This window comes from Neovison vison, chromosome 12, assembly GCF_020171115.1.
Source record: "Neovison vison isolate M4711 chromosome 12, ASM_NN_V1, whole genome shotgun sequence".
NCBI classification, from domain to species: Eukaryota; Metazoa; Chordata; class Mammalia; order Carnivora; family Mustelidae; genus Neogale; species Neogale vison.
In genome coordinates, this window is record NC_058102.1 from 63,596,405 (window position 1) to 63,884,762 (window position 288,358).

Sequence of the window (288,358 nt, forward strand, 5' to 3'; positions counted from 1 at the left end):
AAATTAAAACTCCATTGAAATACCAGCTTACACCAGTTAGAATGGCAAAAATCGACAAGGCAAGAAACAACAAATGTTGGAGAAGTTGTGGAGAAAGGGAAACCCTCTTATACTGTTGCTGGGAATGCAAGTTAGTGCAGCCACTTTGGAAAACAGTGTGGAGGTTCCTCAAAAAATTAAAAATAGATCTACCCTATGACCCAACAATTGCACTAGTCGGTGTTTACCCCAAAGATACAGATGTAGTGAAAAGGGCCATGTGTGCCCCCAATGTTCATAGCAGTGATGTCCACAATAGCCAAAATGTGGAAAGAACCAAGATGTTCTTCAACAGATGAATGGATAAAGAAGATGTGGTCCATATACACAATGGAATATTACTCAGCCATCAGAAAGGCTGAATACCCAATTTTTGCATCAACTTGGATGGGACTGGAGGAGATTAGGCTAAGAAACAAGTCAAGCAGAGAAAGTCAATTATCAAATAGTTTCAATTATCTGTGGAACATAAGGAATAGCATGGAGGACATTAGGAGGAGGGCAAAATAAAAGGGGAGAAATCAGAGTGGTAGATAAACCATGAGAGACTATAGACTCCAGGAAACACAGTTTTAGAAGGGAGGGGGAGGGGAGGGGATAGGTGTGTCTGTTGATGGGTATTAAGAAGGGCACAGATTGCATGGAGCACTGGGTGTTATATGCAAACAATGAATCATGGAATACTACATCAAAAACTGATGATGTACTGTATGGTGGCTAACATAACACAATAAAAAAAAAAAGAAAAAAAGAGAAAAGTCTTTCATTCTTTTATTGTAACCATAAATGACAAAATAATAATATCAGTAGATTTAGTTTTAAATGTGTATCTTGAATTTTATTAACCCAGTTTCATAACAGAAGCTACTTTTTAAAGGCATCATTCTCTAAGATGAATTATGGAAAATTATATTGTGTTCTAACTTTGGACACCATGGATAGGATAAACATTGATTTCAGAAAGTCTCCTGAGTTTGGGAAAAGTTCCCTCAACAATGCCTGATGCTAAAGAGTTTTTCTAATATCATCCTTTCATCCTTTGACTCAGACACTTGTTTTTCAGAGTTTAGTCACCAGGTTTGAATTGCTTAAAAAAAAATCCAACAATCTTTGCTACATGTTTTTTAATAACCTGACTTAGTTTTTCAGTATTCTGAACAAAATGGGCAAGTATAGGGCTTGAGTAATAAAGCTGGGAACAAATTGTGAGCAAGTGATGGCTTATTAATGAGTAATTGATTTTAAAACAATCATGTCTGAAAGCAATAGGAAAAGTTAAAGAAAATTCCTAGAATTAGAAGGTGTGGGCTTCTTTCATACAAAAGTGATACATTTGAATAAAGTAAATATTCATGTAAGCAAGATAAGAATTTTAGTCTCTAAATAACCTCAGTATCAATCAGAAGTTTGATGGAATTAAATAGATGTTTATAACAGGAAATTTTTAGAATCATTTGGAAAAGGCGATATGGGAAATATACTCTCATTTCACATGAGTTTAAAGAGAAATTGCTATTTTCACATAAAAAATAAAGCTGGCTCTAATATGCTGTTTTGAAAATTATTATAAGTGTCCCTCTGAGAAAAATCTCAAGTGTCATGGATGCCTCAGAAATACCATCACTGAACCTTTTTTTTTTTTATCTTGAGCAAAAACAACAACAACAAAAGACACCAAAACTTGAGGTTCATAAAGATAAGAAAAAGTTACCCTCTGTATCCCTATTGATTTTAAAAACATTTAAGTTGTAGTGAATTCTCCAACTCTGGGAAACATGATATAATAGGGCATCACAGTTTAGTTTTCAGTTCATCATCATTCAAGACTTTGGAATTTTGGTGCATATCTTTGCAGTCATTTTCCTTCCCTGCAACTTTTGCCTCTATAAGCACAGTTCCTGAAGAGACATTTTCACCAGGTAGACGACGTTTCTTCAAAGTAATTAGGATTAAAAAGGCTGGAATATAGCTTATTCCTCTTAGAGCTGATGGCAAACCAAGATAGATGTATCTATCAAAAAAATGTTAAAATATATTAAATCTTACATAGTGTGGTGAGTACAAGCTAGTATTGCATATCTTTAATTATTAATATTTCATTCCCATGAGGACAATAACAGCTAATTATTTTGCATGTCAATTTTATATAAGCAACTTTTTTTAACTCACTTATTCTAATGTTTGTTAAATTTTATTTTTTGGAATTTTTCATCCAGAAAATTCACACTTATTTTCTTCTTTTCTAATCTTTTAGGTTTGTAAAATCTTTTTACATTAAATTGAACTCTAATTTAAATGTAATACTGACAGTGATAGCAGTTTTATTCCAATATCTAATTAAGAATGCTCCCAAAGAAAACATCATCAATTGTGATTTCTACTCTGTGGGGTTTTTTTGATGACCTTAATCAAGTTAAGGAACTTCCTCTTCTATTCTGAATTTGCTCAAAGTTTTAATTATGAATATGTAAAGTATGACCAAATTGTTTTTCTGCATATAGTTAGCAGAATATCAAAGATCTCACCCCCATTACTGTGTTAATCTATTTGGTTAATAGATTTTTCTCATATTGAACCATCCTTGAATATCTAATATAAACTCTATTAGTGAGTGTTTTATACATTAGATTTGATTTGTTCATTTCTTATTTAGAATATTTGCATGCATAGTTATAAGTAAAATTAGCCTGAACTTTTTTCCTTTTACTGAATTTATCTAATGTGAATATCAAGATTGTACTACTTTTGTAAATGAATTGGAAAATTTTCTCTTTTTTTCCATTTCTTAGAATAACTTGTTTTGTGCAGAAATCATTGGTTCATTGAAAGTTTGTAAAACTTGCCTTAAAAGATTCTGGACTTGGTGCCTTTGGAGAATGGGAATTTTCAACTGATTCATGTTTTTAAATAGCTATGAAAATATTCATGTTTTCTATATATTTATAGTAAAATTTTGTAAGGTATACTCATCTAGAAAACTCTCATTTAATGTTTCAGAATTGCTGTATCTATCCTTTTATATTCTTCTTAGTGTTTATTTGTGTCTCCTCTCTGTTTGTCTTCCCAGATAACTGGTATTATTATATTTTAATCTTTTCAAAAAACAGTGTTTTACTTTTTATGACCTCTATGGTATAGAGTCTATTAATTTCACCATCTTTTAGTTTCATCTTTTTACTTCTAAAATATTCTTATGAAACACTTCAAGAATGCAGACAAAATAAATTAACTAATATTTTTGTACTTACCACCCGGGTTTTCAAAATGATTAAATTTTTCCATTTTTGTTTCAGGCCAATTCAAAAGAAAATATTAATATATTAAAATCCCATGTGTGGCCCTATGATATTATCTTCTAGCCCTCCCTTGATGTAAGACTATGTTGAATGTTATGGATTTTCTTCCTAGTTTATTTTTATAGTTTTACAAAGTATATACTAATAACATATATAATTTATATGTTTTTACATTTTAAATAATTGGCATATGCTATACTTTTTATTTTGAAAATTTCTCTTAGCCCCTGATTTTAAAATTATGCTCATATGCACAGTTCTACAGTTCTACTTTTTTTTTTTTGCACCACATTTCAATTTGTGAACATGCCACAATTTATTAATCCAGGTCTATATTGGACACTTATATTATTTAACTTTTTTCTAATATCAACAATACTGCAATAAAACTTTTATGTCTCCTTGTGTACATGAACAAGAGTTTCTCTAAAATATGTCTCAGGGTTGTAGAGTACACAATTTAGTAGATATTGTCCAAAAGTTTTCTTCATTAGTTTTTACTCATTACCAACATTCCTCATCATCAACAGTGTCTTCTATTATAAAGAAATTTAAAAATTTATAGTCACATTTGCTCATTTCTTGCTATGTGGCTTGTGTTTTTGACTCAAACCCAAAGAAATAAGGATCAGAGATATTAAGCTCTATTGTTGCTGGTACCTATCTGCTATTGGTCTAATTGTTATTTCTTTGTAAGCCATCTATTTATTTCATAACAGGTTCTTTCTATTTATCTTGAAAGTTTGTAATTTTACTCTAGTATGTCCATTTATATTTATTCTATTCTATTCTATTCTATTCATAATTCATCTTTGATATGAAAATTCATGTCTCAAATACCAGGAAATTCTAAGCCATTAATTCTTATATCTGACACTTCCTCCATTCTCTTCCTAGAATTTTTTTTGAGGTGTATACTTTGTTAGTTGATCTTTAATATTATTTAAGCATTCATTTTTTTTGAATCAGTTTAGGTTATTGATTTACATTCTGGGTAATTATTTTTTTCCAGTTCACCAATTCTCATTTTAATTTGGTTGGCTTGAAATTTATTACATACTTAAGATTCCTTTTATTATCTCAATGCTATACATTTATTCTTTAGTATTTCCAAGAGTTCTTTTGGTATTCTCCTTTCTCTTGATTTTTCTTATAATTTGTTATTCATTTTTAATGGACATTATGTCATTTATTTACTACTTTTAAACCTATTGTGCTGATTAAGCATACTTATTTTAAAGTCTTTATCAGATTATATAATTTAAAACAGATTAAATTATATTAAATTTAATCTGAAATGAAGCCATGTTTCATCTGGTAATTTATGTGCTTTTTTTTTTTACCATTAGATTTGTTCATGTGTTTTTAAATTTTAGCTGGCAAAACTAAACAATTTTGAGTATTTTGTTGTTGCTGCTGACCGTCTGGTGTTCTTTCACTATATTTATTTTTCCAAAATCTCTTTTACAAAGAGGTTTGTATTAGTTTCCTAGGGCTGCCATAACAAAGCACCACAAACTTGATGGCTTGAAACAAAGTTATTCTTTCACAATTCTGAAGACTTGAAATTAGAAGTCAAGGTGTTGGCAGGGCCAGGCTTCCTCTGCAGGCTCCAGGAAAGAGCCCCTTCTTGACTCTTCTTAGCTGCTGGTAATTGCCAGCAATCCTTAGTATTCCTTGGTTTGTAGATGCAACACTGAAATGTCTACTTCTGTCTCCATGGTATTCTTCCTGTATATCTGTGTCCTTGTGCCTCCTTTCCTCTTCTTATAAGGACCCTGATGATTGGAATTAGGACCCACTCTAACCCATATGACCTTATTTTAATTTCACTAATTCAAAGACTTATTTCCATATAAAATCATATACTGAGACTATGGGTAGATGTGAAATTTTGAGGGACACTACTCAGCTCAGTCCAAGGGTGTTGAATACCACCTCATGGATTACAACATTGAATCTGGATCTAATCTCTTGACTCTTTTGAAGAGCTTTATTGTTTCTGGAAGCCAATCATCCAGAAACCACTGTGCATTTCTAGGTTTAGAGGCTTTGCAATCAGCCTTTGTGCTCAGCTCTCTTTAAGCCTTTATGTTTCTGTTCAGTTTTTAGTTCAGGAAAACTGAATGTCCAGAATGATGTTTACATAATCTTTGAAACCAGATATATCCCTTTGGAATTCAAGAGATATATTGTATCTCTTGTTTTTATTTGAAACAGGAAATATATCAATACATAACTTAATGAATTATTTATCAGATTTTTTTACTTTATTCAAACTTGCATTGTCCTTTTTCTAAATTCTGAGTTTACTAATTTCCAGTCTTTTTTAAAAACATGTATACATTTAAATTTATAAATAAACTTTTGAGTACTGGTTTAGCTTTGTTCCAGAGGTTTTCCTATTCAATGATCTCACTGACATAGAGCTTTTATTCCTTCATTATTTTTTATAAATTATTTATTCTTTAACCTATAATTAATTTCATATGTGATATTTTAGCAACATTTTATCATAGATTTCTAATTGCATTGCATTATGGGCAGAAAATAGTTACATGGTTTCAACACTTTTTTTTTTTTTAACTTCGTGGCGTTAGACTTAGTTGTAATAAATGTTTATTATAGGCTGGAGAAAATATTCTCCAGAATATTTTCTCCAGCCTATAATAAATTTTCAATGGAAAATATTTTTAAAAATTGATATATATCTACTAGATGATTCTTGTACAGTTTGGTGGTTCACACTTTTCTCTATCCTAAATAATTTTTGTCTATATTTTCTATTCACTTGTTGGGAATGTTTGTTGAAATTTTCCATTCTGATTTATATTTCTTCCTGTAATTTTGTGAGCTTTTTGTTTTATATGTTTGAGATTAAGTTGATAGATATATATGGGTTGATTACTGGTATATATTATTGATAATATATATATTATTGATAAAGTGTTACTTTTATTATGAAGTAATATCCTTCTTTAACTCTATTAATCTTTTTCACTTTTTTTAAATTTTTCATTTTTTTAAAGTAGGCTCCACACACAGCATGAAACCCAATTCAGGGCTTGAATTCATGACCCTGAGATAAAGACCTGAGCCGAAATCAAGAGTTTGATCCTTAACCAACAGAACCACCCAGGTACCCCAATCCTTTTCATTTAAAATTCTATTTTGTCTCAGACTCATTAATATAACCACAGGAATTTGATTTAATACCTGCTTGGTATATCTTTTCTGACCTTTATCTTGAACATTCCTCACATATATTTTTTAGGTTGTGTCTTGTAAATAACATATAGCTAGAATTTTGAAAACACTGAAACTCACGTGAAAGTATCTTTTAAGAAGCAAGTTCATTTGCTTTACATTTATTGTTAAATCTGATATATTTAGGTTTATTTTTTTAATTTATTTTGTATGCTTTTATTTTTCTATTTCTTAGTTCCATTGAATTTTCCTTAATCCTTTCCTTCCTTTCTAAGTAGCTTAGAATAAATGTAAGTAGCTATCCTTATATCCTTCATTTTTGGTAAAATTTAATCAGTACTTCTGTTCTTAAGAACTACAAAAAAGTTCTAGATTTTACCTGGATTTTGAGCTAACAAGTTAGCCTGCCCCAGTTGCATGGATGCTGATTCAAGATACAAGATTCCAGGTCAGAGACACAGCACTTTTTTACTCACAGTACAACAATCAACAAAAGCTGCAAATTCAGGTTGGTTTTCCTTAACCTTCAAGTCCGAAAGGAATCACACAGTGAGAGACCACGTGGATTTTGTGCACACAGTAGGTTTGGATCATGGCTAAGGATCCCTAAGTTTAGGAAATCCCATTCTTTTAAGTGGGCTACAAGCAAATCTGCCAACCTTTACCCTAGAGAGAGTTAATATTTTTATCATCTTAGACAGCAAACTCTGTTCTATAGAAAATAAACCTCACTTATATCTTCCAAGGTCATTTATTACTCAAACATCCTTGAGAAGTTAGTACACAGCAGAAGCCTCTGCTAAGAAGATATGCAGAAATGTAAAAGAGACCCATGGAGAACTGTCTACCAATAATGCCCACCTCCTATTTCTAAGCAATATTAACATCTGGTGAATTTTCTTATGAATACACTTTATCGGCTACTCTAACCTCACAGAGTTTGGTACCAAATATAATTATTTTGTCTAAGATAGCATTTAATTAAGGCTGCTATCAATAGGAATCCTGGCAGCAGGCTTAGGCCAATCTACATTAGGGGCCTTTCGGGTTTCTCAACTGTGAAGCAAACACATTGTGTGCACAGTTTGTGCCTGGGCTCACCTCCACTCTACCCCTGCAGAGCTTCAGGGGAACAGAGAACTGATGAAAACGTGAGTCTCATGCTGTCTGCACCCTTCACAGTTCTTCACATAGATCCTTTTACTAATCAACATAAGACTTTAGAGAGTTTTAAAGAATGCTATTGTTTTTTAGTAAATGAAAATGTTTTCGAACTGCCCTGTCAAGAGAAATTAATACAAATTTAACAGTTCAGGTCTCCAAATGAAAAAGAAATATGAAAATAGAGCAAAATGGAAGTGTTTGTTAAAAAACACATTAATATTATTTTGAGTTTTGTTTAAAATCAGACTCATAATAACAAAAGAATATATATTCCAGAAACACAACCAAAAGTAGTCTAATATCTGACAAAGAAAATATTACACATGAATGGTACTATTTTATGTAGAGCCTGCGCCTAGAAAGCAATTCTTCAAAAAATTTATTATCTTTACCTGAAGTTGGTAGAATCATATATCCTGCATGCCCCTGACTCACCACATTTCAAAATTCCCCAATGTAAACATGTGGAATCCACTAAAGCTCCAAAATATATAGGTGCAGGAATTCCAGCTACAATTGAAGAGAGGAGAAGGAAAAATCCATCAACAAGGAAAGAATTAAGGCACATTATTTTGTTTGGAAACATTTTAATTTTCTCTATTTGTAGAACAAATAAAATTTAACAAAATATGAATAGAATGTTCTGTTGCATTTTTAGAAATTAGAAAGTACTTTTATTATAAAGTTTCTAAATTATAAAAGATAAGTAATATAATATATGAATGCAGCATAAAATTATTGATGTAGAAAAACATTGAATTAATGATTCTTTATATTTTTTTCCTGCAGTGTTTTGAATCAATCATGTGTACATATTACTTCAACAAGGCATTTTTGTTCATTTGCTTTTCAAATCTTCTAATAGATGAAAAATAGAATTAAGTTCAGATAGATCTTTTTCAAGTAAAAGGGAGAGCTTCTCCATGTCTTATTGTACCACATTCTCATATAAATTATAAAGTGCTGCAAGCAGAAGAGATATTTGTTAGACTATTACTCTGGGAGAATAATTTCATTTACTTAGTATTTAATAATGGTCTGATGCTGAAAAAAAGAATGATTTTTACCAAATACTCTTGTGCAAAATGTATGTAACCCCACACCAAGAGACTTCTCTTCAGGCTTGATGCACCTAAAAAACAAGTAAATACACAAATAAAATAGAAGTAGAGATTTAAACACCGTCATAGTTTTTTTTTTTTTTTTTTTTTAACTCTTTGTATGCTGGTAACATACTGGGCACTAGAAAATTGTTTTGCATGCTCAGGTCTTAGTTATTCAAGAATAATTATCCAGTATATAGCCTACAGAGGATCTCTACTTCTGGTCCTTGGCATTTTACCCATCATTTTTTGCTCATTCATTTCTATCAGAGAGTTATCAAAGAAGAAAATATTTCATATCAATTTCTACGCCAATATCCACTTATTGACATGGCAGTTCTTCTTTAAACCTTCAGACTAAAAACAAAACTATGCAACCCTCACTGTATTTAAGTCATTTGTATTGACAAAATACAGAAAAGCCAAGAATTTGTAAAAGTAAATGTAAGGCAGAACGAAAGCAGAAATAAAAATTTTCAAAGGCATATAACAAAGAAATCCAACGCAGACATATTTTATGTGATTTGGTACTGTTTCGAGTCACACAGATCTCTCCATTTTCTTCAAGAGTTCCACCACTTTCGCACTGTTGCCTGAAATTCCTATATGTAGAAATGGAGACTATAATTCCCCAGTGGCCCTTTTTGTGTCCCACTCACTCCAGGATCAACATGGCTAACTCCCCAAAGAATTCACTTAGAGAAGTCAACTGCATTCCCTTCCCTTCCCTGATTAACTTGAAGCTGAGTAAATAAAATCTACTTTCTTCACAAGGCATACAATACATTTTTACCAAAAATGTCATCTTATTGGCATTTTCTCAATGTAAGTATTTTACTAAATTTGAAAAATCTCATAGTTTGACCTAGACATTATCTTCCTGACATATAGGTTACTTAGACAACATCAATGATTTATTCAGAAGGTAGTTAACAAAGCCAGGAAACCTAGCATGATCCCCTTAGTCCCACGGTTTCCATTTAATACAGAAAATAGGGCATTTAAATTTTACTGAAAATGTTTTCCTTCCCCTCTATCTCTAATATAGCCCTTAATGATCTCACAAAGCATGAAATACTAATAACAAAGAAGTTATTTAAACTGTTGGAACAGTTTAAATTGTTCTATGAACACTATCATTGATTTGTGTTGATAATAACATAGTGTTATTATAATCACTTTCATTGATTGGTGTTGGTAATTTCTAAAATTCAAGAATCAGAAAATTAGCATGCAAATCATGCAAAAATGCTGAGAGAAATTGAAATCATTCTTTAAACTGGCAGATAGCATTGATGTTGTGCCCCTTTACCATCAAGGTAGGAGATCCAGGGAAATTCCACAAAAATGGAGAAAAACACAAGTATATTAATAAAAACCTTAGGGTTAAATTCTACAATATGGTTCTGGCAAGAGATGGGGGAAGAAAATAGAGACATGAAGAGAACCTGATTAGGTACTTGTTTTATTAGGGAGTAGATACTAATACTAAAAAGTTTTGAAGTTGGTAAGTAAAACATTAATGTAGTTAAGAATTTCAATAATCAGGTTTAACCATTTGAAAGATACAGCTTTCAAAGCAGTAGCAGAACATCCAAAATACACAGTAGTTCCCCCTTATCTGTGGTTTCACTTTCTGTGATTTGAGTCACCCACAGTCAACCGCAGTCTAGAAGCAGATGGTCCATGAACTGGAAGATCAAAAGCAGCTGAATGTTATAGTCCCTGTATCACAGCGCCTATGTCATTCACCTCCTTTCATCTCATCGTGTGGGCATTTTATCATCTCATATCATCACGGAGGAAAAAGGGTGAGTACAGAGGCACCTGGGTGGCTCAGTTGGTTAACCATCTGCCTTCAGCACAGGTCATGATCCCAGGATTCTGGGATCGAGCCCTGCATTGGGCTCCTTCCTCAGCTGGGAGCCTGCTTCTCCCTCTCCCTCTGCCTGCCACTTCCCCCACTTGTGCTCTCTCTCTCTTTGTCAAATAAATAAAATCTAAAAAAAAAAAAAAAAAAAGGGTGAATACAGCACAATGATATATTATAATAGTGAGATAGACCACATGCACTTAACTTCCATTGTTGCAATTATTCTATTTCATTATTAGTTATTATTGTTAATTTCTTGCTGTACCTAGTTTATAAGTTAGATTTTATCACGATTATGTATATATAGGAAAAACAATATGTTTAGGGTTTGGTACTATCCATGGTTTCAGGCATCCACTGGGGATCTTAAAATATATCCCTTGCAGATAAGGGGTTCCACTGTACAATGGAAAGCAAAAAAAGAAGCAAAAAGAAAGTAAAATCAATAGACTGTATTAAGTAAAATAGTAAAAAGAGCTTTGCCACAATAATTATAAAAAAAATAAATGGGTTAAGTGTACCAATTTTAGATGATAAAATCATACCTACAGATTATCTATGAAGCATAAAGGAAGACTGAAGACTGAAAATAAAGGGAAAGGAAAAGATGTAACAGGAAGAGTGAACCAAAAGAAAGCTAGAACTGCAATTTTAATAAGAAACAAAGTATAATTCCTTGAAAGAAATAGCTAAAAGATAAAGAGAATTAAGTGATGCTAATGATAGAAGTACAATGACCAAAAGCATATAATCCTATAATATAACCTCCAAATACTAAATTAAAAAAAAAACAAACAAACGGGTGATGGGTATTAAGGAGGGCACATGTTGTGATAAGCACTGGGTGTTATATGCAACTAATGAATTGTTGAAATATGTATCAAAAACTAATGATGTAATATATGTTGGCTAACTGAGCATAATTTTTAAAAACTGACAGAATTATAGTAATAAATATATCAGCAATATTTAGAGATTTAAACACCTATCTCTGAAAAACTGATGAATTACATTTACAAAATTTCAATGATAAAGTACTTCAAAAGATCTGAGAACTGTATACTCAAAATGCAGAAGTTACCTATTCTTTTCAGAAAAACGTTAAGTACTCAAAAATGCAGTAGGCCCCAAAGAAAGCCTTGACATCCCACCTTCCCAACCTGTAATCTTTCAGATTATGTTCTCTGAACATAAAAATGAAATAACAATAATAAACGTATATCTATAGAAAGTTCTAATCAATATGAAAATTATATAACATGTTAATAAATAAGCTTTGGTCTGGTGGGGCAACTCATAACAGAAATTGCAAAATAGTTCAAAATAAACTTCAAAGAAAATACTAATTGAGGCACAAATAAGTAATGGTTGGGAGGAAATGTATAGTTTCATCTATAGTAGTCAAAATGAACAAATGATCTAAGTATTAAACTCAAATAGTTAGATAAAGAACAACAGAACAGGTCTAAAAGAAAAAAAAATTAAAAAGAGCAGACAGAAATACATGAAATAAAGATTAACAAAATGAGAACTGATTCTTTAAAAGAAAAAAAATAAAACATATGCCTCTAGCAACAATGATCAAGAAAAAAATGTTGAAGGAACAAAAAGATACGTAAGAAAAAAGAGTAAACCTTTCAGATATACCAGAGAATATCGGAATGATGAACATTGTAAAAACTTATTCACTAACAAGCATACAACAGGTATAAGTAGAAATGGAAAATGTGAATATACACTAACATTGAAAAAGTGGAAATAATAATCAAATATCACTGTCCAAATTAGCCCAAAGTATAAATATTTTTACAGGTGGATGTATGTAACTTTCAACAGATAGATATTTAATATAAGTAGTTCCAGAAATTAAAAAAAAGAAAATTTATAAATTCATTTTGTGGGGTCTCAAATGATTCCAAAGCAGAACAAGAATAAAAAAATAGTAGGTCTATTTTACTTATCAAGATAGATATAGCAATTTTAAATAAAATATTGTCTAAACAAACCAAATCATATATAAAAATATATCATAACTATGGTTTTTCTCATCCATGCAATCAGTTTAACATAAAAAACTTTTATTTTACTACACTAAAAATAGTGAGTAGAAAAACTTTAGAATCATAGATGCAGAAAAATACAATTAATAAAGTTTTGTGCCCATTTCATTATTAAAGACTTAGAAACTAGATGAAAACTATATAATGAAAATCTACAGCAAGTATCATAATGGAAAAATTTATATGGTTTCCATTAAGATTAGAATACTCACTATCATCACTCTCACTACAATCACCACTATCATTTAACGTAATTTTGGAGGTCCAAGTTGATGATAAGAAAATTTAAAAAGCCTAAGATGTGTAAAGGTTTAGAAGTGAAGAGATACAACTCTCCACATTTGTACACCTTTCTATATAGAAAGCCTAACAAAATCAAAAAATTATTATAATAAGAAAAATTAAATTAAAAACTAAACTTGAAAAAATTAACAGCATCCCTCTAAATTAACAATAACCAACTAGAAAATATAAGAGAAAATAGGGCCAATTATAATCACAAATAAATACATACCAGTATGTATTCATACAAACATCCATATCCATGTGTAGATATATGTGGATATGTATATGGTTATAACTGTGAATGATATAATCTTGTATATATGTATATATTTGGATATATGTGTGTGTATGGTATTTATAGAAGAAAATTTAAATAAATGGAAAAATATTCACAAAAGATATTTCACAAAATTTGATGCCAGATTTTCTCCAGTTAGTCTATGGAGTCCACACAAACTTCATCAAAATGCCTATGTGAGTATAAAGATACATACATCAGTAGCTAAATCAATTTGTGAAGAAAAGAAAAAAGAAAGAGTAAATATGACAGTTGTGGGTGGGTGAGGAAGAGTTACCATATGAGATATTAACATACACAATATCAAAGTAATAAAATCAATATGGTACCAGTATGAGAGCAGACAAAACTGTGGAATAAGAATAAAAGTGAAAAATAGCCTCATGTAATATTAAAACATGAGATATGATAAAGGTGGTACCACAAATCAATAGAGAAGGGACCTCTTATTTATACTGATGTTGGGAAAACTACTTTATTATATGGAGAAAAAATAACACTGAACATCTGTCCCCCTTGTACCACACATAAAAATAGACTTGCAGTGGTTTAAAGAACCATATGTAAAAGGTGAAACTATAAATATTAGGATAAAATTTAGGTTAATATTTTTATAAATTAGGAATGAAAAAACACTTTTAAAATATGACTCCCCAACATAAAAATCCTAAGGCAAGAAATTTCAGTATGATAAATTTCAGTGTGATAAATTTCAGTATGATAAAATTTAGGATTTTTCACAAAAGATACTGTGGAGAAATTAAAGATGAGAGACTAAGAGATAATTGTATCCTGTAAGCAATAATATATTAATATTTATAATTTAAGCAGAATCATCAAAATTGCCAAGAAAAGTGTAGGAAATATAATAGAAAATGGACAAAGAAAATCAATAAGCATCTTAACCCACTGAGCCACCCAGGCGCCCTCAATAAGCATCTTAAAGCAGAAGCCTAGAACTAAAAATAAAAAAAAAATTGACAGGATGCTTAAACACACTGAATCAGGAAATCACATATTAAAACATCAGTGAACTACCATTCTAGACCTGTTGGAGTGGTCAAAGTCCAAACGTTAGATAATTCCAAGTGTTAGTGAGGCTGTAAGTGTAGGAACTCCCTCACAGTAAAGGTGTGAGAATAACTCATAAGTACTAGCAGTACTTGGTGAATTTATGTATGCCTGTGCCTTATGAACCAAAACAAGATTTACATCACAACTGCTCCTGTGTGAATATAAAAGCACATACCAACACAAAATTAGCATTTTACAAAGGACAATGGACACAAAGGTCCATTTTACAAAGGACCATTAAGATCATATAGCTATCATATTCATGTGGATGCCTATGGTAAGAGGAAGTGAAAAATGGAATGAAAAAAGCAAAATAAAATAAGAATGAAAACTTGTCCCAGCCTATGAGAATAATGTGCTATACACTGAGAATCGTAATTATCTTAACTCTGCCTCTAAGTTCCAATAAAATACGAAGAAAAGAGAAAGAAATGCAAATTTTGTTCACTAGGAATATCTGCGATTGTTTACTAGGCATGAAGAATGCTGGAATTCAATGAACACATGTGTATGACACCGAAGTTTGAATTGGAGCTCTGCAGTTTCCTAGTTTGAGAAAGCCCTTCATCATTTGTCTCTCAGGATAGACTTGTAAGAAGAGTTGAACATTTATTGTTACACCTATTTTTTTATTTAAAAAAATGAAGCTCAGATTAAGTGACCCTTTTAATGTCCTTTAGATAGTAATTGGTGACACCAAGGCTTCTGACAGCTTTACACTCTGATGTCCTATAGCTTGAGCCATATGAAATGACTGCTAGGCAACTACTCTATATCTATTGAAATGACCATTTCATACAGTTTATACTAAAATATAAATGTCTCTTCTTGTGTTAAACAATGAGAGGTTCACATAATTTAACTGCAAAAAATAAAGGAAAAGTTAGGAAGAGAAATTCTGAAAGGTGAATATTCATACTCCTGAACTATAAAATTTTGTGAAATTCAACGATGCCTAATGTAGAACTTTTATTAAGTGATACATGAAAGCACTGAATTCTTAGATAATATAGGCTCCAAGTGGCTTTCTGAGAAAAAATTACCTTAATAAAGGGCCAAAAGGGAATCCAAATAAAGAAAATGATTTTTGTACCTTAGGAGAACCATATATCCAGGTATGGCAGATAAAGAATAAATGAAACTGCCAACTGCTGACAAGATTAAAAAGTACTGAAGCATCATGGAACAGTCATGTCCTTTGTCACACAGACCAAGAACTGCAGATGCATTTCCTGATGTTTGAATGCAGCTACAATTTTGGAACACCTGTGGGAAAATAATATATTATTCTATTTAAAAGAGTAAAATTTTGAACACAAATCACAAATATTTTCTATATAGCCAGCCAGATCAAGATGGAGACTATTTATTCCCTTTATTCTCATCTCGATTATGGTCCCTCTCAGGATTATAGCATAAAACAAGACATGGAAAGGCAGTTTTAGAAAAATGCATTTCTGGGGCGCCTAGGTGGGTCAGTGGGTTAAGCTGCTGCCTTCAGCTCGGGTCATGATCTCAGGGTCCTGCGATCGAGTCCCACGTGGGGCTCTCTGCTCAGCAGGGAGCCTGCTTCCCTCTCTCTCTCTCTCTGCCTGCCTCTCTACCTGCTTGTGATCTCTGTCTGTCAAATAAGTAAATAAAATCTTAAAAAAAAAAAAAGAAAAATGCATTTCTTTCTAAATATGTGAAGTAAATTTGCAATAGCTCAGATATTCTAAAGTCATGTCTTTTAAAAACATATACTGTTTTGTTACAACAGGAAGTATAATAAAGTTTGCTTCAGAACACTCAGTGGAAATATTTAGATACTTACGAATAAAACTTTATTTCAAAAAATACAGTTCATTTCAGAAAAACAGAGTAAAGTCAATCCTTTAAAAATTCTTGTATGTTTCCAGGTTTTCATAAGAATTTTATGAAAATTTTTTGAAAGTTTTACTTTATCACCAATCAACATTTTAAATATCGTAACATTATTTAGGCAAAGAAAAAAAAGGCTAATTCCATCTTCTTAAATAGCTGTCAGAACGTAAAAAATATAGAAAAGGAGAAAAAAAATGGCAAAGCAATTAGCCGGATAATGGAAATAAAAAAACCACCAACTTCATCTCAATGATAAAAATATTTTAGTCCAGAATATTTTTAAAATGAATTATCTGAGTAGTGACATTACTGCTATAAAATTAGAGATCAGTGATCAGTGTCCACTATATTCAAAAAAATTAAAGAAAAAGATTAGTGGTCAGACATTATGGAGTTAAAATAAGATTTATGGAATAAAAAGTAAATTAAATGAACATTTAGAAAGACTTCAATTTTATTTCTATCAAATGAGGACCCAGTTCATGTTGAAGTTTTCAGTGCAATGCATAAAACCAAAGTTCTGTAAAAAGACCAATAGAATGTGTTACCATATTTATTCCTGCTCCAACAGATGTCTCACAACCAGCAAGACAAGCTGACATATATGACACACCGTTGTTTCCACACACAGGGTCCCATGTTTTAGTTGGACAGTTGCAATCCCTGTTACAATCAGCAAGGATGGCATTTCCCACATATAAATCTTGTTGCATTCTGAAATGATTTAAAATAATGCATGAATGTTGAAAGACTATTAGAGCATTTTCTTTTTCTTCTTTTCATCTTAATCCAAGATTTTATTTCCTCTCCTCCCCAAAGTAGAAACAGGACTCTTCCCACTATCCATGTGTGGACTCAGTACTAAGCTCTGGCATTAAAAAATATCTGCTTTGGTGACCACATAGCCACTTTTCAGTGATTTTCTTCAGATAAAGAAATAGGCAAAACAGGCATTAACTGATTGCCTATCAGATAGAAGGTGCTTTTTCTGGCATTATTTGAACACAAAAATGAAGATGACCAAATTTCTGTGGTTGATCCATATGGTAGTAACAAGAGATCTTATGCTTGAATGCAATTTTGAAGATCAGAATCTGTAAATTCAATTTGTAATGCAGATAGTACATTTAGCTTTAGAAAGCTAACTACTTGAGTAAACAAATACATTCTCCTAGTATAAAGTATGTGCAGTGGTCACCAAAATGGCAAGGTAGGTTGTTCTGGAACAGTCTCCCTCCCAAGAAGACCAATTAGCAGCTATCTATAGATAAGTGAAAATCCCAGAACCTGGAGGTGAAGCTAAAGTACCCCCCTGGACCATGAAGACCTACAGAGACCACATTGGAATGGTACAAGGAGCAGATGCACTCTAAACAAATTGCCCACCACCAGCTCAGCATAACGCCACACTGGGAAGGCCTCCCTGGGTCTACAATTTTGCCAGTGGGAAAAGAGAACCCAAGGTGGACATCAAGCTCCCTTGGCATTGTGAGATGTTTCCCAGAAGGCCCATTCAGGTCTCACCTCACGAGGATCACTGGGAGAATCTGCAGGCCTCACTTATGAGGAATTAGATAAAGAAGGAGAAAGGGGACAGGGATTATAGCAAGCAGCACTCAGATCTTGGCAGACTGTATTCTTACTTGCAGCATTGACCAAGTACAGATCCCAGCCTGTGGTACAGCTCATCTACAGAGCTGAATGGTGGCTCCTTTTGGCCAAGGAGCTCAGCTGGCACTTCTGCTTGATTTGGGTACCTAGTCAACAGGCCATGGTGGCTGTGGAGGCAGTTCAACTGCCCCGTTTGAGCAGAGAAGCAAACTCACAGACCTGCCTAACTACTGAGCACAGCCTCCAGTCTTCCCCATCCAGAAAGCCCGGCCAGAGAACCGAAGCCAGAGTCCATTCTTATAGTCCTGCTCAGTCTGGGAGCCAAGCTAATAGCCCTGCTCTACTGTTAAATGTAACCTCTGGCCCCACATAACCAAGGAGCCTGAACAGCAACCCTGGGTAACCTCAGAGCCCAGACTACAGCACCACCCAGCAGTATAGCCCAGCCTTCGGCACTACCTGAAGTAGTAGTGAACACAGTGTGAAGCCTTGTTCAGGCAGGGAACCTATTCAGTGACTCTACCCAATCATGGAGCAGAGCTTGCAGCCTCACCTGATGAGAGAACATGGATAATGACCCTACCCAACCAGAGGATGCAGTTTCTAGCACCACCTAACTCTGGGATACAGCTAGAGGCCTCTCTCCTGTAGAGGGCCTGGCCAGCAACCTTGTCCCAACAGTAGAGCACGGTTAGCACCTTGTGAAGCTCAGCCTCAACAAAACATTAGCAGAGAAATTAAGAAAACAATCCAATAATTGCATCAAAAGAATAAATACTTAGGGAATAAATTTAACCAAGGATGTGAGAATATGTACACTGAAAACTATTAGACATGGATGAAAGAAACTGAGGAAGACACAAATAAATAGAAAGATATTCTAAGCTCATGGGCTGGAAGAATCAATATTGCTAAAATGTCCACACTACTACAAACAATCCGCAGATTCAGTGCAATCCCTAAACAGATTCCAGTGTACAACTGACATTTTTCATAAAGAGAGGAAAATAATTCTAAAGTTTGTATGAACCCACAATTAAGTAGCCAAAACAATCTTGAGATAGAAGAACAAAGCTGGAAGTATCACACTTCTGGATTTCAAACTGTTTTACAAAGCTACAGTAATCAAAACGGTATGATATTAGCATAAAAAAGAGTCACAAAAACTATGGAACAGAATAGAGAACCCAAAAATAAACCATGCATATATGGTTAATTTACAACAAGAGAGCTAAGAATTTACTGTTGGGGAAAAGATACTCTCTTCATAAATGATGTTGGGAAACTGGACAGCCACATAAAAAGAGTGAAACTAGACCACTATCTTACCCAATACACAAAGAATAAACTTAAATGGATTAAAGAGTTAAATTTAAGACCTGGAGCCATAAAATTCCTAGAAGAAAATGTAGTGGGTGAACTCTTTAACATCAATCTTGGCAATGATTTTTTGGATTGACACAAAAAAGCACAAGTAACAAAAGCAAAAATAAGTGGAACCACATCAACTAAAAAGCTTCCGGACAGCAAGAGAGATCATAAACAAAATGAAAAGACACCCTATGAAATGGGGGTAAATATTTGCAAGTCATATAGGTGTTAAGCAATTAATATCCAAAATATATTTTAAAAACTAATGAAACTCAATACAAAAAACTAAAATCTAATAAAATCCAATACCAAAAAAGCAAACAAGCTGATTTAAAAATGGGCAGAGGATCATTTTTAAGCCTTTTGACTAAGACCAAGTATTAAAATGGGCAGAGGAACTAAACAGAGAATTTTCCATAGAAGACATACAGATGGCCAATAAGGAAATGAAAGGATACTCAATATCACCAGTCATTAGAGAAATAAAAATCAAAGCCACAATGAGATATCATCTCACATCTGTTAGGATGTATTATCAAAAGTCAACAGAAAACATTACTCTGCATAACCCTCCTATAAATTCAGCTAACCCTCAAATACATATCCAAAACTATTCAATGATAGAGACATAATTAGACAAATGAAATGTGTGAATTTACATATGAACTAATATATCATGTGTTAGGATTCAGTTATGCTGGATGTGAGCCCATTGTGGAAACATATAAAGGTGATTGAGACTTTATAGGTAATTCTTAATTTTACCTGCTTATGAAAGTATAAAGTATATGGATCATATACCTTAATACAACCTAAGACTGTTGGTAGTTTGTTTGACATCCACTTTAATATCTATTAGTATCATACACACACACGTGTAGTCATAAACTCACTAACCCTATGATATGTTCCCAACCTCTTTAATAAGCCTAGAGCCTGGAGGACTAGGCTTATAATTGACAGATGGAAAAAAGATAAAGACCATGGATTATTGTTGTGAATTCTAATTAGCTAATGATCTGGTCATGGGTAATCATTGAATAAAATACGTTATTAACTGTATTCGAAATGAATGAACATTATGAATGTTAGATGAACATTAGAAATGTATTCATTAGAAAACAACATACCCTTTATAAGTGGTGGTTATGCCAGCAACTGAAGAATTATCACAGATCATGAGAAAACACAAAAAATGGAGAAGATACTCAATTAAAGATAACCAACATCCTATGTGGGCAGCTTGTTTGACAGTAATCTTGAACTTCTTCATAATTAAACCACCAGCTATATATCCAATGCATATTGGAGGTAAGTTATAAATGCCTATAAATGTAAATAAAATGTTATTTACAAAGAGACTTAGCAAAAGAACAAATATGATAACACTTATCTAATAGGTCTTACGTAAGAAATCATTTAGATTCAACTCACAGTGAAGAAAGCTGATTGAATTTTATTCTCCATTTAGTTAATATATCATGTATATATATCACGCCTTAGGTTGTATTAAGATATATGATCCATATACTTTCTTAAGTGGGTAAAATTAAGAATTACCTATAAAGTCTCAATCACCTTCATATGTTTCCACAACGGGCTCACATCCAACATAACTGAATCCTAACACATTATATTAACTAAATATAATCTCACATCTGTTAGGATATATTAACTAAATGGAGATAAAATTACGTACAGAGAGATTTTTAAATGCCCCACAATGTCAAAGTATTTTGAAGACTGTTATCACTATTCTTCCTTTAATAAATTATAGTAGGTTGTAAATTTCTTGTATGCAGGGGTCATATTCTACATTTCCTTCTAATGGTTCAGGTAGGAGTGACAAGTCAAAGTTGGTCATTAGTTTATGATTAATATAATTTTGCGGTTGTTTATACCTACTCTAGATGTTGAGAATTTGACTTAGTTCAAGATACTTTGGAAGATTGCTGAGCCTGTGATTGTCAAGTACATTTACATTTCATGTCTCTCTCCCTAGAAAAAGGGGGAAACATCAAGAAAAAGGAAAAGACAGTGCTCAGTTGCATCCTTACAATGCCAGGGTAAGTGAATCCCATCAACATTTTCTTGGGAGACTGGTTATAAAGTCATTCCAGGATACCACACCAGATTGTCTAATTTAGTATGTTTGAGGTGGGCACCAGGTATCTGAACTTTTAACAAGCACTCTAGGTGATAAGGATGCAGGCAGTCTGGGAAATTCACTTTTCAAAACAGTAAAAAGCTCTCACGGGAAAGCCAAGGTGGAAGAGAGCCCCTGGAGGTAATGTGGTCTTGGGAGAAACAGAATGCTTGGGCTGTAAAGACGCCTCAAACCACCAGAGGGCCCAGGGAACTCAGGAATTCATAACCTAGAGTTAAAGAGTAAAACTCAGATTCCTAATGAATTAACATTGTTTTCTTTTTTACGTTAATCGTTTGCTTCTCTGAAAATTATCTCTAATCCGTACATTCCCCAGGATTTCCAAAAATATTTTGAATTTGCATTCTGACTGGAGAAAGACCAGAAAAGAAAGCCAGGATTTCCTGGCTTCTTTCCTTCCCTTCCTTGTTGATTTCCCTGGAGAATGGAAGGGGGAAATGGGCCAGAGACAGAAACATCTCCACATGTATCAGTTTAGGAGTTTGCTAGACCCATCATCGTCACACTGTTTACTCTTTCATGGTTAAAAAAAAGGGCGGGGGGAGGAGCTACTGATATAGAGAAGAATAAACATACCAATTAGAAAGATTGCATCTGAAGATGATTTTCCATACTGCTGTTCCAGATATTTAGGCATGAAGGTGAACATATTAACAAATGCATTGAACTGTACAATGCTAATTAGTATGAAAAGCATATAAATTGGGTTGCATAAAAGACTTTTCATGAATGGTAAAAAATCTGAAATGAAAGAATGACAATAGTGTTAAACTAGCTTGACTTTGCATTTTGAAAATGACTTTTTCTAAAACACCAACCTCCCCTCTCAAATTAAGTTTTTCGTTTATGGTGCACATACTTGTTTTTTTTTGCTTTGCTTTATTTTGTTACCTCCTGAAAGCTAAAGTTATATCACTTTGGTACTCTCTGCAAGTCAGTAATGCAGCTGACTGTGCAGGGAGCAGAACACAACTGTTTTACCATCACTAAGTCACTATTGTGTCTTAAGGAAAAACTATAACATAATCCAAATATTGTCTGTGTTCATACCAGTTTCTTTTTTTTCTTCTTTTTTTCCTTCTACTAATATCCTCTCTTTTCTAGAGATTGCCTAAAATGAAAGATGTTTGTTCTGTTTTTTTAAAGCTTAGAAAGAGATCAACCTGATAAAGTTCACACTCAAATATTGATATTATTGTTCCTGACCATTTAAAATATGTGGGAATTTATGGTATATAATTTTCTCAAGTGCCAGGTATTTTCCTACTTCCACAGAATGACAGTTTGGTCCTGCCAGTAGTTCATACTGGACACACAATGAAACCACCTAGGGATCTTTTAAAATACAAACTCCCAGGTTCTATTCTCTGAAATCTTGATTCACTTGGTACTTACTTAGGATTATGTAAATGATATAACCCAAACTTGCCGCTCTCAGTATGGACTGACACAGCTCAGGGCCAAACTTGTGACCCATTTCTCGGAAATGTTCCAAAGTCATCCTACCACCATTTTGGGGGTAAAGTCTCCCCTATAATTACTTTTCTCTTTTCCTATCTTCACATTCTTTGTCTTGATTTCCTTACTTACTGTGTATTTTTTGCCCAATAAATTGGCTGGAATCCAAAGGATCCATAAATAAATTCAGAGAGAGAAGAGTGCATAGCTTAATGCAAAGAAACCTATTGTAGCTGTAGAATTCCTATTTATAAATAAAATACATGGCAGGTGAGAAGTGCTCAGAGCACTTTGGAGATTTTTAAGTTGTCCATGTTTGTTGACATCTCTGTTCTAGTAGATAAGTCTCAGTAGTTCAAATCTCTTTTCTATATGTCGCATACTAAGTTCAGCTGTTCCCTAGTTGTGAAAACTGATCTTGTAGATCACAAACAATATTCTATGTTAAAATCTTCTATCAGTCCGTATCAACCTTTCAGAAGGAATTGTGAGTATAATCATGACCACTCTGAGAATTTTGAAAGGTTCTGAATTGGCTTCAAATGATCTGAGAAGTATTATGTTTAATAACAGTTTAAGTGAATGTGTAATTGTTAATAAAAAATTCTGTGCAAACTGGTATTATAATTTATGGGTGATGGTTGAAGTAGCATCATCAACAGTAATAACACTAATACTAGTAGCAGTAATAATAGTAATATGTGCCAGTGCTCCTTTTACTCTCACACAACTCTGTAATAATAAGTATTGTTATTAACCCATTTTACAGATAAGGAGACTGAATCTCTCTTCGCCTTCTAAATGAACAATCTTTGAGTGTTCCAAGGCCCAAGCCATACCCCATACTAATTAAATCGGACCTCCTGGGAATACTACAATATTTCTGGGCATCAGTATTTTTTAAAAATTTCCCAGGTAATTCCAGTATATGGACCAGTTTGAGAATCAGTGTTCTTGAACATTAAATACTTAGATTACTATAGCTTAGTTTCCCATAGAAACACTTTCTGTAAATTATTCTTTGAGATTTTATTGAAGATGTATCCAAAAGGGGAAAAAACTGTTCTATAAAATATGCACTTGTATTTGCTGAAAAACTATGTTGTTCCATAGTGCTTGCATTATACATCATATGATAAGTTTTTCTTTTTTTACAGTGTGTCACTCAGAGAACACTTTCTCTTTGAGAATTATTCTTCTTCTTTCTATCAAGTATAGAGAGTTCTGTGACCTCTCTTTTCTTTTTCTGCCTTAACTTGCAGGAAGCTCATAGTTAAGCTAACATTTTTTGTTGTTGTTTAGAACTATACATTTATTTGCAATAGTGTATATTTTTCCTCCTTTTGTTCTCCATTTGTATTCTTTTTAATTAGACCTATGTTCTCTATAAAAAAGGATTTTTTAAAGGCAAATGAGAGTTTATTTATTTAGTGCCTGAATTAACATAAGATTTTGTATATATGTTGATAACAGATAATTTGGCTTCCAAATTATATCACTTATTTCCAAGTAGTAGCACAGGAAGACTCAGACTTGTTAGACATTATTGACTACTGACTATTAATGACAAATTATCTTAATGCACCCTAGCATGATACAGTGTTAAAGTGAAATATAGACACATCTCTAAAAAAAAAAAAATAAAAAGTAAATTATATGGTATTTAGAATTTTATATTTGCCTTTAGTGATTCCATCCTTTTCCTTCTTGACTTTTTTGCTTTGTTTCTCTTCTTTCTCATTTTTAATGATGTCTGCATTATTCTTTAGTCCTTCCTTTGGAAGCGTTTTGGGCAGAAAGAAAAAAGGAACGGCAGTGAGCACATTCACTCCTGCACAAATCAAAAAGCCAAACCACCATGCACCAACCCAACGAGTATCAGTGGGAGTTATGGTCAGATCATCTGTAAAGAAATATACACATTTTTATTAGCTTGTCACAAATTCCTGCATGAACCATAGAAAATTATTAATATTACAGTTTTCAGGTTTTATCCAAGTATAGAATTTGTAAACAACTTAGACATTCATAAAATTTGTCTGATGATAGGTGGTATTACAATATTGCCTAGCAATAAATTATTTTCATTCTCTGTCCTCTCCTGTAGGGAATTTATAAACAGATACTTATTAATAACTATAAGCTCTAATTACATATAAATAATAATTTGATTAAAAGAAATTCAGACCTTTGTTGTCTTTATATCTCTTGAGAAAAGGAAACATAGTTGTGGCATAATAGAAAGAGCACTGGATTTTAAGCCAGAAGGTCAACATTTTAATTTGTTTTCCTGCCCCCTGGTTTGAAATATTTGAAAAATTATTTAAACTCCTTTACTCCAGTTGTCACACATGAACCCACTAAAGCAAGAATGACCTGTGATAACATAACTGAAGGTGATTTGTGTATTCTAGACACTATAAATAAATTTTATTGAATTACCTGTGTTCACAGATCCAGTGTCAACATAAACATTTGCACAGAATGATGCTAGCAAAAGTCCAATCAAAGGACCAATGATAGCTCCTGTTTCTACAAACCCTAAAAATAAATGAAAATATAAAGTTATAGTATAGTTATATACCCACATAAAGAGTCCTAATTCCATAAAGAGTTTGAAGACGCATTGTTTGTGCCTCAGATATGTTTGCCTTAAACTTCCAATTTGTAAGAAAATTAAGCTTGGTGTATGTATAAGTAAAAAGTTTGTTTCTGTTAATGTGGAGAAAAAGAACCTCAATATTTAAAGCCACATTCTCTAGTCCTCCAAATTCTTTTGTGTGATAAATCGCAGGTAAAATCTGCTGTAGCAGCATTGGCTGGGATCATGCTGTTGACAAAACCACAACACAGAGTGAGATTCTTTTGTTGCTTTCTGTAGGCACAGTTTTGGAGGAATTCCAGACCAACACCACATTACGGTAATTTTCTCATGACATGTTCCTCAGAAAATCTCCACTCCCACATTTCTGACTTGAAACCTCTTCTTCTGGCTATGTTCTCACTGATACTAATACTTCTCTTCTTTGATCATGATCTCCTTTCCTATCCTCCACATTCTTGCCTTCTATTCTCATCAGTCCCCTCTGCCCTCACGATTTCTTACTCATCTGGAATTTCACCATCGGTGAGCTCATGGCCTACCTGCGATTCAGAATCAAGGCTGAGCAATCCCCGCTGCGGAAAACACAGACATAACCTTCTTCAATGTGCTGCTCCTTCCTTCAAAATATGTCCTCTGCCTTCTCCATGGTTCCATAGGCTACCCCCCCCTCCACAGACTTGACTTCTTGACCTCAACCCCTTCTATCTTCTCTGAGCCCTTGCTCAACTAGACATGGTTTTTTTTGTGTGTGTGCTGGTTTGATCTTCCCTGTTCACTGATCACAATATCTCACATTTCTACCCTGCTTGCTTTCATTTCACTGCTCTGCATTTACAGCCTCATCACTTCCTGAATCGGCTCAAATCCTTCCATGTTCTTCTCAAAATACTTGCAGGTAGCACCAGTATCCTTTTTGCCACTTATTTGGTGTCCTTTTCTGGTCTCCATTCTCCTAACTCTTTATGTTATTTGACCCTGCAGACTAGCTCCTCTTTTGATATTTCCTCCTAATACTTTCACTAAACTATGCATTTATTGTTTACTTTTTCCCTTGTTACTACTCCTTTGATTTTTTTTCTTCCCATTCTTCTCAATAACTAAAAGTGTTCCTTGGTGTTTTAATGTAGAATTTCTGATTAACTCATTTCTCTCTCTTTTTTAAAAAAATTTTATTTATTTACTTGAGAGAGAGAGAGCATGAAAGGGGAGAGGGTCAGAGGGAGAAGCAGACTCCCTGCTAAGCAGGGAGCCCAATGTGGGATTCTATCCCAGGACTCCAGATCATGACCTGAGCTGAAGGCAGTCGCTTAACCAACTGAGCCGCCCAGGTGCCCCGCTCATTTCTCTTAATTGCATTTGTTTTCTCTATGTAAGTGACTCTCAACATTCATTTCTACTTTTCTGTTCTCTCCTAAACTTCAAAGTCATACATGGAACTATTTTCTCCCAGTGTGTAGCTTATTGATTTATAGTTATTTAATTATATGCATGTGCACATTTATTTATTTCATTTTTTAAGTCCGATTTTTTTCTCTAATTTAATTACACACAGGTATTTATCAGATTTGGTTGATTTATAATTATGTAGTTATTTATATACTAAAATTTATATGGACTATGTCTTATTCATCTTAGTACATATAGAGATTATTACTATTATTTCCATATATTATACACCCTAGTATTTATTGAATAAAGAAACACAGATTATAACAAGGGGTTTGTTGATTTATTGCAGGCAAGCATTTGTATTCTTTCAAGATAAATATTTGTACTTTTTCAAGATAAATAAATAAGGGATTTGAAAGGACAGAAAAGAAAAACATCAAAAAAGCTTATTGAAAAATCAATGAATGATCAAAAAGAGCCAAAGATTACTTGGGGTAAGGTCCCCTAAATATTTTGATCTATCTCAATTATGTATAACTCTGCTCCAACTTTCTTTCACCCTCTTTGACATTTCTGATTCTTAAAATAGATGTCTACATTATGAGCAAAATATGTCCAAACTAAAAGTTACACTTTTGTAAATAACAACAGATGGAACAACTAAAGAATACAGATAAGCTATTCATAATAAATTAAGAACATTTAGGAGATTAGTAGACTACATAAGAAGGTAGATCTTATTTTGGTTATTGTGGGAGGTGACATTGATTGATTTTAGAAAAGGAAATTTCACGAAACATAACCAAAAGTATGAACCAGATATTTGTGAAGAATCTGAAAAAGCCTGACTAGCATGGAGAGATTGTGAAGAAACCAAACAGATTGAGTAGTAATTGGAGAGATTAGATTTAGTAAAGAAAGAGCTAGTATGTTTTATTGACATGGTAAGGAAGACATGATTAAAACATTATTTGAGAAAAAATATACTGCAAGAGTGTTTATTAGAAATTGAAAGAATATGCTAGTGATAACATGACCAGTGAAGATGTTATAATCATCTATAGATGAAGTAATGAAGACCCAAACAAAAATAGATGTAATGAAAATAGTGAGAAAGATTTTGAATGTAAGAGACATTTTAAAGAAAACATTGGTAAGTCACTTAACAGACTTGGTATAAAATAGTGTCAAGGAAATGGATGAGTCAAAGAGAACTCCAGGGGTACTAGATGAGTGGTATTTTTAATATCAAAAAGCAGAGTTAGAAAAGAGGCTTATTTGGAGTTAGTTCAATTTGGTAAACTTTTATTGATGACCAGCTGTACCAAGGTACTCTTTTCGTCATTCTGGAAATCACTGAGTCCAAGTAACTGACATCCACCTGTAAGGAACTTCCTTTCCTGAGAAGAGGTTAAGGCAGATTTTCAAACTCACCAATATATAAAGGAGAGTTTTCAGATTTGGCAAAATCTTCTATGTAGGAAATACCCAAAGGCATTATGGGAGTTTCGCCAATTCCACGTATGATATTTCCTACTAGTACATACACCCACATTAATGATTTCACTTCTTTCACACAGTCTGTATTAAAAGAAAAAAAAGATATTGTATTAGTGTTTTGGTAGTAAAGTATCAGTAATACTTAATTCTAGACTTTTGGTCAACATTTCAATTCTTTTTTTTTTTTTTAAGATTTTATTTATTTACTTGACAGTCAGAGATCACAAGTAGGCAGAGAGGCAGGCAGAGAGAGAGGAGGAAGCAGGCTCCCCGCGGAGCAGAGAGCCCGATGTTGGACTCGATTCCAGGACCCTCAGATCATGAGCTGAGCCTAATGCAGAGGCTTTAACCCACTGAGCCACCCAGGTGCCCCAACATTTCAATTCTTATGTGACATGGCATCTTGTCAATGATTTATACTACTATGTCAGCTATGCATTATTGGACCATCCTATTTGCATTTTCTGACAGGGTACTTAGGTATGGCCAAATGTAAGTGGCATGTTGGAGCCAGTTCTTACTGTGTTGGAATAGATGAGTGGTATACACATCTCTTTTCAATTTAGTATTTAATAGCAACACATTGGTAGTTTGATGGCAGTATTTACACACACAAATTGACAAACACTGAAAGCCAGAAATTTTTTCCCTCCAGAGACAGTCTATCAGCACCTACTGAACCCAGCTGGCTGCTGTGAGAGCTACACCCCTTCTGTACTAACTTAGGAAAGAGAAAAAAACAAACACAAGTATCTCTTTCTAGAATTGATACTCTGAGATTTCAATAAGAATCTCTCTGAGGTTTGGGGCGCCTGGGTGGCTCAGTGGGTTAAGCCGCTGCCTTCGGCTCAGGTCATGATCTCGGGGTCCTGGGATCGAGTCCCGCAACAGGCTCTCTGCTCAGTGGGGAGCCTGCTTCCCTCTCTCTCTGCCTGCCTCTCCATCTACTTGTGATTTCTCTCTGTCAAATAAATACATAAAATCTTAAAAAAAAAAAAAGTTGCCTTCCCTTAAAAAAAAAAAAAAAAGAAGAAGAAGAAAAGAAAGAATTTCTCTGAAGTTTGAATTCTCTACAGCTCTAATTACTTTATAGAAACTAAAAATATTTAACCAGGCAGTAATTACATTTTATCTATAGAACCTACTGTATACTGTAACCATTAAATAATTTTAAACAGAGAAACCAAACCCAATCCTTGAAGCAGCGCTGCTCAGTAGAGTAACAAAGAGTAGGCCAAAGGGAATGAAAGGGAGGAAGATAGGCAGTTGTCTGAAAACAGCCAATTCTGTTCTAAGCCTATATGTCTATCAAGCCAGGAGGACACTCTTTAGGGTCATGTTTTCAGAAAAGTGAATGACAATTTATTTTTGTCTCCTATAATCTGCCCAGGTACCCATAGATATGAGGCTCCCGAGCTCAGTTGGGCCTGAAAATATCTTGTGAGGTTTATCTCTCAGTTATTCCCAGTCCAGAAAATCATAATGCCCATTTCTGGGTATTCATGTCCCCCCTACTATGGTGAGCACAGTGTCTAGAGATCATGGGCACATTCTAGGCCTACTCCAGGACAAAATTTAACATGTCAGGTGATCAAAGAATTAATGTACTTTTCTGGAAATTCTCTAGACTGGGAAGGTTTTGATTTATCTACTACAGTGCAGATTTAAAAAAAAAAAAAATAGGAAATAGGACCTAGGTCAGCCTTTGGAAAAAGTCAGTTCAAGAAAAGAATATAGGCCACCATTGATGTCACAGGGGCTTTTTGTTTGTTTGTTTGTTTCCCCAGGGAGTTGCTTTGGCTTAGAGTTTCTGAGACAGCTATTCTTATACTCCTTGAAACTGTTTAGTTTCCTCTGATTCCATGCCAGCAGTGAAATACCCAGCCGTGGGGATGAATGTAACTCCTACTGATATGAATCTAGCATAAAAATGTCCCCATCAGAGGAAGAGAAGTTCTGGTCTGAGGTAAGTCAGTGGGTTAGTTCCAGACTAAGCATTGCCAGATGATTATATAGGTCCCTTCACATATGAAGGAGCAGAAGCTGGATGTTGGTGTCTGGGACTGCAGGAAGCCAGAAGAAGCACGACTATTGTGTCAGAATATGAATTAGTATCTCTGGTAAAGAGGAAGAAGTAGAGCAGAAAGACAAGGTCCTAGTTCAGCAGAAAGAGAATAGAGTAAATCAGAGTCACAGTATACTTGCCTGCTTTCCCTGTTATAGAAGACCAGTGTTATAACACAAATCTTTTTGTTTCTGTTACTCATTTACAAATCATCAGCATAAATCCTCTTTCTAAGATGTTTTCTTCTGTGGAATTAACTCTAAGTGGTCCTTGGATGGATGTCTTTGACTTATTTTTAACTAACCATTTCAAAGAATAGATAAGACATTCTTATTATGTATATTCAAATATGAGAGGAATAACATTTAAATTATGGGTCATTTCTATTTCCCTCCATGATCTCCTCCAAAATCTCTGGAAAAAAAATTTTTCTTTTGTTCATTTACCTTACTCACTTAACCAAACGTAATAACATTCAAAGCCCCTCAGCAGAAAATGTTCAGTTACAAATTCACTGAACAGAAAGCAGTACAATGAAGTAGACAACCTGATGGATCTTCTGTTGGTCTGAAAATCTGGGTTCCATTTTCCATACACAAGAAACTGTTTGAGGACAAATTGCCTGAAACTGAAACTGTAGATTCATATTCATATCTGTATGAACACAGGGAAAACATGGCGATGTTAAGGAGCCAATGAAGACAATGTGAACATTGTGCAGATTAACTCCTGCTTCACTTAAGACACAACATCTAAATCCAGGAAAGATTTCTTTTCATTTTGCCACCTAATCATCATAAATTAATATAATTAAAAAGAATTTGCCACTCACTATCAAGGTACAATCCCATGACAGTTAGCTTTCAGTTATCTGTATGTGAATGAGCTACCTTTTAAATCATCTGACATTAATCTTCAGTGGTTTTTAGGTGATCATTTCCCGGAAATAATTACTGTGGGAGAAGGAACAGAAACCAAGAAAAAGAATAGACTCAACAAAATATAATTAAAGGCTTGTGGGGGAAAAAAACAACACAACAATCAGGTCTCCCATTTCTGAGAATCCAAACAATAATCCCTTCACGTGTTCATTAGTGTCCTCAGAGAAACAAAACATGTACCCATCATAATGAGAAACCTTAGGAGAATCTCAAACACTGTGGCAGCACAATGTAATGACTTTTTCTTTTCTCATTAGAACAAAAGTGTTAATAATCTGTGACCATTATCTTAGGCAAATTACCACAAGATCCACATGCCTTTTCCCAGAAAGAAAATTACATGCTGCAACAATGGAGGAAAATATGTCCAGGTCTCTTTGTTAGAAATTGCACTGGGTTGGTTTCTATATTTCTATTAGAGAAGAGAAAGCCAAAGAAAACTTGCCTTTCTGAGTTTCAAATAAGCTAAAGAGTGTTATGCTTGGATGTCACCAAAAGTCCTAATCATTGTGTTACAGAACATAATAAAAAGAGTTAAAAAAAACCCTTCCCCTTAGAATAACTGCCCAGAGATACCCATAGAATTTGGCTTTGAATTGTGGACAAAGGCTCTGTTTCCATGTCCATGATTCCATGAAACATGGGAGCTTCAGATGAAAAAAAAAAAAAAAACAACTTTGACAGAGTGTAGAAAGAAATTAAAATAATAGCTGAATATTACTTGTTTCTCCTTGAAACCTCTGATCCCTTCAGAAATAACTGAAAGTTAGAGTATCTTTTTCATTTAAATTACTTCTTAAAACCCAGTAACTCATTCCATGTCCATTCATTCCCCAAATATTTCCAAATTGGTAGTAGTGGATTTTAAAATAGGAAAGGAAAAAAACACAATACTATGTGGATAAAGAGAAGGGAGGATTTGACAAGAAGAGAGAGTTTAATAGGATTTTGAAAATTAAAAAAAGCAGATAAATGAATGATCACTGAAATTGTGGATATGAGAAACATAACCCTGAGTAAGTGGCTATAGGAGAGCAACTAAACACACGCCATACAAACCTGGAAAGCTTCAGGCAAGAAACAAGATACTTCTAATGTGAGCGTATGCATGGTCCCAAAAGAGAATTGCTTTAAAGTGTGTATAAGGAGCAGTTAAGCCTTTATAGACATCCTCTGCCATCGCAACTGATTATGGCCTTTGTCTCTAGAGACGAAATAGGTACTGAGCTAGGGAAGCCATACTAAAAACTGCAGATATTAGGTTAAAAAAATCTACATACTGAAAATCGAGATTCCCACCCCCATGTTCTGGTAGCCAAGCTCCAACCTCCCAGAAAACAAATTGGAGAATCACCACCTAAGAAAACTCACTGTTTAGGGGCAGTTCTAAGTCATCTAAAAAATAGCCAGTCCCTATACAATCACCCTACAAAGAAGTCCTCCATTAATTAAGCCTTATACACATACACAGAACTTCCAGTTAGCTGCTTGTTGTTATTCCTCTTTCTTAAATGTGACTAGATAACCGAGAACCACCAGATATATGGGGAAAGCCTGTAACAGTAAAGATAGAGACAGAAACAAATAAAAACTGTACACTCACAGAAAAGAGAGATAATGAAGTGAGATGAATAAAATTTAGACAAAGAAAATTTACAAAAGGACATTGCATTCTTGAAAGAAGAACAAAATGTTCCATAAAAAGATACATTCAAGGATCAAAAGAGTTGTTGAAAATTTAAACTGTGATAGCAAAAGTTAGAAATTCATTCAGAGCATTGAAAGATAAAAATGTCTCCTAGAAAGTTACAAAAAGATGAGGATATAGAAAATTGGAGAAAAAAGATGAGAAATATATAAACTTAATCCAGTATGTACAGATTCAAATAGTAGAAGTTCTAGAAAGAGAAAATGGGGAGGAGGTACATCATCAAAGAAATAATACATGTAAGTTGTCCAGATTGAAGGCACCTAGCACAATGGAAGAAAAGGATTTATACCAAGATAGTTATGATGAATCCAGACTCCAGAGCTTAAAAGAAAACCCCAGTAGCTCCCAGAGAAACAAAACACAGGGATTAGAATGGCATAAGAGTCTCAATAGTAACATTGGAAACTAGAAAACACTGGAATGATGTCTCCAAAATCCTTAGGAAGATATTTCCAATCTAGAATTTTATATCAGCCAGGCTATCAATCAAATATGAGAGTAGAATAGAATATTTTCAGATGTCCATGGTCTTAAAATTTCTACTTCCTTTACATATTTTTCCAGAAACCTATTAGATTATGTTTTCCACAAAAAGGAGTGAGAGTAAAAAGTAAAGCAGAAGATATGATAGCCAAGATATAAGTTAACTAAATGGTGAATAGAAGCAAACAAATTCCAAGGATAGCAGTGAGGGAAGATTTCAAGGAAGGAGCCATGCACCAAGCCTGGAAAGATTCCCATTCAGACTGCAGACAAAGAATTGATGATGACATAGAACTATCTCTAAAACAAAAATGAGACTCTGATATGTATGAGCATTTTGAGATTTTGCCCTATAAGTGGAGACTTTGCTGATGATTAGTGAGAAGTTAGAAAGAAAGAAAGAAAATGACTCAAGTAAAAAGAGAATAATTATTAAATCCAAGGAAAATAAAGATGATATAAAAAAGGAATAACAACATGGTTCAGCAATGAAAGATATTACATAGTCATACACGTGGAAATAGTGAATACAATTTTATAACAGAAAATCAATATATGTTACAGAACACAAAAGTATTAACAACTAAAAGGATGAACATTTACTTAGAACCATGGAGACAAATAGCAGAAGAAAGTACTAAAAGATTTACAAGTAGCTACTCATGGAAGCAGTAATATGAACAATGTTGAAGGGATAGGGGACAACTCTTTTTTCAAAATAAATTTAATTTTATAAGTTGATGCACATATTACTTTGGTAAAAATTAAAATAAAAATCATCCTTCAGACTGGTCTTTTAGTGACCTACATACAAGTAAACAGAGCCTCATTGAAATTAGAAGTGTCTAAAGACATTTTACCAGGTCCTAAGACTCTTTTCATCAGACTCCACTCCATAAAATCCCAAATCTCTGTTTCATAGATGGACAAAATGTGACTATCTAAGTGAAGCAAGGCAGCCTAGAGCCCAACTGACTTGTGGAACGAAATCTGCATCTTTCAGCTCCCATTGTTGTGCTCTGTGCTTTTAGGAAGTATTGTTCCTAGAAAGGAAATTTCAAGTTTCATTCCATATAGCCAAAAGTTGAACATAAAAAGTCACCAGAAACTGGTATACTTACCGGTCCATGAGGAAATGAGGTAGAGATTGTAAGAAACACCCTAGGCCCATAACCACACATCCGACACCAATCAGTATAGGTCTATGTAATTTGGTTCCAAAATAACTCACAAATATAATCAACAAAAGATTTCCTAGGAAAAAATTAAGATAAAAATGAATATCTTAATAAGCATGATCAATAGCTTAGCTTCATCCAGTCATTTACTATCTGGCATTTATTGTATAAAAACTATTTTGAGTACCAGGACTGGTGCTAGCAATGCATGAAGCAATAAATGAATAAGACACAACTCCTGCCTTGAAGAATGACTCTGTTTCACAATCTCAACAAATATGTAAACAGATCTTTGTGGAACATGAATATTTAAAGAGGGCAGGGCACCTGGGTGGCTCAGTGGGTTAAGACGCTGCCTTCGGCTCAGATCATGATCTCAGGGTCCTGGGATCGAGTCCCACATCGGGTTCTCTGCTCAGCAGGGAGTCTGCTTCCCTTCCTCTCTCTCTGCCTACTTGGGATCTCTCTCTGTCAAATAAATAAATAAAATCTTTAAAGAGGGAAGAAAAGAAGCCATTGGAAGGGACTGAGCAATGGTTCTAAGAGATGTTAAAGACTGTGTGTCTGATTATGTAGCTTAGAAAAATAGGATGCAAAGTAGGTGTTAGACTATATGTGACCTCTGGCCTTTCTCTCCCTGTCTGCTCCATGCTTGAAAAGAGAAGCCAAAGTCAAATTCAGATAGATATATGTTTTAACTCATGATTTAAATATAACTAAATATTGATCAATATAACCAACCCAGAGATCTCTAATTTTACTTCTAAGGGTAAGATTATTTCTACCCTTAGAAGTAAAAAAAAATAGTAGGTCCTCACTTCTCCAACTGGGTCTTAGAAGTAAGTCTTGCTTTGAGAAGCCAATTCAATAATAAATTTATCCATGTCTTAGGATGAAGTTTAAGGATAAAGAAACTAATTGTGGAGGCCACATTCTAATGGGCAAGCCCTTGATAAGAATGGCATAAAAGGTTGTAAGAACAAAACACATGAGGAAGTTCTCATATGATACATTTAAAATTTAATAATCAATATTTTCCCTGATCCTACTCTGCATAGGAAAACATCTATGATGAGCTTGAGAACTATAAAAATCTAAAAAACTCTCCCTTAATTTTTTAATAATTTTCCAAGTAGTAGTGCATATTTTGAAGACTTCTTTCCAAATCTGTTTCTCTCTAGTCTGCCTTGTAAGAAGAAGAGGTGTCAGCGCCTACATGGTTTGATGTGGACAGTGCCCCACCAAGTGCTACCACAGTGACTTCCCTAGGTTTCTAAAATCCCCATCATCAAAGCCATCCATGTTGAAGGTATTATCTCTAGAAATCCACCATTGGAAATCCATATCCATTTTGGAAACAAGAAGAGAGGAAGAGCCTCCTCTCCACGTAAGGGTGAGCTTTTCAAGCTGCCTCTCTCAGTTGGTAAAATAAAAGGGAGTCTGCTTCCTTTTAATCACATGAGAGGGAATAGAAATGGATAGATAAGATTTTATGAAGGGTATGGAGAACATGGTCTATAAAAATTACTGAGGAAAGGTAAGCAAACTAATGCCACTTTATTGGCATTTGTAAATTGTCTTTCCTCTTCCCTTCAGCCATTATTTCAGCTCTTCATCATTCTTCTCAAGCCACCTATTGCCACTCACTTTCCATAGTCAATACTTCCCACTTTGTCAAGAAATTTGGGGCAGTCTTGTTTCCCACCTTACGGCCTTACCACCTTCCTTCAGTTTCGGAGGTTGTGGTGCCCATCCAACCATCCAAAGTCCAACACCCTACCTGGGCACTCCCATCCTCTCCAGCAACTTACTCCAAGAATTAAAATCTCTCTCATACAATTTAAGTCTCTCTTTTTCTGCTGTGTTTTAATTACAGATATTCTTTACTTTCTCTCCAAACTGACAGTCACCTATAGTCACAGATTCCAGTTCTTCCCCTCCCCTTCTTTCCCAAACTCATTGCTCCCTTCCTGCCTTCTAGCTTCTCTATCTACTGTTCAGGTAAAAGTGCCCTGGCCAACATCATAATTATCATACCATAAAACCCAGGATATAGTTTTCTATCCTTGTCTAATTGGATATGTCTTATGCTTTTGAGACTGCTGACAATTTTTTCTTTTGGAAACGTCTACTCCCTTGGTATCTATCATAATATTCTCTCCTAATTTCCCTCTTAATTCTCTGATTATTCCTTCTCTTAACACTTTGGTGGGCTCCTTTCTTCCACTTGTTCCTTATATATTGGTGCACCTCAGGGATCCAGCTTTTGTCCCTGGTACTTATCTCTCTCTCTACCATCTCCCTAAATACCCTTATCTGTTCTTTACTTTTAACAACTATTGGCTTACTCAGTAATCAGTAGCTCCAGCCCAAACAGTTCCTCCAGTGCTTCTAGCTCATATAACTTTCATGCAGACAACCTTACTCAAAGAGCTCACTGCTAATACCATAAATAGTTTGCTTAAACAGAAATCATCATCATCCTCATAGCCACGAGCACAATCTCGTCCCCCTTCTCCTATTCTCTGTCCCAGTACCACTATCCACTCCACTGCCCAAGATGTAAATCTGGGGATTCCTGCTTTTCTCATCTGCCACATCTAATCTTCCACTAAGTTCTCAGGAACCTAACTCCTCAGTATTTTGTAGGTCACCCTCTTCTCTGTATTTCTATAGTACGATCCTGACTCAGACCCAGACAGCTCTCTCTTGTGCTTTTGTGTTGGCCTGTTAGGATCCTCTCTGGTTGACTGGCCACCTTTAAACGTAACTCTAACATAGCCACCTTTAAACGTAACTCATAACATAATGACCTTGATTAAAAGCAAATCTGACCTTTGTTTTTTTGTTTGTTTGTTTGTTTGTTTTTTTTACATTTTATTTATTTATTTGACACACAGAGAGAGAGATCACAAGTAGGCAGAGAGGCAGGCAGAGAGAGAGGGGGGAAGCAGGCTCCCTGCTGAGCAGAGAGCCCGATGCAGTACTCAATCCCAGGACCCTGAGATCGTGACCTGAGCCAAAGGTAGGGGCTCAACCCACTGAGCAACCCAGGTGCCCCTGACCTTTGTTTTAAATAGCTGCTTTTAACCTGTGGTGTATGAACAAACCTCCAAGGAGTCCATGAATAGAAATCAGGGGTTCCATGAACTTGAGTGAGGAAAAAAAGTTGTGTCTTTTATTTTCACTAAGTTTTAATTAAAATTAATATTAGCATTTTCTTTGATAGTGAGAGTAGGTATAAACTATGTAGCATTAACAGTACTTAAGATTTTGTCACAGATTGTCATCAATAGAAGTTATAGATATTTGCTTACGATATTGTAGTTGTTGCAGATACCTCAAAATATCAACCCTACTTATTACTTAAAAAATTAGTGTAGATATTATATTTAGTATATTAGTAAGCATAAATATTACTATATGACAGTCATTTTAATATTTTGATGACTTTACTCAAAGTTTTTTTTTACTTTTATAATTTTTATTTTATGCAAATTCCATAGCAAGCATAAAAGGCTAACCATAGTCCATTTCTCACCCCTGCCCATTTCTCCAGACTCCTATCTTAATAAATTCCACATAAGCTTTGTGAGTCAATAATATTGGACTGAATGTTATTCTCCATACAAATTACTATGCTACCTCGCCCTTAAGCTTCTTCTATTGAAATTCCCTTCACATACATCCTTGTTTCTTCACCTAGAAAACTTTTTACTTATCCTTCAACATCTTCCCCAAGTAAGGCTGTGTCCCTGATGTGTGTTCTTATAGGACTTTGCACCTACCTATACTACCAAACTTACTTCATTCAATTAAAATTATTATTGTACATCAATGCCATCCCTTGGATTGTGAGCTGGGTCCAGGCTGGACTGTATAAAGAGTTATATCTTTTCTCCATCCCCAGGATCCAGCACATGAGTGGTGCAGAGTTGTGTCTGGGTGGGTGGTGTGGTTAAACACTAGGAGACAAACAAGATCAAAAATCACCTGTCTCAGTTTTTCCCTCTCCTCAAACCCAATTTTTCTTCCAGATATTGATTAAGTATATTAAAGATAACTTGCACCTTGGAGGAAGTAGAAGCTACTCTAAAACTGTGAAAGAAAGGCGTTCATAGTTCTACGCAGCTTTGTTTATAGGAGAAGTCTTTCTCTTCCTCATTCTTCCTGTGTCTTCACATCTTCCCAGTCTTCCACAAAAAGCAGATAGTAAGAATAGATTCTATTCTTTCCTAGAGTCTGTTTCTGAAATAAATTCAGGGAGATAGAAAAACAGTTTCTTTTTCCTTCTGCACTTAGAAAGAAGAATTGTTAACTTCCCAGAACAGCAGAAGAAAAATATTCATGTTTTCCTCTAGAAAACAGATTCCTTTGTTTTCCATGATGTGTATCTTCTAAATAGGAAGATGGGACTTTTAAAATTTATCAAATGAAAGATTAGATACAAAAATTCTAAGTACCCTGCTACTCATACTAGATAACCAATAACTATTAGAGTAAAAATTCCAATGGTGAGATATGTGGCAATATTTGATTATTATTTGGGGGATAATACTTAAACTAATTGTTTCTAAGAGTATTCCAAAGTTAGCAAGGCTATTCATTCCTTTTGGAAAACATGTTACTCAGATTAGATGTCCTAAAATTGCAAGTAAGGAGAATAAAATTCAAAGTAGCTTTATAGATAAAATAAAATATAAAAAGAAGTAATGCAAAAATAATTCATTACCAATCTCAAAGCTCCCGTTAATAAATCCAACTAGAGATGTAGGGATGTTGAATTGTCTCTCTATTTGTGTGAGCATGGAATTCATATAAGATCCAGAGAGTGTTTTGGATACAAATGCACATGTTATTGCCAGAAGAAACATCTACAGAGAAAAAAATGTGAGAAAACACAGGAAAAGTTTATTTTTGATCATATATGTTTATATTTGCCACCTGTTGACAAAATATCTTCTACCATAAGACTGATTGTTTCCAAGATAAGTAACTCTTGAATATGCAAGAAACTTTTAATGTGATCCATTCTTCTGGTCTTCCATGCCATGTTATCTCTTTGAAAACTCAAAGTGGGACTGAATTTTGTAGGTAGTTGTAGCCTCATTATTTTATAGGCACATCTTGTATATACACAGAGACAGCCATTCTAAATAAGATATAACTAATAGTTTTAAATAGATCTTCAGCACAATAATGATACCTGTAGTACAAAGAAGACATATACGATAAGAAAAAAAGGAACATGGCGTTACACAAAGACATTATTTCTATAGCAAATTTGCTCAGGCTCTCTCCAGAATAATAGGTAAGTCATGCAACATTAGATTGCTGCTCACTCCTAGTTTATTTATTTAAAACCATGTTATATGTTATAATATGTTTACATATATTATATTAAAGTAACTATAAGCCATTATAAAAATGCTTCTAAACTGACCAGGTATTTGCTATAAGAAAAGAGTATGAATACAATAAATTTCCATGCATCGAATTACATTTCCTGTATAGTGATATAGTTTCAAAGGACAGTCAGGTTGATGGGATCCATACAAAAAAAAAAAAAAAAGGACAATTTAACAAATAGAACCATTGTGATCACCAAAAGCTAGTATGGTCTCACTCAAAACATGGAAAAGTAAAAATTTTGGTAGTTTTATTAAATTAGAAAGAAACAGACTTAGATTACAATAGACGATTTGGCAAAGAAGTCTTATATACTAGATAATACTATAGTTAGGTAGATTACGCACTGCTTCAACACCAACAAATTAGTGATGAATAGATTTAGGTCATCTTGAATGGTGGTTTCCAACCCTATGCCATAGACTTTTTCCTTGGTCCCACCTAAAGACGTTTCCTGATGACAATTCCATACTGGGAGTCTGTTCAGTCTATGCTCTAGCCAACATACTCAAATCGCTAAAATCCTCACTCACATTCCCATTCTTGAACCAACCCCTCAATTTATATTGCACTTGTACAGACCCTTCAAAATTATTAACAATCTTTTCTATTTCTCAGTCTTCAACCCAGTCAGGAACTTTTCATGACCAGCAAATGATCTCTGCAACAGTCATCCTCAAACTTACCTCCATCTCTTTCTCTCTAATTCCCCTCCTGCCTTTGAAGGATAGGTGTCCCTTTTCCATTACAATAAAATCCCTCCACTCATGTTTTTTGAATCCATTCTTCCCATTTGAGATTATGATTTATCAGTAAATACTCTCTCCTCTATTTCCAACCTCACACCCTTTACTGCCTCTCTCCCCACTATAAATATATCTAAGATATTTCTGTCTTTAAAAAAATATTTTTTTCCTTAACCCCTGATAGTTGCTACTCCAGCTAACACCAGGCTATTTGGAAGAATAATGTAGGTTTATTGCCTAGACTCTAACCTACCATTCACCCTTTAGCTCCCTACTGTCTGTCTTCTCCTGAAGCTACTCCATGAAAGGTCAAATACAACTTCTTAGTTTCCATGTTCAACAGATACTTCTCAGTCCTCAACTAACCTGTTGTCTCTGAATGATTTGACCCCACTAATCACTTTTTTCTTCCTGAAATTCCCTTCCTCCGTGTATACCTAAATGTCCACCTACATTCTAGACTCTTTTTTCAGTCTTCTCTTTGGCCAGCCCCTTCGGGATTTGTTTTATACCTTCTACTCTTTGTGCTATATGTGTTCTCCCTAAGAAACCTCACTTATTCCCATAGCTTTCCCTATCACCCATATGCTGAAATCTCTCAAATGTACACATTGCTGAGACAATTGCCAGCATTCCTTAGTTGCCTCTAGTCTTGTCCATACCTACACTCCCTCCACTTGCCACAACCATTAATGGAGCTTAGTATAAATATCTGTCAAATGAATTAATAAAATGTATAACTAGCATGTGATTTCACTTCTTAAAATGTTTTAGTGATTTCCCATAAACAAAAATCTCCACTTTTTTAGATGACAAAAAAATGTCTCATCTATAACTCAGGATCATCTCCTGCTGCTTATCCCTGGACATAATGTACTACTTACAGCTTCTTCTTCTTCTTCTTTTTTTCAGTTTTCCAAGATTCATTGTTTATGCACCACACCCAGTGCTCCATGCAATACGTGCCCTCCTTAATACCCACCACTGGGCTCACCCAACCCCTCACCCCGCCTCCCCTCCAAAACCCTTAGTGTGTTTCTCAGTGTTCACAGTCTCTCATGGTTTGTCTCCCCCTCTGATTTCCCCCAACTCACTTCTCTCCCTCTCCCAATGTCCTCCGTGTTATTCCTTATGCTCCACAAGTCAGTGAAACCATATGATAAATGACTCTCTCTGCTTGATTTATTTCACTCAGCATAGTCTCCTCAGTTCTGTTTACTTACAGTTTCTTAATTCACCATGCCATTTCATGTCTCAAGAACCTTTTACAGGATGGTATCCCACTTGTAAAGTTTTTCTTCCCCTTATGCACCTGATAAATGTAAACTCTATTTCTACTATCAATTCTATCATCATTTCTATTGTGGAGCCTTCCTTGTCCCTCTCCTCCCCAGGCAGCCTTGACTACTCACTCATTACCTACCTGCTGTGTACTGTTTCTATTGTAGCTCTTATCATAATGCACATTATGTATGTGCTTGAATGCCTATAACCTCCTCCCTCACTATACTGTGAATAATTCAAATATAGGATTCATATATTATTTACCTTTGTATCTTTGGTGTCTAGTAAATACTTAAAGACTAGTAGGCACTCAAATACAAGTTTGCTGAATGAATGACAGAATAAGTATTCAACAGTACTTCTCCTGAAGAAGTGGTCAGAGCTGAAAGTAGGTTGAATATAAGATGAAATATAATAGAATTAAATAAATACTCCTAAGCTGAGTTGGCTATACCAATTCATTTGGAGAAATCTGAATAGAAATTTATGTGAAAAAGACCTGGGAGATTTAAATAGCAAGCTCAGTATGAGTCAAACCCATTACTTGGCTGAGAAGATAATATGGCTATATCTCTAGTTGATTATAATTTTATAGTAAATGTCATTTGTAGAAACCAACTTCACAGTATAAATCTTTGCAGAGCACATGATTGAGAATAAAAAATTTCATATGATTTTATAACTCAGTCAGTAATGTCTACCAAATAACATGTGAATCATATTTGGGAGAATAATTCTTTTTTACACTTAAAGGAAGGAAACTAGATGAATCATGACCCCATTGTTTTTTCCTAAAACACCTAGATGGGTAGCTGAAACAGTTTGGTTCTAGTCTCAAAATGAAAGCAACTAGTGGCTATTCTGACTCATATATGCAAAATATGTATGTGAAATAACCTCTATTTTTATGTAGCTAATCTAACTAGCATTTAATACTACTGCCCAGAGTTCGAAGCAAACTTATTTTGAGTACAGTCTTCTGATGCTTTCTAAAGAATTTTGTTTAATATGCATATTTCTAAGTTTAGAGAAGCAAAAAGAAAAAAAAATCTGACTATTAGGCATTTGGAATCCAATTTCACATGATAAACATGTCCTCTCAATATTTTTCTATAACAAGAACATCAATATTTAATCTTGCCAAACTCCAAAGTAAGCAAATATTAAATTAAGAGCAATTATTTATAAATAACACCTGACTTGACTTTTTTAAAATTTAAATTCAGGGGCGCCTGGGTGGCTCAGTGGGTTAAGCCGCTGCCTTCGGCTCAGGTCATGATCTCAGGGTACTGGGATCAAGTCCCCCATGGGGCTCTCTGCTCAGCAGGGAGCCTGCTTCCCTTCCTTTCTCTCTGCCTGCCTCTCTGCTTACTTGTGATCTCTCTCTGTCAAATGAATAAATAAAATCTTTAAAAAAAATAAATAAAATAAAATAAAATAAAATTTAAATTCAATTAGCCAACATATAGTAGTACATCATTAGTTTCAGATATAGTAGTCAATAATTCATTAGTCATTACCGCATGTGCCCTGCCTATCATCTGGTTACCCCATCCCCCTACCCACCTCCCCTTCAGCAACCCTTAGTTTGTTTTCCAGAGTTAAGAGTCTCTCATGGCTTATCTCCCTCTCTGATTTCTTCCCATTCAGTTTTCCCTTCCTTCCCTTATGATCCTCTTCACTATTTCTTTTATTCCACATATGAGTGAAATCATGTGATAATTGCCTTTCTCTGATTGACTTACTTGACTTTTATACTATGACAAAATGCTATTAATTTTTCTTCCAAGTTTTTATTTAAGTTCCAGTTAGTTAACACATAATGTTATCAATAATAATACCTAATATATATTGAATGTTTACAATATTCTAGTCATTTTTCCAAGTTTGTAAAGGGGGAAAAAGTCCTATGAAATAGGAGTATTGTTTTTAGCTATTTCAACTAAGAAAGCTGAAGCACACAGAGGTTAAGGAACTTGTCCAAGGTCGCATGGCAATTATACAGTTGAACCTTGGTATGAACACAGGGAGCCTACACCTAGATCCTTATTTTTAACCATTCAATTTTAGAAAAAGGATAAGAGAATTTGGGGACAATTTAAGAGGAGTTTTTAAAATAATTAATACGACATTTTAGCCAAAAGTAGTTTTCTAGTTCTAGATCATAATTCTCTAATTTTATGCACATGTGTAGATTTTCCCTACACGTGTGTGAAGAGAAAACAAACTTTGATAGGGAGAATATTGGTGGCAGTTTTAGTCTGGAAGTCACTTGCTGGCACTAGCTGAAGAATCCAGACAAATTCCCAGATCCCTTGGTTTAAAAACAAATTCAAATTTTCTTTGAAGGCAAATGGCTTTGAAGCTATACAAAAAGAACTTGCTCTGAAATAGGCAAGAATACCAGAAACGGCTAACAAAATGGGCATTATTCTTACAGAGAATGATTGATATGTTGCCAAAGCTTGAAGTAAACATTTGTTTTACTAGGTCGTTTTGAAGTAATCATTGCATGCAGATCAACAAAGCATTTCTGCCCAGTGAACCATTTTCTAGGAGAGACCCCTATACTCCTATGGACTAGAAACTCCATAAGGGTGAGCATTAAAATGGCCTTTTGATACAACACATTAAATCCCGGTGTAATATATTATGTGCCTGAAAATGTTAAGATCTTATCTTCCATTTAAGTTCCTCAAAATCATTTCTGATTAAATTGCCTGAATTGATAGCCCTCTTTAACCCTTCGTTTAAAACCAACCTCAGCAAAGCAAGAAATTATCAATATATCAACTAATGTGACGTTAACATTAAATCACTTCATGTGAGCAACTTTACAAGCTCTAGGTTAAAAAAAAAAAAGAAAAGAAAAGGTACATATACATATATCCACACACACACACAAGTCCATACCTTCAACTTGGAAAGACATCTTATTCTATGGGTTTCAATTCTTTTCTCAATTTCTGCCATGTTGCTCTTCTGAGTATTCCAAGGCCTTTAGGTTTTAAATCTTGATATTTCTTAGTTCTATCCTTTTAAGAAGACAAAAATCTATTAACTGACAAAAATCATAAATCGTCATTCTTTTGAGGGAAACACGGAATCTGAGTAACAATCAGAATCCATTGTATTACAAAAATACCTGAGAAGCTTTGATTCAGATCTAGAAGAAAATAATGACGTTAGAGAAGATTTAGTTGCTAATTTTCTATTGAGAAAGTTACATCAAATAACTTTAGTTACTCTTTAGTGAGATTAAAGATATTAGAATAATTTGCTATGGTCCCCTTGCAAAATAATGACCACATGATTAAAACAAAGCTTTTCATTTCTTTAGCCAAACAAATAGAACCAAAGTGAGCTTTTTGGACTTACATGAAAATGCTGCTTTTAAGTACACAAAGACTTTGATTTGTGTTTGTGCTAAAAATCTGCTTCAGCAATCCTACCAAGGCTCAAAAATCTCTATTTGGCCAGGCTCCCTCTTCAAGTTCTTTGCGTTCCAAGACTTCCCTGGAGTCTCAGGAAGGGAAACGTTTTCTGGGGCACTGCTGATTCAAGGAAACCTGGGGAGATATGGAATTTTAATCATGGAAATAGCCTAAGTAAAAATAACAAATAATTCTATGATCTGGAAAAGAACCCTACAGTTCCAAGTTAGAATGTGAGGTTTAGAAGAAGACCAAACATGTAAGTGGAGATCTATATGCCTACACACATAATTAATACAGATATATGTGTATTTACACACATATATATTAGTCACACATTTTTATATGTAAAACAAGATGAATTAAAAATCTATTAAATTCTACTAACCCCTTGCAAAGATTTTTGTCTGCTTGTGTCTTGAAACTAGGACATTATTTTGTACCAAAACCAAAGTGTCTCACTCTGACAGTATTTATTCTTCTAAATCTACTTCAGGTTGTCAGAATGATATCTTAGTAGTATTCCCAGCATTAATATATTAAAATGCTCTGAAAACTATCCATTTAATAGCTGATCCTCTGTGACACTAATTTATAAAACCTAATTGCTTTCCCTCTATACATTTGTTGAATCCCACTTCCCTACATGCATTAAGGCAACAGCCACTGAAGAATTATGTATGAGCTTAGTTCTCTTTACTCATCCTCTCACAGACATAAACATTTCTTGAAAGTCAGCTACATACCAACCATACGGCTAAGCACAAGATTTTAGCAGTGAACAAGAAAGTAAGCTGTCTTATAGGCAATATAAACAATATAAAGGTGTAAGCCACTGGGAAAGCACTTGGACCCAGATCCCAAGGAACTTATATTTTTATTGAAAGAGGTAAAATTTTTAAATAAAACACATTAGAATGCAACTGAACAGTATATGACCAAATCCAAATTGTCTGGTACCTACATGGTGAAAACTTCAGAGATCATATGTGAAAATTATTAAAGACAGTTTTGGTAAACTGAATAGCTTACAAATAAACTCATGCTGGAATCTCCCCCATAAAATGCCAAACCACCTTAATTATAGAGCAAGCACATGGCACTAATTTTGGAAAAACCAACAGATAAGTTTAATTTTTCAAAAGAATGGGAACTGCTAGTCTTCAGTCTTCATTTATAATATATCTGTTTTTATCAGAAACCTCTCAAGTGTACTCATTTCTTCCTTCTCAGGATTTAGAATCCAGTCTTGCTCTTCTCTTTTTTCCCCTTCGTTTTCCTTGCCAATATCTGAGCCCATTTATAGTCACCCAATCAAACAATAAGAGAGGGAGAAAACCTATTCCTCTTCCAGGTCAAAGTTAGCTTCACTCTTTTTAGTGGCTAAAGTCATGACTATTCTAAATGCCCATTTTTCCTATGTGGTGGCTACAGGAGATAGAAGATGGAGATAGTAAAACAGAAAATCTCACAAACAGGAATTCTCTAGTTCCTTCTCTGCATGATGATACTATGTAACCATCTTGAGCAATTTTTATCACCATGACTCAAAGATTTGTTCAAAATGTGTTTATTGTCTTGAGAGAAATTTTATAAACAGTTGTCTTGACTGGGGTAAGAGGTAGTGTTTGAAGCTAAGCACTTGAAGAAGTTAAATATGATTGAATTAACACTAAGCGTACCCTAAAACATTTCAGCTTTTCAGACACATTTTAAAAATTTTAATGGAGAAAAACAAATGAATGAATCAATTAAGTCTATTTTCCTTATTTTAAAAAAATCATGAAACCCAATAGTTAATGTCACAATCACTGTTGAGTACTTTGGCTCCAAATCAGGGAACGCACGCGTTGTTTCTTCATACCCTCGTGGCCCTGCCAGTGCCAGCCATGTGAACAAACCCCTTTTGTTAGCACAGTGTTGTTTGTACGGTGACTTCTGCTCCTGGGACTGCAATGTCACCAACAAATCTCCATCAATCATCACTGTTAATGAAAACAACTTGCTCAAGTTTTATTAAGTGGAGAAACATTTTCCTTCTCTAACTCCTTCTCAGCATTCAAAAGAGGTCAAATAATTCTTTAGTATGCATTCTTGCACAAATTTAGTTGAGTTTCTTGCATGCCTACTCATCAGAACCCTATTGGAATTCTTTGTTTTTTGTTTGTTTTTTAGCTGTGGTGAAAGCACATTATGGAATTGTTAACTAAATGCATATTTGGGGTCATTGGACCTCTAGAGCTTTTCATCTTGCATGACTGTAACTCTATAACCATTGAAAAGCAATACCCGGTTTTTGGCACCCCTGGTTTGTCAGCCTTTAGTGGTATGTCTCAATCACAGAAGAATATAATGTTTTACAAAATAAATGGTCTTGTTTGTGATTTTTCCTATGTTAAGTATCTAGACATAGTTTTTTATTACTATAAATCACTTGGGGGAAATACATATGTTTAATTTTACATTATTCTATATTATTGAATAAATTAAAATGAAGGCTTTCCTTTATTATGGCAAAACTAGGGAAGAAGAAGACTTATCATCCTTCCCCTTGGATGGATGTTAAAAAAAAAGAGAGGGCTGCACCAAAAAAAAAAAAATCTTATGAAAGTTGCTCATTTCCAGAACCTTCAAATCTCTCCTAGCTCTGCAAGAAAAGAACAGCCTCTTGTGGTATCCATTTGAAATAATTTCAACCAATACCAAATCAACTAAGTGCCAGTAAGGCATGTGTAGAAGCAACAATAACTCTTTGTGTGATGACTTCCAAATATTTTCCTTCTATTAGTTAATTTTCATCTGAAATTAAAAAAAACAAGATAATGGATTCTGCAACTCAACCTTACAAATATGATGTGGGAAACAGAGGCAGAAGAAAATCATTAAATTTCCTTACCTACTGACAAGCCCTTGAAGCAGGCAGAGTGGCTCTCCTCTAGGGACTCAAATGCCCTCACCTTGAGGCTTTGCTAATTGCAAAAGGATAATCTTAGCCTGACTGACCCCCTAACCCCAACTAGGATCCTGTAAGTCTACTTTAACAATTCCTTTAGGAAACTTTATCTCTAAACCTCCAAGAATAGTTGGAGATTATTCCCAAGCATATGACCCACTGATATACATCTAAAGGGTCTCACAAGAAGATTTTTATTACTGGTAATAAATAACCTTTCTCCCAAACAATAGCTAGCTCCTCAAGGTCCTGGACACACAAAATTCCTTGGAGACTTAAGCCATCCCTAACCCCCTCCCAACTTACAAGTATATAATAGACCACTCCTCACATCCCTGGGGCAGCACCTCTTCTTGCCCATGGGTCCTGTCCCCATGCTTTAATAAACCACCTTTTTGCACCAAAGACATCTCAAGAATTCTTTCTTAGCTATCGGCTCTAGACCTCGCCCCACTGAACCTCAACTAAATCCCAGAACTTCATCATTTGGTGGCTAACATGGGGCTGTGAATCTTTACTTCTAGACTCTGAGCTTCAGTGCAAAATTGGTGAGTACTTTTCTCTTTTTTCCCTTTACTCTCATTTCAGGGTTTTTCAAGGAGTGTGGTCTTATTGGAACACTTGCATGTCGATTGCTCAGGTGTAATCCTCTAGCCCATGGCTACTCAATGGGGAGGAGAATGTCTACCTTTCAGCTGGAAGTAAGTACCCGGACTGGAATGGTAATAAGACCCAGAAACTTGATGCCCTCTCTCTGTTCCTATTCTTATATAGAGTTGTCTCTCTTGGGCATGGGACAGCCACCTAAGTCACCAGTATGGCTGCCAATCTTAAGACTCCCATGTAAGGTTTCCTCCTGATTGATCTAATGTGATCCCCTCCCTGGTCTTGCCACTTCTGGCCATGGGAACTCCACTGGGAGCTGGCCAAAACCAGTACCCGATTGAATTAACACAACCAGGGACCATTTCCTAGGGAAGTTGGCTGTAAGGACCACGTGTGTTGGAATGTCACATAGACCATGATGGATTTCAGTCTTTACTGTTTCTTGTCAGTTTCTTTTTTTTTTTTTTTTTTTTAAAGATTTTATTTATTTATTTGAGAGAGAGAGACAGTGAGAGAGAGCATGAGCGAGGAGAAGGTCAGAGAGCGAAGCAGACTCCCCATGGAGCTGGGAGCCCGATGTGGGACTCGATCCCGGGACTCCAGGATCACGCCCTGAGCCGAAGGCAGTCGTCCAACCAACTGCGCCACCCAGGCGTCCCTCTTGTCAGTTTCTTATACTAACTACTTAAAGCTATGAAATTGGGTAATTTCCCCTTGCCAAACTTTTCTAGTATTTCCATGGGTTAAAATGGCAAAATAGTATTCAGTTTTCAGGACACAATGGGATGACATAGCACAGTATTTTAGTCCATTTACCAGGCACCCATCTGTAGCCTAGGATGCGATGGGGAAGAGGAGGGACGCCGGCACCCCTCCAAGGCCTTTTATGGCAGGAATGCCTTCACGGGAAGGTAGAATGGTGGTCAATAGCGATTTTTGTTGAGGGAAGTCTCTGGTCACTTTTGACACCGGAAACCTCTGACATACCCTGTGTGGGACGCCACCCAGGAGTCAGGGGAAATTTTGTTAATGGGCCTTCTTTACTTTTTTCAGGAACATGGGATCCTCCTCTTCCGTGCCCAAGAATTTTCCCTTGGGATGCCTCTTAACCTACTGGAACCAATTCAGTTTTAAGAAAGAAAAAGATGATCCTCTTCTGTAATACTGAATGGCCTCAGTACTCCTTAGGAGATGGGGAAAAATGGCCCATAAATGGGACTTTAAATTTCAGGTCAATCTATCAGTTTACCTCTTTTGCAGGGAAAAGGGCAAATGGACTGAAGTTCCGTATGTCCAAGCCTTTATGGCCCTAAATCAGGATCTGAACCTGTGGGCCTCTTGTAGAATGTGTCTAACCCTCAGCCAGGTTAACAGGACCCTCCCCCGTCAAGATATATTGGATGATGACTGTCTAAACAGGCCGATTCCTTTCAACAAACCTGGGATGTTGAAGGAATTGCCAGCCTGTCCAAAAAAAGAGGACACTGGCTGTGTTGCTATCCCTCCTCCTTACAAACCCTAAGACCCTTCTGCCTCCAGCCACGCTGGACATACCAGGAGAGGGACTCCCTATTTACAAGGAGCTCCATCTAAGTATGGGATGCATCCTCTTAGGGAAGTTGCTAATGGAAAAACAAGCACAATAAGGGTCCATGTCCCATTCTCCATGGCAGACCTGGCTCAGATAAAACAACAATTAGGACGATATTCTGAAAATCCCTCTCAATTTATTGACGGCTTTCAAGAAGTATTTATTATGTTTGATTTGACCTGGAAGGAGATATAGATAGATAGATCTTATAGATATAGATATATAGAGATATAGATAGATAGATAGATAAATCTATCTATCTATCTATCATCTATCTATATATAATTTTAACTCATTGTTGCATCCCTGAGGAAAAGAGATGAATCTGGGAGGGGGCAGAGGAGTTCACTGATGAGCTAGCAATGAGAGTTAGGGATCGTTACCCAGTTGGGGTTACTGCTGTCCCTAACACTGAGCCACACTGGAACTATCAGGAGGATAGTCCAGGGAGAGAAAAACGGGACCATATGATCACTTGTTCGGTAAAAGGAATGAAAAAGGATTTTCTAAACCTGTAAACTTTGACAAACTTCAGGAAGTTACACAAGGGACTGAGGAAAATCCAGCCCTATTTCAGGGACGATTGGTAGAGGTCATCCATAAATACACAAATCTGGACCCAGCCTCACCTGAGGGAGTAACCATACTAAATATGTATTTTATAAGCCAATCAGCACCTGACATCCACTGAAAACTAACTAAAATGGCTTTAGGTCCTCAAACTCCCACCCAGTGCCTATTAGAGGTAGCCACCAAAGTCTTTAACAATAGAGATATGGCCTTAAGGCAAGAAAAGGACCGGAGGACTAAATTGCAGGGTAATATACAGGCTCAAAGAGTGGCTGCCGCTATTGTGGGTTCCCCATAGCACCAGACTAATCAGGGGCAAAAGAAGGGGCAGCAGCAGAAAAAAAAACCAAGTAAGTTCCCATGCTATACATGTGGCCAGATTGGACACTGGAGCAGAAAATGTCCAAACAAGTACTCTCCACCAGGGCCATGTCCTGTCTGTAAAGAAACAGGACATTGGAGGAGAGACTGTCCTCATCTCCAGAGAGAGAGGAAGGCAGGAACTCACTTCCCTGTCTGAGAGTTGAAGCTGGAAGAACTGGCATGACAGGGCCCTGAGGCTGGTCTGGCTCCCTTTGTCATCAAGAAGACTGAGCCCCAGGTTTCCCTGGATGCTGGAGGTAAGTTTACCAATTTTTCTTATTGATACTGGAAGCACTTACTCTGTCCTTGTTAAGCACTCCCAGTCCTGCTTTTCTTTCTAACCTTAAAATTGTTGGCATAGAAGGGGAAACTAAAACGTGCCATCAGACAATGCCTTTAACTTGTAAATATAAGAGTCAATTGGTAACTCATGTTTTTCTAGTCCTTCCGCCTTGTCCCACCGCATTACTCAGAAGAGACTTAATGTATAAACTGGGTAGCCAATTTGCTCTTGCTGTAAAGGGGGATGGCTTGTTCTCTTTAACGTCTGGAGAGCTAGAACTATACCCTACTATCCCTTCCAATGTCTGGAAGAAAGTAAACCCACAGGTCTGGGATTGTGACATTCCAGGATGGGCTCTTAAAGCCCAATCCGTCAAGGTGACCTTAAAAGACCCAACTAATATACCTCATAAGAAACAATATCCTCTAAAACCTGAGGCCAAAGCTCGGTTATAACTGCTTCTAAGACATGGTGTATTAAAGCCTTGTCAATCTCCTTATAACACCCCAATTTTACCAGTAAAAAAGCCAAATGGGGAATATCAGATGGTACAAGATTTAAGAGATATAAATGAGGCAGTAATGCCTATTCATCCCATAGTACCTAATCCATACACTATTTTCACCCACGTCCCTGGTGATGCCAACTGGTTTACAGTACTTGACTTAAAAGATGCCTTTTTTTTTTTTTTAAATCCCACTATGTGAGGAAACACAACCACTATTTGCTTTTGAATGGACTTCTCCTTCAAGCCCACAGGCTGCTCGGTTAACCTGGACAGTCTTACCACAAGGATTTGAAAACAGTCCTCATCTACTTGGAGCTGTACTTAGCAAAGATCTCCATGATGTATCCTTATCTAAGGGGACAATAATTCAGTATGTGGATGACGTTTTAATCTGTAGCCCCACAAAGGAGACATCTGATGAAAATTTTATAACTTTACTTAATTTTTTGGCAGATAGAGGGTATCATGTAACCTCTAAAAAGGCACAAATATCTCAACAAAAGGTACATTATTTAGGATATGAATTAACACCCCATCTATCTACTGATAGAAAAAGGGCCATACTAGATCTTGAGCCTCAAACTACAAAAAAACAGCTTCGCACTTTTCTAGTTTTTGCCGCCTGTGGATTCCTGGGTTTGGACTCTTAGCCAAACCATTATATAACTCAATTAAAGGCCCCCAAGAGGAACCTTTGCTCTGGACTAAAGCTCAGCAAACAGCCTTTCAAACATTAAAAGCAAAACTTCTGTCAGCTCCAGCTTTGGCATTGCCAAATTTGGAAAAGCCTTTCACTCTATATGTAGCAGAAAAGTAAAGCCAAGCCTTGGGAGTTCGCGCCCAAAAATTAGGGAATGAAACAAGGCCGGTGGGCTATTTTTCAAAGTCACTTGACAGTGTAGACAAGGTTGGCCAGCTTGTCTTTGAGCAGTGGCTGCCACAGCTCTTCTGGTGGAAGAAGCCTCAAAGCTCACAATGAGATAGTCCCTGACAGCGATGACCCCGCATCAGGTCCAGAGTGTCCTAGAAACCAAGGGCCACCAAAGAATGATGGGAGGCTGCCTTTCTAGATACCAGGCTATGCTTTTAGATACACCTGAAATAATACTTAAAACCTGTCAAAATTTAAACCCAGCTTCTCTGATCTGTACCTGACCATCATACCTCTATAGAACATAGCTGCTCAGAGGTTATTGATCTTACCTACTCTAGTGGGCTGGATTTAAAGGACTCTCCTATTGAAAATGCAGATGATAACTGGTTTACTGATGGCAGCAGCTTCATGGACAAGGGAGAAAAACGGGCTGGATATGCTATAGTCAGTTTGATTAAAATGATTGAGGCGAAACCCCTTCCAATAAATGCTTCTGCCCAAAAAGCTGAAATAATAGCACTTACTTGTGCTCTTAAATTGGCAAAAGATCTAAGAATTAACATTTATACTGAATCTAAATATGCCTTCCTGGTACTACATGCCCATGAAGCTATTTGGAAGGAAAGGGTATTGCTGTCAAGTCATAACTCCCCAATCAAATATGGGTCTGAGATCATAACCCTTCTTGAGGCTGTACACCTGCCCAAGGAGGTAGTGGTAATTCACATCAAAGGACATCAAAAAGATATGCCCTTAGAATCTAAAGGAAACAATTTAGCAGACCGTGCTGCCAAAGGGGCAGCAAAACAGATATTAAGCCTTATACCAGTCTTAACTCCAATGGGGTCCATAACTCCCATCTATTCAGACCAAGAAACTCATATTGCTCAGGAGAGAGGTTATACTAAAAATACACAAGACTGGCTTGTTAACAATGAGGGAAAAATTTTTATGCCTAAAAATAGTCAATGAAAGTTCATACAGGACTTGCACCAGGCTACTCATTTGGGCAAAGACACTTTAAAATATTTAATTAAAAATATATTTGATGGAGTAAATTTGACGACCACAATAAAACAGTTTTGCCAATCCTGTGTTATCTGTGCCCAAGTAAACCCGGAAGGTGGAGCTCGCCCTCCCCCTCTTTTGAAACCAGCCCAAAGGCGTGCATCCTATCCAGGAGAGGACTGGCAACTTGATTTCACACAAATGCCACCCTGCAAATTTTATAAGTATCTATTAGTATTTGTTGAAACCTTCACGGGATGGGTCGAGGCCTTTCCTTGTAAAACTGAAAGAGCCGTAGAAGTAATTAAGATTTTGTTATGAGAAATTATCCCTAGATTTGGCCTTCCTTGATCTCTTCAAAGTGACAATGGTCCTTCTTTTACTGCTCAAATAACTCAACAAATAGCCCAAGCCTTAAAAATTAAATATTTCTTGCATTCAGCCTGGCATCCACAATCCTCCGGAAAGGTAGAAAAAACTAATCATACTTTAAAATGTCATCTTACTAAGCTTAGTCTAGAAACCCAGGAAAATTGGGCTACTCTCCTACCAATAGGACTTCTCAGGATGAGAACTGCTCCAAAACAACCTCTAGGACTCAGCCTTTTTGAGTTATTATATGGAAAACCATTTCTTTCTGTAGATCTGTTATTAGATGAAGATAATAATGCTTTGTTAAATTATTCACTGGAAGCTGGTTTAATTCATAAGCTACTCAATGAATATACTAATCATATATTCCCCAAACCTGATTTAACTATAGCCGAAAACCCACCCCACATAAATCCCCGAGACATGGTTTATTTAAAGAATTGGAAGTCAGATACAACAGGAAACCTACATCTAAAATGGAAAGGTCCATATTGGGTCATACTGTGTACTCCTACAGTCCTACAAAATAGGATGGCCTTAGATGTCCTGACAGCAGCACAGGGTAGCATGTGTGCAATTATCAAAGCAGAATGTTGTGTGTACATCCCAGAGTATCACAAAAATGTCACAGGACTAATAAAAGATATGAATACCCAGATTGAGGCTCTACAGGATCCTTCTCTCTCTGTCAGTGATTTGTTAAGTTCCTGGTTTAAAGGAGGATTATGGCCAAAAATTAAAAATCTCCTTTTTGGACTTCTCATTCTTATAGCCCTATTAATCTTAATGTGTTGACTTGTACAATGTTTCTCTATTTGGTGCCAAGACTCCATTGCCACAATGATTTCATGATGACAGATGATCCTCACCATGCACAGAGATACTTCTTCACTGTCAGTGCTGGATTCAGCTGCCTCCATGTTTCATAACTCCCCCTGCACATTCCTCGCTGATCAATGTTGACCCAAGTAGGTAGGGACAACTCTATGTCCCTATTCAGCAGGAAGAAGTTACAGAAGATGAGACCTTCCACCCTCAACAACCTTAAAGATTCAAGGGTCAAAATTGTTCAGGGGAGAATGATGTGGGAAACAGAGGCAGAAGAAAATCATTAAATTTCCTTACCTACTGACAAGCCCTTGAAGCAGGCAGAGTGGCTCTCCTCTAGGGACTCAAATGCTCTCACCTTTTGCTAAGGGGAAAATGACAATCCTAGCCTGACTGACCCCCTACCCCCAACTAGGATCCTGTAAGTCTACTTTAACAATTCCTTTAGGAAACTTTATCTCTAAACCTCCAAGATAGTGTCAACAATCATTCCCAAGCATATGACCCACTGATATACATCTAAAGGGTCTTACAAGAAGATTTTTATTACTGGTAATAAATAACCTTTCTCCCAAACAATAGCTAGCTCCTCAAGGTCCTGGACATCTTGCTTCCAAAATTCTTTGGAGACTTATGCCATCCCTAACCCCCTCCCAACTTACAAGTATATAATAGATCACTCCTCACATCCCTGGGGCGGCACCTCTACCTGCCCATGGGTCCTGTCCCCATGCTTTAATAAACCACCTTCTTGCACCAAAGACATCTTAAGAATTCTTTCTTAGCCATCGGCTCCAGACCTTGCTCCACTGAACCTAACCTAGATCCCAGAACTTCATCAAACATAGACATTATTCTTACATTCTTACTTCTTACATTCAGAGGAGGGACCAGGAATGCATAACTCCAGGTGAAAGTAGAGCAGAAACTTAAATGAGTCATAGACTCATACATTGATTACACGATGCAAAAGAAAGAATGGAAGACATAAAAACACAAACACAAAAACCTCCAACAGCAATCCAGCAATAAGAACACCCACCTGTTACTTTGGATAACATACTGTCTACCTCGATAACAGACCGAGATGTGAAAAGTAAACCTGAAACCTGACTTCTAAATCTTTTGGGGAACTGATTATAAATATCATCAGTGTTATGTCCCATGCCAAGTCATCCTAGAGAATGCTTAGATAAAGCCATTGTTTTCCACACTTGCAATTTTTTAAAAAGATTGATTTATTTTGGAGAGAGAGCACAAAAACATGGACAGGGGCAAGGGTGTGGGCAGAAAGAGAGAATGTCAAGCAGACTCTGCTGAACTACTGAGTTCAGGGCCTCACCCCAGCTTGATCTCACAACCCTGAGATCATGATCTGAGCCAAAACAAAGAGTAGGAGGCTCAACCAACGGAATCATTTGGGTGCCCCTTCCACACTTGGAATTTAAACTCTTTCCTTTCTTCAGATTATTATCCCAATTCTTTTCTTCTTTTTTGCCTGTATAAACCTAATTTTTGCATACAAAAACATATTCTTTCATTTAATTCTGGCATGTAGATACTGAGTTGCTCCTTTTCCTCACAGAGATAAGATTTTATTTATTTGGTTATTTATTTAGATTTTATTTATTTATTTGACAGACAGAGATCCCAAGTAGGCAGAGAGGCAGGTAGAGAGAGAGAGGAGGAAGCAGGCTCCCTGAGCAGAGAGCCCTATATGGGGCTTGATCCCAGGACCCTGGGATCATGACCTGAGCAGAAGGCAGAGGCTTAACCCACTGAGCCACCCAGGTGCCCAAGATTTTATGTTTTTAAAGCTCCCCAAATAACAGAAAATCTGTTAAAATGTTTCCATTTTCCCCCAACCCATTGATTTATGTATTTATTCATTCACATTTATGGAGGGAGCTAGATAGACTAAAAATGTCAGAACTTGAACCCCAGTTAGTGAATTCTAGTTTAGTTGTGAGTTGTTTAAACTCTTTGAGCCAATTTTTCCTTGCCTAAGATGTGGGATAGCTATGTGTTTATGCCTACCTTGCAAGACTGTTAATGAAGATTGAGTTATAAAATTTACATAATGCCCCTTGTGGGGTTGTTGAAATGACATAGTTACTGCATAAATGGCAATGATTATTATTCATTCATTCCCCAAATATTTATGAAGACTCTACTGCATTCCAACCACAGTAGTTGGTGCTAGAGATACAAAGATGAATAACATATGTGCTTGCTCATAAGGTATTGGGAGAGATAGACAATTAAATGGTAATCATAGCTAGCTAATGCCATTATGCAGGCAATTTGAGCTAAGTGCTGAGAAGAGGCAATTAATGAAAACTTTTTATTTGGATATTCATTTGGAATACCGTTTGAATACTGCACAATATTTTAAATATTGGGGCTTTGAATCAAAGCACAGCCAGTTTGAAAGGTTGTTGTTAAACTAGCTGTGTGATATTGTACAAGTTACCCTAATCTATCCACGTGATGAAGAGAGTCTCTATGTTTCGTATCAGCCAAGGTCCAGACAGGAAAACAGAACTCATGACATGTAATTCAATAAAAGAATTTAATATGGAAAATCAGATATAAAAGTGTCAGAAGAGTTTAGAAGTCAAACTGGGGAGATGATGGGCAATCAAGAGATTTATACCGTAGGAAGTCACTCCCATACCTAAGGCTGAATCAAAAAGGGAAGAGGCCTGAGCTGTAGGAGCAGGAGTCCTCAAGGATACACAGCCCTGGCCAGAAGCACCACCTACAGAGGAAAGATATGCCCAGGCTTTTCTTCTCTTTACAATCCCATCGAAAGTTCATAAATAACAGAAGTCAAACCAATGAATTACTGAAGTAGTAAGTAGTAAAAGTTTACTGTACATACACCAAAAAAAGAAAGTTAGAAAAACTAGGAGCACTCAAATCAAAACATGGAATGAGGTTCAGAAGGATATTATTATAAAATATATAGTAAGAAAACAATGGCTATTTCATTTTTGGAGCAGTTGGTCAGAATATTAGAATTTTCTTAAATGATAGTGAATTGGTCAGTGGTTATTTCATGTTAACTTTGGGAAAGAGTTTAAGTTTGCCTTACAATTACCAGAAGCATAAGCAAGAAATGACCCAAATCCAGTTTTGCCAAAATAAGTTAAGTTAAGCTTTGTTTGTACAAGTAAACTGGTATTTTCTGCTCCAGGAATCTCCAAGGCTGATCTTATTTGTTTCAGTTTTAACAACTCCAGTCTTAAACCAATACCTAGCATTCACAACCTAACTTGAAATCAGTTGCAAGAGAGCCTGGGAAATTTCAATTTTAGAAGGGAGTGTCTTGAGATGCAGGGAGGATCAGAAGATAAGAGGCAGAAAAACAAATAACCAATTCAACCACAATCAGATGCAGTAGAATTAAGATAATATGTAATAAATGCATAGCAGGCTGTTAGCACACAATCAGCATTCAGTGAAGGGTAGCTATTTGTATTACTGGATAATATACCTTCAATCATTAATGCTTTAAATTCTTAGTAATAGACTCAGGAGATTTAACAGAGTCTCACAATTAGCCAGCTCTTGACATTACATATACAGACATTGCAATCTCTTTGTGATACCCAATAAGACATGGGGCTTTGCACCAAATGAACTGATTTTCTCTTAGCTCATACATTAGTCAATTACTTTTACATCATGTAAACACAGCTGTGGTCATCAAATCTTCACAAGGATATAGCAAGGCATATCCAGCTTTCTAATTCAAGTCATATGGAGAGAAAATGGCCAAAGAAATCTGAGCTACATAGTCTGAGTTACCACAAGTGCTTTGTTAAACTGCTTCAACAAGCAAGTTTTTTTTTGTTTTGTTTTGTTTTTTAGGATTTTATTTATTTATTTGACAGAGAGAGATCACAAGTAGAGAGGCAGGCAGAGAGAGAAAGGGAAGCAGGCTCCCTGCTGAGCTGAGAGCCCGATGCAGGCTTGATCCCCGGACCCTAGGATCATGACCTGAGCTGAAGGCAGAGGCTTTAACCCACGGAGCCACCCAGGCGCCCCTACAAGCAAGTTTTTATAGGACATTAAAGTCAGAAGTAAAATCTTTCCATGGTGGAAGAAGAAAAAGGGGAAAAAATAACATTATTATTCCTTATTCTTACTATTTCCTTTTATGCAGATTGAATTCCATTGGCATGGCATGCCTTTCCTCTCTCTGTAACCTCACTTATCCCATGTGAGACAGCTGATCAGATCCAATGACTTACCTGGGGAAGTTTATGTATCTGGTGGTCAACTGTAAGGAAGCCTGCTTGCCAACAGAAGTAAGCCACATTCCCTCATATCAGCTTGTTAAGTATTTTGGACTCTCTGTGCTATACTTCTCTGTCTTATTTTTCAGTGGACTCACAGTTAGGATGAGGGGAAAGCTGATATTAATTGATATTTATTTTTTGGACACTCTTAAAGGCCCTGATATGCAAGGAAAGCATGAAAAAAACAGATTTTCTTAAAGGGCTATAACCAGATTGGAAAAACATAAGATCTATTATAGTATATACAGTGTGATATCATTTTTTAAAAAACTATAATTAGAGATAATAATAAAACTATAAATATTATATACTACTTTCTATATGGTAGGCACTATTCTAAAAGATTTATGGATATCAATCAGTTTGATTCTCATAAAACTCTATGATGTCAATGTTATCCTAAACTTAAAGATGTGGAATTAAGGTACTGAGAGGTCAAGTAAATGTGTGCAAGGACACACAGCTTGTAAGTGTCAGGGCCAGCACTGAGACCCATGCACTCTGGCCTTAGAGACTTTTTTTTTTTAAGGATTTTATTTGTGTGTGTGTGTGTGTGTGTGTGTGTGTGTGTGTGAGAGAGAGAGAGAGAGAAAGTGTGTGTGTGTGTGTGTGAGAGAGAGAGAGAGAGAGAGTGTGTGTGTGTGTGAGAGAGAGAGAGAGAGAGAGAGAAAGAGAGAGAGTGGGAGAGAGAGAGAGAGAGCGCATGAGCAGGGGGAAGGAGTTGAAGGAAAAGCAGACTCTCTGCTGAGCAGAAAGCCCAGTATGGGACTAGATTCCAGGGCCCTGGAATCATGACCTGAACTAAAGGCAGATGTTTAACCAACTGAGCCATGCAGGCATCCTGACTTTAGAGGCTATTAACCAGTACCCTAATCTGCCTCACCACCATGGTGTGTGGAGTGTGTGTTGGGGGGGGGGGGGAGGGGTGGTTCACTGTTGTATTTTTTAGATAAAATACTGAAAAACCAAAATCAGAATCTTGACAGTGGTTATCTCTGAATGGGATTATCATTTATTTTGTTTTGTCTTTCCTTTGGAAATTTTCCACAAGAATGGTTATACCTTTTTTTTTTTTAAGATTTTATTTATTTATTTGACAGATCACAAGTAGCCAGAGAGGCAGGCAGAGAGAGAGGAGGAAGCAGGCTCCCTGCGGAGCAGAGAGCCCGATGTGGGTCTTGATCCCAGGACCCTGGGATCATGACCTGAGCTGAAGGCAGAGGTTTTAACCCACTGAGCCACCCAGGCACCCCTGGTTATACCCTTTTTATTAAAATACAAACAAACAAACAAAACAAAAAACCACAAGGAAAAGAATGTCTTTCATTGGATTTTCATTGGATTTTTTTTAAGGTAATATGAACACAGCACATTTCTAGTCCCTGTTAATGTTCTATTCTTAACTACTTCTGTTTTTCTTCTTGCTTCTCTATTTTGGTTTCACTAAGAACTTTTGTGTTTCTCCTTTTTTCTCCCTTCTCTTTGATTACTTGGGCTTCAATTTGGCCAAACAGCTGAAAGCATCAGTGATTTCCCAGACTGGAGCCACTGAAAGAGCTGGAAGGCACCTGGGGTCACTATGCAGAACTTCCTACTGGATGTGGTTACAGACCATGAAGGTATCCATTCCAGCCTTTACTCTGGGGATTAGTAAATAAAACAATTGTTTAAGTTATACAACTTGAGCCCTAAATAAATGTCAAGCAAGCAGTTTGGGGACTAGTGTTAATCATATGATAAGGCACATGACTGGCCTCTCCTTCAGGTCACCCTTCAGCTGAATTTGTCCACATAACAGCTTGGATCATTAGACAATTTTAAATTATCTTTATTTGTGGTCATATGCTGTTTTATTTATACCTCTAATGGGCCACTAAATAAAGACAGGAAGCTTGAAGAGCACTGCTGTTAACATAGGGGAGCATTAAAAAATAATAATGTGATAGATTTCCCTCAAGATTATTGTCATTGGATCAGTAAATTTCATTCACCTAATCAAAATTTTTACCTAGTACCTTATTTTATAGTACCATTGTTCTAAAACCAATTTTTGGAGATGATAATAATAGATGGAAAATTAAATCTAGATGGTCTTTATCATACTCAGAGAAATATCTGCAAATAAAACATAACAACCATTCCTTATTTCCTCAGTTTGAAAAAAATTCAAACATTCTAAATCTAAGCTTACTGATTTAAAAAAAACTTTTTAAAACATTCTAAGTATAAAAATTCTAACATCAAAATATCAGCTTTTTAAATTTTAACACCTTAACATGTATAATAGTTAAACACCAACCTACATTTTCATATATGATTCCTTGTAGCCGAATACAACAAATTTTTGAATTTGTTTCTTAGCAGGTCATACATTTTCTCACAACACTAATTTAAAATGAGAAAGTGCATACCTGTGTTAAATAAAATGATATGTATGAGAAGAAATTAGTTTTCTTACTATTACTACCAAATATCATAATTAAATTAGGTTAATAATTGCGTATAAACACTTAAAGTAGAATCATCTACTTTTAAATAAACTTTTTTATTTTATAAGAAAATTGAAAATTGAAAAGATTCTCCATGAAGGAGAATAAGAATCTCTCGTATAAGCCCAGAGAGACTGGCAAACACTGGTCCAGTCAAGTTCTCATTGGCAAATATGTATATACGATGTATATTTGCACGCAAAACACTTAGTAAAGCACTTTTTAAAAATATTTTATTTATTTATGAGGGGTTTGAAGTGGCGGGGGGGTGGGAGGTTGGGGTACCAGGTGGTGGGTATTATAGAGGGCACGGCTTGCATGGAGCACTGGGTGTGGTGAAAAAATAATGAATACTGTTTTTCTGAAAATAAATAAATTGGAAAAATAAATAAATAAATAAAATGTATTATTAAATAAGAAAAAAACCAAAAAATATTTTATTTATTTATTTGACAGAGATCACAGGTAGGCAGAGAGAGAGGAGGAAGCAGGCTCCCTGCCAAGCAGAAAGCCCGATGCGGGGCTCGATCCCAGGACCCTGAGACCATGACCTGAGCCAAAGGCAGAGGCTTCAACCCACTGAGCCATCCAGGCGCCCCTAGTAAAGCACTTTAACACACAAATCATTTTGACTAAAATCTAAAATATCATTGAAGTCCATGATTCTTATCCATAAAGTATCTTTATAGTTGGTCTGCTGACCTCTCTTTCAACCTATTCTGATGAGAAACACTCCCCACCAGAAATGAATTGTGTTGAAGTAGAGCTTTTATGAAGTTTCATTTGTTGGATCTGCTCCTTTAAGCAACAGTATTCTTTTAGCAATGTTTATTTTGGTATAACGTCAAACATAGAGAAAATTTGCAAGAATATACAGGATTTCCATATACGCTATTTTTTTGTTATCAAGTTTTTATTTAAATTCTAGTTAAAATATCATGTAATATTTGTTCAAAATTTCTATATCTCTTTACTCAGATTCACCAGTTACATTTTGCATCATTTTCTTCCTCATTTCTTCCCTTTTCCTCCCCTCCCCCTTCTCTCTCATTCTCTTTGTGTATACATATTTCCCTCTCTGCTTGGAAGCCACTTGAATACTTTGGAGATACTGTGGTCCTTTGTAACTAAATATTTCTGTGCGTATTTCCTAAAAACAAGGATATTCTTTTATATAATCAGAACACAATTATTGAAGCCTGAGAATTTAACATTGGTTAAATATTCTTATCTAATCCATGGATTATATTCAAATTGTGTTAATTGTCTTAATAATGTCATATAGCTTTTCTAAGTTTTTCCTTTGTTTGTTTCTTTGTTTTTAAAGATTTTCTTTATTCATTTGAGAGAGAGAGAACACAAGTGGTGTGGAGGAGGAGGGAGAGAGGAAAGAGAGAGGGGAGGGGGAAAGGAGAAGGAGAGGGACAAGCAGACTCCCTGCTGAGTGGGGAACCCCATACAGGGCTAGATCCCAGGACCCTGAGATCATAACCTCAGCTGAAGTCAGATGCTTAAATGACTGAGACACCCAGCACCCCTAGCTTTTCTATTTTAGATTCAGGATTCAATCCGGCACCATACACTGTATTTCATTATCATATCTTAGTTTATTTTGATAAGGAACAGTTACTCAGCCTTTTTTTTCTTTTTCTTTTTCTTTTTTTTTTCCTTTTCTTCTTAGTGTTTCTTGACCTTAAAAGTTTTTTGAGTGTAAGTTAGTTGTTTTGCAAAATATCTCTCAATATGAGTTTGTCTGATGTTTCTTCATTATAAGTTTAGCTACACATTTTGGATAGGAATACTACTGAAGTGATATGTCCTCCTCAGGGTTTGAGACACATGACGTCAGTTTGTTCAGTTGTGCAAATGTTAGTTTTGATCACATGGTGAAAGTATATCTGCCACTTTTCTTTCTGTATTATTTTTATTTTCCCTGTGTAATTCATAAATAACTTCTATGTTTCCAAAATATTCTTTAATAGTGGTAGAGAGAATTATAACAGACTCCCTGTGTCTGCTGAATGTCTTGGACTCAATATAGAAGTTAAACTTCTACCAAAAAGCAAATAGGAAAATGCAAAAAAAAAAAAAGTAGAAAATAAAAGAAATACCAAAAATAGAAAAACAACAACATAAAATAGTATAATAAAGACTTAGAAACTTAGTGAAAAAAATTAAAAATGGTCATTGTGGAGGTTAAAACAAAAAGCAGAGTGGAAGTGAGTAAAATTTACTAGACCAATTCCTAGACTGAGTCAGACTAGATGATATGATTTTATAGAAGATCATAAATATTTTTGTGTAATTTGTGCCAGAAATATTCAATAAGAAGAAAAAGAGGGAGACAAATAGAAGTATGTGTTCATCTAGAATTTGGAATTGGCGAGTTTAACTTGGCAGTGGGTTAAGGCAGTAAAGGAATCTAAGAGGCCAGTAAGTATAGAATTGAATTATGGACCATGAAGTCAATTTTTTAAAAATCATTTATTTATTTATTTATTTCAAACAGAGCTAGAGAAAGAACATGAGTGTTTGCGGGGCCAGGGGCAGAGGGAGATGCAGACTCCCTGCTGAGCAAGGGGCCCAACATCAGGTTCCATCCTAGGACCCTGGGGATCATGACTTGAGCCAAACGCAGAAGCTTAAATGACGGAGCCATCCAGGTACCCCCATGATGTCAAATTTGAATGCAGAAGGAAGGGAAGAATGAAGGAAGTGGCAGATAGAAACCACAGGGAGAGTCATGTTGTGAGTAATGTGAGAGAGATGAAAAGCTGATTAACTGAAAAGGTTAGAGAGTTAAATAAATGAAACATTGTCAAAGAAAAAATATCCAGAATGCACTTCCTGGTGCAAGATGTCAGATGAGTAGTAGTTTTTTGAGGTAACATTATCACAGGACAACCAGACAGGTGTGCTGTTGATCTAAGAGTGGAAAGAAAGCGAAAAGTTCCGAAGGAACTGAAACACCTGGAAGCTAAAGACCACCTTGCTTAAGAATGCTTGGATCAACCAGGAGATCAAAGAAGAACTGAAACAATTCATGGAAATCAATGAGAATGAAGACACTTCGGTCCAAAACCTATGGGATACAGCAAAGGCGGTCCTAAGGGGAAAATATATAGCCATCCAAGCCTTGCTCAAAAAAATTGAAAAATCCAGAACACACCAGCTGTCTCTACACCTTAAAGAACTGGAGGATCAACAACAAATCAAACCAACTCCACACATAAGAAGGGAAATCATCAAGATTAGAGCTGAGATCAATGAGGGAGAAACCAGAGATACAGTAGAACGTATCAATGAAACTAGAAGCTGGTTTTTTGAAAGAATCAATAAGATCGATAAGCCACTGGCTACACTAATCCGAAAGAAAAGAGAGAAATCCCAAATTCATAAAATTATGAATGAAAAGGGAGAGATCACAACTAACGCCAAGGAAGTAGAAACAATCATCAGAAGTTATTACGAACAGTTATATGCCAATAAGCTTAGCAACCTAGATGAAATGGATGCATTCCTGGAAAAATATAAACTACCAAAATTGAACCAGGAAGAAATCGACAACCTGAATAGACCGATATCTAATAACGAGATTGAATCAGTGATCAAAAACCTCCCAAAAAACAAGAGCCCAGGACCTGATGGATTCCCTGGGGAATTCTACCAAACCTTCAAAGAAGAAATAACACCTATTCTCCTGAAGCTGTTTCAAAAAATTGAAGCAGAAGGAAAACTTCCAGACTCTTTCTATGAAGCCAGCATTACCCTGATCCCCAAACCAGGCAAGGACCCTACCAAAAAGGAGAATTTCAGACCAATATCACTGATGAATATGGATGCTAAGATTCTCAACAAGAGCCTAGCCAACAGGATCCAACAGCACATTAAAAAGATTATCCACCATGATCAGGTGGGATTCATCCCTGGGCTACAAGGATGGTTCAACATTCGCAAATCAATCAATGTGATACAACAAATTAATATGAGAAGAGAGAAGAACCACAGGGTCCTCTCAATTGATGCAGAAAAAGCATTTGACAAAATCCAACATCCGTTCCTGATTAAAACGCTTCAAAGAATAGGGATAGAGGGAACATTCCTGAACCTTATCAAATCTATCTATGAAAGACCCACAGCAAATATCATCCTCAATGGGAAAAAGCTTGCAGCCTTCCCATTGAGATCAGGAACAAGACAAGGATGCCCACTTTCACCACTCTTGTTCAACATAGTATTAGAAGTCCTAGCAACAGCAATCAGACAACAGAGAGAAATAAAAGGTATCCAAATTGGTAATGAAGAAGTCAAACTCTCTCTCTTCGCAGATGACATGATTCTTTATATGGAAAACCCAAAAGACTCCACCCTCAAACTACTAGAACTCATACAGCAATTCAGCAACGTGGCAGGATACAAAGTCAATATGCAGAAATCAGTGGCTTTCTTATACACTAACAATGAAAATGCAGAAAGGGAAATTAGAGAATCGATTCCATTTACTATAGCACCAAGAACCATAAGATATCTTGGAATAAACCTAACTAAAGAGGTAAAGGATCTGTACTTGAGGAACTATAGAACACTCATGAAAGAAATTGAAGAAGACACAAAAAGATGGAAGACCATTCCATGCTCTTGGATCGGAAGAATAAACATTGTTAAAATGTCTATACTGCCTAGAGCAATCTATACTTTTAATGCCATTCCGATCAAAATACCACCAGCATTCTTCAAAGAGCTGGAGCAAATAATCCTAAAATTTGTATGGAATCAGAAGAGACCCCGAATCGCTAAGGAAATGTTGAAAAACAAAAATAAAGCTGGCAGCATCACCTTACCTGATTTCAAGCTTTATTACAAAGCTGTGATCACCAAGACAGCATGGTACTGGCATAAAAACAGACACATAGACCAGTGGAACAGAGTAGAGAGCCCTGATATGGACCCTCAACTCTATGGTCAATTAATCTTTGACAAAACAGGAAAAAATATACGGTGGTAAAAAGACAGTCTCTTCAATAAATGGTGCTGGGAAAACTGGACAGCTATATGTAGAAGAATGAAACTCGACCATTCTCTTACACCGTACACAAAGATCAACTCAAAATGGATAAAAGACCTCAACGTGAGACAGGAATCCATCAGAATCTTAGAGAAGAACATAGGCAGTAATCTCTTTGATATCAGCCACAGCAACTTCTTTCAAGATACGTCTCCAAAGGCAAAGGAAACAAAAGCGAAAATAAACTTCTGGGACTTCATCAAAATCAAAAGCTTCTGCACAGCAAAGGAAACAGTCAACAAAACAAAGAGGCAACCCACGGAATGGGAGAAGATATTTGCAAATGACAGTACAGACAAAAGGTTGATATCCAGGATCTATAATGAACTCCTCAAACTCAACCCACACGAAACAGACAAACACATCAAAAAATGGGCAGAAGATATGAACAGACACTTCTCCAATCAAGACATACAAATGGCTATCAGACACATGAAAAAATGCTCATCATCATTAGCCCTCAGGGAGATTCAAATTAAAACCACATTGAGATATCACCTTACACCAGTTAGAATGGCCAAAATTAACAAAACAGGAAACAACATGTGTTGGAGAGGATGTGGAGAAAGGGGAACCCTCTTACACTGTTGGTGGGAATGCAAGTTGGTGCAGCCTCTTTGGAGAACAGTGTGGAGATTCCTCAAGAAATTAAAAATAGAGCTTCCCTATGACCCTGCAATAGCACTCCTGGGTATTTACCCCAAAGACACAGATGTCGTGAAAAGAAGGGCCATCTGTACCCCAATGTTTATAGCAGCAATGGCCACAGTCGCCAAACTATGGAAAGAACCAAGATGCCCTTCAACGGATGAATGGATAAGGAAGATGTGGTCCATATACACTATGGAGTATTATGCCTCCATCAGAAAGGATGAATACCCAACTTTTGTAGCAACATGAACGGGACTGGAAGAGATTATGCTGAGTGAAATAAGTCAAGCAGAGAGAGTCAATTATCATATGGTTTCACTTATTTGTGGAGCATAAAAATTGCATGGAGGACAAGGGGCGTTAGAGAGGAGTAGGGAATTTGGGTAAATTGGAAGGGGAGGTGAACCATGAGAGACTATGGACTCTGAAAAACAGTCTGAGGGGTTTGAAGTGGCGGGGGGGTGGGAGGTTGGGGTACCAGGTGGTGGGTATTATAGAGGGCACGGCTTGCATGGAGCACTGGGTGTGGTGAAAAAATAATGAATACTGTTTTTCTGAAAATAAATAAATTGGAAAAAAAAAAGAAAGTGAAATGGAAGATTCCTCAGAAAAGCAATGCCCAGGTTTGAATAATTGATACACAAGGATGTGAAAAAATTCTCAAATGCATCAAAGAGGTTTTCAAATGCATTGTTTCTCAAAATTTTGATATGATTTATAATTAGTTTATGTTAAGATTGTGGGTTCTTCTGACATGGAAAAAAAATATTTCTCCTGGGGGCAACTGGGTGGCTCAGTCAGTTAAGCATCCAATTCTTGATTTCAGTTGAGGTCATGATCTTAGGTTTGTAAGATCAAGCTCTGTGTGTGGGCCTGCATTCAGTACAGAGTCTACTTGAGATCCTCTCTCTCTGCCCTTCCCCCACACCCTCCCACTTGGGTGCTCTCTCTCTCTCTCTCTCAAATAAATAAATGAATGAAATCTTAAAAAAAAAAAACTATCCTGACCTACATTTTAAAACAATATCTATTTTTCCCTTTCCTTCCTGGATACAACCCTCACATATAAAGTTTTATCAAGGTTTAATGTTTGGTAGGGGTTAAGCTAGCATGCTTCTGTAAAGTCTCTTAGAAAATTAGAAAAGTGACAGTCCATATTAAGTGAAATAGAAATTCCAGAACATCCATGGGAAATGGTAGGAGAAGGGGTCAAAAAGCTCAGAGAAGCAAACATGCTAAAGTAGATGTCACATAAAGCCCCAAACCCTACCAGTCATCTGTGTTCCTCAGGAGAGACTCCAAAGCATACTCCATTTGTCCAAGCCATACACATTTATTGGTGAGCATTTTTTTTTTTAAGAAATTCAGGGATGACTACCCTCTGTAGGCCAGGGATAACATTAAGTTGCTATTCAAGAATAGAGCTCTCCGGGACGCCTGGGTGGCTCAGTTGGTTGGACGACTGCCTTCGGCTCAGGGCGTGATCCTGGAGTCCCGGGATCGAGTCCCACATCAGGCTCCCAGCTCCATGGGGAGTCTGCTTCGCTCTCTGACCTTCTCCTCGCTCATGCTCTCTCACTGTCTCTCTCTCTCAAATAAATAAATAAAATCTTTAAAAAAAAAAAAAGAGAATAGAGCTCTCAGAGAGCAAAGAAGATGATAGAATCACCACACAATAGAGGTCAGATAGTAGCATTTAAATATCAGAAGCAAAGTGGGTATAATTAGTTTAAGTAGTATTAAGGTTGGGGTAGTAACCAATGGGATTTGAACTTCAGAAAGTTAAGGGGTTCATTAGTAGAACATGACAACCTGAGGTGCAAGATAGATGAGTAACCAACAAGAATATTACTCAACCTATACAATCACAAGAAATCAAGGGTGGATTATCAGGAGGCTGAGTGCAGTCATTCCTAATAAAATGTGCAGTATCTTGTTCTGTTTCCTGATATGAGCCATTTTTAGATTAGAACCTATTGACTGAAGGGGAGGGAGGCCAGGTCCCCAGGAGGAAAGGACCATTACATCTCAAGTCTAGATGGTTTCTTCCCGTCTGTCCTCAGAGAGCTATATAACCATTTACTAGGGTACTCTTATGCTGGGGAAAGGGATATACTCAGACATTTCAGCAGCTAGTATATAGGGTCTGAGTTGACACTGATACCTCCCATTAGTCTGGGGCCATATGTGGGCACACAATAAATGGAGTCCTAGTTCAGATCTAGCTTGCAGTGGGCTCACAGACACACTCAGGGTCGTGTTTTTGGGGTTTTTTTTTTGTTTGTTTATTTGGGTTGTGTGGGTTTTTTTTGTTTTGTTTTGTTTTTTTGGAGGGGAATCAGCTATAAGTAGACCGGATATTCTTGGTAAATGGCAGAAGCCCCACATTTGTTCCTTGGCTTATGGGGTAAGATATCTCATAGTGATCTATGGAGAAAAGCAGAAATTAATGCTACCCTAAAAGACCAAAAATGCAGGATTCCTTTTCTATCTCCCATTTAACACATCACTTTGTCCCCTGCAATAAATAGAAAATGCTAGAGGATGATAATAGGTTACCCAAACTCAAACTAGCAGGAATCCCATTTGTAGTTGCTATGCAAGATATGTCATCTGTTCTAGGGAAGGTTAACATATCTTCACTCTTTGTTATACATGTGTGCTATATAACCATTGATCCATGAACTATATTATTTTCTGTATCAGAAAAAAGAACCAGAAGTTGCTCATATTTGTGTGGGAGGAAAAATGGTATACATCTACAGAGAGAGCTATAATGGGAAAAGACAATGTGTGGAGGTTATGGCAAGCCCCGGTGTGAGAATCACAACAGAGACGCCCCTGAGTTTCCGAAGCAAGGCCATGTTCTCTGCAGCTACCAGGCCCTGGGAATGATGGTGTCAAATGACCATGTGACCAGAGCTGCCCACGATGAGCTGAGTTCTGTTGCACTCACCAAGTCAGAGAGTGAGGTGGGTGCAAAGCTATCAATTGTAAGAGAAAAGTGAGGTATTTGACATGAGGCACAAGCAAGTTCAGAGAGCCTGAGTGAGCTGCAGAGCAGATAGACCAGACTCCGTGTTATTCAGGAGTGTTATCATGCATCTCTCCAGCAGGTCGTATCTACGCTATTAGCAAAGATCCTTAATATCAGCTAACAGCAGAGCAAAAAATATGAGCTCGGTTCACAGACGGGTGAGCTCAATATGTGGGTGTTATCCAGGTATCCCTAAAGAAAGGTCATCAGATAAGGTATTGCCCCTGAGGACATGCCTTAATGGCCAAGAAATCTTCAGTGTGATAGGAAATGATTTTATTTTCCAATCACAGATTTCTAGGCTCTCTATAATCCCTTTCAGTTCTGCTGGAAAACAGGTCGCCTTCTGAACACACCTCTCTTTTGCAGTGTCTTTGGTTGCCATTAGCAACAACCAGCTCAGCAATCAATGTTTCTCTTGCAAAACCTCCTTATCTGTGTCACAAATTCCTTAGGTACTTTTTAATTTTCTAGGCTATTGCAGACAAACTCTTTGACCAAATGTTTTACCACCATGTAACATGAGCCACCACCATTCTCCTAGATCATATTAGAGACCTTTTCGCCACTTGAGTCTTAACCCCAGTGCTTCATACTTCATTTTTGTTACAGAAGAACCGTATTTCTAGTAACAACTTCTGGATTTATAAGGTCTTGTGCAATCGTGATTCAGAATAACCTCAAAAGCCTCGAAGGCATTAAAGCAACAAGATTTTTTTCACCTGTACCACTCTGTTGTTTGGCGATGAGGCACATATAGTGTGTACTTAGCTGAGCCAGGCTGGATGTGAGGCTTCTGTTGTGGTTCACTTCCATGGCACATGTTTTCCTTTAAAAACACAGGTGACCTGAAGCATATTCTTCTGGTGTCAGCTGACAAAGAGTGCAAGTGAAGTAAGTAGAACATGCAATTGTAATGTTCCTTAGTTTCGTGCTGAACTTACTCAGTATCGTTCTGGCTGCATCCTACTGACCAGAGTGTGACAAATGGCAAGCCAATGACGGGGGTGAGGAGGGGTGGCAGAATATATTCACCTAGAGCCAGAGGATGTGAAAAGATCCATGCCCCCAACTGTAAAAGCCATATTCATTGATATACTTACCCTCTGCTCCAGCTACTTCTATGGGCTACTTACTTTTTCCAATGCACCTACCACACTGTTTTTCCCTTTTACTAGAAAATGTTTCTGCTTCCTCTGCTAATTCCTCTTATTCTTCAAGGTCAGACCCCCAAAGCACCAGTGTTAAGTCTCCCCCAACCCATCTTCATCTGCCTTCATTCAATTTTTTTTCATTGCATCACTGTTTCTTCATCATAAATATAGAAGTATCTGTATCTCAATATAGATTATTATCTATTTAAAGGAAGATTATAATATTTTACTCATAAAAAAGATCTTCTTCTACAAAACAGCTTCCCAAACTGTGTGAACAGATTAAAGGGGTGGTGAGATATGACGAGTCTAGCAAAAGATGGCCAGTCTGGCTTTGGGCCAACCAGAGTCCTTAAGGCCAGGAGCAGAGTCCTCCAGGTGGAAGCAGCCACTATTGTTGGCCCTGATATGCAACACAGATAGTTATTTTCTATGTGTGCCATAGAAAAACCTCTTAGGCACCTAGAAAATTGTTGCTCTGTTAATCAATATTTCCTAAATACTCACTGACTACATTAACAAACTATATATTCTTTCTATAAAATAATTAAATATCACTTTAAAATTATATATTTGGAAGCAAATATTCCAGGTTTAACATACTACAAGTCAGTGTGAATTCCAGGATTTCTTGGAGTTCAGGGTGCAGAAATCAAATACGCTGTCATAGAATATCTTAATTATGATATTAATACATAGAAAAACATGATTGTGCAAAGTACATAAAGACTACATGCTTGAATAACATTTAAAAAGATACCATTAACTGAGTCTTTTCTTTCTTAAGTATACTGAAGTCCAACTGATAGAAGTAAGTCAGATAATAATAAATAGAAGTTTGTCTAAGAAAAATTATTCAGCACATTTTTTTCTGGTCAGGAGAAAATTATATGTGCTGGGGGCTAATGAAAACATGCCAAGGTGATTTATGATAGAAAATAATTTCTATGTGTCTATTTTATCTAAATCCGAATCTTGGCTGATCTGACTTTCCTTTCTACAAGGCCAGAAATCAGGGGAAAAAAACGAAAGCTTAAGGGTGGGCTTTATCTCCTCTCTTTTCTCTGGTACTAGAGAGCTATCTCTGCATCTTATATTACTTTCCTGACACTCATACCAGTGCATACGATGTAAATAAAAATAACCAGGTATTTCCCTTAGTTTAGAGATCTCCACCGTGGTGAAAGAAATTATTAAAAGCTTTATAATCAAAGCTTATTTAATCACACCGACTCTCTTCTAAATGTCCTTGAATCAATTTTGTTTTCTTATCTCCTTTGCTGCCACTTTAGTCCAATTTGCCATCTTGTCTAATGTATTCTCAATGTTAGCACTTTTATTTAGTAAGGGAAAATAATTCCTCCTCCCTTATTTGATGACATAACTCTCCCCATCCTGCTTTGTACAGTTTTGGTCAGTAAACATATATGATATATATAGAACGGTCTTCTAGATGCTTGGAGGATAGGTAGCTTTAGAAGATGTGGTTTCTATCTACAGAAGGCCTATGGCTTAATAAACATCTATTGTAGTAGCTGTAACTGAAAGTTATGTCATCACTGCATAGGCTAAGGAATAAGAATGTAGGTCCTGGAACCAGACTAATTCCAATCCTGACTCATAATTTTCTAGTTATCTGGCCTTAGAAGAATTATCCAACTTGTTTCCTTATCAATAAAATCTGCTTAATAAGGAGATCCTACCTCAGAGTTGTGAGTACTGTGAGCTACTATGTGCAGAGATCTGAGCATCATGCCTGGAACACAGAAAGTACTCAAAAAATATTGGTTACTATCATTATTACTATTATTATTGCTACTTATTATTAAAAGAGAAAAAGAGCAAGCCATCACCTGCCTGGTTCCCACAGCAGTCCCTCATCTGCAGGCCTCTGGTGTCTGCCCACCTCGATCTCCTATGCCCCCAACACATATGTGCACAAGCATGGACACACACACATACACACATGAGCATACACACATACATGCCTGCCCAAGCATGTGTACACATGGATCTTATTTCCCATCTGTCTACAGGCAGACAAATGTACATTCTAATGTGAGCACTTAGAGGTAATGACTCCAGTTTTATCTCTGTTAACCCAAAGTAGTGACTGGTTTCAAAACAAAGGGAAGAAGAAAGTAACGCTATAGCCTGCTGTTCTGGGCATTTTTCCCCCAAGATTTTATTTATTTGAAAGAGAGAGAGAGAGAAAGCTATCACAAGCAAGGGGAGAGGCAGCCCAGCATAAGACTCAATCCGAGGACCCTGGGATGATGACCTGAGCTGAGGGCGGATGCTTAACCAACTGAGCCACCCATGCACCCAATGGCTCTTTTTTTAGAGTAAGCAGAACCGCAAAGAATTTCATGAAAACCAGTTGTAGCTAATTTTACTGGTCATGAAGGAAAAAGTGGAGCAGATGAAAGTCTGTCCCGTCTCCCTAATCCCCAAAATGATGTGAAAAAGGCAGGCACAAAAACTGTTGTGTAACACTAAAGAAACAGAATAAAAGTAATTCTTATTTTATTTTTTATGTTTTTTTTGAGATGGTGAAGACTTATTTTTTATTTTTTCTCACTTGCATTTTCTAAACTTATTTTTTTATTGTGCTATGTTAGTCACCATACAGTACATCATTAGTTTTTGATGTAGTGTTCCATGATTCATTGTTTGCATATAACAACCAGTGCTCCATGCAATCTGTTTTAAAAAATTACTTGAGAAATAGTCACATTAACTCTCTATGTTTTAAGTTAGTAGATTCTTGCCAACTTTGCTGTTTACTTGAAACTGCGTGAAATTGGCATCAGTATGCCAAGCAGTCAAAGTATTCGCTCAACTTAGCCAACCAATTTCTTAAGCCGTTCCCCTAATGATGTCTTTTAGGATGCACAGATGTGTTAAAAACAGGACTTGAAATACTTCTGAGTTCATCTAAATCATCTGAGTTACTTGCAAATTATCTTACACAAAGGGCTTTGATTAATACAAACTAGTGATGTAAGTTGACTGTAGCTCAAAGACTTCATTTTTCTCAAGTTTTTCAAAAAAAAGGTCATGAATTATGATTCATCAATCTCTGGCTTATGGAACTAGATAATATTTTACTTTCATTACCCACCAGGCTATAATTCTGAGTTTGTAGAAATGTGACTATCTTCAAATTCATCATACAATGGCAAAAATGGTTCTTCATTAGCAGAATAATAGCTAATAGATGTAATTTACTAACACATTTTTTGTTTGAAATATCATTGGCACTACCAATATGAGAAATTTTAATTAAGCATCTGTTGGTGGTCCATTAAGTCTTCCCTTTGGCTGGGCTAGATGGGATTTTAAATAAACTAATTCCAAAATCACTCTCTGTAGGTTAAAATTTTCCTATACTCCTTCTTAGTAAGGTATTACAGAATTCCTCTTAAAAAATATATTTCCAGGGATGCCTGGGTGGCTCAGTTGGTTAAGCGGCTGCCTTCAGCTCAGGTCATGATCCCAGCATCCTGGGATCCTGTCCCACATAAGGCTCCTTGCTCGGCAGGGAGCCTGCTTCTCCCTCTGCCTCTGCCTACCACTCTGGCTGCCTGTGCTCTCTCTCTCTCTCTCTCTCTCTCTCTCTAACAAATAAATAAAATAAATAAAATCTTTAAAAAAATGCATTTCCATGCATAAAAGAGGCTCAGTAAATATGTGTATCTTGGCTAATAGTATATCAGCTGCTATCAGATTGCCTTATGCACAATGAAATAGTTGGTCAAAAGATACAGCTGATCACTTATGAAGATCTACCACATGCCTCCATTCAGACTAAAACACCTATATATGCTGTGAGAAACCCACACACAGAGCCTACCCACGCATGACCTATCCACACACCCTTATGATACACACACCCTTATGATACACACCTGTTATCCTAGAGTCAAATTGTCATTGTCATTTGTTTTTCCTTCTTTAGTCTATCTGAGAGATGACAGGTGAAGTTAAAGACTACTATGAGAAAATGTTTTTTAGTCCCTTTTGTTCTTCTCCCTTTCCCTTAACTCCTCAGACATGTTCCTCAGGGGTCTCATTTTGTTCCTCTCCAATGTGACACCAGCTAAGGACACCATTCTCATTAGAGGGTAACATCATCTTTCTCCTTCCCAGAAAACAAAAATGCATAAATATCCTTCCACCTTCTTAAAAAATGTGAACTATGTCCCTGTTTGTAAAATAAAATAGAAAGCCCTTACCTTGATTATGTCATGTAAAGGAGAAATTTCAGGAATGGATATTTCCATTGGCAGGGACATAGGACAGAATAGCACACAATTTTTCAATAGCTTTCTTTTTTTTATTTTATTTTTTCAGCCATTTAGTAAGGGAAATAGCTTTCAAATCACATCTGTTAGGTGGCTATTTATACATGCGAATCTATATATTAGTAATATATATATTATTCTATCTACATATATACCAGTTCTTATATAAAGGTGTGAGTATTGGCTGGGGAAAAAAAAAGCAAAGGAACAATATGAGTCAAATTGTTTTCTTTTGCTTGCTGAATAATGTCCTTTATTTTTTTTTTAAGATTTTATTTATTTATTTGACAGAACGAGATCACAAGGAGGCAGAGAGGCAGGCAGAGAGAGAGGAGGAAGCAGGCTCCCTGCTGAGCAGAGAGCCCGATGTGGGCCTCGATCCCAGGACCCTGAGATCATGACCTGAACCGAAGGCAGCGGCTTAACCCACTGAGCCACCCAGGCGCCCGAATAATGTCCTTTAAATCTGATAAAATTACTGTGAAACAGTGAAAACTAGGACTTTCATAACTGAATTTATACATGTTAAGAAATCAGGTAAATCTAATTGTGTACTATTTGCATGTAGCATTGATGTTGGAGGTTAAGTAATTATATGTGCTGCCTATCAGAATGACTACAGTGGGAGATCCATAAAATTTTAGCATTATAAAAAACCTGAGAGAAGATGTAATCCAAGAAACATCACACCTCCACTTATCCACCATACCATAAACCCACAGTGTAACCCAATCTTGGCCTTACAGAAGCATAAATTATTAGTGGTCTATCTGATTCATTTTCTACAGTATTCTATGACCTTATTCTGCTTTTTTCTAGTTACTAAGAAACTAATCTAGTTAATAAATTCATACTAATATATTACTGCTTCTTAGTTTTGAATTTAATATGCTCCTCCCAGACAGATACATATTTTAATGGACCTTTTGTTAGAGTTTTTTCATTAAAAGGACTGGCTCACATATTAGGAATTTTAGCACATGAGAAGCGAAAGAGGCAAGTATATTTGATAAGAAGACCTTTAAAGATCCTTCATATTATACTGTGATTAATCTGAATGAATGTAGCAGAAAATTATATGCATAAGAGGAAGACAAGAGGAAATGAACATATTAATTAAAGTCCTACTCTATGCAAGTACATTTGACTCATCAAGTCATACACAAATACACTTTTCTTTTTTTTTCATTTATTTATTTTCAGCATAACAGTATCATTATTTTTAGCAGTCTGAGGTTTTAGATTTAGAGTAAGTTTTTCTGTACACTGAATTCGGATGTTAGTAACCCCCAGCCCTTCTTTAATAACTAAGTGTAGTACTGTTTCTCCCTTTTCTTGGTAAAATCTGTGTCAAGAATATAGGTTCTTTTTTCAAATCCCAGCTCATGTGTGCAGAACAAGTTTTGTAATCCATATTTTATAAACATGAAGCAATTAATCTATAGGAGGAAACTAGGTGGTACTTCTTATTGTACACCCACACAAAATGAAACCCTAACAGTACATTCAAAGAAGCAGATTAATATTCAATCTTCAGTTGCTTTTGATCTTTTTATTTTATATTTGATTTCATTAAGCACAGTCACAGAGTTTTCTAAGACTAATTTTTCATCATCTAAATTCAGTTCATTCTTTACCTAAATCTCAGAAAATCAAGGCTAACTGTATGTGAAAGGTTAAAATGTATGTGCATATTCATATGGAATCTATCTTCTCTTTGCAGTAGGAAAAGTAAATTATTATAAATCTGTGGGTCAATGCTTATGATATGAGCATAGTAGTCTACAGACTGAGAATAGACCAGACTATTCTGAAATTTTAGAATCAGAGAAAGAGTAACAGATTGATCTATAAGCAAGCCCACACTATCTTTTTTTATTCCTTTGGGTAAACAATAACTCTGCTCATTAATTTTAGGTGAATGGCTAATCCTAAAAAATTCAGGATCACTATCAACTTGTGGGAATGAACTCATAGTATCATGTTTAGAATTATAATCAATTTTATTGTACTTTATTTTTTAAAGAGACTTTATTTATTTATTTGTCAGAATGAGAGAGAGAGAGAGAGCACAAGCAGGAGGAGCAGCAGGCAGAGGGAGAAGCAAGATCCCTGCCGGGCAAGGAGCCTGATGCAGGACCCTGGGATCCCAGGACTCTGGGATCATGGCCTGAGCCGAAAGTAGACACTTAACCCACTGAAACACCCAGGTGTCCCTGATTTTAAGTTAGCTTTTGTTATGCCATCATAGAAGCTAAACAGGCCAAATTGAATTAAAGTTATAAAATTGAACTATATTTTTCCATTCAAGCCATGAAAGACAATCACAAATTATGTTTTTTAAAGTAAATGAACTAGTAATAGAATTAAATCTGAGGTCAGTAACAAAGTCAATTTACTAAATGACAAATTTACCAAATTTGCAAATTTACAAAAACTTTTTATAAGGCATATTGTTTTTATAGTCACATATATTTTCATTAAGTACATTTTAAAGAATTTTAAAGGAGTTCCTTAAGGAATTCCTTTTAAACTGAACATTTTAAGAAATGTTCAGTTTGTCAAAAGCTGAGTCTTAGGCTTATTTGGTCTTTATTATTTTCTAATAAATGTATAGAATATATTAAAATATACTTAAAATTAATATTCTAAAATATTAATATATTAACAAAAATAAGGCCTAATAAGGTACTGTAATAAGCCTAATAAGGATGTATAAAGTCATTGAATATATTCATATTTGTGAAAAATATGTTCATGAAGAATACAATTAGAAAGAATTTATGAAGAATCTATTCATCTAAAATATGTTCTTCAATAGGTTCTTGACTATATTCAAGAAGTAATATTTGTATTTATTATATATAACCAATAAATTATGTTCATATAAAACCATATCGAAAGCAATTTAATGTGCTTACACAGATTAATCCTTAAAACAATACTTTTGGTAAACCAATACATTTAGAAATGGGCTATTCCACAAGAGGCTTTCAGCACTTTGATCTCTGAAGAATTTGCATACTTCTATAACATTGTGCTAAGAGCGTAGTATGTTTTGAAAAGTACATATATTTTTGTTGAGCACAGGATGGAGATCGAAGATAGATTATTGTGTCCAAATAATTTACCTGTATTACTGCCAAATCAAACCATAGCTGCTAACCAGGTGACTTTATATTGAGAAGATAGGACCCCAAAATAACAGATGTGGAACAGTGATTGTCTTTAACTCTGCTTCAGCAGAAGCCATGGACATTGCCATCTTTCCAGCAGTGATAAATACCTAGTTTTAGATTCCAAAGCAATTTCTCTTCAACTAAAGTTTGGCCTGTTGTATGACCCAACTTCCAATTTCATCAGATACTGCATATACTGAATTTGCAAAGATGTAACCATAGCTTTGTGTTCGACTTCATTATGAAAGAGACCCCCACATTTTCTAGGGCACTTCATGTGGAAAGAAGATGAGCTAGCAAGTCATACACATGCCACTACGCCATTAATAGAAGGTTCCTTGTGTTTCTTGGTGATTGCCACCTATGTAAACTAGAGCCTTTTCTTCACTCCTAGTGGGAAACTCTTAATAACATGACTAACTTCAAATTCAGACTTGTTTCATATGTGCCCAAGTCAATCTACTTCTCAAGGACAATTTATGTGATATTTACAGGATACAAAGTGGTGCAATGGGTGTTGGAGTTGAGTGACAGCCTCAGGCCATTTCATCAGCTTCTTTAATTCTATTTTCAGTAATTGTCTCACTTCACCATTAGCTGGTACACAGCTGATCAGCATGTTTATTGTATAATGTGTCTATGTCTCAACAATATATAAGTTTCCCTGTGGCCCAGAACTATGGTTTTGCCTTATTTTTCTTCCCATGTTTCTTAATCAGTGCTGAGTTTCAAATGTGTGCTGAATTCATACTGCCGGGCAGTACAATAATGTGGACTCAAGAGTTCTCAGCTAAATGAAACATGACTAAATGAAGGGCTGGTCTCACTTTACAGTAACCTGTCTTGGCTGCCAAACTAACTAGGTATTTACATACATCCCCTTAGACCCAGTGCTCACTGGTCTTGTACCAAACCACAAACGATCAAACACATGACCCTTTTATATCCTTACTTTTATTATCAGTTCAGCCCAATCATTTATTATTCTTACTTTTCTTTGAGATGGTTGATTGCCCATAAAAAAATATGAAATTCCACTTCATTTCATACCACAAAATAAATTTAAAAAATAGTTCTGGAAGAAAATTTTTGTGTTATTTATAGGCTATAGTGGAAAAATAGGCCTTTTTGAATATAAAATTAGAGGCAAAAATACCTATATTAAATACTAAAAAGTTGAAATTTACAACAACAACAGTAAGGAAAAAAATAAAGCCTATTTGTAGCAAATAAGAATCTGGAAAACACTAAAATATATGTGATACATTCTAATAGCTTTAGATTAATAATGCTTACCTACTAAAAAGAAAACTATACCATCAAAAGAAACATGGACAAAAAATAAAAACAGATGAAAAATAAATAGTAAGCAATGACCATATATTCAAAATGATAAAATTCTAACTACTTTTAAACAAATCACCTATAATCAGTATCTTTATTTCTTAATCTCATTCCTCAACCACTGTGGCTTCTAGCCAAGCCATTGCACTAAAATCCTTCACCAGTGAACTTGGTGTTGCTCAATTCAGCATCCCCCTTTTAGTCTTTCTCTTTCTTCGTCTTAGCAAAATTGCACAATAAGAACCATTCTGTTGGGGGGAAAAAAGTATTCTCTTTCTTTAGCTTCATGACACCACATTCAGTATCACCTCTTACCCCCACCCTCACTGTACTTTGAGTCATTTATCAACCACCAGAGATCAAAGCTAGAAGACATTTTTATTACTTCTTGTCCCTGTGGATTTTACCTACTCCTATTGTCTCCATTACTATCTATAAACACAAATGTCAGAATCTTTTAAACAGTTGCCTGGTGAACATTGCAGTATGGGTATCTCACAAACATTCTAAACATACTGGTACCAAACTGTCCAAATCAGAAATTTTGGTAGGTTCTGGTCTCTCCCTCACCTCCACGTGCAATGAATTGCTGACTCCTGTTGATTCTGCTTCATAAATATCTGCTAAATCCATCCACTTATCCCTACTTCATAATGGACATCTGTTGTTTTGACTTTCTAGTATGCTTTCCACTTCTTTCTGTTACCAGAAGACCTCTGTTGGATTTATTTTTAACTCATTGAAAACATGAGTCTGTCCTTTTCTAGATGATGAAGCAGAAATAGTTGCAAGTTCACCTGTGGCCTTGTTTTTAGCCATATGGAAGAAGCCAGTATAAGAAAATAAGCCTGAAAAGCAGAGAGTATAGAAAAAAAGATGGGTAATGACAGCAAAGGGAATGGCAAAGAAAGGGAAAAGGAACAAAAGGAAGAGACTGTTGGAGTTTTGGGTTTCCTTTATCACTAAGGCCCAGATGAAAATTTTACTTTAATGTTTTGGTTATAAGGGTTAATAAATTCTCACTTTTGTCTTAAGCTGGTTTGCGTTAGATTCCTATCACATGTAACCAAAGAATTGTAAGACATACTATAAACCACTCCAGTTCACACTGTTGCCACCCACCTAATCTCCCCATAGGCATCCTTGGTCTTCAACAATCCATTCCCAAAATGCAACTAAAATTATCTTTTAAAAATGAAAAATCTATCCATGGGGCACCTGGGTGGCTCAATGGGTTAAAGCCTCTGCCTTTAGCTCAGGCCATGATCTCAGGGTCCTGGGATTGAGCCCTGCATCAGGCTCTCTGCCCAGCAGGGAGCCTGCTTCCCTTCCTCTCTCTCTGTTTGCCTCTCTGCCTACTTGTGATCTCTGTCTTTCAAATAAATAAATAAATAAAATCTTTTTTTTTTTTTTTTAAGATTTTTTATTTATTTATTTGACAGAGAGAGGGATCATAAGTAGGCAGAGAGGCAGGCAGAGAGAGAGAGGAGAAAGCAGGCTCCCTGCTGAGCAGAGAGCCCGATGCGGGACTCGATCCCAGGACCCTGAGATCATGACCTGAGCCGAAGGCAGCGGCTTAACCCACTGAGCCACCCAGGCGCCCTAAAATCTTAAAAAAAAAAATAAAGTCCTCAATTTTAGCATGGCTTTCAAGGCCCTTATGTGATCTACCTGACCTCGAACTACTTCTCATGTTGCATCTTGAATCCTTCTATGGTGGTCCTCATACTAACTATGCTATATTTTCTTCAGTGCCTCAAGCATCAGTCAGTCTGAAAGCTTGCTCTTCTGTGCCTCCCTGAACTTCCTTCTCTGCCCAGGTGGATCAACTTCTGCCCATCTGTGAGTGCACTTCAAGGAGCCGAGTCTAACACATTGACCCAAATTAAAACTTCTTTAGTATGTTCTTCCTCATCACACCTTTAATTGCTACCCATTCAATGTAGATTTAGACTGCCATCATCACCTTTGTACTTTCAAACCTGCTAAACTTTAAGTTTCATCAACGTAAGAGCCTGATCTGTCTTGCTTACCTCTAAATCATCTCTCCCACTTCCCACCATCACCCAATTCAGTGCCTAGAATAGAAGAGATGCTCATTAGTATTTGTTAAATTGACAATGAATTTTAAAATACAAATGAGCAGACATTTTTTATCAAATTGTCAAGATTTCTTTATTATAATGCTCAACATTGGTAAAGATCTTTCATTCACTGATGATGAAAATAAAAATGATACGGTGTTACAATGGTAACTGAGCAATAAGTATCAAATATTTAAAAATGTAGTCTTTGACTTGACAATTTTACTTCTGAAAAGATTAAGAGAAAAACTAATTATAGACAAAATAATGTACAAAGGAATATTTACCACAGCTTTGCTTCAGTAAATTTTTTTAATGTCCAGCATTAAGGGTTGTTTATTTTATACTAGAATAAAATGTGGCTACTTAATATTACAAGACTATTACTGATATGGAAAAGTATTCATAGCATGTTCTTAACAAAAGGCATGTTATAAAATGGTATGAATAGTATGATGTCACTTTAAGTATACATGCAGATATATAGAGTTTTAAAAATCAATGTTAGGAGAAAACTCACCAAAATGTTAAGTTTTATTATTTTTCAGAGGTGAGACTAAGTTGGTTTTTAGTTTAATACTTTTGCTTACCTATTTTTTTCTGTTTCTTTTTTTTTTCTGTTTCTTTAATGAACAAATATAAGGTGATTTAAAATTTTCCTCATAAAATTGCTTCCATGTTTGGAGAATCTGTAATCTTGCAGACACTGTGAAAAATGCTTCATATGCATTACCATTTAATTATCAAATAATTGAAGAAGATTCAGTATTATAAATGAAGAAATAGAGACTTACAGATATTAATTTGCTTGAGGCCACACAATCTCAGTTCCTATCCAGATTTGTCAGCCTCCAAAACTCGAGCTTTTTTTTTTTTTTTTAAAGATGTTGATTATTACAGAGAGAGAGAGCACACTCATGTGTTGGAAGAAGAAGGTGGGGAGGGACCTAGGAAGGGAGAAGGAAGTGGGAGAGGGAAAGAGATAGGAAGACAATCTCAAGTAGGCTCTGTATATGGAACTCAGGGCAGGGCTGGATCTCATGACCCTGAGATCATGACCTGAGGCAAAAGTGAGTCAGTTGCTTAACTGACTGAATGAACCCCCGAGGTACCCCTCCAAAGCTCCAGCTTCTAATCATTTTACTATAATAAAAAGGTACTAAATGTGTATAAGGCACTCTAATGCTAAGGCACTGAATGCTAAAAGGCATTCAGTAAACAAGAAGTTATTAGTAACCTCACTTTCAAGCAGCTTATAAATCAATAGATGAGACATGTAGACTACTCTATGACATGGGAAATGTGTTTTGTAACATGAGAAGTACAAACCTGGAGGTCACAAATTTCAGGGTGTGTTGGGAATAACAACCATGTTATCCTGTTTTATCAGTGCAGTTTCTCAAAATGTGGCCTTCAGTCCACATGCCACATATTCCCGGGCCCTCAGGAGAAAAAAAAATCCCTCTCAACTCAGGAGAATTCAGATGATCTCCAGAAGTAACATATATTTGGTGTCTTGCATTTTTTTAAGTGCCTTGCAATCCTTGTAAATACCACTAGCAATGTAATGCTAAAAGCTTGAGAAGAAACCACCGATCTAGGGAATATATGGGGTGTACCAACACTGACCCAAATATCTAAGGTCAAACAAATGCCATGTAAGCCTACAAATATCTCCTGGGCTTTTGGGTCTTAGTTTGTACTGATTTGAAATTGGCCTTAGGAAGTTTTCTTCCAGGTTTCAAACAAAATCTTGGGACAAATTTGAAGGACAGATCGAAATGGATCCAAAATGCCTCCAGATACCCATATTTTTTAAGGAAAATGTCAGGTTTCCAATTATATCAGCCTTTTCGTAACTACCTTAAAAGGTCGGCTGGGATTTTGTTTTGTTTTGTTTTGTTTTGACCAGATGACCCTTTTTAAAAAAGATTTTATTTATTTATTTGACAGACAGAGATCACAAGTAGGCAGAGAGACAGGCAGAGAGAAAGGGGGAAACAGTCTCCCCACTGAGCAGAAAGCCTGATGCAGGGCTCGATCCAAGGACCCTGAGATCATGACCTGAGCAGAAGGCAGAGGCTTAATTCACTGAACCACTCAGGTGCCCGACCAGATGACACTTTTATTTGATTTTATTTTTTACTGTGGTAAGAACACTTAACATGAACCCTACCCTCTTAAATTTCTAAGTACACAATACAGTATTGTTAATTATAAGCACAATATTGTACAGGAGATCTCTAGAACTGATTCATCTTATATAACTGAAACTTTATATCTGGTGAATAACAAATCCCCTTCCTCCCTTCTTTCAGCTCCTGGCAACCACCATTCTACTCTGTATGAGTTTAACTATTTTAGAAAACTCGTAGAAGTGGAAAATCATGCAGTATTTGTGACAGAGCAAAATGTCCTCCAAGTTCACCCATGTTGTCACATATGGAGCTAACAGACTACAGCCCTTGTGGTTTTTAATGACTCAAGTCTTTTAGAATTTGTCTAATTGTTACTGTCCACCCCCTCCTTTGCATTTAAAAATAGCTTTTAAAAAGGAAGGTCTTCTGTTTCATTTCACAGATTGACAGGTTAGAAATACCCTTCACCAAAGCACTTTAGTGCAGACCTACCTCCCCTGAACTGAATTTATCTCTGGAAATGCAAAGAGAGAAAAGACTAAAATGGATAAATGGTAGCAATTAGCTAAGAATATAAGAGTTTAGAGCCATTAAAACATTAGGGGGCTTTAGTCTGGTAGTTCCAAATCCATTGTCAGTAAAATTCCAAGTGATCCTACTCCATTTTCCCAGTAATTGGGTCAGCACTCTATTTCTCCACCTTCACCTATTTCAGTAAGGTCATTTGAGTAAGGGAATCTCTAATTTGGACATTTGGGTCATCTGAGTGAGGGTACTGCTATGGCTGTGTGTAGGTGTATTTGAGAACACAGGCCATCATCATGAGTCCTTCAAGGCTGCCCACAAATAAACACTCCTTTGTGCTGGCCAGAGGTTTATAGATAAAATTTTGTTGCTGAGGACCTCTGAAACTGAAAATATTTGGTCAGAATACATAGGTGTTGGCTCTTTCACCCATAGCCAACAGTGCAAAAATATCGTCAATCCATCTATGCGGAAACACATTGAAATAAAAACACTCTTTCCCTGTTGCTCTACATATTTGGTTGGTTCATTGGTTAGTTAACCATTTCTATGTGAGAGAAGGTAGGAGAAGTATGAGTGAACGTAAGCAAAAATATGTCAGTGAGATTGGCAATTTTGTCCCCCAAACAATTTACACTTAAAGTGAAACCACTAATCTTTAAAGCAATTCTTGGCATAAGTTACTTAATGTCTTAACAGTGGATATATGATATATGATATATGATAGATTTCAACCTAAATTATATATTACTCTTAACAGTGCTATAACTTAATCACAGGGTATCCCTCTTAAATTATTATAGGACCTATTTAAGTAATCAAATCCTAATCAGAGTTCTTTTGACTTTACACAGGATCACTTAAAACTCATCTCTGTAATTAGATCATATGTAATTATCATTCATAACTAAAAGAAATGACCACTTGAAGCCAGTTAATTTAATTACATACATATCTGCTTAGTTTGGAAGTTATATAACATTAGATCAAATTGCAATTAAACTCAAGTATAAAAAACAGAAAGTAATATTTATAAAGTGTTTCTAAATATAAAACAAAACAAAAAATATAAACAAAGTTTCAAAGAGTGAACAATATTCTGAAACATCATGGACAGTAATATTTTATAGAGGAAAAAGAGGTTAACACCAAGACTTCTACAAAATGGAAGGTGTATAGCCTTTTTCTGTACTTTCTGGATTGTGCTCAGGGAAAACAACAGCAGCACAAAAATCAAAGCTCAGTGACTTTAGTGGGAGATAACATATGATTGTTCTGATGGACCTATTACATCCTTTTTTCTGTTTGTGTATTTTTTTCTTTTTATTTAACTCGTATTTGAAAATCTCCTGTTGACAACTTGGCTCTTTCCCAGAGGTTTGGTCTAACCCTAGTTTCCTTTGCTGTCAGGCTTAGTGGAGAACAAGACATAGGCCAGGCAGCTGCCAGTCTGTGAGGATGTGGGGACACCCCTTTATATAACTAAGGAGGCATTGCTGATCAGTCAACAGGAAAGAGAAGGTCAGGCTATTGGTCATTCTCAGATAGTCATTTTCTGCCATTTGACAATGAAAATAGGGATTCAAATTTCCAAATCTACCTTCTCTTGAACTCCAGTCTCAGTCTCAGTTATAAGAATTATTTTCTTATATATAATTATTCCAACTGTGTGGCAGCTTTGGTGTGTGACACATGGTGGTCATTTTCCTTGACACTCTCTAACATGAATTTGAAAAGTTATGTAATCTCTCAAAGCATGGAAATGCTCATCTGTAGAAGTTAATATTTCTTACTTCACAGGGTTGTTTGAAGATCAAATGAGATATTATACAAAACATATTAACACAATACCTGACACAGAGTTGATTCTGGATAAACACACATTCCTAATGTCTATCTCTCTCCTCCTCATAAGACATTGTCTTCCAGCTCTTTGGGAACACTGTGCTAACAATGAACTTTTCTGTCTCCCAGATCACCAAACTCCCTTTTCCTGCTGACTCCTGAAAGATCAATAAACATTTATTGAATGTGTACTTAGCAAGTGCCAGGTATTTTTAACATGTTATTTTAACCTAACCCTAACCTCTCCTAGAGCTATTGGTCTTTCTTTCTTCTCCTTATGATGAAACCTCTTCAAAGAGGCTACTGTAGAAGAATGCATATAACGAATATTGTCAGAGGAAATATGAATGTCTGGATATTGTGCTCAAAATTTGGATGGCATGCTCAAGTGTTTATTTTCTACACACACAAAAGTCTGTTTTTCCCATCATAATCTTAAAAGAATCCTGATTCTCAATATGTTCAGATCCACTGATGGACATCAGTAGCATTTCAGAACTGTCATACTATTCCTTAATAGCTGCTTTTCTCCATACCATGCACTGAAAGTTTTCTGGCTTTAGTCATCAGTGAACTTCTACTTGCCAACTTCCAATTTCTGTTTTTAGTCTTCATCCTCTGTAATGTATCAGCATCATATAACATTCATCCCAAGCTTTCCTTCTTGGAACTTTCTTGTCACTTCACTTCCTTTCATCTTAGTAAGTCGTGTTTGTGCATTCCCATTTCTTTCTCTGCTCCTAATCCTCAGTATGACTCCTAAATTTTGATATTTCCCAGGATATACTTTGTCTTAATTTATTCTTGTTGTACATTTTCTTTTTGGATTATATAATTCATTTCCAAAATCGTCCCACATCTCTAGGTCAAACCTATCCTGATATCCAAATCCATATTCCCAGGTGATTAAAAAACAGATTGCATAAATGTCCAAATATATAGTAAAGTTTTAAGCTTCATCAGTAATCAAAGAAATTCAAGTTATTGTAAAAATATTACTTTCCTTTACCATATGATTCATGAGTATTTTTTTCTAAATAATACAATGTGTTGAAAAATTTAAGGATAAACAGATACACTAATGTATTTCCAAAGAAGAATAGATTATTACAACCTTTATATAGAGGAATTGACTTTACAGCTCAGAATTCTTTAAAATATGCATACACAGTTCTGCTTTTGTAATATGAAGTTATTCCAAATGGACTTCCCACTAAGACAACTAGAACTTCGATAAATTAAGATATTTTTAAGGCATAGCTAAGCTCATAAGAAGAAAAGGAAATCTCAAAGTATGAGAGGAGGAGGCAATGAATGAAAATTTGTGCAGAGCCACAAGTAAACATAAGGTAAAAGAAAATTGCCCTGGAAACATACTGATAGAAATCCTAAAATCCTAAACTCCTAACCTTTAGGCTTGTCTCAGGGTTGGAGAGCAAATGTGAGTCTCCCATATTATTCTGGACCTTCTGTGGTGCTAAAGTGATCCCAGATATTGGCAAATTCTGATAGTGGCAGATATAACCATATATATCCTTTTTAAGTGAACATCCCAGTAGGGGCCCCTAAGATTCCTACTGCTTGAATTTAAGAACATGCGATCTTATAAATACAATCAAGCCATTGTGACAAAGACTTATCAGAAACGAAATACAGATTCAATTTCTAAGGAAATTCATATGGTGAAATTATCAGAAACATTAAGTAAACATATATGAAATGATTAAAAAACTAAAAGTAGATAATTTTAAAATCAAGAAAAGACTATCAAAAATGACTGAGAAGTATTTAAAAGTAAAACAACATAATCTTTGATGTTAAAATTTCATTGAATGGGAAATAGTCTATCAGAGATGAAAGAGATAATTCACGAACTAGAGAAGAGATCTTGGGAGAATACTCAGAATAAGCAAACGGAGGGCACAAAATAAAGAGGCTGCATGATGTAATAGATAAAAAGCATATCATATATAAAAGATTCAGGAACCAGACTATGAATTTCAGCTTGACCACAAACTGGCACTGTGACCTTGAGCATGTTACTGTCCTCTCTGTACTTCAGTTTCATCATCTGTTAAAAAAATAGGGAGCTGGGTAAGGATGAAGTGCTTGGGCCAAAGATGATAATATTAAGCATATAGAATAAATGCTATTCATATGACAGAGGTAAGCCCCAAATATCTATTATAGCAAGAAACATGTGGGCTTAGCTTCCCTACCAAAAGGAGTTTTTCAGATAACTCACAAAAGACATTTCATTCTATGCTGTGCAAGAAACACATGAAGTACAAAGTTATTCAGGGAAATTAAAATAATAGAATCAGCAATGATATGCACAGCGTATGCAAAAAAGTAAAAAGAGAAAAAGAAAAAAATATGAGTCATGATAATGTCTCACAAGGTAGAATTCAGAGCAAAAAGCATTAGAAAAGATATGGAAAGGAAGATTAAAGGTACACATGGTGATAATTCACAGAGAAGATATAGGTGTTATGCATTTCTGTGCACTCAGTGACAGAAATGTGAGAAGTGAGGCGATTTCATAAGGCAGAAAATGCAGTAGGTTCAAAGATAAATCAGCAGAAACAGTAATTGGGTTTAATTCTCCTCCCAGCCCAAGGTATAACAAGATGAAAAGCATAAAAAAGGATTTAGAAAATTTAAATAACATTTTCAATAAAGTAGATGATATGTACATGTATTGAACTTTTATACTGAAGTAGAAAATATGGCTTTATAAAAGTGCTTACAGATACTTTACTAAAACTGATCATTTATTAGGTCACAAAGAAAAATTTACTGAGGTCTAAAGAATCAATACAGAAATCATTGCTTGACCACAAAACAATAAAAGAAAACTTCACTGAGAAAGATTTTTTTTTAAACCTGTTGAGTTAAAGAAGAGGACAAAAACAAAAATCATAGAATTTCTAGAAAACAATATTACAGGTTGAAGTGTATTCCCCCCAAATTCACATGTTGAAGTCCTCATGGTAAACTGAGATACACACAGAATGTCACATGGAAATTAAGACAGAGATGGGAGTGATGCTACTTCAAACCAGCAAATACCAGAGATTGCCAGGCAACCACCAGAAGCCAGGGGAGAGGCATGGAGCAGCCCTCTGAAGAAAGCATCCCGCTCATGTCTTGACCTCAGACCTCCAGCCTCCAGAACTATGAGATTATGCATACTTGTTTTTAAGTCACTCAGTTGACAGTACTTTATCCTAAAAAAGTGAAAACATCACTGCTATTTGTGCTTAGTTGCCCAAATCTCCCATTAGACCGTATTTCATGGTTTGGTACCCAATAGATGCTCTAAATATTTTTGAATAAATAAGTCAAGCTTTAGAGGAGAATAAATTAAATTTTCCTTAGAGTTCCTTCAAATGAAAGACTGTTGTTCATTTGTTTGTGTGCTTATTTTGTTTCGATTTGGGGGGAGGACTTTCAAAATTTCTAAATTGTTTGTCGGAAGTAATAGGATCTTAGAAGTCATTGAAAATACATTATTTTTTAAAATACTGAAATGGTTCAGGCTCTTTCAGCAGGGAGCCTGTTTCCCCCTACCCCTATGCCTGCTTCTCTGACTACTTTTGATCTCTCTCTCTGTCAAATAAATTAATAAAATCTTTAATAAATAAATAAAAATACTGAAATAGTGTAGAGAGAACACATGTTCGTTAAAATCACTTCTTGAGAAACTTTTACAATATAAAGTTGTAAACAATTAAGTACTAAACTCTCCACAAGAGTGTACAAATGAAATGAAGCTGTGAGGAAAAAGCATTGCTCACCCTCCCTTAGATTATAGTGGGATGTGATGGGCTCCTATCTCTTTTCAAATTATTACTCACATGTTTTGAACTGGTAAGAGGAGATGTGAAGAGAGTGTTGGAGAAGACATTATTCACTGTAGGGATTTAAAATTTTTTCTGCGCTGCATTTTAAAGGGTGGCAGAAAGGAACAACTAGATACGGAGTGAAAGCAATGGCAATTCTGGATTGCTTTCCAGCAAAGTGCTTCTGTGATACAAAGAGGTGAAAATATGTATGAATTTGTAGCTTTTTGCATAGAAAATGATCTTATTTGGGGTGCCTGGGTGGCTCAGTGGGTTAAAGGCTCTGCCTTTGGCTCAGGTCATGATCCCAGGGTCCTGGAATGGAGTCCCGCATCTGCCTCTCTGCTTAGCAGGGAGCCTGCTTTCTCCTCTCTCCCTCTCCACCTGCGTCTGTGCCTACTTGTGATCTCTGTCTGTCAAATAAATAAATAAAATCTTAAAAAGAAAAAAATAATCTTATTTAACCCATCACAATGGAGTGAAATAGAAAAAACATTATTTGATAGCAAGTGGCACAGATTTAAAAACACATTTTTTCCTCTGAAAATGTTTAGAACAGTGATACCATTTCCACACTACGTGTGGCAATTCATTAGCAAGATAGTTCTTTAAATTAATTTATCTTCTGAATTCTAGTATAGTTAACAGGCATTATTATATTAGTTTCAGGTGCACAACATAGTGATTCAACAGTTCTATACATTACTCAGTGCTTGTCACAATAACTGTACTCTTAACCTCCATCACCTATTTCACCCATGCCCCTACCCATCTCCCTTCTGGTAACCACCAGCTTGTTTTCTACACTTGAGTCTTTTTGTCTGTTTGTTGCTTTTTTTTCTTTGTCCTTTTGTTTTGATTCTTAAATTCCATACATGAGCAAAATCATATAGTATTTCACTTAACATTATAGCCTCTAGATCTATCCATGTTGTTGCAAATGGTAAGATTTCACTTTCTTAGCTGAGTAATATTCCATTGTGTATATATATATCTATCTATACCACCTCTTATTTATCCATTCATCTATTGACAGACACTTGAGTTGCTTCCATATTTTGTCTATATAAATAATGCTATGATAAACATAGCAGAGCATGTATCTATTTGAATTGGTGTTCTCATATTCTTTGGGTAAACACCTTGTAGTGCAATTACTGGGTCATAGAGTAGTTCTATTTTTAACTTTTTGAGGAACTTCCATACTGTTTTCCAGAGTAGCTGCATGGGTTTGCCTTCCTACCAACAGTGCATGAGGATTCCTTTTTTAACACATCCTCTCCAATGCCTGTTTTTTCTTGTGCTTTTTATTTTATCTCTCTCACAGGTGTGAGGTGATAGTGCATTATGGTTTTGATTTGCATTTCTCTGATGATGAATGATGCTGAGCCTCATTTCATGTGTATATGGACCATCTGTATATATTCTTTGGAGAAATGCCTGTTCATGCCTTCTGCCCATTTTTTAATTGGATTGTTTGATGATTTTGGGGGGGGGTATTGATTTGTGTAACTTATTTATATATTTTGGAAACTAACCCCTTATCCAGATATATCATTGGCAAATATCTTTTCTCATTCAATAGGTTGTCTTTTAGTTTTTTTCATCATTTCTTTTGCTGTGCAGAAGCTTTTTATTCAGATGGACTCCCAGTAACTTATTTTTGCTTTGTTTCCCATGTTTCAGAAGACAATATCTAGAAAAATGTTATTATGAGCCAATGTCAGAGGAATTATTGCCAGTGCTCTCTTCTAGGATTTGTTTGGCTTCAGGTCTCACATTCAGATCTTTAATCCATTTTGAGTTTATTTTTGTGTATGGTGTAAGAAAGTGGTCCAATTTCATTCTTTTGCATGTTGCTGTCCAGTTTTCCTAGCACTATTTCTTGAAGAGACTTTTTCCCTATTGTATACTCTTTCCTCTTTATCAAAGATTAATTGGCCATAATTCTAGGTTTATTTCTAGGCTTTCTATTCTATTCTATTGATCTATGTGTCCTTTTTTTGCCAGTATCATACTGGGTTTTTTTTTTTAAGATTATGTTTATTTATTTGGGAGAGAGAGAATGAGAGAGAGAGAGAGAGAGCATGAGAGGAGAGAGGTCAGCAGGAGAAGCAGACTCCCTGTGTATCAGGGAACCCAGTGTGGGATTCGATCCCAGGACTCCAGGATCATGACCTGAGCTGAAGGCAGTCACTTGACCAACTGAGCCACCCAGGCATCTACCAGTATCATACTCTTTTGATTACTATAGCTTTGTAGTATATCTTGAGATCTGGGATTGTGGTACATCAATTTTGTTCTTCTTTTTTCAAGATTTCTTCAGCTATTCTGTGGTTCCATACAAATTTTAGGATTATTTGTTCTAGTTCTGTAAAAAAATGTTTTTGATATTTTGATAGGGATTGCACAAAAGTTGTAGATTGCTTTATGTAGTATCAACATTTTAGAAATATTTGTTCTCCCAATCCATGAGCATGGGATATCTTTTCATTTCTTGGTTTTTGGGGGTGTTTTTTAAAGACTTTTATTTATTTATTTGATAGAGAGAGTGCACAAGCAGGGGGAATGTCAGACAGAGGGAGAAGGAGAACCAGGCTCCTTGCTGAGCAAGGAAACCAATGTGGGACTTAATCCCAGTTCCCTGGGATCATGACATGAGTCAAAGACAGATGCTTAACTGACTGAGCCACCCAGGCATCCCTATCTTTCCATTTCTTTGTGTCATCTTTAATTCCTTTCATCCATGTTTTATGGTTTTCAGAGTATAGGTCTTTCATCTCTTTGGTATAGTTTATTCCTCTGTATTTTATTCTTTGTGATAAAGAAAGTTATAAAAGGGATTATTTTCTTACCTTCTCTTTCTTCAGTTTCATAATTAGTATATAGAAATGCAATAGTTTACTATATATTAATTTGTATCCTGTGAATTGACTAAAAATCACTTATCAATTCTAGTAGTTTTTTTGCTGGAGTCTTTAGGGTTTTCTATATACAATATCATGTCATTTGCAAATACCAAGAGTTTTAGTTCTTTACCAATATGGATGCTTTTTATTTCTTTTTTTTTTTTTTTTTTTTTGTCTTATTCCTTTGGCTAGGACATGAGTATTATGCTGGATAAAAGTGGTAAGAGAGGACATCCTTGTATTGTTACTGATTTTAGGGGGAAAAGCTCTCAGTTTTTTACCATTCAGTATGATTTTAGCTGTGGAGTTTTCATATATGGCCTTTCTTATGTTAAGGTGTTTTCCTTCTACACTTACTTTATTGAGGGTTTGTATTATAAATGAATGTTGTACTTTGTCAAATGCTTTTTCTGCATCTATTGAAATGATCATGTCATTCTTATCATTCTCTTTCTTACGTGATGTGTCATATTGATTGGTTTGTGAATATTGAACCCTTGCATCCCAGGAATAAATCTCACTTGATTATGGTGAATGATTTTTTTTTCAATTTATTTATTTTCAGAAAAACATTATTCATTATTTTTTCACCACACCCAGTGCTCCATGCAAGCCGTGCCCTCTATAATACCCACCACCTGGTACCCCAACCTCCCACCCCCCCCGCCACTTCAAACCCCTCAGATTGTTTTTCAGAGTCCATAGTCTCTCATGGTTCACCTCCCCTTCCAATTTACCCAAATTCCCTACTCCTCTTTTTTTAATGTATTGTTGGATTCGGTTTGCTAGTATTTTGTTGAGGACTTTTGCATCTAGGTATTGACTTGTAGGGTTGTTTTTGTTTTTGTTTTTTCTTTTTCTGGTGGTGTTTTTATGTAGTTTTGGTCAGGGTAATGTGGCCTCATAGAACGAATTTGAAAGTTTTCCTTTCCCTTCTATTGTTTGGAGTAGTTTGAGAATAGGTATTAACTCTTGTTAGAATTCACCAGTGAAGCCATCTGGTCCTGGACTTTGTTTATTGGGAGTTTTTTGATTACTAATTCAATTTCATTGTAGATTATTGGTCTATTCACATTTTCTATTTTTTTCCTATTTCAGTTTTGGTAACATATGTTTCTAGGAATTTATCTCTTTCTTCTATATTATATTGGCAACTGTTCGTATTTCTGTGGTGTTGGTTGTGATTTCTCCTTTTTCATTTTTGATTATATTATTTGAGTCCTCTCTCTCTCTCTCTTTTATGAATCTGGCTAGTTCTAACAATTTTGTTGATTTTTTTAAGGAACCAGCTCCTATTGATCTTTTCTATTGTTTTTTAGTTTCTAAATTATTTACTTTTGCTCTAATCTTTATTATTTCCTTCCTTCTGCTGGCTTTAGCCTTCTTTTGTTCTTTGTCTAGCTGATGTGGTGCTTGATCCCAGGACTCTGGGATCATGACCTAAGCCAAAGGCAGATGCTTAACTGACTGAACCTCCCAAGCACCACTAAAAATTCTTTCTTTATTACTACTTTTTTTTCCTTGCCATTTTAATTGTTATGTGTCTTGGTGTAGATTTCCTTGGGTTAAATTTGTTGAGGGCTTGTCATGCCTACTGGATCTGGATTTCTGTTTCCTTCCTTAGTTTCAAAAAGCTTTCAGTTATTATTCCTTCAAATAAAATTCTGCCCCCTTTTTTCTCTCTTCTTCTGGGATCACTATAATGCAAATGTTATTATGCTTGATGGTGTTACAGAGCTCCCTTAATCTAGTCTAACTTTTTATTAATCTTTTTTCCTTTTCCTGTTCAGTGTAACTGCTATTATTCTGTCCTTCAGGTCACTGATCCATTCTTCTGCTTCCTCTTCTTTACCATTTATTCCTGCTAGTATATTTTTATTTCAGTTATTGAGGTCTTCATCACTTATTGGCTCTTCTTTACATTTTCTGTCTCTTTGCTGAGGGTGTCACTGAGGTCCTCCACTCTTTTCAAGTCCAGTGAATATCTTTATGATGATGATTTTGAATTCTCTAGCAGGCATATCGCTTATCTCTGTTTGTTTAGCTCTCTTGCTGTGATTTTGTCCTGTCCTTTCATTTAGAATGCCTTTCATTAGAATGTCTTCATTCTGTCTAACTCTCTGTTTTTACGTGTTAGGAAAGACAGCTATGTCTCCTGTTCTTGAAAGTAGTGGCTTTATGAAGAAGTCTTATAGTGCCTTGTAGTTCAATGTCCCCTGCTCACTAGAACCTGTAGCTTCCTATGTGTTGTGTGTGCCCTACTATTGTGGCTGAGCTGCATTTGCCTTAAGCCAGTCATCTGCAATGGCTCTCTTTGCCTGTAGTGGTCACGGTTTGGTTGCTGTGTTGTTAAGGGGCCAGTCATAGGCCACCTTGCGCATGAGTTCAGGCCTTTGACAGAGATGTGGTCCCACCAAAGTATAGGGCACTTTCCTTGGTCTGTCCCCTATAAAGCTTTTGTTGGTGGGTGGGGCCTGAGATCAGACCAGTTGTCTGCTCCTAACCCACTACTGGAACAGCAGTCAAACTTGTATAGTTATTTTCCCCTCTCCTCAGGGCAGGGGGCACTTTGTGGTAGTACTAGCCCCTGTCAAGGCTGTTTGTATATTGCCACACTTGTGGAACCACTTTGGATAGACTCCTACAGAGGGCAGGCTGGAGAGAGTGGATCTGCAGAAGAGGGTGGAAGCAAGTTACATTTTATTAGAAAGTTTTGCAAAAGTCTGCTATGGGAGGATACCTGGTGCTGCTTTGGAGAGCTGCAGAGGCTAAGTTGAGGGGATGAGTCTGCAAAAGAGCATGGAGGCAGGACATGTTGTTAGCAAGTGAGGTAGAGAGTTCATGTTGTGCTGTTTCCCACAGGTGTCCCTGCGACTAGGTTGGGTGGTGGAGGAGGAAAATGGCAATTGGTAGCTCTTTTGTTCTTGTAAAAGTCTCCCAAAGATCCCCGCCACTTCTGCACATGCTGAGATGAGTAAATAAATCTCCTTCCCACATATTGCAGGCATTTTTTCAAACTACTGTTTCTACGCTATATCTCAGTGGGACTATTTGTTATGCTGTCTTGTTAAAGGCAGAGATTCAGTTTCCTATCACCCTCTAGGTCTCCCAGAGCCAACCAGCTGATTTTTAAAGTTCCAGGTGTTAAGCCCTGCTAATGTAAAAACTCAAGATGTTAAATCACTCTGGTTTTCAAAGCCAAATATTATGGGGATTTGCCATCCCTGAGTGTGTTCTCCTTGCCTACAGTGCCTGGTGTGTGGTCTGTTCCTCTCCCTTCTCTGTGTTTACTGAGTCCCTCCTGGGGACAAACCCATGGGTCAGTTTAGCTTCTGACCAAGTTCCCACCCTTCCTACCATTTTTGATGTGGCCACTTCTTTATGTTCAGTTGTGGAGAGTCCATTCTGCCAGTCTTCAGATCATTTTCTGTATTATTTACACTGATGTAGGTATTATGTAGGTGTATCCATAGAATGAGGTGAGTTTAGGATCCTCCTATTCTGCCATTTATCCCAGAAGCCCCCAAGATAGTTTTAAAACTATGTAGCAAAAACAAAAATGTTTACATAGAAATCAGCTATAAATTATTACTATTTTTGTGTTTTCTATTTTATATACACATATTGCATATATTGTGTATAGTTCAGGCATTGAATACAGACATTATTGAATCATATTCTATCACTCTAAAAACATAATATTTTCTTGGGGTGCCTGGTTGGCTCAGTGGATTAAGCCGCTGCCTTCGGCTCAGGTCATGATCTCAGGGTCCTGGGATCAAGCCCCACATCTGCCTCAGCATCCCTGCTGAGCAGAGAGCCTGCTTCCCCCTATCTCTCTGCCTGACTCTCTGCCTACTTGTGATCTCTCTCTCTCTGTCAAATAAATAAATAAAATCTTTAAAAAACAAAACAAAACAAAAAACCCATAATATTTTCTTTATTCATCTGTCAACAGGCACTTAGGTTATTTCCCTACATCGGTTATTGTGAATATGCTGTGATGAACATGTGAGTACACGTATCTCTTCAAGGTAATGATTTTGTTTTCTTTAGTTATAAATCCAGAAGTGAGATTGCTGGATCATATGGTAGTTCCATTTTAAATTTCTCAAGGAACCTCTGTATTGTTTTCCATTGTGACTGAAATAATTTCTAGCAATGTTGTGCAGCTGTTCCAACATGGGGTAATTTCAACATCAAAAAAGGGGGATCAAAATACATATATGCTAAAATATTGTGAGTTCACAATGAGAACCACCAAAAAAATTCTTTGGTCATTTTTGGAGGATGCTAGAGAAGGAACTCATTATTATGTGCAGAAAACTGGTAAGTAAGGGGAAAGAATTAAGCATATATCTTGCCTTTTATTTAAAACCGTGCCTCAAGGTAGCCAATTAGTTAATGAGGAATGCTCTCCTTTTTTGAAGAATTTCAGCTAGTAAACATAGAGGAAATAATAGAATCAGACTCTCACTTGCAACCTGTAATAAAACAATGCTTCTAGGCAATTATCAGCAATGATTGCTAAAACCAGTGACTAAAGAGCTAATGGAAAACTCAGAGTGGACAATGTGGCTGACAAAATCTGATCTCACTGATCAATCTTAACAGCACAATAGAGATTCAGCCAGATATTGTGATGCAACAGGAAAGAAACAGTATCACATGTGAAGGATTCTTACCTGAATGGAATCAAGCCACTATATCAAACAACAAGTATAGAAGAAAAAATAAAGTTAGGAAAATAAATAAATATGTAGGTTAAAAGCGGGTATTTGGGTTTAAATGAACACTAGACCATAAATCAGAAAAACTAAACTTTGGTTCAGGATTTCAACGTGAACTAGATGTGTAATTTTAGACAAGTTATTTAATATCTCTGGGCTTCTTTATCATTTCTAAATCATTGTATGTACCTTGTTAAATATGTTAATTATCTTCTTATAGGAAATCATCATTCTTCTAAATCATTTGATTTTATGTTTTTTTTCCTTTTGGAATATTAGTAAATTTTACAGAAATATAAAATTGCAAAATCATTGAATAATTAGAATAAGTATTGGAAAAAAATTTTATTCTTTCTTTCTGAAATTTTTGCTAAACACTCTCAAACTGTATTACTATGCTTTAAAGAAGTATATGAACTCAGTGAACTTAATTTTTTTACTTGGGGAACTTCCACTTTTTTTAGTTTATATAGATATGCATGTTTTCACTAGCAGTTGGAATTTGTTTTTCTTGCTACATATGATATTAAATTGTCATAACTTAGATTATTAACTTAAATATAACTTAGAAATATAAGAAAAAAGAAATGTATGGAGAAAATAAAAAAATTAAATTTATCCTTTCAAAATAATTGCAATGTTTCTATGCAGTAATAGAAAAAGCAAAAATTTCTTAATTATATAGGTACATGTCTATTTAAATGCTGACAAATGAATTTGGGGATTGAAAATTATTTTTTTGCTGCCTTTAATCTTCCATCTCCACTTTACTGTAAATAACTTCTGATTTCTCTTTCGCGTGTATATGTGTGTGTGTCCTTTTTTTTATCTACGTTACCCTCATAGTTTAATCTACTACTGAACGCTCATGGAATTAAGCCATTGGGGTCATTTGGCTTTAGCGTCCTCATTAGATTCCTCAGTGTCCCTGGCTTTGCTCTTTGCATATAAACACATTTGTTATTCTTAATCACTTCCTTTTATCAATCCCTTACTAGAGCATACTGCTTACTAGAGCATACTGCTGTGAAAATCCACACTTGTATTTTGCAAAAATGGAAAATTCAAAATTCTGCTGTGTGTGACACACCATTAACTACCCGAAGACACTCTGTATCTGCTATGTTAGTATTTACTGATGTGTTAATGTAATAATCACCCATCTGCTTCTGCTGTCTATGAGGCACTTTCTATCTATAGGGGTGGAAATTAATGACAGTCTCTCTGAGCTGTCTGATGTCAGAGCTGGGAAATGGGTGAAGGTATATAAGAGCTGGATTACTCATTGGCAAGTGGGGGAAAAATACTCCAGTGGATGCAAGCTTGGAATTGTTCATGAAGCTTTCTTACCATTTAGAGACATTCTCTGATATTGCTGACACTGAAACATTAAAGGTAAAGAGCTTCTTGTTTATGGGAAAATATTATTTGTTTAGGGAAGAACAGATTTGGAATTAAATATATAGCTTCTTTCAAAGAAAGCCTAAAAAGACAAATTGCTATAATATCAACTTTTGAAATTGTTTAGAGAAGGAAATTGGGAAAGTGAAAATTTTGAAAATATTTGAAAATTGTTTGAACATTATCAAGGGACTATATCAATAAAATTACTATCTTTAGAGATTATGTTTAAAAAGGGATCTTTTATAGTAGGTTCTAGTCTCAAATTCCATCTATCAGAACTATAAAAATTTTCTTCATTTCAATGCTGTATTATTCTTCCAGAAAATTTAAAAAGCAATGTGCCTCCTGAAGCTTCCAGTAGTTCTCATCGTACTCTCCATTGCATTAAACGACCTGAAAGCTACTCCCATCAAAAGGTTAGTATCTTAAAAATCCTGTTTCTTTTGTAAAATGTGGGAAAATTAGAATTAAAAACCGCTATTTAACTAACAGCTCTTATGCCATTAGATGCATCTTTCTGACAGAACTTCTGACAGACAGGAAGGGATAGTTCCAGTTTTGTCAAGAAGTATGTTCTTGGAACCTAGAAGGGCAAAACGAGAACACAAAGCAGGAAAAGCCAAAGGGTAGTAATTTCCATTATATTAACCTGATTCTCAAATAAACTAGAGAAACTTAAAATATATATTCGGTATAAGGAGGGATTTTATTGTATATTTACATAGTTTTTTTTTTTTCTCAGAGGGCTCTGGCAATATTAAAAATTATTGCATCTCCTTCTGGAAATTGAAATATATAGAAATAATCAGGGAGAAAATTAAAATTTTTAAGAACGAGTCAAAAAGCCATTTGTTCTTAGGGGATTATTTCTATATCGTTAAACGTTCTATTAAGGAAATAGAATTATTTAAAAAATATGTTCTTCATGAAATTACTTCTGAGCTGCTCTAAATGTAAATTTATCCTTCTTAAAAATGTTTCCAATAGGTAGCACATCCATCAGGATTTCCTAAGAAGGCTTATTTCAAAAGGTGTCATGTCATTTAAGTGGTAATTTTAAAGAAGTCTAAAAAGTATGTTAGGTGAAAATGTTAGCAGTAATTACAACTTTTGAGGGGAAAGAACTGCAATTCTCCATTTATTTAAAAGATTCTCAAGTCCAAATTCATGCATATGTCATAAACAATATAATTGAGGATTTGTTTGTGCCTAAAGTAAGTTTGACTTCTTATAGTCTTGTAGGGCTGAATTTACATACTCTTTAAGACCAAGGAGTATTAAGGTTACTTTTGAAAAGAGTTTGCTTCAAGTCATATTAAAACTTTTCTCATAGAATTACTAGCATCTTGTCTATTTTCCTTTGAGGTGTTTTTTTGTTGAGGTGGCAGTCTGTAGTGATATGTAGAGTTCTACAGCACCCACGTGTAATAAATAGCAGGAATCTTCATATTTCCTTTGCCCTTTCAAGCTTATCGAATTTGCAGGATGTTCTCAGAATTGACTCTAATTTTCAATTGAATTTATGTGGGTAAAAATAAGTGAAACTGACACGAAGTTTCTGGTAAACCAGCAGAACAATAGAATAACAGGAAAATTAACAGTATTACCTAGTATTTCTGTCTATATCTTGATTTTTTCCCTTCATTAGATATAGACATTTCATAAGCACCTTTATCCAGTTTGTCTTTTTATTATGAGGCAAAGTTCACTCACAAATAAAATAGTATATAACATTTTTTATTTTCAAGTTATTTTCATATTAGTCTCACAATCTTTTAATTCAAATTTTTATTAGAAATACTTCCAAGGCATTCTTCAAATTACTCTTTAGTGAATTTCCAGAAATCAGTATGTTTGGTCTTTTTTTTTAAGGGGAGAGAATTTATCATCCTGAGCTATTCAACCTTGTAATATTTTATAAATCTTATAAAAAGCTGTGAAACCTTTGTAGGAAATGACTCAAATTTCACACACTTCTAAAAGACAAGCTGATATAGATTTATCAATGTCATTTTTCTTCTAAAATTTAATCATCTTATTTGAGATCTTTTTTTAACTTCTGTACCTGTATGACATGAGATTAAGCGGAAACAAACTGACTTTACAAGCCATACCAAAAAATATTTTATACTCTTGACTGAGGCAAAAGGATCACACAAACGCCCACCAACTTTTAAACACTCAGTATACACCTGCTTAGCAGATAATCAGAGGTTAACCAACAGTGTCATTACTTCCACAAATGACTGTTGAGAACTAGAGCAGGGATACAGTTTAAAACGGTTTTAAAAATCCTTGAAGGAGTTTAGGTGACACCATCAGTTAAGCATCCAACACTTGGTTTCGGCTCGGTTGGTGATCTTACGGGGAGTAGATAAAGTCCCTTATAGGTTCAGTCCTCAGTGCAGAGTCTGCTTGAGATTCTCTCTTCCTCTCCTGCTGCCCCCCCACTCATGTTCTCTCTCTCTATATCTAAAATAAAATAAATAAATCTTTAAAAAACCTTGAAACTGAGATATTTTTAAAGAGAGACAATATAAGAGTGATGATACTTCAGTCTATAGTCTGTACTGTTTAAACTCTTAAAGTTATAAATGTGTGCATGTGTGTATGTGGTCAATAATTTGAACTAGTGTCTGTTACTAAGTGTTACTAAAAGTGGTCAATAGGCTTGAACTAGTGTCTGTTACTAAATACTAAATGCCTTGTCTGCCCAAGTAGTTAAAGAGAAAAAAAAAATGCCTGAAAGTTGGGATGTGATACCTTTTACTAAGTGTTTCAGCCATCTTTTTCTATCTTAATGATTGTTTGGGAAAGAATCTTATACATATTGATGCTATATTTACATGAAAAGTCTTGTTTGGGAAAGCAGTTTCATAATAATAAATTGATATAGAAGCTCTTAATATTTCTTTTAAATGGAATGATGGCTGTTCTAGCTAACTCAAATAAGATATTATTTTAGCTGGAATAATTTTAAGTCCTGTTACAGATATTGAGACCAGTTATTAAAGTACCACTCAGACATTTAGCACACAGATTAGTTCACACTCTGCTCTAGGTATTTGCCAAACATCTCTTGGTAAAGATATCACTTTGAATCTTCCCAATTTCACCCATCATTTCCCTTATTGCTATAAATTTATCATTTTGAAGTATTTGGGTCATATTCTAATTTCTGCTTTTTTTAAGGAAAGTTTATTCTCTCATGAAGTATCAGTTTAATTCTTAAAAAGCATTAAGTCATTATTTGGAAATATACATTGGCCATGCTTACTATACATGCAAAGAGAAATAATTAAATAAATAATATAACTAATACTGACATATTAGACCAGATAATTGGGTCCTAAAGTGGGTTTCCTTTGTCTAAATAATAGGTTTATCAGCATACACTTATACTCAACAATACCAAGTTTACCTGATGCCATAGAAATTTCTGTATTTGGAAGAAAACATGAACATAAAAACCCTAAAGATTTACATGAGATTTAAAAACACTTTCTCTTAGGCTATCCCTATACAGAGATACAAATAATGAAGTATTCCCCATACAAAGTAAACACATTGAGATAAAATCTATTGCATTTTGCACCAAATTATGTACAACCACTTGCTTCCGGACATATCTACATATCTACATCTCTTTCCCAATTTACATTTATCCTAAGTTTTACTAATATTTTTATTTCCATGGAACTGAAAATGAAAACATTTCCCTGGCTTTCCTAATCATCTGCAAAAAAGGGGAGCATGTTATCATTCTGTATCTATTGCCAATACCATTTTGAGAGAACACTGGAACAAAGGGTGGTACAAAAATATACAGTTGACATAAGTAATTCCATAAATAGAAATAAGATTTAATATTCAAATAAATTGCTTAACCATAATGATTTGTGATAAATAAAATTTGTGAAGCCATAATTTTTGACTTACCTGGAATATTATTATGCTATTGTTCCAGGTTGCTAAAAGAATGCAATGAATATTGATACTATTAACATAAAAGTCTTTTGTTTTTAACATTCAACGTAGTCCTATAATTAAAATTGTTCAAAAGAACCAAGTAAGTGGCAGAAAGATAGTAATGCTTGTGTATTTATGTTAAGAGTAATGGAACTTCCACTCTATAACAATGAGAGTTCATGAACCAGAAATAAATTTGATTCCCCTTGGGTCTTAATAGTACCTTCCATTTTTCTCTTAACAGCCCTGATTTAATGATCTCAGGGAACTTAACAAAAATATCTTATACTGCTTAATTTTTATTAGAAAGATGTGGGAAATATATATATATATATATATATACATGTACATATATATAAAATTCCACATATTCCAAATTAATATAAATTTTATATTCTATATCTTTTTCCTATATTGGGAACTAGATTTATCACAATTTAGAAGAAAATAAAAACTAGAAGAATGTAAGACAAAGAAACACTTTTATTATTACTATTATCTGGAAAATATGCTGTAGTTTCAAAGGATCATACTGAGAAATTCAACATTAACTATAATGGATAATTGTTATATGATGTCCTAGTCAAAAATTGCTTCTGCTGTATCTTCAAGGTGTCAGAAAATCTCAGTCATCCAGATATTTCCAAACCAAAACATTGAGTACCTTACATGAAAATGTTTCCTTTAGTTTCCATCAATATGAGATATTTGTTGTCCTATAGATGTATCCAATCCCGAGTCTAAGGCTCTAACTTTATACATTTGTTCTATGTCACCAGTCACCAGATGGAAAAGCGGAAATGCAACACTGCCACGTGTGTGACTCAACGCCTGGCAAATTTCTTAGTTCGTTCCAGCAACAATCTTGGTGCCATTCTCTTGCCAACTGATGTGGGATCCAATACATATGGCAAGAGGAACACAGCTGAGATTTTAAACAGGGGGCCAATGAATTACTTACCGCTTTAGAGGTCCATGTATCTCTACAGTTCTTATTGTTTGTATAAATATACTAGTGACTTCCTGTGTAATTTAACATAAGCTTGAACATGAGTTTTATGTCCCATGTTTACTGCCAGTACATATAAATTGTGGTGGTAAGAATTGTTTTAAATTTAATGCTGATTGATATCCCATAATAAAAAAAGTCAGTGTCTTCAAAAATGAAGTTTTCTTGCTACTGATTTTTATTTTGAAAACATACTAAAAACTCATTCTTTTGCCTATATTTTTATGACCCGTGTTTGAGAACAAAAGAGAAAATGGTATTTGGAAACTTGGTAAATTGTAAATAGCTATCAGTAAAGTTAAGCACATTTAAAAAACAGCAATTATAAGGACTCTGTTAAGCAATTCTTTTTTTGCATTATATTTCTGAAATGAGATAAAATGCTATTTTAAAAAACTAATTAATTTTCGCTGTTAACTCGGTCAAAATATTTTTTGAAATTATATTCTTTTTTGTACTTGCTGGTAGTAGAGGTTATTTTAAAAGTACAAAAGCAGTTTGTGTTTATGAGGGTTTCATTGTGATGAGCTTTTATTAAACTTATATGCACTTTATTCCGTTCAAATGGCTTTCAGCAAATTTCACTCATATTTTGATGCAGGGTATTGCAAAAAAAAAAAAAAAAGAAAAAACAAACAAACAAACAAAAAAACCAAAACTTTGTGTTCCTATTAATCATATATGTCATCAATTAAAAGACCACAGACTTCTGGAAACTATATATTATATGTTAACTTATTTTGTTTGTTAAACTAATTGGACATTTCCAACAGAGGTTACATGTGTATGATACACTTTTCTTGAAGGAAGCTGTTGAATTGGACATGAAACATAATGTTTCCCTCCAAATCTGATTCTTACAGGGGTATCTGCTTTCCCCTGACCATGAGTTAGTTATACTTGGAAGTAACATTAACTCAGATAAACTGCTATTGTGTTGTAATTTGCCATTTCTAGAGGCATTAAAGGCATCTCAATCTGAGTGGGAATCTGACTTGACTTATACATTAAAATTTCCCCTTATAAAGGGTGCCTTAGATTACCATATTATAGTTGTGTGTGTGTATGGGTATAGAAATAGGATATGAAATTTGTAGTTATTTTTTCTTTTTCTTTTTTTAAACATATTTATTTATTTGACACAGAGAGAGAGAGAGATCACAGGTAGGCAGAGAGGCAGGCAGAGAGAGGATGGGAAGCAGGTTCCCTGCTGAGCAGAGAGCCCAATACGGGGCTTCATCCCAGGACCCTGAGATCATGACCTGAGCTGAAGGCAAGAGGCTCAACCCACTGAGCCACCCAGGTGCCCCTGTAGTGATTTTATATCATAAGTTGCATGTTGAAATTAATAAATGAATGTGTAAATTCCTATTTGTGATATTCAGCTGTCAGCCCATTTTTCAAAGTAGATTTGACTTCAGCATTTTAAATTGAGTATGATTAAGTTATAATTTCTTACTTATTTAAAGTTATAATTTCTTACTTATTTAAAATTTTCTTATAATAGTCTATAGTTTCAATAAAATTCTATTGAATATCACCTCCAAATCAACTTTTTCAAGAGTTAAAAAAATTTTAATGAGTGCATAGGACATTTAAAGATAGTGTGTATTTTAGCAAACAATTATCAGGAATAAGACAAGAATTATGTGTAGTTATAGTAACCTAACAACCTCTGGTGCTAAGGAGTGAAATGTAGTTAGGTCAAACTATGTAACTTACTCCAACTGGGAGATTTTGGAGAAGAAAAAAGGTTATTATATTAATATGAGGGATATTAACAGTAGATGTTTTTAAATTTAGTCATTAAATTTATTATCAAAGTGAAACATTTGAAGAAATTCAGTATTATTTTCTTTATTGGTAGGACAATAGGAATCTAAATATATACAAGTTGGGAATCCCTTATTGCATGAGGTTTACCAAATACTTTCCCTGATTTTTTATAATTACCTTATGAAAATAATGAGTTAAACTCAATTGATGTAATTGAAAATATCAACAGTAGGTTTTGGTAACTACATTTGTCCCAACCTTTCTTACTGTGTCTATGATACCTGAAATCATAGGTACTCTCAAATAATCTGAAAGTGATTAAGCCTTCAAATACTGGGGCATCTGGGTGACTCAGTGGGTTAAAGCCTCCAAATACTAATATGCATGCCACAAATTATATTTCACTAAACAACTAAATATACAAGTGATTCCTCTATCTTCCATGTTGCAATACAGAGTCAGACATAGAATTTATTTAGTAATGCTACATTAAAACTTCTGGAAATTTTCTTCAGCATTTTGAGAGAACATTATGCAATGAAACTCTCACTTCGCTGAAGCCCAAATATTATCTAGCAATATTATGCAGACTATCTTTTTTTTTTTAAAGATTCCATTTATTTATCTGACAGACAGATCACAAGTTGGCAGAAAGGCAGGCAGAGGGAGAGGAGGAAGCAGGCTCCCCACTGAGCAGAGAGCCCGATGCGGGGCTCGATCCCAGGACCCTGGGATCAAGACCTGAGCCGAAGGCAGAGGCCCTAACCCACTGAGCCACCCAGGCACCCCCAGACTATCTTTTGATCAAAGTAGAAAAGCCTGTGAGTCCAAAGCTCCTTTGACTGAGTACAAAGCAGGTTTTTCATATAAATTAAGAAAAAGTATTCTTTTTCTACCATTTCCCTTTTCCACGTACACACTACCCAAAGCTATGGAAAGATTCATCTTCCACTCAGTGCATTTGTAGTAGACATTATTAGTGCTCACCAGTATCTTCACTTTCCTGAGCATATGAGAGATTACAGTCTCAGCCCTCTTGCATTCAGGTGAGGCCATGTGGCTAATTCTGGCCAGTGAAATATTAGTGGAAGTGATCTGTGTCATTTTCAGGCTAATCAAGTAGGTGAAAGACCTATATTTTTCAATCTTCCTCTTTTCCTCTGCTGCAGCAGTTCCTGATGAGGAGGCCTCGACCAGGCAGGAGCCCTGAGTGACTTCATGGCTAACATTTCTACCAATCTGTCTTGGCCATGGTGGACATCCAGAAATAAACTTTTGTTTATCTTTATCTTTAGCCTACTATAATACATAACTTTTATCTTTAGCCTACTATAATACATAACCAAAGTCAAACTTTCACCCTCCCTAACAAAGCTGCTTCTCCTGTCAAGTCCACTGATTTAATAGGAGCATAATTATAATCATTCTCCCACTGTAGTTCAGTCTTGAATTATCACCAACTGCTCAAAGTCCTTACTCCAATATTGAAGTCAGTTACCAGAACACATGTAATTGAAAGCCTTCTTGCTACTAAGGTATGTTTCTTCTTTCTTCTTCCATTGACAATAATGTAACTCCAGCCTCTTTACTATAAGCCAAGACCTTACAGAAACCTGCAGATAGTTCTCCAACCTCCAGGATTTTCTGGCATTCTGTACACCAACACCAGAATAAGGTTCCTAATGCACATTCCTTACTCATCATCATTGTTCTAAATCTACGAAAGTCTATCAAACTCTTTATCCTGACATTCAAGTCCCACCATAAATTAACCCAATCTTCTTTTCCAGCTTTACTGCACATCATCTCACATTATACATTCATTCCCTGCCAAATCTTTGGTGGTTTTATTTGTTCCTGTTCCATCAGCACCTATCCTTTTCTTTTCCAGTCTCTGTCTCTTCCCTCCAAACCCCCAAGCTGAACAACTGTCCCCAGTGCAGGCTTTTGAAATCTTTTCATGACAAAGTCAAGATCTTTCATCACTCCCTTCCTGAATATAATTTCTCCACCCACTGAGTGATCATCACACTTTAAGGATATCTTTTCTATTCAAAATAAATACATAATTTGAGTATTATTTATTGCCTCTTTATTGTATTAAAAATACCATATTGTTATGTTGTTGCTGTATTATTTGTGTGACTAACACAATTCTTTCTCACACTACTAGGTTCCTAAGGGCAGAAACGGGACTCAAATATTCTTCATTTCACAAATTTTCTGTTTTACAAATGAGGAGCTTAAGCCTATTTACACATTCTGGAGAAAGGTATGCTACTTGAGTAGTTTCTGTTTTCTGTCCCAGATATTATACTGGCATAGAGCTTAACAGTTAATTCTTGTCTTCTGAAAATGATTTGACATTTACCACCAGCATCTTTTGGTATGGAATGTGCTTTATACATACCAGAACATATTAATTATGGTTTTCTTGTCTTGAGTTACTAAACCCTTAAGAAATGAATTCCGTCACCCAAAAAAGTTAACAGAATATTACACAATTAAATATTTAAATTCCATAAAAGTTATTGGGATAAAATCCTTAATTTCCATATTAAGTGAGATTAAATACTTCCATTGAAAGTGGTTTTTCTGGTGGAGTGGGGCAGGAACAAATAATTATGTTTCTCAATTTATTATGAGAAATGATAAAATATACTAGCATCCTTCCCTTTCCCATTATGTATGTATGTATTTATTTATTTTTAAAGATTTTATTTATTTATTTATCAGAGAGAGAATGAGTGAGAGCGAGCACAGACAGACAGAGTGGCAGGCAGAGTCAGAGGGAGAAGCAGGCTCCCCGTGGAGCAAGGAGCCCGATGTGGGACTCGACCCCAGGATGCTAGGATCATGACCTGAGCCGAAGGCAGCTGCTTAACCAACTGAGCCACCCAGGTGTTCCCCCATTATTCATTTAGACTATACATTGAATTCATAAACAAATTCCTTCTTTTAAAGATTTTATTTATTTATTTGACACCGAGAGAGAGAGAGAGAGAGAGAGAGAGAGAGAAAGAGATAAAGAGAGACAGTACAAGCAGAAGAGGGATCAGCAGACACCCTGCTGAGAAAGGAGCCCAACATCGGGCTTGATCCCAGGACCCTGGGATCATGACCTGAGCCAAAGGCAGATGCTTTAGCAACTGAGCTACCCAGATGCTCCAATAAACAAATTTCATAAACAAAATTTAAATCTTGGCCTGTTGCTTAAACTTTGAAAATTATTTAATATGTTATTATTTTTATGAGAATGTGGTGTATATTGGTCATTTCTTCCAATGTGGCTCTTTAACCTACATTACTTGGAAAATATTTATAATAGCTAAAAGGTCTCTATGTTGAAACATTTATTGATGGCTCATAATGAGGTAACAAAGAACACAGTGAGTCATAGTGCTGTAGTATTTTTAACAGAAGAAATTAAGGCTCAAACACACTAGAAATCCATCCATCATGACGCTCAGACATTCCTTGATAATCAATCCTGAGAGTTAGTCAATCAGAAAGAAGTGGATTGGGGCGCCTGGGTGGCTCAGTGGTTTAAGCCTCTGCCTTCAGCTCAGGTCATGATCTCAGGGTCCTGGGATCGAGCCCCACATCGGGCTCTCTGCTCAGCAGGGAGCCTGCTTCCCCCTCTCTCTCTGCCTACTTGTGATTTAAAAATTTAAATTTTTAAATAAAAATTAAAAAAAAAGAAAGAAAGAAGTGGATTAAGTATTTATGCTAAGATTTATCAATTTAGAAGCCAAACAGGAGCTAAAGTTTTACATATTAACGCCATTTTTTTGTGTGTACGAGGCAACATGTGAATTAGCAAAATAGCTATATCATTTGGCTTATAATTAATATCCTTAAGGATGTAAACTGTCATACTTTATATTATCTGGGATTAGGGCAACTCTCAATGATTCCTTAAAAAATTAAATATATTATGACAGTTATTAATACTGCAGCTAGTATTTTTCTTCTGGGGATTCAGAGATCTTTTCTGCACAATGGCCACTAGGCTCTGCTATCTAAATACTTTCAGTTAGAATTCTGTAAGGTGATCAGGTGATAATAAGAATACAAATATATGCTTTACAGATTACAAGGTGGATCACCAACTTTTTTGGCGGGTGGGATAAGATAATACTTCTTAGTCAAGTAACTGAAAATTCTAAAAAGGCAAATCTATTGGTAAAACTCCATAGTACAGTTTTGGGAAAAATCCAACACATGCTTTTGGGCACCTGTAGAATGCTGCATTATTTAAAGGGGCTTATTCTTAGGATAATTATTTAAAGAGGTTTATTCTTAGGATATACTTAAGAAGTATATCTTATATACTTAGGAAGGAGGACTTTCTAATAAAGTGTTATTTTTCAGCTGCTAAAGAAATCACTGGGTAACAAGTCCAGTAAAGAGTCCATGGCACTTCGAAGGTCCCTTGGTCATCTACAAATGGCATGAAATACACCTACGTTGGGTAAGAAGTGGCAAATTCTTTAAAAATTGTTGTCAGATTCTTCTCCCCTTGCATAGGAGATATCAGCAGTATCCATGATTATTTCAGACCTGCTATTTCTTCACGACAGTGTAGAAATTCTTATGAGGTGAAAATATAAACTACTATATAGACCAGAGATTTGAATTTTGATGTATCATTATTGATCTGAAATCTTTCGTGTAGATCTTAGAAAAGATAAGAATACACATTCCTCTTACCATGGGGCATAGGAAGCTCTTGTCTTTCTCAGTGGAGGGAACCGCCATTTTGTTGCTGATCACCAAAATAGGAGATTTACATTTGTTCCACACCAACACCCCTTGGAATGACTAGGGGAGAGCTGATGAGAGTGTGTCCTCACTAAGGCTTTACATTAGGAAAGCTATGCAGCCTAGAGTTATGTAGACTTGTGTGACTATGATCAAGTTACTCTGAATCTTCCTTTCTTCACATGTGACATGAAAAGAATAATTCAGAGATTGGCTGTGAAGATGAAAAGAGATTGTGTCATTAATGAAAATAGCAAGGAGTTTGGCTACAAATCTGTCCTGTAATAAAAGCTGGTTTTCTTCCTTTCCCTGAGAAGAAGGCTCCTCTCTCCCTATTCTCTCCTGTCTTCCCACAAAGGCCACCTTGCCACAGCAGAATGATATTGGGCTACACTTTGTAAAGGGGAGGTACCTGCCCACAGTAGAACTAGGAAGGTACCTGAAGAAGCATATAACATGTTTCTGTTTTTTTGTTTTTTGTTTTTTGTTTTTTTTTAAATAACAGATACTCCATCCTACATCTGAATGTCCCTATCTATTTATCCATCTCAGCTGTTTATCCACTCAGTGTTTGGTACAATGTATTTGTACCCATTAAATGTGAAGCACTCATTGCCTTCCCATTTAGAACTACATATATGTCATGCCTACTGTGCTCCAGTTGCTATTTTAAGTTTATTCAGATGCATTGTCTGATTTAATTCTCATAAAATCCTATGAAATAAATACTGTTATTTCTAGCTATAAAGTAGATAACTGCTGGAGATGTACTGTACAATATAGTGACTATAGTTAATGAAACTGTATGTTTGAAAGGAGCTAGGAGAGTAGATCTTAAAAGTTCTCATCACAAGAAAAAAACATTTGTTACCAAGTGTAGTATGGATATCAACTAGACATATGGGAGTGATCATTTCTCAATATATACATGTATTGATCATTATATTGTACACCTGAAACTAATGCGGTGTTATATGTCAATAAAATCTCAGTAAGAAATACAATCATTATCCCTCTTTTGCAAATGAAGAAACTGAGGCTGTTTGACCTTGAAAAAGTCATTTCACCTTCTTTTGCTTCAGTTTATGCCAAATACAATCCAAGTCAAATGGCAGAGCCAAGATATTAACCCAAATATTCTTCATTCTACACATATGCTGAACACCTATTCTATGTCAGGCACTCTATAAAGTGCTTGGGATGCATCAATAATCCAGACATCAAAACTGCTATCCTCATGGAAGTGGCCTCACAGTTTTGGGGTTGTGGGTACAAGAGTTGTGTTCTTAGCCACCATGTTATACTGTTTCCTCCTAAACTCAATTCCCCCTAAACTAACTCTTAATTTGTAAAATCTTTTATCTCCCTTTCATAGCTTAACAGACTAAATTACAAAAATTTTGAAGAAACCAAAATTCTGTCCAGTCGGAATTAGGAGAAAAAAGCCTCTATTTTATAGTACCATGTATACACACATGAATATATATTATATACACACACATAAGTATGTATAAATGTATATATTATTGTTAATTTTCACAAAACTCTATGAGACAGGTATTGTTATACCATTTATTGATAAGAACTAAGGAGCAAAAAAATGAGCTGACATAATGCATCATTTCATTCTGCAAAAGTAGATAAAAACAATAGGGATTTCTTTGCTGTCTCAAAACAGCTGCATATTTCAAAATAAAGGGATTATATATCTTTAAAAGAAAATAAAGGGATTATATATCTTTAAAAGAAAATGAAGCAACATGTCCAAGATCACACAATTAATAAGGGTCATTCCAATAGTGGAACCAAGGTTTATCAGACTCCAAGGTCCAGTTTCTCTACATCATGTCCAAAGAAAAATATTTTTATTCTAATTCCACTGTGTCCTGTGGTTTATTTTATGTAGAACCCTGCCAAATAAGTTGGTCTTGGAACTGGATAAACAGGTCAGACAAAAGAATAATGGGACAAAAATATCTTTTCAAAATATGAAGAACTTGTTTGATGTTGAGAATAACAACCTTTACTCATTATGAGATAATTTTGTCTTGTTTTTATTTTGGTTTTTAAGGTTTCAACTGAAACAAAGTTTGAAAATCAAACTTATTAATTATTTCTAATACTGAGAGATTGCTCATAGCTTTTGATTCCCTCTCCTCACCAAATTCAACTTACATTTTCATATTGAGTTTTTTATTGAGACTTTTGTGTCTTTGTTCAGTATGCAACTAAGAAAATTTTCTTTTATGGTGTAACAGAAACTCTGCTGAGTGGATAGGCCTCATTTTGGAGATATTCCACTAAGATCTTTCCCATGAGAGTTCAGACTGTTTTTATCTGTGTTGCTAGCACTTCTCTTGTGTATTAACCTCTGTATGCTTCACACACTCCACAACACTGGTCATCTAATTTGCTTACCTTGCAATATTCTCCCTTCACCCTCTGGGAATCTACCTCCAGGTTCTGCTCAAATACCACATTCTCCAGGAGATCTCTTATGATCCTTTTAGCTCTTCTCTGGATTTACACAGACTATTATCTGTATTATTCTTGGTCACTGAATAAATGTTTATTCAGCTCACTTTAGTATCTAAATATAATTTAGTGGTCAGAATTTCAAGAATATCTTGATGATGTTCATAGTTTCAATATTGTATTTTCATTATATAAGCATGGGTGTTATTTCCTCGTGTAGTCTATAAACTTCCTGGGGACAAGGATGTAGGATGTTTGAGTCATCTCTGTAATCCCCACAGTAATTAAGCCTATTACTCTAACATAACAGGCACTCGATGTATATTGGTTAACTAAATTTACTCTATGAAAAATGAACAAATGAATGAAGGAGTGAAAATAATATAAATTTATGATATGTGTGATAAAGTGAATTATGACAGCTTACACCCTTTGTTAACAGGATAATAATTGGAGGGTTTTATTAAAGAGTAGGAATAAAATATGCAATGTACGTCACCTATCTCGGGTGAGTGATAGCTATTACAGCCATGGTAAATGCACACAAAGAAAAGAACAATATGGTATTATAGTGGGGGCTTTTGTTATTGACAGCAAACAAAAAGGATTTAAAAGTGGGGGGGGATAAAGGTAGGTTACAAAAGTGGGCTCAAAACAATGAGGAGAAGTGTTCAAAGAAACAAAAAGGGAAATAGAATAATGACAATAATCTACTCAAATCCCAAACAGGATTTGTATCACAAGATACCTTTCCTGCTCCAATTACCAATATGCAAAGGCATTTGCCTGCACAACCACATCTAGAATTACAAAATTTTGACAGAACCATAAAAGATGCAGATTCTAAGAATCCACCCTCTTTGCTGTGAGAAACATTCCTTTTGTTACCTAGAAGAAAGGTCATGATCAGTAAGAAGTGGCCCACAAATCCTTACAAGAAAAAGGCAGAAATAGGCAGAAACAATATAGAAAAATCACATCTGGTAGAATTTACCTGGGTTGGAAGTAGTTTAGAAGAGTAACAGGAGGGGCGCCTGGGTGACTCAGTGGATTAAAGCCTCTGCCCTTGGCCCAGGTCATGATCTCAGGAAGCCTGATTCCCTACCTCCTCCCTCCATTCTCTCTCTGCCTGCCTCTCTGCCTACTTGGGATCTCTGTCTGTCAAATAAATAAATAAAATCTAAAAAAATAAATAAATAAAAGAGTAAGAGGAACTTCTAAAATTTTTAAAGGATGGAATTTAAGTAGTCAGAAATATTACCACATATATAAAAAACTATATTAATAAATTCAATATTTTTAAAGTTGAAATCAAGGACAAGAATTATAAAAAGGAAAATTAATTTTTATCAAACAATTATAAACAAATAATTATCTTTATTTTGATTATTCTATAAACATGTGAACATGGGGCCTATGTAATTGATATGCTGAAGTACTTTGTGTAAGCTCACCTGAAGGCATATAGTTGTGATAAAACTGTTGGAGATAATTGACTTTATTTTACTGAATACATGCCTCCATTTCCAGATATATGAATGACCTGAATAAGCAACAAGCCTTATTTGAGCAAAATTCCAATCCCAAGTAGCCACCATTACTGTGATTTGAAATCTATTATTTTGCATTTTAAAGGCTTTTTAGTTCAAAAGTCCCTCGATAAAAGTCAAATCTCTTGACAGGGAAATCCTTCCTATTAACTAACACCTAGTTGAAGTATGTTAACAGCTACCTAAGAATAAACCCTGGAGAATGGAAAAGGCCCCTGAAGGCAAGAAAAGAAGGGTATTTGGGAGGAGTGGGGGGGGGTTAGTACTCTGGTTGCAAGGAAGAAAAGGGAGAAGGAGCAGGAGAAAAAGACATAAAAGGGTCCTGGTTACCTTACCATTTCTCCAGTGGGGCTTTGAAGCCTATATTCATTTGTCACCATTTCTTGCACACTGTTAGCCATGACAGTGTTAAAAATACCAATTTTACTCTGTTATAAGGATCCTAAATGTAGCCTAGGTCAGTAGGGTACAGAAGGCTGGCAGGAGGAAACAGTGAAAAGAGCAATACAGTGGAAACCTTTTGTTTCTCTGAAGCTTCCTCTGGCTTCCTCAGACAATATCAGATCCTTGGGAATCCTTTTGTCCAGAGTCCGCCACCTACAGAGAGTGATCTGGAAAGAGGCTCTGAAACAGAACCAAATTCTTTGAGAACCTTAGCATTCAAAGTCAGTTTCTGGAGCTTTCTTTGAATTTGAGTTTATGATTAATATTTGTCTATACCCAGGAGATATTGTCCTTAAGTGTGTTCAACTTCCATAATAGAAAAGTAAATTTAAGCATTTCAAGGATGTCCTGTTGTCATGGTGAAGAAAAACAAATCAACAGGACATTGGAAGCTACCACAGTAAGGCTGCTACTGTAGTGGGAAGGGTGGGTTTTGGAATCAGGCTGACCTTTATTAGGATCCAGGCTCTTTTCAAAACTTTGAATACATTTCTTAATTTCATTTAACTGCAATTCTTTCATCTACATATGAAAAAGATATCATCAAAGGATAGATATAATGCATGGAAAGCACTTAGTATATAATTTTACCTGGCTACACTACATTTAGGAAATATTAGCTGTGGTTTTTATTTTTTAAAGATTATATTTATTTTTTTGAGAAAGGGAGTGAGAGCACAAGTTGAGGGATGGGTGGAAGAAGAAAGAGAGAATCTCGGGCAGACTTCCTGCTCAGGGAGTCTGGAGTCAGACCAGGGCTTGATCCCAGGACCCTAAGATCATGATCTGAGCCAAATGAAGTTGAAGGCTTAACTGACTGAACCATCCAGGTTTTCTGACATTGTAGTTCATACCAAATTTAGATATTAAGTAGTCCTACCATTTAGCCACATTTAGCATGGATTTTTACACCAAGATTTACAGCATAAATAATAGAAGTATATATACCACATATGACATAAGTAATACTAGCAAATGAAGAAAAAAAATCACACCTACACTGAAATAAAAGAAGGAGGATAGGAAAAGAAACTAGGATGTTTTCAAAATGAGGTGCCTCTTCTGGGCTTTTCACTGGGTATTTCACTGGTTGTTTTTTCACTTGAGAATCAAATAAATTCATACAGTTTCACTGGATCACCATATTATATTTTCCTAAAGTAGATGAAATCACGGATTGTTACTGCCAGAAAAATTTGGAAGACAAAAAATGTTGGCCAGTCAAACCAATATGGAACCTGGTCTACATTATCCAGTTCTTTTCCTACATTAGCAACACAATACAATTTACATCACACATTTAGGCAACATTTTGGAACACCCAGGGTCCTGCTGCCACATCTGAATTAACTTTTAAACCCAAGTAACCTAAATACCTCTGATTTTTCGGGACTGCCAAGAGACCATCTAGGTGGATCTTGTCAGGATTTATAGAATTGGCTCAAGTAGGAAAAATCTAAATCTTTTTGATGGATTCTAAAAAGAATAGACATCTACATGAGATGTAATGAAAAATGAGATAAATGATGTAAAATACCTATGAGAAAGCCTGACATAAGTTTCAATCATTGGTAGCTCTTGTTACCTCCATTGCTAGACAAAATAACTAAAAGTTGTCAAACTTGAGCTTCATCATATCCTTGTTTTGCCTCTAGGTAGCTATATTAAGTAACTCTTTCTTTTTTCTTTAATCTCCACACCCATTGCGGGGCTCAAACCCATGACCCCAAGATCAGGAGTCACATGCTCTTCTGACTTAGCCAGCCAGGTGTCCCTCTGTTAAGTAACTCTTAAGACATTTTCTACTTTCCTTTCTGTTCTCATTTCAGAGAGAGGACATGTAATCCTATTTACATCCTGTCTTTTAAGAAATAAATAGCTATTTTGAAGGTTTAAAATACTATCTAAATTTCTGAAATTAACATCATTATTATAAATGATAAATTCTACTTAAAAAAATCTCCCTTTATAAAGTGGCCCAAATTTGACTCATGTGCTTTGACTGTGCTTACCAATCCCTATCCTGACATAGATGACATACTTTTAAATCTAAATCTATCCATGATTCATAAACATGTCTTCAGACTAGATGGTAAAATGTTATGTGTGTGTAGAAAATTCTTAAATAGAACTAGCCACAGTATACTGACATAAAGGGAGGGTTGAAAGAAGCCAAATATATAATCCTGGTGTCTACCTGAGAAAGTCTATGTTCACTGAAAGGGATGTGTTATTGAAGAAAGACTTAAAAGTTGAAATAATCCACCCTTGTGCTCCTGAGCAGTATTTGTGTTTACCTACAGAAATAGATTGCAAGTACAAGTTCCCTGAGCAAATGGAATTTATGAAATCACACAAAATGCCTTACTCTTTCCTCTGTACTGCCTATAAAATTTACTTTATGGAGCCAGTTCTTTTTCTGATACTGAATGGAATCTCAGACAGGTTACACTACTTTCTGTTGAATTTCAAAAGAAAAAAAAGTCCTCTGGTCATGTTAATCCCACAAAAAAGGAATTTGAACTTCATTTAAATTGCAGCTTCTTTCCTCCCTATTCCCTACAATAGGAAAAAAGGGTTCTGGTTGTTTCTCTCTGTTCTCTGACAGCTTCTCCTGGCCTCTCTACCCAACCCCACTCCAGCCTTCCCCCCCACAGTTGGACAAGGTTGCTTCTGTGACCTCCAGAGGTGAAACTTACATGAGGGATGTTAACAGGGCAGCAAATGTCATCCTTGCTTTCTTTGGCCTGCAGAGTTATTTAAAACAGACTCTCCTGGCCTTTCCGTGGGTCTTTGGAGATGCTCCCCTTCATTTGTGAACACTAACTTGCAGTGTCTTCAGCAAGGTAAATGCACTTCCTCTGACAGTCCACACAAGTTCTTCAAATTTTTACGTGCACCGTGCACTTTTAGCCTCTTTGCTGAGGTCTCACCACTGCTGCATATAATCCAATCAGTCCAGATGTAAGACAGACCCAAACTAGTGCCTGTTGGCCCACCATTGACTGGGATGTTGCTCCTTTTCAAATGTAGCCCTTGCTTCCTTCCACCTCCTGGCAGGAGGTTCCACCCACAGCCTTGCCTTCTAGACTTTTTTTAGCATGAGTCAGACACCAGTTCCTGTTTCCTCCAAACTGCAGAAGACAAATATAAAGTACTCTGAGGAAACTTCTGAAAGCCATGCTCACCAGGCTCGAGGTCAGGCAAAAGAATACTTCACACTGCCCTGAAACTGAAAAAGATGGTAGGCACCTGCCTGAGAAGATGCTGAAAACTTCTGCATCACTAATTTGATTAAAGCAGAAAGCCATGAGCAAAAGAAGTAGGTAAACAAGTCACTGGTACAAAACAGTCCATTACTACACCCAGTTAAAATGAAAACGTAATATACGATAAACAACACAGTAATAGTTCATCAGGAAAAATACAGTTTCTTTAATAAATGATATCAGTATCATAATTAGATCTCTATCTGGAAAGAAATAGAGTGTTAGCCCTCCTGACTGTCATGTTCAAAACCAAAAAGAGCAATGGATTAAAGATTTACTGTAAAAAATAAAAATATTTTTTAAAAATAGGAAAAGTGTGAGGGTCAGGAAAATACTCTTAAAAAAAAAAAAAAAAAAAAAAAACCCAAACCAAAGAAACAGAAAAACAAGGGGCAGCTGGCTGGTTCAGTCAGTTAAATGTCTGCCCCTTGATTTCAGCTCAGGTAGGTAGGTCATGGGCTCCATGCTCAATGGGGAGTCCTTCTTGAAGATTCTCTTCCTCTGCCCCCACTGCCCCCCCAAAATAAAAAAATAAATCTTTAAACACACACACACACACACACACACACAGCGCTATAATGGAAAAAACAGAGTTGACTGTGTAATATTACTAATTACACAAAGACAAAACAATATAAGTAAGGTAAAAAGAGAGAGAAAAAGAAAAGGTTTAAAATACATAAAAAGGCAAAAGTTTATATCTCTAATGTGAAAAAAGAACTCTTACAAGTCGATAAGAAAAGAAAACAAACATGGGTACAAGCTGGGTTTTGTACAAAAGAAAATGCAAATGGACCAAAAAGCTTATAAAAAAAACTTTTTCTAAAAGATGCCAAATCTCACTAGCAGCTAAGGAAATGCAACTTGAAACAGCACAATACCCTCATTTTTTTCATATAACAAACTAACAAAATTTTTGAAAACTCATAACATCGAGTGGAATGGTGTATAAAAACAGCAAAGTTGTGAATTTTTTTCTGTGATGTCACTTTTGGAAATCTATTTTTAGAAATAGACATATGACTTTCTAAGAGATATGGTCATGAATGATTTAGACTTATGTGCTGACCTAGAGGAATGTTTATGGTACACAGTTAAATGAATACAGCAACAAGGTAAGTCATATATATAATGATGATCCTATCCATATGACTAAAAGTAGGTGGAACATATATATATAATGTATATAATTATATATGTCATATATATTTTTATATGAGTATGGAAAGAAATATAAATGATATATACCAAATTGACTTTTTATATTTTTGTGTTATTTGGGGATTTTAAAAAATAACTTTCTCATTTTTTTTTAAAGAAAATAACTTTCTCGTTTTTTTTTTTTAAAGAGAGAGCGGTGGTGAAGGGGGAGAGAGAGAAGGAAAGAGAGACTCTTTTTTTAAAATTTTATTTATTTATTTGATAGACAGAGATCACAAGTAGGCAGAGAGGCAAATAGAAAGAGGAAGGGAAGCTGGCTCCCTGCTGAGCAGAGAGCCCAATGCGATGCGTGCGGGGCTTGATCCCAGGACCCTGGGATCATGACCTGAGCCAAAGGCAGAGGCTTTAACCCACTGAGCCACCCAGGTGCCCCAGGAGAGAGAGAATCTTAAGCAAGTTCCACACAGGGCTTGAGTTCATGCCTGCAGGATCATGATCTGAGCTGAAACCGAGTGGGATATTTAACCAACTGAACCACCCAGGTGACCCTCTCATTTTTTAACTTTGAAAGAAAACACCAATAAGTGTGTACTGTGTGTGTGTATAGTATAGAAAACTAATGCTCTAGGATTTCAGGGGAGATAGAAAGAGGGATATGGAAAACAGGGGGCTTGAACAGAATGAGAAGGGTTTGGAGGAATTAGATAACCAAACGAGGGTCTTTCAGACCATGGGCAAAGCAGGAGGAAAGAAATATTATCTGGAATCACTTCGGCTCACTTCAAATGCTCTAAACCATTTGTAACTACATATTTGAAAAAAGTCAACGTATATATCCATATATTTGTGTGTGAATAAGCAATATTATTATTATTACATGATCTAGCATTACACAGAATATTTGTCACTGTCGGGAAATTAGAGACAAGGTAAATAGAGGATCCAAAGAGTCTTATATATCTGAATATTAATTTTACCTTATATTTTTTTCAAGGCAAAAAACAACTGAATTGCAACTCACAACAACCCAAATAAATGAGCTCCCTTTACCTTTTCGTTGACCATCCTCTCCATTCATTGCTCCTTCTATACTGTAAGATCATCAGATTTTTTAAAAAGTACACATTGAGTAACCAATGTGTATAAATCTCTGCACACATGTAATACAAGTGGAGCTTCTTGCCCTGCAGTGAATCAGTGTTATATAAGTAAAGGGAACTTTGTTTATTTAAGTTTTAATCCTTTGATAAAATTTCCTTGGCTCTGAGGGTTATTTAAAACTGGTTATAGAAAAGATTAGTCACTTGGAACCAGAGGTTCCTCCCTTGCAGTTTTTCTTCACAGTTAACCCTCATGTGTCTGTGGCTCTGACCATAACATCACATTAAAAGAGTAAAGACTCACTCGGTCAGTGAGTAAATAGTAAGTTAATAAGTATTCAACTTGCTAAGTCTTCAGTATTTTTCCCTTGAGCCTTACTAAGGCTTACTAAGCCTTACTTTTGCACCTTTACTTTGTAAATCAAACAATTACTGATTAACTCATTTAGTATAAATAAAATGCTAATATGTTGACCATTAGTTCAATTTTCTGGGTGACTGGATAGCCTCAGAAAAGATGACACTGGGACGCTTGGGTGGCTCATTCATTAAGCCTCTGCCTTCGGCTCCTCATGATCCCAGGGTCCTAGGATGATGGAGTCCTGCATCAGGCTTCTTGCTCTGCAGGGAGCCTGCTTCTCCCTCTGCCTGCCACTCCCCCATTTGTGCTCTCTCTCTCTGACAAATAAATAAATAAAATATTTAAACAAGCATACAAACAAAAAACAAACAAAAATGATAATACCAAAATAGGAATAAACTTGGAAGCAATAAACTTGGAACAGTGCTGTGGACTGGAACATATATTTCTATAGGGTACCACCAACATTTCTGAATAGTAGACTGATGGGAGAAAAACAATGTTTACCAATTATTTCATTGTTAACTTGCTACCCAGATTGGAGGAGTAAAAGATTAGGGGCTATGTCATGTGCTGAGGTGGTCATATCCAGGTAAAATGGATGAAAGATGAAAGGATGGTTGGATTAACATGCTACACATGTTATGGAAAGCTTACAAGCATTGGCTAAACCAGCTCCAGCACTACAAGTTGTGAATTTGGACAAGTTCATTAGCTTCAGTTTTATAAACCATTTGTAATTATTATATATGATGTAATTATTGCACTTACATCAAATAATGGCTGAGATGATCATTCTTTCATACAACAAATATTTTTTTTAAAGATTTTATTTATTTATTTGACAGAGAGAAATCACAAGTAGACGGAGAGGCAGGCAGAGAGAGAGAGAGGGAAGCAGGCTCCCTGCTGAGCAGAGAGCCCGATGCGGGACTCGATCCCAGGACCCTGAGATCATGACCTGAGCCGAATTGCTGAGTGCCTATTCTATGCCAAATACTATTCCAGGTGCTAAGAAATCTAGATCTCTACTTCATGGATGTTTGTTCTGATTGAAGAAAGATAATTTTAAAAATCAACATAATAAGATTAAGAGGGAATCTTTTCCCCTCACTAGGCTTATTTAATAAATACATTTAAAAAAAAAAAAACAACTCTCCAGGGTTTGGAGAGAGGCAGGATCAAGATGGGATTTATCAGTGTTTTCAGAACTTAGATGTCTTTCTGAGGCCAACCTACAAGCTCTGTCTGCCTACACTTCAATTGCCTGTGTGCTTGTAAGTTTGAAGTTATTTAGAAACAAAAGTAAGCTATATTCTACCAGCCATTCAGAAATTGTTTTAAGATCGCCATGGGGATCTTTGGACATATTTTTTCAATCCTCATTTTTAGTGAATAAGCTCACCTTCTGTCGTGACTCTGTTCTGTCTTATTTGTAAGCACTCCCTTAATCACACACATGCACATGTACATACACATGCACACACACACACACTGAAAGGGTAACCTGCTTTCCTGACTCATATGCCTGCCTACCTAGGACTTTTATTTGGCAACTTACAGGACCAGCATCTTCAACATGATACTGACCATGCTGGATTTTCATCTATAGGGTAGGGACTGGGATACTCCTTTAGTGAGCCTCTTTTCTAGTGGACTCACTAGCCAAGTGCTGAGGAACATATGCACAGGTCTTCAGGTACAATGCAGCATATGGTAAAATCTACTAAACATTATTAAGGGATCAAAACAAATGTTGGAAGCAGAGGTAGGGTCAATAGTGACAGCTTAAAGGACTTTGTGTTTCACTGCTGCTGAGGTAGGTATTTATTCAAAGAAGAAGCATCCAAAAATAATTGAGAAGCCTCTTTTAAACTCTTACTGTTTGCTTCGCTCAAGACCTCATCTCAAATTTGCAGCTCTGGACATAGTGTTCTTTGACAATAACCCCATTGTAAAGATCCTACAGTCTAGATCATAGGATTGTGTTTCTTCTCATTTAAGTTGTGGCAACCATTGAGGGGTAATTCATTAAAACCTAAATTCTGGCCTAAATACCATCTCACAACACTGCCAAACATGGTATATTGATGCCTGCTCCCCCACCATAAAATATACAGACTAACCACTGGATGGATAAGATTAAGCAGGATTCAGAAAACTATGCTTTCAGGCCACATCTGATCTGTAATTTGCTTTTATAATCAAAGTTTTATTGGAATACTGCCACACTCAACCATTTAAATTTTATCCCTGGCTACAATCAATAAAAGCATTGAATAGATGTAACAGTGATCTTATAGCCGTGAAGTCTAAAATTTTTAGGTTTAGCCCTTTATAAAATCAAGTTTGCTGACCTAGTATAGAATAATGCTTTTGGTGGCAGCAATGCCAGTGTGGAATCATATCAGCAGAAGTTCTGATAAAAACTGGGACTTACAGCTATCCAGATACCAATGTGAAGTATCGGAATGAATCTGTGTGTGGCTAGTGACCCACTACCATCCTTGTCTCAAATAACCTTTGAGATCATCGTTATATCACTGAGTCGTAAGGTTCAGAAACTTCCTTCAAAGTCTGTACATCCTGCTCTCTCTGAACTTCACATGATGTGTGTTCTCTTCACTCCATTGCACATATTCATTCCTCTCAGTAAGCACTGCTTAGTCAAGTAGCTCCCTCATAACTCTTTAAAATCTATTGAAATAGTACTTATTTATTTTTTCAAGTTTTATTTAAGTTTCAGTTAGTTAATCTACAGTGTAACATTAGTTTTGGGTGTACAACTTAGCGATTCAATGCTTACATAACACCCAGTGCTCATCACAAATGCCCTCCTTACTCCCCATCACCTATTAGCCCATCTCCTAACCAACCTCCCCTCTGGTAACCATCAGTTTGTTCTCTATAGTTAAAGTCTATTTTTTGGTTTGCCTCTCTCTTTTTCTCCCATATGATTGTTTTATTTCTTGAATTCCACCTACATGTGAAATCACACAGTATTTGTCTTTCTCTCACTGACTTACTTCGTTTACCATAATACTCACCAGCTCCAACTGCATCATTGCAAATGGCAAGATTTCAATCTTCTTTTATGGCTGAGTAATATTCCATTGTATGTATATACCACATCTTCTTTATCCATTCATGACAATAGCAATTTATTACTAGATATGTCTCCTGGGGTAAGGAAAATGAAGGCAAAAAAATTAGTGGGACTTCATCAAAATAAAAAGCTTCTGTACAGTGAAGGAAATAATTAATAAAACTGAAAGGTTTTAGGAATGGGAGAAGATATTTGCAAATGACTTCTCTGATAAAAGGCTGGTATCCAAAATATATAAAAACCTTACATAATCCAACACCCAAAAAACAAATAATCCAATTAAAAATGGGCAGATGACATGAATAGACATTTTTTTGAAGAAGACATACACATAGTCAACAGACATATGACAACACGCTCAACATCACTCATCATCAGGGAACTATAAATCAAAACCACAGTTAGTTGTTACCTCACACCTGTCAGAATGGCTAAAATAAACAACACAAGAAAAAACAGGTTGCAAGGATGCAGATAAAGGGGAAACCTCTTGCACTGTTGGTGAGAATGCAAACTGGTGAAACCACAGTGGAAAACATGGAGATTCTTAAGGTTAAAAATAGAACGACCTTATGATACAGCAATTACACTATTGGGTATTTATCCAAAGAATAAAAAAAAACTAATTAAAAGGGATACATGCATCCTTTATAATTTTTTGTGCTCTCTTTTTAAAATGTGGGAAATAATTCTTTTAGGAAATCATTCATTTAGACAAAGATATATTTTATGGGCCTCAGGAACACAATTACTATCATCATACCTCTTTGTTTACTTGTTTCCATATTTGTCCATGCATGGATGCTTTTATATGCAAAACCTAAGACCTTATCAATAAACTGCATCTCACTGTCTGATTTTCCCCATCAACCCACCTCCTGTTTCACCCAGTTCAAAGTAACCATCCACTTAAATCTTGTGTTCACCATGAATCTTTCATTCATCATTCATTTGCTTTCATTTTTATGTAGTTTGCATTTGTGCATATTCCTAAAGAGGGAGAGAGTGTGTACACACCCATGCATGCATGTGTGTGTTTAATTGTTTTAAACTTTATAAAGAAAGTTTCAGGCTGTATATAATTTGAAGGGACTCAGTTTTTTCACCTATTACTATGATTCATTCATTTTGTTGGATATATTATTATAGTTAATTTGTTTTTATTGCCAAGTAAAACTCCATTGGGTGGATGTACCACAGTTAAGTCATCTACTTTCCCATTAAGGACATGTAGGTTTGTGAAATCATAGAAAATATATATTGGTTTCTGCTCCCTGCTCCTGCCACAGAGCTCCCCAAACCCTTGTAATTTCCTAAGTGATAAGAGCACAAAGAGTATCTTGTTATAATTTTTTTTTACCCCATCCTTGACACAGGGTTCCTGGATTCTATTGGGAGAATTCTAGGTGAGTCCCTGGGATGGGTCCTGAATGGGGCCTGGTCACCAGAAAGACTAAACTATGATTAGAAGCTTGGAATTTTCAGTTTCACCCCCCACCAACATCTTCCAGTGTGAAGAGAGAGGCTGGAAATGGACTTAACACACCGATCATGTTTATGTGAGAAAGCCTCTATAAAATCCTGATAGCACGGGGTCCAGAGAACATCCAAGTTGGAGAACACATCCTCATACCCGAAGGGTGACATATCACAATTCCATGGGGACAGAAGGGCCTGTATTTAAGACCTTCCCAGACCTTGCCATATGTATGTCCTCACCTGGCTGTTCATCTGTGTTCCTTACCATATATGTAACAAACTGATAAATATAAATATAGGTGTTTCCCTGAGTTCTGTGAGCTACTCCAGCAAATTAATCAAACCTGAGGAAGGATTATGCGAACCTGCAATTTGTAGTCAAATTAAATAGAAGTTGCGGATAACCTGGGGGTCTACTACTTGTGATTGACATCTGAAGTTGGGGGCAGTCTTGTGGGACTGAGGCCTTAGTGAGATCAGATGCTATCTCTAGGTAGACAGTGTTGAAATTGAGTAAAATTGTAGGACACCCAGCTGGTGTTACAAAGAATTGCTTGATGTGGGGAAAACCTCACACAACTACAGTGTCAGTCCAGTGTTCTATATGCATGTGGTAGTGGTATCGGAGTAAAGGAGACACATAGGGAGAAATATGGGAGGAAAAAACTGGATTTTTTCACAACTCAGAAGGGAGCACTCTAGTTTCCAAACATAGAATTGCTTCTCTGGGTTTTGCTGTTAAGAAGAACTCCTGTGGGGCATATGAATGGCTCAGTGGGTTAAAGCCTCTGCCTTCAGCTCAGGTCATGATCACAGTGTCCTGGGATCAAGCTTCGGATCAGGTGGGCTCTCTGCTCTGTAGGGAGCCTGCTTCCCCCCTCTGTCTACTTGTCTCTCTGCCTACTTGTGATCTCTGTCTGTCAAATAAATAAATAAAATCTTAGAAGAAGAAGAAGAAGAAGAGGAAGAAGAAGAAGAAGAAGAAGAAGAAGAAGAAGAAGAAGAAGAAGAAGAAGAAGAAGAAGAAGGAGAAGAAGAAGAAGAAGAAGGGGAACTCTTGTTATACAAGTGAAAATACTTTTTTTGAAAATAGGCTTACCTGCAGAAGGGTATGAGGTAACCGGTAACAGGTAACTGAGGGGATGTGAATGTTCAAATTTAGGAGGTAAATCCAAATTCTTTGCTAGTACTTATGTTACTTTATACTCAGCAGAAATGCATGGAAGGAGTTATTGAAGTACAGACTTGGTATTTTCAGACTTTTTCATTTTTCTCGAAAGGATGGGTATAAAAATTATCTCATGATTGTGATGTGTAACTCCCTGATTAATAAAGAAAATTGAACATTTTCTTTATATGTTTGTTGGCTATATGTGTATCTTCTGTGATGTGTCTGCTCATTTCTCTGGTCTATTTTTCTATTGAGCTGTTTGTGCTCTTCTTACTGATGAGTAGGTCTTCTTTGTATATTATTGATCCTAATCTATTAGTTGTAAGCATTGTAAATATTTTCTCCCACTTTGTTATGTGTCATTTCATTCTTTATCTTGGCCTTTGAAGAATAGAAATTTTTACTTTTAGATAGTATAGTCAAATTTTTCAGTTTTTAAAAATGCATTGCCAATGCCTATTTGTGACAAGAAAACCCTGTCCAAAAATATTTTTATTTAAATTCAATTAATTAACATATAGTGTATTATTAGTTTCAGAAGTAGAGGTCAGTGATTCATCAGTTGCATATAACACCTAGTGCTCATTACATCACATGCCCTCCTTAATGCCCATCACCCAGTTACCCCAACCCCTTCCAAAGTCCGCTCCACAGCCCTCAGTTTGTTTCCTATGATTAAGAGTATTGGGGTGCCTGGGTGGCTTGGTCAGTTAAGTGTCTGCCTTGGGCTCAGTTCAGGACCCCAGGGTCCTGGGATCAAGCCCCATGTCAGGTTCCCTGCTCTGCAGGGAGTCTGGTTCTCTCTCTCCCTCTGCCATTCCCCCTACTTGTACTCTCTCTCTCTCTCAAGTAAATAAACACAATCTTTTTTTAAGAGTCTCTTATGGTTTGTCTCCCTCTCTAATTTCATCTTGTTTTATTTTTCCTTCCCTTCCCTTTGACCCTTTGTTTTGTATCTTAAGTTCCACACATGAGTGAAATCACAAGATAATTGTCTTTCTCTGATTGACTTATTTCAGTTAGCATAATACTTTCTAGTCCATCCACACCATTGCAAATGTTAAGATTTCATTTTTGATGGCTAAGTACAGGGTGGTTCGGTAGCTCTACTTTCAACTTTTTGAGGGAACTCCATGCTCTTTTCCAGAGTGACTGTACCAGCTTACATTTCCACCAACACTGTAAGAAGGTTCCCCTTTCTCTGAATCCTCATCAACATTTATTCTTTCCTTTCTTGTTAATTTTAGCCATTCTGACTGGTGTGAGGTGGTACCTCATTGTAGTTTTGATTTGTATTTCCCTGACACCAGTGATGTTGAACATTTTTCATGTGTCTGTTGGCCCTTTGTATGTTTACTTTGGGGAAATGTCTATTCATGTCTTCAGTCCATTTTGTGACTGGATTATTTGTTTTTAGGGTGTTGGGTTTGAGATGTTCTTTATAGATTTTGGATACTAGCTCTTTATCAAATAAGACATTTGCAAATATCTTCTCCCATTCTGTTGATTGTCTTTTGGTTTTGTTGACTGTTTCTTTTGCTGTGCAAAAGCTTTTTATCTTGCCCAATAGTTCATTTTTGCTTTGTTTTTCTTGCCATGAGAGATGTGTCTATCAAGTGTTTGCTGTGGCCAAGGTCAAAGAGGTTGCTGCCTATGTTCTTCTTTAGGATTTCAATGAATTCCTGTCTCACATTTAGGTCTTTCATCCATTTTGAGTTTATTTTTGTGTATGGTGTAAGAAAATAGTCTGGTTTCATTCTTCTACATGTGGCTGTCCAAATTTCCCACACCATTTGTTAAAGAGACTGTCTTTTTTACATTGGATATTCTTTCCTGCTTTGACAAAGATTAGTTGTCTATAGAACTCAGGGTCCATTTCTAGATTCTCTATTCTGTTCCATTGATCCATGTGTCAGATATATGTGTCTAATGATTACAATTTTGTAATATATGAAGTCTGGCATTGTGATGCTACCAGCTTTGGTTTTCTTTTTCAACAGTCCTCTGGCTATCCAGGATCTTTTCTGGTTCCATACAAATTTTATGATTATTTGTTCCAACTCTATGAAAAATGATGATGCTATTTTGATAGGGATTGCATTGAGTGTATAGATGGTTATACACATTTTCATAATATTTAATAATATTTATATTTATAATATTTAATATATTATATTTATAGTATAAATAAATTTATAATAATATAATATTTAATAATATTTATTCTTTCAGTCCATGAGCATGGAAACTTTTTCAATCTCTTTGTGTCTTCTTCAATTTCTTTCATAAGTGTTCTATAGTTCAGAATGCAGATCCTTTATGTCTTTGGTTAGGTTTATTCCTACATATCTCATATTATCTTTGGTGCAATTATAAATGGGGTCAATTCCTTAATTTCTTTTCCCTCTGTCTCATTGTTAGTGAATATAAATGTAACTGATTTCTGCACGATTTTGTATCCTGCCACTGCTGAATTCCTGTATGAATTCTAGCAAATTTTGGGTGGAGTCATTAGGGTTTTCCACATAGAATATCATGTTATCTGCAAAGAGTGGGAGTTTAACTTATTCTTTGCCAATTTGGATGCCTTTTGTTTCTTTTTGTTGTCTTATTGCTGAGGCTAGGACTTCAGGTACAGTTACTATGTTAACAATAGTGGCGAGAGTGGACATCCCTGTCATGTTTCTTACTTTAGGGGAAAAGCTCTCAGTGTTTCTCCATTGAAAATAATATTTGCCGTGGGCTCTTCACAAATGGCTTTCACAATATTGAGATATATTTCCTCTATTCCTACACTGTGGATAGTTTAAATCAAGAAAGGATGCTGTATTTTTGTCAAACAATTTTTCTGCATCAATTGAGAGGATCATGTGTTTTTTGTCCTTTTATTAATGTAGTGTATCACAGTGATTGATTTGCAGATGTTGAATCACCCTTGCAGTCCAGGAATAAATCCCACTTGGTCATGGTGAATAATCATTTTAATATATTGTTGGATCCGATTGGCGATCTTGGTGGGAATTTTTGCATCCATGTTCATCAGGGATAGTGGTCTGTAATTCTCCTTTTTGGTAGGGTCTTTGGTTTTGGGATCAAGGTAATGCTGGCCTCATAGAAAGAGTTTGGAAGTTTCCCTTCCATTTCTATTTTTTGAAACAGCTTCAAAAGTATAGTTATTAATTATTAATTATTCCTTAAATATTTGGTAGAATTACACTAGGAGGTCATTTGGTCCTGGGCTCTTGTTTGTTGTGACATTTTTCATTAGTGCATCAATTTCTTTGCTGGTTATGGGTCTGTTCAGGTTTTCCATTTCTTCCTGTTTCAGGTTCCATCTCTTCCAGATTGCCTAATTTGTTGGCATATAGTTGCTCATAATATGTTCTTATAATTGTATTTCTGTGGTGTTGGTTCTGATCTCTCCCCTTTCATTCATGATTTCATTCATTTGTGTCCTTTCTCTTTACTTTTTGATAACTCTGGCTAAGAGTTTATCAATCTTATGAATTCTTTCAAAGAACCAGCTTCTGGTTTTGTTCATCTGTTCTACTGTTCTTTTGGTTTCTGTATCATTGATTTCTTCCCTAATCTTTATTGTTTCTCTTCTCCTGCTGTATTTAGGCTTTATTTGGTATTCTTTTTCCAGCTCCTTTAGGTGCAAGGTTAGTTTGTGTATTTGAGACCATTCTTGTTTCTTGAGGAAGGCTTGTATTGCTATATACTTCACTCTTAAGACTGCCTTTTCTGCATCCCAAAGGTTTTGGAGAGTGATGTTTTCATTTTCACTTGCTTTCATGAATTTTTAAAATTCTTCTTTAATTTCCTGGTTGATTCATTCATTTAGTAGATTGTTCTTTAACCTCCAAGTGTTTGTGTTCCTTCCAAATTTTCTCTTGTGATTGATTTCAAGTTTTAAAGCACTGTGGTTGAAAATATGCATAGTATGATCTTAATCTTTTTGAACTGGTTGAGAACTGATCTGTGACCCAGAACATGATCCATTCTGGAGAATGTACCATATTCACTCAAAAAGAATGTGTATTCTGTTGGTTTAAGATGAAATACTCTGAATATATCTGTGAAGGCCATCTGGTCTACTGTGTCATCCAAATCCCTTTTTTTCTTGTTGGTCTTCTGTTTAGATGATCTGTGCATTGCTGTGAGTAGTGTATTAAAGTCCCCTATTATTGTATTATTATCAATGTGTTTCTTTAATTTGTTACTAATTGGTTTATATAATTGGCTGCTCCCAAGTTAGGGGCATAAATATTTACAATTGTTAGATCTTCTTGTTGGATATATTCTTTAATTATGATATCAAGTCCCTCTTCATTTGGTTTAAGATCTTATTGGTTTGATATAAGGATTGCGACCCCAGCTTTCTTGTGATGTCCATTAGCATGAGAAATTGTTGCTCACCTCCTCACTTTCAATCTGGAGGTGTATTGGGGTCTAAAATGAGTCTCTTGTTGACAAGATATTGATTGGTCTTGTTTTTTTTTATCCAATCTGATGCCCTGTGTCTTTCCATTGTAATAGTTAGCCCATTTATATTCAGAGTAATTATTGAAAAATATGAATTTAGCACCATTTTATTACTTGTAAATTCTGTTTCTGTGTATTATCTCTGTTTTTGTTTTTCTTGTCATTGTTACTTTTAGGCTCTGTCATCCCTTAAAGTATCCCCTTTAATATTTCTTACAGGGCTGGTTTAGTGATCACAAATTGTTTAAGTTTCTGTTTGTCCCAGAAGCTTTTTATTACTTCTATTTTGAATGACATCCTAGCTGGATAAAATAGTCTTGACTATATATTTTTCTCATTTAGCACCTTGAGTATATAATGCCAGTCCTTTCTGGCCTGCCAGGTATCTGTGGACAGGTCTGCTGTCAACCTTATGTTGTTTCCCTCATATGTTAAGGTCCTCTTGCTCTGAGCTGCTGCTGCTTTCAGGATGTTCTCTTTATCTCTGAAATTTATAAGCTTGACTATTATATGTTGGAGTGTTGATGTATTTTCATTGATTTTGAGGCATCTTCTCTGTGCCTCCTGGACTGGAATGCCTATTTCCTTCCCCAGATTAGGGAAGTTCTCAGCTATAATTTGTTCAAATAAACCTGACCCCCCTCCTCTCTCCCTCCTTCTTTAATTCCTTCTCCTCCTCCTTCTCCTTCTTCTTTTTTTTTCTTCTTTCCAATTATTCTAATATTGTTTCACCTTATGATATCACTGATCTTTTGAGTCCTCCCCTCATGATCCAATTGTTTACCTCTCTTTTTCTGAGCTTCCTTACTCTCCATCATTTTGTCTTTTATATTACTGTCTCTCTCTTCTCCCTCATTAATCTAGCAGTAAGAGCCTCCATTTTTTATTGCATCTCAGTAACACTCTTTTCCATTTTGAACTGATTACATGTTAGTCCTTTTTTCCTCTGGTATATGTGCTGCCGAAGCGAGCACCTTTTTTCCTCTGGTAAAGATACTCTAGAGTCTTCTAGGTTTTTTGAAAGTCCAGCTAGTAATTTTATAATCATTGTTTTGAATTCTGGTTCTAGTTCTAATGCCTTATTATATTCATATGGATTAAATCCCTGGCAGATGGGGTGAGTACTCCCATCTTGTCATTATGCCCAGAAAGGAATAGATGAAAGAGCGAGAAAATACAAAAATAGCAACAATAACACCAGAAAAATATACACAGAGCAAATTGGGAAACAACAGAACCCACCCCCCCACCAAAAGAGAGAGAGAGAGAGAGAAACTGAGAATAAAGTCAAAGAAGGTGAACAGAACAGAACAATAAACTAGATCCTGACTGTATGTTAGAAGAAACTAGATCCCAAAATAAGAAGGAAAGAAAAAACATATATACAAAAATAAAATTGAATAAAATGAAAAGAAACCAAAAATGAAAAAAAAAATAAAACATAAATGTGAAAATGACAACTTAAAAAAAGATTTGATAGAATAAAAAAAATAGGTGCTGCCTGGGTGGCTCAGTGGGTTAAGCCTCTGCCTTCAGCTCAGGTCATGATCTCAGGGTCCTGGGATCGAGTCCCGCATTGGGCTCTCTGCTGGGCAGGGAGCCTGCTTCCTCCTCTCTCTCTCTCTCTCTCTCTCTCTGCTTGCCTCTCTGCCTACTTGTGATCTCTCTCTGTCAAATAAATAAAATCTTTAGAAAAAAAAGAAAGAAAGAAAAATAACTGGAAAAAAAAAAAACACCTGAAACTGAAAGGCAGAAGAATCATAAGAAAAATCTACAAATGCGATATACTGTTTTCCCCTAGTACTGGAGTCTTACAGTTCTCTATGACTGGTAAACTTGGCATTAACTGGATATTCCTGCTGGTCTTCTGGGGTAGAGGCCTGTAGCTCTGATTCTCAGGTGTCTTTTCCCTGATTGGAATTGCATCACCTTTCCAGGGGGCCAGGCTAAGTTAGTGGCTCCAGATTGCTCTCTGTGACTTTTGTTCCTGGAAGGATTTCAGCACTGATTTGAAGGATATAAATGGCTGTGCCCTGATATTTAGCCCCAGAGCTGAAAGTTCACACCCCTTACTCTTCAGTATACTCTTGCAGAAAAGCAGTCAATCACTCAGCTCCCTGGTTTTCCTCTGAACTCTATGTTCATCCAGCTGTAACCAAGTGTTTCTATCTCAGGCACGCAACCCCACTTTGAGTCTCTACACTTTACAGATTATTATGGTGCACACCCATTTTGTTCTTTCTGGGGCAGGGAAGAGGGTCTCACCATGGTTCTGCCTCTTGGTAGGCCCCTGCTCGGAGAGCGCTTACCCAACCATGTAGCAGTTCACAGTTTGTGGCAACACCAAACAAAAAGACAGCACCTGGGCTCACTGTTTGTGAGTGGTGTCCCGGCTCTAATGCTTGGGATCTTTGCTGCACTCAGGCACCCCTGTTCTTTTTGTGATTCCAGGGATCCTGAGATCATGCTGTCCCACCCGGGATTCCACTCCTCTTCACCACCTGAGCACGTTTCAGGCATGGATGTCTCCCACCGGAGTAGATTTGAAAGTTCTGATTTTGTGCCCTGTTGCTCTATCACTTTCCAGTAGCTGGCTTATGGAGGCTCCCTCCCCCACAGTTTAACTTCCAATATATCACCTTGGATTCACGTCTCCATACCTCTTACCTTGCAAAAAGTGGTTACTCTTCTATTTGTATAATTGCAGCAATTCTTTTCTCATATCTATGGTCGATTTTGCAGGTGTTCAGAATGATTTGGTAACTATCTAGCTGAATTCCATGGATCAGACAAAATTAGGGCTCCCTACTCCTCAGCCATCCTAGCTTTAGGTTCCCCAAAATATATATTTTTAAAAAACTAATTTTTTTAAATGAAGCTTTAAAATTATGGTTTTGATATGTAGATCTTTAATATACCTGGAGTTGATTTTTCTATATGATATAAAATACTAACCCAATGTATTTATTGGACAATTTCTCATTTCCCCATTGATTTCTCAAATACCACAGTTATATACCAAAATTCCAAACACATTTGGGCCTTTTTTTGGACTCTCATTTTATTCTGTTTGTCAATTTAGTTCTTTACTATTACCACACTGTGTTTATTACCATGTCTTTATAATAATTATTAGAATAATAAACCCCCTATACCCCACAGGCTTTCCTTAGAAGCACCTGTTTGTAACCTTTTTTTTTTCTTAAGATTTTATTTCTTTATCTGACAGAGAGAGAGATCACAAATAGGCAGAGAGGCAGGCAGAGAGAGAGAAGGAGAAGCAGGCTCCCTGCTGAGCAGAGAGCCCAATGCATGGCTTGATTCCAGGACCCTGGGATCATGACCTGAGAGGAAGGCAGAGGATTTAATCCACTGATCCACCCAGGCACCCCTGTTTGTAACATTTTACTTGGTTATATAAAATCAGAATAATCATCAAGTTTCATGTCTATGAATTGTATTAAATCTATGGATCAATTTTTAGGGGAAATATCATCAGTATGGTATTTAACCCTATCTATGATCATTGTATTTCTATCTGGAACTTTAAAAAAATATTTCTAAATAAAGTTTCGTAATTTTTCCTATAAATATACCAATATATTGTGTTAAATTTAATAATTTCATAAATAATTTTATAAGTTTAAGATTCTTTTCCTTCCATTCCTAAGTTATTTGAAATATTTACCATGATTACCTGTTATAATTACCTGTTTTCAACCATTAATCAAATGATTATATGTTTTTCTCTCTTAATCTGTTAAGGAGTTACATTCATGAATTTGTTTTGTTGGTTTTCTAAGAAAATAAATTTTGAACTTTCTCCCTCTTTTTTTTTTTTTTTTTTAGATTTTATTTATTTATTTGACAGACAGAGATCACAAGTAGGCAGAGAAGCAGGCAGAGAGAGAGGGAGAAACAGGCTCACCACTGAGCAGAGAGCCTGATGTGGGACTCGATCCCAGAACCCTGGGATCATGACCTGAGCCGAGGGCAGCTGCTTAACCAACTGAGCCACCCAGGTGTCCCGAACCTTCTCCCTCTTTAATAAGTTAGAGTTAATTTATCCAAAACTAATTCTCTGTAGCCTATCCTTGCAAAGCTCCACTGGAAACCAGCTATTTTTTTAGTTCATGAGGCAATCATTCTTGGTAGAGTTTTAAGGTGAACTCTCAGGCCCCTAGTTCTGTAAGGTTTGGATCTCAGTCCCTGAGGGCTGGTGCCTTCCCATTAAAAATGCCATAGTAAAAGATTAGGGATAAAGACCAAGATTCTACCATGTTACTTGGTAGCATTTTTTAAAATTCCCAAACATGTGGGGATTTTATATTAATGTTTTGTTGCCAAGTTCTAACTTCTAATTCATCCTAACTTGTTCATATATTTTAAATCTTTCTAACTTTCTATATGTTTGACTTATCAATAATCAGAAGAGTGTACTGACATTCAGTACTGTTAAAATAAATTTGGATGTCAGGACCCAGAAAATGAAGGTCACCTCAGTGACCTTGACCATGTCACAAATGTAAACTTAAATAAGCCTGCACTCACAGAAAACACCTCTCAAAGTATCCTAACATGCACCAGTTACAGTTCTCCAGCTTAGCTATAGTAGGTTACCATATCCTAGAAATTGAGACCTGCTACCCTAAACTCCCAGCCAATCATGCCTGTTTCCAAGTTCCCTCCTCTAACGTTCTACAAAACTCCTTCTTACCCCAAATCCCTTGGGAACAGTGTTCCACGGCTTGTGAGTTACTGTAATCCTCCAACACATGAACCGCTTTTTTCCTTGAATACAAGTCATCACTTGTCATTAAATTGTTTTAATTTTATCATTTGACAGTACAATACATTTGACAGTACAATGGATATATCAAAGTCTCTAATGTCTATTATTTAATGTCTAATGTCTATTATCTAATGTCTCTAATGTCTATTAATTGTGATTCATGTAATTTAAGGTTTAAAATTTCTACATTTTCCAAATGTATTGAAATCTTTTTATCATTATGTGATGATTTATTCTATTCTTTTGCAGGGGCGGGCAGAGGGAGAGGGAGAAAGAGAATTTTAAGCAGTCTTCATGCCCAGTGGGCAGCCCAACACAGGGTTCAATCTCACAGCCCTGAGATCATGACCTGAGTGGAAATTAAGAGTCAGACACTTAACCAACTGAACCATCCAGACACCCAACTTTCTTTTTTTTTTTTTTTTAAAGATTTTTATTTATTTACTTGATAGACAGAGAGAGATCACAAGTAGGCAGAGAGGCAGGCAGAGAGAGAGGCGGAAGCAGGCTCCCCACTGAGCAGAGAGCCCAATGTGGGGCTCGATCCCAGGACCCTGAGATCATGACCTGAGCTGAAGGCAGAGGCTTAAACCACTAAGCCACCCAGACGCCCCAAGGCATCCAACTTTCTTAATAGTTATTTTTTATCTTGAAGTCTACTTTATCTGATATAAGTAACTATACCAACTTTATCTTGACTAAAATTTGTCTGATGTAATTTTTTTCATTTTTTTACTTTTGATCTTTACATGTCCTTATATTTTGTGTTTCTTTTGTAAAGATTATACATTTAGATTATTTGCCCTATTGACCACTTCTGTATCTTTTAACTGGGGAGTTCAGTCTAATTGTATTTCTTTTAATTACTTGGACCTGCTTCTACCATCCTAATTCATTTTTTCACTTTGTCTCCCTTTTACTAAGTTTCTTTTAATTCAGTTCAACTGGATCAGTGTAAATGGATGGCTCAAAGAGGGAAAATTCTAAGGACAAATAAAACATTACTGATGTGTTTGAAACTATTAAGCTGGAATATTAAGTGTTGAACTTCATGATTTAGAATATTAAGTGTTGAACTTACTGATCTAGGATGTTAACTTCATGAAGACAGTAAGTAGCACATAGTAGGTACTTACTATGTTAATTTGGTATATTCCTGACATATCTTCATTCTTTGGACAGTTTGGGAATAAGGTAGAAATAGGAACAAAGAAAACTAAGCAAATAAAAAAGCAAGGCAACTATGAACTCCAGGAAAAACAAAAAATGTTGTATAAGACAAGGAATGTAATCATAGTATAAAAGCAGCATTGAATAATATTTATATGGTCATAACTATATAAACATTGAATACATATTTAATAAAAATTATACTTGACTATACTGGGATGCTATCAAAAGGGGTATTGTGTGTGTAGTTGTATTTATGAGGGATTATTTAAGAGTTGCATCTTTTATAGGAAGAAATAGATAAAAAGTATAAAGCTAGTTACTTAGATTAAAAAAAAAGTGATGCCAGTAAGAAGCATAAAATGATGTTTTTATTAAAAAAAAACACCCTTGGGGCGCCTGGGTGGCTCAGTGGGTTAAGCCGCTGCCTTCGGCTCAGGTCATGATCTCAGAGTCCTGGGATCGAGTCCCACATCGGGCTCTCTGCTCAGCAGGGAGCCTGCTTCCCTCTCTCTCTCTCTGCCTGCCTCTCTGCCTACTTGTGATTTCTCTCTGTCAAATAAATAAATAAAATCTTTAACAAAAAAAAAAAAAAAACACCCTTCTTTAATGAAGGGTTATTTGGAAATGGGGACAAGTGACAAATACTATTATTTTTGTTGCAAGTTTTGCAAAATTATTGGCATCTATATATACATAATTTTGATATTGATAAAAACAATTCATTAAAAACAATTTATTAAAACAATTCATTAAAAAATTTAAACAAAATATAAAAAAATAAAAACTGTATGAATTAGTATACTTACTCAATGACCAAAACTATGTGTAAAGATGGGAATTGGTGCATATCAAAGAGAAGTTAAATCATGCTAAATTTCTTGAATTGTTTGGGACGTTAATGGAAGCATACACATTTTAGAAAAGTACAATGCACATATTATTGAAATTTAATTGCAAGGGGAGACAAACCATGAGAGACTGTGGACTCTGAGAAACAAACAGAGGGTTTTGGAGGGGAAGGGGGTAGGGGGATGGGTGAGCCTGGTGGTGGGTATTAAGGAGGGCATGTGTTGCACGGAGCACTGGGTGTGGTGCATAAACAATGAATTTAATAAACACACACAAATTAAATTTAATTTAAAAAAAAGAAATTTAAAGATAATCAACAAACTTACAGAATTAGAACGTTCAGCTTTGCTTTGAGCCTTATGTCATATAAGAAAGATGAGAGACTGTCTCACTACACAATATCTTTTTCAGAACACCTCCAGCTTACAGAAAAAAAAAAAAAAAACATACTTTTTTCCAACATATCATGGGTCTCCACAGAAGTAGGGGAGGATTTTGCCAAAGAATGGCAAAACTTTATGACGCCATTCCCACTCCCACCCTTTACCTAGATTACTCTAAGGATGAAGACAAGAGCAATACTAATATTGGAATGCTATATCTTAGTCCAAAAACAACAGAAAGAAACTAAATATGAGTCTCCTTCATTCAGCCAAAATTCTAGATGAAGTTTCCAAGTCAGTGGTGTCCCTGGGTGTCAGCTGAAGAAGGATATCCTACCTGGAGAAAAAAATGTATCTTAATTTAGCTTCATGATTAAGATAAAATAGTTAGGTACACAAACAATGGGAAAGCAGATCTCTTTGAGTGAGAGTCAGAGGAAATAAACAGAATCAGACCACTGAGAACAACAGATACTGGAAATTTCAGTCACAGAATATAGAACACTTATTTATAAAGATTTAAAAGGTAAGGGAGTTTCTATTTAAAACAGAGCACTACCAGGTATTTACCTTGAAGATACAATTGTAGTGATCCGAAGGGGCACGTGCACCCGAATGTTTATAGCAGCAATGTCTACAATAGCCAAACTATGGAAAGAACCTAGATGTCCACCAACGGATGAATGGATAAAGAAGATGTGATATATATACACAATGGAATACTATGCAAAAGAAATGAAATCTCGCCATTTGCGATGACGTGGATGGAACTAGAGGGTATCATGCTTAGCGAAAATAAGTCAATCGGAGAAAGACAACTATCATATCATCTCCCTGCTATGAGGAAGTGGAGATGCAACATGGGGGGTTAAGGGGGTAGGAGAAGAATAAATGAAACACGGGTTTGGGAGGGAGACAAGCCATAATTGACTCTTAGTCTCACAAAACAAACTGAGGGTTGCTGGGGGGAGGGGGGTTGGGAGAAGGGGGGTGGGGTTATGGACATTGGGGAGGGTATGTGCTTTGGTGAGTGCTGTGAAGTGTGTAAACCTGGCGATTCACAGACCTGTACCCCTGGGGATAAAAATATATTATATGTTTATAAAAAAATAAAAAAAAAAACAAAATAAAAAAACCCATTTATTTATTTTTTTAATAAAACAAAAAACAAAAAAAACCAGAGCATTTAACTCTTAATACATGGAACAACCTTGTTGATTCTCTGGAGAATTATGCTGAGTGAAAAAAGTGAACCCTAAAATGTTACTTATTGTTTTATTCCTCCTCTCTCTCTCTCTGCCTGCCTCTCTGCTTACTTGTGATCTCTCTGTCAAATAAATAAATAAAATCTTAAAAAAAAATAAAAAAAGAGAAAATAAATAGGTGTTCAATTTTCTACAAACACCAGATGCTGTAACCATTCTATAACTGGTAATACATTAGATTACTCCAACATGTCAAAAAATGAATCATCGCACAGCCAGCTAATGCGTCTCTTTAAACACATGTTTCATCCTCCTGAAGAAAAACTTTTCCCTTTATGAATGCACTTTCATAACCACAATAATAATATTTTTTGATGTTATACAAAATGTTTTTTTTAAACAGCTGCCCTTCAAAATCGTGATTCATACAATAAATAACCTCATCTGAACCAAACCAGAAATTGGTTAAACTTTTGTCTCCCAAATCTAATGAAGACATGTGAATTTCTTTATGGAATCATTGTTGCTAGAAAATATTTTGACTGAAGATCATTTTGATGGCTAGAATTCAAAGTCCCATGTAAACCTGAAAGTATTTTCAAGACTAAAATGGAGAAATTTGGCTAAATTTTCATATAAATTTGCTTTGGGATAACGTGAACATAGAAACAAAATTAATAGGAAAGATAAATAGTATTTGCAGTATTATTTGAAACTATTTAATTTTTTTCTTTTTCAAACATAAAATTCTTTGATACAACTATTTCTAATGCTAGTATTTTATGTCAACTAAAATAAACTGAATCCATTTGATACTATAATTTAATGTTTTTCTCATTTGGAAGGAAATATGCTAGACCTTCTTTATATTTCCATTTATTTTATGGGATCTACAATTTCAACAAACAAAAAGTAATAATACAGAGTGTTGTTCCTTTCTCTTTCCTTAGTATAATAACTAGCTGTGGGAAATATACTTATTCATCAGAAAACAATCTGAATTTCTCTTACCTTCAGTGTAGCTGATGTTAAAATATTGTCTTATACACTAAAATGGAAAATAGTTAAGTATCAAGATAAGTAAATAATAATTCCATTCCAGTGGCCTTTCTTCATTTCCTCTGAGTTCGAGGCTGTTCTCTTTGCCCTTCCTCAAGGGGATTTGCTTTCATAATACACAGGAGGATCTTGACCCTGGAAAATGAATCTAAAGGTCTTTAGAGGACTCCCTGGCAGTTCCGTGCTCCACCTAATTACTAATTCATTCAGGACATCTACACTGAGCACTCACTACTAATTGAAGATTGAGGATATAAAGGGAGACTAGTAATAATCTCTGAGATTAAGGAGTTCATGGTGGTGGGGGGTAGGGTCAGGTGGAATAGTAGGTAGTTTCAAAATAAGGTGTTATAAGTCTAAATTCAGAGGTTGACAAGGTGCTATTGGAGAATATCGAGAGAACACCTAGCTCAGTCTTAAGGACATTTGATAAAGCTTCTCAGGGAGGAAGGTGATGACTACTTGAAATCAAAGGTCAGTGAGGATTTAGCTAGGGAAATCAGTTGGAGGAAAAGCATTATAAAAAAAGTTATGTGCAGATGCTCAGAAAAAAAAGAACATGCCAAATCTTGGATGCTGCCAGTATGGTTCAATATATATAGAGCAGAGTGAGTGAGATCATGTGAAAATAAGAAGCTACAGGAGGAGTAAACAAGACTAGATTTCAATGGGCTTAAAGTACTATTTCCTCTTTCTAGAAACATATTGTTCGGTTGTCTAAGCTGGTAATAAGAATTGGAATCACTATTGAACTCCCTACTATTTACTTTATTAAAACACAGTAATTACTAGGATATCAGTAAATATCTGTAATTACATGGTAGGTTTTCCTATTTATATAGAATGGTTATTTCCAGAATTTAAAGCATTAAGAGGGGGGGGGTCGTAATTACCAGTTTTAGAGTGAACCATTTAGAGAAATTGTACCTTCTTAATATTATAGTAAAGCACTAAGGGAAAATATTATATGAGATAGTAAAGGTAATATAATTAGCAAAATAATGAAAATAGTGAATACTGTAATGTGAATATAGTAAAAAATCTTTAAAAATTTTAGTCATTTCTCAAAATAAATGAAACGTATTAGCAGTAAAAATAAGATTGGGAATATTTATATATTTATTTTAAAATTATTTTTATTAATATATAATGTATTATTTGCCAAGATTGGGAATATTTAATTCCGCCTTCACACATACTATTTACTAGACACTTTGGAAGAATGTTCATTTATTTTGACAAAATGGCGAGCAATTCTCTATAGTACTGGAAATTTTCGCTGAGGTCAAAACTGTAAATGGAAATAACTTTTCAGAACAATTCAGTAGTATTGCTTTACTTTGCTTTAATATGCCATGACGAATGTGCTTCTAAAATATAAAATCTTGGATTGCTAGGCGAAAGGTAAGAAAGGATGATACAGCCTGTGACATAAGAGTTTAAAAGCTAAGTCTTTATCAAGTTTCTCCTAAGAATGAATAGTGAAAACCGGGGCGGTTCACTTATTCTGAGAATGCTCTGTCCTGTGAGAACTTTGGTCTGTGTTTAGAGAATTTGCTGAGCTTCTCTTGGCTACCCAACCTCTTTACTTTCTCTTCTTTTATTTTGTTCTGTGTCTTCTCCTTATCAAACTATGTGGAAAAACCACATCCAGGCGACTGGCAGTAAAAGAAAACTCTGGAATCAGAGAAACGTCTTTGGATTTGGGAATCGCGGTCCGAACCGCAAACTCTAGAGCGCTAAGTATGAGCTGCCGGGCATCCGTAGCTCAGTCTCAGGCTCGGCACCGGCACCGGAAGTGGCGGCCCAGCGTGACTTCCGCTCTCGGAGTACAAGGGCCGCGGGTCGCCCACTGGTTGTCCGTAAGGTAGTGGGAGTTTGAGAGCATGGAGGCAGCCGGGCCTGTCTCAACGGCCGGGAAGTTTGTGGTGGTCGGCGGTGGTATCGCGGGTGTCACCTGTGCTGAGCAGGTAGGCTGGCGCGCAGAGCCCCGCCGCTTGCCCGACCCCGGAGTCCCTCGTTGGCCGCTTCCCTCCCGCCGCACTCCTCCTTGCTCTCAGGTGTTAGAGGCTGCGTCGTGGTCCCTGGTCGAGGTTTGTTAGAGCCTCTCAAGTTTCGCCCTGGGCTCAGGGAGGAGTAGGGAGCAAGGTTTTGGGGGGGGGGGGACTCCAAAGCTGACTGAACCAGATTCTGGTCCTGGTTATGTCAGAGCAGCAAGAGGGCTTAAAACTAGTAAGTACTTGGTCAGAAAATTCAGCCCTTTTTCTTAATTAACTGATTGAATTCAGCTTCCGGGTATATGCCGGATTCTTAGTTCATCGTAAATAACTGATAAACTCTTAACGTTTTCTCTTACGCTTTCTCAGACTATACTTCTAGTCTCTACAAGATGGAAGAGATTTCATCTCAAGTAATGTTTTGTAAAACAACCAGCAAGAGATTAAATGTAGCTAGGACTGCTTTTCTGATTCTAGTGAATAATCAGACAAAATAAATACCTGTGTACATTCAAAAAAGGACTGTTTCGTTGATATAAAGTAAACATTCAGCAATTACTGAAGTCACAGAAGTAGAGCAAGAAATTCAAGAGATTTTTGCAAACTTTTAATTTTTAGGGTTTTTAAAATTTTCCGGTTTTTTTTTTTTTTTCACCAAGTAAACACCTATGATCCAGGCATTGTACTAAGGGCTGATTAGTTATATATAAACAAATCGTGCTACCTCCTTTTTTAGAACTCACAGTCTAGTGGAAGACATGTAAATAAATCGTTCCAATTTAGGGGTGCCTGTGGAGTTGGCAGGGTGTAAATCAGGGAGGGAGTGGCCTTTTGTCTTAGTATGGAAAATTGAATAAAAGTTCACCAGATAGACAAGAAAAACCAGAGGATCCAAAGGGAGGCAAGGATATAATCTTAGGTGGAAAAAGTATGGCATTACCTAAGAGCGGCAAAGCTTAAAGAACATGGTGTTTGGAGGAGGTGACCAGAAATGAAGGGAGGAAGATTGGCAGAGACCAGATCATAAAGGGACATGGAAGTCTTGCTAAGAATTTAGCAAGAAGTTGCAGGTAGTGAGATGATTTGGAACAGTGGCCTAATGTGGTCAAATGAAATATTAGGAGAGGTGGTTTGTTTCACTGCATTTGGGCCAGGGGCAGCTGGTTAAAATGTGACTGGAAGGCCAGTTGAAAGGTGAATTTAGTAGTACAAAGAAATTTTGAGGGCCAGGTGTACCAGTGCAAACAAAGTGGGGAAATAAATTACAGAATATACAAAGAAAAGAAAGGTGGAGAGAGTGGTAATATTATCAAGTATTATAGAAAGTTCAAATGAGATGATACTGAAAAGAATCTGGTGAAGTTTAAAGATGTATAGATGAATTGAAGATGTTCTTTTTCCCCCTTATTGAATTATTGACATACAGTATTGTCTTAGGTATATGTCATAGTGATTGGATATTTTCGTACATTATGAAATGATGACCTAATAGGCATAGTTATCCTCTATCACTATACAAAGTTATTACAATATTATTGACTATATTCTTTATGGTGTACATTACATGCCTATGACTTACTTATTTTATAACTGGAAGTTTGTTCCTCTTAATTCCTTTAATCTATTTTGCCCAACTCCCCTCCACCCCCAACCCCTTTCCATTCTGGCAGTCGGCAGTTTGTTTCCTGTATCTATGAGTTCTGTTTTGCTTTGTTTTATTCTTTTGTTTCCACAAATAAGTGAAATTATATCGTATTTGTCTTTCTCTGACTTACTTCACTTAACATAATTACTCTCTGGATCCATTGATGTTGTCACAAATGACAAGATTTATTTTATCTTATAGCTGAATAATATTTCATTGATATTTATACCGCATCTTCTTTATTCATTCATCTGTCAGTCGACAGTTAGGTTGCTTCCATATCTTGGCTATTGTAAATAATGCTGCAGTGAACATAGAAATGTATGTATCTCTTTAAACTGGTGTTTCAGTTTTCTTCTCTTACATACCTAGAAGTGGAATTGCTGAATATATGGTAGTTCTATTCTTAATTTTTTGAGGAACCTCCATATTGTTTTCCATAGGAGATGCACCATTTTACATTCCAAACAACAGTGTACAGTGGTTCCCTTTTCTCCACATCCTCACCAACACTTATTTCTTATCTTTTTGATAATAGCCAATTAGTTGTGAGGTTTATCTCATAGTTTTGATTTGTCTTTCCCTGGTGATTAGTGATGTTGAGCATGTTTTCATGTGTTTATTGGCCATCTGTAGGTCTTCTTTGGAAAAAACATCTTTTAAGTTTTGCCCATTTTTAAATTTTTTTACATTAAGTTGTGTAATTTTTTATTATATTTTGGATATTAACCCCAGTTGGATATGTGACTAGCAAATATCATCTCCCATCCAGTAGGTTGTCTGTTTGCTTTGTTGATGGTTTCCTTTTTTCTGCAAAAGCTTTTTAGTTTGATTTAATTTTGTTTGTCTTAGCTTTTTAGCTTTTTGTTTTACCTTGCCTGAGGTGAATGGTTCAAAAAATATTCCTAAGCCTGGTGTCAAAGAGCTGATTGCTTATGTTTTCTTCTAGGAGTTTTATGGTTTCAAGTCTTATATTCATGTCTTTAATCCATTTTGAATTTATTTTTGTATATGGTATAAGATAGTGGTCCAGTTTCATTCTTTGGCATGTAAGCTGTTCAGTTTTCCCAACAGTGTTTACAAAGAGAATTTTTTTCCCCGTTACATGCCTCCTTTATCAGAGATTAATTGACCATCATATATGTGGGCTTAGCTCTCTGTGCCATTCCACTGATGTGTGTGCCAGGGCCATACTATTTTGATCACTACAGCTTTGTAGTAGGGTTTGAAATCAGGTAGCATAATACCTCCAGCTTGTTGTTCTTTCTCAAGATTGCTTTGCTATTTGGGGTCTTCTGCAGTTCCATACAAATTTTAGAATTCTTTCTTCCAATTCTGTGAAAAATGCCACTGGTATTTTGATGGGGATTGCATTGAATTTGTAGATTGCTTTGGGTAGTGTGACATTTTAACAATATTAAATCCATGAGCATGATAGACCTTTCCATTTATTTATGTCTTCCTAATTTTCTTCTGTCAGTGGCTTATGGTTTTCAGAATGTAGGTCTTTCACATCTTTGGTTAAATTTATTCCTAGATATTTTATTCTTTTTTATTCAGTTGTAAATGGGATGGTTTTCTTAATTTCTCTTTCCAGTAGCTCGTTATTAGCATATAGAAATGACCACTTATTGTGTATCAGTTTTGTATTTTTTTTACTGAAATTTTACTGAATTCATTTGTTCATTCTAATAGTTTTTTGGTTGAACATACTCAGTTTTAATGGTATAGTAGAGGAAGAGCTAGAAATTGGTAGAGTTTAGGAACCAGAGTGTGATTTAAGAAAAGTCTTTCAAGTTTAGAGAGAGTGAGGTTGTAACCAGAGGAAAATGATGAAACAATTAGCAAGTTAAGCCTCTAAATTCTGTTGAAGCTAATACTAAAATGGTTTTGTTTTCCCAGAGTGTATACTGGTTGGGCATTTGGAAGAGGCACAATAGCAATGCCAAAGCACTTGGGAAAAGTCAGGCTAAGATTCTGAGTGTTTATTAGTAAGGATTTGCTGTAATACTATCCTACTGCAGGGAAATGAAAATATTATTTTAAAATAAATAGAAGTTGAGTAAAATGTGTAAGCCTGACAATTCACAGACCTGTACCCTGGGGCAAATAATACATTATATGTTAATAAAAATAATTAATTTAAAAAAAGTAAATAGAAGTTGGTTTAACTGTTATTTAGGAAAATATTTTCTTCTCATTCTCTGCATGACAACTTTGAATTGGCATTAAGATAGTTTAAGTAAATAAGGAATACATCTTTATATCATTTTTCTTGTTCAGGAGACTTTGTTAGTGTTTAGTGTAAATGTATTACTTGTTTTATCAGTATCAGTGTTGAATATTACTCACCACTGCCCCATAAATAAGAAGAAAGAATAATGGAGACCTTTAGGTGTGGAAAAATGAGTTTATAGTTTCCTAGGTTAATAACATTATTAAAATTGCATTATCCTCCATGGTATATATAATAATACCTAAAGTTATTTATCATGTATTTTCTCCCAACTTTTTTTTTTTTTTTAATAAGTTGGCTATTCAGTTTCCATCAGAAGATATTCTCCTGGTAACCGCTTCTCCTGTTATTAAAGCAGTTACAAATTTCAAGCAGGTAAGAACCTTTGTATAACTTTCTTAGTATTAGTGTTTTTAAATTTCAGTATCTTGCATAGTAGTGTAATTATAGTTTTTAAATGTTTAAAATGACAAATGTTCTTTTGATAGTCATTTTAAAATCAAAGCTCAAAGTTTAGAATTATATATTGAATATCGAGAGCACCCAAATGATGTTGAATTTCCTTTATTTTCTTCCCATCTTTTCCTCCCACTCAAAATTACTTTTGAGAAAATTTTAAAGTGTTTTTGAGGAAAAATGTTATACAAATATGATTACAAATGTATTTGGATATCATTTTATATATATATATATATATATATACCCACACACACACAGTTGTATATATACATACATAAACAGTTGTACATGTTTGCAAATCAGAAAAGTGCTTCTCAGTCAAGTTTACATGTGCAGATGTTTCAGATGTGTAATGAGCATCTGAGAACACTTTGTAGTTCCATGAATTTACATTACACACATCATAACATTACATTGAGAGTCTGAGATCATTTGGCTAATAGTATCATAGAAGAGTTAGCTTTAAACGTTTTGATGTGGTACCTTACATCAAAAAAAGTTTTGATGTATGTCCTATTATATGTATATTTACATATTTATAAATTATGCATATATTGTGCTATAATTATGTTATAATGCCTGTGCAAAAAATTAAGCCTTTTGTTTCCATACCTCAGTGAAGAATACTACCATAGTCTTTAATACAAATTTTCCCTTACATCCTGATAATAAAACTTTCTCATGTTGTAAACCGCTAAGACCAAGAATAATTAAGCGCAATATATTGTTTGTTTAGAACCTGCTTAGAGATACTTAAGGTATCTTACTACTTAGGTACAGCCAAAGCACTTACGGGCTTGGGAGAGCCAGAGAATAAATTATGACTATTAATCTCTGAAAAGAAAAAAATATACATTCAATTATAGGCTTAGAGCACATACATAAGAGAAAGATATATAGCTGGGTCTTATAAGTGTTTTTCCAGAAGACTGAATTTGGTGTAACTATTCCACAGTTGTAAGACTTGAGTTCAATTTTAGCTTATTTTTTAAATTTTGTACACTAGAAGGAAAACAGTCTTGGGTTCTAGGCCTAATTTATTTACTGGCTATGTAGCCTTGGCAAATCTGTATCTCAGTTGCTTCACTTGTAATATTAAGGTAATAATATTTTCCTTGCTTAAGAAGTATTAAAGTTGTATAGGTTGGGAGTTTAAGATATACTAATATATGTGCAAGTGTATTAGAATAACAAATATTATGCAAGTGTTAGTTATTCATAATATTAAGAAGTAGGAACTTGCATCCTTTTTATCATTTATCAAACTCTTATATATCAGCCAGTGTGCTAGGTACCCAGAATACAGAGATTGAAAGAGCTTATACCAAAAAGTCACTAATGGTTATCTCTGGAGTCAGGGGACAGCAGTAGTGGTGGGATAGTGTGAGATTCAGAGAACGGTAAAGAGGCACATTTTATTTTATCAGGAATTATTTATTTAATGTTAAAGAACATGTTTTTGTGGCTTGTGTAATTTCTAAAGGAGAAAATACTAATTTTTACTAATAATAACTCACATTACTTATGGAGTATTTACTATGTACCAGACACTCATCTAAATGTTTTAAATGTATTAATTTAATCCTTAAGTAACTCTGTGAAGTAGCTTCTTATATTATCCCCACTTACAGATGAGGTAAATGAGTCACAGTGAAGTTGGATAAGTTTCTGAAATATGTATAGATAGGTTTTGAATACAGGCCCTTTGGTTCCATAGCCCTCATGGTTAATGAGTAGCACTTTCTCGGAATAATTCGTCTCTATTGGGGTAACAAATCTGTAAGACATAGTTATCATACAAAATGGTAATTATGCTGATAGTGGCAAAAAAAAACTGAGGTCATACAACAATATATGCATAATTATTTTTATAAATATATTATGAATGCATGCCAAAGCCTGACTTTAAGAATCCAGAAAGGCTTTACATAGGAGGGTGCATTGAAACTGAGACTGAAAGAATAGTAGGTTTTCCCATGTTTGTAAGAGGTTGAATGGAGGCAGGCATTTGCCAAGGTGCATAAAGTATATTGCTATGTAATACACTCTAACAGGTACCAATTCAGTGCTGCTGGAGTGTGAAGTGTGAGGTTGAACCAGTAGCCAGGGGCCAGACCATGATGGGGTTGTATGCTATGGTACGGAATTGTATTTTATCAAAATTTAGATGTTACCAAACTTTTGGAGCATCTTCAGCAGGCAAGAATGCTGAATTGGAGATAGAAATTTAGTATTCATCGTAGTCTCGGTGTCAGCTGAGCCATAGGCATGGGGAGGATCTCCCAGAAAGAATACATACAGTGAGAGAACCCAGCAGCAGTGCCCTGTGGAACACTGACATTTAAAGAAGATCAGAGAAAAAGGGAGACCTGAAAATGGCCACCCTTATTAGTCTAGATTGAAGAGGAGAACTATGAAAGAGGGGTATCCCCTGAATCCACAGAAAACAAAAGTTTAAGAGGAGTGGTCACGAGACACCTGGGTGGCTCAGTCAGTTAAACATCTATCTTTGGCTCAGGTCATGATCCCGGGATTATGGAATCAAGTCCAGCATCAGGCTCCTTGCTCAGTGGGGAGCCTGTTTCTCCCCCTGTTTATGCTTGCTTGCTTTCATTCTCTCTCTGGCAAATAGATAAATAAAATCTTTGTTAAAAAAAAAAAAAAAGGCGGTCAAAGGTGTCAGTTCCAGGGAGTAGTCAGGAAAGACAAGGACTCAGAAGTGCCCCTTTCTAGTAAATCATTGGTGACTTTGAGACAGTTTACACTATCTTCAGAAGTTAATAGGGGGTTAACTCTAAAATGACAGTAAACATAAACTTTTCTCTTTTGATTTAGCTGTGAAGAAAGAAAAGATAGAGTGGCAGCAAATCGAGGACATGAGGACTAGCATTACGTTGAGTTTTAATCTTTAAAGGTGGAAAACACTTTAGCATGTTTACCTGTTGAGATTAAGAGGCCAGTAGGGAAGGGCACCTGGGTGTTTCAGTTGGTTAGGCCACTGCCTTCAGTCACGATGGCATATAGAGCACAGATTACTGGATTCACCTTGAAACAGTAGAAGTGGGTCAAAGAAGGCAGACTATAGCCAAGAATTATATAGATGGTGGGAAAGAAGTATTAAGAGTTCTTAGTAGTCCCTTTAAGCCTAGAGGTAAGGTGATTTGCTGGGAATGCAGAGAATGTAGTGTGTTTGGGAAACAGTAGAATAATGAACTTTTGGAAAATTACTTACGGATGGAAGATGTTACTTAGATGTTACTCTTCTCACTATGTTGATGCTTAAACACCAATGGTATAAGAGTAACAGTGGCTAAACTGGATTAGAGGTCATTGTATTCTTCACTGCCACACACCCAGTTAAATAAATTAGAGCCAGTAAAAAATGTTAGTTTTATTAAATCCTGGCTTTAAGTGTACATCTTTTTCATACTCTGTATGATGAAATGGGCTGCATGCTTAAAGCACTTGTTCTATGCACAGGAGTGGTATTGTCTCAAGGAAAAGCAGATGTGCAGTTGCTGAGTTGTGAGAGGAACTAATTTCTCTTTCATGGACACCAGCTTTACAACTGACACACTATAGTCATTCATATTTGGAAAAATGAGTGAAGTGAGTCTGTCACTTCAGGGAAAACAAGCGACAGTATTTCTTGCCAATAGGACAAAATTAGAGCTTTCCAGCCAGAATTAGAATTTTGGAAAACTCATTTCCTAACTGTGAGTCTCTTGGTACTTAAAGCCTTTCCTGATGAGATTGTTGGTGATAGTAATGTGATCTTTTGATACTGTAGTGATATAAAATGTGTTAACATTGGGAAGATCTCCATAACTTAGGGAACCACTGTTGTCCACATGATGAACGTGATGTTACGAGATCCATTCCAAGTGCAGGATAGACCAGCAGATTTCACAGTTAGAGAGGATGAAAAAATTCTTTGATATGGTTTCAAATTCTATGTTGCAACTAATCTTTAAGAAAATGTGCTTGTTGAGTTTGTGTAACATCAAAGAAGAATATACAGTTCTGAAAAGGCTGCATATACTTCAACCAAATTAATATATTATAATAGTTTGAATGGAGAAGCAGATCTTCTGTTAAGACCAGACATTAAAGATATTTGCAAAAATGTGAAACAATGCCATTCTTCTTAATTTCTTTTGGAAAAATTGTTATTTTTTATTGAAAGGATACTATATCTCTTTAACATGTATTGATTATACTTCTAATTGAATTGAATATTTTAATTTTTCTCATTTTTCATATCTAAGGTAGCAGATATCACTGAGCTTAAGTCACATGGATAAAAGTTCTTTGGGGTCCTCAGGTATCTGTAAGTGTGTAAAGGGGTCTTGAGACTAAGTGGTTTGAGAACTGCTAGGGCCATGTAATAGAATTTCCCAGTAGTATTTAGGGAGCAGCTGAGGTCAAATGCCAGTCTGCAAGGCCCAGTCCTTCCACAGCAGACTGGGTATATAGGACTGGAAAAAGCAGCAGTAGTTCAATCTTTGTTGGGGTTTTCAGGGTAATTAATGGTTAAAGATTAGAAAGCAAGGAAGTAAAAGTTTGGGCAAAACATGAAATTATCTACAACAGAGTTATGGCTGCACAGGAAGAGAAGGGAGTCCAAGAAGATGCTAATGGGTTTGGACAGCAGGAAAGAGTCTAAAGGCTAAATCACCATAAAGTTAGCTAGTTAGTGGACAGAGAAAACTGTAAGGTTAAGGAGGTCAATAAGCTGTGTGGTCAAAGTATGCAGAAGTGATTAGAGTCAGACCTCATTTTCCAGGCGAGGAGACTAAGCCGTAGTGACCTGGCTGACTTGCCCAAGCGGTAGGACCAATATTTGAGTTCAAGTCTTAAAATGTGGAGTTAGTCCTCTTTACGCTATTTATAGTACAATTGGCTGACTTCGTTTTATGAATATGAAGTAACTAGTATATAAACACAAATGCAAAGGTTTATTATTTAAAATTCTTGAAATATGGGGCACCTGGGTGGCTCAGTGAGTTAAAGCCTCTGCCTTCAGCTCAGGTCATGATCCCAGGGTCTTGGGATGGAGCCCCACATTGTACTCTCTGCTCAGCAGGGAGCCTGCTTCCTCCTCTCTCTCTCTCTCTCTCTCTCTGCCTGCCTCTCTGCCTACTTGTGATCTCTGTCTGTCAAATAATAAGTAAAAATATTTAAAAATAAATAAATAAATAAAATTCTTGAAATATTTCTTAAACATACATTTTTACCTTTATGATCTGTTACAGGTTTCTAAAGTATTGGAGGAGTTTGATGTTGAAGAGCAACCAAAAACCATGTTAGAAAATCGCTTTCCCAACATTAAGATTATAGAATCTGGAGTAAAGGAACTGAAGAGTAAAGAACATGTAAGAGAATTTCTTTCTTTTTCTTTCTTTCTTTCTTTCTTGCTCTCTATTTTTTTTTTTTTTTAAGATTTTATTTATTTGAGAGAGAGCATGAGAGAGGAGAAGCAGACTCCCTGTGGAGCTGGGAGCCCATTGCAGGACTTGATCCTGGTACTCTAGGATCATGACCTGAGCCGAAGGCATTTGCTTAACCAGCTGAGCCACCCAGGCGCCCAAGAGGATTTATTTCTTAATGACACCCCCTGTTCAATCTTGACAGGCTTTGCCTGCTTTCTTTTGACCCTGACTCTACCACCACCACTAAGGTCCCTAGTTTAGTGATACTGGTTTATATTATTACTGGGAAAATTTATACTTGTTGTGGGTTATTGGGATTATATGATTAGTTTGATTAAGCATTTTAGGTTTAACATTTTACATGAGCATTAACATTTATACAGTGTCTGCTGTGTTCTGGGCACCCCGTTAAGTGCTGGGAGACAACAGGAATATTCCAGAGCACTGCTCAGGGAGCGTTCAATGTCATAGCAAATATACACATGCACACCTGTAACTATAGGAACGTGAAAAGCATAGTCACTGAAATCTTACCAAAGCTCTGATATTAGGGATTTGGGAGGACTTGACAGAGGGAGTAATATTTGAATAGGGTTTAAAAGGTGGGTAAATTAAGAGTTCTTAATTAGGGGCCCTGTAGGAAAAGGAGGTGGCTTATTCAAAGGCCCAAAGAAAAGGAAGGGGGCACATGGGAGAGTGACGCTGTCAGAGGAACTGTGGTGGGGACAAGGAAAGAAGATTGGCAGATGAGGCCAAAGAAACAAGGCTGTGAAGAGCTGTTTACATCATGCCAAGAAATTTATTTGATAATCAAGGGAGGAATTAAGAGATTTTAGGTCGAGGCAGGGTGATATTGTATAGGATACACTTTTAGCAAGGTAGATCTGACAGCAGTGTTGAGGAGGAAGTGGGGCGGAGTGAGGGGCTGTTGGCCAGCTGCCAAATCGGAAGGTGGTTGCAGTCCAAAATGGTAGAAGGCCTGAACCAAGACAGGGATAGTGTAAGTTGGGAAGAACGGCCCAGATATGAATGAGATTTCTACTCTAAAGTCAGCAGGACCGAGTAACCCATTGGACATGGGACTTACTAAGGCAGGCTTAGGAAAGGGTATTGTCGGATGATCAGCAGTATCCTCAGATGAGCTTCAGGCAAGATGGGAAGTAGAGTTTGCAGTTGTTTGAGTAGCTCTCCCTTAAAGAGAAAAAACACTTATAATACATTCAAAACACAAATAATTTGATAGGAAAAAAAAATAAGTACTGAATTTTATGAGGAAAAAAATTAAAAATCTGAATCTCAAAACCAGAATAAATTTTTAATGTTTACATTAGTACCTATGATATATAACATCCATGTCAATTAATTTGCAAATAGAAGTGTGCTCAGATGTGTAAATAAATTGAGGTAATTTATATTTGGGCATTTGAGTAAATCTAAGTGCCTCCCATTACCATTTGAAGTGTCCTAAATGAGATCATGTCTGTATTATCTGTCCTTTATATTCTTTAATGAATTAGAGATTATGTGTCTTGTCTACTTCCAAAAATTTAACAGTAAACAATGAAAAGAGTTCTTGTGTGTGTTTTTTCAGTAGCTAAGTCCAAATTATTTTTAAAATTTGGTCAGGGTCTATAACTAATGTTCGCTAGATAAAATTCTAACCATATTATCTTCAGGAAGATTTTATAGAATTTCTTATGTGTGTTATACTGTGTGGAATTATTGGCTTTGTTTTTGTTAAGCAGCTGAAGAGTTACAACAGGTAATAAATGTCTCCTTGAGTATCAAGTGCTACAGTTACGAGTTGCCATGTTTTATAAATCAAACACATGGCACAGTGTTAACCTCTAAACCACTCTGACAAAGTCTGGCATCTCTCATATGTACTTACAGATATATGCTTTCTAAAGGCTACTACTTAGATGTAGGTTTTCATTCAACACTAAGGAACAAAAACAGTGGATCTCAAATATGTATTTTTATTTTTTAAAATTTCTTTTCAGTGTACCAGAATTGTTTATGTACCACACCCAGGGTTCCATGCAATACGTGCCCTCCATAATACCCACCACTGGCCTCATCCAACCTCCTACCCCCCACCGCCCCTTCAAAACCCTTAGATTGTTTTTCAGAGTCCATAGTCTCTCATGTATATTTAGGCTCAGTGGGACGCCTGGGTGGCTCAGTTGGTTGGGCAGCTGCCTTCGGCTCGGGTCATGATCCCAGCGTCCTGGGATCGAGTCCCACATCGGGCTCCTTGCTCCGCAGGGAGCCTGCTTCTCCCTCTGACTCTGCCTTCCACTCTGTCTGCCTGTGCTCGCTCTCGCTTGCTCTCTCTCTGACAAATAAAAATAAAAAAAAAAAATTAATACAAATAACTTTAAAGCCAGTACATGCTAGGAATTAAGGTTAACGTATTTTTTACTTTTATGGAAATATCCCCAAAGAGCATGTTTGCTGGTAAAGTGATTGTTATTTGTACTTAAGAATATAAATAGTATTTTTTAGCACTTCTAATGTTTTTAGGTAATGTACCCTTTTCTACCACACTCTACCCAGGTATTAAGGTATGATATCATTAGAATTACTACATCTTTCTTATAGTAATTTCCACTGAGATTGGAAATATTCATTAAGGCCTACCCCAGGTATAATAATCAGAATGCTCATTTTTTAAAATTTCTGAATGTTTAATTTTTAATCTGAGGTCAGCAATACCCCACTGAATATCATGAGTTTTATGTAAAATCTGGTGTGAGTATACCTTTTTTCTCAGGGGAGAAAGACTAGTTCTCACCAGATTCCCAGTATGGCTCATGGCCCTGCAATGATGGTGAATGACAGTGGGAGAAGGCATTCTCACATTTACTTTGATTTGTTTACTTTGATTTGCTATAACAAAGCAGAGTGCCACCAAGAGTTAGCCTTAATGTATTTTTTGCTTTCCTCATACTGAATTTTTTATTTAAAGTGAAGTTGTATCCATGGATGAACATGTTCCTTCTCTCTCCTTCTTTGCTCTATGTTCTTACAGTGCATTGTAACAGGAGATGGCAGTCAGCATGTGTATAAGAAACTCTGTCTGTGCGCTGGAGCTAAGCCAAAGTTGATATGTGAAGGAAATCCTTATGTATTAGGAATCCGTGATACAGACAGTGCTCAGGTAACATTCTTGGTTGGGTCATAGGAAAGGAATGTGAATATTTCTTAGCCTTTTCTATATTTGAATCAAAGTATTCTCCTTAAAGTGTTAATTCTTAAATTATAGAAGAGGTTTGTTTTAGGATCCATAAATCAGAAAATAGTTATGTTATTGCCAGTTTCAGTTTAGCTTTGGTTGATAATTTTTGTTTTTTTAGTTCATGCTGATGTTCTGTGTTCTTTCCATTGTGCATTGTATCCCAGGTAGAACAACTAAGCTGAAGGTTATAACTTATACACACATACATTACTGTAGTTTGGGAATATGTGATTTGTAATCTAAATAATGTAATGATCTTCTTCCAAAAAGGTAAACCATTTCCCGAACTTACTGAACTTACCCCTTAGGAAAGAAATTAATATTGAGAAGATATTTATGGTTAGAATCATGACAGAATCTCTGAACTGAAAAAATCATTTGGTTTGTTGTACTCAGGAACTGTAGTAAACTATCCCAATGAGGTGAAACTCTGTGGAACCTTACACAACTTTTTCTGGTAGTGGATTTAAGGGCTTCTAGAGTTCACTAACCCTTTTGCCAAGAAGCTCTTCCTGGTTTCCAATAATAATACTGTCTTACCTCAAGTTTGTTTTACTTCTGTTCCATAGGGTGATAAAGTTTACATTTTTTGATAATATTTCATATTCTTAAAAGGTGATTTTTTTCAGCCTATTCTTAATTAAATAGGAATTCAGAGAAAACTAGAAAAACTTAATTATAAATTATAATTTAATTATAATTATAAACATTTCAGATTCCCATTGTCAAAGATTGAGTGCATAACTATGTTCCAGTGAGGCCCTCTGCAGACATGAACTGCTTATAATAATCCTGTGTGACAGTATTACTCCCATTTTACAAATAGGAAACTCTGGTGGAGAAATTAAGTTTTTATCTGTGCTAAAGTAGTTATTAAGTCTATCAGAAGTACAATTTAAACGCATACCATTTATCTCCATGTCCAATGTTTTTAACAGATTTTTCTTAAATTATTGTCCTCGGTGAAGGACAAACTAAAATTAATTCTTTTTTTCTTGTAGCATTTTAAACAAGTCAGTTTCAGTAGTTATTTATTGACTATTACAATAAAGCTTTGGATGAATTTAATAGAGATAGGATTTAATAGAACTTGACATAGTAGAAAGAGGAATTCGACTATTCAGATGTCACTGTGAAGCAGTGGGACTATTCTGTTACTTTTGAAAGTGCCATAAAAATGACCATGGCATCCCTACAGTCATTGTGATCTTTTATAGGGGGCAGAGGAGGAAGGTGATAGAGTCATCAATTAGTTGTCTCATAATAATAAGAGCAAAAATTTTTTTCTGATAAATGTTAGACATTATTGTGCCTGCCTCTAACAGGCTTTATTTACATTATCTTAATGCTTGAAGAGGCCAAATGAGATAGAGTCACTTCTTGTTTCCCTTTGCAGTTGAAGAACCAGAGGGGCAGAGAGGTTAAGCAACTTGTCTAAGTTACTAATTGTGGGCAGTTACTAACTCCTAGAGCCAGGGACTCTTAACCACCAAACTGTTGCACTGCTCATTCATGCAAGTTTTGAGTGTTGACTGACTCCAGGGAAAGTGTCAACTGAAGGACTAGGTGAAAAGGAATAACGCTATATGTAAGATACAGATCAGTGTCTTGTTAGTAAACTGATTGGAAAAAGGAGTCAGGAATGTGACAATGAACTAGAGGTTGTGCCGCTTTGCTGGAATTCTAAACTATGTAATGACTGTAATGTAATGTTATGACTTGAAATGTAATGACTTGAAAGGCAAGGGAAATCAGCAGAGGCACTGCTGTGGAGACAGCCTGGATGAAACAAAGTACTCGTAATATTACATAGTATTGTAATATTGCGTCCTGGCAGAGTGGGAAAATGTTATTTATTTTGTTCCTGTGTAAATCAGATAAAATTCCTATATTCAGAATATTATCAGTGAAGACCCTTGCTTCAAGTTATGCCCACTACTTACAGAACACTGTGTCCTTTTCAATACAGGAATTTCAGAAACAGCTTACTAAAGCTAAAAGAATAATGATCATAGGGAATGGCGGCATTGCACTTGAATTGGTGTAAGTATGTATTTTTAAATACTATTTTTTTTTTTTAAAGATTTTGTTTCTTTGAGAGAGAGACAATGAGAGAGAGCATGAGAGGGGAAGCAGAGGAAGAAGCAGACTCCCCTTGGAGCTGGGAGCCTGATGTAGGACTCGATCCCAGGACTCCAGAATCATGACCTGAGCCGAAGGCAGTTGCTTAACCAACTGAGCCACCCAGGTGCCCTAATACTATTTTTTTTTTAAGATTTTTTTTTTTTATTTGTTTATTTGACAGAGATCACAAGTAGGGAGAGAGGAAGGGAAGCAGGCTCCCTGCTGAGCAGAGAGCCTGATGCAGGGCTTGATCCCAAGACCCTGGGATCATGACCTGAGCCGAAGGCAGAGGCTTTAACCCACTGAGCCACCCAGGTCCCCTAAACACTATTTAAACACTGTGATTAAACGTGTGATTATTGGCAGGCTAGAAACATCTTGGTATTCAGAAACTCAAAGATAAACGTAATTGTGTTTCATATATATATATTTTTTTATTTTTTTTCCAATTTATTTATTTTCAGAAAAACATTATTCATTATTTTTTCACCACACCCAGTGCTCCATGCAAGCCGTGCCCTCTATAATACCCACCACCTGGTACCCCAACCTCCCACCCCCCCCCCCCGCCACTTCAAACCCCTCAGACTGTTTTTCAGAGTCCACAGTCTCTCATGGTTCACCTCCCCCTCCAATTTACCCAAATTCCCTACTCCTCTCTAACGCCCCTTGTCCTCCATGCTATTTGTTATGCTCCACAAATAAGTGAAACCATATGATAATTGACTCTCTCTGCTTGACTTATTTCACTCAGCATATTTTCATATATTTTTAAGGAAAATATCAACTTTGTATTTTTAGCTTTCATGGAGTTCATAGTTGCAGTGATACCATTGCTGCAGAGGTTGCAGTGATACCATTGCTGCAACATGAGTTTAGGGAATGTTTTCTGTCTCCAGGGGTGACACACAGGTGACTGGAGAGATGTGGCCCACAGATATGTTTGGTAAACATGTACTATCTTGAACAACAATTTGAATGTGCACACTTTTAGAGCTTTCTAATAAGAGTCCCCACCACTTTACTATTTATACCCATCCTGCTTCACTCATTTATATGGTTACCTGATTGGCCCATGACCCGCTATAGTTCAAGATATATGGTACTCCCAGCTCTTGGTTTTTTGGAAGTCGGAAAATGTTGAACACATAAATTAAAATACTATCTTAAGATGATATTTCAGGTTCAGAGAACATTGAGGAATCGATACCCTGCTATGGTCTACAGAGCATTGAATTTCTTTGTAATTTTATCTTCCAACGGATGGCTGACATGAAATTGTCTGGACATTTTCAGGCCAGGAAGTGGAGTCCAACTACAAAGAGGACAAATTTATATCAAAATGAGGAATTTGCCAAAGCCCTATCTATTCTAACTCTTGGACTAGGTTTTTGCTCCTTATTCTGACAGGGTGGTGAATCCCAGTGGAAGCTTTTAAGAGTTCCTAAATTGCCTGAGTAGTAAGAGTGGCAGTCGTTCTTGAAATGATGAAGTTCGTGGCACTAATGAGAACTGCAAAGAAAAAAAAAAAAACAAAGAGAAAAACTAGAGTCAAAACCAAACAGAACAAAGAGGAGGGAGGAGGCACATGACAAATTTTCTCCACTAACGATTACTGAAAGTATAGCTTAACACTATTATTCTTTACATTGGAAAATTTTCTGTATTCAGAAATGTCTGTAGTCTTACAACATTTAATCCTGTTCCTCATTTTCTTTAGGTTGGAGATAGACTATATAATTTGATAAAACTCCTAAGGAAAGGACACACATAATGCTGTTATCTCCACTTACGTCCACTGATGATCAGGTGTTCATCATATCATGATGAGAAATCACACAAACTCTTTCTGCTCTTCAGTAGCCCTCATGATCCCCCAGGGCAAATGCTCATTTTCTTCAGTGTACTTTTCTTCTTTACTAGTATAGGTTAATCCTTTGCTTTTCAAAACCTTTTTTTTTTTTTTAATACTTTCACAAAACCATACTTCACTGTTTAAGGGTGGTCTTAAAAAATAGGATACCTCTGTGGTGAAGTATCTTGCTGAGGGCATAGCTCATAGGCTAAGGGGAGTACAGGGTGTCTTATCAGGTAGGGCACATACAGGAGTTCTCATGGTTACTTATTACTGTGGCTTACTAGTCAAGCATCAGTATTTTAAGCTATACTGATATGTGTTGTACTATTGTATTACTTTAAAGTTTTTACAAAATGGTAGAGGAATTTCTAATTTGTGAGAGCTAAAGAATTTCATAGTAACTATGTGCCTATATGTATATTGATAAGAAATTTATTACTGAGTTTGTATATTCTACTTGCTGCTCATCAGCAATCCTGTATGACCTGAGCAGCATATAGAATATTCTCCAAAGAATGTGAAATTTAGTAACTGTAAATGTTTGTTTCTGCCATAGTGAAGCAGGAATTTATGAACACATAATAAAGGCTCATTAGATGGTGCAAGAGGATCTTTTACCATATTGTCAGAAAGCATGAACATCAGATGACGTGAAGTGAGATGTATTAAACCTTATTTTTTGTATCATCTATTTACTGATTAGCTTGAAAAGTCCACGTGTTACGTTATAGCGTCTGTGACATAAAAATGGTGATACTTTGACCATAAGTCAGCATTAATAGTTCTTAACATGTGATAATCTTAGTACCACTACCGGTTCAAATAAAATCCTAGTACAGTTAGGATGACCATATATCCTGTTTGTCTAGGATTGTCCCAGTTTATCAGTTGTACCAAAACAAGTATTAACAGCAGAAAAATCTAACAGACTTCAGGGACTTGGTGAAATGAATATTAAGCAAACCACATTCTGGGTGATCAGACCAAGAGATAAAATAGCAATGTGCAGGAGCTCTGGCCATCTCATGAATGGTGATGGCCCATGTACACCACAGCCGTTCCTTTCTTCCTTGATTTTCTGTGAACCGGATCTTTCTTTGACTGGATGGCTTGGACATTTCTGAGACAAAGGGAGAAGACTACAGAGTAGTGGTTTCTTTATAACAGAGTTAAAATTTTAGTTGATAACTCTAATTCTCTCCTTTTCCTATCTCCTTCCATAATGTTGCACTTTGAGTACACAAATTACTTGTTACCAAAGAAGTGAAGTATTTTAACTGTATACCATCCATCCATCTATCTATCCATTGTTGGTTATACTGTAACCACGTCAAAAAAGCACTGTTCATTCATGGAACCCTGGAGAACATTCATACAATAACTATGTTGGGGAAATTGACCGCTTAGAGTGATGCTCACTGTAATGAAATTTCACCTGATACTCAGTTACATATGTTTGTCATTTTTATGTTCTTTCAGTAAACTGGTTAAATTTATTTTATTACTTGTTCTACTTCAACTCTTTTTATCCTGAAAGAATATTCCATTCCTCCTTACAATCATTCTTGCTCAGTTTGTCTTAAACTACTTTCTTTACTTTTGCCTTCAGAGATAATTATTTGCAAATATAGAGATTTCTACTCAGACTTTCAGAATTGCTCTGAGTAACTTTAATATTCCTTTTAGGTATGAAATTGAAGGGTGTGAAGTCATTTGGGCCATTAAAGATAAAGCTATTGGGAATACTTTCTTCGATGCAGGAGCAGCTGAATTCTTGACTTCAAAGCTCACTGCTGAAAAACCAGAGGGCAGAATTGCACATAAAAGAACCAGATATACAACTGAAGGTAAATACAGCATCTTGTTCATTAATTCACAGATGAAATGTTTAGCTTTTTAGCCATATAGAAAAAGGCTACAAGAAATATAGATAGTATCATTTCTGTATCTTACATGACTTAGATTTTCCAGGATTTTTTAAAATGACAAATATGTATAATTAAAACTAGAAATTTAAGGTGAAGTAAATGAACCAGCCTATCTGCATCTTTGCAAACAGTAACTGGACATGACTTAAGGTAGTTTTACCAAAACATGCAGTGAATTAAAAAAGAAATACAGGGATGCCTGGGTGGCTCAGTTGATTAAACACCTGCCTTCAGCTCAGGTCATGATCTCAGGGTCCTGGGGTGGAGCCTTGCATGGGCCTCCCTGCTCAGTGGGGAGTCTGCTTCTCCCTCTCCTCTTCCCCCCAGCTTGTGTTTATGCTTGCATGCTCGCTCTTGCACGTGAACGTGCGTGTAAATAAATCTTTAGGAAAAAAGAAAAAAAAAATACAAACCTAGTATTTTAAGAGCTTTTTTTTAAACTTGGCTTACACAGTTCAAAAAGAATTCTGTAAGTTTTGAGGGTGCTAAAAATTGATAAAATGCTTAAAAACAGATGGCTAATCTTTTTATTGAATTATAACAAACTACAATATAATAGTTTCAGGTGTATAACAGTAGTGATACAGTATTTTTAACATTTAATTTTTTTTTTTAAGATTTTATTTATTTGACAGAGATCACAAGTAGGCAGAGAGGCAGGCAGAGAGAGGAGGGAATCAGGCTCCCTGCTGAGCAGAGAGCCCGATGTGGGACCCAGTCCCAGGACCCTGGGATCATGACCTGAGCCGAAGGCTTCAACCCACTGAGCCACCCAGGCACCCCATGAGTCAGTATTTTTATACATTATGATATGGTGACCTCAGTAGGTTTAGTTACTCTTGTCACTATACAAACTTACTACAGTACCACTGACTGTATTTCCTGTGCTGTACTTTATAGCCCTGTGACTTATTTGTAACTGGAAGTTCATACTACTTACTACTGTTCACCTGTTTTGCCTGCGTTACCAGTGCCTCCCCATGGCACTATATCTGAGCCTATTGCTTTATTTATTTTGTTGTTTTAAAATATTTTCCCTAGTTTAACTTGCATGTGTTTATTTTAAACAATTTTACTGAAGTATAGTGTTACTGAAATAACTGAATATATAGTTATATATAGTGTTACTGAAATACTGACTATAGTGTCATATTAGTTTCAGGTGTACAATAAAATGATTCAACAATTCTGTATATTACTCCGTGCTCCTCATGATAGGTGTACTTTTTTTTTTTTTTTTCCAATTTATTTATTTTCAGAAAAACAGTATTCATTATTTTTTCACCACACCCAGTGCTCCATGCAAGCTGTGCCCTCTATAATACCCACCACCTGGTACCCCAACCTCCCACCCCCCCGCCACTTCAAACCCCTCAGATTGTTTTTCAGAGTCCATAGTCTCTCATGGTTCATCTCCCCTTCCAATTTACCCAAAAGCACATACCCTCCCCAATGTCCATAAGCCTACCCCCCTTCTCCCAACCCCCCTCCCCCCTGCAACCCACAGTTTGTTTCGTGAGATTAAGAGTCACTTATGGTTTGTCTCCCTCCCTATCCCATCTTGTTTCATGGATTCTTCTCCTACCCACTTAAGCCCCCATGTTGCATCACCACTCCCTCATATCAGGGAGATCATATGATAGTTGTCTTTCTCCGCTTGACTTATTTCGCTAAGCATGATACGCTCTAGTTCCATCCATGTTGTCGCAAATGGCAAGATTTCGTTTCTTTTGATGGCTGCATAGTATTCCATTGTGTATATATACCACATCTTCTTGATCCATTCATCGGTTGATGGACATCTAGGTTCTTTCCATAGTTTGGCTATTGTGGACATTGCTGCTATAAACATTGGGGTGCACGTGCCCCTTTGGATCACTACGTTTGTATCTTTAGGGTAAATACCCAGTAGTGCAATTGCTGGGTCATAGGGCAGTTCTATTTTCAACATTTTGAGGAACCTCCATGCCGTTTTCCAGAGTGGTTGCACCAGCTTGCATTCCCACCAACAGTGTAGGAGGGTTCCCCTTTCTCCGCATCCTCGCCAGCATCTGTCATTTCCTGACTTGTTGATTTTAGCCATTCTGACTGGTGTGAGGTGATATCTCATTGTGGTTTTGATTTGTATTTCCCTGATGCCGAGTGATATGGAGCACTTTTTCATGTGTCTGTTGGCCATCTGGATGTCTTCTTTGCAGAAACGTCTGTTCATGTCCTCTGCCCATTTCTTGATTGGATTATTTGTTCTTTGGGTGTTGAGTTTGTTAAGTACGGGTGAAATGGGATTAAAAGTACACCTATCTATAGATGTGACCTATCTATAGATAGGTGTACTTTTAATCCCATTTCACCCGTACTTCCATCCTCTGGCAAACACAAGTTCTCTGCATTTAAGAGTCTGATTTTTGTCTCGTTTGTTTTTTAAATCCCACATATGAATGAAATCATGTGGCATTTGTCTTGGACTTATTTCACTTAGCATTATATCCTCTAGGTCCATCCATGCTGCACATGGCAAGATCTCATACTTTTTAATGGGAATGGTATTCCATTGCATACATACCCCACATCTTCTTTATCCATTCATCAGTTGATGGACACAGGATTGCTTCCATATCTTGTTTGTTGTAACTAATGCTGTAGTTAACACAGGGCTTGATATATCTTTTCAAATTAGTGTTTTTCTTTTCCTGGGGTAAAGAGCCAGTAGTGGAATTACTGGATCATAGGGTAATTTGGGGGGTTTTTTGGTAATTCTATTTTTAATTTTTTGAGGGAACTCCATACTGGCTATAGCAATTTGCATTCCCACTACCACTGCATGAAGGATCTTATTTCTCCTCATCTTTGCCAAGACTTGTTATTTCTTCTTTTTTTGATTCTAGCCATTCTATAAGTGTAAGGTGATACCGCATTGTGATTTTTATTTGTACTTCTCTGATTAATGATACTGAGCATCTTGTCATATCCCCGTTAGCCAGGTGTCTTTGGAAACATGTCTTTTCGGGTCCTCTGCCCATTTTTTATTTTGATTGTATTTTTGTTACCAAGTTGTAGGAGTTCCTTGTATATTTTGGATATCAACCTTTTATCAGATCTCTTACCCTTCACTTTAACATACATTTGGGGATGTATGTATAACATCCCCAAAACACATTGTGTTTAAACTCAACACTTGATCAAAACATTATCCATTTTATAGCTCTATATCACAAAATATTAAGATAATAAAATACCCATATATCACAAAATATTACGATAATAAAATAATCCATACAGATATCTTAGTTTAGTCATGCTGCATATATGTACATATGAGAATTATAACATTTCCTAAAAGCTTGAGAATACAAAGCATACTTCTCTGCCTGGCAGTTTTTAGATCATTTGAATTTTGAGTTGAGTTTATTTTTTCAGGAAGGAAAAAGGAAACACAAACAACAGCTGCTGCTGGCAGTATGGGCAGTGCTTTGGGACCTGATTGGCATGAAGGCTTGAATCTTAAAGGTACAAAAGAGGTAGGTGTTCATATACGAATTAAACCTAAGATGCAATTTTAAGTTTTAAACTATTCGTTAAAAACTGGTCACAAATATGTCAAACAACTGCTGGGTCACTTTACTTAAAATCCAAAGTGCTAGGACAGACAGGACCAATGGCAGTTGGTCCAATTCCTTACCAAAATTAAGTATTTCATTCATCTAAAACTGATCTGTGCCCTTCTTTTTAGTTCCTCAGGCGGACAGATTTCCAGACCCAGACTACAGTGACTATAACTGTCCTATTTTTATTTTTATTTTTATTTTTTTTTAAAGATTTTATTTATTTGTCAGAGAGAGAGGGAGAGAGAGTGAGCACAGGTAGACAGAATGGCAGGCAGAGGGAGAACTGTCCTATTTTTAAATTAATCTTTTCTCAAGTCACTTCACATGCATTATAATATCTTAAAGATTATTTGAATTCTAAATAAAATAGGTATTTAACATCCTAATTGGATAAGCATGACTTGCTTTTTATTCATTTTGTTAGATATTTGTTTTTAAATAGTTTAAAAAGCCTGTGATATTTAAATACTGTAAGAAGCATCTGTGGAATCCTCATCACTGTGTATGATTTCTTTACAGCCTTGGGTAGTTTGGAGGGGAGCTGGCTTCATAGCATACCTAATTTTTGTGATAGAAATTATATAAAATCATTTCTTCCTGCATCTTCAGATCCAAAGATTAATAGTATTTTTAACCTGAGAACTTCAGCAGTTTGGTTCAGTAAACATTATCTCCTTTATACTTGGCACTTTACTAAGGTTCTGGATATTACAGTAAGTTGGCAGGGACCTGCCCTCAAGAGGCTTTTATAGTCTCTAGCAGTTGTAATTTTTAAACACTGTATTTGTAATTATCATTTAGACTTACACGCATCCCCTGCCAGTGCAACTAGTTGTTCTCTTAAGTTCTGAACGGATTTTTGCTCACTCCTTTCATGCACAGAAATTAAGAGGCTTTTTAATTTGGGGCAGCCAGTGTGTTTTCCTTTATACTGTAAGATTATTTTTTCTATATGTTTCTGCAAGTATATTATAATTTTTTTAAATTATGAGTAACCTAAGTCATTTTTTTGGAATTTGTTATTTTAGTTTTCTCATAAGGTTCACATCGAAACTATGTGTGAAGTAAAGAAAATCTTCCTTCAGGGGGAATTTAGAATTTCTAAGAAAAAGTCCTTGCCTTTTCCTAGAGACCATTCTAATCAGTCAGTCACAACCAATAATGGTAAGTAATAAAATAAGAAAAAATACCAGTAATTTAAAAGGATGAAACCTTACTTAATCTTACTATATTAAAAACTTCAATTTCTATATGAAATTGAAACATAAAAAGTAAAAATGAAACCATTAATTAATAATGTAAGTTATTTCATTTTCATTACTTAAGTCTTCAAGCTTCCTGATAATTTTGTATGGGGTTCATGATGCTATAGCCACAACTTTTTCAGTCAATTACAGATCAAAACAAATATAAACAAAGCCTTTATGCTCTCAGAGGTGAAATGACTTCCCCCAAATCAAACAGATTGAAAATCTGTAAATTTGGGATTAAGAAACAGATCTAATCCCTATTCTACACTTCCTGTGAGAACTACTGCTGTTTGAAGAAATAAACTCAGCTAGACTGGCATATGAGATATTCCAGTTTTTGAATTCTTTGTATTTTTCCATGGGAAAAGGTAGTGTTAGAGTTTGAATATGAGTAATAAGGGAAAACGTTGCAAAATGTGAATTTGGACTAAAAACTCTTAGTGGAGTATAATAGCTTAATATTTAGAAAATGGTTATTGGCTTAAAATCATTTTGTTGGAAGTAGTCTAAATTTGAAGGAAAGATGTTCAGAATGCCATAATTTTGTAAATATACTCAAAACAAGAAGACAGTGCTGACTGCATTATAATTGTTTAAGCAAATATGCCTTACAAAGTTATTAAGGGGTATGTTTTAAAGTCCTCTCCTGCCTTTTTCTTTCACTCTTTATTCTAGGCATTACATATTCACATGCTAATGACAGCTGGTGGTGATAACATTTGAGAATGAAGGTGGTTTTTTTCTGTTTGTTTTAAAGAGGTATGGCCTGTATATGTGGAATTGACTAATGAAAAGATATACGGCTGTGATTTCATTGTCAGTGCTACAGGAGTTACACCAAATACAGAACCTTTCCTCTGTGGCAACAATGTAAGGTGAAATTTTTTGTCCTGTTATGAGTATTTTTAAAGTAGTATAAGATTTCTAATTCTCAAGTATAAATCAGTGTTCATTGTTTTAGTGTAAAACTGTAACTTAAGGAAGCTAAGTTTAGTGTGCAGTCATGCTTTATTTGTAGTATTTCATATTGCCTACCTAAAATCCTTAAGTGGTAAACAACCCAGCATCAGTGTCCTCATAAATGGGACATAATGCACAGTTCATTTGTCTAAAGGTTGATGAGATGAACACCTATGAATTCTTACAAATGATTCTTTTTAGAGAAACTGCCTTTTAGCATTTGAAGCTCGCAAAACTGAAGAATATTGTAATTACAAGTCGGGTAGTAACTATGGTTACTGAGTGTTCTTGATGTTGAAAGTCTTAAGAATTTTTGAGTAGGTCTGTCCTAGTAGGATTTTGATTCCCTAATAATTCAGCTGAGTTATCTAAACTTTGCAGCTGTTTTTCACTCTCTCACTAAAGACAGCATACTGAGGTATAAAAATTTGACTTAGTCTTTTACTTTAGAACAAAAAAGACATCTTTCATTTTTCTTCCCATGTATACTTATCAGGAACCTCATTTAGTTTGCTCTAGGAGAAGATGGTGGCCTGAAAGTGGATGCTTATATGCACACTTCTCTCTCTGATGTCTACGCCGCTGGTGACATCTGCACTGCATCCTGGCGGCCCAGCCCGGTGTGGCAGCAAGTAAGCCAGCATCCATCATCACACCTTTGTATCTGATTTTTCAGATTCCATCTGACGGTAAAGGAGTCGCTACCAGCAAATCCAAATTTCCGGTTTTCCCACTTAAGTAGGAAGCTGTCCTAGAGTTTTCTGTGACATTTTAAAAGAATGTTTCCCTTTTGGCAAGTTATTAAATAGAGATGGAACACACTGGGATGTCTTACCTTCATACATTTAGCAGCACTGTCCAGTGGAACTCTGTGACAACAGAAACATTCAGTATGTTTGTAGTGTCCACTCAGTAGCTACATGTCTCTGTTGAGCCGTTAAAATGTGCTGAATGTGACTGAGGAACTGAATTTTAATTTTACTTACATTTAGTGGCTGCCAGACTGGACAGCGCAGCTTTAGATGAATAAAAACATACTGAGGTATAAACCATATAGATGATGGGGGGATCCTGATGACCCAGTTCTGTCCCTCTGGGAATTATGACTGAAAAAATTTCCTATAGTGAACAGCCTTCCTCAGCCGAACAGCTCCATCCAACTGGATGTCCACGTCCTCCTGCCCTCATGGTGCTGCCTGCCTCTTCAGAGTGGAGCAGAAATCCTTCAGGAAGATACTCAGACTGTAGTCATAGGGCAGGTGGTCTTAGCAGGAGTAAAGCTGCAGGTAGACGTTACAGATAAAAGAACCAGGTAACAGTGAAAGACCAGCTCCACAGGAAGAATTTACTCCTTCAGATTAACTGTGGAGTGTGAAGTAGCAGAAGGGCTAGATGTAATCTGAGAGGCACCTTCAACACTTATGTGTTTTTATAGAGATAAGTCATAGGAAGAGTGCTTTCAGCCTGTTTCGAAAGTGCTAGCTTGTTTTCAGTTTTTCCTACATTCTGTGACTTCTGTGGCATAGCTGTCTTCAAGTCTGTGGGATTTTTTTAAACACTTTAAACCCTCTAGGGTAAATTGTATCCTTATTATGTGTCATACTCGGCTACAGGCAATATCCAAAAACAAAACAGATGTCTCGTTCTGAGTGAATCTAATAGATCTTGTCTCTTAATTTGTAGAAGCAATAAATAAGTATACCAGTCAGTTTTATATGATCCAGGACCCTACATTAGCTTAATTCTCTCAATAGCCAGAGAATAGGTGGTGTATATTTATGTTTCAGGTAAAGAAATTAAGGCTGTTAATAAACATGGAGAAGAGTTGGTATTTAAATCTCTTGACTTTCACAGCCAGTGTTATATCAGGGATTCCTAAAACTTGGTAGAAATAAACATACAGTAAAGAAGAAATAAATCATGTAAGGGAAGAATTTAAAATTCCCAGCATCAGTTGTTGAAATCTGATAAGATTTCCTAAGGCTGTACACCCAACTAATACATCAGTTTAACTGCATGAAAGGCCTTAACTATGTAGCACCAAAATCTGAGGATTAGGAGAAGAAATGAATTCTTCAGTGATCATCTATTATCTCTACTTACGCTGATGATGAAACTTACTATGAAAAAGGAGACTAGTTAATTAGTAGTATTCTTACCTGGTACACCCTGAAATGTTTTAGTTACTTGTAATAGTTTATTGAAACAGATTTGGTATCATCTTTCAATTTGAAAGGCAGTAATTTGGATAGAATTATGAACTAGCAAAATTGGGTTTGGTTAGGATGGATTGGTGACTGCTTCTACAGCAAAGACAATCCAACTAATCCTCTAACTCGCTAGATCTAGCCAGTCTCAAGGACTGTCAACGTTGAAGTCATTTAAGGAATTTTATAAGGCATCTTTAAAGTAAGAACAATGAAAAATTTTCTCATGACATTTTTTTCTTTCAGATGAGGCTGTGGACCCAGGCTAGACAGATGGGATGGTATGCAGCGAAGTGCATGGCTGCAGCTAGTTTAGGAGAATCTATTGACATGGACTTCAGCTTTGAGCTTTTTGCTCATGTAACAAAATTTTTTAACTATAAGGTAAGATAAGCAAATCAGTGCCTTTTCCTGCTTGTTAGTCTTAAAACGAAAACCATGTAAATACTTACTCAGATGAGAAAATTAGACGACTATTTTATAAAACATGACACATCTTCTCATTTCCTCATTTCTTGGAAATCAGTACCTGTTATTACCACTGGTCTTAATTCCTGTTCATTACACACCTTCCTGTGCTATACTGTTTTACCCATAAGTGGGGGAAAGTCTCTTGTAGGCTTATTCCCTGTTGGTACATTTTGAGATTCATTCTTTGTGGGGAGAACCAATAGCTGTTATACTCAAGAATGAACCAGGTGCTTTGCCATGCATATTATTTACTCTTCACATTACTCTGAGGCAAGTTTTTTCTTCATGACTCTAAGCTGATGTAGTCCGGATCCTACATATGTTAATTCACCAGATATTTTTAATGTTCAGAGACTGTGGGGTGGTATCATCCATACAATAAATGCAGTGCCATTCAGATGTTTTCTTTGGGACACTCCCCAATTTTTGTGAATAGATTCTAGGTTAACAACACAGTATGTATGTGTGTATATGTATACATATACACACACACATACATATACATATATAGTGTTTCCTTGTTGGTACTCATTACAATAATGTTTTTATCCCTATCTATAGGTTGTATTGCTGGGAAAATACAACGCACAGGGCTTAGGTTCAGATCATGAATTAATGCTGAGATGTACCAAAGGACACGAATACGTCAAAGTTGTCATGCAGCATGGGCGAATGATGGGAGCTGTCTTAATTGGTGAAACTGACTTAGAAGAAACATTTGAAAACTTAATTTTAAATCAGACAGATCTTTCATCATATGGAGAAGATCTGCTAAATCCAAATATTGATTTAGAAGATTATTTTGATTAAAAAAGGCATTTCAGATGAACCATGAGAGACTATGGACTCTGAAAAACAATCTGAGGGGTTTGAAGTGGCGGAGGGGTGGGAGGTTGGGGTACCAGGTGGTGGGTATTAGAGAGGGCACAGCTTGCATGGAGCACTGGGTGTGGTGAAAAAATAATGAATACTGTTTTTCTGAAAATAAATAAATTGGAAAAAAAAAAAAAAAAGGCATTTCAAGAACTACGTAAAGTTCCAAACACTAAGTCACAATAAGGTGATACACTGACTTAATGAAGAATACAGAAGTAATAATGATTTCAGTGGGAAAATATTAAAATATAACAAAACCACTTACATAAATGAAAGGATTTAGATTACTCATTTCTGATTAAGCTAGGTTGTTACCTACTTAGCCAACAATTTGGTCAGATACGTGAGTCATTCTGTTTGTGCAATGTCAGGGTTATGGTTTCAAGAGGCATATAGTTTTACATAGAGATGTAGCAATATCTTACTTGCTAATATCATTTGTATTGATCCCTTATTCTATTTACGTTTGGATTCTACAGCTCTTCTGAGCTGAAATCACTCCCTTTCTGTAATCAGCCTTTGTAAAATATTCCATATAACTTTGCTATCAAATGTTGGTCATATCAAAAGAAAATAAACATGTCAAGGCACAAGAGTTTAATATAGTTATGTGAACTTGAGTATTTTTCTCACTTTGTTCTGTCAGTTTTTATAAATTATCTGAAATGTTCAAGTCCAACACTTCAGAGATAAGTTCCATAAGTATAAAATATTAATAAAATTGTCTCAAACGTTTAACTACAAAATAATGGTGTATACATGCATAAACTGTTTTCTTGGAAAATATATAAACACCCATCTCATGATTGCTGAAGCAGATTTGCACACTTCTGAAGTTACCCGAGTTTTTTACTTCCTCCTTTTTATCAGCTCCTTTAGAATCCAAGTTTGAGATGATTCAATCTACAAAATTAAATTAATCACAAAGCAAACATTGTGGTCAAAATTCAGTGGTTCCATTTTCTCTTCAGGTTAAATATCAGCTCTTTAGTTAAGTATCTAGTAGTCTGGTTTTTTATCTTCAAGTATGTACTCAAATATGAGCCCTATCCGGAAGGGATGTGCGGTCAGAGACAGTGGTACGTGGCATGCATTTGCAGGCTTGAGAGTATTTAGTGTGTGAATCGTTGATTCTCAACCTCTGCTGCACAGGCCCACTTCTCAACCAGTGTTGATCACAACTAATATTGTGAGGGCAGGGTGCATCACAAATTACATGAAAATGGATTTTTTCTCTTTTGAAAGGTTACAAACCCTAGTCTATATTTTAAAAAGGTAACTAAACTCCATTCTTTAATATCTCTACAGAAAACAAAAGTATGTTCCACTGGATCCAGGACAGTACTAGTTACAGCATCCCTTAAGCTTTAATATGTTTTTTTCAGTATATAAAAATTAATAGCCAGTTACCCTAAAACAGCCTGCATAGGCTTCCTTATTTTCATGGTAATAAGATATGCATCACTATTCAGGTTAGCTTTAGGTGCTATTTTGAAATATGAAATCTCTGTGGAAGGTATAGGCCAACAATCAAATTCATTAAAAAAAAAATAAGTACAGTAATTTTTAATATACTGATTTAAACTTGCACAAAACATACTTTCTATAGATTATTTGTAAATTTTATGTGGTATTTAAAAGTTTACATGAAACAATAGGAAAAAACAATTGTTCTGTTGCAATTATAAGAAACAATTATAAAGACCACACCAAAGGACAGGAAATGGATTTATACATACTTAAGATACTGCTGTAGAAAAAAGTGCAATAATTTTCACCAGGTGTTCATTAGAAGTTTGCAAGGAGTAACACCTGCCACTCTCGGTTCCAGTGGAGGGTCCTCTGCCTACTTCAGAATCTTGATTAGATCTCTGCAGTGTGCTGTGACAAGCTTTCACATGCCATACTGAGACCTGGCAACTGGAATTTAGAAATTAAGGACAGGCTAGTCTAAGTGGTTAAACTGGCTTTAAGTCATCAACATGAGCCACCCTGAACACTGATGTAATTTGTTCTGAATCTAAACTAGGCTATTCCTCAGTTTGTTTCCTGAGATTAAGAGTCTCTGCTGGAGGGGAGGGGTGGGGAAGAGGTGGCTGGGGGATGGACACTGGGGAGGGTATGTGCTATGGTAAGTGCTGTGAATTGTGTAAGACTGATGAGTCACAGACCTGTACCCCTGGAATAAATACTACATTAGATGTTAATATAAAGCCCAGCAGGGACAAAACAAACTAGGCTATAACTCAAGTCTGTCACTTAGTTATAGTCTGTAAGACACTGTTGAATTTACAGTGATGTAAAGGAAATAAGCTGGTTACCAGAAGGCATTGAGGTATGCTCTACAAACCTGGGTGTTTGCCAGACATGACTGAGAGAGATTTATGAGAGAATCAGTCGTTCTTCATATTTACCTGATTTGTGCTCATATTCTGAAAACTATGGCTTCTTCTGTACTCAGATTCAGAGATAAGAACGTCCTGATCAGATATTAATAATTATTGACTCTAGCTCCCTGATTTATATATATTAGACTCCTGTTAATGTGGTCAGTATAATGCAGTGTAATAAACTCCTATACAAGTTTCTCTAGCTGCAAAGTGAAAATTACAATGATCTCCTTCACCCATCAAGGCATCAGAACTCTGAGGCGGGGAACTGGTTAGTCCAGTTCTTCAGACACAGCATACACATAGGATGAAAAAGTTAAAATGCAGCATTGAGATATTGTTAAATTAGTGTCTTATGAGTGGTTAGCCATTATCTGGTTCAAAAATGATTGACTACTCAGGCACCTGGGTAGCTCAGTCGTTGAGTGTCTGCCTTTGGCACAAGTCATGATCCCAGGATCCTGGGATTGAGTCCTTTGTAGGCTCCCTGCTCCACGGGAAGCCTGCTTCTCCCTCTCCACTGCTTGTGCTCTCCTGTGTTCTTTCTCTCTCTCTCAAATAATAAATAAAATCTTAAAAAAAAAAAAAAAAAACCTGACTATAATCTCTCTTTTGCATGAAATTTCTCTTCCCAGTGACTATAAAGTATTAGAGATTGGCCTTTTCTTATATAGTATTTCTGTTCAGAGGAATGTAAACCTCTCTAATTCTTAAAAATTTAACATGCCCTTAGTATAGCAAAATAAAGTAGATGAATACACCTATCCCTTTTCCTTTTATTTATAACTTTTTTTTAGAGATTTATTTATTCATGAGAAAGAGAAAGGCAGGTAGAGGCAGAGGGAGAAGCAGCCTCCCCAAGGAACAGGAAGCCTGATGTGGGACTTGATCCCAGGACCTGGGATCATGATCTGAGCCAACGGCAGACGGTTAACCATCTAAGCTACCTAGGCGCCCTTACCAGTTGTTTTAAAACTTTTAGTTACTTTTGAATCTAGAAAATGCTATAAACAGCTTGCTTAATCCATTCTGGGGCCTACTATTGCCCTCATGTAGTCCTAGCTATATATATTACCCTATTTCATTCTCTTTCTTTCTTTCTTTTCCTTTCTTTCTTTCTTTTCTTTTCTTTCTTTATTTATTTTACTTATTTAACAGAGAAATCACAAGTAGGCAGAGGCAGGCAGAGATGGGGGGTGGGGCGGAGCAGGCTCCCTGCTGAGCAGGGCAGGGCTCCATCCCAGGAGCCTGAGATCATGACCTGAGCCTAAGACAGAGGCTTAACCCACTGAACCATCCAGGTACCCCCAGCCTATTAAGTTTAAAGAACAATGAACTAGGGAGTGTTCCAGTTCAAGATGGTGACACAGTTAGATCCTGAACTCCCCTCCATGGGCACACCAAATCTACACCTATTTACAGGGAATTCCTCCTGAAGAAGAACTGAGGGCTGACTGAACAGCTTCTATATGAGAGACAGACATGGTAACAAAGGGTGACCCCACCTCTGATGCTGCAAACTGCAGTGCAGAGGATAGTAATGAGGTACCAGGAACAGATTCATCTATGCTGGGCCACAGAAAATAAAAGGCATGGCTTAAAAAAACAACCAGAATATAAAGAAAATAGCCCTAGAACCCTGCTAACTGGCAGGGGAGCTGTTCCAACTGTCTCTTGGTTGGAGGGTCCAGTGAGTGCCACAGTTTACGTTCCCCCACCACCTTGACAGCATAGATGGGAGCAGGGTCCAGGTGTACAAAGCAGCCTACCACTCCAGTGAGCCGTGGGCCCCCAACCCACACCAACCTTGCTGTCCTACAAGAGCAGCTCCATAGTGGCGCACACTGGGACAGCCCTGGTCAGTGCTCACTACAGAACTAGCCCTCTCACAAAACTGAGGCAGGCACAAAGTACTGTGGAACACTGCAGGCCTGTACTGCTTTGGCTTCAGATGGCTCTCTAGGGCACCCCGGTTGATGCCTTTTTCAGCTTCAGCTGCCCTGCCAGTACACCCTGGCTTATACCTGCTTCATTTGTCCTTTCAGAGGACCCTATGGCAATCCCAGTCCATGCCCATATCCACTATAACTATCCTTCCCAGTTGGTGCCCTACACAAAGCACCCAGGGACCCTCCAGCCAGCAACCACCTTGGCTGTAGGCTAACCCCACCAGGAGATTTTTCACACACTTCAGAACACCCCAGCTTACCCCCACTTGAGTTTCAGCCATTCTGCCAGGGTGTCCACAGAGAACCCTGGGACTACCCATAGCTTACAACCACTTCAGCTACAGGTGTCCTGTGGTATATCCACTGCATAGAGCCCAGGGACCACACTAGCTGGCATCCCCTTCAGCATTAGCTGTCCTGTCAAAGTACCCTGTGAGGAGAGACCCCAGCTTGAACACATTTACCCTCAACTGTCCTGCCAGGGCACCCTCTGCAAAAAGCCTCAGGACTCACCCCCAGCCCACATTCACTTAATCTCCAACCATTCCATTAGTGCAGCCCCAGCAGAGGGTACCCTGCAATCCCTAACCCACGCCAGCCACAGTTCCGCCAGCCAGTAAAAGTCACCGGGTATATACAGTTTACAGAGGGGACAACCACATACCGAGATCATTCCTTCAAGTTTAGGAATAGTAGCTTTTCTGCCTAATTCATAGAAACAAACAGAAAATCAACTGAAACAGAAAGAAAGGAATGCCCCCAAATAACCAGAAAAAAACTCAGAAAAAGAAAGAAATGAAACAGAAATAAGCAATGTGTCTGGTGAAAAATTTACAGTAATGATCATAAAGATGGACACTGGGCTGGAGAGAAGAGTAGAAGAACTCAGTGAGAACTTCAACAAACACCTGGAAAATATAAAGAACCAGGGCTAAAGAATATACATGAAAAGGAAAAAACACTAGAAGGAATCACAAGTAGATTAATGGATACAGATGAATGATACGGAAGATGGGATAATGGAAAGCACCCAAGCTGAACAGCAAACATAATTTTTTTTATTTTAATTTTATTTTTCTTTTTTTTTTTTTCTTCTTAAGTAAACTCTATGCGCAACATAAAAATTGAACTCATGACCCTGAGATCAAGAGTCACAACCTCCATCAACTGAGCCAGCCAGCCACCACCCCAAAAATAAAGTTTTTAAATGAGGTTAGGTTAAGAGATCTGTTGGACAGCATCAAGTGAACAAGCATTCATATTATAGGGAAGAAGGTGGTAGAAAATTTATTTAAAGAATTATAGCTGGAAACTTTCCTAATCTAGGGAAGAAAACAGACATTTAAATTCATGAAGCATGCAGAGCCCCTTAAAAAGATAAACTCAAGAAGCTCAATACCACAACACATAATTAAAATGTCAACGGCTAAAGAGATCATTGTAAAAGCAATGAGAGGAATAAAAAAAAAAGTATGTACAAGAGAAGTTCCACAAAGCTATCAGCTGATTTTTCAGAAGAAATTTTGAAGGTCCCAAGGGACTGGCATGATACATTCAAAGTGCTGAAAGGAAAACAAAATAAAACAAAACAAAAACAAAAAACCTGCGATCAAGAATGCCCAGTAAAACTGTCACTTGGTATTGAAGAGATAAAGAGTTCCCAAAAATAAAGGAAATCATCACCACTAAACTGGCATCACAAGAAGTGCTAAAGGGGCTTCCACAAGGGGAAAAGAAAAGGCTATAATTAGACATAAAGAAATTATGAATAAAAAGATGTAAAACATGGCAACATATATATAAACAATGGAGAAAGAATTTCCTTTAGTATGTGTTCAAACCTAAATGACAATCAACTCAATATGGACTGCTTTAAACTTAGGACGTTATATATGAACCTCATGGTAGCCACAAACCCCAAACCTGTAACAGGTAAAAGAAAAAAGGGAAAAAGTACAGTGGAATATAGTCAATGGTACTGTAACACTGTGTCAAGGTGACAGATGGCAGCTATACTTGTGATGGGCACAGCATAATGTATAAATAGAATTGCTGAATCATTATGTTGTATATCTGAAATTAATGTAATACTATGTGTTAACTATACTCAAAAAAGTAAAAAGAAGAAGAGAAAGTGAACTAAAATACTAGAGGAAGTCAGCAATCACAAAGAGAGAGCAAGCAAAGAAACAGAGAACTACAAAACAATAAAAAAAAAAACCAGCAAAATGGCAGTATATAGCTATCAATAATTCTTTAAATGTAAATGGTCTAAATGTTCAACTCAAAAGACACAGCATGGTGGGATGGATTAAAAAAACAAGATGCATGTATATGCTGCCTATAAGAGACTTAATTCAGGCCTGAGATCACATACAGACTGAAGACACATACAGACTGAAAGTGAAGGGATGGAAAAATATATGCAAATGGAACCAAAAGGAAAGGCTAGAGTAGCAGTACATACAACAGACAAAATAGACTTTAAAACAAAGACTGTATCAAGAGTCAAAGAAGAACATTACATAATGAAAAAGGTACCAATCCAACAAGAGGTTAAAACAATTGTAAATATCTATGCACCCAACATCGGAGCATCTAAATACATAAAGCACGGGCGCCTGGGTGACTCAGTAAGAAGAATATGTGATTCTTGGTCTTGGGATCATGAGTCTGAACCCCACACTGGGTGTAGAGATTACTTAAATAAATAAAAACTTAAAAAAATAGTACAAAAAAACACACAAAGTAAAATAACCAGATAAAAGGAGAAATTGATGGTAACACAATAATGACAGGGAACTTTAACCCCTCACTTATATCAATGGATACCTCATCCAGGCAGAAAGGAAGCTGTCTTGGAATGACACATTAGACTAGACTAGATGGACATAACAGATATATAAAACATTCCAACCCAAAATAGCAGATTATATATTCAAGTGCACATGGAACATTCTCTAGAATAGAGCACATTAGGGAACAAAATCAGTCTCAATAAATTTAAGAGAACTGATTATATTATGCATCTTTTCCAACCACAACAGTATGAAACTAGAAATCAATCACAAGGAAAAAAATGGAAAAAAAAAAAAACACAAACAACATGCCATTATACAACCAATGGGCTGACAAAGAAAGAATAAAATACATGGAAACAAATGGAAATGAAAACACAATGGTCCAAAATCTTTGGGACACAGCAGAAGAAGTTCTATAACAGGTAAATTCATAGCAATACAAACCTAACTCAACCAACAAGAAAAATCTCAAATAAACAATCTAACCTTGTAACCAAAGGAACTAGAAAAACAACAAAACCCAACATAAGTAGGAAGAAGAATATAATGAAGATCAAAGCAGAAATAAATGAAATAGAGACTAAAGAAAAAAAGATGATCAAGGAAACCAAGAGCTGATTCTTTGAAAAGAAAAATGAAATTGACAAACCTTTACCCAGACTCACCAAGAAAAAAATGAGAGGAGCCAAATAAAATCAGAAATGAAAGAGAAGTAACAACTGACACCACAGAAATACAAAGGATTATCCATTTATTCTAGGTTGTCCAATTTGTTAGCATACACTTCTACACTGTAATTAGGCCAATTAATTACCCTACAATGGCTTCTGTTCAAATGAAAGGAAGAGTTGCACACTTCTCACTTTAAGTCAAGAACTAGAAGTGATTAAGCTTAGTGAGGAAGCCATGTCAATGCCAACACAAGCTGAAAACTAGGCCTCTTGAGCCAGTTAGCCAAGTTTTTAATGCAAGGGAAAAGTTCTGGAAGGAAATTAAAAGTGTTACTCCAGTGAACATGAATGGTAAGAAAGTGAAGCAGCTTTAATGTTGATATGGAGAGAGGTTTGGTAGTCTGGATAGAAGATCAAGCCAGCCCCAACATTCCCCTAAGCTTAAGTCCAATCCAGAGCCAGGCCCCAACTCTCTTCAATTCTGTGAAGGCTCAGAAAGGTGAGGAAAGTGCAGAAGAAAAGTATGAAGCTAGGAGAGGTTGGTTCATGAGAGTTAAGGAAAGAAGTCATCTCTATAACAGAAAACTGTAAAGTGAAGCAGCAAGTGCTGATGTAGAAGCTATCTGGAACATCTGGCTAAGATAATGCATGAGAGTAGTTACGCTCAACAGATGTTCATTGTAGACAAAATAGCCTTATATTGGAAAAAGATGCCACTTTAATAGCTATGGAGGAGAAGTCAAAGCCTAGCTGCAAAGCTTCAAAGAATACACTGACTCTCTTGTTACAAAGTAATGCAGCCAATGTTCACTTACCATTCCAAAAATCATAGGGGCAAGAATTATGGTAAATTGTGTTCTGTGAACCTGGATGGCAGCACATCTATTTATAATGTGTTTACTATACACTTTAAGCCCATTGTTGAGACCTACTGTTCAGGGGGGAAAAAAAAAAAAAAAAATATATATATATATATAGACAATCTATGTAATCATCCAAGAGCTCTGACGGAGAGGTCCAAAGAGATTCACCTTGTTCTCATGCCTGATAACACAACATCCCTCTGTAACCCATCAGTTAATAAGTAATTTTTGACTTTCAAATCTTACTATTTACCAAATACATTTCATAAGGCTACTACCACAGATAGGGATTGCTCTGATGGATCTTGGCCAAGTCAACTGAAAACCTTCTGGAAAGGACTTGCCACTCCAGATACCATTCAGAAAATTTGTGATTCATGGGAAGAGGTCAAAATATCAACATTAACAGGAGTTCAGAAGAAGTTGATTCCAATTCTCATGGATGACTATGAGATTCAAGATTTCAGTGGAGGAAGTCACTGCAGCTATGGTGGAAATAGCAAGAGAACTAGAATGAGAAGTGGAGCCTGAAGTTAATTGCTGCAACCTCATGATAAAACTTTAACAGAGAGGAGTCATCTTATGGATGAATGAAGAAAGTGGTTTCTTAAAGATGCTGTGAAGATTGTTGAAAGGACAACAGAGGCTCTAGAATATTATATAAACTTAGTTGATAAAGACATAGAAGACTTTGAGGGCACCTGGGTGGCTCAGTGGGTTAAGCCGCTGCCTTCGGCTCAGGTCATGATCTCAGGGTCCTGGGATCGAGGCCCGCATCAAGCTCTCTGCTCAGCAGGGAGCCTGCTTCCTCCTCTCTCTCTGCCTGCCTCTCTGCCTGCTTGTGATCTCTCTCTGTCAAATAAATAAATAAAATTTAAAAAAAAAAAAAAAGACATAGAAGACTTTGAGAGGATTGGCTTCAATTCTGAAAGTTCTACTGTGGGTAAAATACTATCGCATGTACAGAAAAATCACGAAAGGAAAAGTTCATGATGTAGCTGACTTAACTATTTTAAGAAATTGCCACAGCCACCTCAACCTTCAGCAACTGCTACACCAATTAGTCAGTAGCCATCAACATCAAGGCAAGACTCCTCAGCAGCAAAAATATTACACTCACTGAATGCTCAGATGATAGCTAGCATTTTTTCAGCAATAACATTTTTAACTAAGGCATGAACATTCTTAAGACATTCTAATGCATACTTAATAGACGACAGTTTACTGTAAATATAATCTTTATACGTACTGGGAAACCAAATAATTCTTTGACTTGCCTGGTTATGATACTGGCTTTATTGCAGTGGCTGGAAACAAACCTGTAAGATCTCTGAGGTATGACTATATCACCAGAAAAGTAAGGAGTAAGTGTAAGAATAGATCCTAAGGGCACTAAACCATAGTGAACAGAATAAAATATTGAGTGAACCCAAATTTACTGATATGGACTCAATATGGAATTCTGGTTTATTATGTTAAATACAGTGGACAGTAGTGGCTCTAATAATTTATTTAGTTGCTTGCTAGAAACCTGACTCCAAAGATGAATACCAGAAAGTTGGGCTGGAATGACACTGGTGTAGATTCCAATGACACTGAAGGACTAGAATTCCCAGGGTTATACTCTAAAAGAGGGAGGCTTAGGGACATGGGAATGTCAGAGAGTGGATGACAGTCTACCTGATCATCCACACTCTTGCTATCCTGAGGGAATATCCAGAGGACACTCCCTTCATCAAGGCTCTGAGAAATACACTCATGAGGGGAGTCCCAGCACCCCTGAAGAGCTCTTAGTGCCTGTTTTCTGTAAGCTAGGAATAACAATGGAAGTACTGCCTCTGAACTAAACTACCTGAATCAATGAGAATGATGGATTCCAAGGTATGGTAGTTAATGGCAGCAATTCAGTTCACAACCAAAGAAAGGTACATGTGGTTGCTATAATATGCAACAGAGCAACACAGTAATCAGGAGAGTCTAATCCAAAGAGAATTCCAGCATTGGCTAGATGATCATGATGTCCTTGAAAGAGATGACTTGGTTTAAAAATGCAGAATACAAAGTCCTGATTCCAGTACATGTAAGTTTGACTTGAATCACTAGAATATCACAGTCCTTCAACCAGTTCCCAGAAACAAGCCAATTTATGGACCCAGAGTCCTTTGAATAAAGTGGAGGTTGGGGCCCTTTGAGGAAAGCCTCTATTACACAACTAAAAACTTATGTAGGAAACCTTTACACTAGTGTTCTCCAGAGCAACTTATCAGGGTAACTGTGTATTTGGAAAAGTAAAATAACGTCCCAGAAATTATTGGACATTAACTCAATGACAGTTCCTGAATAACTAAAATGCCATGGTGATCTACTAGTCAGAACAGGGACTGGACTTATCCAGGTCACATGATCCATGCCATTTTGCTCAGGTCCATCACAGAGCAGGCTCAGGTGGTTCTCTAACCCACTCTGTGGTTATTTCCCAGGTTCCAGATTGTATTAGAACAGATATATTCAACAACTAACCAAATCCATATACTGGTCCCCTGGCCTATTTGGTAAGGAATATTATGGTAAGAAAGACCAAGTAGAAGCCAGTATAACTGCCCTTACCTACCAAAATGGCTGTTTGTCTCATAGATAGGATTCTTGGACCTAGGAATTGGGCTAGAAATAGGAGTGGCTCCTCTTATTTTTACCCTCTAGTGATCCTCAAATGAAATGTTGCTTTCCATCCCTGAAATTTTTGAACTTTGCTGATTTAGAGACCTTAGCAAGGAAGAGATGCTTCTGCCAGGAGAAAAAGCAATGGTCATATTTAAATATGACCATTTGGACTGCCTCTTGACCAATTTCAACTCCTCATGACAATATATCAACAGGCAAAGAAATGGATTACTATATCGTCTGGGGTGAGTGATTCTGACTATTAAAGAGACATACAATTGCTGTGACAGTACTGAAGTAAGGAGTAGGTCTTAAATGTAGGGAATCCCCTAGGGTACCTTCTAGTATTCCCATGTCCTTTGATTAAAGTTAATGGAAAACTCAAAAGCCAAATATAAGCAAACTGCTAAGGCAAGTCCACATACCAGACATTTGTGACTACATGAGGTACCTGCTAAGAGCAAAGGAGTAAAGAATGGGAAATTAAAGAAGATAGTTATAAAATAATATCTAATGACCACATGAGCAGGTGAGAAACAGAGGACTATAAGCATTTCTTTCTTATTTTGTTGCTGGTGGTGGTAGGTATGTATGTATGTATTTGGGTCCTTTTTCCTATTCTGCCAACATCTAAAATAAAATGTTAATAGTAGCTGACTTCATATCTCAGGATATAAGTGAGAAGATTTTCGAAAAGAATGTGATTTAGCAAAAAGAGGCATGAGCAGCATCCAAAGACGTATAACAAGAACATGAGCCTTCTTCTAGGGACAGGATTAGTTTATAATCTGTTGTACCCAGGACAACTGTGCTTCCTTGAGCAGCCAGAGATCTGGAGGGCAGAAATGAAACAGTTGGCTTATTTTCCAATTTAAAAAGGTTAGTTAGTGTAAGGTCAGGCCTGGTAAACTCATTGGCATAGGACAGTGCTGGGCCCACAGCTCTGGCTGCTACTTTCCCTGGGGAAAGAGCAGAGTCTGCAGCTGTTCCAGAGCCTGCCAGGTCTCCTTTAGCTTCTCTAAATCCTCAGCCAAGCAGTATGCAACCCCATGGGCAGTACACCAGCTCTTTTGCAGGTCTCCTGCATCACTCAAATTGGACACTTTGAGGCAATGAGACTAATACAGGTTCTGTTAAGAAACAGGCCTTTGGTTTGGTACTGATCCGTCCTTAGTTCCACATTATCTGCTGAGGAAAGGAAATCATTTGATGTAAGCCCCGAAATAAGTGATGCAAAAGCTTCAGCAAAGGTCTGCATTCATCCCTTTTACCTCAGTCAACAGAAAATAAGACAAGTCTTGTGGCCCAGCCTCAAAAACAAAGTAAATTCCTTATTTGAGGATGAACCTTAAGGAAAGGAGCAAATGTGTTGGTGCACCTTGCCTGGATCATGGTTGATATATTCAGCTATATATCCCCCCAACCACCTCTCACCAAATGATTAGGAGGAGGAACACCCAAGAGACTGTGATCTCTGTCACAGAACTATGGGATATGGACATAAACAATATGTCAAAAAAGGAATTCAGGGCAACAATTATCCAGGCAATGGCTAGGTTGGAGAAGACCATTAGTGGCAACATAGGATCTCTAAGGGTGGAAGTGAGGGCTGATCTGGCAGTACTAAAAAATACTATCAATGAGATCCAATCTAATCTAAATACTTGGCTAGACAGAAAAGAAGGATCAGGAGGGAGGCCTGGAACAAACAGCTTAGAAGCCATGGAAACAGAATTAGGGAAATAAATGATGCCATGAAACATTCCAATGTCAGAATTATTGGGATCCCGGAGGGGATGGAGAAAGAGAAAAGACTAGAAGATATACTTGAACAAATTCTGGATGAAAATTTTCCCAGTCTGAGGAATGGAACAAGTGTTTGTGTCCTAGAGGGAGAAAGAACACCCACCAACATCAACAACTCTAGAAAGACCCCCAGACACTTCATTGTGAAACTCACAAATCATTAATTTCAGACAAGAGGCCCTAAGGGAAGCCAGGTGGAAGAGATTCCTTATATATAGAGGAAGGTCCATCAGAATAATGTCAGACCTGTCCACAGAAACCTGGCAAGCCAGAAATGGCTGGCAAGACATATTCAGGACACTAAATGAGAAGAACATGCAGTCAAGAATATTTTATCCACCAAGGCTGACATTCAAAATGGATGGAAAGATAAAGAGCTTCCAAGACAGGCAAGGTTTAAAAGATTATGTGACCACTGAGCTGGCACTACAAGAAATAGTAAGGTGGTGGCAGGGGGGTGTTCTATAAAAGAAGAAAGAACCCAAGAGTGACACAGAACAGAAATTTACAGAGACAACCTATAGAAACAAGGACTTCACAGGCAACATGATGTCAATAAAAACTTACCTTTCAGGGTACCTGTAAAGCCTCTGCCTTCGGCTCAAGTCATGATCCCAGGGTGCTGGGATTGAGCCCCACATCGGGCTCTCTGCTCAGCAGGGAACCTGCTTCTTCCTCTCTCTCTGCCTGCCTCTCTGCCTACTTGTGATCTCTCTGTCAAATAAATATATAAAAAAATCTTTAAAAAAAATCCTACTTATAAAAAAAAACCAAAAAGCTTATCTTTCAATAATCACTATCAATATGAACAGCCTAAATGCTCCAATAAAATGGCACAAGGTTGCAGACTGGATAAAATGACAGGACCCGTCCCAAGAGACACATCTGGAACCTAAAGATACAACCAGACTTAAAGTGAAGGGATGGAGAACCATCTTTCATGCCAGTGGGCCTCAAAAGAGAGCCAGAGTAGTGATTCTCATATCAGATAAATTAGATTTTAACTCAAGAGGGCAGTCAGAGATATAGGACACTGCATCATTCTTGATGATACAATGGACCAGATGGACCTCATAGATATATACAGAACATTCCACCCTAAAACAACAGAATACTCATTCTTCTCTAGTGCACATGGAACTCTGTCCAGAATAGACCACATACTGGGTCACATCAGGGCTCAACCCATACCAAAAGACCGAGCTTATTCCCTGCATATTCTCAGCCCACAATGCTTTGACACTGGAACTCAACCACAGAAAAAAGTTTGGAAGGAATTCAAACACTTGGAAGTTAAAGACCATCCTGCTCAAGAATGTTTGGACCAACCAGGAAATCAAAGAAGAACTTAAACAATTCATGGAAACCAATGAGAATGAAGACACATCAGTCCAAAACCTATGGGATATGTCAAAGGCAGTCCTAAGGGGGAAACACATGGCCATCCAAGCCTCACTCAAAAAAATTGAAATATCCTGAATATACCAGCACACTTTATACCTTAAAGAACTGGAAAATCAACAACAAATTAAGTTAACCCCCCCACACACAAAGGGAAATAATTAAGATAAGAGCAGAGATCCAAGAGTTAGAAATTAGAGATACAGAAGAACACATGAACAAAACTAGAAGCTGGTTCTTTGAAAGAATTAGTAAGATTGATAAACCACTGGCCAAACTAATCCAGAAGAAAAGAGAGAGGACCCAAATTAATAAAACTATGAATGAAAGGGGAGAGATCACGATTAACACCAAGAAAATAGAAACAATCATCAGAAATTATTATCAACAGTTATATGCCAATAACTTAAGCAAGATAGAAGAAATGGATGCATTCCTGGAAATCTATAAACCTCCAAGACTGAAACAGGAAGAAACTGACAATCTGAATAGACCAATATCTAGTAACAAGATTGAAGCAGTGATCAAAAACCTCCCAAAAAACAATCTAGGACCTAACGGATTCCCTGGGGGATTCTACCAAACATTCAAAGAAGACATAATACCTATTCTCCTGAGGCTATTTCAAAAAACAGAAACAGAAGAAAAACTTCCAGACTCTTTCTATGAATCCAGCATTACCCTGATCCCCAAACCAGGCAAAGACCCCACCAAAAAGGAGAATTTCAGACCAGTATTCCTGATGAATATGGATGCCAAGGTTCTCGACAAGATCCTAGCTAATAGATTCAACAGTATATTAAAAAGATTATCCACCATGACCAGGTGGGATTTATCCATGGGTTGCAAGGATGGTTCAACATTAGCAAATCAATCAGTGTGATAGAACAAATCAGTAAGAGAAGAGAGAAGAACTACATGGTCCTCTCAATTGATGCAGAAAAAGCATTTGACAAAATACATCATCTGTTCCTGATTAAAACTCTTCAAAATATAGGGATAGAGGGAACATTCCTCAACTTCATAAAATCTATCTTATGAAAAACCCACAGCAAATATCATTCTCAATGGCGAAAAGCTGACAACCTTCCATTAAGATCAAGAACATGACAAGGATGCCCACTCTCATGACTGTTGTTCAACATAGTACTAGAAGTCCTAGCAAAAGCAATCAGACAACAAAGAGAAATAAAAGGTATTCAAATTGGCAATGAAGTCAAACTCACTCTCTCTCTGTAGATGACATGATACTTACTTTACATGGAAAACCCAAAAGACTCCACCCCCAAATTACTAGAACTCATACAGCAATGCAGTAATGTGGCAGGATACAAACTCAATGCACAGAAATCAGTTGCTTTCTTATACACTAACAATGAAAATACCGACAGGGAAATTAGAGAATCGATTCCACTTACTATAGCACCAAGAACCATAAGATACCTGGGAATAAACCTAACCAAAGAGGTAAAGGATCTGTACCTAAGGAACTACAGAACACTCATGAAAGAAACTGAAGAAGACACAAAAAAGATGGAAAAGCATTCCATGCTCATGGATCAGAAGATAAAACACTGTTAAAAAAGTCTATACTGCCCAGAGCAATCTATAGTTTCAATGCCACCCCAATCAAAATTCCACTGGCATTTTTCAAAGTGCTAGAACAAACCATCCTAAAATTTGTATGGAATCAGAAAAGATCCCAAATTGCTAAGGAAATGTTGAAAAAGAAAAACAAAGCTGGGCGCTTTGAAATTACATTGCCTGATTTCAAGCTTTACTACAAAGCTGTGGTCAAGGCAGCATGGTACTGGCACAAAAACCAACACATAGACTAATGGAACAGAGTAGAGAGTCCTGATATGGACCCACAACTCTATGGTCAAATAATCTTTGACAAAGCAGGAAAAAATATCCAGTGGAAAAAAGACAGTCTCTTCGATAAATGGTGCTGGGAAAATTGGACAGCTATGTGTAGAAGAATGAAACTCAACCATTCTCTTACACCATACACAAAGATAAACTCAAAATGAATAAAAGACCTCAATGTGAGGCAGAAATCTATCAAAATCCCAGAGGAGAACATAAGCAGTAACCTCTTCGACATCAGGCACAGCAAATTCCTTCAAGACATATCTCTAAGGGCAAAGGAAACAAAAACAAAAATAAACTTTTGGGATTTCATCAAGATCAAAAGCTTCTGCACAGCAAAGGAAACAGTCAACAAAAAAAAAAGGCAACCCATGGGATGGGAGAAGATATTCATAAATGACCCTACAGACAAAGGGCTGATATCCAAGATCTATAAAGAACTCCTCAAACTCAACACCCAAAAAACAGATAATCACAACAAAAAAATGGACAGAAGACATGAACAGACACTTCTTCAAAGAAGACATACAAATGGCTAACAGACACATGAAAAAAATCACATAAAGATCACGTAAAGTCATCAGGGAGATTCAGATCAAAACCACATTGAGATACCACCTTACACCAGTTAGAATGGCCAAAACTAACAAGATGAAGAGGTAAACAAGATGAAGAGGATGTGGAGAGGATGTGGAGAATTCCTTTTACTCTGTTGGTGGAAATGCAAGTTGGTGGAGCTACTCTGGAAAACAGTGTGGAGATTCCTTAAGAAACTAAAAATAGAGCTACCCTATGACCCTGCAATTGCACTATTAGGAACTTACCTCAAAGATACAGATATAGTGTAAAGAAGGGCCATATGTACCCCAATGTTCATAGCAGCAATGGCCACAATTGCCAAACTGTGGAAAGAGCCAAGATGCCCTTCAATAGACAAATGGATAAAGAAGACATGGTCCATATATACAATGGAATATTCATCCTTCAGAAAGGATGAATACCCAACTTTTGTATCAACATGGACAGGATTGGAGGCGATTATGCTGAGTGAAATAAGTCAAGCAGAGAAAGTTAAATATATGGTTTCACTTACTTGTGGAGCAAAGGAATAACATGGAGGACATCAGGAAAAGGAAAGTAAAAGTGAATTTGGGGAAATCAGAGGAGGAGACGAACCATGAGAGGCTGTGGATTCTGAGAAACAAACTGAGGGTTTTGGAGGGGACAGGGATGGGGGGATGGGTTAGCCTGGTAATGAGTACTAAGGAGGGCACATATTGCATGGAGTACTGGGTGTGGTGTATAAACAATGAATCTGGGAACACTGAAAAAAATTAAATTAAATTAAAAAAGAAAAAAAAGAAAGAAACAGGATTCATCTTCATGGCTACAGTTTGTTTTTGCGTTCCCCACTGTGCATCCACCTTTTCTTCCTGACTGCTGGCTCTGCTGACTTCAGGCCTAGTGCCAGACACACAGGCAAACACATGCCAGGGAAGAGATTGACCACTTCACATAATCACATAAGGTTAAATCCCTCTAGTAAATCCCTTATATCACTCACAGTGCCTCTGTTTCTCTGATCAAGCCCTACCTGACAGAGACTTCCAATTCAAGATGGCAACATAGGAACAGCTTGAACTCATCTCCACAAACACAAATTAATAGAGCAATTCCTCCTAAAGAAGAATTTGGGATGGACTGAACAGCTTCAGCACAACAAAAGGTACAAAGATCACATAAAGAACAAGACCAACAGACTCACTCTAACGAAGGAAACACCCCCACTCCCCTCGAATGCTGTGGAACTGCAGTGGAAGGGATGCACTGAGGGGCTGTGAGCAGACTCATCTGCCCTGGCACACAGGGAAAAATGTCACAGTTTGAGAGGGGAAACTAGAATATAAAGGAACCAGCCTTAGGACCCTATCAAATGGTGGGGCAGCTCTTAGAATTCTCTCCAGATCTGAGGGGCTGGCAAGTGCCATGGTTTCTGTTCCCAGTACACCTTGATAGCACAGACAGGAGCAGGTTTCAGATGCCATTGCTGGTCTGCTGCCTCAGTGAGAGCCCTGAGCCTCTAACCCATATCAAACTTGGACCCCCTAGGGCACAGAAAAAAACATTGCAGTTTAAATCGACTAGAATATAAAGTATCCAGCTCTAGAATTCCACCATATGGTATGGAAGCTGCTAGAGATTCTCTGGATTAGAGGGCCTGATGAGTGCCAGATTCTATGTTCCCCTCTACCTTCATAGCACGGATGGGAGCATGACCCAGGCACCCTAGCCAGCCTACTGCCTCTGAGCACCAGTCCCTTAGCCCACATCATCTCAAGCCATCCTAGCCATCCCAGCAAGACAGTCCCAACCCAGTGCACACTGAAGCACCCCTGGTCAGTGCTCCCTATAGGTACAGCCATCTCACCAAAGTGATCAGGCACAAAGCACCCTGGAATAATCCAGACCTGTACATGTTGGCTCCAGATAATGCACTAGGTCACCATAATGCACAGTACTCTAAGACCTCCTGACTCATGTTCTCTTCAACTCCAGCCACTCAGTGAGAGCACCACTTACATAGAGCACCATAGGAAACTCTCTGCCTTGAAATCTTTTGTCATTCTGGTTGAATAGGTAACTAAGTATTATTTCAGAGTTAACCTACAATTCTATGTGACCAAATGTTTTAAATCTTTTGACATTTTCAACAAACTTCCCCAAACTGACTTTTTTTTTTTTAAAGACTTTATTTATTTATTTGACAGAGAGAGATGACAAGCAGGCAGAGAGGCAGGCAGAGAGAGAGGAGGAAGCAGACTCCCTGCGGAGCAGAAAGCCCGATGCGGGGCTCGATCCCAGGACCCCGAGATCATGACCTGAGCCGAAGGCAGCGGTTTAACCCACTGAGCCACCCAGGTGCCCCCCTCAAACTGACTTTTGAATGAAGTAAAAAGAGAAATGTTATCTTATGTAGATTTTTTTGATATGTTAATTTGTATTGGAAACACTGTCAAAATGTTTTACCTTAGATCATAAGTTATAATGGGTATATTATTAAATAACTAATTCAAAGATTATATAAAATTCCTAAAAATCTGACATGTCCTGGCATAATGTTATCTAGTCATAATTCCAGCTACTATGTTAAAATATTATAGATCACAACAATAATCAATTTTATTTATCAATTCCATTTGCTTGTGTGTGTGTGTGTGTGTGTGTGTCAACACTCACCAGATCTTTAACCATGACTATTTTAAAATTTTTTTCCTTACTCATGGGCAGTTATTGTTTTCCTGTTATTTTCATAAAACTGTTCCTTTTACAAAAGTGCTTCACCTGCAAGGAAATTCATGGAAAAGACTCTGATAAGTACAGGTCTGATAACTTTAAGATCATAACACTGAATATGTAAGAATTTCTAACACTCCAATAGAAAAGTGATACATAATGTTGCTAACCCAAGCTGAAGCAAGTCAAGAATTACAGGAGACTGAACTAAAGATGATTATAATTTTATGACTTCATTTAGAACATTGTTAATTCTTTAATGTTTTGTTTTCCAGATTTAAAGGACCCTGTTTTCTCCTGTTTTAAGCTATCTATACCTTACAGCACTTCAGTAAAATATACTTTTGTAAACAAAGGTTGAAAAAAGTGTCTTTCTCCCTACTTGATCCCTCCAGAATTCAGAAATTCTTTTAGAATATCTTTATTTTTTACGACAATTTACATAAGCTTGAGCTATTCCCTTTATAACAGGACACAATTAGACAAGTTCTAACCTTGGCTTCATAGCCTAACGAGACTTGAAATGTTCAATCTAAGATTCCTTATAAAAAGTTTCAGCACAGCAGATTTAAAAGTGCCTATCTGGCCAGTCACTGTTCTTGCTGCACTTATGTAAATAATCAGGCCAAATTTTTGAAACAAGACAATTTACAAACAAGTTAGTCTTACTGTGGTTATCTTTAATAAAAACAGGGACAATTTCAAAGAGAAAAATGATGTTTCAGTAATACACTTTTGTATTATCAGATTCTAGTGCTCTTAACTGTCTAGAGGTTTTTGTTTTCAACCCACAAACTGAATTGGATCCTGAATTCTAGCTTCCTCCAATATTTGGCTAGAAGTTTCTGAACTAACATCTCCAATTTTCTCCCACTCTTCTGACGTGAATCACTATGAAAATAAAACTGCCCTTTTCCCAAAGTCATGCAAACTAAAATGGAACAACTTCACATAAATTTCAGAGAAACCACCAAAACAGCTCATGTGAGGGCAGTCTTCTTGTCTGTTGCCCTGTGGCCATGCAGCAAGAGACATTCACACTGCAAACCAGGAAAATCTGTCAGATTGCCATTCTTGCCCTCACTCCATCTGAAGATGTCCTAAGCCCAATATTTGTAAATTTTCTAAACGAGCTGATCTCCAAACTCAGTGAATTTATAATTCTATGTGACCAATTTAACTATTAACCTTTGTTTTTTCTTTCGTTTCCATAGAAATGCCTCTCATTAAATTACCTTACTGCTCGCACCTTATAGAGCCCTAGTTTGGTTGGAAGTTCACCTGTCACACTGCCTCCTAAAATAAAACACCATGTTATGCTTATGTAAATACTTTTTAAAAATAAATCCATTTGATTTCTTTAGTTGGTTAAATCTTGGCACCTGGGTATCTGCTTTGGGAATTTTTCACTCCTTGGCTATTATTTTCTTTCGGTCATCTTATTTATCTAATACACTGTCTACTCCTAAGGGTTTTGAAGGCCTTGCAGCAGCCACTCATCCGCCAAATGGTATCCATCAGGATCAGACAATTGATGACAATGGATCAGACATCACATAAATGATGAAGACGTGAGTGACTACATGGCCCTCAGCCTGGTGATTCAACTAATGGCAACAGCATGTATGTGATTCTTTAGCCTTAATACATTAATGACAGAAACTGAAAAATGATACTGTACCGGTTGGTCATTCTCCCGGCCTGCTGAGAGAATGATCAAAAGGAAAGAATTGTTTTAAAAACAAAAACAAAACAAAACAAAAAAAAACAGAACAGCCTTGAAAATCCCCTGAGCAGACAAAACCAGTTTAGACATACAACTTAATTTAGTTTATTTTGTAAGACTAACTTCACCTGGATAATTACTAGTATATGCCTCTGGAAAACACAAGCAAAAACCGTTTCCCAAGGTTGACATGAGTAACCACTAACCAATTCCTCATCACCTCGGGAAATGTTCCTATTCTAATCCCCGCGGAGACTGCTTATTCTCTAAGCTGCTTGGCAACAACATACCTCTGATCCTCCTTCCCGTTTTGGCTTGAGCGCTCCCGGTTCCCCAGCTGTTCTGTGGTGGGTGCACAACAGACGTTTACTAATGACCACTTCAGGGACCCACTGGTGTTCCGTCTGCTACTTCCGAACTCCCGACAGCACCACAGTAAATACTTCACGGAGTCACAGCCGGTCATCGGGCCTGGAGCAAACACCGCTGAGGAACCACAGGCTAGAGCAGACGCCCGCCCCCCTCTCCCCAGCACCGGCCTTTAGGAAACAACAGCTCCCCTATGCTCGTGCGTCCCCCGGTGGTGCTGCCCGTATACAGACTCCGGTAACCTAGCTTCCTGCGTAAACAAGGCCTGAGATTGGGGGGGGGGGGGGCAGTCCGACGCACCCCTCAAGGACCAAGTTCCATCAGAGACCGGTGAGGACTATCTCCCGTCTCTCTCCTACCGATGTATCGGTGAACGGAAGGGACCCGCGACACACCGGGCTCATCCTCAGGGAGGGAAAGGTAAAATGAGCCCGTTCAAAGCATATTTACCCCGAACCTCTCCCCAGGGGTTAAAGGACCCCTTCACCACCACCCAGCCCAGCCGCCTGGCTCTCCGACCTCAAGGCGCCAGCCCCGAAGACCACCACTGACGGTTTTCGGACGCTCTCCAGAGAAAACTTCCCGCCTCCAGCCTGCACACGCCTTTTCAGGTAGGTCTCCTCAACGAATCACAAGTGACACCCTTCTCTAATTGGTGAAGAGGTGAGACCACTGCTTGCGTCATCGAACTAGACTACAGGTAATTGGTTCACATTTGGGGGCGGGCTTAGCCAATGGGAAGCGGTCTTGAAGCTCCGGTGGGGGCGGACGGGTGTTTCCGAAAGAGGCGGGGGCTCTCCCCGGGGCTGTTTCCCCCGCACCTCTTCTCACGACTTTGCTTCCCAGGCTTGGCGCCCCTTGGTGCTGTAGCAGCTGCCCTCACTGCTGCAGCCATGATCTCCTTAACAGATGCCCAGAGTAAGGACTCGCCCCGGATCCTCACACACCCGTTGCTCGAACCCCGCCCCTCTCTCCGGGTCAATGAATAAAGCTTGCCTCGTTTGGGGACGGCGACCTTCGGGACTGAGCAAGGGAAGCGGGACCTGGAGGGCTGCCTGGAGGGGGCGGGAGCTGGATTTGCAGTGGCCGACTTGGGAGGAGGGTCAGTGGGATTGGGGGAAGGGGAAATCTTTGCTGAGCTTCTGTCCTGAACCAGGGTCCCGCTGCTCTCACTCCCAGTTAGATGGGGGCTTTGTTCCTGCAGATAGTCTCAAGAGAAAAGTTTGATGCGAGGTGCCCTTGTTGACTCTTGGGATCGTTTGTGCACATGAGAAACTCGGGGTCCTCCACTGTCCGGATGTTCGAGTGTCACCTAGGATAGGTTTGTTTGTTTTTTTGTTTTGTTTTGTTTTGTTTGTTAATATGCTTGCACTTAAATATTTTGATTATTTCGCCTTTTTCCACCTCTGGAAACAGCTTTCCAAAAATTCCCTGAAATGACTTCACTTTTCTACCAGTTTTAGTGTTTCCTCAACACTAAAACGCCACTTCATGTTTAGTTAAAACGATTTCTTTCCTCAATGTTGTATATTGTGCTTTGTGGTTTGTTTTATTATTTTAGCAACTTTCTGCCTACCACACAGTTCTCTAGGACTATCTTGTACCTAAGGTTAGCATTGCTATCTGTTACCATTTCTTTCATTACAACACTTATATTTTTCTACCGTTTTGTCAATTTTTTAAACATTTTTTTAAAGATTTTATTTATTTATTTGACAGAGAGAGAGAGAGCGATCACAAGTAGGCAGAGAGGCAGGCAGAGAGAGAGGGGGAAGCAGGCTCCCTGTTGAGCAGAGAGCCGGATGTGGGGCTCCATCCCAGGACCCTGGGATCATGACCTGAGCCGAAGGTAGAGGCTTTAACTCACTGAGCCACCCAGGCGCCCCCCGTTTTGTCAATCTTAAGAATTTTTGTATTTATATATCTGTCCAACGATGTGGGTCCTATCCGTTTTAATGGTCATGAAAGTCTTTTTCTCTTCGCTTTATCTGCCACTCTTTGAGTTCTTATTCTCCTTAACTTACTTTGATTTTCAAGATTTTAAGAATTAAAAAGTCTATTGAAAATACTTGATTTAAAATGTCATAGTTTAAAGTGTAGTCTTAAGGTTTGGATTCAAGTTGAGTCTGTTTGAGATTCCCTCCCTCATTCCCTGCCCATCCCCCTGCTTATGTGTGCTCTCACTCTCTATCTCTCAGAAGAAGCAGGAAAAAAAAAAAAAAAAGCAAAGGGAGCTTGTTAGGAGATTTGTCAGGGAAGACTGCTACTATCTACCCAAAGAAAGAATTTTTAATTAAAAAAAAAAAAAAAGCGTGTCCCATTTTTTTTTTTTTCTTAAAGTATGCAGCTACAAGAGGAATGGACTTGAAGGGAGAGAGGTAGGGACACCCATCCAGTCAACTCTGGAAGTTGATGTGGTAAGAGATGCCGTAGTGACACTTGGCTTTTGCACCTGATGCAGGGCAGCAGAAAAGAAGGCCAGGGAGGAAGTACAGAATGGCCTCTAAACTAAATGAGGTGGTCATTCTGTGCTTACTGTCAGGAAGTCGTTTACTAAGTTTAACCTCAGCCCCTCCAACTTTAAATGATCTCTTTTCCTGTTATTTGGGAAAGAAGAAAAGAAGGACCCTACTACTTCATTTATGCACCCCAGAAACTGCCTGCAAAATCCCCAAGCCACATTATCAAGTCTCTGAGCCCCTTCTAAACTCAGCACTCCGAGTATTCTTTGCCAAGTGAGGAACTTTGAAGGCAAGAAAGCCAGAAGATTTTGTTTACATCTCTCCTTCAGGGATCATTTCTATAGTTTGTTATATATCTCTTTCAAAACGTGCATTTACTAAATATTCTTGGAGAGCTCACCCCATAAAAAACAGTATGAGCAAACACTGTAGGACAGCTCATTCCTGCTATGTGTGCTCAAAGAGAAGAGAGAGGCCAAATACCAGTCTCCTGCTTTAGGTTCACTAAGCCTATCTCCAACAGGTTGGGATCTTTCTGAAGGTCTGATCTAAAACAGTTCTAGGAGACTTAAGCAAGGACACCTCTCTGTAGGGACAACTATAGGGTCATTGCAAAGAGCAGAGAGCAGGTCTATATCCCCAAACAGTAACGAATGGGAAAATCTACCCCTAGCTTCCTCCACACCCCTTAAATGGGATAAGAAATGGCCAAGACCATAATGCAGCATAAATCCCTCTGTAAGATTCCACTTCTGCCCTGGGTTGTAAATTCCTATATTCTGTGACCACTAGGAATGGAGAACAAGAGCATAGGAATGGAGAACAAGAGCACAGGCAATCCAAAACTGTTGATAAATTTTCTAAAATCCATTTGGGTCTAAAATGTATTATGTGAAATTTTCATACAAGATTTATCTGTGTTATTGAGGCAGACATTAGGTTCTTTTCCTTAACACATGCTTGTTTGAAGCTGTGTGGGAGAAACAAATCTAAGGATACAGATTCCTTGCAAAGATGCCATAGAATGGGAACTAAAGAACTGAGCGTGTTTAAAAGGGCAGTTTCCTACCAAACTCTCAGTCGCTAAGCACAGAGAAATCCGGATCTACCATGCATCCACCAGGGGGCAGGAGGCCATCAGTCTTCCCCTGCAGCAAACACAAGGGCTCAGAGAATTGAGGTATTATTACTAACCCCTGCAGGCTCTGAGAGCACTGGAGCGTCTAGTCTTACCTGTAAGGATGGAATCAATTCTGTCCTTCAATTGATTTCAATTTGACTAACTGATTGGAAGTGGGGAGGCAATCAGACCATACACTGTGAAAAATTTCCTAATAGGAGTGTGGGCCTGTTATCCTCTAGGATATCTTACCCTGGTTGCTATAAAAAGCATAGAATCTATTTTCTTTTTTAAGCTAGGTTATAGGAAAGTCTGTGCTGAAGCAGCAGGCCTGGAAAGACGACTATCCTTCTTACTCAGTATCTTCTTGAGTCTTCTCTCCTAGGGGAAGCCACCTCCAGTATCCAGAAGGTGAGGGCTGTAGTGTTATTTTAAAAATAAGCCCTCCCTTTATCAATGCCACTTACTATACTAGGACCTGGTATTAAGTAGACCACTAGTGAGATGTGTAAAGGGCTTATTGAATATTGATTCCCATTTACATGATGGCAAAATAGCCAAAGAAACCTCTGGATGCTTCAGCCTCTTGATAAAGATGGTGTTAGTTTGTTTTATGAAGATGGATCCAGGTGAATCACATCTTACAGCTCCACTTTTATTTAATAAAAACAAGAGATTAGGTGTGAGTGAGGAGGGGGAGTGTGTGGTGTCATGTTGATTTTTTTTTTTTAAGATTTTTATGTATTTATTTGAGAGAGCATGAGAGAGAGAGAACATGAGAGGAGAGAGGTCAGTGGGAGAAGCAGACTCCCCGCCGAGCAGGGAGCCCAATGTGGGACTCAATCCCTGGACTCCAGGATCATGACCTAAGCTGAAGGCAGTCGCCCAATCAACTGAGCCACCAGGCGCCCTCATGCTGATTTTCAGGAGGACTTGATCTGTTGGAGAAACAAGAGGAATAGGAGTTAGACGTCAGAAAGGATTCTGGCATCAGACCACAGGATGAAGGAAGGGAATAGAGAAATGGGAAGCTCCCAAAGCAGGGTTAGCTTTTTCTTCTAAAAAAAGAACCCTACCTGGGTGAAATAGGAAAGTGATTTTGCCAGCCAGCAACTGCCACACCAGCAAACGATGAAAGAGACTACTTTGTGCTGCAAGAGCAGAGTCACAGAGTCTCTCTTTAGGGAAGCAGGGATCCAAAGTTTGCCGTATCTCCTAACCCAGCCCTTCACCTGTATGGGAATTTCCTCTCTGAATTTTCCAGAAAAAGACATTATACTAGCTTCCCCACCCCACCCCCCAATGTCTAGCAGAGAAAAAACCCTTAATATTAAATCTTAGTTCAATTCACCAATTTATTCAAAATGTTCCCTCTGGAAAATAAGCTCAAATATTTTTGTGGAAAGGAACTGACAGCCCCCTCCCAGAGCAGCATGAGGGGAGTGGGGGTCACGAAGAACAGAGGTGAGGCTTAGAAGGTGAATCCTCTCCTGGATCTTCACCCGCACTCCACTCAGCCTCCACTCTTCAGATTAGACACATGACAGTACTCCTCAGTGTGGAGGGCCACAGAAGCCATTTCCCTCTAGCCTAACTAGACAGGGTGCCAAGCGATGCCAAGATGGGAGAGGTGGCAACAAGGGAGGGTGAACAGAAGAGCTAGGAAATGACCAGAAATTAGCCTGCCAAGCCACTGACCCTGTTTTAATATACCAGAGGTTGGAGGCAAGAGTAGAAATCCCAGGCTCCAGAAAAAAACAGTCTTTGAAAGAAAATTGCCTGTTGCAGCCAGAGATACATAAGAGTGCTATTATCATCGCTGGGAGTGACAGTAAAATTACCCGTGGTTATTGCATTGACTGGCTGACGCCATGATGCTCTTGCACTCCAAACAGTTGTGTTCGAAATGAAAAATCCCTGTGGTTTTGGGTAACTATGATGGTGCAGGCCAAGATATGTGGACAAGCACAGGGCAGGGCTGCTCAAGCTTCAAGGTAAAGCCAGATCTGTGATGATCACATTCCAGGAAAGTGCAGGAGGGGGACTGGGACTTAGAACTTGAGTACCCGATAGCAAAGGGCAAAAAGAAAGCAGGATATGTTCTTGGCCCAGGGTTCTTATTGCCAGCTTCTACGGATGAACCATCCACTTCTGTCCTCTGACAGTCTTGCATGGCTTTCTCTTATGTCTTCTTTGGCTTTCCCTCTGACTTTCACTCTTCTTCATTCTCTTCCCTTTCACTGCCTCTCGCTCCATGTCCATCTGCATATCTTTCATGTTCTCTCTGCCTCTACCTCATTTTCATTATCTGTTCCTCAAACTATAACTGTGTTTGTGTCTCTGTCCATGATATCTGTCCTTCTTGTTATCCTTATGTTGTTTTGTTTTGTTTTACAGTCAGCCTCTTATATCCATCTCCTTGAGTATCACTCTCTCTCTCTCTCTGATTTTCTACCAAAAAGTGCTCAGGGAGCACAGAGAGGGAAATTCTCTTATTTAACCCTTACAACATCTGAGAAGTAGCTCTTAGTATCCCCATTTTACAGATGGGAAAATAAAATCAAAGAGTCTAAATAATATAACCCTAAGTGGTAGATCCAGGATTCAAACTTAGCCTGCTGGTCTTAAATATCCAACCTATAACAATTGATAAGAAGAAAAAAAAAATAGTAAGAAGGCAGGTAGATGGAAAAGATTCTGGAGACACTAGGGAAGTAGGAGCGAGTAAGTGTTCCAGACCAGTCAGTAGGAACAACTAGATGCCAGTCCTTAACCTGCATGACTTAAGGCCCAACGGACCAGTTACCAGGTCTGCCAAGGAGACTATTGGCCCTGTCTTGACTTGAAAGTTGGGTAGAAGGGAAAAGAAAACCACTAGCCCTAAGTAGGAAGCCCCACTACCTTCCCCACCACCACCCTGGCCCAGATCTGGACCTGCTCTTTCTAACCTCCTAAAACCAGTCGTTTCCAATTGAGTCCCAGATCCTTTAGGGGAAAGGCTTGCTCCTTGTGGCTGAAGATGATACTCTCTTCCTCGTCAAAGACACCTGTCCATTCATTATTCAAAACTATGTTGGCTCACAGAATTCTCAAGCTGGAAGACAGGTCTTTTATCTGTCTCCAACAAATCTCTTGTTTTAAAACTGCAGCCCACTCCATGCCCTGCTTTCAGTACTTCACACCCTTCCTATCAAAAGATTCCCTTAGCATTCCTGCCTGTCTCCTGCTAAAACTGAGTCTTGGTCAAGCATTCTGGCCATCTGATTGCATAAGGGATGGTGTCTTCTGGCTCCCGTGAGTGCCTGGTGTGTGCCGTGGATCATGAGATCAGATCTGCTATAAATGGAATAATTGGTCATAAAAATTGTGTAGCCTGTTGGAAAAGAAATAACAACATACACACTTAGATTTCCAATACGGCATCTAGTGGCTAAAATTTCATGATTTCTCCATATCCCAGTCATCAGCAATACCCCCCCACCTTCAAGTATTCAGAACATCGAGTCAGCTCCAGAAAGAAGCCTGAGACAAAATACAGATACAAATCTCCAGCCTCAGAAGTCCTACTCAACTGAACCATAACCTGACCTAGAAGTTGAGTATAAAAAAAAATTACCTAGTAAACTCTCCAATAATGGAACTGTGTGCAAATAAGTCCACATCTTAGATACCTTTTGAAATAGAAAGGGCGGATACCCTTAAAGGAAAGCGTGAGCCTGATGGAGAAAAAGGACAAGTTTAGGACACTGAAACACTACACTGAATGCCAGATCAGTGGTTCTCAGGTCCCAGATCTGATACAAAGTACAAGAGAGATATCCTAATGAAAGATGAAATGACCAATCCCATGCTGCCTCCCAAAGAAGAGAGAGGTGAAGGGGTATTATTCATTCTGAATGACTGAAATTCCTGGAAACTATTCTGAAAGGCTTGGGCTGCATTCCCCTCCTGGTCTTGACCACCAGGCCCCAGTAGCTCACCCTACCACTCCCTGTTAAGCAGTGACACTCAAGGACTAGACCATAGCCTGTGGGAAATTTCAAAGGGCACTCCTTTTGTTATTGTTTGTTTTATTGTTTATGTTAGTCACTTTAAAATACGTCATTAGTTTTTGATGCAGTGTTCCAAGGTTCATTGTTTATGTACAACACCCAGTACTCCCTGCAATACATGCCCTCCTTAATACCCGGCACCAGGCTCACCCATCCCCCTCCCAAAACCCTCTACAGTCCACAGTCTCTCATGATTCACCTCTCCCTCCAGTTTCTCCCAATTCACTTTTCCTTTCTTTCTTCTAATGTCCTCCATGTTATTCCTTATGCTCCACAACTAAGTGAAACCATATGATAATTGACTTTCTCTGCTTGACTTAATTCACTCAGCATAATCTCCTCCAGTCCCATCCATGTTGATACAAAAGTTGGGTATTCATCCTTTCTGATGGTTGAGTAATATTATATTGTACATATGGTCCACATCTTCTTTATCCAGTCTTCTGTTGAAGGGCATCTTGGCTCTTTCCACAGTTTGGCTATTGTGGACATTGCTGCTGTGAACATTGGGATACACATGGCACTGCTTCTGGGGGTAAATATTTTTGGAAAGATGACAAGAGATACACATGAGTTCTTTGCCAAAGCTGTAATCTGAAGACTTTAACTCTAGAAATCATCTCTAAGAGAACACCAAGAAATATATGTCTCCACCAGTAGCACAAAATTCAAAGACCCCTAAAAATGTGGGAAAGACTCAGAGTAATCTTTTCTATGACTCTGGGGGAAAAACTTCTCATTACATCATTTTCTTTTGCAACGTATCACCTCTTCTTCCCAGTTCACCCCCAGCTACTTTGCCCTCTAGTTCCTTTATAATCCCCCCATGCCCTAAAAAGCACACACACCTGCAATATAAATTATAAATATAAATTATAAAATGTAAATTATAAATTACTCCTCACCCCTCCTCCAGCAGTGCTAGTTTCACTTAACGTACATGTCAGCAATCTGGGGATCCTGTTAAAAATGCAGATTCTGACTCCGTAGGCCTGAGATGGAGTCTGAGAGTCTGAATTTTTAACAAGCTCTGGAGTGAGGCTAATGCCCCAGAACCCAGATCACGCTGTGTGTGTCAAGGACTTAAAACAGAGTACATGAACCCAGAAAGGATTTTACCTCCTGCCCTGAGGTGGCTTCACCACCAGTCTGAGAGGGAATTGAAACACAGGATAAGAGCAGCCAGGCAGAATACTACAGAGATTGGAAAGGGGAGTTGTATAATAGACCCTGGGACATCTTAGAACATCAGGGAAGTTGCTTGAAACTGGAGAATTATGAACAGAATATGAAGGTATGGACTAACGGGAAGACTCAGGGCCAACACATGCAAAAGATCGGGTGGGAAAGAAGGACATTCACACAAGGGTTTGAGCCCAGATTTGCCTCTCAGAGCAAAATTCTGGGCCAAGAAATGATAGGAACTCATTGGATGCCAGTGGAGAAGGGTCTTGAAATTCAGTCTGAGCTGCTGGAATTTCACAGAAGAAATAAAACCTGTGTAGTCAGAATGGTGCTTTAATAAACTAAGCAAAATTATAGTAAAGGTATACCAGGGCTGGGGGCAACAGGGGAATGGGCAATTATGGTTTAATAGGGACAGAGTTTCAATTTAGGAAGTTGAAAAAGTTCTGGAGATGGAGGGTGGTGACAGTTGCAAAACAATGTGAATGTACTTAGTGCCACTGAACCGCATACCTGAAAATGGTTAAAATGCTCAATTTTATGTATGTATATTATACCACAATAAAAAGTCATAGTGGAGGCAGAGATCATAAGAAGTTGGTGCCACTAAGCCCACTCTAGGCTGAGGAGATGCCAAATATGGACCTCCTGACTTCAAAATAAAATTTGGGAACCACCTTTCAGCCCACCCCTCCTCCCATTTCCCTATTACCGTAAGACCGGTCACTTGTGTTCTTAAGGGTCTAAAAGAAAAACAACAGATGGGTTTCTGTTGTGCCTTTGAGCTCAGCCACTCAGCTTGGTTCAGTAGGAGCTGCTCTGTGGGTTCCATGCATGGATCCCCTTGCTCTGCAGCCAGTAGATAAAGAACCAGGCTAATGATGAAGATAGGTCCAGGCTCAGAGTCCTGGGAGATACCCAGCTGTTTTCTAATTCCACAAAGGAATGGGGAGGGGGAAAGAGATGAGCTGAAGTGATAGAGAATGAAAACAAACTATGAAAAGAACCCACCAATCATTAAAATTGGAAATGTTCCCAAGAAGAAAATAGTAGTGGTTACCAGAAGAGGCCAGAGAAGCAAAGAAACTTTTTGCCTAAAGTCAGAGGCATAGAAGACACAGATCAAAAGGAGTTGGGGGCAGATGGGGGGTAGGAAGTGGGAAGTGCAGTTTTGGCTAGAGAAGGGACTACACAACAGAACCGCAGTGCAATGTGCAAATGTTTCTACCAGGCACAGGCTGTGAAGTAGGCTTGCCTATAAATAAATGAAGAGCCTCAAGCTAGATAACTGGGAAATTCCCGACAGGATTATGCAGTGGGCTCAGGGTGTGTTGGGGGGTTGTTGTTGAGAAGGGAGATTGGAAAACCAAAAACGTTTCTTTGGGTCAGTCTAGATGCAGATAGAAGAGAAATGAAAAGTTGCAGAAGTCAGGGAGTTGCCTGAAACTGACATTACTGGTGTAACATGTTACACCAGAGTGATACACCAGTGCAACCTCTCCATAAGAGTAAGCCCACTCAGCAAGCGCTTCAAGGAGTGAGAAGAGACTGGCTTCCCATCCTTGGGTCCAGGGAAGTTCTCCACCCCTGATCAGCTTCTGCCCCTGCTCTCTGCCTCCACCCTCTGTAGATAATGGTGAATCCAGCCAGCTAGATTTTAAATCAGTAATAGAAGTAGTGCTTGATGATATTTACTGATTCAGGGCAGCCTAAACAGACTCTTAATTTCTTTTTGGAAATCCAACATCTGGGATCAAGTGTCATAGCATTCATGTATTCCTTGGGCTCCTCCCCAGCCATCATAGCAATCCCCTGGTGTCCAATGTAATGCAAGGAATTGCATTTGACTGGGGAGGATTTCTCTTATTATTTATGTCCTCAAACTTAGGTGGTTAAGGGCTTCTTTCTGAAGTCAGCCCTCAATGCCTATTACTACATTAAAGAACATTTGTTTTCTTCAAGGAAATTTTTTTAAGAGACATGGATCCACATGAAGATAAATTAAAATGGACCTAAATGTGAGAAAGGAATCCATCAAAATCAAGCATCAGATCATCAAATCACAAATCATCAAATCACATCAAATCATCAAAACATAGGCAGCAAGCTCTTTGACCTCAGCCACAACAACTTCTTGCAAGACATGTCTCTAAAGGCAAGGGAATCAAAAGCAAAAATGAACTTTTGGGGGGGGGGAGGAGTCAAGATGGCAGAGAAGTATCAGGCTGAAACTACATCAGGTAGCAGGAGATCAGCTAGATAGCTTTTCAAACCATTGCAAACACTTACGGATCCAATGGGAGATCGAAGAGAAGAAGAAGAGCAATTCTAGAAACAGAAAATTGACCACTTTCTGAAAGGTAGGACCGTCGGAGAAGTGAATCCAAAGCAACGGGAAGATAGACTGCAGGGGGAGGGGCCGGCTCCCAGCAAGCGGCAAAATAACGGAGCACAAAATCAAGACTTTTAAAAGTTTGCTCCACTGAGGGACATCGCTCCAGAGGCTAAACTGGGGTGAAGCCCACGTGGGATCAGCGTGGCCCCAGGTCCCGCAGGATCACAGAAGGATAGGGGGTGTCTGAGTATTGCAGAGCTCACAGGTATTAGGGTGGGGTAGCCAGCTACAGAGACAGAGCCGAGGAGTGAGCTCTCAGCTCGGGGTTACCTTGAACCAGTCACAGGCTCGGTGAGCTCGGAGCGCAGCCAGAGGCCAGGAACACGGGAGTGATTGAACGCTTTTCTCTGAGGGCACACTGAGGAGTGGGGACCCAAGCTCTCGGCTCCTCCAGGCTGGAGATTGGGAGGCCGTCACTTTCACTCCCGAACTCTACGGAAAGTGTTCAGGGAACAAAAGCTCCTGAAAGCGAACCTGAGTGGATTACTTAGCCAGGCCCCTGGTAAGGGCGGTGCAACTCCGCCTCTGGCAAAGACACTTGAGAATCACTACAACAGGCCACTCCCACAGAAGATCAACTAAATCCAGCCAAGACCAAGTTCACTTACCAAGAAGAACAGCGAAATTCCAGAGGAGGAGAAAGCAAAGCATGGAACTCATGGCTTTCTCCCCATGATTCTTTAGTCTTGCAGTTTAAATATTTTTTAATTTAATTTTTTTTCTTCTGCTAATTTTTTTTAACTTTTACCCTTTCCTTTTTTAACATTTTTAACTAGTTTATCTTAACAATACCTTTCATAAAAAATAATAATAATCTTTTTTGAACCTTCATTATTATAGTCATATTTTATTCTTCATTGTATCTAACTTTACTTTTTGTATACATACAGGGATTTTTCGTCTAAAAAATTTGGGGTACAACTTCTTCTAATAGATCAAAATATACCCTAAATCTAACTCCGGGCTTGTTCTAGTCTCCAGCCTGAGCAAATTCTCTCCACTTTCTTTCTCTTTTTTTTTTAAAGTTTTTATTTATTTATTTGATAGAAAGAGATCACAAGTAGGCAGAGAGACAGGCAAAGAGAGAGGAAGGGAAGCAGGCTACCTGCTGAGCAGAGGGCCCGATGTGGGGCTCAATCCCAGGACTCTGGGATCATGACCCAAGCTGAAGGCAGAGACTTTAACCCACTGAGCCACCCAGGCACCCCTCCACTTTCTTTTTCTTTATTCTCCCAACCAACTCACTTTATCAACTCCATTTTTAGAAATTAAAAAAAAATTTTTTTCATCTTTATAGACATATTCCATCCCTTCATTGTGTTTACCCTTGTATATGTTTTTCATTCTTTAAAATTTTGGGGGGTAGTTTCTTCTAAGAGACCAAAATACTCCCAAAATTAAGTGGGTGATGTGTTTCTAGTCACCAGTCTAATATACATATATACATATATATGTATGTATATACTTTTTTCTTTATTTGATTTTTTTGTTATTTATTTATTTATTTCTGAACTTCTTTTTATCCCCTTTCTCCCCCCCATAATTTGGGGGTCTCTTCTGATTTGGTTAAAACGCATTTTCCTGGGGTCTTTGCCACCCTTTAAGTATTTTATTTGCTCCTTCATATTTTCTTATCTGGACAAAATGACAAGGAGGAAAAACTCATCACAAAAAAAAGAACAAGAGGCAGTACCAAAGGCTAGGGACCTAATCAATACAGACATTGGTAATATGTCAGATCTAGAGTTCAGAATGACGATTCTCAAGGTTCTAGCTGGGCTTGAAAAAGGCATGGAAGATATTAGAGAAACTCTCTCTGAAGTTATAAAAGCCCTTTCTGGAGAAATAGAAGAATTAAAATCTAACCAAGTTGAAATTTTAAAAAAGCTATTAATGAGGTGCAATAAAAAATGGAGGCTCTTACTGCTAGGATAAATGAGGGAGAAGAAAGAATTAGTGATATAGAAGACCAAATGACAGAGAATAAAGAAGCTGAGCAAAAGAGAGACAAACAGCTACTAGACCACGAGGGGAGAATTTGAGAGATAAGTGACACCATAAGATGAAACAACATTAGAATAATTGGGATTCCAGAAGAAGAAGAAAGAGAGAGGGGAACAGAAGGTATGTTGGAGATAATAATTGCAGAGAATTTCCCTAATATGGCGAAGGGAACAAAAGTCAAAATCCAGGAGGTGCAGGGAACCCCCCCCCCTCAAAAGCAACAAGAATAGGTCCACACCCCATCACCTAATAGTAAAATTTACTAGTCTTAGTGACAAAGAGAAAATCCTGAAAGTGAAAGGGTCCATGACAAAAGGACGAGACTGATACAAAGCGAAAGTTAAGCAGGGCTTTATTTCGCACCAAGCATCAAAAACCAGAACCTAACGTTTGGGGTCACCTTTTACAAAGGAAAGTGACGGCCTTCTATTCTCATAGGCCAGTTTTTATAGAGCAAAAGCCACATAGTTGAGCCTGGCCAATGAGAATGTAGTGCACAGAAAACGTCACATAATCATGCTAGGTTACGTGCGGGCAGCCAATTAGATTACACTTTACCCCATGATAGTGACTTAACTCAGCCTATGACCTCGGCTAGAATTGGCGCCTTTGTCTGGTGTCCAAAAGGCGGGGGCTCACACTCCCTGGTGGGTAATACATGCACTTTTACTTGATTGGACAACTCCACCCGGCTGAACACGTCCTTGGCAGCTAGGGAGGTAATACGTGTGCTTTCCCTTGATTGGACGTTTCCATCTGGCCGGACACGTCCCTGTATCTGGACTCTGTTATCTCTGGTCAGCCTGACATGTCCTGGTATCTGTGCTCCCTTATTGGGGCTATTTGGCTGTATTTCACCAGCCAGCCATATTTCACCAGTTCTGTTTCTAAGCACTTTCTCCCTGGAGGACGGGGCAGGTTCAATCTAAGTTCACTACCTATATATCGGGGATGGCTATTCTATGGGGATGAAGCCAGTACTGACCAAGTAGGCCCTTACAAAAGTAGCCTGGGAAAAGAAGTCTGTAACATACAATGGTAAAAATATTAGATTGGCAGCAGACTTATCCACAGAGACCTGGCAGGCCAAAAAGAACTGGCATGATATATTCAGAGCTCTAAAAGAGAAAAACGTGCAGCCAAGAATACAATATCCAGCTAGGCTATCATTGAAAATAAAAGGAGAGATAAAAAGCTTCCAGGACAAACAAAAAATGAAAGAATTTGCAAACACCAAACCAGCTTTACAGGAAATACTGAAGGGGTCCTTTAAGCAAAGAGAGAGCCTAAAAGTAGTAGATCAGAAAGGAACACAGACAATATACAGTAACAGTCACCTTACAGGCAATACAATGGAACTAAATTCATATCTCTCAATAGTTACCCTGAATGTTAATGGGCTAAATGCCCCAATCAAAACACACAGGGTATCAGAATGGATAAAAAACGAAACACATCAATATGCTGCCTACAAGCAACTCATTTTAGACCCAAAGACACCTCCAGATTTAAAGTGAGGGGTGGAAAACAATTCACCATGCTAATGGGCATCAGAAGAAAGCTGGGGTGGCAATCCTTATATCAGATCAATTAGATTTTAAGCCAAAGACTATAATAAGAGAAGAGGAAGAACACTGTATCATACTCAAAGGGTCTGTCCAATAAGAAGATCTAACAATTTTAAATATCTATGCTCCTAATGTGGGAGCAGCCAACTATATAAACCAATTAATAACAAAATCAAAGGAGCACATCAACAATAATACAATAATAGTAGGGGACTTTAACACTCCCCTCACTGAAATGGACAGATCATCCAAGAAAAGATCAACAAGAAAATAAAGGCCTTAAATGACACACTGAACCAGATGGACATCATAGATATATTCAGAACACTTCATCCCAAAGCAACAGAATACACATTCTTCTCTAGAGCACATGGAACATTCTCCAGAATAGATCACATCCTCGGTCCTAAATCAGGTTTCAACTGGTATCAAAAGATTGGGATCATTCCCTGCATATTTTCAGACCACAATGCTCTGAAGTTAGAACTCAATCACAAGAGGAAATTTGGAAAGAAGCCAAATACATGGAGACTGAATAGCATCCTTCTAAAGAATGAATGGGTCAACCAGGAAATTAAAGAAGAATTGAAAAAATTCATGGAAAACAAAAGATAATGAAAAAAGATAAAGATAATAAAGATTTTCATTATCTTTTTTCATTATCTTTTTTTCCATTTCATGGAAACAAAATCTGTGGGACACAGCAAAGGCAATCCTAAGAGGAAAATATATAGTGGTACAAGCCTTTCTCAAGAAATAAGAAAGATCTCAAATACACAACCTAACCCTACACCTAAAGGAGCTGGAGAAAGAACAACAAAGAAAGCCTAAATCCAGCAGGAGAAGAGAAATACTGAAGATCAGAGCAGAAATCAATGAAATAGAAACCAAAAAACAATATAACAAATCAACAAATCTAGGAGCTGGTTCTTTGAGAGAATTAATAAGATTGACAAACTCCTGGCCAGACTTATCAAAAAGAAAAGAGAAAGGACCCAAATAAATAAAATCATGAGTGAAAGAGGAGAGATCACAACCAACACCAAAGAAATACAAACAATTATAAGAACATACTATGAGCAACTCCATGCAAACAAATTTGACAATCTGGAAGAAACGGATGCATTCCCAGAGACATATAAACTACCACAACTGAACCAGGAAGAAATAAAAAACCTGAACAGACCCATAACCAGTAAAGAGATCGAAACAGTCTTCAAAAATCTCCAAACAAATAAAAGCCCAGGGCCAGATGGATTCCCAGGGGATTTCTACCAAACATTTAAAGAAGAATTAATTCCTATTCTCCTGAAACTGTTCCAAAAAATAGAAATGGAAGGAAAACTTCCAAACTTATTTTATGAAGCCAGAATCACCTTGATCCCAAAACCAGACAAGAATCCCATCAAAAAAGAGAATTACCAATATCCTTGATGAACACAGATGCAAAAATTCTCACCAAAATTGTAGCCAATAGGATCCAACAGTACATTAAAAGGATTATTCAACACGACCAAGAGGGATTTATTCCAGGGTTGCAAGTTTGGTTCAACATCTGCAAGCCAATCAATGTGATACAATACATTAATAAAAGAAAGAACAAGAACCATATGATACTCTCAATAGATGCTGAAAAAGCATTTGACAAAGTACAGCATCCCTTCCTGATCAAAACTCTTCAAAGTGTAGGGATAGAGGGCACATACCTCAATATTATCAAAGCCATCTATGAAAAACTCACCAAAGATATCATTCTCAATGGAGAAAAACTGAAAGCTTTTCTGCTAAGGTCAGGAACACAGAAGGGATGCCCATTATCACCACTGCTATCTAGTACATAGTACTAGAGGTCCTAGCCTCAGAAATCAGGCAACAAAAAGAAATTAAAGGCATCCAAATTGGCAAAGAGGAAGTCAAACTATCACTCTTTGCAGATGATATGATACTATATGTGGAAAACCCAAAAGACACCACTCCAAAACTGCTAGAACTAGTACAGGAATTCAGTAAAGTGTCAGGATATAAAATCAATTGCACAGAAATCAGTTGCATTTCTTTACACCAACAACAAGACAGAAGAAAGAGAAATTAAGGAGTCAATCCCATTTACAATTGCACACAAAACCATAAGATACCTAGGAATAAACCTAACCAAAGAGGCAAAGAATCTATACTCAGAAAACTATAAAGTACTCATGAAAGAAACTGAGGAAGACACAAAGAAATGGAAAAATATTTCATCCTCCTGGATTGGAGGAACAAATATTGTGAAAATGTCTATGCTACCTAAAGCAATCTACACATTTAATGAAATTCCTATAAAAATCCCACCCATTTTTTTTCAAAGAAATACAACAAATAATACTAAAATTTATATGGAACCAGAAAAGACCTTGAATAGCCAAAGGAATATTGAAAAAGAAAGCCAAAGTTGGTGGCGTCACAATTCCGGACTTCAAGCTCTATTGCAAAGCTGTCATCATCAAGACAGTATGGTACTGGCACAAAAACAGACACATAGATCAATGGAACAGAATAGAGAGCCCAGAAATAGACCCTCAACTCTATGGTCAACTAATCTTCAACAAAGCAGAAAAGAATGTCCAATGGAAAAAAGACAGCCTCTTCAATAAATGGTGTTGGGAAAATTGGACAGCCACATGCAACAAAAAATGAAATTGGACCAGTTCCTTACACCACACATGAAAATAGACTCAAAATGGATGAAGGACCTCAATGTGAGAAAAGAATCCATCAAAACCCTTGAGGAGAACACAAGCAGCAACCTTTTCGACCTCAGCCACAGCAACTTCTTCCTAGGAACATCGCCAAAGGCAAGGGAAGCAAGGACAAAGATGAACTACTGGGATTTCATCAAGATCAAAAGTTTTGCACAGCAAAGGAAACAGTTAACAAAACCAAAGGACAACTAACAGAATGAGAGAAGATATTTGCAGACGACGTATCAGATAAAGGGTTAGTGTCCAAAATTTATAAAGAACTTAGCAAACTCAACACCCAAAGAACAAATAACCCAATCAAGAAATGGGCAGAGGACATGAACAGATATTTCTGCAAAGAAGACATCCAGATGGCCAACAGACACATGAAAAAATGCTCCACATCACTCGGCATCAGGGAAATACAAATCAAGACCACAATGAGATACCACCTCACACCAGTCAGAATGGCTAAAATTAACAAGTCAGGAAATGACAGATGCTGGTGAGGCTGTGGGGAAAGGGGAACCCTCCTACACTGTTGGTGGGAATGCAAGCTGGTGCAACCACTCTGGAAAACAGCATGGAGGTTCCTCAAAAAGTTGAAAATAGAGCTACCTTATGACCCAGCAATTGCACTACTGGGTATTTACCATACAGATACAAACGTAGTGATCCGAAGGGGCACGTGGACTCGAATGTTTATAGCAGCAATGTCCACAATAGCCAAACTATGGAAAGAACCTAGATGTCCATCAACAGATGAATGGATAAGGAAGAAGTGGTATATATATACAATGGAATACTACGCAGCCATCAAAAGAAATGAAATCTTGCCATTTGCGACAACGTAGATGGACTAGAGGGTATTGTGCTAAGTGAAATAAGTCAATCAGAGAAAGACAACTATCATATGATCTCCCTGATATGAGGAAGTGGAGATGCAACATGCGGGATTTGGGGGTAGGAAAAGAATAAATGAAATAAGATGGGATCAAGAGGGAGACAAACCATAAGTTTGTCTTAATCTCACAGAACAAACTGAGGGTTGCTGGGGGGAGGGAGGTTGGGAGAGGAGAGTGGGGTTATGGACATTGGGGAGGGTATGTGCTATGGTGAGTTCTGTGAAGTGTGTAGACCTGGCGATTCACAGACCTGTACCCCTGGGGATAAAAATACATTATATGTTAAAAAAAAAAAGACTTCCTATTCACTCACACACACACACACACACACACACACACACACAAAGAAGTTTTGGGACTTCATTAAGATAAAAACTCCTGCATAGCAAAGGAAACAGTCAACAAAGCTAAAAGGTAACCTATGGCATGGATATTTGCAAATGACATATCAGATAAAGGCTAATATCCCAAATCTATAAAGAACAACTCAAACTCAATACCTGAAAATAAATAATCCAGCCCAGAAATGGGCAGAAGACAAGAACAGATATTTCTCCAAAGAAGACATACAAATGGCCAAGAGACACATAAAAAAATGCTCAACATCACTTGTCATAAGGGAAAATAAATCAAAACCATAATGAGGAGCCCCTGGGTGGCTCAGTCAGTTGGGCATCTGCCTTGGCTCAGGTCCTGATCTCAGGGTACTTGAATTGAGCTCCACCCTGGACTCTCTGCTCATTGGGGAGTCTGCTTCTTCCTGTCACTCTCCCTCTGTGCTTACTCCCTCCCACTCCCTCTCTCAAATAAATAAATAAAATCCTTAAAAACACAAACACACACAATGAGATACCATCTTACCCCACTTAGAATGGCTAAAATTAACAAGATGGGAAACAAAAAATGTTGGCAAGGATGTGGAGAAAGGGAACCCTCTTACACTAATGGTGGGAATGCAAACTGGTACAGCCACTCTGGAAAATGGTATGGAAGTTCCTGAAGAAGTTAAAAATAGATCTACCCTATGATCCAGCAATTTCAGTACTGGGTATTTACCTCAAAGATACAGATGTAGTGAAGTGAAGTGCCACCTGCTCTCCAATGTTCATACCAGCAAAGTCCACAGTAGCCAAACTGTGGAAAGAGCCAAAATGTCCTTTACCAGATGAATGCATAAAGAAGATATGGTTTATGTATACAATGGAGTATTACTAAGCCACCAGAAAAAATGAATATCTACCATTTACATTGCTATGGATGGAACAGAAGGGTATTGTGCTAAGTGAAATAAGTCAAGCAGAGGAAGACAAATATATGGGGTCACTCGTATGTAGAATATAAGGAATAGTGGAGAGGACAATAGGGGAAGGGAGGAAAACTTAATGGGAAGAAATCAGAGATGGAAACAAACCATAAAAGACTTTTTTTAAAAAATGTATTTATTTATTTTATTTATTTATTTGATAGAGAAAGAGCTCACAAGCAGGCAAGGCAGCAGGTAGAGGGTGGGGGGAAGCAGGCTACACGCTAAGCAGAGAAACTGATGCAGGACTCCATCCGAGACCCTGAGAAACAGAGGGTTTAGCTCAAAGGGAAGAGTCAGTGGAGGCTAGAAAAAGAGGGTTTAGTTCAGGGGGAAGAAGTCTGTGATGCAAGCTCTGGGGAAAGAATGTGCTCCCTGGATACTCACCTTCTACCTTATAACCCTCTTCTCAAAGCCCAACCAGGTCACTGCCGAGGTCCCTGGTCTGAATTGGAACAACAGGAGAAACTTCCTAAGAGCCTGGGGCTTCCAGGGGGCCATTCCACACTCATCAACAATAACCTTCACCCTCATCCTGATCTTTCTTCTTCTGAGCCATTGGTGGTTCATGATCATCCCCATACTTAAGTCATTATCTCTCAGCTTAAACGTTAGAGCTTCAGTCTCAGGCTGTAATTCCACAATGCCCTCTTGCTTTAAGCACAGCAAACTTTTATTCTCTGCCTTCAAACCCTCACACTGACTTCTGTCTGCCACATACTTTCCTCTTTTATACCTAGGTCTGTCCCTTCCTTTCTTTCAAAACCTGCTCAGTGTTCTTTTCCACAAGGAAGGCCTAAGTAAGTGAAATGTCCAATTTCACGCTTTTTTTTTTTAACACTGTGTACTATTAGTATGTGACCGCTAAATCAGATGACCCTCTAAGTCATCTTAGAGATAACCCTCTAAGTCAGGAGCTAAGTTAGGTACTAAGGGTACGATGTCTAAGAAGAACTGAGTACAGGACAGACAAGCAGGAGACAGATGTTTTTTCAGCAAATATCCTGTAGCAAAAACAAAGTAAATCAACCAGAGAAGGACACTTACCATATATGATCTCTCTGATATGAGGAACTTGAGAAGCAAGACAGAGGATCATAGGGGAAGGGAGGGGAAAAAATGACACAAGGCAAAACCAGAGAGGGAGAGGAATCATAAGAGACTCTGAATCTCAGGAAACCAACTGAGGGTTGATGGAGGGTGGGGGTTGGGGTTGATGGGGTTGATGGGTTGGGGTTGACGGTGGGAGGGATGGGGTGGCCCGGTGATGGATACCGGGGAGGGTCTGTGCTATGGCGAGTGCTGTGAATTGTGTTAAGACTGATGATTCAAAGACCTGTACCCCTGAAGCAAATAACACAATATATGTTCCTTTAAAAAAAACTAAGAAAAATAATCCTGTAGCAAATCTCCATCGATGAAGGAGTCAGCTTGGACAGCTGCCTAACCCTGAAGTCCCTAGACAAGTCAGGCAGGCTGAAGGAATTCAGGGAGCACACAGAAGCTGCTATGCCTGGGGCATGATCTCATTACGCTGGGGACCTGGGAACCCCACTTCAGCTCAGAACTGATGGGAGCAAATGTGCCACTTCCTGATGGCACAGGGGAGAAGAATGAGGCACAAACAAGTCAGCTGCAGGAGGAAGGGAGGGGAGGGGAAAAGGGTGGCGGTGGGGCGGCCAATGAAAGGACTGACATCTCTAACAACTCCTCTGTCACCTATTTATTAGATAGAAGATAACAATCACTGAAGTAGTTGCAGGAGCTCATAGATAAGTAAGAAGAAAAACAAGATATGCCTGATCAAGCAGAGTCGGATCAGTGGTGGAGTAAACACATTTAAAGGGATCAGTTAATTAACTACAGGGGATCTCCAAGAGAGGGGGAGTTAACAGAAAAGAGAAGTAGGCAGGTTCCACCCTGAGCAGGCTGGGCAGTTCCCAGCTGCTAGGCTTCCAGGACTATATCATCATCCTCTCCCTCAGAGGCCTGTTGTTAGGGCATATGTGAGCATGTTTGGTGACTAGTATAGTCAAGCAGTACATTATTCTGAGGGACGGTTCCACAAAAGTCATGGTCTTCTGGGACAGAAAGCAAGTTTGAATCCTTGATATGCTAGGACTATCTTACTTTCTGTATGTTGGGTAAGTCACTCAAGTTCTCTGACAGTCCCAGGGAAAGTGAACAAAATTGAACATCCCGGAGTTTTACAATATCCAGGTCTTATGCATGTGAATCAAACCATGGCAGCAACAGCTTCTTCGATGGCCTTTCCCGCCCACCCACTGCCCTCAACCTCTTCTCCCGTGATCCAGTGCCCAGCTCCTGACATCAGCCCGACTGTGTTGAAGGTCCTTGAAGAGCTGAAGAGACTGAGAAATAGGTTCCTACTGCTGTGAGAGCAATTTCAGGAAGGATCATTGGACTATAGCTACCCAAACTTGGTTGTTGGTTTCAGAAGAGAGGCCATCTGGCTGTACCCAGGTCAGAATGGCACTGCCTGAAGGACTCCCTAAAACCCCAGACCACTCCGCTGGCAAGAACAGTCAGTCTCTGGCTTCTGCTGCATCTTTCCATCCACAGACTTGGTAAATGTAACTAGATATACCAGAGGCGATAACTCTGTCATGGAACTAGAGTCTCTATCCCCACCAAAGATTCCCCACCCTCACCAATCTTCCTGGTCTACCCCAGAGCTTGATGCTTTTGAGGATGTAAGAAAGTGGCAGTTCTCCTTTATGGCTTCTCCCGACCTGCTGCAAAAATCAGAACAGAAATGAAGATTTTTGGCCATCAGCACAGAGACTGCCTGTCTCTCCAGCTCTCCCTCACACTCTCCCCATCACTTCCTTCGCTCCCACCATTAAGCCACAACAACTCATAGCATTTCTTTATGACCAATACACCAATTCATTTGGAAAGAACAGAGGAATTGCTCTTTCAGCGGGGGGATGGCGAGTCTTTCTAACCACTCACCTCAGCTGAGGTAACCTTCACTTATCATCACCCCGCCTCCTAACCCCTACCATCCAACCTCACCATCCCTCCAACCCCTTCTCCCTAGTTCCACACAGTACAGCCCATCCAGAACTCCTGTTCTACTGGTCCCAAGTTACAGATCCTTCCGTTTCATAAGCCCCCAGTGAAGACTTGCTCACCCTATGACGGACAGTCTCTGAGGCCAGATACCTTCACCCCTATCTAGGCCCGTTCTTCATACCACTCCTATGCGTAGTACCTGTTTTCATGTCCCAGAGTCCCCATTCTTGATGTCCTCCAATTCAGATTCCTCATCACTTATCCTGCCCCCAGGTTCTCAAACACTGCCTCATGAAAAGGATTCTTACAAAATCTTTGGATTTCCTATCGCCCATTCTCCTCTTCCCTCTCAGTCTTAATTCAGTCTCCAAGCTGGATGCTTGAATACCAGGGCCCCTCAAGCGAAGATAAGAGAAGATATACCCTCAGTGCTCCCTTTCTCTAACCTTGGGGCTGCCCTGGTCCAGCCCTGATCCCCAGTGAGGTCTGTGAGTCTTAATTAGCCTTTCCATATTGCCCTGAGATTCTTCAGAGAGGCACCAGAGACTATTCTGAGCTGTTAGGAATTTTGATGGCATCTTTTACGGCTTCATTTGTTCTGCAGTTCCTCCAGCTCGGACTTCTTTTCTGAGTCTCTTCATTAATAAAGCACTTCAGAGGGACAAGCTGAAGCCAAACTACACACAACACAAACTACACAACGCTGGTCACCACACACTTTCATGTCCATTCCCATGCCATTATCCTGCTTCAGTCTTGCAGCATTTCTCATCTAGACTTCCACACTAGCATCCTAACTGGTCTCTGCTTCTGTCTCTTTTCCAAGCTTACTTCCCACTGCCTCAAGAACAATCTCATTTCAACCTCTTTGCATGTCAGTTCATCCCCTCCACTACAGCCCACAGTTCTAGTCATATCTCTTAGAAGAGCTGCACATGAATGCTCCATGCCAGATCAACAGGTCATTCACTCACTCACTTATTCAACAAATATGGACCTAACATCTGGCTGCTGTATTTTTGGCATGTTGAGAAAGCAAATGTGAGTATACATGACCTTTGGCCTTAAGAACCTCAGAGAAATCTCTGTTTAGTATCCCCAGAATATAGTTTTTGCTTTCTGCTCCCTTAACTTTGTGCCATGTCATTCATGTGGAATGCTCTGTCTAGTCCTAACCTTTTCCTAAAAATTCTACCACTTCTGTGAAGCTTTCCCTATCCCAATTCTCCCTCCTTTCTCAGAATTGTAGTAGGCTTTAATTATCTGTATCTGGGCATTGTCTTACTGCCTTGAGGCATAGTTTGCCAATGCTATACTTAAATGCACTCTGTATTATATATTACATGTAATATACAATATTTGCACTACTCAATTCTATCTGTATCATATACACGATATATATTCAAATCTCCTACTCAATTTATACAGCTCGATTATATGTATTATATATGATATATATTTAATCTCCCCCCAATGACTTCAAGCCCTGGAGGGTAGGGGCTCTGCCTTTTTATGTCACCCCAAGGCGTTTAGCACGGTGCTTATACACATGATTGTGTGTATAATTAGAGACACGACACATTACCAGCCAAATGAAGAATCAAGTTTCCAGAATGAGAATGCACTGTGGTGTCCTAGAAAAAGCAAAGTTTCTGAAGTTACAAGTGGTGGGAAACAAACTGAGAGTTGAAGAGGGAAGGGGGTTGGTGTGGGGAATGGAGTAGCCATTGAGCTATGGCTATTGAGGAGGGCATGCGTTGTGGTGAGCACGGGCCGCTATATGAAACTAATGAATCATTGAGCACTACATCAAAAACTAGTGATATGCTACTATATGGTGGCTAACTGAACATAATAAAAAAAAATAAATAAGATAAATAAAAAAGAAGTGACTTTGTGTCCCAGCTCCTCCAGTTATCAGCGGAGACCTTAACTTCTGAACCAGCTATGCAGGGGTTTATGAGTATTAACTTCATGAGAAAACATAGGGAACGAGCAGATCAGTGCCTAGCACCTATAAAGAAATAGTAAATATTTGTTTCTTCATTTATTTCAGTATGGCTCTGGCAAGATGGCAGGTTGTGTGGAATAACCTCCTTGGGTCTTCCAGCTTTAGCCTGTGCAGGTCTTCGGAGCACCACTGAGAAAGAAGCACTAACCCACTCAATCACTGCTGGCTTTCTCCCCATAACTGAGGTAATTTATAACTGCACTTGTTATATCCCAACCCGCATTCTCTAGGAAGATTCTCTCTCGACTTTTACCCAGGATTCCCCAAGCTACAAAATTAGTCCCAGGACTCCAGATCTGTAGAACTGATTTTCTCCATCCTCCCATTTCCTGGCCCTCACATTACCAATCCATCTCTTTGAAAATGCGTAAGCCTTCTAGGGTATAAGGGCATAGGGAGTCAGCTTCCCGTCAAGGAACCCATTCTCCCCATGAACCTCAACCATCACCTTTGCCAACATCTCACAGATATTGTGAGAAATCGTAGGACAGTGACCTGAGCAGTGACGTGGCCAAAGCCCAGTACCTCTCTGTGCAGCTGGAAAGTCAAGGGTCATCCACCCCAGAAGGAGGGGAATTGACTAAAAGTTTCTTTCAGTTTTTCTTTAGATTCAGGTAAGAATTAGAGCAAAGCAAAACAAAACAAACAAACAAAAAAAGACAAAAAGCCCCGAAGGGAAAACCCAGAAATCCCGGACCAGTAGAGGCACCACCACCACCTTAATCAGCCACAGCAGAATTCACAGGGGCCAGGAGAACTCCTCCAATTGGGAGACAGGAAAGGGAGGGATGTGTCAGCAGAGGTTAGAAAAAGAGGGTTTAGTTCAGGGGGAAGAAGTCTGTGATGCAAGCTCTGGGGAAAGAATGTGCTCCCTGGATCCTCACCCTCTACCCTATACCCCCTCTTCCCACAGTCCAACCAGGTCACTGGGGAGGTCCCTGGTCAGAATCGGGACAGCAGGAGAAACTTCCTAAGAGCCTGGGGCTTCCAGTGGGGATTCCACACTTATCAAGGATAACCTTCACCCTCATCCTGATCTGTCTTCATCTGAAGGGCCATTGGTGGTTCATGATCTTCCCCAAACTTAAGTCATTATCTCTCAGCTTAAACGTTAGAGCTTCAGCCTCAGGCTGTAATTCCACAATGCCCTCTTTGCTTTAAGCACAGCAAACTGTTTTATTCTCTGCCTTCAAACCTTCACACTGACTTCTGTCTGCCACATACTTTCCTCTTTTATACCTAGGTCTGTCCCTTCCTTTCTTTCAAAACCTGCTCAGTGTTCTTTTCCACAAGGAAGGCCTCTCTAACTAAGTGAAATGTCTAATTTCACGCCTTTTTTTTTTTTACACAATATACTATTAGTATCTTGTGTTCACTTTGCAATTTCATTAGTTGCGTCTGTCATACTCTAGTTTTGTAGCCTGATATGCCTCTCCCTCCTCAATAATTCTTGACAGTTTTATGCTCAGAATGGACCATAAAATGAGTTCAAGCTACAGATTTACTATGAAACCGAGTAAGCAACCTGGGAAGGGAGGAGCAGTTTATTGTTGGAAGATCATGATGATGAAAATGTGTGATACAGAAAATTAATAGTAACATGACATAAGAGCACAGTCATTTTCACAAATGCTCAGAGTAACATGGCCCTCTAAAATGAATTTTACAAAATAAAATAAAATGTATTTTACTCCATCCCTCACTTCTAAGAAGGAAGGTAATTCTTTTTTTTTTTTTTAAAGATTTTATTTATTTATTTGACAGAGAGAAATCACAAGTAGATGGAGAGGCAGAAAGAGAGAGAGAGAGGGAAGCAGGCTCCCTGCTGAGCAGAGAGCCCGATGTGGGACTTGATCGCAGGACCCTGAGATCATGACCTGAGCCGAAGGCAGCGGCTTAACCCACTGAGCCACCCAGGTGCCCTGGAAGGTAATTCTTGTTATATCCCTACTATGTGTCAGTAGTAGGTGTTTACACATATATCATTATTATTATTTTATTTATGCAAGCCGTATCTCCAACCAAGGCCTTCCAGAAAGATTGTTTATACTTTTTCCTTTAGTATCCTGCAAAGAGGGCAACATCACACATTTCACAAGGGTCTTCCCTATTTCCATGCTTAAAATTTTTCTTTTGACTAAGGAAAATACTTTATGGTACAATTAAACTCACTTCCATTCAAAGATTCTCTTTTATAATCCCTACCTTATCTCTCTCCATCCCTTATCCCAGCATCCCCACATCACCCTGTGTATTTCTTGTTTTCTTATCTTCTGGGTTCCTTGCTCCCTTTTTCCACCCCAAAGGCAAACAAGTATCCCTAAGCCAGTAAAAGGTAAATGGAAAGAAGAAGAGGAGGACGCTGGACTACGATGGAAGGCTTGAGTCCAGAGATATTAAGCATGGGAAGAGGGAGCCACCCACCCTCCATCAGGTTGTCTTCACCTACAGTTTTTATTATCCATTGATTTTTCTTATCCAACTTCTTTAGAGCTACTATAGATCTTCAGGTTGTGGCTGTTTCTCCAAATATTGTCATTCATTCTAAGCCCTCTATCCCGTTACAGAGACTATGGTGGTTGGGGGCATTGACTGGGGGTGCCAAGGGAAAAGGTAGCCAGGAAAGATGAACAAGGGTTCCTAAGTAACTATTGTCAAGGAGTCAGTGCCAAGGAGCATCCCAAGGCACCTGCTTATTCTAGTCCACCCCACTTCCACATCCTCCCCTCACTTAAGTCCTCTCAAGTCTATAAAGCATCTTGATTTTATCATCTTCACCAGATGCAGAGCTATTTCCTCAGATCTTCAGGTGGAGGGCTACAGATTCCAGTGACTGAGATTCTCCCACTCCAGACCTGGGCTAGTCATCAGAACACTCATCTGTCCTTGGGATGGCACAATTAAAATAAATTACTAAAATGTTGTAATTTAATTAGCAAAGAGTTTCTGTCTACATCGGCATGTTATTTGTAATAGTCTGAATTAAGAGGGTGGACATGGGAGCCAGAGCTTGTCCTGCTCCCTAAAAAGAATTGAGCCCCTTTAGATACACTCCATTATTTGATCTGAAATTTTTGAAGTCCAAGAACAGAAGATATATCCTGTTCCTATGTCCGTATCATTTCCAAACTAAAGTGACATTTTGATTATTTAAAAATTGATGATCTACTGATTAGAATTATCCATGAATGCATTCTCAGTTGATGCAGATACCGGAAAGTACAGCATTATATTTTTTTTAAATTATTATTTATTTATTTATTTTCAGAAAAACAGTATTCATTATTTTTTCACCACACCCAGTGCTCCATGCAAGCCGTGCCCTCTATAATACCCACCACCTGGTACCCCAACCTCCCACCCCCCCGCCACTTCAAACCCCTCAGACTGTTTTTCAGAGTCCATAGTCTCTCATGGTTCACCTCCCCTTCCAATTTACCCAAATTCCCTACTCCTCTCTAACACACCTTGTCCTCCACGCTATTTGTTATGCTCCACAAATAAGTGAAACCATATGATAATGGACTCTCTCTGCTTGACTTATTTCACTCAGCATAATCTCTTCCAGTCCCGTCCATATTGCTACAAAAGTTGGGTATTCATCCTTTCTGATGGAGGCATAATACTCCATAGTGTATATGGACCACATCTTCCTTATCCATTCATCCGTTGAAGGGCATCTTGGTTCTTTCCATAGTTTGGCGACTGTGGCCATTGCTGCTATAAACATGGGGGTACAGATGGCCCTTCTTTTCACGACATCTGTGTCTTTGGGGTAAATACCCAGGGGTGCAATTGCAGGGTCATAGGGAAGCTCTATTTTTAATTTCTTGAGGAATCTCCACACTGTTCTCCAAAGAGGCTGCACCAACTTGCATTCCCACCAACAGTGTAAGAGGGTTCCCCTTTCTCCACATCCTCTCCAACACATGTTGTTTCCTGTTTTGTTAATTTTGGCCATTCTAACTGGTGTAAGGTGATATCTCAATGTGGTTTTAATTTGAATCTCCCTGAGGGCTAATGATGATGAGCATTTTCTCATGTGTCTGATAGCCATTTGTATGTCTTGATTGGAGAAGTGTCTGTTCCTATCTTCTGCCCATTTTTTGATGTGTTTGTCTGTTTCGTGTGGGTTGAGTTTGAGGAGTTCATTATAGATCCTGGATATCAACCTTTTGTCTGTACTGTCATTTGCAAATATCTTCTCCCATTCTGTGGGTTGCCTCTTTGTTTTGTTGACTGTTTCCTTTGCTGTGCAGAAGCTTTTGATTTTGATGAAGTCCCAGAAGTTTATTTTCGCTTTTGTTTCCTTTGCCTTTGGAGACGTATCTTGAAAGAAGTTGCTGTGGCTGATATCAAAGAGATTTCTGCCTATGTTCTCCTCTAAGATTCTGATGGATTCCTGTCTCACGTTGAGGTCTTTTATCCATTTTGAGTTGATCTTTGTGTACGGTGTAAGAGAATGGTCGAGTTTCATTCTTCTACATATAGCTGTCCAGTTTTCCCAGCACCATTTATTGAAGAGACTGACTTTTTTCCACTGTATATTTTTTCCTGTTTTGTCGAAGATTAATTGACCATAGAGTTGAGGGTCCATATCTGGGCTCTCTACTCTGTTCCACTGGTCTATGTGTCTGTTTTTATGCCAGTACCATGCTGTCTTGGTGATCACAGCTTTGTAATAAAGCTTGAAATCAGGTAAGGTGATGCCGCCAGCTTTATTTTTGTTTTTCAACATTTCCTTAGCGATTCGGGGTCTCTTCTGATTCCATACAAATTTTAGGATTATTTGCTCCAGCTCTTTGAAGAATGCCGGTGGAATTTTGATCGGAATGGCATTAAAAGTATAGATTGCTCTAGGCAGTATGGACATTTTAACAATGTTTATTCTTCCGATCCAAGAGCATGGAATGGTCTTCCATCTATTTGTGTCTTCTTCAATTACTTTCATGAGTGTTCTGTAGTTCCTCAAGTACAGATCCTTTACCTCTTTAGTTAGGTTTATTCACAGGTATCTTATGGTTCTTCGTGCTATAGTAAATGGAATCGATTCTCTAATTTCCCTTTCTGTATTTTCATTGTTAGTGTATAAGAAAGCCACTGATTTCTGCACATTGACTTTGTATCCTGCCACGTTGCTGAATTGCTGTATGAGTTCTAGTAGTTTGGGGGTGGAATCTTTTGGGTTTTCCATATAAAGAATCATGTCATCTGCAAAGAGAGAGAGTTTGACTTCTTCATTACCAATTTGGATACCTTTTATTTCTCTCTGTTGTCTGATTGCTGTTGCTAGGACTTCTAATACTATGTTGAACAAGAGGGGTGAAAGTGGGCATCCTTGTCTTGTTCCTGATCTCAATGGGAAGGCTGCAAGCTTTTTCCCATTGAGGATGATATTTGCTGTGGGTCTTTCATAGATAGATTTGATGAGGTTCAGGAATGTTCCCTCTATCCCTATACTTTGAAGCATTTTAATCAGGAACGGATGTTGGATTTTGTCAAATGCTTTTTCTGCATCAATTGAGAGGACCATGTGGTTCTTCTCTCTTCTCATATTAATTTGTTGTATCACATTGATTGATTTGCGAATGTTGAACCATCCTTGTAGCCCAGGGATGAATCCCACCTGATCATGGTGAATAATCTTTTTTTTTTTTTTAAAGATTTTATTTATTTATTTGACAGAGAGATATCACAAGTAGGCAGAGAGGTAGGCAGAGAGAGAGAGGAGGAAGCAAGCTCCCTCTGAGCAGAGAGCCCGATGCGGGACTTGATCCCAGGACCCTGAGATCATGACCTGAGCCGAAGGCAGCGGCTTAACCAACTGAGCCACCCAGGCGCCCGGTGAATAATCTTTTTGATGTGCTGTTGGATCCTGTTGGCTAGGATCTTGTTGAGAATCTTAGCATCCATATTCATCAGTGATATTGGTCTGAAATTCTCCTTTATGGTAGGGTCCTTGCCTGGTTTGGGGATCAGGGTAATGCTGGCTTCATAGAAAGAGTCTGGAAGTTTTCCTTCTGCTTCAATTTTTTGAAACAGCTTCAGGAGAATAGGTGTTATTTCTTCTTTGAAGGTTTGGTAGAATTCCCCAAATTCCTGACCAGGAATCCGTCAGGTCCTGGGCCTTTGTTTTTTGGGAGGTTTTTGATCACTGATTCAATCTCGTTATTAGATATTGGTCTATTCAGGTTGTCGATTTCTTCCTGGTTCAATTTTGGTAGTTTATATTTTTCCAGGAATGCATCCATTTCATCTAGGTTGCTAAGCTTATTGGCATATAATTGTTCGTAATAACTTCTGATGATTGTTTCTACTTCCTTGGTGTTAGTTGTGATCTCTCCCTTTTCATTCATAATTTTATGAATTTGGGCTTTCTCTCTTTTCTTTTGGATTAGTGTGGCCAGTGGCTTATCGATCTTATTGATTCTTTCAAAAAACCAGCTTCTAGTTTCATTGATACGTTCTACTGTATCTCTGGTTTCTCCCTCATTGATCTCAGCTCTAATCTTGATGATTTCCCTTCTTATGTGTGGAGTTGGTTTGATTTGTTGTTGATCCTCCAGTTCTTTAAGGTGTAGAGACAGCTGGTGTGTTCTGGATTTTTCAATTCTTTTGAGCGAGGCTTGGATGGCTATATATTTTCCCCTTAGGACCGCCTTTGCTGTATCCCATAGGTTTTGGACCGAAGTGTCTTCATTCTCATTGGTTTCCATGAATTGTTTCAGTTCTTCTTTGATCTCCTGATTGATCCAAGCATTCTTAAGCAAGGTGGTCTTTAGCTTCCAGGTGTTTGAGTTCCTTCTGAACTTTTCCTTGTGATTGAGCTCCAGTTTCAAAGCATTGTGATCTGAGAATATGCAGGGAATCATCTCAGTCTTTTGGTATAGGTTGAGTCCTGATTTGTGACCCAGTATGTGGTCTATTCTGGAGAAGGTTCCGTGTGCACTTGAGAAGAATGAGTATTCTATTGTTTTAGGGTGAAATGTTCTGTATATATCTATGAGGTCCATCTGGTCCAATGTGTCATTCAATGCTCTTATTTCTTTATTGATTTTCTGCTTCGATGATCTGTCTAATTCTGAAAGAGGCGTGTTAAGATCTCCTACGATTAGTGTATTCATATCAAAATGACTCTTTATCTTGATTAACAGTTTTCTTAAGTAATTGGCTGCTCCCATATTGGGAGCATAGATATTTACAATTGTTAGATCATCTTGGTGGATAGTTCCTTTAAGGATTATGTAGTGTCCTTCTGTATCTCTGACTACAGTCTTTAGTTTGAAGTCTAATTTATCTGATATGAGAATCGCTACCCCAGCCTTCGTTTGAGTCCCATTTGCATGAAAGATGCTTCTCCACCCCTTCACTTTCAGTCTGCGTGTATCTTTAGGTTCAAAATGGGTCTCTTGTAGACAGCATATGGATGGGTCCTGTCGTTTTATCCAATCTGCAACCCTGTGCCGTTTTATGGGTGCATTTAGGCCATTCACATTGAGAGTGATTATTGATAGATACGTTTTTATTGACATCGAGTTACCTTTGAAGTCTTTCTTTCTGTAGACTGTCTCTATATTTCTGTTCAATGCTATTCTTGGGATTTTTCCTCTTTTATAGAACCCCCCTTAATATTTCCTGCAGTGTCGGCTTGGTGGTTGCATAGTCTTTTAAGCCTTGCCGGTCTTGGAAACTCTTTATCTCTCCATCCATTTTGAATGTCAGTCTTGCTGGATAAAGTATTCTTGGATGCATGTTCTTCTCATTTAGTGCCCTGAATATATCTTGCCAGCCTTTTCTGGCTTGCCAGGTCTCTGTGGACAGGTCTGACGTTATTCTGATGGGCTTCCCTCTGTAAGTAAGGAGCCTCTTTGCCCTGGCGGCTTTCAAGAGATTATACCTACAATTATAATTCCTCAATTTGACTATCAGGTGTCGTGGTGTTTTTTTGGAATGTATAATCTTGGGTGGAGACCGTTCAGCCTCTAGTACATGAACGCTGGTTTCATTCGCGAGATTCGGAAAGTTTTCATGAAGGACTTGTTCCACTATATCTTCTAGACTTCTTTCTTCCTCCTGCCCTTCAGGGATTCCAATAATTCTGACGTTGGAACGCTTCATGGCATCATTTATTTCCCTGATTCTGCTTTCGTGGGATCTAAGCTTTTTGTTCCAGGCTTCCTCCTGATCCTTTCTCTCTATCTGTTTGTCTTCCAGATCACTAATTCTATCTTCTGTCTCAGTTACCCTAGCTTTGAGAGAGTTTAGATTAGATTGGAACTCATTGAGAGCATTGTGGACCTCCTCCCTGGTAGCTTGAAGCTCCGCCCTAACATTGTGAACATCCTGTCTGGTCGCTTTCAGTTCGGCCCTAATCAATTCTGTTTGGTCATCCATGGCTTTCTCCAACCTAGCTATTGCCTGGATAATTGTTAGCCTGAATTCTCTTTCCGACATATTGTCTATGTTGATAGCCGTTAGCTCTGTTGCAGAAGGTCCATCCTCTGTATTTTTCTTCTGTTGGGCATTCCTCCTCCTAGTCATTTTGGTGGGAGAAGACTGAACAGATGTAGCTGGATGTATCAACTGTGGTGCAGTCAAGGTGCACCCTGGAACACTTCTGTGCAATCAGGATTCCCCACCCAAACGAGAGACAAAAGAAAAGAAAAAGAGGAAAAGAAGAAAAAGAAAAAAAAGAAAAAAGAGAGAGAGAGAGACAGGAAAGAAAGGGAAGATGAAAGAGAAGGTTCAGCCCAGATGGGCCCCAAGGTAAGATTTATGAAGTAGACAAACAAAAAGAGATAAAAAGACTGATACAATTATATGGCAAGAGAAAAAAAGAAAAAATATATATATATGCAAATAAAGAAAGAACCTCGTCAAAAAGAACCACAAGTGTAAAATTTATAGGCTGTCAGGACAAACACAAAAAACCCAGAAACACTGGTGGAAGAAGATGGGAGAGTTCTTATAAATTCTCAGTGTGTGCGAGGAAGGTTGTTTTGATTCTTCCTGGATGTATCTTGATGTCTTTGTTAAAGGACTCAACTTTCCTAAGATAAAGGGGAATAAAAATTGGTTTACCTATAGGGGTAGTATTGATTGGGAAAAGGGGATTACTTTGAAGTTAACTCTATATGAATATTAGAGGATAAAAATAAAAAGGAATATACTAGACTAAACTAAAAATTTTTTTTAAAAAGGGAATTCAAAAAATAAAAATGCAAAAGAAAAACATAGGTGTATGTATCAAAAAGTTCAGGTTAGAAAGGTATTATGGAATTTGATGTACTGTACAGCTCGCTGTGATGGTAAATAGGTTAAAAAAATTACCTATGTGTAAAAAATAAATAAATAAAATAAAAATAAAAAAAATAAAAAATATGAACCGGAATCGTGGAAACGAGTGAACAATACAAGTTTTCTTATGAAGTAGTGGTGGTTCTCTTGTAGTCCTTTTTTTTTTTTTTTTTTTTCTTTCTTGGTTTGTTTTCTGGGGGAGGGGCCTGCCACGTGGGTTGTCAGTCAATGATGTTTCCTGAGTTGAGTCCCCCCGCCCCCCTCAAGGGGGTGGGCTCTGGGGAAACTGGGTTTTTTTTCAGGCTTTTGTTCTCTGGCGGTTTTTTTTTTGTTGTTCACTTTTTTCCCTCTCACTTTGACCGCCTTTGATGGTTTTTGTAGTATTAGAAGAAATCAAACCGCACCCTGATCTCCGTCTCAGAGAGAAGCCTCAGTCTGGGTGCAGAAGCTGAATAAATTCCCTGTTGGGCGCTGGCAGCGCAGGTTCCAAGGTGCAGACCCTGGGGGCGCAGGATCTTTTGCTCGTCCCCAAAGCCAAGGCAATGGCGGCTGTCTGGGAGCTCCCGACCGCCAGAGAGGTTCCAAGCAGCGATCGCACACTGAGATTTTGCCGCCGGCCCGGGCTGGGAGTGCCTGGCTTGCGCGCACCTCTTTTCAGAGGCGGCTGTGGGTCCGGCGCGCGTCTGGGGCACTGAGAACGGGGTGCAGGTCCGTGAGCCCCAGGCTGGGCTTTTGTGCGCCTCTGTCCGGGGAAGAGCTTCGCACGCGGGCGGCTTAGGCTTTGAAACAATGGCGCGGGTCAAGGAGCACCGGCCGGGCCTCAGTAATTCAGGGGAGAGTGAGGGACGTGCGCGCGTATCACGAGCTTTGTGGTAGGGCTAGCGCGCGTTCCGCAGACCGGCGCAGCTCCCATCCCCTCACAGGAGCCAGAACCCACGCGCTCTGGGGCGCGCTGGCGGCTTAGGGACCAGGAGCTGGTTTCTCCGCCGCACTCTCTCTGCCTCCGCACCGGGGAGGCCGTCTGGGACCGGGGACTTAAGCCCCTGTCCCTAGCCGCCCCAATTCCCACAATTTCCCCCCCGCGATCCTTTGCTCTTTTGGAGTGCTTTCAACCAGTCTCCAAGTTAATGCTTGTCCCCAGACGCAGGGCACTCTCGCTCATATTGGGGTATTACTTTCCCACCGGTCGCCACTGGTGGCTCCCTCCCCCTTTTGTTTATCCTCCAATATCAGTCAGCAGTTCCCATCCCGCTTTACCTTGGTCTATAATATCTTCCTAAGGGTCTCTAATTATAACCCCACCAAAGTATGAATTAAGAAATTGAGAAGAATGGGGAAAGGAATATTCTGTAGGACCTAAGAGTTCCCTTTACCTTGACCCCTTAAACTAACCAATTTTATTTAAGTCTCTGTCATTTGCATCTCAGCACCATCTATTAGGGAAGATGAGTCAGGAGGCACTGAGGTCACTTTATTGGTGCCTTTAAAGTTCTTCCTGATGTCTGACCACCATGCCTCTGGCTGTGCCCAAAGTCAACTCTCACACAGATGCTCCCCTTAAAACTCCTCTTTCCATCCCTTCAAAGTTGGAATCATCAATAAAGAAGGTTGAGAGGAAAAAGAAAAGTGAAATGATGCAGAAAGAAAGTAGTAAGAACTCACCAGGCAGTGTGTGGAGTGGAGTAACAAGAAGGGGAGGGAGGGAAGAAGAAGTTGTGGAGGGAGAATCGAAGACTGAAGAAGCATGATTAGAGAGAGTAAAATGTATAGAACATTATCCCTGACTCCACTAGGTGGTTATAGAAACAGCCCTGATGAAGAGGGAAAAGAGGAAGATGGGAGAAGAATAGGGAGGGAGGCAGACAGCTTTTCTGTAGGAAAACAACAGCAGACCAAGTCTAGGGGAGAAATCCCCAATAGATATGCTGCTTAGTGTTGCATAGCCTATTCTGAAAGAGACTTGGGACCAAAAGGCATTCACCTGAAAGAGATGGGTCACAGGAGTATCTGCTCTAGGAAGACTTGATAAGATAAACTCACATGGTGTGGAATGGAAAATCAGGGAAGATATTAGCAGTCTCTTTTCTATTTTTAATCACTTAGTTTGTGGTTGACAAGGGATGAAGTAGGGAAGGGAAGCAATCAACGGAGATAGTGATTCTGACTGAAGCCTCCCATTTCTTATCCTCTCATCCAGTGAGTCCAGAGAGATAATTTGACCCTCTTCCTTTCTCATTCTCCCATCCTCTCATCCTCCACCTTTGAAGAAAGATCCTTGGGAAAATCTGCCCATATTCACCCACATTCATGTCAGTTTTGGCACCATCATGTGCCTTGGCCTGCCCTGAACTACATGCTCTATCCTGTCTGCCTCAGAAGGGAACCAGTAATGCCGCTTCCCATTGAGGGAGAGATTCCAGAAAGGCCCTTCAGCTAGGAAATTATGTATTAGTACAGTTTATAGATTATGAATTCTGCCCAAGTTATAAATTGGTGCTCCCTCATTTCAAGAGTCAGCTTCACCATTCCTCTGCCTCTATGTATATTCTGGTCTCTCTTCCTTTTCCTCTTCCAGACAGGGTTCATTATTTTCCACCTCACTTCTCTGCAGCCATAGCATGAAGTTCCTTGCCACTGAAATCTATTTCAGCTCATCTCAGGTACTGGCCCCTAGTGCAGATGTTAGATGATATATCTTCTGCTTTCAGGCACAGCAAGTGGCACAACATAGAGAAGAGCTTAGCTGTTTGACAAAGCCTAAAGCTAACAGAAAGAAAGAAATAAGATCAAAGAAGAAATACATGATAGAGAAACTAAAAAATCAAGAGAAGAAATCAATGATACTAGGAGCTGGCTCTTGGAAAAAATTAACAAAACTGTTAAACTTTTAGCCAGACATTTCAAAAAGAAAACAGAAAGAACCCAAATAAATAAAATCATAAATGAGAGAGGAGAAATATCCAATGTCATAGAAAATTTAAAAAAATTGCAAGAGAATATTGTGAAAAACTATATGCCAACAAACTTGATAACTTGATAAATTCCTAGAAACATATAAATTACCAAAACTAAAATGGGAAAAAAATAGAAAACACGAACAGATTGATAACCAGCAAAGAACTTGAATTAGTAATCAAAATACTGCCAACAAACTTAAGTCCAAGACCAGGTGACTTCACAGGCAATTTCTACCAAATGTTTAAAGAAGAGTTGATAGCTATCTTCTCAAACTATTCAAAAAAAAAAATAGAAAAGAAAGCAAAAACCTCTAAATTTATTTCATAAAGCCAGAATTACCCAAATACCAAAAACAAGACAACACACAAAAAAAGAGGATTATAGGCCAATATCTCTGATGAACAGAGATAAATGGCAAAATCCTCAGCAAAATACTAGCAAACAGAATACAATGCATTTAAAGAATCATTTACCATGAACAAGTGGGATTTGCTTTGGGGTTGTAAGTGTGGTACAAAATTCACAAATCAATCAACATGATATATCACATTAATGCAAGAAAGAATAACCATATAATTATTTCAATAGATGCAGAAAACCCATTTGACAAAGTGTAACATTCATTCATGATAAAAATCCTCAACAAAATTAGGTCTAGATGGAGCCTAACTCAACATAATAAAGTCCAGAGATGAAAAACCTGCAGCTATTATCATCCTCAATGGTGAAAAACTGAAAGCTTTTCCTCTATAATCAGGAATAAGACATGGATGTTCACTCTCACCCCTTTCATTCAACATGGTACTTAGCAACATAGACTTAGCAATCAGAAAACAAAAAGAAATAAAATGCATCCAAATCAGCAAGGAAAAAGTAAAACTTTCACTATTTGTAGAAGATATGATAATCTATACAACTCCAAAGCATCAAAAAACTGCTAGAACTGACAAATTAATTCAGTGAAGTTGCAAGATATAAAAATCAATATACAGAAATCTGTTGGTGCATAAACAATGAATCTTGGAACACTGAAAAATATAAAATTAAGATGTTAAAAAATAATGAAGCAGTAGAAAGATAAATTAAGGAATCAATCTCATCTACAGCTGCACCAATAACCAATAAGATAACTCGTGATAAGACTAACCAAAGAGGTAAAAGACCTGTACTTTGAAGAATACCCAACTTTTGTAGCAACATGGATGGGACTGGAAGAGATTATGCTGAGTGAAATAAGTCAAGAAGAGAGAGTCAATTATCATATGGTTTCACTTATTTGTGGAGCATAACAAATATCATGGAGGACAAGGGGTGTTAGAGAGGAGGAGGGAGTTGGGGTAAATTGGAAGGGGAGGTGAATCATGAGAGACTACGGACTCTGAAAAACAATCTGAGGGGTTTGAAGTGGCGGGGGGGTGGGAGGTTGGGGTACCAGGTGGTGGGTATTATAGAGGGCACAGATTGCATGGAGCACTGGGTGTGGTGAAAAAATAATGAATACTGTTTTTCTGAAAATAAATAAATTGAAAAAATTTTTAAAAAACCATAAAATACATTAAAAAAAGAAAAATACACAAAATATTGATGAAAGAATTGGAAATTACACAAAGAAATGGAAAGATAGTCCATGCTCATGAATTGGAAGAATAAATATTGTTAAAATGTCTATACCACCCAAGGCAATCTACACATTTAATGTAATCCATATCAAAATACCAACAGCATTTTTATTTTTTTTAATTAAATTTTATTTTTTTCAGTGTTCCAAGATTCATTGTTTATGCACCACACCCAGTGCTCCATGCAATATGTGCCCTCCTTAGTACCCACCACCAAGCTCAACTAACCCCCTCCCCTCCAAAACCCTCAGTTTGTTTCTCAGAGTGCACAGTCTCATGGTTCACCTCCCCCTCTGACTTCCCCCAATTCACTTTTCCTTTCCTTCTCCTAATGTCTTACATGTCATTCCCTATGCTCCACAAATGAAACCATATAATAATTGACTCTCTGCTTGGCTTATTTCACTCAGCATAATTATTTTTCACAGAGCTATAACAAAGGATGCTAAAATTTGTATAGACCCAAAAAAGACCCCAAATAGCCAAAGTAGCCTTGAAAAAGAAAAGGAAACCTGGAGGCAACACATTCTGGACTTCAAGTTATATTACAAAGCTGTGGTAATCAAAACAGTTTGGTACTAGTACAAAACAGACACATAGATCAATAGAATGGAATAGAGAAACCAGAAGTGAATACACAATGGTATGATCAGTTTGACAAAGCAGGGAAGAATATCCGATTGGAAACAAGACTGTCTTTTCAGCAAATGGTGTTATGAAAACTGGACAGCAACAGACACAAAAGAATGAAATTGGACCACTTTCTTACACTATATACAAAAATAAATTCAGAATGGTTTAAAGATTTAAATGTGAGACCTGAAAGCATAAAAATCTTGAAAGGGAGCACACATAGTATCTTCTTTGACATGGACTATAGCAACTTCTTTCTAGATATGTCTCCTGAGGTAAGGGAAACAAAAGCAAAAATAAACTATTGGAGCTACACCAAAATAAAAAGCTTCTGCAGAGCAAAGGAAAGAGCCAATAAAACTAAAAGGCAGTCAAGACAATATGAGAAGATATTTGTAAATGACATATAATAATAAAAGGTTAATATCCAAAATATATGAAGTTATAAAACTCAACACCCCAAAAGTGAATAATCCCATTAAAACATGGGCAGAAGACATGATTGAATATTTTCCAAAGAAGACATATGGATGTCCAACAGATGTATGAAAATATGCTCAACATCACTTATCATCAGGGAAATGCAAATCAAAACCACAATGAAAAATTATCTCATATCTTTTTGGAATGGCTAAAATCAACAACACAAGAAACAACAGGTGTTGTCATGGATGTGGAGAAAGGGGAACCCTAATGCACTGTTTGTGAAAATCGAAAGTGATGCAACCATGATGGAAAAGAGTATGGAGGTTCCTCCAAAATTAAAAAGAGAACTACCTTACAGTCCAGTAATTGAACTACTAGGTATTTATCCAAACAATAAAAAAAGCCCAATTCAAAAGAATACATGAACCCCTATGTTTATAGCAGCCTTATCCACAATAGCGAAATTACAGAAACAGCCTAAGTGTCCCATCAATTGATGAACAGATAGAGAAGATGTGGTGTATAGATTTGTACAGTGGAATATTACTCAGCAATGAAAAAGGATGAAACCTTGACATTTGCAACAACATGGATGCAGTTACAGAGTATTATGTTAAGCAAAATAAGTCATTCAAAGAAAGGCAAATACCATATGATTTCACTCATATGAGAACTTAAGAAACAAATGAGCAAAAAGAAAAATAAAGAAAGGGAGGCAAACCAAAAAATAGACCCAACTCTATGAACTGATGGTTACCAGAAGGGAGGAGGCTGGGGGATAGGTTAAATAGGTGATGGGGATTAAGGAATTTACTTGTTAGGAAGAGCACTAGGTGATATATGGAAGTGTTTAATCATTATATTGTACATATGAAAATAATGTTAAACGGTGTTGACTAATTGGAATTTAAATAAATATCTAAAGAAACAGAGAGAACTTGGTTTTTTTTTTTACTTCAAGGGATATGTAGATGTCACTACTCCAAAGTATCTGTCCATCTCTGAGGAAGACGTGTGTCTTGTGTGTGCCCTGAGCACAAAAAAGATCTCTCAAAACAAAGCAGTGAGAGTCCTCTAGGCACAATTCTGGACTATAGAGCAGAGAGGTAAGTTTCCTCTTGAAGCAGAAGAACAGCCTTTACCCATGGCAGGACACCACTTGCAGAGAAGCTAGTCCCAATGGAGTGGGGGAAGGCTGAAGAGAGGTGTGGGCTGCAATTTGAATTAGAGGAACTTATGGTAACATAAGCAAAGCCTTCTCAACAGTCTGAGATGACCCCCTTGATCAAGGAGGTCAAGGCCTTTGTGAGAAGGGGTACCTTCATTCAAGAGCTAGCAACCAAAACGTGTTTTCTCTACAGGAAACAGGGTCCAGAAAGGGTTAGTGGTTGTAAAACTCCAGGTACCTGTGTCAGATTCTTCTTATCCACTCCCAAGCCTTGCCTTGCCTTGCCCTGCCCTACCCTGCCCCACCCTGCCCTGCCCTGCCTTTCCTTTCCTCTTCCCTTTCCTTTCTCTTTTCCCTCCCCCTTTTTCCTTCCTCCCTTCCTTCCTTCTCTTTCTTTTTTCCCTTTCTTTCTTTTTCTTCCTTACCTTTCTCTTTCTTTTCTTTCTTTCTTCCTCCCTTCCTCTCTTTCTCTATTTCTTCTTTCTCTCTATTTTTCTTTCCTTCTTTTCTTTTCTTCTTTCCTAATGCCACTACTCCTCTAAAAGAGACAGAAACTAATGCTACCAACTGGTGCCAGGAGGAAGAGAGTAGGAAAGGAGTCAAAGGAAGTCTCAGATAATGAGAAATCTAGATGAGGCTGCTGGGATACTGGCAGTCTTCATGTTCCTCACAGCCTTGCTAGTCCTCAGCCTTGGAGCAGAGATCCAGGGATAAGTCTCATGGTGGGGGTGGGGGGTCTCTAAAAGTCACTCAGAGTTATCTTCCTCCCCCCCCAAAGCTAAAAATGCCTGACCAGTTACCCCAATAAGTATACAGTCTAGAACCCACTTAGACTAATGTGGAAAGTGAAAGGGAGTCTCTGACAACAATTTACATCTCTCTTTGTGTATTTCTGTCTCCATCTCTTCCCTAGCTTCTCACATCCTGGGGCATTATTTCAGAGGACTCAATCTTGATCTGTCTAGATCAAAGCTCTTAACCTGTGTTTTCCTTGACAACTCCTAGGCTGGAGAAGACAGAGGGGGGACATCCTAGGGCAAGGGGAAGGCCCAGACTTCCCTCCTTCCCAAGGGAAGGACAGTTACAATGTTGGACCAAAAAGGAACCAATCTTAAGGTTGTATTGACAAACTGTTGGGAAGACTTCCTGTTGGGAAGAATACTATTCTCCTTTTGGATTTATTATTATTGCTCTTCAGGTTAGAAATTGAATTAACTTATAATCATACTCAGGTAAATATATGACAAAGATATCTAAGATACCTAAAGATATCTAAAGAAAATTCCATTATTCTTTATCACAAGACCCTGTTTCCTTTTTGAGGGGTGTTTATCACACATAATTATTTGAACATTTTTTTCTTTCTTTTTTTTTAAGATTTTATTTATTTATTTGACAGAGAGAGAGATTGCAAGTAGGCAGAGAAGCAGGCCGGGGGTGGGGGGTATGGAGCAGGCTCCCCGTGAGCTTGGTGCGGGACTTGATCCCAGGACCCTGAGATCATTACCTGAGCTGAAGGCAGAGGCTTAGCTCACTGAGCCACCCAGATGCCCTTTAAAAGCAGGCTCACTGCTGACTAGGAAGGCTGATGAGGGACTTGATCTCAGGACCCTGGGATCATGACCTGAGCCGAAGGCAGTTGCTTAACCAACTGAGCCACCCAGAAGCCCTGTTTTCTTTCTTATTGTCTATTTCTTACTAGGAAAAACTCTATATTTGAATGAGAGGGAGATTGGATGATGGATAAATATACTATATGGGAATAAATACACTTTTGGTGTGAAAATTTCCTATTAATATGATATATACCTGAAAGTATCATGTGGAGACCTATATTTTTGTTTTTTTTTTTTAATAATTTTCTCATTAACATATAATGTATTATTAGCCCCAGGGGTAAAGTTCTGTGAGTCGTCAGGTTTACACACTTCACAGCACTCACCATAGCACATACCCTCCCCAATGTCCATAACCCAACCACGCTCTCCCTACCCCCCTAACCCCAGCAACCCTCAGCTTGTTTTGTGAGATTAAGAGTCTCTTATGGTTTGTCTCCCTCCTTATCCCATCTTGTTTCATTTATTCTTTTCCTACCCCCCCAACCCCCCAAATTGCCTCACAACTTCCTCACATCAGGGAGATCATATGATAATTGTCTTTCCCTGATTGACTTATTTCACTAAGCATAATACCCCCTATTTCCATCCATGTCATCACAAATGGCAAGATTTCATTTCTTTTGATGGTTGAATAGTATTCCATTGTATATATATGCACCACATCTTCTTTATCCATTCATCTGTTGATGGACATATAGTTTCTTTCCATAGTTTGGTTATTGTGGACATTGCTGCTATAAACATTCGGGTGCATGTGCCCCTTTGGATCACTACATTTGTATCTTTAGGGTAAATATCCAGTAATGCAATGGCTGGGTCATAGGGTAACTCTATTTTCAACATTTTGAGGAACCTACAGGCTGTTTTCCAGAGTGGTTGCACCAGCTTGCATTCCCACCAACAGTGTAGGAGGGTTCCCCTTTCTCCACATCCTTGCCAGCATCTGTCATTCCCTGACGTGTTAATTTTAGCCATTCTGACTGGTGTGAAGTGGTATCTTGTTGTGGTCTTGATTTGTATTTCCCTGATGCCGAGTGATGTGGAGCACTTTTTCATGTGTCTGTTGGCCATCTGGATGTCTTCTTTGCAGAAATGTCTGTTCATGCCCCCTGCCCATTTCTTGATTGGATTATTTGTTCTTTGGGTTCTGAGTTTGGTAAGTTCTTTATAGATTTTTTGGATACTAGTCCTTTATCTGATATGTCATTTGCAAATATCTTCTCCCATTCTGTCAGTTTTCTTTTGGTTTTGTTGACAATTTCCTTTGCTGTGCAAAACTCTTGATCCTGATGAAATCTCAGGAGTTCATTTTTTGCCCTTGCTTCCCTTGCCTTTGGCGATGTTCCTAGGAAGATATTGCTGCAGCTGAGGTTGAAGGGTTGCTGCCTGTGTTCTCCTCAAGGATTTTGATGGATTCTTTTCTCACATTGAGGTCCCTACTCCATTTTGAGTCTCTTTTCATATATGGTGTAAGGAAATGGTCCAATTTCATATTTCTGCATGTGGCTGTCCAATTTTCCCAACACCATTTGTTGAAGAGACTGTCTTTTTTCCATTGGACATTCTTTCCTGCTTTGTCAAAGATTAGCTGATCATAGAGTTGACAGCCTATTTCTGTGCTTTCTATTCTGTTCCATTGATCTATGTGTCTGTTTTTGTGCCAGTACCATACTGTCTTGATGATGACAATTTGTAATAGAGCTTGAAGTCTGGAATTGTGATGCCACTAACTTTGGATTTCTTTTTCAATATTTCTTTGGCTATTTGAGGTCTTTTCTGGTTCCATATAAATTTTAGGATTATTTGTTCCATTTCTTTGAAAAAAAAATGGAAGGGATTTTGATAGGGATTGCATTAAGTGTGTAGACTGCTTCAGGTCACATAGACATTTTCACAATATTCATTCTTCCAATCCACGAGCATGGAACATTTTTCCATTTCTTTGTGTCTTCCTCAGTTTCTTTCATGAGTACTGTATAGTTTTCTGAGTATAGATTCTTTGCCTCTTTGGTTAGGTTTATTCCTAAGTGTCTTATGGTTTGGGGTGCAATTATAAATGGCACTGACTCCTTAATTTCTCTTTCTGCTGTCCTGTTGTTGGTGTGAAGAAATATAACTGATTTATGTGCATTGATTTTATATCCTAAAACTTTACTGAATTCCTGTATAAGGTTTAGCAGTTTTGGAGTGGAGCCTTTTGGGTTTTCCATATATAGTATGATATCATTTGCAAAGAGTGATAGTTTGACTTCTTTTTTGATGATTTGGATGACTTTAATTTTTTTGTTGTTGTCTGATTGCTGAGGCTAGGTCTTCTAGTACTATGTTGAATAGCAGTGGTGATAATGGACATCCCTGCCATGTTCCTAACCTTAGTGGAAAAGCATTCAGTTTTTCTCCATTGAGAATGATATCTGTGGTGGGTTTTTCATAGATGGCTTTGATAATATTGAGGTACATGCCCTTTATCCCTACACTTTGAAGAGCTTTGATCAGGAAGGGATGCTGTACTTTGTCAAATGCTTTTTCAGCATCTATGGAGAGTATCATCGGATTCTTGTTCTTTCTTTTATTAATGTATTGTATCACATTGATTGATTTGTGGATGTTGAACCAAACTTGTGACCCTGAAATAAATCCCACTTGGTCATGGAGAATAATCCTTTTAATGTACCTTTGGATCCTATTGGCTAATATTTTGGGGAGAATTTTTGCATCTCTGTTCATCAAGGATATTCACCCGTAATTCTCTTTTTTTGATGGGATCTTTGTCTGGTTTGGGGATCAAGGTAATGCTGACCTTATAAAATAAGTTTGGAAGTCTCCCTTCCATTTCTATTTTTTTTTTTGAACAGTTTCAGAATAGGAATTGATTCTTCTTTAAATGTCTAGTAGAATTCCGTGGGAAGCTGTCTGGCCCTGGGCTCTTGTTTGTTGAGAGAGTTTTGATGACTGCTTCAATCCCCTTACTGGTTATGTGTCTGTTCAGGTTTTCTATTTTTTCCTGGTTCAGTTGTGGTAGTTTATATGTCTCTAGGAATGCATCCATTTCTTCCAGATTGTCAAATTTGCTGGTGTATAGTTGCTCATAATATGTTCTAATAATTGTATTTCTTTGGTGTTGGTTGTGATCTCTCCTCTTTCGTTCATGATTTTATTAATCTGGGTCCTTTCTATTTTCTTTTTGATAAGTCTGGCCAGGGGTTTATCAATCTTATTAATTCTTTCAAAGAACCAGCTCCTAGTTTTGTTGATTTGTTCTATTGTTTTCTTGGCTTTTATTTCATTGATTTCTACTCTGATCATTATTATCTCTCTTATCCTGCTGGGTTTAAGCTTTCTTTGTTGTTCTTTCTCCAGCTCCTTTAGGTGTAGGGTTAGGTTGTGTATTTGAGACCTTTCTTGTTTCTTTTCTTCTCTTTTTTTTTCCTTTCTTGTTTCTTTAGAAAGGCTTGTATTGCTATATATGTTCCTCTCAGAACTGCCTTCTCTGTGTCCCACATATTTTGAACCATTGTGTTTTCATTATCATTTGTTTCCATGAACTTTTTCAATTCTTCTTTAATTTCCTGGTTGAGCCACTCATTCTTTAGAAGGATGCTCTTTAATCTCCATGTATTTGGGTTCTTTCCAAATTTCCTCTTGTGACTGAGTTCTAGCTTCAGAGAATTGTGGTCTGAAAATATGCAGGGAATGATCCCAATCTTTTGATACCAGTTGAGACCTGATTTGTGACCCAGGGTGTGATCTATTCTGGAGAATGTTCCATGTGCACTAGAGAAGAATGTATATTCCGTTGCTTTGGGATGGAATGATCTGAAAATATATCTGTGATGTCCATCTGACCCAGTGTGTCATTTAAGGCCTTTATTTCTTTGTTGACTTTTGCTTGGATGATCTGTCCATTTCAGTGAGGGGAGTGTTAAAGTCCCTTACTTTTATTATATTATTGTTGATGTGTTTCTTTGATTTTGTTATTTATTGGTTTATATAGTTGGCTGCTCCCACATTAGGGGCATAAATATTAAAAATTGTTAGATCTTCCTGTTGGGTAGACCTTTGAGTGGGATACAGTGTCCTTCTTCATCCCTTATTATAGTCTTTGGCTTAATATCTAATCAATCTGATGTAAGGATTGCCATCCCACCTTTCTTTTGATGCCCATTAGCCTGGTGAATTGTTTTCCACCCCTCACTTTAAATCTGGAGGTGTCCTTGGGTCTAAAATGAGTTTCCTGCAGACAGCATATTGATGGGTTCTGTTTTTTTTAATCCATTCTGATACCCTGTGTCTTTTGATTGGGGCATTTAGCCCATTAACATTCAGGGTAACTATTGAAAGATGTGAATCTAGTGCCATTGTATTGCTTGTAAGGTAATTGTTACTGTATATTGTCTCTATTGCTTTCTGATTGACTACTTTTAAGCTCTCTCTTTGCTTAGAGGACCCCTTTCAATATTCCCTGTAGAGCTGGTTGGTGTTTATAAATTCTTTCAGTTTTTGTTTGTCCTGGAAGCTTTTTATCCCTCCTTATATTTTCAGTGATAGCTTAGCTGGATATAGTATTCTTGGCTGCATGTTTTTCTTGTTTATGTTCTGAATATATCATGCCAGTTCTTTCTGGCCTGCCAGGTCTCTGTGGATAAGTCTACTGCCAATCTAATATTTTTACCAATGTATGTTACAGACTTCTTGTCCCAGGCTGCTTTCAGGATTTTCCCCTTGTCACTAAGACTTGTAAATTTTACTATTAGATGATGGGGTGTGGATCTATTCTTATTGATTTTCAGGAGGGTTCTCTGTGCCTCCTGGATTTTGATGCTTGTTCCCTTTGCCATATTAGGGAAATTCTCTACAATAATTCTCTCCAATATACCTTCTGCTCCCCTTTCTTTCTTCTTCTTCTGGAATCCCAATTATTCTAACGTTGTTTCATCTTATGGTATCACTTATCTCTTGAATTCTCCCTTCATGGTCCAGTAGTTGTTTGTCTCTCTTTTGGTCAGCTTCAATATTCTCTGTCATTTGGTCTTCTATATTACTAATTCTCTCTTCTGCCTCATTTATCTTAGCAGTAAGCATCTCCATTTTTCATTGCACCTCATTAATAGCTTTTTTAAATTTCAGCTTGGTTAGATTTTAGTTCTTTTATTTCTCCAGAAAGGCCTTTTATTTCTCTAGACAGGGTTTCTCTGATATCTTCCATGCCTTTTTCAAGCCCAGATAGCACCTTGAGAATCATCATTCTGAACTCTAGATCTGACATATTACCAATGTCCATATTTATTAGGTCCCTGGCCTTTGGTACTACCTATGTCTTGTTTTTTTGTTTTTTGATTTTTTTTTTTTTGTGGTGAGCCTTTCCACCTTGTCATTTTATCCAGATAAGAATATATGATGGAGAGAATAAAATACTAAAAGGGTGGCAAAGACCCCAGGAAAATGTGCTTTATCCAAATCAGAAGAGATCCCAAATCATGGGGTGAAGAATGGGGGTAAAAAGAAGTTCAGCATCACGTTACCTGATTTCAAGCTTTACTACAAAGCTGTGATCACCAAGACAGCATGGTACTGGTACTGGCATAAAAACAGACACATAGGCCGGTGGAACAGAGTAGAGAGCCCAGATATGGACCCTCAACTCTATGGTCAATTAATCTTTGACAAAATAGGAAAAAATATACAGTGGAAAAAAGACAGTCTCTTCAATAAATGGTGCTGGGAAAACAGGACAGCTATATGTAGAAGAATGAAACTCGATCATTCTCTTACACTGTACACAAAGATAAACTCAAAATGGATAAAAGACCTCAATGTGAGACAGGAATCCATCAGAATCCTAGAGGAGAACATAGGCAGTAACCTCTTTGATATCAGCCACAGCAATTTCTTTCAAGATATGTCTCCAAAGGCAAAGGAAACAAAAGTGAAAATGAACTTTTGGGACTTCATCAAAATCAAAAGCTTCTGCACAGCAAAGGAAACAGTCAACAAAACAAAGAGGCAACCCACGGAATGGGAGAAGATATTTGCAAATGACAGTACAGACAAAAGGTTGATATCCAGGATCTATAATGAACTCCTCAAACTAAACACACAGAAAACAGACAAACACATCAAAAAATGGGCAGAAGATATGAACAGACACTTCTCCATTGAAGACATACAAATGGCTATCAGACACATGAAAAAATGTTCATCATCACTAGCCATCAGGGAGATTCAAATTAAAACCACATTGAGATACCACCTTACACCAGTTAGAATGGCCAAAATTAACAAGACAGGAAACAACATGTGTTGGAGAGGATGTGGAGAAAGGGGAACCCTCTTACACTGTTGGTGGGAATGCAAGTTGGTGCAGCCACTTTGGAGAACAGTGTGGAGATTCCTCAAGAAATTAAAAATAGAGCTTCCCTATGACCCTGCAATTGCACTCCTGGGTATTAACCCCAAAGATACAGATGTAGTGAAAAGAAGGGCCATCTGTACCCCAATGTTTATAGCAGCAATGGCCACGGTCATCAAACTGTGGAAAGAACCAAGATGTCCTTCAACGGACGAATGGATAAGGAAAATGAGGTCCATATACACTATGGAGTACTATGCCTCCATCAGAAAGGATGAATACCCAACTTCTGTAGCAACATGGACGGGACTGGAAGAGATTATGCTGAGTGAAATAAGTCAAGTAGAGAGAGTCAATTATCATATGGTTTCACTTATTTGTGGAGCATAACAAATAGCATGGATGACATGGGGAGATAGAGAGGAGAAGGGAGTTGGGGGAAATTGGAAGGGGAGGTGAACCATGAGAGACTATGGACTCTGAAAAACAATCTGAGGGTTTTGAAGGGGCGGGGGTGGGAGGTCTGGGTACCAGGTGGTGGGTATTATAGAGGGCATGGATTGCATGGAGCACTGGGTGTGGTACAAAAACAATGAATACTGTTATGCTGAAAATAAATTTAAAAAAATTTAAAAAAGAGAAGTTCAGAAAAAAAAGAAAGAAAAAAATAAAGGAAAATATATATATTAGACTGGTGAATAGAACAGAGTCACCCACTTAATTTTGGGAGTATTTTGGTCTCTTAGAAGAAACTACCCCCAAATTTTTTAAAGAATGGAAGAAAAAAAATATTTATACACACAAAATAAGGGTAAACACTATGAAGGGATGGAATATGATGATAAAGATGAAAATTTTTAAAAAAATTCTAAAAAAGGAGTTGATAAGTTTTATGGGAGAATAAAGAAAAAGAAAGTGAAGAGAATTTGCTCAGGCTGGAGGTTATAACAAAGCCTGGTGCTAGATTTAGGGTGTATTTTGTCTATTAGAAGAAGTTGTATGCCAAATGTTTTTAGAAGAAAAAACCCTATTGTATACAAAAAATAAAGTTAGATACAATGAAGGACAAAATATGACTATAATAACAAAGGTTCAAAAACATTTTTTTTATGAAAGGTATTGTTAAGATAAACTAGTTTTAAAAAACTTTGAAAGAGGAAAGAGTAAAAGATAAAAAAAATTTTAGCATAAGATGGGCACCTGGTTGACTCAGTGTGTTAAAGCCTCTGCCTTCAGCCCAGGTCATGATCTCAGGGTCCTGGGATTGAGTCCTTCATCAGACTCTCTGCTCAGCAGGGAGCCTGCTTCCTCCTCTCTCTCTCTCTACCTGCCTCTCTGCCTACTTGTGAGCTCTGTCTGTCAAATAAATAAAATCTTATAAAAATGTAGCATAAGAAAAAAATAAAATAAAATAATCAATTAACTTTACAAGACTAAAGAATCATGGGGAGAAAGCCATGAATTCCATGTTCTGCTTTCTCCTTCTCTGGAATTCTGCTGTTCTCTTTGGTAAGTGAACTTGATCTTGGCTGGATTTGTTGATGATCTTCTCAGGGAGAGGCCTGTTCTACTGACTCTCAAGTGTCTTTACCTGAGGTGGAATTGCATCACCCTCACCAAGGGCCGGGCTAAGTAATCTGTTTGGGTTCACTTTCAGGAGTTTTTGTTCCCTGAGGGCTTTCCGTAGAGTTCTGGAGCACAGGATGAAAATGTTGGCCTCCCAATCTGTGGCCTGGAGGAGCTGAGAGCTCAGGGCCCCACTTCTCAGTGCACCCTTGGAGAAAAGTGCTCAATCACTCCTGTCTCCCTGGCCTCTGGCTGCACTCTGAGCTCACCCGGCCTGTGACCAAGCATCTCTGTCTCTGGCACACAGACCCACCTGGAGTCTCCAAACCCAGCAGATCCCTGTGTTCTTCTGGAGGGAGGGGTCTCCCTGGATCTTGTGGGGTCCCTGCTCAAAGAGCAGTGGCCTGACTGTGCCACGGATCATAGTTCAAGGTAACCCTGAGTTGAGAGCTCACTCCTCAGCTCTGTCTCTGTAGCCAGTTTCCCTGCTCTAATACCTGAAAGCTCTGTGACACTCAGACACCCCTGATCCTTTTGTGACCCCGTGGGACCTGAGACCATGCTGTCCCCACGTGGGCTTCACCCTGGCTTAGCCTCTGGAGCAATGTCACTCAATGGAACAGACTTTTAAATGTTCTGATTTTGTGCTTCATTGCTCCACCACTTGCGGGGAGCTGGCCCCTCCCCTCGCAGTCTATCTTCCCATCACTTTGGATTCACTTCTCCCCAGGTTCTACCATTCAGAAAGTGGTAGATTTCCTGTTTCTAGAAATGCTTCTCATCTTCTCTTCAATCTCCTATTGGATTTGTAGGTGTTCTGAATGGTTTGATAAACTACCTAGCTGATCTCCTGCTACCTGATGTAGTCTCAGCCTGCTACTCTTCTGCCATCTTGACTCCTCTCCTTTGGAGACCTATGTTAACAATAATATCATTAATCAATGTTCATAATACCCTTATTCTACATGTATACCCATGCATCCTTCCCCAAAACTATGCCACTCATGAAAGTTATTTAGCAATACTTTAACTCTGTGTTAACCATTGTGGAGAAAATATAAAAATATACAGGACACAGTCTCCCCACTCTGGAAGCTTACAGTTGAGTGAGGGAGAAAGGGAAGACACAGGGTAACTATAATTGTAGACAGCATGTGGAAAGACAGTGAAGGTAAGACTGACACAAAAAAGTAGAGGAGACCAAAGAAAATAAATTGCTTCTGATACAGATTATCCAGGAAGGTGTGGGCTGGAGGTAACATTTAAATTGTACTGTGATGATTGTATACCATTTCACTGTCAGATATTGAGAGGATGGAATTCCAAGGAAAAGACTAGCTACTGGAATGGATTTCTTAACTTTGGGCATCACTTGATACTGAACTTCTGTTCATAATGAGAGAGATAAATGCAAGGACCAGTGAAATCCAAGGCAAAACTACAGAATCTGGGGCGCCTGGGTGGCTCAGTGGGTTAAGCCGCTGCCTTCGGCTCAGGTCATGATCTCAGGGTCCTGGGATAAAGTCCCGCATCAGGCTCTCTGTTCAGCAGGGAGCCTGCTTCCTTTTCTCTCTGCCTGCCTCTCTGCCTACTTGTGATATCTCTCTCTCTCTCTCTCTCTCTGTCAAATAAATAAATAAATAAAATCTTAAAAAAAAAAAAAAAACTACAGAATCTGGAGGCTTTGAATACAGAAGATAGGAGCCAGGACCTGGGTCCCAGCTCAAGGTCCATTTATCCACATTTCTCTTGCGCCTGATCTTAGTGACATGGTGTGAAGTTCAAATGGGACAGGATACCCAGTGTATCTCCATCTGTATGTCTCCCACCTTCTCTCTTCCCCCACTGAGTTCTTGATGAGAAATGAAAGGATTTCTTAATCTCATTACTGAGAATAGCACAAAGCACAGAAAAACATATACTACACTAATTAAATTAGGTGATTTGTATACCTGGGGAAGGAAAGAGCTCCTCCTTCCATCTCCGTAGTCCATTTTCCTAGATCTTCTGGCACTGTATGTCAATAAATATGTATATTTTGTCCTTCTCTGGACAGACATGCTATGACAAACATAGAAGGTTTGTCATAAAAATCTCTCATAAAAAGTTCTTCTGAGCACTGTCATTGGAAGGTAGAGGAGGGGGTTCCTATGCTGTCTCCGCCTGCGAACCTTGTGCAGGTGATTCTGCCTCCTGCTTCCAGAAGTTTCACTTCAGATTTTTTAAAGATGTAAACAAAGTAAGGAGTAAAACAAACAATCAACTCTTCTTACCAATCTTGCTATTTTCAAAGCTCATTGCTTTCTTATGAAATTGTTTTCACGAATGACTAGTACTTCAAAATCTCAACTCTAGATTCCTTAATTAGTATAATTTTAAATTCTTTTCTTTCTGGGATGGCTTAAGTACAGAGTCCTACCTGGAAGCAAAGAGGATAATAAAATAGTTTCTCTTAGTACCTTTCATGAGGGGGTTCTAGAGAGGGGAGGTGGTTATGTGAGTGGTGTACGTAGAGGGGTGTCTGTGTATTAGGCTAGAAAGAAAGATAAAGAGGGCATTACCTTTGGCTGCTGTTTGTCTTTCTCTGTAAAATGGTCTGATTGTGTCAGATGTATATGCGCTCCAAGTAGCCCAGGATCTTAAGCCATAAACCCCTCAGAAAAAAAATTCACTGGTGGTCCCTTGAGAGGTAATGAAAATAAATATCATAGTTTGGTACAAACACACTAAACAGGGTTTGTGTACACACACACACACACACACACACACACCATTATCACAAAGTCTAGCAAATATGCTCATGTTTATAGACCTACTGAAATAAACATACCCAACTACTTGGTGCATATTTCCATTCAAATTCTAACACATATGTCCACCTAGTAGGAACACACACAACTTTGATATACACACACGATTTGTCCCCTTTCCAAGCTCCTCACTGCAGGTTGAGGCATAGTGAAGGTGAAGGAGAAAATGTTTGAGTGTGAGGTATATATATGTCATTAAGTATGTCTCTGACCACATGCCACAAACAAATAGAAATTATGTTTTCATTTTTCACTATTTGTAATTATCCACTGCCTTCAGTTACCTTTATGCCATCACATTTCAGTGATCATCTATTCCTTATTGAGTGGCTACTCCATGAAGTGTATAGCCTTTGCTCAATCTTAGTACAGATCCTAGCTTCATCATTTACTTTTTACAAATGACATAATCTCTCTGAGCCTTAGTTTCAACTTTTGTAATATGAACATAATAATACTCACCTTAAAGAAATTTTGTATTAAATAGGTGATCATGTAAAGTGTTTGGTACAAAATATAGGGCATAGTACTAAACAAATAGCTATAATTATCATCATCACTTTAGGGACATTGAAGATAAAAGACATAATACGTAAAAAATGATGTTCTTTCCCTTAGGAGGTTTTTAAATCTCATCAAAGAGACAAGCTAAATATACTGTGAGAGGGAGGCCATGGAAACATAAAATACTTATTTGAGCCCTGACATGCAAATTATTCTCCTAAATCCAAGACCTGTTTTAAAATTTGTAGCAGATTTCAATGCTCTATGAGGATTGGTGTTTTTTTTCTGTTACTCATCATTCTTATGTCTCACCACCTTACATACTCCCACACATTCACCCCAACCTTTCATTTCAGGAGCTGATTGGAGAATTCTTGGGATAAAAAAGATTTTTTGGAGAATTCATTTTATATACTTCCCTGTTTCTGAGTAGGAGCCCATCTGTGATGTTCTAAACCCAAGTGAGATAGCCATGCACATGGCCAGAGGGCCTGCACTCTCCCTTCTCCCCTGTCACCCTCTGATCTCAGAAAATTCCCCCTTATGTTCAATCTCTATCTGTTTTCCTTCAATATTGTCTCTCTTTATTAGTCATTCTGATTGGAAATGAGGTACACAAACCCTCAAAAGCTTAAGAAAATTCTCAAAATCTCAAAATTCTCACCTGATAATATTATTTCATTTCCTACCACTCCAGATCTGTGGAACTATAGGGCTCTTATGTTTTGTTAGTAACCCACTAAAAATCACCAAAAGATCCCTTTAAAAGCATCAGTTTGGTCCCTACCAGGGTATAACCCCTCATACAGTCATCTGATACCTCCTTAAAGCTTTTGAAAGATGAAAGTATCCTAATTTACAGGACAAATATTTAAGAACTCCAATTTCAATCCCCCCATCCTCCATAGTCTCCTCAATTACTATCATCACATTATCATTCATTTAACAAGGGGACAGTACAACCCTGAGGTGGGGCATGACTAACATGACCTCCCCAATTCCTTTCAGGCCATGATATGCAATAAGGGTAACAGAATTGGCATCAGCCATGACACATGCAAAACTTGCCCCAGGAGAGACCTCTGACGACCAGGCAGATACCAAGAGGGGCACAGTAGGCATTTCCCCAAAGTGGGCAGAGTGCTGAACCCTGACATAATGACTGTCGTGGGAGGCCTGGAGACATGAGAGTAGCCAGAGCCCACACTTCTCCTCTTCCCAAATTCAACTTCCCCCGCCTAGGCCTCTCCTCTTGTGCTCCAAATTCCTAAGTTTTCAGACCCTCCATAGTGCTCATCTGAGGCCCAACACCTATCATGCATCACCTGCATTTCTTAAACTGTAAAGAAAATACAAATCACTTGGAAGCCTGTTAAAAATGCAGCTTCTTTATCAGTAGGTCTAAGTTGGAGCATGAGTTTCTGTATTTCTAACAAGCTCCCAAGGTGATACTCACATTGCTGGTTTACGGACCATATTTTTTTTAAAGATTTTTATTTGCTTACTGTGAGAGAGAGAGATCATGGGGGGAGGGTAGAGGGAAATGCAGACTCCCCACTGACCAGGGAGCCTGGGACTTGATCCCAGGATGCTGGGATCATGACCTGAGCCAAAGGCAGACTCTTTGAGCCACTCCAGTGACCTTGGACCATACTTTGAAGAGCAGGATCTAGATGACTGCAGCAGCTGCTACAAGTGTCTCCCAAAAAAAACCCTTCTGTCCACATCCTCCTCCCTGTCTATCTTCCAGATGGCAATGAGAATCATATCTCATCCCTTTCTGATTCAGGAGTCTCACTCCATGGCGCAATACGCAATACAAACCTGGCTTATAAATTCTCTTCAAGTGTGGAAACACATCCCTCACAAGTCGCATCTTTCATGACTCTTAAAGATCCATGTAACCCAGAATTACTGTCCTATTTCTTTCTCAACTCACCTATTTCCCTCTTATTTCCCAAGTTGCTCCATAGGCATCCTCCTCCAGGAAGTATCTCTTAACCAATACCTCTTTCCCAGTTTTTACTCTCACCTTCCCTTTCAAAATAATGATGCCTTAGTGTAACATCTATTTCTTAATTCCTCCTATGTTGGTCCATTTTCCTCCCTATTTGTGATGTAAATTCTCTCTCCCTAAACAATCTTAGATGCTATTGTAAGATTTTTGCTCCAATCTCTCAAAAAGTATGTAAGGGAGTCAGTGGTATATGGGTAACCCTGCCTCTAGCAGACTTCCCTGGAGTCACCCACTCCCCATTGGAAATATGGGAAATTCCACAAGTAACAAAGTAGCCACCTATCCTTTTCCTCCTAGGAGTCTTCCCTGAAGAGGTCTACATAAACTCAATAGAAAAACACTGGCCCTCCTATACCAAAGCATAAAACTCTGGGTGCATCAAGAATGATGCCTGTTGAAGTACCTGGGTGGGCCAGTTTGTTAAGCACCTGACTCTTGGTTTTGGGTTCAGTTCACAGTTTCAGGGTCATGAGATCTAGCCCAGAGTGGGCTCCTTGCCTAAGTCTGCTTAGGCTTCTCCCTCCCTCTCCCTCCCCCTCCGTCCCTTCCCCCAACTCCTGAGTGCAGGACTGCATGCTCACTTGTTCTCTCTCAAATAAATATATAAGTATTTATAAAAACTAAAATTTAAATTTATATATATTTATATATTACTTATATAAATATATATAATATATAAACATATATAAATATATGTATTTATAATAAATAAATATAAATAAAATCTAAAAGAAAGAGAGAGAGAGAGACAAAAAGGAAAGAGAGAGAAAGGAAAGACAGGACAAAAGGAAGGGAAAAGGCAGAGAAAGAGAAAGAAGAGGAAAGCCAGTCTCACCTTCAGGGTTTCCGTGGAGTCAGAGCAGGTTGGGCCTTCTATCAATTTCACTACTACAGGCCTGTCCCTACCTCCCATGGGATGAGATGGAGCTGAACAGGGGAGGTCATTTCAGGCATTCTCTTGTCCGAGGGCTGTATTTTCCCTGTTACTTTTTGAATGAACAACACTGTTCTTTGTTTCCCTCCCTTCATCTTTATAAATGGAGAGCCTTCAGCTGGAGTTTGGTTTTCAATGTGGGATCCCTGGACTCTTGGGAGCGTCACCAGGCATCGCCTAGGAACTTGTTAGAAGGACAAATTCTAGGCCCCATCCAGATGTAGTGAATTCCAAAAGCTGGGGATGGGACCCAGCAATCTGGGTCCAAGTGAGGTGGCACCCACTAATGTTGGAACACCACCGAAGAGAGTACTAATCCTGGCCTCTTTCTACCCACCCCTTAGTGTGACTTTGATTAGTGAACTAAAGAGACAGATATGCTCAATTCAGCCTCTTTGTTTTTTGTTGCATTCCCTTTTTTATCCAGAACCATTGTGCTGATAGGACACATACATTCTAATTTAATAAAGGGAGATTCTCTGCTGTGGTAGGGAGACAGAGGGTGCTCAGTACTACTTGTGATGAGGACTGTATCTTGTTTAGTGATGCAGGATTAGCAAGCCAATTAGGCTGCAGATCTACAGCTGATGGTTTAACCCTCTGTTTCTATGTCATGATTATCAATAGGTTCCAAACATAGGAGGGGGGAATGGGGTGTTATATATTGGACCCCTACAAGTCCAGCTTAGGTTGTAGTGAAAAGTGGGCAAGATGCAGGTTCAGATGGTGTGTAGTAATAGAGAGACCTAGTTGAGAGAGTAACAGTACAGAAGAACCAGAGGAATTCCTAGAATTTTTCAAGTAAATGGAACTTCAGAAATCAGTTGTGACCTCCTGCATTTTGGATAAATAAACAAAGCATGGAAGGAACTGAGAGGCTTGCCCAAGGTCATATTGCTAGTTAGTGGTGGAAACCAGAAGCCAGGACACTTGGTTCTCAGCTATACACTCTGTGAGCAGGTGGATGGACCACAGCAGATACTGTAGAGATACTTTAAAGTCCAAGAATGAAGATAGGGCCAAGTAGAAGAAACAAACCTGGGGATTTTCAGCATGGGTATTGAGATCAAAGCCAAAGTGCTTTGTGCTCAGAGGAAAGCTCTGGCTCCAGTCCACGTGTGCATGATCTGTTGTCCCCTCACACAGCTGAGGCTCAAGCTACACATCCCACTCAGTGTGCTCTGAACACTGTTTTGTTTTCTCGTGCTTTTTGTACTGACTTTCTTTCTGCCTACAGTCTCTCCCTCTGTGTGTGCCCATGTGTGGCAAATCCTATCTCTTTTGGGGAGAGCCGACTAATTCCATTGCCATTCCTTTATAAAGTCTTCTGATTTCACCAACCAATCCTCATCTCTGTGCCGGTCACAAGTGGTCATCCTCCACTCTAAATTCACAAGACACTTTATTTGTATGTTACTAATGATAACACTTTCTACTTCCTGTTACTCTATGCCTTACCCTTTATATTAGAATATGAGCTCCTCAAGGGCAGAGGTCATATTTCATCTTATTTTTTTTTTGTCTTTTCTGGCTTCTTTCTTTCTTTCTTTTTGAAGTGTAGTTGACATACAGTGTTGTCATATTACTCTCAGGTGTACAATATGATGATTCAGCAATTCCACACATTTCTCAGAGCTCATCAAGTTAAGTGCACTCTTATATTCTTCATTCCCTTTATCTATTTCACCTATCCCCTTACCCCAACCACTTTGGTAACTCCAGATTGTTCCTTGTGTTTAAGAGTATGTTTGGGTTTTTTTTTTTCTTTTATGTTTGGGTTTTTTTTTTTCTCTCTCTTTGTAGTTTGTTAGTTTTATTTCCTATATAAGAGTGAAATCATATATTTGTCTTTCTCAGTCTGGCTTATTTCACTTAATGTATAACCTCTAAGTCTGTCTGTATTGTTATAAATGGTTAACATTCCATTCTCTTTTATAGCTAGGTAGTATTCCATTGTGTATGTGTGTGTGTACACACATACTACCACATCTTCTTTATCTATTCATCTGTCAACAGATGCTTGGGTTCCTTCCATACCCAATTGTAAATAATGCTGCAATAAATATAAGGGTGCATATGTCCTTTTGAATCCATGTAAGCACTTCACAGCAAAGGAAATCGCCAACAAAATAAAAAGGCAACCTATTGAATGGGAGAAGATACTGGCAAATAACATATCCAATAAGGGGTTAATATCCAAAAGACATGAAGAACTTACACACACACAAGAAAAACAAATCCAATTTTAAAATGGGCAGAAGACCTAAATATTTTTCTAAAGAAGACAAACAGGTGGCCAACAGACATATGAAAAAGTACTCAGCATCACTAAACTTCAGGGAAATGTAAATTAAAACTACATGAAATATCACATTATACCTGTCAGAATATCTTCATCTAAAAATACAAAAAGTGTTAGAGAGGATGTGGAGAAAGAGGAACCCATGTGTACTCTTCTTGGGACTGTAAATCAGTGCAACCACTGTGAAAACGGTATTGAGATTCCTCAAAATATTAAAAATAGAATTACCATATGATCTGGTATTCTCACTACTTGATATTTATCCAAAGAAAACAAAAACACTTTTTCTACTTTATTTTAATAATAATTCTTTTTAAAGCCAGAAAACAGCTACAGACACAACTGAAAGGAGAAAGAAAAAAAGGGGGGGGAGATTAAAGACACATCCTTCATACACAATGAATACAGAGCTCTATTAGCATTCTCCCACCAACATGTCATGGGAGGCATAGCTTTACATGTGCTCAGGAGTACTCTCTGTTATTGTGCAGAGGACCAGACAGCATTTGGGGTAATGATGTCAAATCAAACATGTATTGGCACTGCTGAGTTCAGAGTCTAGAGTTTGGGCCCTTACTTCAGTGGGGCTTTGCAACCAGCTGTGCTGGATTCCATACGTGAAGTAGATAACAATCCCAATCAACATCCAGACACCAAATGTGGCCCAGGTGGCAGCTGACATCTGCATCATAAGGAAAACATTCACAAAGATGCTCAGGAGTGGAAAGAGAGGCACACCAGGGACCTTAAAGGGCAGGGGAGTGCAGCTCTGTGGCTGTCTCCAGATGACTCCAGTGATCCCAGTGATGAGCACCAGGAGCAGCACAACCACTGTGATTGGCACTGGGTCTCCAGAAAGTAGACTTGGCCAGTGGACCAGCACCAGGCAGAGGAGAGTCAGCAGCAGAACAAGCAGTGAGGAGCAAACATAGACAACCCAGCCAGAGAGTGGAGTGGGGGTGGGGCTGCTCTACAAAAGAGTTTTTGTAGAGTCAGCTTCTCTGCTGCAGGTGCAGTCTCCTCCTGCCCCTGTGTTTGATTTCCCCCAAACTCCTGCATCTGCACTTCATTTTCCCCCTTCTTCCTCTCAGGCTGATACCTGACAATGAGAACACAAAAAGCCATCACGGAGTAAACTAGCAGGGTCCCAACTGACACGAAGTGCAGAAAACCATCAAGTCTGAAGAAGAATGCTATCATTGCTGCAATAATGCCAAGGATCACAGTGATGAGCATATAGGCGGCAATATGGATTTTGGCACAGACAGGGAACAGGAGGCCATCCTTTGCCATCACATATATCAACTGAACTTTGGAGGACATATAACCCAAGGGTCTGAGAGAAAGACTACAGGGGAATACCAAAGCTACAGCATAGTAGGCAGGGGCCCAGCCAATATGGAGAAAAGCCTCAGGCAAGGTGCTCCCAGGTTGAATCTGGTAGTAAGGAACCATAAGTGTAAGGGCTGCAGAGACACCAAAATACACCAAAACACAGATGAGCAGTGACATCACAATGCCTATGAGGATGGAACGCTGGTGGTTCTGGGCTTTTTCAACTTCAATAACAATGTTATTGAAACCTATAAATGCATAGAAACAGGTAGCTGATCCATGGAGAATCCCAGGAAAGCCAAAAGGCACAAATCCTCCAGAGCCCAGAGGGCCCAAGCTAGAAGTGCCATTGAGTTCATCTTTTCTGTAGTCTTCTTCTGTGAGCTTCCAGTTGTGCAGGTCCCCCTTAATGAAGCCAGAGATGATGACAAAACTGAGAATCAAAAGTCTCACCAATGTGACCACTTTGGTTAACAGCATCAAATCCCTAAACCTCAAAGTCAGGCATAGAATGAACAAAATCACAGGAACCCCAATAAAGAAGCCTAGATTCTTTACAAGCACCTGGGGAAAATGCAATAAGATGTCTTCACTAATGGCCTGAGAGATCTGGTACCCAAACATGTCAAAAGCTAAAATCCAGGCCAAGAAAATATTGGCTGTATCAGCAATATAGGAGAAGATGAGGTTCCAGCCAGTGATGAAGGCCCATATTTCACCTACAGTGACATAGGCATAGAGATATGCAGAGCCAGAAAGGGGAATCCAGACACTAAGCTCTGCATAGCACAGTCCAGCCAACCATGAAATTAGGCCAGCCACCAAAAAGCAGATCACAATGGATGGTCCTGTTTGATTACCGGCCACCTCACCAACCAGGATATACACACCTACACCCACTGTGCGGCCCACACCCAGGGCCACTAAATCAAGAGTGCTCAGGCTTCTGTCAGTGGCAGTCTTAGTCACTTCTTTCTCTAGCATTCGTCTGCGTACCAGCTTTTGACCGAATCTGTGAAGTGGCTGACACAGCCTTCTAGCTGGAATTGAAGAGGATTCCATATCAGAGAGCTGTAGCAAGTTCAGGTTGCTGAGTGTCTCAGATCAGGTTCGGTGAGGCTGAGTTAAGTGGAGTTGGGTTGGGGCTGCTGAGTTTCATCGCTCAGGCTTCAGGCTGCTGCTTCATATTTTTCTTATATGTGCTGTCGCTCCATACGCCTAAGTAAACAATAAGTATTTACTGAACAATGGCGTTCAACAGTGCTCAGAAGTAATATGTCACCTGTTGCAGCCCAAGTATCACAGAAACTAAGACCAAAAGACATCAAAGAAAAATTAACTGGCAGGGTACCTGGGTGGCTCAGTCATTAACTGTCTGCCTTCAGCTCAGGTCATGATCCTGGGTCCTGGGATAGAGCCCCATACTGGGCTCCCTGCTCAGCAAGGAACCTGCTTCTCCCTCTCCCACTTTCCCTGCTTGTTTTTCCTCTCTTGCTGTCTCTTTGTCAAATAAAAAAATAAAATCTTTAAAAAAGAAAAATGAAAACCAACTGGCTTTTCCCCAGGAAAATGTCAAATACCTCCCTACATTCTCCTGTTGTTCACACCACAGGACATAATCCTATTTGAGTTCATCTAAGTCAGGTAGGTTCATGTACTAATTAAGCTATAAGATACAACAGGGCAGGTTGCAACAGAAGAAGGCGGAGAAGTAGCAGGCTGAGACTACTTCAGCTAGCAGGAGATCAGCTAGATAGCGTATCTAAAGATTGCAAACACCTGCAAATCCATCGACAGATCGAAGAGAAGAACAGCAATTCTAGAAACAGAAAAACAACCACTTTCTGAAAGGTAGGACTGGCGGAGAAGTGAATCCAAAGCAATGGGAAGATAGACCCCGGGGGGAGGGGCCGGCTCCCGGCAAGCAGTGGAGCAACGGAGCACAAAATCAGGACTTTTAAAAGTCTGTTCTGCTGAGGGACATTGCTCCAGAGGCTAAACCAGGGCAAAGCCCATGCGAGGTCAGTGTGGCCTCAGGTCCCGCAGGGTCACAGAAGGTGTCGCAGCACTTGCGGTATTGGAATGGGGAAGCTGGCTACAGAGACAGAGCCAACAGTAAGCTCACAGCATGGGGTTACCTTGAACCGGTCGCAGGCTTGGTGAGCTCGGAGCGTGGCCGGAGGTCAGGCAGTTGGGAGTTACTGGGCGCTGTTCTCTGAGGGCGCACTGAGGAGTGGGGACCCAGGCTCTCGGCTCCTCCGGGCCGGAGACCAGGAGGCCGCCATTTGTATTCCCGTCCTCCGGAACTCTACGGAAAGCGCTCAGGGAACAAAAGCTCCTGAAAGCAAAGCCGAGCGGATTACTCAGCCCGGCCCCTGGTAAGGGCGGTGCAATTCTGCCTGGGCAAAGACACTTGAGAATCACTACAACAGGCCCCTCCCCCAGAAGATCAACAAGAAATCCTGCCAAGACCAAGTTCACCTACCAAGGAGTGCAGTTTCAATACCAAGGAGAGCAGCAGAATTCCAGAGGAGGAGAAAGCAAAGCACGGAACTCATGGCTTTCTCCCTGTGATTTTTTAGTCTTGCAGTTAATTTAATTTTTTTTTCATTTTTTTCTCTTCTTCTGCTAAATTTTTTTTAACTTTTACCCTTTTCTTTTTTAACGTTTTTTAACTAGTTTATCTAATATATATATTTTTTCTTTTTTATACTTTTCTTTATTCATTTTCTTTTTTAATTCTTTTCTTTTCTTTTTTTTTTTCTTTTTCTTTCTTTCTTTTTGAACCTCCATTATCCCCTTTCTCCCCCCTCACGATTTGGGATCTCTTCTGATTTGGTTAAAGCATATTTTCCTGGGGTTGTTGCCACCCTTTTAGTATTTTACTTGCTCCTTCAAATACTCTTATCTGGACAAAATGACAAGGCGGAAAAATTCACCACACACAAAAAAAGAACAGGAGGCAGTACCAAAGGCAAGGGACCTAATCAATACAGACATTGGTAATATGTCAGATCTAGAGTTCAGAATGACAATTCTCAAGGCTCTAGCTGGGCTCGAAAAAGGCGTGGAAGATATTAGAGAAACACTCTCAGGAGATATAAAAGCCCTTTCTGGAGAAATAAAAGAACTAAAATCTAAACAAGTTGAAATAAAAAAAGCTATTAATGAGGTGCAATCAAAAATGGAGGCTCTCACTGCTAGGATAAATGAGGCAGAAGAAAGAATTAGTGATATAGAAGACCAAATGACAGAGAATAAAGAAGCTGAGCAAAAAAGGGACAAACAGCTACTGGACCATGAGGGGAGAATTCGAGAGATAAGTGAACACCATAAGACGAAACAACATTAAAATAATTGGGATTCCAGAAGAAGAAGAAAGAGAGAGGGGAGCAGAAGGTATACTGGAGACAATTATTGGGGAGAATTTCCTTAATATGGCAAAGGGAACAAGCATCAAAATTCAGGAGGTTCAGAGAACGCCCCTCAAAATCAATACGAATAGGCCCACACCCCATCACCTAATAGTAAAATTTACAAGTCTTAGTGACAAAGAGAAAATCCTGAAAGCAGCCCGGGAAAAGAAGTCTGTAACATACAATGTAAAAATATTAGATTGGCAGTAGACTTATCCACAGAGACCTGGAAGGCCAGAAAGAGCTGGCATGATATATTTAGAGCACTAAACAAGAAAAACATGCAGCCAAGAATACTATATCCAGCTAGGCTATCGTTGAAAATAGAAGGAGAGATTAAAAGCTTCCAGGACAAACAAAAACTGAAAGAATTTGCAAACACCAAACCAGCTCTATAGGAAATATTGAAAGGGGTCCTCTAAGCAAAGACAGAGCCTACAAGTGGTAGACCAGAAAGGAAGAGACAATATACAGCAACAGTCACCTTACAGGCAATACAATGCCACTAAATTCATATCTCTCAATAGTTACCCTGAATGTTAATGGGCTAAATGCCCCAATCAAAACACAAAGGGTATCAGAATAGATAAAAAAACAAAACCCATCTATATGTTGCCTACAAGAAACTCATTTTAAGCCCGAAGACACCGCCAGATTTAAAGTGAGGGGGTGGGAAAGAATTTACCATGCTAATGGACATCAGAAGAAAGCAGGAATGGCAATCTTTCTATCAGATCAATTAGATTTTAAGCCAAAGACTATAATAAGAGATGAGGAAGGACAGTATATCATACTCAAAGGGTCTGTCCAACAAGAAGATCTAACAATTTCAAATATATATGCCCCCAACGTGGGAGCAGCCAACTATATAAACCAATTAATAACAAAATCAAAGAAACACATCAACAATAATACAATAATAGTAGGGGACTTTAACACTCCCCTCACTGAAATGGACAGATCATCCAAGCAAAAGATCAACAAGGAAATAAAGGCCTTAAATGACACACTGGACCAGATGGACATCACAGATATATTCACAACATTTCATCCCAAAGCAACAGAATACACATTCTTCTCTAGTGCACATGGAACATTCTCCAGAATAGATCACATCCTTGGTCCTAAATCAGGACTCAACCAGTATCAAAAGATTGGGATCATTCCCTGCATATTTTCAGACCACAATGCTCTGAAACTAGAACTCAACCACAAGAGGAAGTTTGGAAAGAACCCAAATACATGGAGACTAAACAGCATCCTTCTAAAGAATGAATGGGTCAACCGGGAAATTAAAGAAGAATTGAAAAAAATCATGGAAACAAATGATAATGAAAATACAATGGATCAAAATCTGTGGGACACAACAAAGGCAGTCCTGAGAAGAAAATATATAGTGGTACAAGCCTTTCTCAAGAAACAAGAAAGGTCTCAGGTACACAACCTAGCCTTACACCTAAAGGAGCTGGAGAAAGAACAAGAAAGAAACCCTAAGCCCAGCAGGAGAAGAGAAATCATAAAGATCAGAGCAGAAATCAATGAAACAGAAACCAAAAAAACAATAGAACAAATCAACAAAACTAGGAGCTGGTTCTTTGAAAGAAGTAATAAAATGATAAACCCCTGGCCAGACTTATCAAAAAGAAAAGAGAAAGGACCCACATAAATAAAATCATGAATGAAAGAGGAGAGATCACAACCAACACCAAAGAAATACAAACTATTATAAGAACATACTATGAGCAACTCTACGCCAACAAATTTGACAATCTGGAAGAAATGGATGCATTCCTAGAAACATATAAACTACCACAACTGAACCAGGAAGAAATAGAAAGCCTGAACAGACTCATAACCAGTAAGGAGATTGAAACAGTCATTAAAAATCTCCAAACAAACCAAAGCCCAGGGTCAGACGGCTTCCCGGGGGAATTCTACCAAACATTTAAAGAAGAACTAATTCCTATTCTCCTGAAGCTGTTCCAAAAAACAGAAATGGAAGGAAAACTTCCAAACTCATTTTATGAGGCCAGCATCACCTTGATCCCAAAACCAGACAAGGATCCCATCAAAAAAGAGAGCTATAGACCAATATCCTTGATGAACACAGATGTGAAAATACTCACCAAAATACTAGCCAATAGGATTCAATAGTACATTAAAAGGATTATTCACCACGACCTAGTGGGATCTATTCCAGGGCTGCAAGGTTGGTTCAACATCCGCAAATTAGTCAATGTGATACAACACATCAATAAAAGAAAGAACAAGAACCATATGATACTCTCAATAGATGCTAAGAAAGCATTTGACAAAGTACAGCATCCCTTTCTGATCAAAACTCTTCAAAGTGTAGGGATAGAGGCACATACCTCAATATTATCAAAGCCATTTATGAAAAACCCACCGCAAATATCATTCTCAATGGAGAAAAACTGAAAGCTTTTCCGCTAGGGTCAGGAACACGGCAGGGATGCCCATTATCACCACTGCTATTCAACATAGTACTAGAAGTCCTAGCCTCAGCAATCAGACAACAAAAGGAAATTAAAGGCATCCAAATTAGCAAAGAAGAGGTCAAACTATCACTCTTCGCAGATGATATGATACTCTATGTGGAAAACCCAAAAGACTCCACTCCAAAACTGCTAGAACTTGTACAGGAATTCAGTAAAGTGTCAGAATATAAAATCAATGCACAGAAATTGGTTGCATTTCTCTACACCAACAACAAGACAGAAGAAAGAATTTAAGGAGTCAATCCCATTTACAATTGCACACAAAACCATAAGATACCTAGGAATAAACCTAACCAAAGAGGCACAGAATCTATACTCAGAAAACTATAAAGTACTCATGAAAGAAGTTGAGGAAGACACAAAGAAATGGAAAAATGTCCCATGCTCCTGGATTGGAAGAATAAATATTGTGAAAATGTCTATGCTACCTAAAGCAATCTACACATTTAATGCAATTCCTATCAAAGTACCATCCACCTTTTTCAAAGAAATGGAACAAATAATCCTGAAATTTATATGGAACCAGAAAAGACCTCGAATAGCCAATGAAAGATTGAAAAAGAAAGCCAAAGTTGGTGGCATCACAATTCCGGACTTCAAGCTCTATTAGAAAGCTGTCATCATCAAGACAGTATGGAACTGGCACAAAAACAGACACATAGATCAAGGGAACAGAATAGAAAGCCCAGAAATAGACCCTCAACTCTATGGTCAACTAATCTTCGACAAAGCAGGAAAGAATGTCCAATGGAAAAAAGACAGCCTCTTCAATAAATGGTGTTGGGAAAATTGGACAGCCACATGCAAAAAAATGAAATTGGACCATTTCCTTACACCACACACAAAAATAGACTCAAAATGGATGAAGGACCTCAATGTGAGAAAGGAATCCATCAAAATTCTTGAGGAGAACACAGGCAGCAACCTCTTCGACCTCAGCCACAGCAACATCTTCCTAGGAACATCGCCAAAGGCAAGGGAAGCAAGGGCAAAAATGAACTATTGGGATTTCATCAAGATCAAAAGCTTTTGCACAGCAAAGGAAACAGTTAACAAAACCAAAAGACAACTGACAGAATGGGAGAAGATATTTGCAAACGACATATCAGATAAAGGACTAGTGTCCAAAATCTATAAAGAACTTAGCAAACTCAATACCCAAAGAACAAATAATCCAATCAAGAAATTGGCAGGGGGCATGAACAGACGTTTCTGCAAAGAAGACATCCAGATGGCAAACAGACACATGAAAAAGTGCTCCATATCACTCGGCATCAGGAAAATACAAATCAAAACCACAATGAGATATCACCTCACACCAGCCAAAATGGCTAAAATCAACAAGTCAGGAAATGACAGATGCTGGCGAGGATGTGGAGAAAGGGGAACCCTCCTACACTGTTGGTGGGAATGCAAGCTGGTGCAACCACTCTGGAAAACAGCATGGAGGTTCCTCAAAATGTTGAAAATAGAACTGCCCTATGACCCAGCAATTGCACTACTGGGTATTTACCCTAAAGATACAAGCGTAGTGATCCAAAGGGGCACGTGCACCCCAATGTTTATAGCAGCAAACTATGGAAATAGCCAAACTATGGAAAGAACCCAGATGTCCATCAACAGATGAATGGATAAAGAAGATGTGGTATATATACACAATGGAATACTATGCAGTCATCCAAAAAAATGAAATCTTGCCGTTTGTGACAACATGGATGGAACTAGAGCGTATCATGCTTAGCAAAATAAGTCAAGCAGAGAAAGACAACTATCATATGATCTCCCTGATATGAGGAAGTGGTGATGCTACATGGGGGCTTAAGGGGGTAGGAGAAGAATAAATGGAACAAGATGGGATTGGGAGGGAGACAAACCATAAGTGACTCTTAATCTCACAAAACAAACTGAGGGTCGCTGGGGGAAGGGGGATTGGGAGAAGGGGGTGGGGTTACGGACACTGGGGAGGGTATGTGCTTTGGTGAGTGCTGTGAAGTGTGTAAACCTGGCGATTCACAGACCTGTACCCCTGGGGATAAAAATATATGTTTATAAAAAATAAAAAATTTAAAATTAAAAATAAGATACAACAGGGCATGAATATACTGTGCAGTTATTCATATACAGGATATGCGTGGTACTTGAGCATGAGTTATGACACATTAATTCACATACTAGTGGACCTTGTTACAATAACAGAATCATTTTTTAAATATCATCTAAGTTTAGAATACAAGTATTGCTCCACTGGTCTTAAAACCCTTACCCTATGTCCCCTGGGTGGCTCAGTTGGTTAATCATTTGCCTTTGACCCAAGTAGTGATCCCGGGGTCTTAGGATTGAGTCCTGCTTCGGGCTCCGTGCTTGGTAGGGAGTCTGTTTCCCCCTCTGCCTCTCTCTCTCTGTCTCTCTCTCTCTCTGTTTCTCATGAATGAATGAATGAATAAAATCTTTAAAGAAAGAAAACAAACCCTTAGCCCGACATCAGATAGCCAAGGGTCAGGTGGCACTTTGCCACCCCTTTCTCCTCATTCTGCATCATCATTTAGCTGTTTTGATGGCCAAGAATGTACAGTCTTCACCTTCCCTTTATCCACTTGGCCCACAGAGGCACTGTGAACAGAGATGAAGAGGAAGAAAGGGGCAGGGCCTTCATAACCACTTGCAAGAAGACCAGGCTATCTGGGAAGGAAATACTGGAGAAATGGTGGTAAGAGCCAACCCAGGGTCCAGAACTGAGATGGGAGGGAAGCCAGGAAGGTAGTTTTGTGAATTCCAAAATTCAGTACCTCTCACCCAAATAATCCAGGTAAAATTCACTATAATTTTCATGTCCTCAGCCATGAGAGTGTGATCCAAAGGGAGAAAAATACGTCCTCTAGCTCAGAAGCTCATGACCAAAACAATTCCTTTGTTTCCTCCTCTCTGGGTTCCAGGAGAGAAGGTAAATTCACTTCTTTAGACAGTCTCCTCACTAGCCACATTGTGCTCTATACACACCCTGTAATGCCAGCTGCCAGGGTCCTGGAGAATCTGCCCTGTTCTGTGAGCTTGTATTAAAACACTCACTTGTAACTCCCTATTAATTTTTCAGATGGAGTTATTTTTAACTCATTCAAAACATGTTCTCAGTATGCCAAATATATTTTCTTAATGAAGGAACTGGCATGAGAGTCCTTCTTCCCCCTCCTCTCCTGCTACTCAAATGGTTTCCTCCTCAGGGGAGAAAGGGTCAGAACTAATAATTAACAGCCAAGCTCCACAAAGGAGTAGTGAAGAATGGAGAAAAGAAAGACATGCATCCCACACTGTCCTCCCCACTCATGCTTTGGTTTGAGAGAATGTTAAGAAATATTGTCAGAGTTTTTAAAGATAGAAAGATCAAGTCAAAATTGAGAAGTCATCTCTATAGTAATCAAAAGGAACCCTTGAGTTATGGATCAGACCTTCTGTCTACTAATCCATCTCTCCAGACTCCTTATTTGCCACTTACCAGCTCCAATGTTATGATTTACCAACAATAATGTGTGAGAGATAAGGAGAGCCAATTCTTCACTCATGGAACCTGTCTATACTAATAAATGTTATTAAAGTGTCCCCCACCAACCCCCAGGCTTCAAACTCTTCAATGGTTCCCCACTGCCTTTCCTTCATAGTCCCTCCTTCCTTCATAATATGACTTGAGCTAATTTCTCTAGCCTCATCTCCTCCCCAGTTCCTGCTCCAGCTGCAAATTTCTATACTCATCCTGTTCCCTTGCCTTTTGGCCCCTTCATGTAGCCAAACCCCACTTCTCTGTCAGTTCACAACTTAGAAGTTACTTTCCTGGAAATCTCCCCTTACCCTTATGTTGCCCTTCCAATGTGCTCTCATAGCACCTGGCTCCCCCCATGTGCCATTGATACTAAGATATCTAAATTCCAAGCCAGCTGCTCATCTCCTCCATCAGACTGATGAAGATACTCATAAGTATTTGTTAACCAAATGACTACACTGAGAAGGGAAACCCAAAAGAGCACACAATCTAGAATTCATATCTATTTGAGTTTGAAATACATATTTTGTAGCCAAGCAGCTTTTATTTTTATTTTTTTTTTTAAGATTTTTTATTTATTTATTTGAGAGAGAGAGACAGTGAGAAAGAGCATGAGCGAGGAGACGGTCAGAGAACGAAGCAGACTCCCCATGGAGCTGGGAGCCCGATGTGGGACTCGACCCCGGGACTCCAGGATCACGCCCTGAGCTGAAGGCAGTCGTCCAACCAACTGAACCACCCAGGCGTCCCCCAAGCAGCTTTTATAATACTGGCTCAGGTAAAGCTACGGATGGTATCACCTTCCTTGAAGAAGGCAATCAAAACAAAAAATTTGAGTGGAAAACCTTGACTACACATCATTCATGGCAGCTATAAGCCACACATAAGTGATAAAGAATTGCTTCCTTTTGAGGACGCTTGTTTTAAAAATATGAGAATGTCTTGGGTTATAGGCAACTAATAACCCATACCCAGTTAGAGAAACTTCATGTTCAGGCCCTATAATACAGGCAGGATGTCCTTAGGAAGAGGTTCTCACTTTGGGGGGCAGAGGGAAGCATAATGAAGACACCTGGGGACATTTTCAAACTTCAGATCCTTTCCCTAGGAGATTCTTGTCCACTAACCCTGCACTACCCATGACTGCTCTAAACCACACAAGTGACAAGAAACTGTCCTCAAGTTCAAGGGGAAGAGATTCTAGAAGTTTCCTTTACAGGAAAGCAGCACAGTTGACTCTTTAGGAGTAATGCTCTTCAGGTAGACTGTTCAGGTTCAAATTGCACCTCAACATACCATCTGGTGACTCTGGACTAATTAGTTCTCCTCTTGGGGCTTTAGTTTCCACAGTAGTTGAATAGTCAAGTAAATATCACCTAGGATAGTTGTGAGGAGTAAGTGAAATGATGCCTGTAAAGTTCTTATTTCAGTGTGTAGCAAACAATATGGACTTAATATAACTTACCTAATATTTAATATTGAAATCTGATCCAAAGTCCCCCAAAGTTGATAATACTTGGTTTTTATAAATGTTTAGCTTCAAAATCATCCACTAAACAGTCAATCCTGTTAGCCCTCATAAGACAATGAAATTATTAATTAATTAATCATATATTCCATATAATTTTCCCTGAAATTCAAAGGACTGTAACTGGATACCTTCAAACATACTGGTCCTAAATATGTGGGGGTCCTAGGCTCACTGAGTTAGACCAGGAATCAAAAAATGCAAGGCTCAAATACAATGATGATGATGATGATGATGATGATGATGGTAATAGTCTCTTTGCCTGCAGAAGATGCCTCATCTTATTTCTGGAACAGGTAGTGCTGGGTACTATAGATGTAAGAACAATGAATACTATGGCAGAATTCTGCATGTGAGGTCCTGGCCCTTCCTCGTGACTACATGAACTCGGGAATTTGCTCACTCTTTCTAAGCTTCGGTCTCCTCATCCTCAAGGGACCTCACCTGACCTCCTTCATTGGATCAGCATGAGAATTCAGTGAGGAGATAAAAATCATCACACACTGTTGGTGGGAGTGTCGCTTGGGCACCATCCTGAAGCACTAACCCAGTGGAATTAAGAATGCACACACCCTCCCACCCTGCAATCCCTCTCTGTTGTGCACACTCTAAAGAGACTCTCTCCTGAGTCCATAAGGAGTCCATGTGGGCACATTCATCACACAGGATTGTTTGTGGTGCCTGGAAGTGGGAGCTGTGCCAGCGACTATTTCTAGAGGAATATATAAGTAAAATGTGCCATGTGTGCACAATGAAATGCTACACAGCAGTAAGAGATAATAAAGTAGATTTACAGACAGCAATTTGGATAGATCTCAGAAACTATGTTACTATGTTAGTAGCAAAAATAAAGATGGAATGAAGTGTATGGCACAATGGCTTTTCTTTTTTTTTTTTCTTAAATTTTATTTATTTATTTATTTGAGAGAGAGCATAAAATAAATTTTATTTATTTATTTGGGAGGGACAGAGGGAGAGAGAGGAGTAGACTTCCCACTGAGCAAAGAGCCAAGTGGACACTTGGGGCTCCATCTGAGGTCCCTGGGATTATGACCTCAGGTGAAGGCAGGTGCTTGACACACTGAGCCACCCAGGCACCCCTAGCACAATGCCTTTTGTGTATATTTAAAAGACAACCAAAAAAATTGTATATTTGTCACAGATACATATATATCTGTTAAAATGTCAGGATATACCTCTGTTCATTTTCTTCCACTGGTTTCCCTTTTCATTCAGAGTACAGCTGAAGTGTGTATTTACAATGACCTACGAAGACCTACAGTATTTGTCACTGACCCTGATACCACTTAACCTTTGTTTCTCTCTCTTGCTACTCATTTCTCTCTAGGCACTGGTTTCCTAACCATTCTGGCCTTACATACCAGGTAAGACCCTACCTCAAGTCCTTTGCACTGGCTGTTCTCTATAAATGCATCACTTCTGGCTCAGGTAGGCACATGGTTGCTCTCTTAACTGAATTTGGTGAATTAGCAGGATTATTCAGGCCTTCCTGAATCATCACCCACACACAACTGCAATCTGCTCCTAACCACAGAAAACAGACCTGATCCCCAGCCCTTCTTTTTTTCCCCTAGTACTTATCACTGCTTAAGATACTGTATGTTTTACTTATTTATTTCTTCATGATTTGTCTCACTGAAAAAGATTGTAGGTTCCAAGAGGCAGGGAGCTTTTTCCCCCCCCCCCACTCTTTTGCTCCTGGCTGTATTTCCCATACCTACAATTGTGCCTGACACATAGTCATCACAGTATTTGTTGAATGGATGAGAATATCTAACTACACATAGAGAGCATGGACTGGAAGAGCGTTTGTTAAATACATTAAAGCACGGGTCTCCAGTGAGAAGAGGGAATGAGAATAGAGATAAGGATGAGGGGGAAAATAAAATGCACTAAAAAGGGGCCTGACCAGAAGTGATGGTGCAAACATGCCATGACTGATGGAGGGACTGACTCCACTCTGTGCACTGCAGGCCCAACATGGGAATTTGGGGAGATAATGTGAGAGGACCTGGTACAGAGCCTGATAAATGGCAGACATTCAGTAGATTTAATGGGAAGGGGAACCAGAATCCTGTGTTGGTTAGGATATGGAGAATACAAAGAAGGAATACCAGCTAGTAAGAGAATTCACAACAAGGGAAGATGGGGCACCCCTCCTGTTCCCTCTGAGCCCATTTCCCTTTTCCCAATTCCTCTTTTGCCATCAGGCCTTTCGACTGTCTTTGGAGGATCCTGTAGTTGGCACAAAGGATGCTTTTGCCGTGTTTCTCTCTCTGGGGAACCATCACCAGCCATCTCCCTCCCAACAAAGATACAACAGTGGTTCCTAACATTTGTTGAATCACAGACACCTCTGAGGTTGGTCATCTCAGGAAAAAAAAAAAAAAGTCATACACTCTTCTGAAGTCCATCCATGGACCCTAAGCAGGAATCTCAGAGGAGGATCATCTGAATGTCAGAGTTGGGCGGAGGGGGGCGGGTAATGATGGATAATTTTTGTTTTTCTCAGCTGTGTTGTGCAGAGTGGTCTTTGTGTTCTTCCCACCTTTACTGAAGATGAGGGAAAGTGGACCTACAGACCAAGTATGAAAATACTAAAGAAACGGTCCAAAGAACAAAACATCTGGGAATTAAATAATATTTTATGACTCCAACAGAAGCAGGCAGAACAAATTAAAAAGCAGACTTACAGAAAAGAAAACAAAGCCATGATTGTGAATCCTGAGAGAGCCTACCACAAATCCAACTTATAATAACACAGGAAAATATTGTCCTTAAATGCCATATTCAGAAATGCCCAATCTCTTTGCAATAATCAGTGATAATTTCAATTGTTTCTATTCAGTCCAGACTCTCTGACCTAGTGGTCATAGCCCCATCCCAATTCTCTCCCTGCCCTCAGGCTCACCTCCTTCCTGACTCAGCTCCTTACATCCTAACTTACCCTTCTTGTGAAGCCTTTGGCCTGGGTAATTTACCTGCTCTTCTAGGAATGCCCCCCTCACACCTTTCTGTCTAATCTTAACCATCCAGTTCTTCTCAACCAAATTCTACAACATTTTCCCCTACTTCTAGGAAGGTTTTCCTAAGTCATCCTGACTGACCACCATCTTTAGCAATTACAACATGTAACTGATCCTCAGTTGAGAAATTTTCCCTTTCTGACTGCTGGTGTGCTGGGTGTGTCACTTAAATTCAGGATCTATATACCTCCTCCTTCTGAATTCCATACTCTCATCCTGAACCTTCACTACCGTGGACAAGGATCTGTTAATAAAAGTAGAAAGCAACCCAAAGAAGCATTTAGAATAGAGAAAATGAATATTCAGGTGTATCAACTGACCATATATCTTGAGATTCCTAGAAGAGGCATTATTTTGTTTTCTCCTGTTTTTTTTTTTTTGTGGTGTTTGTTTGTTTGCTTGTTTTTTGTTTGTTTTGTTTGTTTCTTAAGAAGCAGAGAAAAGACCAAACAGAGGTGAAATAGGAGACTAAAACATGTACACCATGTATTTCAGGAGCATTTCCTGGGGAAATTTCCTAATGGGGCCCTGGGTCTATGAATATCAGTTTCATTAGTAAATGATCTCTCCCAAAGGAAGTGCATATTCAGGGGATGTGCTTAAAAAAATGCAGAGTGTGCTGAGTGAAATTAGTCAAGCAGAGAGAGTCATTTATCATATGGTTTTGCTTATTTGTGGAGCATAAGGAATAACATGGAGGACATGGGGAGATGGAAAGGAGAAGTGAGTTGGGGGAAATCGGAGGGGGAGACAAACCATGAGAGATTGTGGACTCTGAGAAATAAATTGAGGGTTTTGGAGGGGAGGGAGTTGGAGGCTGGGTGAGCCTGGTGGTGGATATTATGGAGGGCACATATTGCATGGAGCACTGAGTGTAGTGGACAAACAATGAATTCTGGAACACTGAAAAGAAATTTAAAAAAATAAATAAATAATTTTTTTAAATGCAGAAGGGTTCAGGGAACATGAAGCCAGCTTGTATGAATTCTATAATGGCTGCTGCTCCCCCTCCCTCCTTTCTTCACTCTGTGTTTCTCTGTGTCTGAGCTCCTTCCAAACTCCAAAACAAAAGTCCATTCCATGTTGCCTAGAAGAACACCTGTCAGGTCCAACAATCCATCCATAAAATTGGATGCTATCTTTCTTTCCCAGCCAGCCTCACCCACTCTCCGTTGTCCTGGAGGTCATTGTGTTCACTCCTCCATCTCTAGGAAGGCTACTATCCTTTTCAAAACATTTCTCCAAGGCACTAAGTTCCATGGCTACCCTGGTAGGAAGTTAACACTCCTACCATCAGGAAGTTGGCCTTGTAGCTCCTCCTGAATAGTTTCAAAGGTAGTTTGGACACCAGTTGTTTTGCTAGAAGCTTTAGAAAGACTTGAGAGAGAGGCTAATGAGGCTATTCAATAATTATTTTTAAGTTCCCAAAGTTACAGAGAAGTGGACATTAAATGAAACATCTCCAGAGATTATAGAAATCCCTTTGTATCCAAGCACTGCTCTTTCCTGATTCCCAAAATATACCAATGATCTCATTTTCCTTAAAATTTCAGACAATGAAGCTCCAGAAGCAATCAAATCAGTGGCTTCCAAACAAGTATAGGGTCTTTTGGATAGCTGAGCTTCCCCAGAGTTTCTTTTTTTTTTTTTTCAGATTTTATTTGCTTATTTGACAGAGAGAGATCACAAGTAGTCAGAGAGGCAGGCAGAGAGAGAGAGGGATGCAGTCTCCCCACTGAGCAGAGAGCCCGATGCAGGACTCAATCCCAGGACCCCGAGATTATGACCCGAGCCGAAGGCAGCAGCTCAACCCACTGAGCCACCCAGGCACCCTTCCCCAGAGTTTCTGAAGCCCTAATTCAAGCATCCTTGAACCTCTGGTAGGGGGTAATCAGAAATATGAGAGTACAGGCTTTGAGTTCAGGGTGAGAGCTTCGAATTATAGTAAGTATGGTGCATGCATATGCCAACACTTCCTTAGTGGAAACAGGTCCGAATATATATGAAAAGGTAAACAGAACAAAAGCCACCATAGGGCCCCTGGGTGACTCAGTCATTAAGCATCTCCCTTCTGGTCAGATCATGATCCCAAGGTCCTGTAATCAAGCCCCACATTGGGCTCCCTGCTCAGCGGGAAGCCTGCTTCTCCCTCTTCCACTCTGCCTGCTTGTGTTTCCTCTTTCACTGTCTCTCTGTCAAGTAAACAAATAAATAAATAAACTCTTGAAAAAAAAACTGCTAAAGAAAAAAAAAAAGCCACCATGAAAACTGGGGCGGTGTATCTCATATCCAAGGGTAGAAAAAATTATCCAACAAAATCAAATATGAAAAATAGAATCTTCACATTTTCTCTTTCTGTTTGCATCTTCTCTAGAAGTCTGTGTCCAATCAGGGTCATTTATTTATTCATTCAACAAATATATTGGCCCTATTTATTCAGTACTATAAATAAAGCAGCAGAAAAAAAAAATCCCTCCACTCAAGTTACTTACATTCCTGCAGTAGGAAAGCAAACAAAAAACAAAAAAGTAAGAGAAATATATATTGTGCTAGATTTGCAGCTAGTGCTGTAGAGAAAATGAAAGTAAGAAAAGGTTAGGATGTCCTCAGAGTGGGTTTTATGATTTTAAAATGTGTGGTTCAAGACAGCCTTCATGCTCACACTCTTGTGCAGCCATCATGACCATCCATCTCCAGAACTTGTTCATCTTCCTCAGCTGAAGCTTTGTACTCATTAAACAGTAGTTCCCCATTCTTCCCTCCCCACAGCCCCTGACATCCACCATTCTACTTTGTCTTTATGAATCTGACTACTCTAGGTGCCTTATAAGTGAAATCCTACAATATGTCCTTTTGTGACTGGCTTACTTCACTTAGCATAATGTTTTCAAGGTTCATCCATGTTTTAGCAGATGTCAGAATGTCCTTCCTGTCTAAGGATGAATAATATTACATTCTCTGTATGTCCTCCATCTTGTTTATCCATTTATCCACTGATAGGCATGTGGGTTGTTTCACAGATTAGCTATTGTGCAAAATGCTGTTATGAATATGGGTGTACAAATATCTTATGGAGTCCTTGCTTTCAAATACTTGGAATATATATCCAGAAGTAGGATTGCTAGATCACATGAAAGAAGTATATTTAATTTTTTGAGAAATTACCATACTGTTTTCCACAGTGGCTGTACCATTTTGCATTCCCACCAGCAATGCACAAGTATCCCAATTTCTCCGCATCCTCATCAACGCTCAAGTTCCTTCGTTTTTTGTTTTGTTTTGTTTTGCTTTGTTTTGTTTTGTTTTGTTTTTGATAGGGGCCATCCTAATGGGTGTGAAGTGGTATTTGGCTAGTTTTGAGGAATAACAATGAGGCCTGTGGGGCCAGGATGCAGTGAATGAGGGAGAAGCAGTAGGGGATGAGGACAGAGAGAAAGCAGGAAGCCAGATCCTTCACTTAGGGTCTGAGAGTCACTGGGAGGACTTCAGCCATTACGTTTGGTGTGATGGAAACCCTAAAAAAGTGATAGGTTCACATGTTTTCTATCAATTTTCATGTTCTCAGAGCTAGATATTGGGCTCTCAAACTAAGGAAAGGCCTCCTCCCAAGTTTGAAAATAGGGCATGGAGACAGGTTTTACAGATCCCTCAATAGATGGTGCTTCTGACAACACATTGAGGGATGAACAAGCTTCCATCTGTCTCCCTCACCACATGCCAAAGAAGAGATGCCATACAGCCACCCATGGGAGAGTGACATGATGGGTTGTTTTCACTGAAACTGTTTGGTTTATGGATAAACTCTGGGCAGACTTCACAGGTTGCCTCAAGTCATAGTCCCCAACTCGTTTCCCATCTCTGTGGGCTCTTTGCGTAAGTCCTGGGTTACTTTTAACCCTTCAAACATGTATAATAAAAATGGGGGTGAGATCTAGAAGAAGGCTGCTCTTCCTCCTCTCCTCAAAAAATGAATAGACCAAAAAAAAAAAAAATGAATAGATCTAAGGGGCAGGGAAAGTCTTAGGTCATCCATCCATGTGTTCATTCAATAAATACTATGCACCTTCCAAATGCCAGTGCTAGTGCTTGATCCTACAGGCACAATGGGGAGGAAAAAGGCCTGTTCCCTGCCTCCATGGTACTCATTGTTGTTAACATATTCTCATAAAATTTCTGCCAAAAATGTGTGAGCTGAAATCTAGTGATAAAAACAATCACTTTGGGGGGGACAAAATGGCGGGGTAGTAGGAAGAGGTATCTTTTCAGCTGGTACCCCAAAGTGAGCTGATTACCTACCAAAGAACTCTGATCACGCATGAAATCAGCCTGAGATCAGAATTATACACGTCTGGATCTCTACAGGGGCAGAAGACGCCAGTGAGCAGGTAAAGCGGGATGGGAACGGTGGACTGAATCGGAAGATAAACAAAAGGGGGAGGGAGCCACCAGAGGCGACCGGTGGGAGAGTAATACCCCAATCCGAGCGAGAGTGCCCTGCGTCTGGGGACCAGCAGTAACTCGGAGACTGGTTGAAAGCACTCCAAAAGAGCAAAGGATCACGGGGGGAAATTGTGGGAATTGGGGCGGCTAGGGGACAGGGGCTTATGTCCCCGGTCCCAGACGGCCTCCCCGGTGCGGAGGCAGAGAGAGTGCGGCGGAGAAACCGCTCCTGGTCCCTAAGCTGCCAGCGCGCCCCAGAGCATGTGTGGCTCCCGTGAGGGGATGGGAGCCCCGCCGGTCTGCGGAACGCGCGCTAGCCCTACCACAAAGCTCGAGATACACGCGCATGTCTGTCAAGCTCCCCTGAATTACTGAGGCCCGGCCGGCGCTCCTTGACCCGCGCCATTGTTTCAAAGCCTAAGCCGCGCGCACGCGAAACTCTTCCCCAGACAGAGGGGCGCAAAAGCCCAGCCTGGGGCTCACGGACCCGCACCCCGTTCTCAGTGCCCCAGACGCACGCCCGACCCACAGCAGCCTCTGAAAAGAGGTGCGCGCAAGCCGGGCACTCCCAGCCTGGGCCGGCGGCAAAATCTCAGTGTGCGATCGCTGCTTGCAACCTCTCTGGCAGTCGGGAGCTCCCAGACAGCCGCCACTGCCTTGGCTTTGGGGACGAGCAAAAGATCCTGCGCCCCCAGGGTCTGCACCTTGGAACCTGCACTGCCAGCGGCCAACGGGGAATTTATTCAGCTTCTGCACCCAGACTGAGGCTTCTCTCTGAGACGGAGATCAAGATACGGTTTGATTTCTTCTAATACTACAAAAACCATCAAAGGCGGTCAAGGTGAGAGGAAAAAAAGTGAACAAGCATAAAAACCGCCAGAGAACAAAAGCCTGAAAAAAACCAGTTTCCCCAGAGCCCACCCACTTGAGGGGGGCGGGGGGACTCAACTCAGGAAACATCATTGACTGACAACCCACGTGGCAGGCCCCTCCCCCAGAAAACAAACCAAGAAAGAAAAAAAAAGGACTACAAGAGAACCACCACTACTTCATAGGAAAACTTGTATTGTTCACTCGTTTCCACTTTTCCGGTTCATATTTTTTTTTTTTTTACACATAGGTAATTTTTTTAACCTATTTACCATCACAGCAAGCTGTACAGTACATCAAATTCCATAATACCTTTCTAACCTGAACTTTTTGATACATACACCTATGTTTTTCTTTTGCATTTTTATTTTTTGAATTCCTTTTTTTTAAAAAAATTTTAGTTTAGTTTAGTCTAGTAAATTCCTTTTTATTTTTATCCTCTAATATTCATATAGAGTTAACTTCAAAGTAATCCCCTTTCCCCAATCAATACTACCCCTATAGGTAAACCAATTTTTATTCCCCTTTATCTTAGGAAAGTTGAGTCCTTTAACAAAGATATCAAGATACATCCAGGAAGAATCAAAACAACCTTCCTCGCACACACTGAGAATTTATAAGAACTCTCCCATATTCTTCCACCAGTGTTTCTGTGTTTTTTGTGTTTGTCCTGACAGCATATAAATTTTACACTTGTGGTTCTTTTTGACGAGGTTCTTTCTTTATTTGCATATATATATATATTTTTTATCTTTCTCTTGCCATATAATTGTATCAGTCTTTTTATCTCTTTTTGTTTGTCTACTTCATATCTTACCTTGGGGCCCATCTGGGCTGAACCTTCTCTTTCATCTTCCCTTTCTTTCCTGTCTCTCTCTCTCTCTTTTTTTCTTTTTTGTTTTTCTTTTTCTTCTTTCTTTTTTTTCTTTTTCTCTTTCTTTTCTTTTGTCTCTCGTTTGGGGGGGAATCCTGATTGCTCAGAAATGTTCCAGGGTGCACCTTGACTGCACCAGAGTTGACACATCCAGCTACATCTGTTCAGTCTTCTCCCACCAAAATGACTAGGAGGAGGAATGCCCAACAGAAGAAAAATACAGAGGATGGACCTTCTGCAACAGATCTAACGGCTATCAACATAGACAATATGTCGGAAAGAGAATTCAGGCTAACAATTATCCAGGCGATAGCTAGGTTGGAGAAAGCCATGGATGACCAAACAGAATTGATTAGGGCCGAACTGAAAGCGACCAGACAGGATGTTCACAATGTTAGGGCGGAGCTTCAAGCTACCAGGGAGGAGGTCCACAATGCTCTCAATGAGTTCCAATCTAATCTAAACTCTCTCAAAGCTAGGGTAACTGAGACAGAAGATAGAATTAGTGATCTGGAAGACAAACAGATAGAGAGAAAGGATCAGGAGGAAGCCTGGAACAAAAAGCTTAGATCCCACGAAAGCAGAATCAGGGAAATAAATGATGCCATGAAGCGTTCCAACGTCAGAATTATTGGAATCCCTGAAGGGCAGGAGGAAGAAAGAAGTCTAGAAGATATAGTGGAACAAGTACTTCATGAAAACTTTCCGAATCTCGCGAATGAAACCAGCGTTCATGTACTAGAGGCTGAACGGTCTCCACCCAAGATTATACATTCCAAAAAAACACCACGACACCTGATAGTCAAATTGAAGAATTATAATTGTAGGTATAATCTCTTGAAAGCCGCCAGGGCAAAGAGGCTCCTTACTTACAGAGGGAAGCCCATCAGAATAACGTCAGACCTGTCCACAGAGACCTGGCAAGCCAGAAAAGGCTGGCAAGATATATTCAGGGCACTAAATGAGAAGAACATGCATCCAAGAATACTTTATCCAGCAAGACTGACATTCAAAATGGATGGAGAGAGAGAGAGAGTTTCCAAGACCGGCAAGGCTTAAAAGACTATGCAACCACCAAGCCGACACTGCAGGAAATATTAAGGGGGGTTCTATAAAAGAGGAAAAATCCCAAGAATAGCATTGAACAGAAATATAGAGACAGTCTACAGAAAGAAAGACTTCAAAGGTTACTCGATGTCAATAAAAACGTATCTATCAATAATCACTCTCAATGTGAATGGCCTAAATGCACCCATAAAACGGCACAGGGTTGCAGATTGGATAAAACGACAGGACCCATCCATATGCTGTCTACAAGAGACCCATTTTGAACCTAAAGATACACGCAGACTGAAAGTGAAGGGGTGGAGAAGCATCTTTCATGCCAATGGGACTCAAACGAAGGCTGGGGTAGCGATTCTCATATCAGATAAATTAGACTTCAAACTAAAGACTGTAGTCAGAGATACAGAAGGACACTACATAATCCTTAAAGGGACTATCCACCAAGATGATATAACAATTGTAAATATCTATGCTCCCAATATGGGAGCAGCCAATTACTTAAGAAAACTGTTAATCAAGATAAAGAGTCATATTGATATGAATACACTAATCATAGGAGATCTTAACACGCCTCTTTCAGAATTAGACAGATCATCGAAGCAGAAAATCAATAAAGAAACAAGAGCATTGAATAACACATTGGACCAGATGGACCTCATAGATATATACAGAACATTTCACCCTAAAACAATAGAATACTCATTCTTCTCAAGTGCACACGGAACCTTCTCCAGAATAGACCACATACTGGGTCACAAATCAGGACTCAACCTATACCAAAAGACTGAGATGATTCCCTGCATATTCTCAGATCACAATGCTTTGAAACTGGAGCTCAATCACAAGGAAAAGTTCAGAAGGAACTCAAACACCTGGAAGCTAAAGACCACCTTGCTTAAGAATGCTTGGATCAATCAGGAGATCAAAGAAGAACTGAAACAATTCATGGAAACCAATGAGAATGAAGACACTTCGGTCCAAAAACCTATGGGATACAGCAAAGGCGGTCCTAAGGGGAAAATATATAGCCATCCAAGCTTCGCTCAAAAAAATAGAAAAATCTAGAACACAACAGCTGTCTCTACACCTTAAAGAACTGGAGGATCAACAACAAATCAAACCAACTCCACACATAAGAAGGGAAATCATCAAGATTAGAGCTGAGATCAATGAGGGAGAAACCAGAGATACAGTAGAATGTATCAATGAAACTAGAAGCTGGTTTTTTGAAAGAATCAATAAGATCGATAAGCCACTGGCCACACTAATCCAAAAGAAAAGAGAGAAAGCCCAAATTCATAAAATTATGAATGAAAAGGGAGAGATCACAACTAACACCAAGGAAGTAGAAACAATCATCCGAAGTTATTACGAACAGTTATATGCCAATAAGCTTAGCAACCTAGATGAAATGGATGCATTCCTGGAAAAATATAAACTACCAAAATTGAACCAGGAAGAAATCGACAACCTGAATAGACCAATATCTAATAACGAGATTGAATCAGTGATCAAAAACCTCCCAAAAAACAAGAGCCCAGGACCTGACGGATTCCCTGGGGAATTCTACCAAACCTTGAAAGAAGAAATAACACCTATTCTCCTGAAGCTGTTTCAAAAAATTGAAGCAGAAGGAAAACTTCCAGACTCTTTCTACGAAGCCAGCATTACCCTGATCCCCAAACCAGGCAAGGACCCTACCAAAAAGGAGAATTTCAGACCAATATCACTGATGAATATGGATGCTAAGATTCTCAACAAGATCCTAGCCAACAGGATCCAACAGCACATTAAAAAGATTATCCACCATGATCAGGTGGGACTCATCCCTGGGCTACAAGGATGGTTCAACATTCGCAAATCAATCAATGCGATACAACAAATTAATATGAGAAGAGAGAAGAACCACATGGTCCTCTCAATTGATGCAGAAAAAGCGTTTGACAAAATCCAGCATCCATTCCTGATTAAAACGCTTCAAAGTATAGGGATAGAGGGAACATTCCTGAACCTCATCAAATCTATCTATGAAAGACCCACAGCAAATATCATCCTCAATGGGAATAAGCTTGCAGCCTTCCCATTGAGATCAGGAACAAGACAAGGATGCCCACTTTCACCCCTCTTGTTCAACATAGTATTAGAAGTCCTAGCAACAGCAATCAGACAACAGAGAGAAATAAAAGGTATCCAAATTGGTAATGAAGAAGTCAAACTCTCTCTCTTTGCAGATGACATGATTCTTTATATGGAAAACAAAACCCAAAAGACTCCACCCCCAAACTACTAGAACTCATACAGCAATTCAGCAACGTGGCAGGATACAAAGTCAATGTGCAGAAATCAGTGGCTTTCTTATACACTAACAATGAAAATACAGAAAGGGAAATTAGAAAATCGATTCCATTTACTATAGCACCAAGAACCATAAGATACCTGGGAATAAACCTAACTAAAGAGGTAAAGGATCTGTACTTGAGGAACTACAGAACACTCATGAAAGAAATTGAAGAAGACACAAATAGATGGAAGACCATTCCATGCTCTTGGATCGGAAGAATAAACATTGTTAAAATTTCCATACTGCCTAGAGCAATCTATACTTTTAATGCCATTCCGATCAAAATTCCACCGGCATTCTTCAAAGAGCTGGAGCAAATAATCCTAAAATTTGTATGGAATCAGAAGAGACCCGAATCGCTAAGGAAATGTTGAAAAACAAAAATAAAGCTGGCGGCATCACCTTACCTGATTTCAAGCTTTATTACAAAGCTGTGATCACCAAGACAGCATGGTACTGGCATAAAAACAGACACATAGACCAGTGGAACAGAGTAGAGAGCCCAGATATGGACCCTCAACTCTATGGTCAATTAATCTTCAACAAAACAGGAAAAAATATACAGTGGAAAAAAGACAGTCTCTTCAATAAATGGTGCTGGGAAAACTGGACAGCTATATGTAGAAGAATGAAACTCGACCATTCTCTTACACCGTACACAAAGATCAACTCAAAATGGATAAAAGACCTCAACGTGAGACAGGAATCCATCAGAATCTTAGAGGAGAACATAGGCAGAAATCTCTTTGATATCAGCCACAGCAACTTCTTTCAAGATACGTCTCCAAAGGAAAAGGAAACAAAAGCGAAAATAAACTTCTGGGACTTCATCAAAATCAAAAGCTTCTGCACAGCAAAGGAAACAGTCAAAAAAACAAAGAGGCAACCCACGGAATGGGAGAAGATATTTGCAAATGACAGTACAGACAAAAGGTTGATATCCAGGATCTATAATGAACTCCTCAAACTCAACCCACACGAAACAGACAAACACATCAAAAAATGGGCAGAAGATATGAACAGACACTTCTCCAATCAAGACATACAAATGGCTATCAGACACATGAAAAAATGCTCATCATCATTAGCCCTCAGGGAGATTCAAATGAAAACCACATTGAGATATCACCTTACACCAGTTAGAATGGCCAAAATTACAAAACGGGAAACAACATGTGTTGGAGAGGATGTGGAGAAAGGGGAACCCTCTTACACTGTTGGTGGGAATTCAAGTTGGTGCAGCCTCCTTGGAGAACAGTGTGGAGATTCCTCAAGAAATTAAAAATAGAGCTTCCCTATGACCCTGCAATTGCACTCCTGGGTATTTACCCCAAAGACACAGATGTCGTGAAAAGAAGGGCCATCTGTACCCCAATGTTTATAGCAGCAATGGCCACAGTCGCCAAACTATGGAAAGAACCAAGATGCCCTTCAACGGATGAATGGATAAGGAAGACGTGGTCCATATACACTATGGAGTATTATGCCTCCATCAGAAAGGATGAATACCCAACTTTTGTAGCAATATGGACGGGACTGGAAGAGATTATGCTGAGTGAAATAAGTCAAGCAGAGAGAGTCAATTATCATATGGTTTCACTTATTTGTGGAGCATAACAAATAGCATGGAGGACAAGGGGTGTTAGAAGGAGTAGGGAATTTGGGTAAATTGGAAGGGGAGGTGAACCATGAGAGACTATGGACTCTGAAAAACAGTCTGAGGGGTTTGAAGTGGCGGGGGGGTGGGAGGTTGGGGTACCAGGTGGTGGGTATTGTAGAGGGCACGGCTTGCATGGAGCACTGGGTGTGGTGAAAGAATAATGAATAATGTTTTCCTGAAAATAAATAAATTGGAAAAAAAAAACAATCACTTTACAAATCAACTTTCTACATAAAGTTGACTTTCTATAAAACAACTGACCTACGCTGTTCAAAACTGTCAATGTCAAGAATGGCAGGTTGAGGGCACCTGGGTGACTCAGTTGGTTAAGTGACTGCCTTCAGCTCCAGTCATGATCCCAGAGTCCTGGGATTGAGTCCCACATCAGGCTCCCAGATCCATGGGGAGTCTGCTTCTCCCTCTGACCTCCCCTCTCATACTCTCTCACTCTGTCTCTCTCTCAAATAAATAAATAAAATTTAAAAAAAAAAGAATGGCAGGTTGAGGATCTGTTGCAGATTAAAGGAGAAGAAAGAGGACAATTAGATACAATGCAGAGCCCTGGACTGTACCTGAATAAGGGAGAGATATTTCAGGATATTAAAAAAATTGGAAAATTATCAAACTTTGAATATGGACCATATTTCATAACTATATGTTCACACATAACAAATATTGGAGAGACCAAACAAATATGGCAAAATATTAACAACTGATCAATCCTGGGGGAATAAATGGGTATTAATCGTACTATCCTTAAAACATTCAGAGTTTTGATATTTTTCAAACTAAAAATGGAGTAGGAAAATAAGAATGTCCCTTTTGTAAAGGTTATGGATTCTCCTTCCCTGAATTCTCTTTATAAACAAGTTTGCCATCACTTTTGGTTAGAACAAAATCCCACCCAACATAATCTCACCCCAAATCAGGGACTTTAGATCAGAGTGGGTGGGAAAATAGAACTCCTTTGTCTTTGATTTACAACCAAAATTGTCAGCAAAATTCCCTGAAAACCACAACACTGGCTCACGTTATTATGGTCATAAAAACTTCATCCTCTCACTGTCATTTTGTGGAACTAACACAAACTAATAAACCAATAGGCCTGAACTCTAAGAGGCATTAGAGAACATGTGCAGAGGCTGGAAGCAGAGAAAAATGGTATCTGGCAAATAGGGAGTACAAATATATGTGCAAGACTTAGAGCTATGGATAGAGGGGTTAAAGAGAAAGAATTTAATAAGTTACAAGTAATGCACAGATGTGACTTCATTGAACCCCCATAACAACCCAGTGAAATAGTATTATTTTTCCACTTTATAGACTGAGAGGTTAGAAAACTGTCCCAAGCTCATACCCTAGTATAAAGAAAAGATGGACTTTCAGCCTGGTTCTTTCTTACTTCAAAGACCATGTTCTTTCTCCTGTGGCACTCTACCTCCACGAAAAGTCAAGACTCTAGGGCATGACTATTAAAGGAGTATTTGAGCCAGTTCTTATCTTTCTTTCCTGGTAGCCCTCTGCTGATGTTTGTCTTTACTTCCAAAATACATACTGATGTGCCAGAGCTGGAAGTCCTGGGACCATTAAATCTGAAAGTTCTATCTAAACAGTGTCCTACTAAAATCCAAAACCTAATCTAGGGCCAAAATATCTCTGGACTATCTTTTAATTTTTTAATTTAAATTCAATTATCCAACATGTAGTACATCATTAGTTTATCAGTTGTGTATAACACCCAGTTCTCATTACATCATGTACCCTCCTTAATGTCCACCACCCAACTACCCCATCCCCTCATCCACCTCCCCTCTAGCAATCCTCAGTTATTTCCTATAGGTAAGTGTCATGGTTTTTCTCCCTCTCTGATTACTTCCCATTCAGTTTTCCCCCCCTTTCCTTATGATCCTCTGCACTGTTTCTTATATTCCACATATGAGTGAACCCATATGACAACTGTCTTTCTCTTATTGACTTATTTTTCTCAGTACAATACTCTTCAGTTCCATCCACATCTATGTAAATGGTAAGTATTCATCTTTTCTGACAGCTGAATAATATATTGCAAATGTACCACATCTTCTTTATTCATCCATCTGTCAATGGACATCTGTACTTTTTTCATAGTTTGGCTATTGTGGACATTTCTGCTATAAACATTGAGGTATAGCTGGCCCTTCAGATCACTATATTTGTATCTTTGCGGTAAATACCTAGTAGTGCAATTTCTGGGTCATAGGGTAGCTCTATTTTTAACTTCTTGAGATATCTCCACACTGTTTACCAGAGTGGCTATATCAGCTTGCATTCCCACCAACTGTGCAAGAGGCTTCTGCTTTCTCTACATCTTTGCCAACATTCGTTGTTTCTTGTCTTGCTAATTTTAGCCATTCTGACAGGTTGTGAGGTGGTATCTCATTGTGGTTTTGACTATCCTTTTAGATGCCGAGAGAGATTCCAAAGGATTCCTGTACCTATGCCAATAGTTCCCACATATGGTTTTACAGCTAATTGTAATTCTTCCCTACAACTTAAGCTTGTCTCCTTTTGCTTGGCTTTTAGTAGAAATGGAGGATAATCAATCTCTAGAGGCCAAATATAAGTCATTCTCCCAAACTTCCTTTATTATCCTATTGTTTCTACATTCTATTCGTTCTAGTCACTGCCTCAGATTTAAGAAGAAAAAGAACCATCTTCAGTGCAGTTAGAATGTGCTAGAGGAAAAAAAAATTGAAACCTTGATTCACTGCACAAAGGAAGGTGGGGTTGGAGCAGACATTTTCTAAAATGTGAGTCCAATAGTGGGAAGATAGTTTCAATTTCCCTGAAAATCTAAATACCTCCTGGTTTGGTCTTCCCAAACCTCAGCAACCCATGGCTTCCAGATGGTACTGGCAGACATCATTAGTGAACATCTGTCACAAAAGACAGCCCCAGCTGGAACAAAAGAGGATAGGAAGGCAGATGGTGCCAGTTGAATGAGGGTAGTTTAACAAAACATCTTTTTAAGCTTCCTATTTTACTTGGCCATTTGCGCCCCAGACATGGCTGCCAATCAGGAGCAAATGGAAATGTTTCCGAGAAAATAGCAATCTCCTCTCTGTGCCTAACCCAGAAGAACCTATATCAGAAAAATTCCAGCTTACCAGTCACTCCAAAATGTGATACCACATCCCACAGCTATAACATCAGAGTAATGCTGGAAAATAGATTTCAGCTATGTCAGATTGATCATTCTGGCTTGACTATTGTTGACAACCAGGGTTTACCTAGTAGAATATATAAGATAGGTACTAGTGTTCTGCATTTTGACCCATATCTGTGATCAACTCTAAGCTCACAGCACCTAGGGCATTGTTAGTATTTCTTAATCAAAGATAGAAAAAAGCACAAAGAACAATGGGTATCAGGAATCAGTAAGACATCCTTGTCTATTTTTTAATCTCCTCATTATTTTTTAAAGTTATTAATGAACATATACTTGAGATAAGGAAAAATTGGTATTCTGAACATGCTATTAGCATAGGAAGATCAACAGAGAAGATAAAGGATTGCTTCTATATTTTGGTTTCAGAAAGAAGAAAATCACAAATATGTCCAGAAATGAGAGGACTGACAAAGCTGCTTTTATGAATCCTAATTTTAATCAGGGAAATTGCATAATAATTTGGAATAAATATAAGAAATTTTGACTGAACTCATTGGTTACAGATATTTGGGGGTCACCAATCTAGCCCTCAATTCAATTCAAATGAAGTCATGTAGACATTTTGCACCTTGTTCACACTAGACATCTATAGTTCCTATAGTTTGCAAGCTCCGAATATCCAGGGCCAACCTCCTACCATGATCCTTGGTCCACCCCTCTGGTCCATAAATTTAGTAACTCTAAACAATGAGATCCTCTCAGCTCTCACTCAGATTCACCCAGCAGCCATTACAGAGTGCTGCCCTTGAAGCAGGACAAAGCCCTAAATCAAATTCTTTTTGATCACTACATGGCACCACATAACTGAAATGTGAGTGCTATCTCCTTCTGGAAAATGACACTTTCCTCAGGTCCTAAAAAGACATACAAATGCAGACATGGACACACACTCACACACACATACATATGTACTCACAACCAGACCTGTTCTCTTTAAACCCAACTTCTTTTTTTAAAGTAATTTTTAAAAGATTTTATTTATTCATTTGACAGAGTGAGAGAACAAGCACAAATGGGGAGGGGCAGAGGGAGAAGGAGAAGCAGGATCCCCACTGAGCAGGGTGCCTGATGTGGGATTTGATCCCAGGACCTTGGGATCATGACCTGAGCCAAAGGCAGATGTTTAACTGACTGAACCACCCAGGGGCCTCTAAATCCAAACTTCTAAGATTGTATTTCTAAATCTTCTCACTATTCTTCTACCACTAACTCCTACCACTAACTTTTCTGTGGCTCCTGCTCAAACAGGACAAATCTTTCCTCACACATGCACATCTTGCTGCTATCAACATCAGCTCTCACACAGACTGTCCCTCCCTACCTAAAACATGCTCTCTTTCTAAACCCTGTGTGATATGACTCTCCTTCTGGAAGTGTTGGTCATGCATACAGATAAATATCTGATCTCTCCAGTATGCTCTCCTTGTCCCCCACTCTCCCCTTATTAAGGTCCACTGGTAAACTCACTGTCCTAGAACTCAGCACTGGGAAAACACCCAGTTAGGGAAAAGGGCAGAAGTAGTAGGTGATGAGCTGGCGCCCAGGAGCAGAGCTCCTGTCTGATGACACTCTCAGCTTGTTTCCTTTCCCAGCTGAAGCCCAAGGTACAAAGAGTTAACTGGCCACAGCTAAGGAAGTACCCCAGGATGTACAGCCCAGTTTGTTGAAGTCAGAGTCTGACACAGGAACTGAGGTCAAGTCTCTTTCCCCACAATGAAGGGAAGGTACAAAGGAAGTAACTCAAGTCACCCAATTATGGTTTGCTCCAGTGTCATCTCCTTGATGTGCAACAGCTGAAGAGACAACACAGGATTTTATTACTTTCACTGCTTTACTTTATTTGGAAAATAAGTCACCTAATGCTTTGACATCAGGCAACATGACACAACACTCAAACTGCAATAACTACATGTAAGGATAGCTTGCAGAAGGGAGGAGCGTATGACAGTCAATTGATTGAAGGGTGTGTGGAATGGATTTCACTTGTTTCAGGATGATAGGGGACTAAGTATCCATGAAGTGCCCTTATATTGTAAGCTCTCAGAGAAAAGAATTTTCTCTATTTGTTATCATTTTTTAGATACTGTCTGTAAATAACTACACAGATGGGTCTGGTGTAGTTTAGGTTGGGTCTAAAGTGAGAAACTGGATTGTACCTCATGTTGAAACCACAAAGCATTTCTAAATGAGAAAGAATAAATCCAATCTAGACTAAATCCAATCCAAATTCCAAGTAATAAAATTCCAACACGGCTCTGATTCTTTGCGCAAAAGAACTCAATCAAATACAACATTTTTCTCCCCCTAAGTTATCAACACCACCACCATTACACCCAAATCATCACTCACTCAGTTATGCACAGTGCAAATAGAAAATTCTCCCTCCTGGGAAGGAGTGGAATGTATAATTAAGGGAATTTCACGAACATCTCTGAAGCTGCCAAACTAAATAAAAGATACATAAACTATGAACCAAGAAGGGTATTCCTCAATCAGAAATGAACAGTCAAGGCAAGGGCATGTCAAAATCCCAGATGACTTCCTAGTTGATGGAAGGTAGGAGTAGGAAGGACCTCATATTCCAGTGCTGGTAAGACTAGCGAGTATCTTCTCTGTACTCTGCTCTGGTCAGTCTGATAAGGCTGCATGAAAGGTGAGGAATTACCCCATCTTGGCATTGTGTATAACTGTTTCCCAGGAAAACATCAATTCAAGCTACATCTTCAGTTTGAGCCATAATCCAATAAATAGAGCCTCTTTAGGCCTTCCTTCTATGGCCCCCACCAAAAACACAAAACAAGATCCACCACACCTTGAACCAGTAAATCCATTTTACCCAAATAGATGGAACCAGTTGAATATTAAAAATTTTAAAATATTTTAAAACTATTTTAAAATATTTAAAAAATAAAAATATTAAATATATAGATATTACCAAAGGTCTAGATACTAAACTGTAATAATAATAATTATTATTATATTTAATATTATGTAATACTATTATAGTATTATATTATTAGATAATAATTATATAGTATATATAGTATTATATAATATATATTAAATAATATAATAATAAATGTAGTAATAATTATATTTATATATAATTATTTATTTATGTCATTTATATATAATAATTTGTTTATATATTATATAATAATTTATTTATATATTATATATAATAATTATATATAAACTATAATATAATTATTATTATATTTATTATTTTCAGTTTTGGTCACTGCAGGAAAGGAAAAGAGAGAGAAACGATTGCAGTAGTAGTAAATGTACAATTTCTCCCCTGAGGAAAGAGAAGTATAGGTCAGATAGCTTCCTTGAAACATCGGAAAGAAAGCTGAAGTAATCAAATTCAGCCCCTACTGAAGAAAACAAATATCCAGGGCACCTGGGTAGCTCAGTAGTTAAGCATCTGCCTTAGGCTCAGGTCATGATCCCAGGGTCCTGTGTTTGATTCCCCACATTAGGATCCCTGATCTGTGGGGAATCTGTTTTTCCCTCTCCTTCTGCCCCTCCACCTGCTTCAGTGCTCTCTCTCAAATAAGTAAATAAATAAATAAATAAATAAAATCTTTTAAAAAAGAAAATAAATATCCAAACTTATCTTCCAGTAGTCTTCTGAGAACTTCACCAAATGAATCACTTACCAGGCATCCTCCAACCTATGATATTACTTTATACTGCATTCTGTTTGCATATTATTCAGGAGCGTGGATGGCTCAGTGGGTTAAAGTCTCTGCCTTTGGCCCTGGTCATGATCCCAGGGTCCCAGGATCGAGTCCCACATCGGGCTCTCTGCTCAGCAGAGAGCTGCTGAGCTGAGAGCTGCTCTCCTCCACCGCCTGCCTTCCTCTCTGCATACTTGTGATTTCTGTCTGTCAAATAAATAAATAAATAAATAAAATCTTTCAAAAATAAAATAAAATTAGATAAGAAAATCAGGGAGATATCTTCAGCAGCTGTAAAAATAGATACTCAGTTCCTTGAGCCTGGAGGAAGAAGCCCCTCAAATTCTCTCTGGTGATGGGGGACCCCCTTATCACATTGTACTATTCTGCAAAGTCTACACCAATGTCCTCTTTAAGAAGACATGACACAGAGACTTTCAGACTTTCCAGTGAAAAATGAGTCAAAACATGGAGGAGGCAGCAAGCCAGATGAAGAATCTTCACTGATTCAAAGAACTTGTCTAGACCAAACAGAATTGATTAGGGCCAAACTGAAAGTGACCAGGGATGATATTCACAATGTTAGGGCAGAGCTGAAAGCTACCAGGGATGAGGTTCACAATGCTCTCAATGAGTTCCAATATAATCTAAATTCTCTAAAAGCTAGGGTAACTGAGACAGAAGATAGAATTAGTGATCTGGAGGACAAGCAAATAGAGAGAAAGGATTAGGAGGAAGCCTGGAACAAACAGCTTAGAAGCCACTAAAACAGAATCTGGGAAATAAATGATGCCATGAAACGTTCCAATGTCAGAATTATTGGAATCTCTGAAGGGGAGGAGAAAGAAAGAAGTCTAGAATATATAGTGGAACAAGTTCTTCACGAAAATTTTCCCAGTCTCGTGAATGGAACCAGTGTTCATGTACTAGAGGCAGAACGGTCTCCACCCAAGATTACAGATTCCAGAAAAACATCAAGGCACTTGATAGTCAAATTGAGGAGTCATAATTATAGATATAATCTCCTGAAAGCCACTAGAACAAAGAGGCTCCTTACTTACAGAGGAAAGCCCATCAGAATAATGTCAGACCTGTCCACAGAGACCTGGCAAGCCAGAAAAGGCTGGCGAGATATATTCAGGGCACTAAATGAGAAGAACATGCAGCCAAGAATACTTTATGCGGTAAGACTGACATTCAAAATGGATGGAGAGATAAAGAGTTTCCAAGACCAGCAAGGCTTAAAAGACTATGCAACCACCAAGTCGACATTGCAGGAAATATTAAGGGGGGTACTATAAAAGAGGAAAAATCCTAAGAATAGCATTGAACAGAAATATAGAGACAATCTACAGAAAGAAAGACTTCAAAGGTAACACAATGTCAATAAAAACGTATCTATCAATAATCACTCTCAATGTGAATGGCCTAAATGCACCCATCAAAGAACTTGTCTGGGGCGCCTGGGTGGCTCAGTGGGTTAAGCTGCTGCCTTTGGCTCAGGTCATGATCTCAGGGTCCTGGGATCGAGTCCCGCATCAGGCTCCCTGCTTAGCAGGGAGCCTGCTTCCTCCTCTCTCTCTCTGCCTGCCTCTCTGCCTATTTGTGATCTCTCT

The 288,358-nt window shown here is 37.9% G+C and overlaps 4 protein-coding genes across 10 annotated transcripts; 2 read left to right on the forward strand and 2 right to left on the reverse strand.

Annotated features, from left to right (window-relative positions):
- Positions 1-850: 850 nt before the first annotated feature.
- On the reverse strand, positions 851-119,597 carry SLCO1A2 (solute carrier organic anion transporter family member 1A2). Of its 7 annotated transcripts, none has more exons than XM_044227852.1 (17): positions 119,270-119,597; positions 83,137-83,181; positions 45,559-45,749; positions 45,094-45,210; positions 39,474-39,615; positions 34,685-34,817; positions 30,976-31,082; positions 28,298-28,444; positions 25,312-25,410; positions 24,551-24,772; positions 21,988-22,152; positions 20,375-20,570; positions 16,811-16,976; positions 15,493-15,665; positions 8,774-8,838; positions 8,099-8,216; positions 851-2,050 (listed from the first exon to the last, which is right to left on the reverse strand). In XM_044227852.1, the coding sequence occupies exons 4-17, from the start codon at positions 45,151-45,153 to the stop codon at positions 1,831-1,833; spliced, it is 2,013 nt and encodes a 670-aa protein (XP_044083787.1). In that variant the 5' UTR covers positions 45,154-45,210; positions 45,559-45,749; positions 83,137-83,181; positions 119,270-119,597; the 3' UTR covers positions 851-1,830. The 7 variants fall into 7 exon arrangements, with proteins under 7 accessions (XP_044083787.1, XP_044083784.1, XP_044083786.1 ...); XM_044227849.1 differs by having other exon boundaries at positions 45,094-45,215; XM_044227855.1 differs by having other exon boundaries at positions 1,867-2,024; positions 45,094-45,215.
- On the forward strand, positions 100,442-105,521 carry LOC122891854 (islet amyloid polypeptide). The gene is made up of 3 exons (XM_044227857.1): positions 100,442-100,574; positions 100,905-100,999; positions 105,332-105,521. Exons 2-3 carry the CDS (start codon positions 100,920-100,922, stop codon positions 105,519-105,521), a joined length of 270 nt encoding a protein of 89 aa, XP_044083792.1. The 5' UTR covers positions 100,442-100,574; positions 100,905-100,919.
- A 24,390-nt stretch (positions 119,598-143,987) lies between the features above and the next one.
- Positions 143,988-173,057, forward strand: PYROXD1 (pyridine nucleotide-disulphide oxidoreductase domain 1). The gene is made up of 13 exons (XM_044229373.1): positions 143,988-144,133; positions 148,336-148,416; positions 153,756-153,875; positions 156,967-157,095; positions 159,143-159,216; positions 162,842-163,002; positions 166,501-166,601; positions 167,717-167,852; positions 168,696-168,808; positions 169,408-169,530; positions 171,352-171,489; positions 172,138-172,391; positions 172,591-173,057. The coding sequence occupies exons 1-12, from the start codon at positions 144,050-144,052 to the stop codon at positions 172,384-172,386; spliced, it is 1,509 nt and encodes a 502-aa protein (XP_044085308.1). The 5' UTR covers positions 143,988-144,049; the 3' UTR covers positions 172,387-172,391; positions 172,591-173,057.
- An 80,488-nt stretch (positions 173,058-253,545) lies between these two features.
- On the reverse strand, positions 253,546-256,728 carry LOC122891989 (cationic amino acid transporter 3-like). The gene is given in 3 exon segments (XM_044228074.1): positions 253,546-254,193; positions 254,196-255,774; positions 256,695-256,728. Coding segments are annotated over 2 exon segments (1,875 nt in total). The 5' UTR covers positions 255,619-255,774; positions 256,695-256,728; the 3' UTR covers positions 253,546-253,741.
- Between the last annotated feature and the right edge of the window lie 31,630 nt (positions 256,729-288,358).

Bases quoted from the DNA above. Each gene is read 5' to 3' on its own strand.
- SLCO1A2 (XM_044227851.1), bottom strand. From the start codon at position 45,153: ATGGCAGAAATTGAGAAAAGAATTGAAACCCATAGAATAAGATGTCTT. The intron at 15,666-16,810 runs GTAACACATTCT...ATTTTCCCACAG, and splicing joins TTGGAGCAGGAATAAATATG to GTGTTCCAAAATTGTAGCTG. The intron at 8,217-8,773 runs GTAAAAATCATT...CTTCAATTGTAG, and splicing joins ATTTTGCACAAGAGTATTTG to CTGGAATTCCTGCACCTATA.
- LOC122891854 (XM_044227857.1), top strand. From the start codon at position 100,920: ATGTGCCTCCTGAAGCTTCCAGTAGTTCTCATCGTACTCTCCATTGCA. The intron at 101,000-105,331 runs GTTAGTATCTTA...CTATGTCACCAG, and splicing joins AAAGCTACTCCCATCAAAAG to TCACCAGATGGAAAAGCGGA.
- PYROXD1 (XM_044229373.1), top strand. From the start codon at position 144,050: ATGGAGGCAGCCGGGCCTGTCTCAACGGCCGGGAAGTTTGTGGTGGTC. The intron at 157,096-159,142 runs GTAACATTCTTG...TTTTCAATACAG, and splicing joins GTGATACAGACAGTGCTCAG to GAATTTCAGAAACAGCTTAC. The intron at 166,602-167,716 runs GTAGGTGTTCAT...TTGTTATTTTAG, and splicing joins ATCTTAAAGGTACAAAAGAG to TTTTCTCATAAGGTTCACAT.